We start from the raw sequence: 288,358 nt of genomic DNA, 5'->3' as shown, positions 1-288,358 counted from the left end.
GGCGCCTGTGTTTTTCATCAGGTAATGATAAGATATATCAGATAAAATCTTATGTGAAATCAGTTTTACTTTCTCTTACTGGGAATGTTGGTAATGGCAGTGGAGGAGTACTCAAAATGTTTTACTATTAACAGTAAAACTAATACCGCACAGTACAAATCCTGCATTCAAATGTTTACTTCAAGTGAAAAGAGAGGCATAATCAGCACAATGTGCTTAAATTTACTTAACGTCTGTTTAAGAGCTTTCAACTCTAATATAATGTTGGATAGTTTAATAAATATTAATGCATATTTTAATTGTGAAATTTTGTGAGTAAAATCTGAATCTTTAACTCTCTAACACTGTTACGGTAAAAAATTACAGATTTACACATTTCCTGTAGCCTACCATAAATATGGCATTTTTCATCAGATTGCCTCAAGACCTTATGATATTCTTCACAAAAGGCATTTGAATACATACAATTAATTATGACTACTTTCTTTGAATTTTGAGTGATTTATTCAACTTGGTCACACTTTTTTTGTTTACGGTCAAAAATGAACACAAAAGGAAATGAATGGGAAAGAGTATAATTTTCATCCAGGAGATGAAAGACATCTCCATACACCACACACTCCTCCAACTTTCCTGTGCTTGTGTGCCCATTCTACACATGAATCATACTTTCCGCAAGAGAGCTTAGAGTAAATTATGGGAGCCCAGTGTTTTCTTGAACTAATGTACTTCTCCCCCAATGTGAACCACACCTGCCAAACAAATCAATCTTGTGTTAATTATAGGAACCTCTTTCACATACTCCTTCTACTACTCCTCTTCACATGTCCTTCCCTCAGATGGAACATACCTTTCCCAAAGCAGTTTAGTTTAAATCATGAAACACACACACACAGACACACACACATGTACATCCACGCTCTCTCTCTCTCTCTCTCTCTCTCTCACACACACACACACACACACACACACACACACACACACACACACACACACACACACACATTTTTTCCCCCACAACACCCCCACACACACAATTCATGTTGTCATGTTGCCACTTGTGCAATTGAACCACCAATTTTCACACACACATGCATGCACGCACACACAGAAACACGCTGCAGAAACACCCCCCACACACACACACACACACACACACACATATGTTGTAGATGTTAATGTTCTAATAAGGTTCTTTTTACAATAAATGTTCTATTAAAAATACTTTTTGTCATTTTTAGTGGTATTTATGTTAAAATAAGAGCAGTTAAAACTGTCCGGTCAAATTTGACCGCGAACAGTAAATTAAGGGGGTAGCAATGAACAGTGTTTAAAGGTTTAACGTAACCAGTAACATTTCTCTGTCTGGTAAATGTATTATGTTTTCATCTGAGATACAAGTACAAAGTAAGTCAGTAGTATACAGTTGGGTTGCATATTAATTGCTTTGGGGTCCTTCTGTAAATTATTTCGAGTTACAATGGTTCTCTAGAAAGCTGCAAGCAGCAATACTAGAGGCAAAGCAATCGGCCTGTTTCGAACAGGCACATTTGGAACGGGCACTACGCTAGTGTAACAACCCAGTCTCACGGCAGCTCGTGAAATGGTCACGTAATTTAATCTATTGATTCATGTACACGTTTATCTCCTTTTTTTCATGATGGTCAGCGCGGTTTTTTACAACCTGATCTCACAGAATTCTGTGAAACACGGCCCCTTAAGTTTATGTCTATGACAAGCAGGACAACAACGGGACACTTGGGTGTAGGAAAAGAAGAACGGGACGGTTGGGTTTAGTAAAAGAAGAAAGCGACGGTTGGGTTTAGGAAACGTGACACACGGGACACGATTCCCGGTCTCCTGGGTGAAAGTCCTGTGTTGTTTGACCCATCCGCCACCCCAACTATGCGTATTTGCATCCTTTCATACTACTCGCTACCGTAGTTGCTCTTTTTGTCTGTGTACACGAATCAATAGATTAAATTACGTGACCATTTCACGAACTGCTGTGAGACTGGGCTGAGTGTAACAAATTCCACCTAACAGCACCTCTAAAGCTCACTCATTAACACTTTATATTTAATCTGTTTAATCCATACAAAAACCAAAAATAAGTAGGTGTGGCTTTACGGGACATTGTGTAAGCCTACTGGACTATTTCCAGGAGTCTCCAGGAACTGGTTGCCTGGCAACTGCTCCTAGCCAAAAAATAGTCAGCACACACATTTTACACTTTGGTGTTGGTACAGAATAAACCAACAATATCAATTAATTACAGATGCTAGTCTCTATTTTGACATCTTCTGACAGAGCCAGTCTAGATGTTTCCCACCTGTCTTTATGCTAAGCTAAGCTAACCATCTTCTGGCTCCAGCTTATTTATCGTACAGATGTGAGAGTGGTATCGATCTTCTCATCTAACTCGGTGCAAGAATGCAAATAAGCATATTTCCCTAACTGTTGAACTATTCTAACCATTCTTTTAAGTCATTATTTTGTGCTGATATACACCAGCATAAGGTTTCTAATTCTACTGGCGGTAAAGATCCAGCTGTGTTGCAAAGGAACAACAACTCTCTTTCTCCAAGCTTCATCCGGTGTGTCCATTGACTGTGCTCCCACATAACCTAAACTGCCTTTTCTATCTTCTCAATTAGCGGGTAACAGTGGCACATGTGCACGTGCAAGCTGACAGTGAAGGAGAGAGAAAGAGAATCAGCTAAGTGAGAAAGCAGGAAGGAGGCTTGGTGGGAATAAAAAAGAGCATCTTAAAGACAGCGCTGTGAGCTGAGCTGAGCCGGCTATTAATATATCCTCCAGTGTGGCCCTTGCTTCTCATCCCTCCTTCTACAACGGCTCTTCTTTCATTTTTGCTATGACTTCCTGCACTGTCGCACCATCAAGTGAGCCATTTACCTCATGGTAATTCAGACAGGATATTACAGTGACAGCGGGGGGGAAATAACGGAAATTAAGGCCCCTCCCTATCGGAAGAGATGGTGGACAGGATGGTCGACAACACCTCTAGTTTCCTGGCAACATGGTGACAAGGTTTCCCACATGCCCATCATCATTTTTATGACAGTACATGTAACAGGAAATGTTTCCCACTCTAATTAGAGGTAATTAAAACTGAGACTTTATCATGAACTGAGATAGTTAAAGGAATTAATTGACAGCTCTGTGACATTTCCATTGTTGTCTTCTTGACTGAAGCACTTCTGTGGGCTTCAAGAATTGAAAACATGTTTTACACTGCTCGCTGATGAAGGTGCTTCACCCTGGTAATAATTATTAATAAAAAGATAATTTAGGTTCCATCAAGTTCTGTTACTGTCACAGCACCAGCTTGATTCATTTCACATTCATGTCACATGCAACATTCTGGATCAATTGATTGAATTGAATTGGAGAGTCTTAAGGGACCTATTTGAGCAACCTGACAATAAAATAATTACAATAGTCCAGCCTCGAAGGAACAAATGCATGGACTAGTTTTTCTGCATCATTTTGAGACAAAATGGCCAGGGCAACAAGCTAATAGATATTGAGCTTCGGAGGTGTTTGGGCCCAAGTACAATAACTTCGGTTTTGTCTGAGTTTAACATCAGGAACTGTAGGTCACCCAGGATTGTATGTCCTTAAACACAGAGAACAATAATCCGTACATAAAAAATGTAATATGACTTTTGGCTAATATGAATTGGCAATCAGGGGAAACAAAATAAACACTGTTACTAACATATATATATATATATATATATATATATATATATATATATATATATATATATATATATAAAACTGTTTAGATTCTTTCCCCAGAAGGTCCATACGCTTTTATCCAATAAGTTAGTTGTCATCTCCAATGCATTTCCTGTCTGCTATAAGATATCAGGAGGCCAAATCACACTCATTTCCACCTCCAGAGCTGCATCTGACCTGCCTGTGTCTGCTTGAAGTACATACATACAAAATACAAGGCCCTCCTGCTTGTATCAGGTTAGGGATATCTATCGGCTGATCAAGCTGCCTGTCTCCTGGCATGACTTCATATGATAGTCGACACAGCCATCAATCAAGACAGTCAGCAGTCAAGATGGCAGTGGCTAACAGTCAAAGATTGCTTTTCATACGAAAAGATGACTAAATAACCGTTCAGTCATGGATTTATCACTCTGGAATTATCTCTGGAAAATCCCTGAAGTTCCAGGCCAGATTACCACACTTCTGGAAGGGCTATGATCACACTGACAGCCCTCTTTGGACAGGCCCTAGTGTTACTATTATGCTAAAAACACAGAAAGAGGCGAGATTAAAGCATTGTGGAGATATTGGAGATTACATGACAACATTTTTGTATTCATAATTATTTATTTATTTTACAAAGACACTGTAATTCCATGATTCTTATGAGGTCGTTGGAGTCATATATTGCTTCAGGGTCGGGTTCAGGCATTAAATATGCCAGAACCAACACTTTCCTCCCATATAGCCAAATTGCTGTATTGTCAGCAAGAATATTTGTGCATTTATTAGCCCTACAGTTATAGGTATACAACCATTTTAGAGAAATCTTAAGACCTGCTTCTGCTAATGATGATGCATGAATAACTGCTGTGGCAGTGAGTTCAAGTTACCTCAGAGTAAATATGAATTAACAAACCTAAACATGTTGGCAGCAGAGAAAATAAATAATTTTCTGTATCCTTTTCCCTAAATGATGACACCAATTCTCGGAAGCTATTTGCTCACTGCACATCCAGAGTAAACGCTGGAAAACAAGATTATACAACTAACATTGCTGATAGTCAAACTGCATCAATCCAACTGTGTCTGTTTGGAAATGTGGACACTATGCAAGGGTGAATGGTGTGAAGGGTCACACGAGAAAGATATCCGATTTCAACACTTCCTCTTCTAGAGACACTGCAGGTGCCAACTGCAGCTCTGGACAAAATGTTTTGTTGGAGAAGAAATTGTGCGTGTGTCTACATGTATACGTGAGCATCATTTCTGAATCTATCACAGACTTATTTCAGTAAAGGTCCTGCCTTTATCTGAGAGTCTCCTCGTGCTCTCTGTCTGATTGACAGCACTGAAACATGGCAGAGAAATAACATCTGCCACAGTCATGACAATTGACAAGCTCAGGTCTGACTACTTTTACGAATGCTCCACTGTTGCCAGCTCCTTTAATGGACTCAAATAATTACAGTAAATAACTGCTGTGGCGGGGGCTGCTGCTGCTGCTGCTGCTGCTGCAGTACTTAGGCAAGTACTGTCCTCCCACTGTGAGTGGTACTGTACTCTGATGTACTGTACTCTTTCAGCTCTCCTCCACAGTTATATAAAGAACCAGTGCAGCACTCTCTCCAGCAACGCACCATTTCAATAGCATAATGAGAAATGAGCTGGGAGGGAGCACAAGTGGAGGGAGGGAGGATGAGAGGAGCAAGGGAGGGAGAGGAGGGAGAGATGTTTTATCATGTTGAGGCCTGCATACCTATAAAGTGGAAACCAAAACTGATAGGAAAGCAGTCAAGGCTGGACAAATGTTTTAGCTACAGTACTTGTTACTCAATCCTTAAATCTATCTGCCATGGTGTGTTCATCATCATCATCATCACATCTTCATCACTTGTTTGCATTCTGAATGTTGCCGTGTTTGTTATCTAGATTTAAATTGTTCTTATGTTAACAATATGTTTCTGTTCAACTAATGCCCCACATTTGGCCCTGGAAAAAAATTATGACAATGGCAATACATAAATATTGATCAAGGCGATCACAAACTGTAAAGTGTATGAGAGCGATGCTACAGTTTATAGTCTAGTGATGTGACAATGTAGACAAAATATTGTATATAAAAAAAAAACTGTATAATCATTTTATAAACATTTCTCCATTTTTGAAACATAGTGCAACAGTGTTTCTATTAGCCGACTGAGCACAAGTTGAATTTGTGTCAGTTGGTTCAGTTCAAAGCAGGGCTTGCATGTTCATTGGAGTGTGTTAACGATATTAAATGAATAGATCTAAATAAGAATTTAAAAGGAACTTGTTTATTACAGTACACAATACAGTGAGGAAGCTATAGGGGCATTGGATCACATGTTTTCTACATGAAAGCAAATTAAAAATCCTTTTACTAAATTCAGTTTAGACTTAAGTACAATATCAACTTTACAGAGCCACAAATTACAGTCATTTGCAAATTAGGGGTGGGAGAAAAATTGATACAGCATAGCATCGCAATATTTTCCATCGCAATACTATATCCATACACAGACGCCAAGTATCGATCTTTTATTATATGTGTTGGTCAGTTTGTCTGATTGACAATCCCATTTTGCAGCAATACAATTTAAGTGAGATGAACAAACAGAGAAATGTATCTTTTTAGATAAAACAGATGTTGACAAAGTTTCATTTTGGGGACATAAAAATTTAAGTTGGAAAAAAGGTAATAAATTGCAATATATCGCATTATGCGATATATTGCATATATATGAAATATGCAATGTGTTTAAAATCGCAATAATATCGTATTGTGACATAAGTATCATGATGATATCATATCGTGGGGCCTCTTGTGATTCCCACCCCTGTTGCACATCATTAACCATAAAGCAGTAAATTCATCTGTTCTGAAGCTGAAAATTGGAGTGCCCTTGCAGGTCAGAGGCACATGGTAACGAAACACTTGTCTGATATGAGCAGCTGGGGAATACACACCTTGTCGGTTCACCTGTGTTAGCTGGAGAACTTCCTGCTAGCTCACTAAACACACACACACACCTGAACGAACTTTGAACGCAAATCACTGATATTGCCTCAAATACATTGACGGCTGCCATAAAAGGGTAACTCACAATGGAAAAAAATAAGATAATGAAAGACTTTTGCTCACAAATCTTTAACCCACCACCCAACAAAATAGATATGTGGCTTTTTGGCCACATGTTATAGAATTAAGGAGGCCAAATATGGTTAAACACTTGCTGCAGGCTACAGCATAATCTGGATTGTTATAGACTGATCTCAGACACTGTGTATGTGTGTATGTGTGTGTGTGTGTGTGTGTGTGTGTGTGTGTGTGTGTGTGTGTGTGTGTGTGTGTGTGTGTGTGTGTGTGTGTGTGTGTGTGTGTGTGTGTGTGTGTGTGTGTGTGTGAATGTTTGACTTTGATCCTGTTCTTGGTGAGCAAACATATTCAGTCCATTCTTATCTCTTTGCCCCCTGTGACTTTACCTCAGAGGCCACTTGTGTATTTATTTAATTCTCACAATGTTGAATGTGTTTCTGATCCGTTTTGTGGTCAAATATATACTTTTCAGTAACTCCAGCTGTTATTTGTGGCATTATGTGATGATTACAAGCACATATTTGTTGTTATCTCTTCATTGTCTTGACCATGACACACACACATTTGTGTATGTTAACAATAAAATACAATATATACGTGTAGAGATATCCTGATGTGGCTTTTTTGAGGTTATACACATAGACTGTAGTGGTTATAAATGCATTTTAAATCACTATATTTTTTTATGTATTGCCGTTGTACATGTAGCCGACTGTCTTGAATTGTTAATTACTTTGAGATATTTACACCTGTCATCATACCTGTCAGCCTAATGCTGTGTGTAGGCTTTATATGATATTAAACATTTTGGCCCGACGAAGATTCTACTTGACTTGGATGAAAAAATGTTTATTTAAATAAATGTTATGGCTTGGAGTCAGTGTGTAGGATTTTTTTACTCATACAATCACATATTTAACAAATTAAGCAGTGACATATGTGATTCAGTGTGAAGGCACACAGAGCAATAAGAACGAAGTCATACAAGTTCTTTCACTTTACCCTCTCTGTCTTTCTTTTTGTCTTCTTTTGGACAGCGACATTTCATTTATCTCCTGATTCTTATTTTATCTAATCCTCTTTCATTTTCTTTATCCTGTCCTTTTCTCCACTTATCTTCCTCTGTTTCTCTCACTTCATCTTAATATCCTTTTCTCCAAATGCTCCATCTCTCAACTCCCTTTTGGGAAAAGATAATTATCATATAATGAAATTAATGGAGCTTTGCCACGTCAAGGGGTTGGTTGGCACAATGGTAAAATGCTATACAAAGAATTAAGCAACCAATAGTAACAATTTGAACATTTTATTCAAACAAGAACCAGAAAACTTAATAGAATATCTTTACATGGGACTAGTCTGGTAACTCTACAGCTGATACGCAATAATTTTTGTTCAGGAGTTAACAAAAAACAGGAACAATAAAACTGCACTCTTAAGCAGAGCAAGGAGAAAAGTTATAATAAAAGCCAAACGCCAAATTCTAAGTTTTGTTGAGATTCATAAAAGAATTCCATTGTTTCTTCTGAGCCGAACTACAAGAAAAAATGACTGCAATGTATTGGTGTATAGTAATATTGTTATATTTTATGTGGCATACTTTCAAAATAAGAAGCATCCAGCCTCGTCTGCTATTTTGCACTTTATTCTTATGCTAATATCCCAAACACTGGCAATGTCTTTTCGTCAACCCTCTTTAAACCTGTCTCACAGCATTCATCCATTTACATCTATTCACTTTATACACTCAGCCAACAGGTAACATGCACCCATGAAATAATCAGTGATCAGACATGCTCTCTACCCTGGCATTCATGAATGATGAATGAAACACTGTGGTGTGCTCCCCAGAGTGGGATTAGCACACCATTAGCACATTTGACTGCTTTAAATTGCCTTGATTGTCTCGGGAGCACCTTACTGGTGTTAGACCACCTCAGCGCTCCTCTTTCACCCCAGCTGCTCCTCCAAGACAGCGATAAGAAATTATTAGCGTATGTGAGACAGGCAGCAGACACTCACAGGGATTAGCCTCTGCATGAGGATGAGCTTTACCTCGGAAATAACGGCTGCATTTGTATGCTGCTCAAATATCAGACCATGATGCGCCTTCAGTGTTGCAAAGAGTGTAGTTTTTTTTTGTTTTTTTTACCACCAGTAACCACAGGTGTCACCAAATAAACCAGGACTGAACTTGAAGTACAGTATAAGTCTGGTGATAAACGTCTATGTTTTTATAATCGACAAATCCCATGACAAGACCAAAACCAACAGTGTTTAGTCCATCTTTCAATACTTTCTGTCTGTGGCACTGAGCCCAAGGCCCATTGATTCCAACTAAAGAATCATTGAAATGGTAGACAAATATATCGTTCATAGGCTCAAAAAACCTAACACAACTCTATCATTTTTAACGTTTTTAACGTTACTCAAACAGGAGTACATAATTTGTTGGGGACTATTTTCAGTCACAGATTTGGATACAGAAGCAGTTGCGTGTATGGGATTGACCCAAAATAAACTTGAGTGCAATGACCTCGTCTATATGCTGTTATCTCGTTTTAACTTCTCGCACATTCTTTGAAATGGCTGCAAACTCCAACTGCAGCTTGAAACCTGTGAGGACACTCATTCCCCTGGTTATATTGAGGCAGGAAAATGGGGAAGTGGAGATAAAAATAATTTTTGCTGCTCAATCTATGTGATGATAACTGAGTTCTCCTTTACTGTTACCATGGTAACCTGGGAACAGGAAGGAAGTGGAATTGTTGCAAAGCTCAGCAGGACCGGCTGAACCACTAACAGAAACCAGAATACGTGATTACAGCTTGTAGAAGATCCTTTATGTGTGTGTTTGTGGTGTATCAGAACACTGCACAACTGTAAAAGATACAAGTGGAAAGTCTCCTATTACTGTCTTACTAATTAGCATAGTAGCTTGCAGTGGTAGCATTGATGAGCTCTTATCATCACGCTGTGGACTCTAGCAGAGTCTTATCTGACCCCATTAGATTATCTATTAACTTGCATAATCAGCCTCTGCAAGCTCCAACTGACCTGAAGTGCACTGTACTGAACCCAAATCAACTGAAGAGACACATCACACTGTGCCCTGATTATAGAAGTGGTCAGCAGGCTGGCAGAGTGATTCAGTCCTTCCTTCACAGATAAAATGCACCCTGCTGAAGTGTCCTTGAGCAAGACAATTAATATATTTGACTTCAAGTGTGGTGTATCAGAAAGATACTTTGGTCACACTGTAGACCGAGTAAAAAGATGCATTTCTCTTTTCAGGGATCAATAATGTAGCATGAAAGTATCCATCTACTGTATTTACTGGATCACATTTACTGCCGACTATATATATATATATATACAGTACAGGCCAAAAGTTTGGACACACCTTCTCATTCAATGTGTTTCTTTATTTTCATGACTATTTACATTGTAGATTCTCACTGAAGGCATCAAAACTATGAATGAACACATATGGAATTATGTACTTAACAAAAAAGTGTGAAATAACTAAAAACATGTCTTATATTTTAGATTCCTCAAAGTAGCCACCCTTTGCGTTTCTTTGATAACTCTGCAAACCCTTGGTGTTCTCTCAATGAGCTTCATGAGGTAGTCACCTGAAATGGTTTTCACTTCACAGGTGTGCTTTTTCAGGGTTAATTAGTGGAATTTTTTCCCTTTTTAATAAAAAAGCAAAGGGTGGCTACTTTGAAGAATCTAAAATATAAGACATGTTTTCAGTTATTTCACACTTTTTGTTAAGTACATAATTCCATATGTGTTCATTCATAGTTTTGATGCCTTCAGTGAGAAATCTACAAATGTAAATAGTCATGAAAATAAAAGGAAATGCATTTGAATGAGAAGGTGTGTCCAAACTTTTGGCCTGTACTGTATATATATATATATATATATATATATATATATATATATATATAGTCTGATATATATATAGGCTATTGCTAATCAACCCAGTAGTATACAATATATTTTAAATTGGCTCCACATTGGCAAACTACAAGATTCAAATGTACTATTACATATATATTTATAATACAGTTTTTTACAATCACTTTGGCACTAATTTCAGAACCTTGACGTAATTTTTCAAAACTCTAGACACAAATCTCACAACCAATGATCAAAATACAAATTTTTTCAAAACTCTAACACTTGTTTCAATTGCTTGGATACAATACACATAAACCTAAGATAATTTTTTCATTTAACAAAGATCATCTGTTCAATATGACACAACTTAACATCAAAGTACTATTATTTCATAAAGCAATTCACACATTACATTTCAGATGATTGTCTATTCATTCCATTACAATCATCTAACTATCAATCGATACAACTGCTCAAAAGGATAAGTAACTGTTGCATTACTCTTAATGCATAGTTGTATGGAAACAGACAAACAATATTCCATGTTTAGATCATGAACGTTTCAAGATAACGAGATTCATTGTCACCAGTTAGTGTGGAGCATGAACCCATTAGACTACATTATCTATGCATGTAATATTTCATCATCCTTCTTTACAGTTTTTTACAATCACTTTGCTACTAATTTCAGAACCTTGATTTAATTTTTCAAACTCTAGACACAAAACTCAAAACGGTCATCACTTGTAACACAGGCTATCCAATGTTCAAAACATTGCATTGTGCCTTCATATATTTAAAGAAATATTGCACTTACACAATCACTGGTTCAAAAAACTAATTTATTGTGAAATACCATTGAAACGTTACTTTAGATCACCCACACACAACCTACCCATAGTTTCACTGTGTCATCGTTCTTACAATCATTAAATATTGTAGTACAAAATAGGTGATACATGTTTCAGTATGGTACTACATATAAATATATCCCTGTAAAAGTACTGCAGTAGTAGAGAGAATACTACAGACCAATGTGGTACGAGTATATATAATATATATATATATATATATATATATATATATATATGTACTGTATTTACCCTTTATTTACAGTATCCAGGTAAGTTGATTCTCATTTTTTGATTCTCAAATTCTCATTTGCAACGACGACCTGTCACATTCACACAGTTCCACATTCATACCTGGAAGCTGCCCAGTACAACCCCAGTCTGATCTGCTGGCCACTGAACAGTACATATATATATATATATATATATATATATATATATATATATATATATATATATATATATATACATATGTGTACATGGGAGCATAAAAACAGTGTCTGATAAACAGTAATACATTACAGTAAAGAATGATGATGAAATATTACAACCATAGATCATGTAGTCTAATTGGTTCATGCTCCACTCTAACTGGTGACAATGAATCTCGTTAACTTGAAACTTTCATGATCTAAACATGGAATATTGTTTGTCTGTTTCCATACAACTATGCATTAAGAGTAATGCAACAGTTACTTATCCTTTTGAGCAGTTGTATCAATTGATAGTTAGATGATTGTAATGAAATGAATAGACAATCATCTGAAATGTAATGTGTGAATTGCTATTTGAAATAGTAGTACTTTGATGTTAAGTTGTGTCATATTGAATAGGTGATCTTTGTTAAATGAAAAAATGATCTTAGGTTTATGTGTATTGTATCCAAGCAATTGAAAAAAGTGTTAGAGTTTTGAAAAATGTGCATTTTGATCATTGGTTGTGAGTTTTGTGTCTAGAGTTTTGAAAAATGACGTCAAGGTTCTGAAATTAGTGCCAAAGTGATTGTAAAAAACTGTAATGTAATGTATTACTGTGTAGTGTAATACTCAACACAGGAGACATTCTTCAAAATGAGTACTTTTACTTTTGATACTTTAAGTACATTTTGCTGATGTTACTTCTGGGCTGCCCCCTGAATGTCGAAGATTAGAATCTTAAAGGAACACGCCGACTTATTGAGAATTTAGCTTATTCACGTAACCCCCAGAGTAAGACAAGTCGATTCATACCCTTCTCATCTCCTTGCGTGCTGTAACGCTGTCTGACGGCTCCAGCGGCATCAGCCCATAACAGAACAGGCAGGTGAATGGTTCCAGTAATCCTACTGCTCCGAATAAGTGACAAAATAACGCCAACATGTTCCTATTTACATGTTGTGATTTGTAGAGTCACAGCGTGTACAGAAAACAACGTAACATGAGACACAGCCATCTTCTAACCGTAAACAAACCGGGAACTATATTCTCAGGAGGAAGAATATAGTACTTGGGCGGAGTGATATGCCCACAGCAAGCCTGTCTGAGAATATATTTCCCGGTTTGTTTACGGATAGAAGATGGCTGTGTCTCATGTTACGTTGTTTTTTGTAGGCTACACGCTGTGACTCTAAAATCACAACATGTAAATAGGAACATGTTGGCGTTATTTTTCACTTTTGTCACAATTCGGAGCAGTAGGCTAGTTGGAACCAGTTACCTGCAGGATCTGTGCTGGGCTAAGCTAATGCTGGAGCCGTCAGACAGCCTTACAGCACGCACGGAGATCGACTTGTCTTACTCTGGGGGTAACGGTGAATACGCTAAATTCCCAATAAGTCGGCGTGTTCCTTTAAGAATTACATCAGTCGTAGACCCCTGAGTTGACTGAAGATTCTTCAAGTCAAGCAGTCGTTTTGTGTGTGCGTTTGTGTGTGCGTGTGTGTGTGTGTGTGTGTGTGTGTGTGTGTGTGTGTGTGTGTGTGTGTGTGTGTGTGTGTGTGTGTGTGTGCGCGCGCGTGTGTGTTTTCAGATCTGTGAAGTCTTGGCAAGAGAGCGAATACCGGTAAACATATTTACCAGAATATGGAGCTATTCCTATAACTTCTGCTGAGTGGCTCTTGAGCCATGCACTTATCACCCAGCTTCTCCTAAGGCCTTGCTCATTGACTCATTGACAGTTAGAGAGAGTTGAATTAGCCGGCTAGCTCCAGTTGTCTGGGTTGAAAAGAGTTCACTGTTCCCTGACTGAATAACGATTTATGAAGCTCCTCTTTATTCCCCCAATAAGCACCTCTCCCTGATGTGCTGAGGAAGCATTGCTGCTCTGCCATACATTTATTTAACCATACCCTGTTGTTTGTATGAAGACTTGAACTACATTGAATGTGTTACATAATGCTACTGGATTCCCTACAGGATATACTTCACACACAAGAATGTCAAAAATGCATATTAGTACAATTTCCACTAAATATTCAAACTCTACATTTTAGTGTTGTCCTCTGTTCCTCGCAGATTTCAATGAATTCATATTCAGGAGGTTAAGTTTCATGGTTGTTAAAAACCTTGAAAATCTCTACTTTTGTGTGAAATTTGCTCTGCAGATGAGAGCAAAACCTGGTTCTGCCTATTTCTGCACTAAAACCTTTAGCTTTAGATTTACTGTTTAACAACAGCTCAGAGTAACAAACACACTGGCAGAAAGGCCATCCCCGAGCTGCGTCTTTCAGAAAGACTAAGGCTGTTTATTCATAGTTCTGTTTTAAAATAGCAGCTCTGATGAAAAGAAAGAAACAAAGTATTGTGTAACCATCGCTCTCTCAGCTCCACTTGCCAAAAACGTCATACTAGCTGTAGATGGATTAGATTAGACAGAGATTTAAGTCTCGATTTGAGTCTCAACATGACAAGCCTGTATGAATGAAGGAGACATACATTCATTTAAAGTGATATTCCAGCAATGTTACATGTTAAAGTCAGTTTTACCCACTCTCGCCTACACAAATGGGGGTGTGGAGTTTTAAAGATGTCTACAGAGTTGCATTATGGGAAGTGCCCAGCTTTTGTGGGGGGCGTGTACACTATATTAATGACTATAAGTCAGAATATCTCGTTTTTTGCTGCATCAATCTCAACTATTTGTTGTTTTTTTATCTGTGTCTCACAAGTCCATAGTCGGATCAACCTGCTATGGGGCTACAGGGCAAAACAAATTGTCATTCAGTGTTATTTTACTCTTGTTATTTCTGTTGTCTACTCTGTACATATTACATGTCTGTCCATTCTGAAAAGGGATCTCTGTAGTTGTTGTTGTTGTTGAGGTTTCGTATCGAGGTTCTAAGTAAAGATTGTGTCGTATGCCCACAGATAATAGACTCATTAGTGTTCAAAAGATGCAGCGTTCAGAATCAGGATGACAACAAATCACAAAGAAATGTATATTTTGTCAAAAGACTGAGACTAAAACTAAATCAAAATCAGCGCCCAAAATTATTGGTTTGTCTGTCTCATGCTTCAAGTCACTGTTGACTTTTTCAACATTAAACCAAGACAAGGATATTTCCATGACTTTAACCAAGTGGTTAAACACACAGAAAAAGTTATCTTTGCACACCTGTATACAGATGTGGGAAATGTCAGATGAAGGTCCCTAGACCAAAACATATTGTACTGTAGCTATTTAATAAATCCACTATAAAGGTTTAATCATTAGACATAGTGTGCGTTTGTTGTTTCGACTTAGCAAGCGTGCGCAGACTGCATGTCAAGTGCTTAATTATCGAGGAATACACGTGTCTCTCTGTCAACGGGGATGAGTGCTCTTTGGTTGATTCAGAATAATCAGGAATGTTCTTTCCATATTGTAATCTCATTATGTGCTGACAGGGTGTTCTTGTCTCATTCAAACATGTTTAATTGTCACGGTGGCAAATTTATCCCATGTCTCTTTTTTCTTTCATGTGGCTAATGCTTTTTTGCAATGCTCTCTCTTTTCTTTTCTCCTTATCTGTCCCCCTCTTTACGTGTCTCCCCGTGAGTCTTTGCTTCTGTCTGTCTCACCTCATTAGTGGTGTCCATTATCTGTGGGGAGAGCTAAAGATGCAGCGTTCAGAATCAGGATGTCAACAAGTCATTTCCTGCAGGAGACACAGGACAGTGTGTGTGTGTGTGTGTGTGTGTGTGTGTGTGTGTGTGTGTGTGTGTGTGTGTGTGTGTGTGTGTGTGTGTGTGTGTGTGTGTGTGTGTGTGTGTGTGTGTGTGTCGTGGCTACTAATGATCTACAAATCCCGTGGTTGTGTTGCGGCCCAGGCTCCGTGTCAGCGCTACTTGTTGGCAAACATGAATCTGGGCTTTACAGCACAGCAGCTGAGATGTCTGCGATCACACAAACACACACACACACACACACACACACACGCATGAACACGCATGAACACGCATGAACACAGATTAGTTTCTATCATCACACTAAGTGGAATCCAAGAGGGAGTACAAGAGAGATTCCTGCACTAGCTCAATTACACCTACTAAATATAGCCTGTTAGAAAAAAAAACATTTAATGACAACAGTGTCTTAAAATACAGAACATAGGAATGTGTTTTTCATAATGAAAAAGTTTAATCTGAAAATAGGCTTATATTGAATGAAATAGTGCTGTGCAAAGTAATGGGGCTGCGGTCCAAGTGGTGAATTTACACAAATATTTGTTTTCACCTCAGTTAACCTTTGTTCAGCATTCCAAGTCATGCTAGTTGGCACTTTCATAATTTACACTACGTCAGAACTTATTTGGCAAAGGTGTGTCCATATCACATTTGGCAAATCAACTCTTTTTTTTGCAATTAAGGAAGAATTTTGACGTTTCCATTCATCTTTTCTAATGCATTCACACATTTCACACTTTATAATACATTTTGAATGGCCTGGCTTTTTGATAATGATGTAGCACAACACATGAATCTGAGTTTCTGTTATCTCTCTCTCTCAGACAGTTGATGGCTGTGATATCTTCTCTGCCTCGCTGTGTTAGCGACAGCATGTGACAGGGTCAAGTCAAATCTGCCCTCTCACTCTCTCAGCTAAAAAGCCACAGAGTTACACATAGTGTGTGCTCTCTAGGCTGGAAAGACTTTGGAAGATTTTCTACTGTGGGCAGGAATTAATAAACATTTACAATGATGTGTGAGTATAACAATTCAGAAGTTATACATTACACAACAGTATACAATATACACCATACTAAATACACAACAACATGACCATAATATATCTAACTTTAAGGAAAGGAATCTCTGTGAGTGTGTGAGTGTTTCTGTCATTTGAATATCTCGATAAACAACATTCATCCGATGTATCTTGGCCTATTGGACCAGCATACCGGTTAATGGCCCCAAGACTGTGGGAGCAGGTCCGACTCTGTCCTGCTGAACACCAAGTTGTGTGTCCGTGTTTTTTAAAAACAATTATGTCTGTTGAGTCTGACATCCTCGGGAAATCCCTAAGATGGTTCTGTAATAGCTAAATTCCTATCCTAAAACAAGAATGTTTTTCCTAAATGCAGTTAGGAAAGATGTTTCTGTAATACCAACAATCCTAAATGTCATCCTAAACTAGAAATAGGATTTCAGACTTAGGAAGTTTCTGTAAAATTAATATTGTTGAAAATGTATATTGTTGAAATCATATAGGCTATATAATTTACTTACTATATAGTTTAACAGCAAATGTTACGATAATTGTGAGGGCCGTGAAAAAAAAATTCCAAATCTTGCAGCGACGGAGAGCGTAGGTATATGTAAAGAGATAACATAGGCACAGGCTAATTATTTCTAACTAAAATGCTAGTTAACATTAGTAATTAAACTTAAACAGCTCATGTAAGTTGTGAGCTTCTCCTGTACTATACAGTAATTCCTCTACTGTGCGACAGTAAGTCGCATGGTTATGACACAATTTTTTGCATATTTTTACAAAAACGTCTGCTACGGAGCCATAACGTGAGGTACAAGGTAATGGAGCCTTTTATACATTGTTGTGTTTCTTTAGAAATAAAAAATGGACAAATAAAGTCTTTAAACACTTCAGCTGTAAAGTTATTCACTGTCAAAGTGACGTCAAAATGAATGGCAGTCAATGCTAACGGCGGGTGAGTGCTTGTTAGCATCAAAATGGCGCCTTAGGAGCTACGCTTGCCAGACGCTCGATTACCCCCTTGCTTAATACATGCTGCAGTGTAACAGGAAGTGTTGCTCTGTCCTTGTGTTTTGGACTGACAGATGTGACTCTCTCTGTCTGTCTGTCTGTCTCTGTGTCTCTCTGACTAATGCTCTGAGCCTCTGACTGTGGGAAAGTCTTGGCCTGTCCTTGCCCTGGTACGACAGATTCCACCATGTGATGCGAGGCGACAGATTCCCTACATATCAGACGACTCGGGTGTCAACGTCCGCTTCCTGCCCTGACGGACACACACAACACACACACACATACTGACACCTAAACCCCAGTGTCAAATCTGCCTTCCTGTCCTGTGCTCAGGGATAGTGGCCCAGTCCGGGTCCACACAGCTGCCAGTCTTCTCAGGTTGCAGCACTCAGTCTGAAAATAGATGCTATGACCATCAATATCCAACATGCTAACCATCAAGCTTCCTGTTAAAGCAATGATGGAAGCATTGGGTTACAGAGAGAGCGGAGGAACCACTTATACTACTAATGGTCAAACAGAGAGATTAGAATAGAATAGAAAAGAAAAGAATACAATAGAAAAGGCTCATGTCACAGACTTTCACTTAAAAAATACCCTGAAACAGCTAAATAGAATTTTGTCATCATTCGTTTTATTATTTACATGTGCTTTTCGTCATGTCAAAATGTCTTCAATGAAAAAGCCACATTCTCTCTCAGCCGTCCAGTTTTCCTCACACTTTCTTCTTTACCTGAATATCACATCCACCTACACACCTGCCCCCAATCACTTCATTACCTCAGTCAGTGTATAGACCAGCCCCTTTGCCCTTTTTCTCTGCCAGATCATCTATATTGTGCAACCCAGTCTTACTGGTTCAGCCTTCTTGTCCCTGCCTGTCTTGTTGTGACTTTTTGCCTTATTTTACCTCACTGCAGATAAGCAGCATCCATCCTTCTTTGCTGCTTGAATTATTTTTGACATGCAGTCATATGAAGAAGAATATGAAGAAGAGCAATAATCGAACCATCTGCATCTGTATTTTCTGAATCCCTCTCTTGAACTGGCTGGACACTGGAGGACCACGTGAGTGAGTTCCCATGTCAAGGTTCAATCAAATTGAATTCAGATAATCCTTTTCTCCGGAAGACATTTTGACTTGTCGCAGTAAGAAAAGCCCATGTATAAATACTGAAATTAATGATTGCGGTTTTCCATTTAGCTGCTTTGATTTCAGGTTCCTGATATTGTGCATGCTGCCTCACTGTCACTCTCACTGGGACACTTAAATAGAACTGGGCCATCGTTTGTGTTATTAGTAACAACTGTGCTTTTACTAGTATGACAAGTCAAAATGTCTGCTGTGAGACAGGCCTCTGGATCAGTGTACAAAAGCTTATACATCTCACATCTTTTCTTATTGAAATGAATGAGGATCCAGATCAGATATGACCACAATTTTACTTAGATAATACAGCACTGATAATTGTGAGCCTCAGTCTCAATAAATAAAAGTTCAATTATTTTCCACAAAAAGATTTTATTGTTTATTTTATTATTTTTTTTGTTATATCCCGAATAAAAAGTGATACTGCAGCCTGAGATTTTTTTTAAAAGCTAAAAAAATGCAAATTAAGGAACTGAAAGAACAGAATAGAGCACACTGCAACAATTCACCATCATCATCATCATCATCATCATCATCATCATCATCATCATCATCATTTTGTACTGAGCCCTAAACCAAAAGCTGCTTGTAGGTGATAACAAATTTGCTCTTCACTCACTACAAGGCAGAGCGCAGAGCATCTGCGTGGGGAGGTGGTCGGGATGGATGTGGATCATAAAACACAGGGCTTTCAAGCGGGGGAGTTCTTTCTAATCTTAACTAGTCGTTTTCGTGCCTAAACTTAAATAACTCGCCTAGTTTAGTATTTTCTCCAAATGAAATTTATAGACCATCATTTGCAAAAGTCAGCTCTCAACTGTTGACTCAGGAGGAGAAATTAGTCATTTTTGAGTCAGAGTGGTCAGAGTAATTTTAAGTCTGGGGCTCAATGGAAAAGAGGCCCTTATCTGGTGAGTAGGTGTTCATAGGGCCTATTTCTGGTTGGAGTGCTGACAGACGAGCTCAAGTGTTTCCTCTGTTTTATCACACACACACACACACACACACACACACACACACACACACACACACACACACACAATGACACAGTATCTCACACAAGCTAAGGCACACACTAAGATTGAACCACACATATTTTCATGCGCACACACACCAGTGCTGTTGTGAAATCCTCACAAATCAACACTCAACATCACCCTGTCACTATGGCAACTGGGGCACAGCAATTACGTGTGTGTGTGTGTGTGTGTGTGTGTGTGTGTGTGTGTGTGTGTGTGTGTGTGTGTGTGTGTGTGTGTGTGTGTGTGTGTGTGTGTGTGTGTGCGTGTTTATGTGTGAGAGTATAAGTACGTCTATGCATGTCCACATTGTTTGTGCATATAAACGTGCTCATGTGTGTTTAGGTGTAAGCGTATGTGTGGCAGTGATTAACTTATGGATATTCAACAACATCTCACCTCTCTAAAAGCCTATAAAGAGGATATTTGAGGGGGTTTTCATTAAATACTCCATAGAGTCTTTATCCAAGAAGGTCTGGTATTAAGTTCTTTTACGTAATACATCCATGATACTGACTTCATCTCTCTCCATCAAATTCAAAATATTCATGGGTGGGAATCTGGTGAGGGATCATCTCTGTATGACCAGTGAATCTCCTGTCTGCCAGGTGAAAAGAAGCACCAGAGTGTATCAGAGGAGACAGTTAGCTGTGCACGCCTTCCGAGGGCAACAGTAGAAGTTAGCAGTGATGAGAAAAATGATTATTGGAAACCTTCAGAAAGCAGCTCAAGACCAACCAGTTTAAACTTTCTTTTGTAGGGTGTTAGCATTTTTGTACCATGTCTGTAGTTCATATTTAAATGTGATATTGTTTTAGTGCTGTTTATGCATTTGATCTGTTTGTGAACCACTACCATAAATAAACACATTTGGGATATTGTCAAACAAAGAAGGATTTTAGATGATATGATATGCAGTATTTTTTCTGTATCTACTGTATTTTGACCTTTCTCTGCACCTGCCTGCCTGTCTGTTCAACTCTTTCTGTAAGGATATACAGCAGTTTGGATGTGCCTGGATCATTAAAGCTAAAATGGATGAGGGTACTGGGTTACAAGGGGCTTTTCTTGCTTCATTAATAATCGACAGGAGACCAATTCACCTCCAGACAACTGGAATACTAACTAACCTCTTCCTTTCCCCATTCACAGACTGTGTGTGTGTGTGTGTGTGTGTGTGTGTGTGTGTGTGTGTGTGTGTGTGTGTGTGTGTGTGTGTGTGTGTGTGTGTGTGTGTGTGTGTGTGTGTGTGTGTGTGTGTGTGACCTCGAGACGTCTAGTCATCCTGTCCTGTCTGGAGGTCAGCTCAGGGAAGTAGAGGACGTCTCCTGTTCACCACCTAATAGTTTTGCTTAATTTAGCATGTGTTTGGTGTTGTGTGGATTTCCTCCATCTCCAACATGTTTAATTTGTTTTATTTCCTAAAATGTGGGGTCACATGAAAAATATGCCATATTATTTCAAAAATGCATATATTAATTTCTCAATTATTGAAACTGATTTTGTAGATGAGTTATAGGTTTACACCCAACAATGACTTGGGAAAAAAAGTTGTTTCTAGCATAGGTTTCTGAAGAGCCACAATGAAGTCAAAGTGGTGATGTATATAAAAATAGGCATTTTAACATGGTGGAGTCTATAGTGATTGACTCACTTTTGGAGCAAGCCTCAAGTGGCTATTCGAGGAACTGCAGTTTCTGGCTTCAATTTTCAGCCCTGGAGTAATTAGCTTGAGTAATAGTAGGATTGATGTAGGATTGGTAGTAGTACTATGTTGGTAGTAACAGTAACAGTGTGTCTACAAAGCGTTTCATCTGCGTTTTTCAGTTTTCGGCCTCACATGCCTCTGACGAAAGAGAAACACTTTACAACACTATTTTAATCAATCTGGCTGTCACCACTGGCCATGCAACAGCTCATGTTATACTTGCGCTATATAATCATAAATGCAACCCAAAGCATATTATTACCTCTCAAGTCTATTTTCTTTCATGTGTATATACTATACTGAAACTAATTAAATGCCCTACATTATCAGTGAATATTTTGCAGATAAGTTCAATATCAACATTTTGCCACTAACGTTTCCTCATAGTACTAATAAAAAATGTAATCCAGGTGCATTTCCTTCAAAGCATATTTGCTGTTGCAAAATAGAGCTGCAACTAACAATTATTTTCTTCAAGTTTTGTCTTACCAACTACTTCTACTGCTACTACATATAATAATGATAAAGATAAAAAACAAATATATATATGTATATATTATCAAATGGCACAAAAAAGAAAATAATAATTAAAAATAATGATACCAAAATTATACATAACAAGATAGACCAATACAAAATTGCAAAAACACTATATTTAAAACACAATCATAGTATAGTAGTAGTAGTAGTGGTAGTGTACAGCTGTTATCTCCATTTCTCTTAATTAGTTCAACCCAACAACGCCAGCGTTTGAAATCAGTTGTTGTTGTTGTTGTTGTTGGTGGTGGTGGTGGTGTTGTTGTGTTGAAGGTGCCCTCAGACTGGACTGAACCAATGTAGAGGGATGGATGAGTGGATGACATTAATGATTCATGGGCGGGTTTTGGTTTTTGTCGGTTACTGGCAGAGCGCCTGATGTCCCTCCAGACTGGCTAAACGATGATGTCATGCTTTAGAGTATCGATTAAACTCTCCCCTTTAACACATCACTCTGTCTCTTTCTTTCTCTATAATCTCTGTGTTTTTCTCTTCACTTCTGCCTCCCTCTCCTCTCCTCTCCAACTAACAATGACCTCATCAAGTCCATCATCAGAAACCAGATGCGGCCACTAAAACAATAACGCTCCCATCCAGAGAGTCATAAAACACATCATAATCAGATGGTCCATGCCAGGATCAATAATTTCCAGTTGGACCCGGTACCCTAGAAGGTAGTTTTGGATGCTGCAGCTGGATGCAGAGGGGGCTGAGAGGATTGATGGGGGACGAGAGTTGGGTTACATCTAAAGTGCACCAGAGAATCAATAGTTTGTGGAGGCCTTGGCTCACAGTCAGAGTTATGGACCGGTCCCTCATGGGATCTGAAGCACTGCTCTACAGAACAGCTCTGACTAAAACAACAGATTGTGTTTCACTTTCAAAAAGCATTAGACTCGTCATCAATATTGTCAGACAAAATATATGTACCTTCTGCAAAAAAAACTGTGATGGCCTGGGTTTTTTGGATACGACAGAGAGGCAACGTCGCTCCCCTTCAGGTGGACCACCATGAGATCTTATTTGGAAAATAATAAATATATACGTAGTTAATGGCAAGGGACAAATATTTTTTTGATCCCTTATGAATTGTGCCATGAATTACAAATATAATGTTTGTAAATTTAAAATACAATTTTGCAAGTCAAATAAGTCGCAATTTGTAGGATAACTGTTGAAGTGTAATGTAGATAGATAGATGGACTTTATTAATCCCAAACTGGGAAATTACTCTGTTAGAGCAGCAGGTTACAAGGACAAACACACATACTCACTCACACACATACAGAAAATACAAGAAATATACAAGAAATAATAAATAAGATTAGAAAAAGATAAAATAAGATAACAAAAGACCAAAATACCAGAACACCTACTAAAATAAATATACTTAGAGGAATGAAAACAATGTACATGTATATTAGAACATGGATACCCGAACCAAGCCGGTCGGAACCCGACGGTACCCGAAGGGCCGGGCCGGGTTCGGACAGATATTTAGAAATGATGTTCAGGTTCGGGTCGGGCTCGGTCACATCAGCGTGATAAGGCATTGAACATTTTAAATTTAAAACAGCTTATTATGTAGGTGCGCGCCTGTGTTAAAGTGATGGTTCGGAGTAATTCACCCTAGGGTCCTTTGCACCACGACCTCGAGCCAAACACCCCCCCAGAAGCTTTTTTCACCTGGGTCGAACATTGGGAGAGTTAGCTAGAGTAGCGTTATCAGCTGAATAGCTTAGCGCAGGGGCTAATGGACCCACGTTTGTATCTTGTAAGTTACCCCACTAATAATGCCCGAAATGATACCAAACGTCTACAAGTAGTACAAATAGGTTATGCTCTCATAAAACGATGGATTGGAAAGTTTGTAGAATACACACAGAAGTTTATGAACACTTGCGCCTACTCTCCTGCTTCTGTTGCTCTACTTGCTACGCTGCAGTTAGGCAGGTGCTTGGAGCCGTCTACCAATTACTACACGAAAAGGTTACAACAAAATATTTATTAATTCAATGATTAAATAAGGTAATGTCTCCAAACTTACCTCAATTATTACTTGTCTCCTGATAGTTATACTACAGCACTTACTTTAAAAAAAAGTTAAATTAATAAATATTTTTGTTGCATCTCTTGGTGTGTGAATTTGTAGGCGGCCCCTCACGCGATCTAACTGCAGCAGCAACAACAGCAGAGAGCAGAAGCCAGCAGGCAAGTGTTATTTACATAAAATAAACTTCTGTGTGACTTCCACAAACTTTCCAATCCGCCTCTTTTTATGAGTGCATAATCTATTGCGTATTGTAGACGTGCTAATCGGCATTACTGATGAGGGGTAAATTACTGAGATACAACGTGGGTCCGTCCGCGCTAAGCTATTCAGCTTAACGATACTACGCTAACTCTCCCAATGTAACCGACAGGTGAAAGCTTCTGAAATGGTGTTTGGCTCAAGGTCATGGTGCAAAGGACCCAAGGTGAATTACTCAGTATACTAACATCTTTGCGTCTTGCCCCGTGTCAGCGTGATGTGCTCATCTGTTGACATTTTCAAATGCCTTCCTACAGTTGCTTAATAAAAGCAGGCTTTCCACACAAACAAACGTACATGTGTCATTAGTATGAGAAAAAAAACAAGATTTTAACTGTGTCGGGCTCGGACATAAATATCTTAATGCCTGTCGGGCTCGGGTCGGGTTCGGTTACTGCTCTGTCGGACACTGGCCGGGCTTGGACAGAAAAATGCGGCCCGATCCGCACTCTAATGTATATACAAGTGTAGAATAAAATGTACAACATACATACGTAGTATATATAACAAAATAAAATATGTATAACATTAAATATGAAGTAAACAGTGTGCGAGTAGTAAAATAGTGCAATATTTGGAATGTGTGATGTAATGAGAGAGTTATCTCACACTGAGACTAAGAACATTTTACAGTAAGACTGTGAAAATACGTAATTAGAAAAACTACACACCCCAAAGTTGCACAAGTGATATCAAATTTTCTCTCTCTGAAGCTACAATTGCATTTGTGTTTCGTACCGGGATGTAGCGTTACTCACACGAGCAAAGTGTCTTGCTTGTTCTTTCACTTCCCTGCTGAAAAAATGACCAGGAGTAAGAGTCAGATAAGATAATGTTATTATTCGTGGAACAAAGCTAAGTTACCTAGCTTAGCAAGCAAGGTGATTTTATTATGCAAAATAAGCAATGTAGTTCACTGAGAGGTGCAACTGCAAACTGCAACTTTCTTAAATTGGCAAAATTAAAGTTTGTAAAAATTCAAACAGGATCAAAAAAATGTTGTCTCTCGCCATTGACTACCCAATATGTTTTTTCCAGAACAAGGTCCCATGGGGGACACCAGAACGGGAGGGACTTCAATGTAAGCACAGAGTTCCTGGACCACAAAGTATCTGTGCAGGGTACAAGGACCACCAAGTTTCAGCACAGAGTGATGATGACCACATACTCAGACTTTTCAGAAGTCAGGACAGAATACCAGGACAGCAAAATCTCTCTCTGGTGTTTGGACGACCAATTCCTCCGGCCTGCAGGTTCACCTCTATGGCCAGGAGCACGTTTGCTTTCCACCCGGGGCGACAGCTTGGTAACAAGACTGAGATGCCAGGTCTTCCCCAGTTGTCCTATGAAATAAACTATCCGTCTCCTTTTGACAGCAGGTGTAACTGGGCCACAACTGGGTTTTTTTTCACAATTTGAAAGCTCCTCTGGGGCCCACACACCCCAGCGCACGGTCGGGCGGGGATGGAAAACCTGCCAGTAGCATATGCTTTTCTCAAAGATTAAGTCATGCAAGTGCAAGTGAACACGGCCAGTACAGTGAAACCGCGGATGGCTCATTCTCAGCATTTTATTCAGTACTCCATATTCTCAGATTTGTATTCAATATTGAATATAAAAACAGGGCCCACAACAGGTCCCTCACCTTCTTCTCTCTGAGTGTTGCCGTTCTCGAACTCCTTTTGAAACAACAACAAACTTCAAGCTAGCAAGTTACACGCTGAAAATGGCAAGTTTTGAAGAAAATTAGGATTGTGCAACAAAGGCAGGCCTGCTTGGTGAAATGATTGTAAAGATTTACAAGGAATATGTTTACAGCATTTACTCTCTAACTGGAACGTTTTGGGACAGATTGGTAAGGATTGCGATGGATGCTGGACACACGACGATACACTGGTAAGAGCAAATTATGTTTAACCATGTATCCAGCTGATTTAAATAGCTGACATTACTGTATTGTGTGAACAGTTAACTTCATTGGTAACACTTTACTTGAAGGTATCGACATAATCGTGACATAACACTGTCATAATTATGAAATGAACGTGTCAAAAATGTTATAAACAAGTCATAAACGTTTATGACTTCTGTCATTAATTGTCATTCGGTTTTTGTCATGACAAGTTGACATTGTTTGGGTTGACAACTTGACATAATCAAAGTGACATTACCAGAGGATGTCTTTGTCATGACAACTTGACATAATGTCATCCTGTTTAATGTCAAGTTGTCTTACTGTAATAAGAACACTCCAAAGAAATTTAATGTCAAGTTTTCATGACAAATATATCTTCTGGTAATGTCATCCTGGTTAATGTCAGGTTGTCATTACAAAGACATCCCAAACAAATGTAATGTCAACTTGTCAACCGAATGACAGAAGTCATAAACGTTTATGACTTGTTTATAACGTTTATGACACGTTCATGATAGTGTCAGGTCATAGCGATAGTGTCACGTCACAATTATGTCAATACCTTCAAGTAAAGTGTTACCACTTCATTTAATATTGCATGTGGCATTTTCTCTTGCCGGGTGCAAATGTTCAACCAACACAAGTTCCTTTCCAAGACCGCTTTGCAGAGCCACCGTCGCTGCATCCGGAGCTTAGCTCCACCAAAGACAATTGTGATTGGTTTAAAGAAATGCAAAGAGCGTTTTTTTTTTTTTTATCTTATCCCAGAATGTATCTGTGGTGTAACCAGACCTTACTCCAAACACTGGAGATAGGTCTGGCAATGCAAGTCTAAAGTTCCTGTAATTCATATAAAGTAAACAAAACTAAAAAACAATGAAAAATGGCAACACAAATCCTTTTGTACTTTAGTTCCATCTAAAGTTTGTACTGTTGCCTGTTACTGCCTTGTGACAGCCAAAGACAATAGTACAAACACGTTTTCATTTGTAAAATCCGAGTTTGTTTTCTTTTTTTCTTTCTCCCTCTTCTCTTTCTTAATATGAGCCCAGCTACTGGTGCTTCAGTACTGACTACTAGACTGTGTGCTCATTAGAGCAGAAGAACAAATCATGGGACTTTTCACAGATCACTGTGTTTCACTCAGGATGTTTGGACACAGCCAGCGATTCTGCTCGACCACGTTTGTGTGTTCGGGTACACAATGGAGGCCAGACTGAGGCATGCACACACACACATGCACGCGCGCGCACACACCACACACACACACACACACACACACACACACACACACACACACACACACACACACAGAGTAAGTGCTCCACATTTGCCTTGCTGAACTGCAATGCAGAGCTCCAATCATAGTTAATCAATGGAGAGGAAATCTAGATCCTAGATTCTAATTATCCTTTGCAGTGGCCTCTTTCCTCTCTCTCTCTCTCTCTCTCTTTTTTTTTTTTTCTCTCTCTTTTCCTCCCTCATTTATTTGCCTCTCTCATATCTTTTTTCGTCCAAATTTGTCCAAATTTTCATTTCTGTCAGCTCCACTTTTCTGCCTTCATCCCGTCATTCTCCTCACCCCTCCCTTTCCTCTGCCAAGACTCGTTTTTTGTTGAATGATGTATCAAACAGTAGCTAGCTGCTGAATGAAAAGGATTTGCTAACACCCCCTCTTCTGCAATCTCTCTCACACACACACACACACACACACACACACACACACACACACACACACACACACACACACAGACACACATGCATAACTATCCACAGTACAGAGTGATCTGCAAGAGGGGATCAAAGGGAGTGTTAATTCCACTCAAGACATGCATACACATATGCAAGCGCGCGCACACACACACACACACACACACACACACACACACACACACACACACACACACACACACACACACACACACACACACACACACACACTCTCTATGCTGAGAGATATTCATTAATTAATGCTGCACATCTCAGTTTCACACATCACTGGCCTGTAGTTAGTGAAAGAGACGAGGGAGATAGAACAAGGGAGTGTGTATGTGCATGCATGCCTCTCAATTAGTTGTTTTTCCTAGTACATGCACACCTTTTGTCTGCACATACACAGACACTATTGCTATAGGAGTATGTGGTAATAAAGCATGTTCACGCTTATGCATGGAGAGATACATTAGCATGTGCATGAATGTATACGTAATTGTGCATGCATGCTCCTGTGCATTGCTGTCTATGCAGTTGCTCTCCGCCGCCTGCATGCTTGCTGGGATCTGCTGTCACATGGCCTCTGGTCAAGAACACACGAGGCAGTGCAGAGGAAAATAATCACATCTCACCCTGTCAGGATTTTCTTCTACTTCTCCACCTGCATGTGCCAAAACACTTTAGTGGGCTTGTATTCATCAGCTTTGTTACAAATTACCTTTGGCTGTAAATGGGAGATGTTATATTGTTAATGGTTACAGCAATAACTAATCAACTGAAAACAATCCTCAACTAGGACCACGGACAGTTTTTTCACCCATTCCTGCAGGATTTCTGTTCATTGCAGCGCAAACTCCTACAGATGCATCATCTCTGTGTTTTACTGGAAATATGTCTACCGAGCCCTGCAAGAAAACAAGACACATGCAGACCTTATGGCTTAAACTTGAAGCTGTGGGACCTACAATTGGATAAAAAATTTAATGGGCCGGGTCACTGTTTCTCTGTTTGTGCTGTTTCCCATAGCAGCAGATACAAACCAGATGCTGGATTGTCCGATTTCCGAGAAGCAGTGGCATTTGCTACTATCTTTAGAGATCAGGTTATGATAAGGGATGGCTGTTTTTTGGGGGGGGTTACTGATGTTTGAGTGAAGTCTACATACCTGTATTACACATAGAGTGCAAGAGTGAAGGACAAACTAAACAGGAATTGTTAGTGCATATGGTGCATATAGTGCATTGTTTACTGGAAGGCCATGCATGCACGATCAAGCCCAGTGATAACAGATCTCCATATTTATATAGATTTATTTTCAATGGTGATGCTGACTTCCTGCTCTTGCCTACATTAGATTGAATACTGTATATCTGATGTCCGCTGTATATCTCTTTGCAGTGCTCAAATGTGTCTAATGCACCCAACAGGCAGTTGGTTGAGTGGGTATATGTGAGTATCTCAACCCTTCAAGAGGGATTTTAAGACCTGAAGGAAAACACATCTGATCAGCAGAGAGTTTGCACAAAGATTTTGGGCTGACCTTGAAACTTCCTCACCAAAAAAAGCCTCCGTCAGAGCTGCAGCTCTTTTTTTCTTTTGCCGCCGTGCTTAATCAACACCTTCATCTAGCAGCAAACTGCAAATGTGTGATTAACAAGACAAGAGACCTACTTTTGCCCCATCACACAGACAGCAGCGGGTTTCCAGCTGTAAGCACCGCTCTCACTCTGCATTGTGTGTGTTTGTGTGTGTGTGTATGTGTGTGTGTGTGTGTGTGTGTGTGTGTGTCAACATGTGCAGGCCAACCCCAAGAGCTTCCACTGTAATTACACCAGGCATTACACACACCTTGACAGCACATTAATTCCTGCGAGAGTGAAAGGAGGAGAAAATCTAAATATTGCACTTGAGGGAATTGAATTGGGTGGTGGGAAAGTGTCTTGGTGCTGAAAATAGCAGTCTTAGCAGCATAAAATACAGTTATTGCACTTGTAAAAGTGTGCTAGTCATAAGAGTTCTGTTTAAATAACGATTATGTGTGGTGGTTTTCATTTTGAGCTTTAAGGAAATCAAAATATCTTATTTGTCTGGTTTATTGCGCACATGGGAACACAAAGTTAAACAGTAACACAGACTAGATGCTTGCACACTGATCTACAAAGTGGTTTAAACAAAATAATTAGAAAATGATCCAGTAGATCCTCAGAGAAAGGGTTTGAAAACCTATAGAGCAGATCTTGTGAGACTGGCGAGTGGTTTTGTCCAGGCCTGAAGAAAAGAAGCATGATAATAATCAGAAGAAACCCAGAGACAAACAAGCCCGTCAACATACATCACTCAACTCTCTGAGGATCCTGTCCTTGTAATAGACGCTGTGTATTTGTTTCTCTTTAGCCTACTGTATCTCTTCACATTACCCAACAAAGAATATTGAAGGTCAAAAACAAATGCATGACCATCAATGGACCATTCTTTACATAACAGTGCTTTCAATTCGTTTTTTTAAACCAGAAATGTAAGACACAGTGTCAAAGAAATCGAAAGTGGAAAAAAAATATATACAGCATTTACAGCAATTGACATTGATTCACAATAATATAGCTGAACTTATCTTACCAGTCATTGCAGAGCAAAAACATTGTTCATTTAAATCCTTTTCGGCTACCTAGCTTTATAGAAGAGAATAAGACAAAGCCACATTATTAAAATAAAAATTATTATTATAAAAAATCAGTTGCTAGACCCCAGTCATCTTCAGTGTTAGCTGTTTGTGGACTATGCTGCTTTTCCTAAAGTTATCTTTTTTCTTGTGCCTCTTGACTATATTTGAACCACAGTAGATCATCCTGTTAATGTGTGCACGCCCGCATTTTCTTCAGAAAATTCAATTTCTTTTAATTAATTACTGATCCTATTTTCACAGTATTTTTTATGAAATGATAATGTATTGGCAATACTTTGCATGTTATAACAAATCTCAAAAGACCATTTATATAAGTGTGAAGCTGTGACTGTAACGATTAGCAACAAGGAAAAGTGTCAGGAGCGGTGTTATTTCGACTCAGGGTCAGCCAGTCACTGAGGGTTCAGTGACTTTATTATATGGAAGAGTTTGGGAAGTGGGCCAGAGTGTAAATTGGTGTTAAACTGACACATGCTTTGCTTTCGACACAATTTCTCTGCTAATTACGGCTTATATTGTTTATTTTTATTAGTGTCACTTTGTCCATCTGTGCAAAAGCACATGTTTTTTTCACATATTATGTATGAAAAATATGACTATATCATTGCTACTCTTTGTATGCACATATTAACTGTCACTGTGAAGTGTCAGGAGGCCATGTTTGAAATTTACTCTTCCACATCACAACCCACAGCACAGGTGACAAGATGTATCTGTTACTTAAGAGGTGTGGGAAATGATTGACACAACTGGCACAGCAAGGGGAAGATTTCAAATAATGTGGCAGGTTGCTATAACTATACATGTAGACTGTGTATTTAGTTAAAATATGTGTTGTGGATAGCAAGTGGTTTTAAACCACTTTTCTTATTGGTGGTGTCGTTGTTCTGGTAACAGGCAACAGAAAGCAGGATCCAACTGTAGACATGGCAGCAGGGTTGGATGGTAAAGATGGTAGGCATTGCCCAGATACCTGACCCCCACAACACAAGTTCAACTGGTCAATATGTACTAACTTCAAATCAATGCAGATTGCATTATTGTATACAAAACGTGTGCCCAGCTGGTAGCTTGGTGTACATACAACATATCAGCACCTGGGGCTGTTTTTACAATGGCTTAGATCGAACTAATAGTCAGACTTCAGAAGAAAGCGGTCTAGTTCTTGACTATCAACTAATTTGCTATACCAATTCTAGGTAAAGAAGAGATTGTATCAAACTGCTGAGATTCCCCACAGTCCAGCAGTTTGCCCTCTGAAAGGATTCAAAAGTTACAAGGACATTTTCCTGGGGGGAAATTGAGAGAGCGTGACAGTACACAAAAGTTTCAGTAACATCACATCTCAACACAGTGCAGAAATGAAGACGCTGTCCTCACCGCTGTCCTCAACAAGTTACTGCAATATTTTTCCCTTCTCACTACTTGCTCATTAACATTGTTAACAAACCACAAATTATGAAGCCTTGTTTGTCATTCGGTTCCACTTGTCAGCAGTTGTCACTGCCTGTTACCATAGAAACAAAGCTCTTAGTTCTAAGTTACCTTGGGGGTAGGGTGGCAAACCTTTTAGGCGTAAAAATATACCACACAAGGGCTGAGACATCCCAGAATATGGCAACATAGAAATTATGACACACTATTGGCAAAAAGCTGTCTTTAATGAAGCTAATGAGGGAATGAGGAACATCTGATGAGGCAGGTGATCTTAAGAGGAGAAAAACTCACTTTGGATGACCAGAGGGCAGGAGAGGCATGACTCCAGAGCAAGTACTGGGACTATGAAAAATGTTTTAAAAAATCCCCTCAAAAATGGCCACAAAGTACGGTGGCCGGGAAGTGCAATGCAACATTACAAAGAATGAAACACTTTTACATTTTGGAAAACAAAATAACATTTTGGAAAACAAATTTACATTTTGGAAAACAAAATAACATTTTAGAAAACAAATTTACATTTTGGAAAACAAAATAACATTTTAGAAAACAAATTTACATTTTAGAAAACAAATTTACATTTTGGAAAACAAAATAACATTTTAGAAAACAAATTTACATTTTGGAAAACAAAATAACATTTTAGAAAACAAATTTACATTTTAGAAAACAAATTTACATTTTGGAAAACAAAATAACATTTTAGAAAACAAATTTACATTTTGGAAAACAAAATAACATTTTAGAAAACAAATTTACATTTTGGAAAACAAAATAACATTTTAGAAAACAAATTTACATTTTAGAAAAACAAATTACATTTTGGAAAACAAAATAACATTTTAGAAAACAAATTTACATTTTCGAAAACAAATTAACAAGATGCAAAACACTTTTACCAGTCCCGAAACAAATTTACAAATGACAGATTCTTCACGGAAAGGGAAGTAGCAGTACCACATACCGGAAGTGATGAGGTTTTGTATACATGTCGCCTTGACTACGGCAGTTATGGATCGAATGCGTCAATAGAGCCGCCATCTTGGAACAGGGGAGGCACTGCCTTATATACTGTCTATGGGCCGTCCTTAATGCATCAGCGTCAATGTAGGCAAAGGTCTAACGGAAATAAAATCACTATAAATCGTCAAAATCTCATGCGATGTTCTAGTTTTTTTAAACAAAAAGACAAAGAGACTAATTAATGTGTTAATACAAAGAATATTTATTATAATCAGTTCACAGATATGAGTACAAACGGAAACTTCACCCTTCTGAACTAAGAGGTTCTGCTTCAAAGTGAAGTTTAAACAGACTGAAATGTCCAGGCTCACTCCCCCACTAATGATTCATTTATTTCTGCATGTATTTATTTATTTAACGAGACTTTAAGTCGTGTTTCGTCGTCCACAGTCCGAGTCCCGCCAGACTCCCTTTAGGAAACCTGTGATTTAAACTTCAGCAGGCTGTGACAGTCCGCTCCGTTCAGTCCTGGATCTGATTCTCCCGGGCTTCCCTTCCCTCCAGCGGGCCCAGCAATACGGCCTGGGTCTCCAGCTGCGTGGTGTCGGTTTTGGCTCCCAGGAATGGGCAGTGAGCTCCAGGTCCTGCAGCTGCAGACGGACTCAGCTGCCCCCCTGCTGTAGCTTCTATCCGGCCGCGGCTGTCGATACGTTCCCTGTGTTTCCGTCAGGTCCGCGTCATATAAAAACTCCAAACACCGACCACACGTAAAGTCACCATAAACTTCATTCACGCCATATACTCACTCACAACAACACAAATTGACTGCGCTCACCAACAACACCTCATCACTTCCGGTATGTGGTACATTCCCTTTCCGTGAAGAATCTGTCATTTGTAAATTTGTTTCGGGACTGGTAAAAGTGTTTTGCATCTTGTTAATTTGTTTTCTAAAATGTAAATTTGTTTTCGAAAATGTAAATTTGTTTTCTAAAATGTTATTTTGTTTTCCAAAATGTAAATTTGTTTTCTAAAATGTAAATTTGTTTTCGAAAATGTTATTTTGTTTTCCAAAATGTAAATTTGTTTTCTAAAATGTAAATTTGTTTTCGAAAATGTTATTTTGTTTTCCAAAATGTAAATTTGTTTTCTAAAATGTTATTTTGTTTTCCAAAATGTAAATTTGTTTTCTAAAATGTTATTTTGTTTTCCAAAATGTTATTTTGTTTTCCAAAATGTAAATTTGTTTTCTAAAATGTAAATTTGTTTTCGAAAATGTTATTTTGTTTTCCAAAATGTAAATTTGTTTTCTAAAATGTTATTTTGTTTTCCAAAATGTAAATTTGTTTTCTAAAATGTTATTTTGTTTTCCAAAATGTAAATTTGTTTTCCAAAATGTAAATTTGTTTTCTAAAATGTAAATTTGTTTTCTAAAATGTTATTTTGTTTTCCAAAATGTAAATTTGTTTTCTAAAATGTTATTTTGTTTTCCAAAATGTAAATTTGTTTTCCAAAATGTAAATTTGTTTTCTAAAATGTAAATTTGTTTTCTAAAATGTTATTTTGTTTTCCAAAATGTAAATTTGTTTTCTAAAATGTTATTTTGTTTTCCAAAATGTAAATTTGTTTTCCAAAATGTTATTTTGTTTTCCAAAATGTAAATTTGTTTTCCAAAATGTAAATTTGTTTTCCAAAATGTAAAAGTGTTTCATTCTTTGTAATGTTGCATTGCACTTCCCGGCCACCGTAACAAAGGAACGAAAAAAGTAGTGTCCATTGCACGCTTCTTCTTGCTAGAATACCACAGTGCAATTATGCTTTGTCTTTTTTATTTTTGAGAATTAGAGTCATTCAAAACAACACCTGCAGCATATTGAGGATGATTCATAAGTGTCAGAAATGTCAATGTTATGCTAGCTATGGAGTCAAGTAGCTAGTGTTTACTACGTAGGGAATAGTAAATGAATGAATTAGATTACATTCATATTGTCATTGCACACAGTAAGTACCACAGCAGAGGGCACAAATTACTTATTTTACCGTTTTTTATTGGCTATTGGGACCTTGAGTCTCCTGCCAAATGACATCAGATGGAATGATGAGTGAAGGGTCATTATAATACAGGGTTGCCTTTTTGGTTATGGACTGGTTGTATAGGTTCTGTAGTTTTTTTTGCAATGCAGGAGCCAATATTATAGGTGAGAGTGCTCTCAGTGAGCGACTTATAGACCATGGTCAGGTTGCAGTTGATGTCATTGAAGCTCCTCAATTTCCTGAGGAGAGAGAGCTGCCTTTGCTTTTTGTGGATGCAGTCTGCCTTGGTCTAAAAGGTGAGTTTATTGTCAAAGATTGTTGCCAGATATTTAAAGTGAGTGACCTGGTTCAGGTCCTGTCCCTTCATAAAAAATAAAAATAAATAAATAAATGTTGTAGTCCAGCAATTATATATAAAGGTTGTGCTAGATCTTGATCTTAGTTAAAGATCTCATCGCAGCATGATAACATCATCTCATTAAGGTCATGTTTAATTCAGAACCTCCTTTTCTAGAGTAAATTACATTTTCATATCAAACGCACCTCACAACACCCCCTCAGTGTTTTCTGTTCTAGTATCTCGTCAGTAATTCAGTAGAAATGCCCAGTGGCAGAGGTGATAACTTTTAATCTAATCTTCATATCTCTCTTTCTCTCTCACTCTCTCTCTCTCTCTCTCTCTCTCTCTCTCTCTCTGGAAGGAAAATAGTGAGTCGTGCCTTTTTAAAGTCTCTTCCCACCTAAGATTGGCTGTTCCTGAGACACATATTGTATAACAGGCTACCCAACAACACCATGTTCAAAAATACCAAATGCTGAGCTTCACTCTGTGCAAGTGTGAGCGTAGGTGTGTTGTGAAAACACATATATGTGTGTGTGTCAAATATATGTGCATGCACTGTGTGAATGTGAGCGAGTGTGGCAGTGATACAAGTGAGTCACCAGAATATGATTAATACACTTTGTTTGCCTCAGTTTCTGGTCCATTATTCAACTAGTATATCGCTTTACATTAAACTATGTCATGTGTGATAAGGTGACGGTCCTCCTAAGAAGAACGGCAGTCGTCAGGCATCAGTCGTTTCAACAAGAGCTCCAAAACGTGTACACGTTCAAACCCCTCCAATGACCGTAGGAAGTCAAGTGACGTTATCATAGAATGACAAAGTCTGCTTAGGGAGGAGGTCGGGTCAACACATTAAACTGTTTGTTTCACGTTTCCAATAAACAGTCCACATTTACAGTAAATGTTATTCTTGGTGGACTTGTTGGTGATAATAAGGAATGTTAAATGTCTTCATAAAGCCCTTTTAAATAATTGCAATATTTTATTGCAATTATAAGTCTTATAAATGTTGTTGCAATAGATTTGGCCAACATAGCCAGCTAGCATAGCATTTCACGCATCACTGTCCTTGTGGACATTGTGAACATGTGCACTGTAATAAAAAATCAGCCATAAAATAAGTCCAAATCAGCCAAGAAATGATAAATCATGAATTATTATTTCAGTTTATTTTGTGCTTGCATGTGCCTAATAAAGATGACACAAACAAACTACTCATTAATAACTAATGCACACATATTGGACAGAGTAGGAATTCAGGGTTACCAAACTGTTACTGTAATTCAGCCAACTTGGATTTTACTTCAGCTGCTTTAGTTCATATTAGTGCTATTAGCGTTTAGCCTCCTGTGTGTATGTGTAGCCTGATATGTAGCTGTTTAAACGTTTATTTAGAAAATATGTGTTGCTTATTATTATTATTACTATAGTTGTATTTGTGTGTATATTATATAGACTACAGTATATTTGTATATTGCGCATAGCTATTAGGTCTACATAACACACTGCTGTATATAGTTTCTTAATACAGCTGTATACATTTCTAATTTATGTGTATCCCTAGACGAGTCTGTCGAGAAGCTACAGTAAATGTGCATCCTGTGAATAGACTGCAAGTGAATCAGTAATATATGTTATTGTGTGGTGAAGGAATGTAATGCTTTTAGAAACAGAACTTTATAATCAGTATGTGCATTCACAATGCTCCAATGAAAAGAGACTGAGATAATGTAATCATATTTACTGGCTCACATTCATTTTCTGGCTGCTGAGTTTTTAATTAGTTTGATTGAGAGCAGAGCGGGGAAGCCGGAGATAAGTACATTTCAGTAATTAATACTGAAAGAAATAACAGCATGTCTCAGTTTTTTAGGTCATTTAAATAGATGAAAAGCCTTAACTTGGGTACATTTTCTAAGAATATTGGGTGTGTTGGAAATCACGTTGATACCATTTTCAGAGAAAATGTTTGATTCTTGAAAACATTTTGATGTCTAACAAATGAGATCTCTCTACAGGGACTTGAGTTATTTATCTTTGCATTCACATGGGAAAAACCAGTTTATTGCTATTTGTTACAAAAATAAATGGGAAACTGTTTGCTAACATGTTCGCCATATCAACTTTTCAAAGTGAGAATATGTCAGTGTCGTGTTTACAACTTGTTTCTGCTGTCCCCAAGTGGGCAAAAAATTAATAACATACATATAAGGACACATAATACAGTAATAATAAAAAATAGCAACTTCATTTTTAGTATGTGGTAAAAGTTTTGTGTGTGTGTGTGTGTGTGTGTGTGTGTGTGTGTGTGTGTGTGTGTGTGTGTGTGTGTGTGTGTGTGTGTGTGTGTGTGTGTGTGTGTGTGTGTGTGTGTGTGTGTGTGTGTGTGTCAGCCACAGTGATGTGGAGAAATGGAAGGAGGAGAGATGAATGGATAGATTCATTCATCCCCTCCCATTAACCAATAGGTTAAATCTTAGCCAAGACCACCCACTTGTTTTCTCCCAGCACCAATATACACACTCTGCTTCCCTCCTCTACTTTCTCATTTGTTCATTCTGCCTTTCATTCTCGTATAGTGATCTCTGTCCTACAACCAGAATGAATGAAGTCAGAGCAGCAAAGCAAACGAGGAGTCAGGGCCAGCATAAATAGAAAGATGGATAGATATACGATTCAAAAGAGAGATTATGCGCATTAGATTATTGCCTATATGCTGCAGGTCATAAGCACAGAAAACTCAAACACAATATCTGTACAGTATTTAAGCATTCAGAATATGATCGGTCTGCATGATGATGCATTGCAAGCTTACAAAAAAGAGGGCATTACTATTGTAGTCATGTTAACCAGGCAGGAAAATGTTGATATTGGAATTGACCAAATACACACGACAACTGCTGCAGATTCTTTCTCCTGGACAGCTAAACGTCTGTGATTCACTATGTTGCTCAAGGGCACTACTGCAGAAGTTGTTCAAGAAGGGCATGTTTAGATTGTCACTTCTGCTATTTTAGAGGGTTTTGCAATTTGTAGTTCAAGAGTCCTGCTTCTACATCTGCTGCATGTATATGTTTACTTGATGATTCTTCTGACCTACTGTACTGTGACAAGAAATGTTCTGCATGTAAACCTGCCATATTCTGTAATATGCTGATTTAAGAGTTATGTGAATCGACTTACAATAACCTGTACACCTGTATCTATCTGACACATGCTTGTTATCATTTCTGGGGCCATTTTCTGTCACTATATGTCATAGTTGTAGCAAGGAAGCTAACCAGCTGTGGAGGAGGATAACCAGTAGAGCAGAGTATCAGACCTATTTGAATCGCTGAGCTTTTTTGCTAAAAACAGCTGCCTGCAGCCTCCACAAACGACACTGATGAGAGCAGTGAGAGTGAAGCGAAAGTAAAGTTACGTGCCAGAAAACCAAAACAATAAGCTGAAAGAAGGATGTTATGAAAATGCTATGCATAGCTGAGAGGAAGTGCATACTCAGTGATAATTCTCTGCGGGTTCATTTCATCCGTTGTTAACATTTTTGTCATAGTTGTTTTAAGTTAGAAATCTATGTACACTTCGGTCAGAAGGGGCCATGTACTTTACTAAATTGGAACGATGTCATGAAACAAGTCTTTAACATTTGGGAAACTTATAATAAAGAGTATTACAACTTTACAGAGCTGATCACACACAAAATACAACAATCTTTAAGCAGTAAGATTTGCCCCCTTCATTTAGTGTACTGTATGAGTACAGACTTTACAGTAAACAATCTCATACAGAAATACTAACCATTGGTTTATGGGCTTATAAAACTTCAACCCCTTATTTACATTAAAGCCAAAGACAGAACACATTACATATTGATAACCTCTGTACCTCTTCAAGCTTTCAATATCCTGGTGTTTTTTTCCCTACTTGTTATATTCATTTGCACTTGTGCATGCAACACTTAATGGATCTTCCATTCAGTTTGGATGTGCCTCCGTATAATGCCTCCTAATAAGCATCCTCTTTCATGTGCTGTGGTGAAGTGAATCCCTGAGGGACTGACTCTGTGCTGCTCAAAGACAAGATTTCCTCTCACAGATGAAAAGGAAATGAAAATGGGTGGGAGCAGTGCAAAAGAGAGAGCAACACAGGGAGTTCAGGGGTAAAACTGAGAGAGAGGTGCAAAGTGAGAAAGGAGCTAAAGACTGTTGACAAGTTGAAGTTTAAGAAAAAGACAGCATGAGGAAGTAGGTGGGTCATGATGAATGAAGAAAAAAGAGGATTTTTTTTTTATGCAATAAAGCAGAGAGAAGTTAGAATAATTATTGGTGAGAGAAAACAGCGCTGTAATACCACAATGTAATGTCCTGCATTGATCATTCATAGAGGTGTTAATTCAGTTCCATTGAGGATCGTAGTTAGTGATGTGTTGTACTGACTGCATTATATGAAATGAATGTGAATGGGAAGGACACAAACATAAGAAACACTTCACAATGTAATGTAGTCCAGTACAACACCACCTTTAATAAATATGGCCGCAGTAATAAACATACAATAATAATAATAATAATAATAATACATGAGAACATCCTCCTGATGTTACATCATACTTTAGAGGCCTTTTTAACAAAAAAGTAATTACGACAAACCGATCATGGCAACAAATGAACATGTAAAGTAATTGGACTTTTCAGTGATATGAAATGCACAATGCAATATCAGGGAAGTAATATAGCAAAATGTTAACATAAACAAAACATAAACCACAATGGATTTGCATGTGCATTGATTTTTTGCAGTGAAGATGTAATTGTTAAATGTATTCTGTAACTGAGTTAGTGTTGGTCTTGGCAGAACTGAAAGTGTGTGTATGTTTGTGTGGGTTTAAAGCAGAGATTGGATGGATGGATAGATAGATAGATAGATAGATAGATAGATAGATAGATAGATAGATAGAAAGATAGACATATTTTTACATTATTAATATTAATGTTGCAGTATTCAGTTGCCCCCACCCTAACAACCACAAGGGACAACAATGAGCCTATTCCACATAATGGTGGTTCATTGGTGGTGATGGCGCAGTGGATATGACACTGGTGGTGTGGGAGACCTTGGTTCGATTATCTCGCTTTAATTCACACAGATAATACTGAGAAGATATTCACAGAGATGTGTACCAGTAAAACTACCATGTGTGAAGAATCTCACAGGACATGGAAACCAGTCCTCTCTTGACTACTATCACATGAAATAACACATGTATCCAAATCTGCAATTGACTGAGCAGAGCCGAGTGCTGCAGAGTGGAGCGGAGAGGCTCGTATGATCAAACAGGGGTCTAAATATAGGATGCTGCTGCTGCATGAATTCTTCAGCTTGAGCAGGGGTTTACCCAACCTCAGCTGAGAATGAGAAGAGAAGGGAAAGGAAAAGTTAATGTTGTGAAAAATGTGTGTGTGTGTGTGTGTGTGTGTCTGTCTGTCTGTCTGTCTGTCTGTCTGTCTGTCTGTCTGTCTGTCTGTCTGTCTGTCTGTCTGTCTGTGTGTGTGTGTGTGTGTGTGTGTGTGTGTGTGTGTGTGTGTGTGTGTGTGTGTGTGTTTGTGTGTGTGTGTGTGTGTGTGTGTGTGTGTGTGTGTGTGTGTGTGTGTGTGTGCGTGGGCATAGCTTGCTGCCCAATATGTATCAACATGCCACAACACAAGATATATACTGAGCAACAAAAGCAAAAAAAGAAACATCCTCTCACTTTCAACTGCTTTTATTTTCAGCCACATGCATAAAAATTTGTATGAACATAAAAAGATTCAACTACTAAGAACTAAACTGAACAACGTTTTACAAACATGCGACTAACAGAATGGAAAAATGTGTCCCTGAACAAAGTTGCAGAACGTTACAGGGAAGACATCCTCCTCCCTCATGTGGTACCCTTCCATGCCCCCCAGAAATGTTGGGGAACTTGCAGGTGCCTTAGTGGAAGAGTGGTAACATCTCACAACAAGAACTGGCAAACCTGGTGCATTCCATAAGGAGGAGATGCACTGCGGTACTTAATGCAGCTGGTGGCAACACCAGATTGATACTGACTGTAACTTTTGATTTTGACCATCCTTTGTTCAGGGACACATTTTTCCATTTCTGTTAGTCACATGTCTGTGAAATGTTCAGTTTAGCTCTTAGTAGTTGAATCTTTTTAGGTTCATACAAAGTTTTACGCATGTTAAGTTGGCTGAAAATAAAAGCAGTTGAAAGTGAGAGGATGTTTCTTTTATTGCTGAGTATATATATATAATGTATTATATATATATATATATATATATATATATATATATACATATATATATATATTATTCTTATCACACAACACAGTAGTAGTAGTTGTACTTTATTATCATATCACATATACACACAGGGGAATACATGGAAGCCCATTTCTACCAGGAAAAGGAATCAAAAATATGATTTACTATTTGAAAATATTCATGGTGTGGAGTCCAAGTTATAAGCCACTAAGTAAGCAATATGAGATAGGAAGTTAAAACTATTAAATACAAAGTAAAACATGTTCCTTTTTAAATCTAAATTATAAGATAATAAATCCAAAAACACTCCTGAGCCATGCTGGTGGCTGTTTGAAGCTGTACTTATAGGCACAGCGATGCTTTGAGCTAAATGCTGACATGCTCACAACTATAATGCTAACATGTTAATTGGGTTTGAGTTATATGGCAAATTATTTATTGAGACATATAACTCAAAACTACAAGTGTGAACAGCATGGTGTAGCTAGAAGAAAAATCAGCAGATCACCAGAGTCATTAGGACACTTTGTCTGGAAACAATGAATACAGACAGCACAACATTGTCATCAATAGAGCCACACTGCTAGTGTGAATAAAAATGAGAATTACAAAGGCAAAATCATGGCATGTACAGATTAGATTATTTTATAATTCTTGAGTATTTTTCTGTTAATTATCCCTGACTTTTTTTTTATTCATTTTGGGGTCAACAGCTAATGACAAAATGTATGTATGTTTTTCCTGTCATGAAATTACCCAATTTTCAATGACCTCACACTGCATTTAGAAGCTAGATATCCATCTTCCCCGTCTCAGAGAGACACTCATGTAGTGGGTACTCATCTTAGAGGCCACCTTGATTTATCATTTTTTTTTCCAAAAGAGAGTCCTCACAAATCAACATACTAAATGATTTCTGAACCGCATGCATTGAAGTCAAGAGGCAAACATTACACAGCTGGTGTGATATTAAGTTATAGAACTTATGTAATAGAACAAAATATGAAACTTTTTAAGGCATATGTGTAACTACAAACCTTATTCCATTGGGGATAATTAGAAGGGCCTGTTGATAATATGGTACACTGCTCAAATAGAGCATGGTTTGGTAGTCTTCAAGAAGGCAGAATGGAAGAGGGATACAGGGTATATAACTAAAATAATATCAAACACACACACACACACACACACACACACACACACACACACACACACACACACACACACACACACACACACACACACACACACACACACACATACATACATGTAAAGGTTTCATATGAACAGAGGCTGACATCCTGTGGCCAGCTGTGGTCTATCACCCGTCATTCCAGAAACCACCAAATGGCGGCGCTGTCATTAAAACAGATCAGACTGACTTCCTCTCTTGACTCCCCTCTTCTTCTTCTCCTCTACCGGGTTCGATTTTCTTTCTCTTCCGGTTGTCGTCTGTTCGTGTTACAGGTACCCAGTTTTCCTACCTATGTGGACTTTTAAAATCTGAGTCAATCTGCTTGTATTTTACATTCCCGCACAAAAACAGTAATAGATTGTGATAAGTCAACTTACTGCACACATTTCCACCGCAGTATATTTTAGATGTGATCATCATTAATGGTTGAATTTCACATTTGAAAAGTGCTAACGCTGCCTGAAGCAAAGTAGCTAAAGGCAGCTACCAGGCAACATTACCACTTAAAACACGGCTTACTTGCAGTATGTCTGATTTTGTCGGTCTTCTATGCACTCTTACGTCGACACTTGACTGCTACTGTAACACCACGAAGTTGTCATTTAACAAACTCATCTCTGTTTACATAATAACGTTACACAGCTTTCTTGGTTGCCGGCTAGCGATTCAAATGTTAGCCAGCATGCAAGTGGATGCAATTAAGTGATGCTAAATAAAGATAAACGTCTTTTTTTTTTCTCCCCCTATCTTCAGATTAACCAGTGACGAAATGGCCAAGTCAAAGAATCACACAACCCACAACCAGTGTAAGTATGACTAAAGTGTGAAGTTTAACGTTACTCATTTTGGAGCTTAACATTTAAAATTATAACGTAAAGCTATTCCAATAAAGGCAGACTCACGAATATTTCAATATTTAGTTTTACATTTATGACCATTATACATATATTAAAGTGGACTTTGCAGAGGTGAATGTTGCAAGAAATGTGACAAATGGACCAACTGTTTTTGTGTTTCTCCCCTTGTCTGAACAGCTCGTAAAGCCCACAGGAATGGCATCAAGAAGCCCAGATCTGATCGTTATGAGTCACTGAAGGGGGTAGGTACAGTTCTGTGTTATATGTTGATAGGTGGGGTGTTTTGCATGTGCACAAGAAACCAGGTTGACATTACTCTGAGAAATCAGTTATGAAGTAAATCAGGCGTGTTTGCATGCGCGGTGGTAACCTGCTTACTGCAAAGTCGCAGTGTGTGTAAAATGTGGTTAAATGTGCTGAGTGACAGGGAGCTCCTTAGTTTCATGTCCCCATTTTTATGATTTGGGACTGTGATAATGTCAAGCCTTGTCTGGAGAATAATGAAAGTTATATTTTCCTTTTAGCCAAGCAGTGTGTTTTAAGAGGTAATTTTAATGTCTTTAGCTAAGGGGCTGTTTACACTGTTGAATCCAAAATTATCATTGCATTGTCTTATATGAAAAGTTAATGGAAATTGTATTCAAGGCAGACTTTTAAGACTGATTAGATTTGATTGACATTAACTTTTAGATTTTGACTAATTAGATGAAATTTTTTTGTAGAAAATGTTCCTGCTACACAAGCAGCTGAGAAATTGACAAGAATTTAAGGCCCTGTTCACACGACAACGCTTGCGGGTGAAAACGACGACTGCGTTTTTGGGGCTTAAAAACGCTAAAAATTGAAACCACCCTCCAGAGTGGAAATCTTAAACGCTCTACCGTCGCATTCCTGTTTTAAAGGGTAAAAAACGCGAAAGTCTGCTCCAGTCTGCTCACAGTGGCACTCCATATTTCGTTACATAAATCAAAATATAGTGATTACTCCGCCGTTGGGTATCCACAGCCTGCATATACTTGGTCCGGATGTCTTTGAGCTTTGATGATATCTGACTTTTACAGATAGCGTCTTTCTCGTGTGGGTATGACGTCTCTCCAGGTACGGGATTCTGCTGAAGAAATTCGGTCCATATGTCTATATATTTTGACTGGCAGGACTCCCAGTCAACACCCTGTTATGCCTTTTGTAATCTAAGGTTGTTTGGAGCAATAACTCCATCTCCTCGTCTGTCCAGACAAAATTGTCATCTTTTGTTGTTCGCTTCACCATGTTTTGGTTTTGCGCTACTAGGGAGAGGAGAGATGAGGGAGGAAGGTTCTACGCAGGTGCACAGTCTTGGTGGTGTTGTGTGGCAGTGCTTCCTAACCGCCTGGTCTGCATACTACATCGAATTTCACACACTTTTATTTCTTCTAAACGCGAAATAAAAAGTGAGAACGCAGCGCCACTTTTGCGTTTTTCTCTTAAGATCGTTTCCGTCTAAACATAGCCTCAAATGCTGAAAGCATCGTTGGATGCCGTCCTCCTGTTGGTCGCTGTTCATTGTCTTGTGGGAAAATTCACTTATTCAGGGCTTAAAGTTCTCAAGCACCATGCCTGTGCAGTTTTACATCTATATAATACTTAATTCAATATGTTGCAGTGTTTCCGCTAGGATTTTGTCCAGCAGAGGGGAGTGGGTGTCAGAAGTTTTTTGCAACAGTTTGCCGTATTTTTCCAGAGTTTACCGGTGGGCAGGTTTAGCAGTTGTAGCTTGTTGTTGTCAGAGCATTGTTTACTCAAGTATAAAACTTAAGCACATCCCCTCAAGATGCTTTCACTTACAGAAAACTGATCCTTTTTTTTTTTATGAAAACTATATTACAATCTTAATTACTTTTCTCACAGGAGTGTCTACGAAATGATGCTACTTTTATTGTCAAAGTTGTTGGTGTAAAGACCAGTTTAAGAATGAATTTGCTTGAGATAAATTGTCTGTAGATAAACATATGTTGTACCTTGGCCACTGGTTACCTTCACAGTTGAACTGTGGCAGTAACGGTACATTTCTGATTTGTATAGACCAACTATTAGTGAGGTAGTTCTGTTATCTAGTATTTTTTTTTTTTTATTTAATTTCAACCAGAAGCCAGATGTGTAACTACACTACTCTAATGCGGATTAACAAGTGTTTGGTTTGCTTTATTCCAGCTTAAGCCCTTATGTCATTGATTGTGCTGGAAGTAGCTTTAAAAATAAATCTTTTAAACGCTTTAGTCCTGCCTGCTCACTTCACCGTTTGTTTTCTTTCTTTGCTGCAGGTGGACCCTAAGTTCCTGAGGAACATGCGCTTTGCTAAGAAGCACAACAAGAAGGGCATGAAGGCGGCGCAGAAGGCAGCGGCAGCTAAAGCTGTGAAATAAACCGCCATCCGGTCACCTCCATGTTTGTCAGTGTTTCATAGACTGTTTCCACCATCACAATAAAGCTATGCTTTGTTAACGAAACCAACATCTAATTTTTGCCTTTTATTGTAACTGCCTCAGTCTGACCGTATGTAATCAATCACTTGATTGGATGTGTGGGATTTCTCCAAGGCGATGTTAGCTGTGTTGGTTCATCATTCATTAAAATCACAAAATAGGGAATGAGGATTGAAATGCAAGGTTTCACAGGGCGTCTGGTAGCTGAGTGGTTAAGATGCATACTATAACTGCAACGTCCCCGGTTTGATTCTGGCCGAGGACCTTTGTTGCATGTGGAACTCCACCAAGCTGTTGACGTACAGCTAATTAAATCTTATAAGAGGCCTGCTCTATGGTTTGGAAATCCTAATCTGTCAGATTTGGATAGTACTGTATCAAATACAAGATTGAACTGTAGTTATCTGAGAGACAACCTTGCTGAAGTAGGGATTTGCCGTGAAAAGTGCCTTTACAAAACGGAGTTTATTTCTCAAACATCCTACATTTTTAATTTCCACCCTATTATACTGTGAGCTTTTGATACATACATTTTTAAATCATATAAAAGTGATTATCTGGTCTGCTGTTTTTTGGATTTTCCTTGCTAGACAATTCATTTACAAGTTTGGGGTACATATCTACTGGTAAATTACACATTCCCACTAAAAGTGTCCATTACTGAGGTTTTCTGTCCCAGCATCCCATAGTAGCCCTGCATGATATGTTTAACTCATGTACTGTGCAGTGACATAAAGATAACCGTTCTAATAAAAAATTAATTGTGGTGTAAACTAGAAGAATAAGGGACCGTATGGAAATTATTCAGGTAGGGAGGGTGGCTGAATCTTATATTTCCTTTAATGAAAAAGCAAGATAAAGGAGCGACTGTACCGGCTAGTGAAGAAGTCACACGCTCTTCACTCAAGATGTTTGATGACTGATAAGATCCACATTGATTGTGTTTGTGTTTTTTTTAAAAAGGATGTTAACTACTTGTTTGATGGTGATGAGAAATATAAAACTTTGAAACATCCTCAGCATGTAAATTTCCCAACTATTTTGAATAAGTCATATCTTTGAGTGGGGATCACAATCAAAGTAAACAATGTCTTTGTTATAGAAAATCAGTGGTGGAAGAACTCTTAATTACAATTCGGCCTTGAAAATCTTACTTTTAAAAGTTCAAGTATTACCCATAGGCTGTATATCAATAATATATATATTATTGTGTAAATTATATACACCACAACGATATGTGTATATATATATATATATAATATTTACAGTCTATGGTACCATCTACTTAAAGTATCGGAAGTCAATGTACTAATTATGCAGAATGGGAAATTTCAGAATGATATAATATTGGATTATAATTAGTGATGCATTATTCTGAACAGCACGTAACATAATGTGCTGCACTAATGTTGCAGCTGTTAACGGTCGGGTTAGTTTCAGTTTTAGACACTTTATATAGGCTGTCTACATAATTCATTAGTTGATTTATGTTTAGTTGTCCGAATGTACAAAAGTAACTGTTACTAAAGCTGTCAAATAAATGCAGTGGAGTGTAAAGTAAAATAGTGTCTTTTTAAAATGTAGTAAAGTATAAGTATAAAATAACACTGGTAAGGTAGTATAAAATGTTCATTTGTTTTATTTATTATGTTGATTACGCAGATGGATGTATCATTTTAGTCAAAGATTTCCTTAGTTTGCGTTATATCGTCACTTCCGCTTCCGCTGACTCCAGCTTGCATCATTTCTTGTCTGTCGGGGGCAGATAACATGTGAGTAGGACCATTCAAACTCAATATTCATAACTTAAAGGTTTGATTACAGCCACACTTCATTGTACATCTTATAGTAATTGTGAGCATCCAAACGCACCCTTTAACGCACTTTACTATCCGTTTAGCTAACCTTACAAGCTAACGAACGGCAACTGAAGCATTGACCAGCTAGCTTAGCCTGCTAGCTAACAACAAGGAGGTGTCTTTCTTGTGAATGAACTGCTGTGGAAAAGTGACATATTGGACGTAATAAACTAGTTTGGGCATAGTTTCTGCGTTTGCATGTTCGACGTGGAAATAATTTAGTAGATAGCCTTGACTTTAGCACATAACATGTTGAAAAGGACTGCATGTTCTGTTGACAAAACTGTCGAGCACCGACAGGTTTTGACAAGTAGGCTAAGTTATTAATAAGACCCAAAAGGGTCTGAGGAGGGTGCGAGACATTCTCTGAGGTAGACACATTATATTTAAATATAATGTACGTATAATTTCCTAATTTATCCTAAACGATACGTAGCATTGTGGGTCAATGAATGTGTTATTTGTATTAGGGCCAATCATTGATATTTTAATGGGTAAAATAATTTGTAGGGAAAAAAAATAAAAAATCATCATGGGCTCTTTGTGACACGTAGATTGTGATGTATTTCAGTTTCTTCCTTCTCATGAATTGACTTTCTGATTTGGTTTCTGTTTTTGGCAGACGCCATGGTGGAGCCAGTCCCTGAGTCCATCAACTTTCCCTCTGAAGAGGAGAAGATTCTGCAGTTGTGGAAAAAAAAGGACTGCTTCCAGGAATGCCTCAAACAGTCCAAGAACAGGCCCAAGTAAATCAAACTTTGTTGTTTATAATTATTTATTATTTATATATAAATTATTTATTTATTATGCAAAATCTATTCCCATGACAAGCTGTTGAAGGACAAACTCTTAGGAATAACCTTTCACTCATGACAGCTGAAATACAATTTTCTTTGTTTAGAATGTATCTGTTTTGGGATCAAATAAAAAATTTAAAAACATTATCTACAGATGAATCACATTAGCATGACTCATTTTGACCTACTTGTTAAAACAGTTTTTAAATGTAATAGATGGTAAAATATGCTTTACATATTTGTTAAGAAAATTTATTGTGACATTATTATGAACACTTAATAAGTGGTTCAAAACAGCACCATAATCATATTGCTGTATATGAATGCTGTCAGTGGTTAAAGTTTGTTTTTATGCATTGTCATTGTTGTTGCACTGCCTGCCAAGAATAGAAGTTGCATTTCCTGGCTAACCAGTTATTGTCAGACTCCATTACATACTTTCAGAATTTGATCTTCGTGATTACCAGTACTTGTCCATCATATGAAAACATGTAGTAAGCAACTATGGAGCATTGATGTAAGCTAAATAGATAAATAGTAATGTTATCGTGTGTTAAATGTCTGTCAGCCTTAGGGATGTAACGGTATGAAAATGTAACCTCGCGGTTATAGTGACCAAAATTATCACAGTTTTAGTATTATTGTGGTATTTTTAAAAGTGTGTTCAATATGTTCAGAAAGCGCTGGTGTTTCAAAAAGTGTGACAGTGTTTATTATATTACAAAAATATAGGCAGTATGCTTGTAAAAACTATTAAAAACTGGCTACTGAAACACTGGCCTGCTGTAGGTTGTCCGGTAAGAACTTGAACCAGAGATGTCTGACTTTGAGATTCAGGAAGATTGATTTACAACTCGAACATGAAGTTAACTATGAAGTTGTATTTGACGTTACATGTGAAGTTAGATGTGGTTCTGAAATATAAATAAATAATAATGCACATTAATAAGCATCTGACTTACTATAAACATTATTTACCAAAACTAAATGTTTTAGCCACCAGCATATAACAAGAAACAATACTAAGAATCACATTCATTTCTCTGTAATAATTAACACAAACTGAGAATAAGCCACATCTATTACACCGCACATATCCATAACGGAGCAAACAGTGTAATACACCTTTTAATAGCTAAGCACGTGGCTCCACAGCACTATGTGTTTACTGGCGATTGCACCTTGCTAGCAAATAGCCCTAACACAACCTGAATATCAACACATAGCTGCACAAGTAATAATAAACAATCTGCACATATCAGCTATGCAATAAGAAACAGCAACAGCAATAATATATCAAGTTAGTTTTAATAGTTTTAACATTTACACAGATAACAGGCAGTAAAAGTCATGACAGTTTAACAAGCTACAGAATAGTTTTAACTAACATTCTTGGCTACACACATCACTTCAACAAGTCCGAAAACGGGAAAGGAATGATAAAGAAAAAAATACATTTACAGCTGCTGTATCTGTCCCCTTCTCCTGTCTGAGTGCGAGTGATTGGCAGGAGATCAAAGCAATGACTCTCGTCACTGATTATTCAATCATCTCAGGAGAGAGAGAGCAAGTGTTACTATGGCCTTTTTTACAAGGCTGATAAATGTCCTGAGCGCTGTCATCTCCTCCTTCCCCCATAATTCCAACTTCAAGAAATGCATGTTGTAGGCTACGCAGTGCGCCCGCGCGGCAACTTCAGGAGACTCGGATGAAGCTGGGAACACGCGGTTTCCACACCGTGGTAATCCACCATGATAATAATATTTTAATTGAAAACGGTAATTGTTATCTTCAACATTTTTTCCGTGGTTAACACACTGTAATCCGTATTTTTTTATTTTATTTCTTTTTTTAGAAGTTAAGTAACCACAATAAGTAGTAAAAGGGTGTTTAAGAAAATCATTGACTGTGAAATTACATTTGGAAATTTCTGCTCAGATATCTTACTAAACTGCAGGACCTTTTTCCTTTTTTAGCCAACAAGAGATTCAATGTCATGATGACATTTGTTAAAGCAAAATTCCATTACAGAGGAACTTTGGTCACAAGCAGACACTCTGCCACCTCACCAACACTATAGAGACTTAACAGGATGTTTGCTTACAGACACTACCAAGTTACCCTCTCTGTTCCTCGAATATACAGAGATACACCGAGTAGTGAAGCTGCTGTTTTCCCTGTATGAAGCAACCATGAATAATCTCGTATAACGGAGCAGTCTTAATGTTGTGTGTCTGTTATCTTGCAGGCTTGGTTGAGAGAAAGGTGTTACCAGACATCGTAGTCTTTTCGTCTCATATCTAACTTGTTTTTTTCACTGAGAAAATATTGTCGACCTTAACAAATATTTTACTGCCCATTTCCCAACCAGGTACACCTTCTACGATGGTCCTCCTTTTGCCACGGGTCTACCCCACTACGGACACATCCTGGCCGGCACCATCAAGGACATTGTTACTCGCTTCGCCCACCAGAGCGGCTTCCATGTGGACCGGCGCTTTGGCTGGGACTGTCATGGCCTCCCTGTGGTAGGAATCTGTCCTCTTCAATATTGTTAAGTTCTGCCTAGATTTACAGATTTATCCTTATTTATTTTTCCCCATGTTCTTTCTTTATAGGAGTATGAGATTGATAAGACTTTGGGGATCAAAGGGCCTGAAGATGTGGCCAAGATGGGCATTGCCGAGTACAACCAGCAGTGCCGAAACATTGTCATGAGATACTCCACCGAGTGGGAGGTGAGCATACAGTAAAGTTAACCATACTTCTGAGAAAAGTTGGGTTTTTCATTTCATGTATCAATCAAAATAAAGCATGCCTTACTTAGAACAGTGTATTGAACCTGCTCTAAAACATAGTGAGGCTACACCATAGGTATATCTCACGTGTGCAATATATGTGTTTTTGTCTGGGAGGTATTATGTGAGCCTTGATATGGACTGAATGTACGAAACAGAAGAAGTTTAAAACGAGTTTCCCTGCAGAATGTTGGCATATACGTATGATGTGCTTTTGATTTGCTATGTGTATGTTTCTTTTTATTCCTAGTCTTCAGTGACGAGAATGGGAAGGTGGATTGACTTCAAGAATGACTACAAGACTCTCTACCCATGGTTCATGGAGACCGTCTGGTATGAAAGTCAAATCTACCATCTTATACGTACAAGTTTTGGCTTAAAGATACATAATTTGTATTATATGCTAATAACACAAAGTACTTTTCATCAGGGAGTTCTTTTAACTTGATTATCTCGAAGGAAATGTAGCTTTCAGCCAGGCTTTAAACACTTAGGTCACATGAGTACACGCATTATAATGAATAACAACAATCTACTTAGAGTAAAACACTTAAAGCAATATATAATTAAAAATGTCATACAAATCAGACTTAATCCGTGTCTCGACTCTGTCCAATTGTGTGCAGTTTGTCTCTCCTTCCTTCTTCACATTTTTTGTGTGCGTCTTCTTTTCATTCAGGTGGGTGTTCAAACAGCTGTACGACAAGGGTCTGGTTTACCAAGGTGTGAAAGTCATGCCTTTCTCCACTGCCTGCAACACACCCCTGTCCAACTTTGAGTCCCACCAGAACTACAAGGTTGGCCCAAATCACAACTCCCATGACACCTCAAGTGGTCTAATGCAGCACTAGTAACACAGGTTAGTGTGTGGACGTAAATATTGAATTGACTTAATCTCTGTTTCACTCTTGTCTCCAGGATGTTCAGGACCCATCTGTGATTGTCACCTTCCCATTGGTTGGAAATGAGGATGTGGCTTTGATTGCCTGGACGACCACGCCCTGGACACTGCCAAGCAACCTGGCCCTCTGTGTTAACCCGGAGTTCTTGTATGTCAAGGTCAAAGGTGAGAGACGAAGCTTGACACAAGTGCTGTGTCTCAGTTCCATACTACATACTAATTGTATACAGTATATACTACAAACTAATCTTTATAGTATACTGTTTTTGGATGATGCTTGCGCAGTTAAGGCCCGGACACACAGAGCCGACGGCCGAATGTCGGCAGAAAAGGCAGTTGGACTGATCAGTCTCCCCAAATTGGTCAAAAAAGTGCCTTGGAACACACCAAAGCGACGGGACGTAATGCATCTCAATAATTGGGCTGGGTACCGAACGTCGATACTTTTATGGCACCGAAATTTTTTTTTATCTTTCGGTGCCAAATTTCGGTTCCAAAAGCATCTGAGCGCGTAAACACAAGCTTATCTGTCCTCTCTGCATATTAACAGAGTGGAGCTCCGACCGACACACACACACACACGCGGACGGAGTAAACTCTCTGCAGTTTTGTTGAAGTCACGGCAATGCCGATAAAGTGTTTTCAAGTGTGTTTACAGTTTTTCAAAACTTCACACAGACAGTGTTTATGATATTAATGGCGAGGCGAAAGCGGTCGCAGTGCTGTTGACGTTACACTTCCTCTAGACAAGCAGGCACAACAGTGGTTTCTCTGCCCTGATGACTGACTGACAGGCTGAGCTTGTAAGGCAAGGCAACTTTATTAATGTTAGTCTGAGTGAGCAGTTTTACTAGAATTTTTTAATTTTGACAACTGTTTTGATTCACAATTAAGGTGGAAAATAAAAGCTTTGTGTTTAATGTATTTTTGTTGTTGTTGAAATGGATTTTAAAACATATGGTATCGAAAAAAGTATCGTTAGGAGCCGGCATCGAAACTGAGCTATTGAAATTGGCGCCCAAAAATGAAAACCAGCAGCTGGTTGGACGAACGCGTCACGTGGGTCGTTTCTCCGGAAATTCAAAGACCGACTGTCATGGCGGCTTGTTCAGAATACAATCTCATATTGTACTAAAATAGTTCACCGAAACGTGTTTCTGAAAACATTTTAAGCGAGAAATAGGCCATGCAGTTGCCGAATCTGTCTTCATTTCAGATCAACAAAGGTCAGTTTAATAGATTTTCGTCAGATTTTGAGAGACTCTAGTCACGCTCATTCCGCTCCCCGTTTCCGGGTTAGCACTCTACCAATCTGATGGGTCATTTGAGTCCGACTGCCGGCAGTGCCCGCCCCGCCGATTCTACATGTCAAATCGGCCAAAATGAAGGCCAACGGCACGGAACACATCGAAAAGACCTCGCCAGACTGTCCAACGTCCGATTATCGGCTCTATGCGTCCGGGCCTTTAGATGTCAATCCAACTGTGACTTCGTTTTTTTTGTTTCTGACGTGTTCCTGGAGCTGTTTCACCACCTGCTCCAGTAGCTCCTCTATTTCTTTGTGCATTTGATTGAGTGAGAAAAGTGTCCGTCAACGGCACCCTCAAAGATCGAGTTTTTTTTAATAGTATACATGTTAACTGTTTTGAAAATATTTATTTGGTCACTTTTCCACTGTGAACACACTACATACTCAAAACCTGCTTAGAACTGGTGTGTAGTATGAAATTGTGCCACGGCGTAGGATTTTGAAAATTAGGGTTTGGTCACTCGGGCCGACATAAAAAAAATTGATGATGTTGATGTGCTGATTGGGACTGAATGCTTCTCTGCGGAACTTGTTGGTCTGAAATAGGGCTGTGCAATATATCAATATTATATCGATATCGTGATACAAGACTAGATATCGTCTTAGATTGTGGATATTGCAATATCGTGACATGACATACAGTAAGTGTTGTCTTTTCCTGGTTTTAAAGGCTGCATTACAGTAAAGTGATGTACTTTTCTGAACTTACCAGACTGTTCCAGCTGTTCTATAATTTGCCTTTTCCCCACTTAGACATTATGTCAATATTACTGATGATAATTTATCTAAAATCTGAGTGTGAAGATATTTTGTTAGAGCACCAATTGTCAACCCTAGAATATCGCCGCAATATCGATATCCAGGTATTTGGTCAAGAATATCGTGATATCTGATTTTCTCCATATCGCCCAGCTCTAGTCTGAAATGTTTTTGTACAAATAGAATCTGCTCCCAGTGTGTTATCCTGTGGTCAGGATACTTTCTGATTGTTGTCAAGAAACAGCATTATTTTGTTGCTGTCGTCTGTACTTTCTTCAAGTCATTGTAAGAAAAAAAAAAAGAAGAAATATCTGCTCTCTTATCCTGCCTTCAAAGTTGTTTGTGTTGTGGATTACTTGAATTGCCAGAATTGGTAGTTTTGTTGAACGATGTTGCTTAAATGCTGTAGCCGAAGGCCAGAGTTTTCTGGCTGAAAATCTTGTTTCCCTAGTGGGTTGATTGTTCTGGACCACGGTCTCAGCTGATGGGTGTTTTCATTCAGAGAGAACAAACAAAAACTAATTAACAGAGAGGGAGTGCTGCTTTGGCAAATTTGCACCCAGAGGAAGGGATTTCTGTACCATAATGTGTTGGAGTTTCTAGCCTTTGGCTTAGCTGAGTCTTAGCTGATGAAATGAGACTTTCTTTTCCTTATATGACAAGAGACTCTCAGTGACTGGGACTTTGTTTTTATCTACATCTAACCAGATGCTTCACATTCATGAGCAGTAACTTGATGCCTACACATAACTGATGAGGGCACATTAAAAACATTATCTGTCCTCCAAGTGCTTAAAGACTCACCCACGTAAAATGGCCCTGTCAGATTTAAACAAAACACAATTAAATATAGTTGTGTAATAACTTTGTTAATGATTTCCATAGAACCGGTTGCACTTACAAGTGTTTTTGCAATTTGTATTGATGACGTCTTAATGGCACCATCTCAAATCGATCATTTGTAAAGGCACAAATATGATCCAAATTTAACCTGAAAACTGATATCTTTCTTCAAATTTAACAAAACAAATCAAATTTAAGATATTAGGTTTCTTTTAATTTTAAGAATGTTAAGGTGCCTTTTTATCAAGTATTTCTGCTTCAAGACTACACTGCTGTCAGACCAATAATATAAACTGTATACAATAAACACAATAATATATATACAATAGACATAATAGTATATATACATATAGACACACAGTTTATCAGGTACACCTAGCTAAAACTAATGCAGTCTAATACAACAGCACTGCATTAAATCCTACCCTCATAAAGTTATAATGTTCATATTGAATCAGTTTTAGAGAGGTGTTGATTCAACTTTATGGTCATTTTGAAAGCCATAGTTTGTAGTTGTTTTCAATTGTACTGTTATAGTGAGGGTATTTCTAATATTTTGACCACCACCATTCATTTGAAATCATTTTTTACAGGGATGTTGTATTCAGAGCTGCAATGATTGGAAGGGCAAAACAGACATTTGAAGATGTGACTTAAGCCAGTGGGAAATTATAATGGGCATTTAAACTATAATCTAGACAAAACAATTAATCCGTTTATCGATAATGGACATAATGTTTTGCAGCCGTAGTTGTATTAGACTACATCCGGTTTTAGCGAGGTGTGCCTAATAAAGTGCTTACTGAGTGTGTTATAGTTAGCTAAAATGATGTTTATTAGCTGATTGACAAATAATTGATGTATGACAATTTAGATATTCAATTAATTGCTTAAATCAGTTTTTCAGAAAACATTTGCAGGTTTCACGTCATCAAATATGAACACCTGCTTTTTTTTTTTTTTTAAGTTTCATATCAATGTAAATTGGATATCTTGACTTTTTGGCCTTATCAAATTTAGTAAAGATTTTTAAGATGTCTTTTCGGGCTCTGAAAAGTTGAGACTCAGATACACAGAGCACAACAATTTTTGTCCCATGTTAAGTCAATTAAAAACTAATCAACAAAGAAAATACTCATCAATTTTAACCCAATATGTATAATTCATTTATCAGCTAATTTCGTAAGAAATGACAGTGGCACAATACCAGGACCCTGAAACTGAAGCAGCTAAATAAAATTCCGCCATTATTGATTTTATAATTTTTTTTCAAAGTCATCTACATTTGTGTGTGATTTTAGACCTGAGAAATGTGGATGTGCCTGAAATCAGGTCGCTTGAAAAAGTGTCCTAAAAAAACAACAAAATACTCCAGAGAGGTGGCTAGTGCTTTTCTGTAACCCTTGTGCTTTAGTTTTTGGTTCCCTGTGAGAGAAACTGGTGGGTTTTTAAAAGGATGACCTAGATTCATACCAGTGTGTCATGGCCTCTTTGATCCTGCAGGGGGCACTGTTGAAGCACAGTCTGTCGTCCTAACTGCACCGCCTGTGCTCTGCTGCATGGGAGACTGCTTTGGAATACCAATGAATGTTTTTTTTTTTTTTTATATCAGTTCGGTCGTTCTTTTTTTATCTCCCATCCTCTCTCTTGCTCCATCTTCATTGGCTTTTTCCCCTCATTTTCTTATCGCTCTCTTTGGCTCCACATCCACCTGTTTTTGTCCTTCGTTGTTCTTATTTTCTGTCTCTTTTTGGGTCTGTCTCTTTCCCTCGCTGCCTTTGTTGCTGTTTGAGTTGAGGGCTGTCAGCAGCAGCAGGTCTGAGCTGTGCAATCATTTGTCACACCACTGAGGGGAAGAAACATATTTTATTGATGCTGCCCCCTTCTCTCTCTTTTTGTGTCTCACTGTCTCAGGCCGTTTGGTTTTTGCCCTCTTCACAACTGTTGTCCCTGTTCTCAACTTCTCTTATTTTTCCTAAAATCCCCATTTGGCCAGGTTTCCAGAAGCGTTCAGTTTTCTAAAATGTTATCCTACATTTTGGTGGCAACTTTTCAATAAGCCCCAGTGTTTCCCCTACCATTAATGTTACCGTTACCCCCGCCCCCCCTGAAAGAATGACAAAATTATATAATTATGCTATATATTCCACAAAAAAAAGAAAAAACGGATGCACGAGATAAAGCTGTTTTCACACATACAGGCAATTCGCTTCTCTTTCCTTACCTTAAAAGTTCACTTCATTTTACCTACAGGCTGGCTACATTGCATTGTATGCGGAGCGGACGTTCCAACACTACGCTTTCATTATAATCAATAAAACTGGCTACACCGGGCACGAGAGCAGCCGTAAGTGGTGTGTCTGCTCGGCGGAGATCCGCTCTACAAGTGCAAAAATAGGTCTAAATAGTCTTCTATTTATATTTTTTTATATCCTTTTACACAGAAATGGATCTTAAATTGTAATTATTTCTTTTAAATTAAACTACTGATATACAGGAAATTTCATTTTGAGAGTTTCTGGTTTTATTTCTTGTTTTCCTCACCTGTGTCCTCTGATAACAGCTGACAGTAGATTGACGTTTTCACAGCGCTGTGCCAACTCCAAAAACCGAAACAACAACAATAACAATCCCAGAGCAAAATCTCTCCGTCTTGCCTGTGACTCACACAATCCTACTCCACCCGTGTGTGCGTAGCTGGTGTAGCCAGTTAAAACATACATTCCGCGGCACATACGCTCCGGTAACTGTCCGCAAAGTAGCAGTTCAATGTAGCCAAAGTCGCGCAACCCTGCCCCTATTTTCAACTGTTAAAAACTGTTGCTAAATAGTTGTGTGATGTGTAAATCAATGTTGTTTTTATTTATTTTCAAAAATGATGTGCACTTAACCACAATTGTGCTAGTGGTCACACAGTTAAGTGTTTTGACACCCTCATCATGTGTTATATGTAAATCGATGTTGTTTTTATTCATTCAGCAACACCAGCACCCACAGCACCCCGATAGCCATTACTGTCCCCTGACAGTTTCTTTGGCCTCGCGTCTGTGGATGTACGGTCTATATCTTTATGTCTTTTGTTTGTAACCTACTTTCTCTCTTTTATGCTTTATGAAAAAAGGAATATTCAAATGACAAGGAATAAAAACAAACAATTAAGTAGTAGAATACAAGTAAGTTAATAAGTTACATATAGTATTGGATTGGTGCTTCCCTTCTAAAAATGACAATACACAAGCACAAACAAAATAACAATATTGAATCAATTATAATGCTTCAAATTGAAAAGCTTATTTCAGTCAATTTCTGAAATTTTTTGCTGATTTTAAAAATGACGCATTTCAGAAGTTTGCAGTTCAACTGGAATTTGTTGTAAAAAGCATTAAAAGTGAAGATTGTTATTTTTATGTAGGGTTGTGACGAGACACTCAATGGGACGAGATTTATACTATTTTAATGTCATGTCAGTGCTCTTTAATCTCATTGTTCTTACTGTTTGTGTCCTGAAATGGGATGTGTTGTTAAAAGAGTAGTAGGTAACAGTGATACAGGATTTAATATAAGGAGCCTTGGGATGAGTCTGGAAAATTCACCTTTTTTTTTTTTTGTTTATCTTTCTAGTTTAACACTCTAGCATATTTGGACTGAAGCATTTTGATTTTTAAGCCGCGGAGCTCTGTTTAAGTCTGAAAGCAAGCACTTATCCTGGACAAGTAAGTACACAAGACCCTATATAGAGTTGTCCAGGTGTCTCTGTTGCATGGCCTGCCTTTGGCTGTATGCTTGGCCAGCAAGTGGTATTTGAGACTTGGTGTACTCCAGTGGTAACTCAATAAAAATCAACAGTACATGCATATAGCATTAGCCTTGTCGAGAGAACCATCTGGAAGGGCTTTGAAACTGAACTTGCCATTTAAAAGACCCTTTTCTTTATCCATTTCTGCTCAAGGAGGCCCAAGGCCCAAATTACAAAACACATGTACGTTAATCGCACGTCAAAGAAATTCGTTATGCCGTTATTTTTGTCAGCACTACTTAAAGAAATGCAAACAAACCAGAGTGTTTTCCCTTACCCCAGAATAGATAGGTTCATGTCATTGTCATCGTCATTGTTAGCATGCCAACATCACATTTAGCGGATAGCACCAGTGTAGCGTGGCTTTAGACTGTAAGACTCTTATTGTGTTATTTGTTTTTTTACCCTCAAAAACATTCAGAGGAGTTGTCAGTAGATTTTTCAGCCCTTAGTAGTGTTGACAGTCTTTCTGTCGGGCTGCAACAACCTTTCAGCAATCTGAGGGTTGGGCAGTATCAACAACTGAACAGTCAGAGGATACTGTTTAGACAAATATGAGTGAGTAAATTTGATGAAGGTGAATTACAGATATTGAAACATGGACTTTATATGTGTTTATGTGTTTTTAGATTTCCCGGCAAGACACTGAAAGGGAAAAAATACAAGCCTCTTTTCCAGTACTTTGCCAAGGTTAGTAGTCTTTGTTCTTGTTCCTGGCTGTTTCACTGGCTTACGTATTGTTTGCCACAAAATGTAGACTGACCTATGTCTCACCTAAATTATCTGTCTGACTACAAATTGGCATCTCAGTTTACATTCTCTAAATCTGTCTCTTAATCTCTCTCTGTCTATCACTATCTGTGGCTCTATTTCTATTGCTTCCTCACACCACTAGCCCTCCTTTATCTAATTCTCCTCATCTTTGTTTCTCTTCAGTGTGGGGAGCAAGGAGCGTTCCAGGTGGTGATGGATAACTACGTCAAGGAGGAAGAGGGCACAGGAGTAGTCCACCAGGCACCTTACTTTGGAGCTGTGAGTGGTCTTTAACTGTTCTCCTGCTTTGTGCATATTTTAAATTTTTTTTTAACAAGAGATTAATCTTTTGGTTTATAAAATGTCAGAAAAAAAAATCGCAATTTATTTTGTGACCAAAGACATCCTAAGATAAAAGCACAGACTAGCAAAAGGTTAGCAATTATTACTTGATAAATTATCCTTTTAATAGTATATAATCAGTCAATCGACTAATTGTTTCACTACTGTAGTTTACCAAAAGTACACAACTGTATAATAGCAAGATATAAATACTGCTAACTGAAGTCGAGGATTAGCAACTACTTACAAGTGTCTTTATATTTATATATTTATAATATTGTGATACATTTCCAGGTCAATCAGATACTAATGAATAATGGATGTACTTTGGCAGTTTATCGGAGTCTTAGGCATAAGCCTGGTGGTCAAGACTCTCAATCAAGACCCATACCGACCTAGACTTATAAGACAAGATTAACAGGGATGTAAGATATAAATCACTATGCCAATTCAAAATTGCACATATATACGGTGTACTGTGGTGGCTGAATGTACTGTGTGCAGTCGTTGCCGTTGATCCTGCTCCCTTCTGTCACTGTCACGAGGCTCCACCTGTCTCTTGTCAGGGTAACTACGCCCAGCCTCCCCCTTTTTAATTATAATGTACTTCTCTTCCTCGAGTGATTTGGAATGAAGTTGAGAAATGCGCTTTTGAAACGTTGCTTCTAGTATGCTTGTTATCCAGCCTTGCAGATGCTCATATGGAGCACACTCTGGAGGAAAACGAGGTCAGCTTTTGTCAGGTGTAACTCTGTGGATGGATGGTTCGCTGCCATGTTAAAAAAAAAAAGTGCATCCAGACCTGTTTAGTCGTCCATGTCCTCTACCGATATACAATTCCATTATGTTCTATTTCTCTATTTCCTTATGTTTTCTGAATTAGCAGAGTTTTTTGTTGTTGTTAAAGTGGTCGATTTGCTTGCTTTCTCCAGTTGCACTGCGTTGAGTGCCTTTAGCCAACACAAGTGTAGGACTAAACTTCACCCGAAACAAGATTTGTTCTTGACCCTAATAAATGATTAATAATAATAAAAATTAATAATATTATTTATTATTTATACATTTGGTGTTTCACCACTTGAGCTCAAGGCCAACGCATTTCATCAAGACTAATCGGGACCCAATGGTCTTAAGCTCTATGACCCTGTCTGGGGAAAATGTTTAATTAAGAGTTATGTCTTTCCATACCCTCCATCTTGATTCCTTATCATTTTGTGGACTCATTTCACATTGATGTGTATGCTTATTGAAAAATGTTAGGAAATATTTGTATTGCATGCTACAGTATCAACATATTCCTACAGTGCCATCAGGTGTATTGGATCGTTGCTAATAGGTTAAATGCCCTTGTCAAGGGCAGATGGATACCCCGGTGGCTGTAGCCAGCTGCAGATACACACTCAGTCTTTCTCTCTTTCTTAGCTTCCTCTTCTGCACTCTGAGCCTATTTCACTGCAGCTCACGCCCTATGGGGCTGTAAAATAAACCTTTCACATAAACATCCCACATACATTTGCATTTAAATGTTTGTGTTTTTTATTTGGTAACAGTTTTGTTATTTAGTGATCACATTTACATTGATATGAACACAAATGCATTTCCTCTGAAGATATAGTGAGAAGAAATGCGTTGCCAAAATACATTTTTCAAATTTTATGTTGTTATGACTGGATGTGAAATGACCCTGTGAACCATCCATCTTGGATCTTGACAGGGTGTTTGAATACAAAATACATTTACAGCTGCTGGACAGTACTCCAATCTTTCATGCATAGCTGTCACATGCCAGTAGTGCTTCTTTCAACACTGCAAGAAGTATCCAGCCCAACAATGAATTTAATATGGAGTCATAACCTATCTTTAAACAAGGGAAACTGGCTGCCGAAGGGGTTAGACAATTACTTATTTTGATCGACAGCTTGAAATAAATGGTCACTGTCTCAAGATAATGTAGCTCAATTACTTACAAACTCAGTATATAGTAAATGGCTACTGTACATGACTTTGTTATAATTAGGGCTGCAACTAACAGTTACTTTCATTATTAATTAACCAGACAATTATTTTCTCAATTGATTAATTGTTAGATCTGTAAAATGCCAGAAAATGGTCAAAAATGTCCATCATTTCAAGACCAAGCTGAGATTTTTAACTGCTTGTTTTGTCCAACAAACAGTCCCAACCCCAAAGGTATTAAGTTTATTATGATCGATGACCATTTCTTTTTTACAAATACCTTCACTCACTAAACCTTTTAAACTGTATTATTCCCTCTGTAGGATGATCACAGGGTGTGCACCGAATACAAGATCATCCAGAGGGACCAGGCTCCTATCTGCCCTGTGGACGCCTCGGGCTGCTTCACTTCAGAGGTCACTGACTTTGCGGGACAGTACGTCAAAGTGAGTGACACATTAGACATTTACATGTAGATTAGGTTAGCAGACATTTTGGGTTTCCACCCGTGGTAAGAGCCGCTGATACACGATATAAAAAGCCTCAACGATGTTGATAGCTGGTTTAATTCAGCATTTCATTTACCGCTTTCTGAGCACTCAATCTCCTGTTCCTCTCCATTTCCTCTGTTTATATCTCTGGATAATACATCTTTCTATAATGATTGAACAGTTGCACTGAAACGTGCCCTTTAATTTTGGTCATAGGTTTAATGCTTTTTGTAATGTAGCTGAGTTGAGAATATGATGAGAATTATTTCTTTAGGTGCATGACTTTGACATTGTCAATTGACGTTGATGTGGCGAGAGTTAAGGGAATCAGCGTCGGAGCAGTTTCACAAAGTTGTGTAGGAAAACCTGCTGCCAAAGCACATTTTCACTGTTTACCACTGTACTGGGTGCCCTCCCTGGCACACCCAACTGTATTACCATCCTTAGTGGATAGTGAGTGAAAAATAGCAGTCAAACATGATCAGATCACTATTTCACATCCTAGCTCAAATGCCAGGGAGTGGACTTGACCCGCTTGGTCAGTAACAGTACAGCGTTAGCTAATAAAGAGCATGCAGCCACAGTTCTCTGAAAGTCTGTCATAATCCACTTTTGAAATATGTTAAAACCAAGCGTGAGTTTCATGGCTGTCTGAGACATTCTTCATTGCCGCATAAAAACTCGGAGGTGATCTGAGGGAGCGTCAGTCGCGAAGTGGGCTACACACAAAGAGAAGCCGAGAGAGCAGCTGTTCCTCTGTAAACTAAAAAACAAATCCAGTATTTTACACAACATGAGAGCTGCATCTTACACCCAGAAGAGCCTGCAGGTTAGCGGCTCCAGCGGCAGAGTAAGGGTTCAGAGCCCGTCACCTTCCCGGTGCCGTGGATCCTCCTATGACAGCCGTGGGCGCTCCGGTTATCGTAGCACTGCTGTTGAGTTGGGCACAGAGATCCACCAGCAACATGCCAACGAGAAAGAGGAGATGCAGGAACTCAACGTCAAGTTTGCAGGATACATCGAGAAGGTCCAGGCATTAGAGCAGAGAAATGCCGCTCTTCAAGCTGAGCTAGCTGCACTGCAGGGCCGCTACAAGGGAGGCCCCACAGGCATCGGAGAAGAATATGAGCTCAAGTTTAAAGAGGTGCGGGAGCTGATTGAGGCCCTGACTAATGAGAAGGGAGTAGCTGATATTGAACGAGGCTACATTGAAGAAGAGGTTGAAGTTTGGAGACTAAAGCTGGAGGAGGAGCTAGCACTCAAAGAAGAGGCGGAGATGATCCTGAGTGAGTTTCGCCAGGATGTTGACAGTGCCACTCTGCAGAAGGCTGAGCTGGAGAAGCGTATAGAGCAACTAGTGGCCGAGATAGAGTTCCTTAAGAAGCTGCATGATGAAGAGGTGGCTGAACTGATGAAGCAGATCGAGGACTCAAAGATTACCGCGGAGCTGGATGGCGATCGGCCTGACCTGGCTGCTTATCTGCGCAACATGCGTGCAGAGATAGAATCTGTCGCTGCCCGCAACGTCCAGGAAGCTGAGAAGTGGTACAAGAGCAAGTTTGACACCCTCAAGGAGCACGCTGGCAAACACGAAGAGCAAATGAAAACCATGAAAGACGAGATCACGACCTTCCACAACCAAGTGACGGAGCTGCAGAACCAGATTGACGGGATGAGGGCTCGCAATGCAGCCCTGGAGCAGCAGCTGGAGGACATGGAGATGTCCCACATGGATAAGGTGGGGAGCCTTGAGGGTGTCATTGCTCAGTTGGAGGCCCAGCTCTGCGAAACCAAATTAGAGATGACCAAGTATCTCCAAGACTACCAGGAACTGCTGCACATTAAGCTCAAGCTGGATGCGGAGATCGCCACCTACAGGAAGCTGTTGGAAGGAGAGGAGAATAGGCTTGGAATTGCCAAAGATGTCTAAATATCCAGGATGAGAGGAGGGTCCAAAGCAGCCACAGAGAAGACCAGCAGAGCATTGTGGAGAATTCTTCCCTATCTTACCCGATTCTTCCCCTTTACCCTTCTTACTCTGAGGGGCTGGGTATTGTTTGGAATGTTTCGATACCAGTGCCTGTTTGACACCTGAGTTTCAGTACAGATGCTAAAATGAACCTGACTTTGAGAAATATGTTTTATCTACAAAACTTTTTTTTCAATTAACAAACTGGGACAATGATATAAAATTAAAAATGTTGTCTAGACACGGTATATAAGTATAATATTCTAAAATTGTAATAAACGGAGGGGAAAACGCATGCCTACATTAGTGAAATGCTGGCTTGAAGGCATTCATTCCCTCCAAAATTTGGATTCTAATAAGGAAGTGTCAAATAAAATAAGTAAACAAGATTACGAATCTGACCAAACGTTTGATGCCAGCTTTCTGTACTCGACAGTAAGGGGCACTCTGTGTTACATAAGTATTGAGGTTTGATACTCAGCCCTTCTTAACCTATTGCTAGTTAGCTTCTTTTCCTTGACTCCTTTTCCTACAACACCCTTGCAGAATTCACCTTCCCTTTTTTGCCAAATCAACTCCACTACATCTTTCACCATTTCTCTCACTTTCCTTTGCTACATCTGCTCACTTTTTGCGGCCACTGCTTCTCTTGATAGAACTTTAGGATCCCATTACACCCCTTTACAAAAAAACACCTTTGTCCTGCAGTGATGTGTCACATCTCAACCTAAACACAGCAGAACCGATATCGTCAGTGTTTTGCTTGGTCTTTACAGTACCCCCTGATTATTCCAAATGTTTCGACGAGACACAACCATTGACCATTTATTCTAATGTTGACCAACTGTTACTTAATAAAGATTGAAGTGAGTGCATACAAAATAATGCATTGATGATTTTCTTTACACTTGTGATTTGCCTGTTGTACTCTTTAATGACGTGTCTTTACTTACTGGTCTACTTTGCCTCTTCTCCGTCTGCTCTCTATCCATGTCTCTCTTTACCTTCTCCTACCCTTATTATAACCTACAAAACAATAAATGTACTGAAAAGCAGTTTTTTTCTGAGTCAGGCCCAGTAGATAATAATAATTTTAGTATTTTGCTTTACCCTGTATATAATAATGTGCCACTAAGGCATACAATTGCTGTGTGAATCCAGCCTTCGGTTGCTAGGCAGGCTGGGTCTTGTGGTTTAGCTGGGGTGGTTCAAATTAAGAAACTGACTGTTTGGATCTGGAAACATTGCTGTGTAATTATGCTATGCACTCACAAATATGTGTGAGTAATCAAGTAATTATATTGAATAACCCTTGTTTATACTAAATTGGCCAGCTGGTGAAATTTTCTCATTTGGTTGCGGGCGAAGTTCCAATGAATCTCCACATCACAGGTGTTCTTTCATGTTTTAATGAGCCTTGGTCTGGGCATAACAAAATGTACTCCTGGCTGAGGAACTTTTAAAACCTCTCTCTCTAAAAAGAGGTCACGACCAACAGTCTGCCAAACACCTTGCTGAAAAGTCATATTTATGAGCTTCCTGTGAATTGCACTGTGCGTAATAAGGCACAGGGCTGATTGCATATTAGATTGTTTGCCGTAAACAAGGAGCCAGATGCCAAAGTGGACAATTTCTCCCTACCTTTCTGGTGGTATTTATCATACCTGAATGAGGGAAGCATAAAGCCATGGTGCATTCGAGGATCCAGTGCTTACCTACCTGAAGGAGAAAATAAAATTAAAAATCAAAAATGTTTACCTAGTAATAAAGAATTTTCTTTTCTTTTTGTAAGCTCTAGCCATAGCTGTGGAAACAAACTGCCAGTACTGCAGTAGTCTTACAGTGGTATGGTTTTACTATGTACCTCTCTTAAATACAATCAATAGAGTAAAAATACTGAAAATTGCTTAGTAAACATCTTTTTATAAGTTGCTCTTGTACAATGGAACCACTGGTCTGTACTGAATATAATAATATATATATATATATATATATATATATATATATATATATATATAATGCTATAATGTAAATATACATGCGCTATATACTGTGTGTGTGTGTGTGTGTGTGTATATATATATATATATATAATATAGTCTAATACTAGTAGTTTAGCTGTATTTGTGCTACTGCACATTATGAATAAACATGATTTTCTTGATTTGAAGGGTTTTATAAAACCATATATAAAGGACAAATGTTTAACAATTTTATATAGTGTTTTTAAATTAAGCACTGTTAAAATTCTGTTCATTTCTGAGATGCAGAAAATGGTGGTCATCCATTTATTTTTTTTCACTGCAGTTGTAAATACTGTTGACATTTGTATGGCAGAATGTATATGATATCAATATTATGTGAAAAAGATGATAAAAAGAAGATTTGACATGTTTAAACAACTTAACATCTTGTTTTTGCTGACTGACGTCCCTTGCGTTAACTTCTCACCTTGCAGCAATGATGTACATGTGTACTCAAGGGTGTTTCAGTACACTATGACATCACAGCTGGGTGTAGTAGCAGGTGCAACACTGCACACTTCAGACCACACCCAACCGCATGGGAACTTTAACCACAGAGAACCGTAAAACGCCACTTTTCAGCCTGGTTTTTACGTTACTCTTTAAAGCTGCATTTTGTAAATCATGTGTTTTGTTATGTTTTTTTGTTTTTGTTTTTTTTAATAGGATGCCGACAAGAATATCATCAAGTGGCTGAAGGAGAAAGGTCGCCTTGTCAATGCCAGCAGTTTCAAACATAGTTACCCCTTCTGCTGGAGGTGAGACAAACCTCGTTATCGTATCACTGCCACAAGAAAGTTTTAAAACCCAAAAGAAAAGCCCTGAACTGTCCAGGAGTTTGTGTAAAAGCTGAAACAACAAAGCACAGTCGATCGGTCTTCCTCGTCTCTTTTCTTTCTCTCTTTCTCTGTGAAGATCTCAAAACGATCTGACGGAAAACAGTAGTTGTGAAATATAAAGTCTACTTGTGCTACATTGGAGGGTTAAAGAACACAATAGGACGCCAAACAAATGGGCCGTTTCGTTGTCACTCCCCCTGTGGCATATCGCCGGGTTGCTGTTTCCCTGCCTGAACACAGCCTTAAAGTTGCTCCTTACAACTCCCTTAAAGGGGTGATAGAATGATTATATAGGGTATTTCACACTGTTCCTTAAGGTCTCCTAATAGGGTATGTAACATTGATTGGGCTGAATATTGCCCGGTTGCTATTTTATGGGCCCTTATGCATCCCTGTGTTTTGGCCCTATTTGGAACGAGAGCTTTTCTTCCAAATATGGTATGCTCATGAATATTTAGATGAGCTGCGCGCTGATTGGTTGAGGGAGCTATGCTTTAGACTAAACTTGAAAAGAATATTCCTTCAACCACAAACTGGTGGTGGAGATGAAAATGTTGAACTCTGTTAGGCAGCAAAGTGTCAAACAAGCTAACATAATTATATTAGTAAAAAGTGAGATTGAGATTTCACATTCATTTTTACTTTCTGACCGCATGTACATTAAGAACAACATATTTCATTTTAATTTGACTTGGATCATATTTTCAGCTGTTTTTCTGCGGTTGAGAAAGAACAGGTTTTTCTCAAGATGGAGTCCACAGTCATTCTGGTAGCTCTGTCAGGTTGACTGAGACTGATGGAAATGTCGTTGGTTTTGCAGATATTTGGACACATTTAAATTTTGATCTGATGATGGCGCGCTAGATGAAAGGAAAGGGGGTCATCAAGATCATTAGAAATTAGTCTCTCTGCACCATGAATGACCAATAGTTCAGATATTTCAGTCTTAGGTAAAAAGCAAAGTGGTGGACTGCCTGGCCGAGCGACATTCCTGGAGCCATGCTGCTAGCGCGGCTAAAAGACACTGCCACTGAACCAGCCCAGTTTCTATTCAACGGTCAATACAGCATATCAGCAGGACAAATGTATAACAAAATACACAATATGCATAAGTAAATAGCAATCGTTAACGTCCAACTTTAAAACAAAGGGCTTGCTTCATGAATTGTCATGATGATTTGTCTTAGAAATGCAATTTACATCAATTCTTTCTAATATTATTTTTTCTTAACTTTCTTTGAAATCAGTATGTTTTATCTAATGTGTTTTATGTACCATTAGGTCTGACACGCCCCTGATCTACAAAGCCGTTCCCAGTTGGTTTGTTCGAGTGGAGCACATGGTTGATAAACTACTGGACAACAACAGCAAATGCTACTGGTAAGCTGTTTTTTGAGACGGGTGATAACTAGCTTGGTGCTAAGTGACAGTGAATCGGCAGCTATGAGTGTCAAGTGGTCTAAGATATTTCAAGACAAGACGAACAGCATTCGCAGTCCCAAAACAATCACAGCTGCGATTCTGCACGAACACGTCAAGTTGTTTGTCTCTGTAGGACAGCTTTGTATTACTGGGCATAGCCATTTTAAAGTTGAAGATATTGGATTTAAAATGCAAGTCGTTGTAAGGATTTTCCTTTATTTGTTGCCATTAAATGGGGATAAAATCCTCATTAAAGCATTTCATTATGATGCACACTGACCTGATGTTTTATAGAAAACATTAGCATGAGGCTAATTGTAAAGGCAGAACGTGGAGCAAAAGAAAGCGTCAGCATGATGGCTTTGCTAAGTGGTATTACCCTGGTGCTCCCAGTGCTCCTTTCTGAGCCACAGTAGCTGCCTCTGGTAATGGGACTGTCAAACTGAGATGAATGAGTAGCCACTAGGAAGGTAAAGACGCATACACAGAGACACGTGTACACAGACCAGCACAAACACACACACTATTTTAAAGGCTATATTCGTTATCTGTGGGATATAAGTGATTCATTTAATACAGGACGACCATCTCCATATGTATATTAAAGTAATTTACAGTATGTTTTATTGTGTTTTCTCAGTAGATTTGGGTAATGCTATTGATTAATCAGCCTTTTTTTAAATGTTTCTACTAATCAGTAAGCAAAAAATGCCCATCACAGGTTCTCAGAGTCCAAGGTGACCTCTTTTGTCTGATTTAAGCTCCAAAACCCAAATATATTACATTTTTCTTATATAGAAAACTAAGAAAACCAGCAAATATTCACATGTGAGAAGCTTGATCCAGTGAATATGTAAATTTTACTTAAAAAATGACATATTTAATCGACTAATCGTTACAACGGCATTAATTAATTAATTATACTTTTTGATGATACGTTTAGCTGTTATACTTGAAATATTACTTCAGAAAATTACACAAAGTATTTACACACATATTTCCTCCCTGTGTCTGTTTGGCTGCACAGTGAGGGTGATGCTCTTATGCAGCTTTCTAATTAAGCTTATTCTCTAACATTAATCCTTCAGAAAGTGAAGAACTCGTTACCATGTTCTCATAGTGATTTGTTCATTTTATTTTTTTTTCCTCAAATGGTGCGCTGGGTAGACTCAGGCTAATTTTGAGCAAGTTCAGACTGATTTCTCCAGATGTCTGTCTGTCTGAATAAATTAAGGACCAAATTAATGAGCGCTCGCAGGGGGAGCTGGTCTCTTTTGAGGCCCAAGGTGCAGGAAGCTCGGTCACAGTGGCGCCTAATTTCAGAACGTAGTTACTTGACCATAAGTGAGAAAAGATTTTGGTGTTTAGTGACTGGTCCTACGATGACTCAGGACTTTTCTTTTCCTTGTCTTTTTGTCTGTCTCTTTGATTCAAACCCAACTGTTTGCTGAACCACTTTGAAATTCATAGTCAACAATGGGTCCTTGTTTTCAGACGGTGGTACACAAAAGTAGGCTTCTCATTTCTAGCAGGCAACTGTCAATTCTGTCAGCTGAAATGACAACTGTCGCTAGCAGATTTGAGTAAGGTAGTTACACCCAATTTAAACCAACCCTTTTGTTCTTGTACTTTTGGTTTTAGAGAGAGTTGAAAAAAGAAACTACCAACCAAACTCTTCATGTACGAGTGTCCCTCTCACTACAGGCCTGTGCACACTGCTTCAACATGTGGATGAATCCAAAGCCTGACAGACCTACCGTGCCTAGTTACAGTTACTAAGCCTTGATTGGACAGTCACTGTTCAGGAGAAGGGGTTTATCGAACAGTCAATTGCCCTATTAGTTGCATGTTGTCCTTCATCAGTTTTTCTTTTTCTTCCCTCTGTTTTGCTAATTTTCCTGTCCTCCTTACCTTTTTTTGAATCATGCACACGCTCAATGTCCACAACCTCTGTTCCTCTGTCTCCCTCTTGTATCCATCCCTAGTGTCTGACTTATAAAAGAACCTCGTAGATTGTAAATGGCTCTTCTGTGTGTGTCGAGCACAAGACAGCACACTTTAAATTCTACATTTAGCATGAAGCAAGAGTGGGAGGGCGAGGGATGGAGGAGTGTTCAAGGGGGGCTGGTGAGCAGCAGCAGCAGAAGAAAAAAATCATTAAATTGATATATTAGGGGCCTAAATAGAAATGCCTTCTACAAATGGGAATTGATGAACTCGTTGCTTAGTGCGTGGATCCTGGCGACAATTTATACCCCCCCTGCTCTGTTCTCCTGAGTAACACTGCCTGGCACAGCAAGAGAGGGCGGCAGAAAAAATGAGAGGAAAAGGAAAAGATTGTGAGATAGGGGATTAAAGCTAGATATCGGTCGAAGCAAAATGGGAAAATGGGAGAGCAGAAATGGGGTGCAGAGGAGGGAGATGCCTTGAAGGAAATGTTAACCTTTGCAGTTGAGCTTCATAAAAAGAGCAGCACAATTTCAGTTTTAGGGCTAAAACGAGGAGGAAGAGGAAAATAAGCCACCTCAATAGGAATAAGGAATATTAATGTACATCATAATAATGCCTGCTCTTGTTGTGAGGAAATGTATTGCACATTAAATTAGCAGGGCATCTGCAGGTCTTACAAAGCACTTCATTTTAGGAAAAAGGCCTTAGAAGGTATTCATTAAATCTTAAATTTGATTAACAAAAGTCTGAAATATTTTCTTTTGTTTGCCTGTAACGTAAGTTACAAAATGGGTTTGTGTCAGATTCCAGGCTGTTGGGAAACATTAGGGATTGTGGGACTGTTCAGTCTTTTTGTCACTACTGCCAGCTATAGTATCTAGGAAGCTCATTCATTTGGCATGAACCTAAATGAATAAATCACTTTTAATTGGTTAATAGATCTATCTATGCCCATTTTATTTATGTTGCTTATCCGAGTCCAGGTTGCGTTAAGTTAATGTTAGGGCTGGGCAATATATCGATATTATATCAATATTGTGATATGAGACTAGATATCTTCTTAGATTTTGGATATCATAATATTGTAATATGACATAAGTGTTGTCTTTTCCTGGTTTTAAAGGCTGCATTACAGTAAAGTGATTTACTTTTCTGAACTTACCAGACTGTTCCAGCTGTTCTATTATTTGCCTTTTCCCCACTTAGACTATGTCCACATCACTGATGATTATTTATCTAAAATCTAAGTGTTAAGATATTTTGTTAATGCACCAGTTGTCAACCCTAGAATATCGCCACAATATCGATATCGAGGTATTTGGTCAAGGATATCGTGATATCTGATTTTCTCCCTATCGCCCAGTCCTAGTTAATGTATTATATCATTAGGAATTATTAGTATACTGCTGGTAAGTACAGAAAAAAATAGATATGATAATAAATAATGCAAGGCCATATTGTTCCTACTAACAGTGAAACGGCTATTAAATTGCATTCTATGTGGTGTTAAAAAGGTTTTAGAAAGTCTTCAATTTAACTTGGTGAACCCCACAGAAACCCTGATTAAAGGGTTGTAAATGGCTGTTAAAGGAGGTTTAAAAATGGCAATATTATTGTCATTTCAAGTAGACTTCTATCCTACATGCAGACTTGAATCTCTTTGTGGTTGAAAGGATGTTCTATATTTTAAAAGAATAACTGATACCAGAACACACACCATAATGTCTGTCTCTGCAGGGTTCCAGAGTTTGTGCGTGAGAAGCGTTTTGGGAACTGGCTGAGAGACGCACGAGACTGGGCGATTTCCAGGAACCGTTACTGGGGAACGCCGATCCCTCTCTGGGTCAGCGACGACTTTGAGGAGGTCAGAAAAACACACACATAAGCACTTGTTGTGCTCTAAGTGATGTCACGCGTTTTTTAGGCTACAACATTTTTTGTCACATACAGCAAACATCTCCTCACTATCCACGAGCTGCCGGTCCCCTGAACACACTGTAAAAAAACAGCAACAAAAAAACACGGTCTCTGTAGACAGCCCAGGCTCCACAAACGGCAACAAAAACAAACTGCGGCAACCTGCACCGCAAAACATAACCGTGTTCCAGCCAATAACCGACAAGAAGGATTTTGGGGGGTGGGGGTTGAGGGTTTAGTGCACAGAAGGGAGGGGGCGAGCTAGCCTCCGTTTTGTTTGACAATACTTCGAACGTCAACAAGAAGTGACGTCACCCAACATCGCTTAGAGCACCTTTTAATAGAGTACTTAATGATTCTAATGTGTCTTTGTACTCTGCGGAGGCGACACAATTTGTCTGTGTCATGACCAAATACCAAGACAGTTCCTCTTTTCTTAGGGTTGGCAGCACTCACAAATCAGTCTTGGCTTAATTGAAAAGTTGAACCCTCCATAACTCTCACTTTTATTTACCATAGAAATTAGTTGGGTGAAAAATGTCTTATGTCTCTCCAAAGGAATATTGGTTTGCTGCAGGGGTTCAGAAATCCAACTCTTCTCATAAATTGGCAGAGTGAAATTCTTTCACACTGACCTCCTTTCGGCACTCTTTTTGTTTATTTGGAGGCTTGTGTAGGAGAGCCTTTCTGGCATGGCAGAGTGAGGTGACCGTGGTGTCAAACCAGAGAGTGCAGCGTGACTCCGTACTGCAGTCAGAGTCAGCTCCCCTCAGGCACCATTGCCAACTCAACACATGAATGATTCATTAATGTAAACAGCAAATAAACATGAACCCAAATGTGTTTGGTTGCTCTTCGTGCCGGTTAAGGCGACTTCAAAGGACCTTAAGACAAACAGCGATCGGGGGGAGGAAAGGAAGGAAGACACGAAAAATAGTGGGAGGAGGAAAGGGGACAGAATAAATTAGTCGGTGAAGAGAGAGAAGTGAGAGATGAAAAGAGGGCGAGGAAAATAAATGGAAGAGGAAAAAGAAGCAGATAGTGGAGAAGCCAGCCGAACTGTATGAAGGTTTGTCTGGTTATGGATGTTCATTGCCACACCCGGCCGACTGTGTGAAGTAGACTGAACTGAATAGAGATGTCAGAATTGGGTTGTTTGAGCGTTTGAAAAATGAAGTGTTGGTCCCCTGTCTGAAAGAGGGACAGCCAGCGACCTGCTTGCTGGAAATAGCATTGTGACTGTTTCCAAAATACTCATGCTCCCTTGTGCCCCTTTCACACACCCCTCAGCAGCAAATCACACACCCAAAACTAAAGCTGTAAACGAGGGTGTCAGTCTGTGTGTGGCAGTATGTTTTCTATCTCTTCAGTATGTTTGTTTTTGCGCTTTCACTCTCTGTACCTGTCTTTTTCTGGATAAGTTTCTTTTACTCTGTCTTCTTGTGTATCTGATGGTGGTGTATCAGGCTGTATCTGGGCCATGTTACCTGGTGCTGCTGTGGTAAAACTAGAGCAGAGCCTACAGGTTGACTCTCTGAGGAGACCAGATAACACACTTTACCATACTTTCTAAGGTAAAGTTACTCAGAAAGTGTGTTGAAGTAGTCCTACTTTTATGACGAATAACTTTAAATTAGGGTACAATTGGCTTCAATTCCTGTGGGTTTAAAGTAATAGTTTGACATTTTTGGAAATATGCTTTTTGCAGAGAGTTAGATGAAAAGATAAATACCACTGTTACATGTACAGTAAATATGAAACTACCACCAGCAGCCTGTTAGCTTAGGTTAACACAAAAACTGGAAACGGGAAACAGCTAGCCTGGCTCTGTCCAAATGTAACAAAATCTGCCTGCCATCACCTCTAAAGCTCACTGATAAACATGTTGTATCTCATTTGTTTAATCTGCACATTTTGTCATATATTTTTATATATATATATATATATATATATATATATATATATATATAAACTGCCCACAAAATCCTGAGCTACAAACAACATTAAAACTGTAACTCCGAGGTAATTATGGTTACCCAGTGATGTCCAGTAATCCCCAGTGAGAGCAACAGCGGATGCACGTTGTAAAGTTGTCGCTTTTGCAGTTCTTTCCTTTTCATAACAACTCGTGTATTCTTCTTGTGATGGTGCGTCTTGAAGGAATCTCATACCTGACGTCATTTGTTTCTCAGACCGACGTTCTCCACAACACTAATCGGCCTGCAGTCTGTAGCTATCCACTGCATTTGTTAGCTTCTCTTGCCTTTGTTTATCTATACTTCTCCCACACGCTGCATCTAACGTAGTCTGCCGACGTGCCACTGTTTGTTTCGTTTAAAGATTTGCTGGTATCAACTGTGTGTATTGCATTTAGGTGATATTTCAGACTTTAAGTACTCCGGTGATGAGAAAATTCAACTTTGCAGTGGTTACAAATAACTTTGGTTCTGTCGCCGTCTGGAAGAACTAAAATGAAAATGGCCGTGTAAAAGTTCCGTACCCTTCTCCATGTTTGTTGGTTTGTTTATCCACCAATTCTTTTCCAGTTCCTGTAAGCGCGGCAGCAGTCAACAACAGACTTTTACAAAATAAAAGCCTATGAGCAACAGACTTTTACAATAATAAAAACTGCGTTAATGCGTGATAAAATAATTGTCGGCGTTAATTAATTAATGAGTTAACGCGATAATAATGTGTTAACTTGCCCAGCCCTATTTATTTTATGATATAAAAATGTTGGTGGTTCTTTTTTCAACTAATTGATTATTGACTTAGGATTTCAGCAAAAATCATAAGTTTTTGTCTTCAGGAAACTTGCAAATGTGAATGCTGTTTTGAGACAATGCTCAGTCAAGCTGTACTGTGTGTGTGTGTGTGTGTGTGTGTGTGTGTGTGTGTGTGTGTGTGTGTGTGTGTGTGTGTGTGTGTGTGTGTGTGTGTGTGTGTGTGTGTGTGTGTGTGTGTGTGTGTGTGTGTGTGTGTGTGTGTGTGTGTGTGTGTGTGTGTGTGTGTGTGTGTGTACTTGTTCATCAGGTTGTGTGTGTAGGGTCCATGGCTGAACTGGAAGAACTGACCGGAGTCAAAGTAACTGATCTGCATCGGGAGAGGTGAGTCACTCCTCAAACACCGAGATAATCAGCCAGCCAGCACCTGAGCATGTTCTCAGTGGTGTGTGTCTGCTGTGGTAGTGTGATAACCCTCAGATTCACAGGCTGTATGTGTGTACATCGGTGGACATGAGATGACAACTTTATGACATGGTCTCTCTGCTTGTTTGTGTGTGTCTGTGTATGACTTTGTCCATGAAAAATCTGCCCTCTGCCACTCTAATGTCCTGGCTGCCTGAACCAGACGTGTGCTGTGGAACAGATCACTTTACTCTTCTGCTCTTCATCCGCTATTTACCGTTGATCACCTCACTGGGGTTGGCAATCTTTAATAGATGTGGGAGGAAGAGGTCACCTTTGTCCTGCTTCTGTTTTTGGGCTATTTTTATAGGGTGCCTGTACATGTCTGGAAGACTTGGAAAATTGATGAAAACGATTCATGCAATCTTTAAGATTAAAAAGCAACTCATGTAATTAAAGAATAACTGATTAGCTATGTAGCAGTTTATCATATGTTAAAAACCAAGTTTGAAAAGTGTGCAGTGGTTTGAACTTTACTAAATGCAAACTATGTATGGATCTTTAACAACTAAATGGACAGACTAGAACATCCCATTATAAGGTGTGAAGTGGCCAGCTCCCAGAGATAATGGCCCTGCCCGCATTGCAAACATTTAATCAAAATCTTAATAACACACCACTAAAAAGACATAATAAACTACTCAAAATGTAATGCAGTGCATTTCTTTTTGGAATATTCCTGCTTAACGCTCCCCCTTTCCTCAATAGGCCTAGTAGCAGAGTACTTAGGAGCAGCAGAGCACTGCAGCGTAGCAGCTTTAGTGGCCAACAGCAGGTTACTAAAGGTGTAATCTGCCCTTCATTGGCCTAATATTTCTAGAAATGTGTAGCAGGTTGTTGCTGGAGGGGAAAAGGGTAAATTTGTGCTAATCAACTTTCTGATATAATATATGATGTTAATGTTTTGTTGTTTTTTTATTAATACAACTAAGGGAACTTTCCATACACATGCATTTAATGTAGATTTAGTGGGCACCTCACAGGTTAATACTTTTTAGATACTACAGCCAGGTTCATCAGTAACTTTACTGTAAAAACAATGATTTTGTTCTTGGACTGAATCTGAGTGAGTAGCTGTATGGAGTAAATTAATCCATATCCTTGTGTCTGAAGCTTATGACCCAAAGCAATAACCCTAGTTTATTCTAGTGGGTGTCAGCACCACTGTTCTTTTCTTAAACCTCGTTCCCAGGGGTGAAGGATTATAAAATCGTTGTTTTGGACTACAGCCAAAAAGCCTATAGACCCATGAAGCAAACAAAATGTTTAAAAAGTTCCCCATGGCAATACTAAAAACGAAAATAAAACCGGACTGGTCAAATTGTTATTACTGCTATTTTTCTAAACAATTGTACCTCCTTTCTCTTTCTTTCCCTCTTTCTGTTCAAACTTTCTCTGCCCAGCATTGACAGTCTGACCATCCCGTCACGGTGTGGTAAGGGCGTGTTGCGGAGGATCAAAGAGGTGTTTGACTGCTGGTTTGAGAGCGGCAGCATGCCTTACGCCCAGGCCCACTACCCCTTTGAAAACAGGAAGGAGTTTGAGGACACTTTCCCAGCAGAATTCATCGCCGAAGGCATTGACCAGACGAGGGGATGGTAAGTTACGGATGAATGGATAGATAGAAAGAGGTTGACAGAGGAGGAATGGTGACATAGAGACCTTCCCTGCTGAGTTCATTGAGGGAATTGACAAGATCAGAACATGAATGGATGGACACAGAGACACAATCAGCCAGATGAGTGTGTTCTAAAAAGTTACTTAAATCAGTTTTATGCCTCCACAGCCAACCGTGGCTGGGTTGAAGATGTGTGTAAAGCATCCATGTTTTGCCAAAAAATACACTTAATACTGTTTTATTAAATTGCCTCAAAGTCTTCACTACATATATTTTATGAGTCTGGATCGACATGGATTTAAACTGCAACAACTTGGCGGAGACTTACACCGCGGTACTTCTAGTTTAAATTAAATGGACAATGATTAAATAATGGCAAATGGCTGATTAAAAATGAATCGATCAAATTAATTTGTTAGTTCGTAGGATTGAGGAAGATATCAAAGGTGGACCTTGTGTGCTATCTTTTTGTATCCTACTGTAGGTTCTACACCCTGTTGGTGCTCTCCACAGCGCTGTTTGGCAAACCACCTTTCAAGAATGTCATTGTAAACGGATTGGTTCTTGCTAGGTGAGTACAGACTTATTAACCAACCCGTCTTTCATATATTTCTTTAATTTGCAAATAAAATATATTTTTGTTAATGATTAAGGCTGGTCTGTGTTTTTCTTTTTGTCAACAAATGCTGTGAAATGATTACAACCAACAATGTGTCTCTCCATACTTTCCAATTTTTCAATCAGACTTTGACTTCACAGGTAATACTCGTAGCAGAATCCATTTTTTTTTTTTTATCTTTAATGAGATTTGTTGACGGTAAGAAAAACACAGTCAGTCAGTCAATTTCATACTAATTTCTGAGCCATTTTCTGCATTTTCTTTGCCTCCACTAATCCACGGTTTGCCCTCCTGTTTGCTACAATTTTTATATTCCTTTTCTCCTCCCTTCACCTGCCTATAATCTCCTATTTTTTCTGCAGTTACTTATGATCAGTGTGGTATGTGGGCTGTAACATTTAGCCCTTGGAGCTGCTCTACAATAGGGCTACTTGTCCTCAGCCCCGGGGTCTCAATGCAGCACTGTGCTCACAGGCCTGCTGACCTGGAAGGACTTGACTAATTTGAACACCAAGTGCATGGTTTCCAACATACACTTATGTGCATGCATGCGTGTGTATGTGCATTAATGTCTTTGCTTGTCTCGTTCCTGCAGCGATGGACAAAAGATGAGCAAGCGCAAGAAGAACTACCCGGATCCAGGACTGATAGTGCAGCACTATGGAGCTGATGCCCTCAGGTCAGCTGTGCTTGAATGTGAATAAGAGTGTGTGTGTTTCTGAAGCATGAATGCCTGTGTGCCGGTGGCAGGGTTCTGTGTGTTAATCTACCTTATGTAATTAGCATGCATGGTTTAAAAAAAAAGGTTTGAATCGCTATTCACACTTAGCTAGGCTTTGTCCTACAAACAGTATAGACACACGCATCTGTACATACACATTCATACACACATTGTTTCTCCTCATACATTTGCTTCTTTGCCCTGAGCAGTGAGAATGCCATGGCCATATGGCCTAATGAATAAAGCACTATTTAGTTTTCGCCATATGCTCCCATATATACTGAAGAAGAGAGAGCTCCAGAGATAAAGAGAGAAAGGCGACAGTCTGTTTCTCTTTAAGGCTTCTATTTCCGTTTTTTTCTCTTTTGTACCTTAACACTTTAGTCACAGTATAGCTGTTATGGTACAGTGAGCTCTGTAAGTATTTTGATATACATTTGCTTGAAACTGAACCAGTATAGACTGAGATTTTTTTTTGTTGAAGTTTTTTCAATGACTCTTCATGTTGGCTCATTTTGAGATGCCCAAAAGTATTTAACCAACTTATTGTTCTGTCTATTCTGCCTTTTATTTCAGTGTATCTGTAATAGTTGCTTCTATTAAAATTGCGCAGGGCCTATTGCATGAAGTTGCATCATGTTAGGTTGCTTCTAGAATCATCATCAAAACCTTTTCCAACCACTCTAACCCAGTGTGCTGATGCCTACCACAAACTGTTATATTGACATGGATTATTCTGAATTTCTGTTATTGTCACATCAACGCGTTTTTTTTTTTTTTTGAAGAGATTAATTTGCATTGAGATGCTGTAGGTAAAATTAGGCTTTGGCTCAAAAATGTGTTTAGAACATTTTCAAGGTGGACATTGCGAGAAATTGGTGGAGCTAATCCAATTCAGACATGTTTGACAGTTGAATAACAAAATGCAGCCGGACTAGCAGCTTTCCTTTTAATGGTGTCTGATAAGTGTTTTTTTATAGTGCTGTATAATATTAAGAGTAGTGTTTGCCTTGGACTGTTGCAAGATGTTTTGATCAGGGTTTTAACCGTATCTACACCGGGTTTTAACCGTCTCCGCATCTGCATGAGCAACATACTGAAGCTCAAAGGCTGGTACAAACCCTTACTCACTCATACACATCTATGCACACATTTAAGTTATTACCTGTGTACACACTGTATGCTCTGACTCATCCTGCCACACTCACCAACTCCTTCACTGTATCTCTTTGTAGATTATACCTCATCAACTCTCCTGTAGTGAGAGCAGAGAATCTGCGTTTCAAAGAGGAGGGTGTGCGAGACGTGTTGAAGGATGTCTTCCTGCCGTGGTACAATGCTTATCGCTTCCTGGTGCAGAACGTTCAAAGGTTACAGAAGGTAATGAACAGAATAAAAAGCTAATTCCTTCCACAACTCCTATGTTCCTTTAGCTATTACTGGTCTTAAAAACACAGCACCGCTTGATAGTATAGCAGACTGTTACTATCATTATATCAGTTCATTATTGGTACAAAAAGAAAATTACTTTTTGTTAGTGCCGTGAAATGCTATAATTCTTTCCCCTAACGTCACGAATGGTTAATGCCTGGGTATTTGGGTTCAGATTGAACAAAATCCTTTAAAAACCCCAGATATTAGTTTTTGAAGATTGTATAAATGAAATTACAATTTATTTCCCTTTTCTAAAAATGTATGACCAGTCTTAACATCAAGTCGTTTCAGGCACTTGGCCATCAGACCATGGAGCCTATGTGATAATTGTTCAGCGAAGCAGTCAACTATTTAATAACTATATCAATAACGTTTTTCCAGTGAGCAACATATATGTAAGAGCTCAATAACAATAATATGTCAAACAAGAACACACACACACACACACACACACACACACACACACACACACACACACACACACACACAGTATCTAAAAAAATGGGAAGTAAAGAAAATAGGAACTGTAGTTTGAACACTATTTGCCTGTAGGTGGCATGTGTAATACCTGATCAGCCACTTCCCATCAATTATATTGTGTCTTTGTTAAAGATTATATTTTGTGTTAATGCTTCGTGTGTGTGTGTGTGTGTGTGTGTGTCTCAGGAGGATGACATTGAGTTCCTGTACAATGAAAACACCGCAAAGCAGAGTGACAACATCATGGACAAATGGATTCAGTCCTTCACACAGTCCCTCATCCAGTTCTTCAAGGCTGAGATGGACGGTGAGACAGACATCCTCAAAACACACGCACACTGGTATCATCACTTGATACTGACAGTGGCAAAGAAGATAACTACTTCATATCTTCAAAATCCATCCCATCTGGTAACCTATTCATGTTGTTTCTACATTCAGCGTGAATAAAGTGACGCTTTCTTGTTGCAGCTTACCGCCTGTACACCGTTGTGCCTCGCCTGGTCAAGTTTGTGGACATGCTCACCAACTGGTATGTGAGGACCAACAGACGCCGTCTAAAGGTGAGATAATGGCAATACATCTTTCTTTTGTTGTTGTTTTGTTGTCCGGCACATCAATTATTCATTTTATTAATGGAAACAGTAATTTAAGCTATCACCAAGTCTCTTCATCATAGCCTCCATCTGTGGACATTTTATAGCAATCAGTTTGTGGCCCTCCTAGTCAACATTTGGTTGAAGGGAATTGTGGATACATGTGCTGTCACTGGTCCAAGGGGACTGACTGACTGACTGACTGACTGTGTGTGTGTGTGTGTGTGTGTGTGTGTGTGTGTGTGTGTACTTTGTAGGGAGAGAGTGGCACTGAGGACTGCCTGTGGGCGCTGGAAACCCTCTTCAGTGTTCTGTTCTCCATGTGCAGGCTGATGGTGAGTCATACTGTTTCTCTGTTTGAGTGTCTGTGAGACCGAGAGAGAAAAGAGAATGTATGGGGGACATTTCTTGTGGTGAGGTTTTGCTTTTGTGTATGCAAGGCACAAAGAAATAATGCTGGTACGGAAGAGGTGTGTGTGTGTGTGTGTGTGTGTGTGTGTGTGTGTGCGTGTGCGTGCGTGTGCATGGCTATGAATTATGCATGAGCAGTAGGAGCTTTTATTTATAACACATTGAAGATGTTTGCATGTGAGGCGGGATGCACACTAAGAGCCAGTTAGCCTAACCCCGATCAATACAGATCAGCTGTGAGCTACACAAATTAATTAGCCATAGTAGAAATGGAAGAGAATTACATTAGAAGTAACCTCACTCTGGCACAATTCTTTTTGAACTTTTGCACCATTTGAGGGAAAAAAACTACAGTAAAAATGTATTTGTTTTTTATGCTGATTTTACAGCTGCTTCTGACTTTTAGACCTTTGTGTCAGAAAATGTAAATTAACTACATTACAGAGCATATAATAGTCTTCTTCTCTTTCCTTTTCTCTCATGTCTACTTGCTTTCTTCCCCTCAGGCTCCCTTTACACCCTTCATTACAGAGATGATGTACCAGAATCTACGTCACCTCATCGACCCCGCCTCTGTTGAAGAGAAGGACAGCAGCAGCATCCACTATCTCATGCTGCCCCAAGTCAGGTTGGAAAAATCCTTCAATCAAGTTAAAATTCTACAGACATCGACTGCTTCGTGCCACTTATACTAAAGACGAAAATAGGAAAAAGTGCCCTCAGAGTTGTTGCAATCGATATTGGCTAAAAGTAGCTGAAAGATGGTCAATGTGTCACCTGTTTTCCCCCAGCCGCTCTGCACACCTTTTTAAATATTCTGGCTGAAAGGAACAAGGCAAAAATCGAGGATGTACTGTACGTACTCTTTAAACGAGAGTTTCCCACAGTGTCGAGAGGCCTGCTGCCTCGCCTGAAATCCAGGTCGCCTATGCTAACGTTAGAAGAAATTATTACACTTTTATGAAATGTATGAAGCTTTAGGGAAAACGAGCAGAGTCGCTAATTCACTCAGTAAATGCTACATATTCTAGAAATAAAAATTGATCACGGAACGCCACGCATCAGGATCTGTCTGATTCAGCTCACAAGGTGACATTGATTGATCATCCCATCGTACTTTTGCTTTGCAGTAATTATTTAGAGCAGCACTTTACAGTAATAATAATAATAATAAAAATCTACATACGCTCAATGCACATCAAATGTCGGGAAAACTGAGAACCTTTCGAGGTCATCTGGTTTAAAAACTGCTGCTCTTCCCACAGAGTCACCCTGCAGCTCACACAGCAAACCCCCTTGTGTTCTCACAGGATATCCACTGCTGATCCAGAGCCTAATCAGTTTCAGCCAGAGTGCCTGGCCTTACTTTACCCCAATCATATCACACTCTGAACTCCTCGGAGTAGAAGCTTTTGAAGCTTGAGAGTCCACAGTAGTTTCTAGATAACAGTATGGCTTCACAGCAGCTGTTCCTTTTGTGTATTAACCATTTATCCTCTTCATTCTGAGGAGACACCACCCCTCTGATTGAATTTTCCATTTTAATAGTTAATAATATATGTGTTATTTCTTGAGATTGATTGATTGGTTCCGTAGACGGTTGATTAGTTTCTGACCAGATTTTCTGTTCATGCGTCAAATGTAAGGCTCTTTGTTTCTGGGTGATAAAAGTTAATCACTGATGATGCATTTTCCACATTGGTACCATGTTCGTTCCAAGCAACAACCAGGTCATCTGTTATAGAGAAGGACATTGAAATCCTTGTGCACAGCCTTCCTCAAGTTCACTGCTATCTTCTCTTAAAGCAGCCTAACCCTGTTTGCATTTTTTTGGGTAAAACTGTAGATCCCTTCTCTAGCAAGTGATAATAGATTAAGAGAAGAGTTTGTGCACTTTTAGCAGAGAAATACCCACACAAAACTGCACAGGGCCTGTCTTTAAATGTCAGCACTGCATAAGGATATTTCTCATAACATATGATCATTTCATTACCTTCACTTCAACTACTTCAGTAAAATGTGTGCCTTGGTGGCTGATCAGTTTTGTAATGCCTGGGAGGAATTTCTAATTGCCCAAACTTAATTGCATCATCTTTAACTACAAAGAAGTTCTGACATGATTAAATATCCATTTGATTTAGCATAAGGAGAAAAAGTTTGTGTAATGGTTCATATAATCTCCCCTGTCACTCTGGCAGCACTCAGTGCTGCTGCTTTATTAGCCGCTTGTCCTTCCGCCTGTCGAATGGGAGTACTTCACCCCCCCTCCCAAAGGTCATACACCAATCAGGCGGTAGGAAGAGCTGCTCCTCAATCAGCTCATTAAATGATTGGCTGTCCCTGGAGTCCTCTCCACTCTCATTTTACTCCACAGTTGTGTGCACACATGGAGAAGCAGACTGCTCGAGTGAACAAGCATTGTGCACACACATAGAGTCTGTGTTCCTGCAGACAGTTGGGACTAATATTGCAATTATGTGTGATTATCAGTGGTACTTTATTAGTGGACGCTCGTAAGTTAAACTCTGGCACTGGTGGTTCTGAACTCAGTATTTATTTAGATGTGTGTGGTACTTGTCCTTGTCACCCTCTATTATTCATTTTCCTCAATAGAATAGCAATTTGAATTTCTAAACCAATGATTAACCAGAATGACAATTGCTGGCTGTTCGTCCTCTTAAGTGTGCCTTGCAATTGTACAGTATTTTACAGCATACAGAATGATTCTTGTAAGAAGGTGGGTTGTTTGAAAGATGTTCCTCTCATCCCCCTAAATTCACTTATTATAAGAAGGCAGCTCGTTCAGGTGGCACACATTGCAATTTCAAAAGTCTCACATGGTATAGAGTTTCTGATTTTAAAAAAGAAAGAAAAGAAAAAGTTCTCTCCTGTATGACCCAAACTGCAGAATTATGGTTATTCAAATGCTCATACCATGGTATTGTGACTAAGGATCAATAGATTTAGTTTTTTCAGGGTCGATACTGATTATTATTATTAATGCAGTAAAAACGGAAACCTTGGTGTCAAAATTTAGAATAACACCGAATCCAACACAAAGCTTACTTTAGATGCCTTTACGCATATGTTAAATAAATACTGCAAAAGATAAATTTTACTGCACTTTTCGACCTTTTCTTGAGTGCCTCCATCAAGAAAGAAAGAGAGGGAGCATGCGTGTATGAACTTTCTTTGATCGTAAAGCCCAGTGTTGCTGTACAATTCCGTGGTGTATCAGTCAAGTGAATGAACTACGCTGCAGACTGGATTCTCTACTGACAGTGACTGCTGACTCATATAAGCGGGTCAAACGCAGGTTGAATGTGCATCGGCAGGTCCGTGCTGCTGCCATTGGTGTATGACGTGTGACGCTTCTTATGATTTGGTGATTCTTGGATTTTCTTCATTCGTGTTTCTGTTTTTCAGGGAGAGGGTAATTGACAAGCGCATTGAGAGTGCTGTCTCTCAGATGCAGTCTGTGATTGAGCTGGGCCGAGTGATCCGAGACAGGAAGACCCTTCCCGTTAAGGTGACTCATCAATTTTACTCAATAAAGTGTAAGAGGTACAGTGGAATAAAACTCAAGGAAACATACTATATATCGGCATGATATTGGATAATTGCAGATGTAGCAAGGTCAGCCGATTTAGTAACAAGAAATTGCAGCACAGACACCAAAAAGCACTGACACTGGCTGGAGCTATTGACCCACTGTAATGTATGTGTGTGTTTCAGTACCCATTAAAGGAGGTGGTAGTTATTCACCAGGACCCAGAGGCTCTGAAAGACATTCAGTCCCTGCAGAAATACATCCTGGAAGTAAGTAAACCAAGAGTGCTCATAGGTTGTAGTGTATGGTAATCTGTCTTGAAGTCGGTTTGGTGAATTGTCATTTTACCACTGCTCTGCTTCAAGACGAGAGGTGCATCTTCTTCTCATCTTTCCTTTTAAGTGTTTTTATTTTTGTCTGTTTTGATCAGTGCAAATAAATGTCTAAGTTAAAGAAAAACATCCTCTAGAACCTTGTTTACACTCTAAAACAGTTTTTTTGACTTGATAGATGGGATGTACAACAGAGGAAGCGCATCTTCACATGCCGTTTAGTTTTTTTTTAAATCCTCAGCTGTAATTAAAATTTCTGTACTCTGTTCATTTATAAAGGTGGTGGAGCAGATGCCTTTTGATATACTCCCATTTGCCACACATGCAAACTCTTCATCAAATATAGATTTCTCCAGCACACGGAAACATTATAATAATGTTAATGTTTTTGTGTACTTCATAATCACATTAATATGCATCATTACACAGGCAGCTTTTCTAGCTCTCGTTTCACATATAGAGCCGGCAACATTACTGGGTTGTTGCCTTTTGTTTGTTTAACTTTCCAGGTAACATGCTGTGTGTTTTACTATATGAAAACAAAATCATATATTCAAGGCCTGGGTGTTTCCAATGTTAAGTGTCATTTTTGTCAAGTACCATCATCAGTGTATGGTTATGCAATGGAGAGTGCAAATAAATTACAAAAGTTTGTCTGGCCTATTCAGGTGCTGTCCAAGAAACTGGAAAAACGGCTGCTCAGACAGTAGACAGACTAATTGTCATAGCCTCTTAGTGCAGGAAGCCATTAAACTGACATTATCCCTTTGTCTTTGGGTTTGATTTTCCACCAACAAAACTCAAGAAGTCAGTGCTGTTCTACAGCTGACTCCGATAACTCCGCTATGCTCTTAAGTAAGAATGCTTCAACCTTTCAGATGCTGTTGCTGGAAATGTTGCTACTTTTGTTCCCACTAATAGCCATGTGAAGTTTTACTAGGTCCCAAACTGAGAAATTACTGATGTGTCTTAGATGGAAAATTGATTCCTTCTTGTTCCCATATGCTACTGACCAGGGAAATTGACACAACATATAGAGATTAAGAATTACGTGCACCCTCCTGTTGTGTCCCACAAGCTTAATCTTAGATTGAGCCACTTCTTATCTTTCATTTTTGGCGGGGAAAACATTTAACCTTGCAGGTTTATTTGATCAGAATTTAGAGAAATTGTAGGTCCCGCAGCCCAGGGAAGAACCTTCAATCTCTCTTACTATTGATGTAGTTTCAGTTGAGCTGAGCATTTAAAAGCGTATTATTCTATAATTATAATTATTTAACTGGTACATTTATTTTACCACTACTTGAATGTGCACGGATCGGGCACTGACTGGTTGATTTCATGGCTGACTTGCTCTCTGAGTGAATTACATTTTTTGATTGTCTCTTTCAGCACGTCTGGAGCAATTACAGTTTTTAATTTGACTCCTACAGGATGACAAAGCATTTAGCTTAACTTGAGACCCCTCAGAATTGCTTTTTCCAATGTATAGAGAAGCGGATACCATCAACATTAAAGGTCCCATGGCATGAAAATTTCACTTTATGAGGTTTAACATTATTTAACATTAATATGAGTTCCCCCAGCCTGCCTATGGTTCCCCAGGTGCTAGAAATGGCGATAGGTGTAAACCGAGCCCTGGGTATCCTGCTCTGCCTTTGAGAAAATTAAATCTCAGATGGGCCGAATCTTCCCTTTATGTTAATAAGGGAAGGGTCATAAGGGTAAGGTTACCTCCCCTTTCTGTGCTTTGCCTGCCGCCCACAGCTGCCCAGAGAATTTGGCCCACCCATGAGGAAATAGAGCTACAACCGTGGCCGCAAGCTTGTCAAGCCCACACCCCCACCCTCCACCTTGCCCCACCTCTCTCCTCCTCAATAGCATTTAAAGCTACAGACACAGAAATGGCACGTCCTAAGGAAAGCTCATTGTGGGACTGGCTCTAGTGGCTGTAATTCTGCACCAAAGCTGAATTTCAGGAAAGAGACTTCAGATATACAGTATTAGGGGACCACTAAGGTCTATATATATTCACTATATATATAAAAGCATCCAAAAAGCAGCCTGTCATAGGACCTTTAAGACGAGCACTGGCATATATCATGGGTTTAGTGGCCAGTGCTGAAGTTTTTTCTATTTTTTATTTAGTTTTCTATGCAGCTTTAGTTCACCTTTTAATGGGCATTTGCAGTTTAATAAATACAGGCAGTGCTAATGTGACTCATATATTTTAAGTCTTGCATTGCATTTGGTTGGGGTGGACATATGTTAGGTGCAGGACGAGCATTGTAAAGGTTAAACTGAACAAATTCAGTCAGATCACTTAACATTCATTATCATAACGTAATTTTAATGCATCATTTAATTTCACTTTTGTTAGTTTTGCATTGCACACTAGTTTCATTTTAGTTGATTTGATTTTTTAAATTACTTTTCATGTTTGTTTTTATCAACTGTAATAACCCTGGTGACTGGCACTCATCAGTATACTTGCGATATTAACACATAAGCTACAAGACGGCGACTTCTTTTCTAAGACATAGGTTGTCTCTTTATTTCATCCTCCAGGAGCTTAATGTACGACAGTTGACGATGTCAACAGACAAGGACAAGTATGGCATCCGTCTGAGAGCTGAGCCAGACCACATGGTGCTGGGCAAGAGACTAAAGGGGGCCTTCAAAGCTATCACTGCTTCTATCAAGGAGCTCACCAGCGAACAGCTAGAGGCCTTCCAGAAGACAGGTATTGCTGTGTGTGGCTGTCTGGTTGTGTGTGTGCAAAAAAAATCAGTGATTTTAAAAATGCCACTCATGCAAAGGAAATTACATCCCAGAAATCTTTTTTGTATTAATTTTTCACAAAGTACTTGTGTTTTCTATACACGTAAACACACATACCACTTTTTTTTCTAAGACTTTTGTTTACCAAATAGTTCATTAGTAAAGAGAAGTTGGTCAGTGTTAGGATGTACACACAACTACACAATTGCTGCATATTGTGTTTAAATCATATTTCTTTCACCAAAAACTCTACTATGAATCCTTTCAACGAAGTTGGGTACAGACAGACGGCTAGTTTATCGTCAGAAAGCGAACCCTAACCCCTCTATAACTATAATCAGAGTTCGAGTACGGATCAAAGCAGCGCAAGGTATCTTGTCTCTCCAATTATAGAAAGACGAGGAGAGGCCCCAGAGTCTCTGGGGAAGGAATCAGTGGAGGTCAGCTGGGCTGTGGGAACTTAACATTTCCAATCACTCAGATGTTTGAAGTCTAGCCAATTGGTAGGAAAGAAGGAGGATGAGCGATGGCAGGAAAGCGATAGTTGTGGTAGAGGGTGGTAAAGAATTATGGAGAAAGGTAACACACAGATTAAAATGTGCACAGCGGTACCAAGTAACATTTCACTGACTTGTGATCACAGGCGCGATGCACTGTAATATTTGAATGTACTGTACAAACCCTGATTTTAAGATGCTGAACTGTGTTTTTGTTTAAAAGCGCGCGGGGGGGCGGGGGATGGCTAGCCCGGCTCTGTTGCAGGGTAACAAAATCAGGAAGGACGGAAAAAAGTTGGAATAAAAAAACAAAATAAACATCTGTTAACAAATCAGTCAGTTGGTGGAAGGTACACTACTGTCTGTGAAGCAGTCTCTGAAATAATATATCTATAGAAAGCTACCAGCATATACTCAGTTGAGAGTCTACTTTTAACCTCTTGAGCAATTTCTAGCTTTTCAAAACACCTTTTTAGACTTGAAGGGTGGCAGTTTGGCTAGAAACTGATTGTGCGTTCATGGGCATTGGTTGTATTACTCATTATTCCTTACCTGTACCTTTTGATCCCATCATTTTGACGGGGGAAGAAGAAAAGAGGTTAAGAGAGAAGGGGGAAAAGAGCAAAGAAGCTGGGAGGGACACAGGAAATCAAAGCATGAAAATCTAGGATTAGAGAGAAATGGAGTGACTGTTTCACCCAGCCTCTGGGTGTGGAGAAGTAAAGAGGAGAGGAGAACACGGTCACGGTTCATAGTCAGAACACAGATGTGAGTAATTGCTGCCACTGGCAAATCGGAGATATAAACCTGACTAGATTGGATTGGCTGTATTATTGAAAAGCTCAGATCTCGTGTGAATGTGGCCAGGAAGACTGCAATGTAAGGAAGCTCAAAAATGCAAACAAACACTGGTCCAGACCCCAGCAAATTCAAAACAAAGCCTCAGCCTGCATGCGAGTTAAGAGACCACTTTATTCAGCATGATTGGATGTAATTAAAATTATTTCTAGAATCCTTCTCAAGAGACGGAACACCAAAATAAAGGCACATTTCACACAATTAGTTGGCAATTTATTCAAATTTAATAAGGAGAATAGTGGGGCACTAAATAATTCATCATCACATTTGCATTAAAGTCTGTTGTCAGTCAGCATTGATTTAAAGGTGCTGCAGGTAGGATTGTGAAGATCCAGGACTCAGTCCCTCCCCCCCTTTCAGGTAAAGCCCAAAACGGTCTCCTAAGCCCCTCCCCCCACAAGGGAGAATGAATGCCTGTGCATGAGCAGTGATTGACTCACAGTTAGACACCACCCCTGGCCCTTATTTGTGCATCTGAACAGGGAGCGGTGGATTTTTGCAAATCGCACTACAGGCTGTAGGTGGTGCCGGAGGAGCTGGATTTTTTTTTTTTTAATTACCTGCCTAATGTAGTTCTTACCTTTAATCATAATGGGTATCAATATACATTATTTTCATCCTCTCTGAAAATGATCCATTTTCAGTTTACTGGTGGTATTTAAGATTTCACAGGAACACATCTGAAAATGAGTGTGTTGTTATTATTATTATTATTATTATTATTATTATTATTATTATTATTATTATTATTATTATTATTATCTACTTTTTGTATTTTTTTAAATATTATTTTTTTGGGGCTTTTCCCTTTAATTGAAAGTGGATAGAGAAGGGGGAGAGAGATGGGGAATGACACGCAGCAAAGGGCAGCAGGTCAGACTTGAACCCTGCGCCGCTGCAGGACTCAGCCAACATGGGGCGAACGCTCTTACTGGGTGAGCTAGAGGCCGCCCCTATATTATCTACTTTAATTATAATTTAGTGACGTAAGTGATCTGACATAAATTTTACCACTTCCACACAGTTCAGACCTTTTCTTTATTATGTGTCACTCAACATCCAACTGACTTTATAGCAGAACATTTTTCATCATTGTTTATGTAAGCTCTACCACATCATTTTGTCCTACGTGAACGTTGCTAAGAATATCCCAATCTAAGAGGAAAATCTTTTAATTAGTGTATATTAAATATGGTTTGACTCATTTTCTCCTGGCCCCCTGGTTAGTTTTGTATGGGTTGTATAATGTATAGTCGTTATAAGCTATACGGTCTGATTATGATGAGACACAGTGGGGTTCCATGGTGTGGAGTTCCACATGAACAGCATATATACGTACACTGTTTTTCTATGAACTGATGAATGTTATAGTATGATGCCATATAACAGTGTTTATATTTTTAAGTTGAGTACCACAACTGACTAATTTGTATTGTTTTGGTTAACTAAGGATCCATCCAGGTGGATGGTCATGAGCTTCATGAGGAGGACCTGAGGCTCATGTACACCTTTGACCAAAGCTCTGGCTCAGCAGCACAGTATGAAGCACACTCTGATGCACAGGTATGCTTGACATTTAAACTTGATTTTTTGCATTAGATACCATTTGCATGCAAATTGAACACCAATCAAAACAAAAGGAGGACACAAATGTTATTCTTGATTTTGTGGACAAACTGTCCCTATAAAGGAATAAAGTGTGTAGTGTGTTTGCAAGACAATATTGGGCTCCTCCTGACAGGACTGCTTAAGAATAGCTGGGCCTCCACTGTGAAAAGTGGAAGATCAAAAATAAATATGATTTCTCTGCAAAGTTTTTGACATAAATGTGTGTGTGCCAGTTCCTGTTTAACAGCTTAATTTTGTACAGAAAATGGGAAGAGTCTAACAAGAGTTTAACATGAAATTTCTTCTCTTTAATATGCATTTTTTTTTCTAAGTGCCAGTTTTTAAGAGACTATAAAAACAACCTTTTATTAAAGCAATAGTTTGACGTTTTGGAAATACGCGTATATGCTTTCTTGCTGAGAGTTAGATGAGAAGATTGATTCCACTCTTATATCTATATGGGAAATGAGAAGCTAGCGCTAAAGCTTATTAAATAACACAAAATCTTGTTTATTCTGTACAACAACCAAAGTGTAGCACCATCTTGTCGTGGGTTTACAAGGGGTTATGTGCCAGATTATTTTCTTGACCCAGAGGAGGTACTAAAAAAAGTACCTGTTAGCAGGTACCAGGTACTTTTTTTTCGTAATGGAAAACCAAAAAAGGCGAGTAGAGTCGAGGCGAGTCGAGCAGGTACCATGTAATGGAAAAGCGCCATAAGAGCGGAGGTGCTCTGGGTTCTCCACACGGTGACTAGACACCAGTCCTATAATGCGAATTAGGAAATCTGGGAATTGTTTCAGACGATGTTTCCGGACTCTGACATCTGACGTTTACTTTCTTTTCTTTTTTTTTACGTTGTGATATAGGTCTTACATTTCATTCATAGTGGTCTTAAAAAGTCTAAAATTTGACTTGGTAAAACCTGCAGAAACCCTGTATTTAGAGTACAGACATGAGGGTGGTATCATTCTTCTCATCTAACTCTCAGCAAGAAAGAGAATAAACGTATTACCCAAAATGTGAGGCTGTTCCTGGGATCTGGTATCAGTCGCTTCATTTATTTTTATTTTATATTTGAAGAAATATACATTTTTATCTTAGTTCGTCTAGTTGGTTTGATGTTTTAAATGCACATTATTCTCTTAACTATAAAATATTTTGTATCTATTTTTTCTTAAACTTGCTGCGCCCATGCATGTGGATAGTATCTCCCATAACTTGTCATTATTGATAGGTCATTTGTCTACTCGTCTACTCTTATTACACAAAGGGTAATGAATAATTTGCAAATTTTAGTCACTTGTTAACACATGAAAAGGTATAGAAATACACACGCATACTCACACAGAGTACCCTCTCTCCTTACTGCTACATTACTATACTATAGATTGAGCTGCAAAGTGTAATGTAACCTGATTTAAAAAACATAAATGCTTCTCCACTGCTGGTCCTGCACCAAGCTGCCGTATACTGTAAATGCATTTATTTGTCTTTACTGTGCAAGCTTGATGTATGAAATCATTTCACAGCTAAGTGGAAACCAGCATGTATGCGTTTCCCACAAGCCTTCTCTAATCAGTGCTCCTCCAACCGTATACACACCAAACGGCTACACCTTAATACCGGTTTACTGAGCTGGCTTTTAATTCTCTCTGCTGCTCTCGCTCACTTGCACTGACTTTCCAGCTCCCATCTCTGTTTCTCTGTTCTTTCTCTCTTATGTTCTTTTTTCGTTTGCTTTCGTGTACTTTTCTCTGTCACCCTGTCATCTCTTTCTCTCCTTCCCATGGTAAAGTGTTCGGGGCTGGCAACAGCTTAGCCTTACACAACATGACACTCATTTCACTTTAGTGACTCACACAGACTACAATATTGTCATTATTGGTGGTTGGTTGGTTATTTTTTGTATTGCTTTTACATTATAAATGTAAGGCAGATTTATCTCATAAATGTTGCTCTCTGGATTTTACCCTGCTTTTTTAACTGTATAGTCTGTAGCGTGGGTCTGAAGGAGTCTGGTTACTCAGTGGCTACAGTAAACTCAAAGGTCTTTATGCCATGTGAAATTCTGTCACTCTCTGCTACTATTCTGTCAAATGCATATTGCAGTAATTGTGGGCTGTACGTGATTAGAGTACAACCTGTCAACATTAAAGTGTTGCAGCCAGGAGCACACAGTGCAGTTTGTTGTTACAGTAACAGAAAAATATTTAATTCATACCTTACCTTCATCACTATGCTAGGAAGTCAACAAGGTTTTTTCTGTTTAGTGTGCCAGCCTAGAATTGGCTAATTTACATACTTAGTTGATTGATACAAGGATTTTAAAATAATTTCGAAATAAATTATGGAGTAAAAAATACCTTTCTTTGTCCAAATATATAAACTTAATGTCCTGATGAAAACATGTATATTTGGGCTCAAATACATACTGAATCATCCTGGTTTGCCCCTACTTATTTGTGGGAACCCTATTGAAATTGGTATTTCATTTAATGATTGCTAGTGATTAATCATCAGGAATCCATAGATTTGGTAATTAAACACTTTTATATGAAGGATAACATATATGAAGTATGAATGTGAGGTTATGAAAAAGAAGTAGTGCTGCACAATATCTAAAAAAAAAAAAAAAATCTTTTGGATGAACGAATGAACTTTTTTTTTATGTGTCAACTTGCGCGATAAACCCATCACGAATGGAATGACTGCGATATACTGCACTCGGGGGATTTTTGGAGTTCATTGAAAGAGAGCATCAGTAGAAAACTGCACTTTAAAATGTTTGTATTGGTGCCATTAGTCTTTGGAAACATCAGTTCTGTGATCACTTTTATGATCAGTTCAATATGTAGCTTAAAACCCCTCCTGTTGTCCTCTGGGTCTGTTGTCCTTTAGGTCCTGGTGCTGCTGGATGTCACCCCAGACCAGTCCATGATGGATGAAGGCGTTGCCCGAGAGGTCATCAACCGCATTCAGAAACTACGCAAGAAGGTGGGACAATTATTTCAGGAGCACTACTAGAGTGACACATAACACACTACTAGTGAATTTTACAATCCAGTGTCTAATGAATAGAATACGAAATATTAAACCGTTTGCCAACCCGTGTAATCAGGGCTGTGCCAGGGTGAGCATAACATGCCGCTGAGGCAGTTTGAGGAATTGTTCTGGAAGACAAAATACCCTTAAAAATATCCTTACCACACACACCCCTTCCTCCTCATGTATTTTGATCAATGTAGTAGAGTTAAAAGTTTTAAATATATCGTTTGAGTGATTCATTAAACAAAAATACTAAATGATCGGTTTACAGTTTCTCAAATGTGCCCACCCATCTCATTATTATTTATTCATTGGAACATGTGGGAATTTTTTTTTTTTTTTTTTGCTAATGAAAGAGAAATAGAAGAGTCAAATAAGTTACATTTTATTTTAAGTTATAAAGTGGAATTATAGTATATTTAGTTTAAAGCTTCATACCACTTTTCACACTCCATTTGAATTATTATTATGATCATTTATTGATGTATTCAGTTATATTTTTGATTTGATTTTTGTCAGTTTCGGGGTTCCATACTGGCCCATCGGCCGGACAAAAAAGTATTTTGATGATTTGATGATTTGATAATTTGATTGTGTTGTGCTCTAGGAAACCTTTCTGACATTTTATAGACTAAACTTCAAATTGATTTATTGAAATGAAAATAATCGTAAGTTGCAGTCCTACAATGTAGACCAAGCGTAGAACATTTGCTGTATTATTTTGTTACATTTCCCCCCCTTTGATCACCCTGTGCTCCCCCCTTCCTCTTTATGTCCCATGCTAATTTTGTTAGGGCAGTTTTGAAATCTTTCCACTGCAGCGTCACAGTTAGAAGTTTCTCCATCATAAGGCAGGCTTAATGGAAGCTTAATTACAGTCTGGCCCCTTTCAGATTCTAATGTTGGAGCTTTGAAGTGGTTTGGGGAGTAAAGACGGATTAGCCAACAGCCCCTTGTTTTCACAAGCAACAAACAGTTTTTTCCGTCCCCCTATAGCAGTGGTGTGCACTGGCTCCCGGCCAGGCTAAATTCCTCCAGTTATTTCAAACTGAGATCTGTTAGGAATTTTCCACCCCGGGGATGGGAATTAATTTTTAACAATTCTTTGACATGTTTGGTAGTAGTTTGTGGGTGTGCATGCAAGTCTCTATCAGTGTTTGCGTGGATATTTGTGTGTTAGAAACAGAGGTCAGCGGTTCCTTTTTGTTATTGGACTGCTCACAAACTGGAGATTGCTGTTGCTCTGACGACACACACACACACACACACACACACACACACACACACACACACACACACACACACACACACACACACACACACACACACACACACACACACACACTGTGCTAGGTACAGTCAGTACCTTGACTTGGCAGGAAAAGCCTATAAACCTTCCCATATTGATTGACTGCTCATCTGTATCTAGCTAATGCTATTCTCTGCCCTTGAGCTACATACTGCTGTGTGTGTGTGTGTGTGTGTGTGTGTATGTGTCTGTTTGTGTGTGTGTGTGTGTGTGTGTGTGTGTGTGTGTGTGTGTGTGTTAATATTTATTATGTGTGTTGTGTGTTGTATGTATGTGTGTATGGCTGTGCACACTGCAGATTAGGATAAGATCAATGTGTTTGAATGTGTCAAGGTTAGAGGAAGCTGTCAGCACACAATGCCAAAATAGACAGGCTTCCAAAAAAAATCTCCCATTTTCTCTTCTGCCTTTATTTGTTCCTGACTTTTTTTAATCCCCACCCTCTCTTTTTTTGGCCACCCTTCCATTTTTTTCATCCCATCCTCCCTTCTTTCTTGCAGGTGATTGTTTCTTCCCGATATCATTTTCTTATAGAGGAGAAAAAAGCTTTGACAGGAATAACGTGTCGCAAACTTGTGATTCTTTGCATCCTCCTTGGCAATCATTTGTTTTAATCAGATAACAGTTTTTTTCTATTATGGTGCATCGTTGTTTGAAGAGCTATTCAAGCAGTACTATTATAGCATATTTCCTCACTTTTGCTGGTGAATCTTTTTTTCTTTTCATTTTTTTTTTACTTCTTTTTACTTTTACTTAGTTTCTGAAAAATGCTGTGCTAGGTATTTGTTTACACATTAAAACCCACGACCTGTCTCTCAATCTCTTGTCTCACAGGGTCATTTGGTGCCATCTGATGAGATAACTGTGTACTACCGCTGCCAGCCAGAGGGGGAGTACTTGGGCTCTGTGATCCAGGCTCACACTGACTTTATCCTGGCTACCACCAAGGCTCCACTGTTGCCCTTTCCTGTCCCCAAGACTGCCAGCGTCATCATAGAAGAAAAGACTCAGGTATGACAGGACACTTGAGGCCAAGCAGGATTATTGTTCACTGTACTATGATACAAGTTCAGTTTAACAGGCAGCTTGTTGCGTACCACAGCCTTTCAACATTTTTGAAACATGCTGGTAACAGACAATGTGCAAGTGTGAGTGATACCAAAAGTTTCCTCTTAGTGATTACCATATTACCACTCTGAATGTGTGTGTTACAATTTGATTTATAGTTTAAAGAACTTAAAAGTGGGCGCCTGGTTAGCTCACCTGGTAGAGCGAGCGCCCATATATAGAGATTTACTCCTCGACACAGCGGCTGCGGGTTCGACTCCAACCTGCGACCCTTTGCTACATGTCATTCTCCCCTCTCTCTCCCCTTTCAAGTCTAAGCTGTCCTATCCAAATAAAGGCCTAAAATGCCCAAAAACATAATCTTAAAAAAATAAATAAAAAATAACATAAAAAGTCTTTCTCTCTTTGCCTCTGTCATACTCTAGTAATACTTTTTATACTATTTTTTTGTTGTTGTTGCAGCTGAAGGGCTCAGACTTGGAGTTAACCATAGTAAAGGGATCTTCCGCCCCTCGGCCTCCTCTAAATGGACCAGCTTGCACCTATATGAACGTCAGGGTGAAGGTCAACAACAAAGAGCAAGGTAGCACATGGGTTGGTCGTTAAACTGTTTAACTGTCAATAGAAGTTGCTTTTAGGTTATTTTACATTTTGGGGGAAATTGAACATCTGCTTATAGTGGAGATAATGGGATATGTTCCACATCATTTTTCCTTCTCTTATCTGCGATTCCTGTCCGACTGGTTTCTTGTTCAGAGGGGGTGGTGCTGTTGGAGAACCCCAAAGGGGATAACCGACTTGACTTGGACAAGCTGAAGAGAGTGTGCAGCAGCATCTTTGGAACAAATAACACCCAGCTCAGATTCTTCAACGGCGGGACTGGTGAGAACTGGTTCTGGCCCCTCAGACTCAAGACTTAAATGCAGATAATCACTGTTAGGGTAGAAACATCTGCCATCTCATATGATTTGAGTGACTGTGGGTCATCTACAGCCATCTTCTTGCTACATCCTCATGTAAAGACTAAAGTAACAAACCTTTACTGTTGTAGCATTTTTTTAATGATTGTAGTTAACTATGGAGCCTGTAAAATGTATAACTGTATAACAGTATAACTGATGTAGCATCATTGGATAAACTCCTGCAAATGTAGGTTAAGCATTTGAGCCGGCGAGCTAACCCTATCAAAGTTAGCTAGCTACAACTGTAATGCTACTTTGTCTGATGATTTAATCAGTTTAGGGGCTCCATGGTAACCCAGATGAAATTCTAAAACTCCTCTGTGTGCATTTGTGTGTTTATTACAGAGTTGACGAGCAAAATGGACCTTCAGACTTTGAGTGGTAAAACTTTGTCAGTGACTTCAGGCTCTTCCTCCCCTGGCCCCACCCCCACCACCGACACCCTCCTGTGTCCTTATGTAAACCTGCTGCTCTGCAACGCACAACCAGCTGGTGAGACACACACACACACACACACACACACACACACACACACACATACATACATACATACATACATACATACATACACACATACACACATACATACATACATACATACACATACATACATATTTACTGCCATGCACAGATAAGTCCTTCAGTCCTTCTTGCTGTTATAAGGCTGCCATTACTCTTTTGAATTATAATCAACAAATGCCCTGGAGAGACAAAAACCAACGATGAAGTTATCTTGCTGACAAATTTTGTCAGTGTAGTCAAAGCTTTATTTAACTTAATGCATGGAGCATCATAGCTCCAACAGATAAGACCCTTTGCTTTAGACGCACTGATCACAGTCTGACCCAGACACTGTACATTTCTCAATAGTTCTAAGTGGAAAAAAATACTGCAGTCTTTTACTGAAGTTAAATTAGCAATACCACTGTACAAAAAGCACAAATTAAACTCCTGCATTCATGTTTAAGATGGAGCTACTTTTAAAGGAATAGTTAGACATTGTGGAAAATAATTATTGTATGCCTGTTGGAAACAATAAAGATTGATACGTTTATTTTGCTTTCTTGCTCTAGATCGGTGCTGCTGTCTCCACCAGCTGTTTTTAGTCTATTATATTTATCCCAAAATGTCAAACTATTGCTTTAATCTTCACATTTTACAGGTTGATCATATGTTTTGTGTATAAAATCTGAATCTGTACAGTAACTACAAACTGTAGCTGTTAAATAAATGTCCTTAGTTATTTTCCACCTCCGGAATACACTCATTGTGTGTTGCACTCTGTTCATTGTACTGAAGGCAATGTACCATAATCCAGCTTTATCCTTTAAGTCATTCACACTCAAACCCCTCACCTTGCCCCTTTGACCCTACATCTATCAATTGATCAGCCTGGCTCCCCCTCTATACCTTTCTTTTTTTATCTATCATTCCTTCTCTCCATCTTCTTCCATTTTCCCATGGCTTAGGATTGTTACCTTTCCAGGACTTGTGAACAAGCTTCACTAACAAGCCAATCATTTCTTAATGTGTAAAGGAAATAAAGTCTGTCTAGTTCACTTCTCTTCAACACTCTTCCTATCTCCTCCAGAGGGCCAGACAGGAGAGGTGGGCACCCTCCTGGTGGTGAACCCAGTTGGCCAAAATGGGCTCGACTACTCAGGCCTGCTATCTGAGGCTGCCAAGGTTTTCGGCCTCCGCGGCAGACTGCTCAAACTCTACCTGGACCAGGAGCTCACTGAGGGTAAGAGGAAAAGATGATTGATATCATATTGACTTTAGTATCCACTTAGAAGACTTTTAAACGGATTTTAACGCAATTAATTATCGGCGGTGAGAGGGAAATCTGATTGATAGTTCTTACCTTCATCATCTAACATGTCATTAATAAGAAAAGTAGTTTAGAGAGTAGGTTTGTCATAGAGATGCACCGATTACAATTTTCTAGGCAGATTCCGATTTTTCATTGAGTTTGACCTGCCGATACCGATTTTAGCCGATTTCGATTTAATTTTTTCTAACCACTTTACAGCACACACAAATATTTCTTTTCTAACTTTTCTTTAATAGAAAATTTTACATTTTGCATAGAACATAGAACATTTTTTGAATAGATAATTGATCGCTATAAAATAGAACTATATAAATTACTCCTGGTGTGGGAAATTCACACACATCTAAAGTGTAATGTTATGGAAGAACCATTTCCTTCTTTTCACATCCAATATCCAACAACATTTTTTTAGATATATTTAGCAAACTAAACTTCTGTATGTATGAAATCAGGTAATGGCGATAAATAATCAAAACACACACACAGGCCTGTGAAACAGACGATTTAACGTCACCGCTCATTTTATACACAGTTTAGCAACAAAACTAAACGCTGAGGGAAGATTACTACGTTTTTAATGTTGGTTTTGAGCGGTATGCACCCCACTAACCTGGAAAGCATTTTAAACAGTAACGTTAATACAGCGTGTCGGAGGAATATAGCGTTTCTTTTTTTTTTTGTTTAATACAGCGTCTCCTACAAGGGGCCAGCGTGGCGTCAGAGGCAGAGGGACCGCAGCGTTCGCTAACGTTAGCTTCTTGTCTCATCTGGGGTCTGATAAACAGTAAATTTATGAAATTCAGTGTGCCCAACGCTATTTTCCGATAAACTCTAGCTGTCATATTTCACGGGACCGCGTGAGTGCGGTTTTCATGTTCCAGTTGTTCAGCCTCAGAGGGGAGAGAGAGCGGCTGACCGTTTGCTTGAGATCAGTAGAGCAGACGGCTCTGCAGAGCCGTGTATAATTATGACTTTATGACATTTCATAAACAGCTGATTGAGCGGCAGTGCGCTGCTGATACATGCATATAGCGGAAACCCTGCGTGTGCACATGTGGTGCTGATGTTGCGCGATGTTAATCATGCGCCGCCCGAGTGCATTTGACCGGCATAAAATCGGCATATGTCAGACTGACCGGCAGGTCGCCGGTCATGGCCGATGATGTGAAAATCGGCCAATGCCGGTCACCAGCCGGTGAATCGGTGCATCCCTAGTTTGTTATTATGTTTTAATTCCTGGCTAAGAGAAAAATGTTTATTACGGTCAGCTGGCAAATGTTTTTTTTTTTTTAACTCCGTTTGTTAAAATCAGCTTAAGCTAATAAAGCCAGGAGAGGTGAAGTTGCTAATACAGGTTTTATATGACTAAACATTTTTGTTTTTTGCACCCACATGCAAAACATGGAAGTGACAGTAACTTTGTAGTTGCGTATGCAGTGAGAGGGTTGACTCAGCAGAAGCAATTCACACGTTATTAAGTTTTTAAATAAACCAAACTAACCTCCCAATTGAGCAGCTTAAGATCTTTGGAGGGTTTTAAAAGAAAAAAAAAGGTGATCTTTTGTGATTGCTTAAATGTTTTTCAGCATTTAATTTTAGCCATAAATATAAAACAAACATACTTTGTAACGGTTTGTTTCTCTATGCTTTTCAGAGCTGCCAGCTGATTCATCAGTAAAATCATTAGACACCAAAACTCTGTTTGTGAGAGTTCTTCCAACAACTGCCGAAGCCTAAATCCAGAGGAGGACATCTTTTGGAACATTTGTCTTAGATGCCTCACAGGTTCCCTGAATTAAGTTTTTTACCAGTAAAATCCCATCAATAACCCCTTTGATGCACAGTGGATTTATGTCATTTCTTTAGATGTTTTTTTGGAAATCCTGATGCAATGCAGGCTTGTCTGTCAAGTTCACAACTGTTAATCCATGGAGTCACTATCACCCATGTCTTGAAATATCTAAAGACGACTTCAGGCACAAAATGAGCCTGCCGAATGAGTTCTTAAGATTTGTTTTGCAATGCATTCCAAGATGTGAGGATAGCTCTTATTATTCATCATATTTAGCCAAGACTTACAGTACTGTTCTCCCTTTTCCCTCGTACTGTCTTTAATTTGTCTCCAATTATAAGTGACAGTATCCTAAGAAAGCACAGTGTGTTGCTAGGCTATATTTATTCTGGAAGGAGAGGAGATTTACATAATATCTACACTAGAAAGTTGATGCGCTTCAAGAACAGAATGATTGTTCATACACAACAGCTGAATAGACCCGCCTGATAGATGTGTAAGTGTGCTCATGGAAATTGGGAATTGTCTGAAGGAGAGAAAGAAATGCCAAAATAAAGATTGCAGGGACCTGTCTAGCCATCAGTATTACCAATGGATGTTTTGTCTTTATTATGCTAATGATAAAAATTATGCAAGCTACTTCTCTTCAAGGCTCACTTAAGGTGAGCTTAGTCCAGAGTAATTATTGCTGTGGCTCATAATCGGGGAACCAATTTGGCCTATTGTGCTTACACACAATTTAGAATTTCACAGATAAACCTGCTCTGTTCATTGCATTGAGGATTTGACTATTGTAAAGGCATTTAAAAGGTGAAATGGATTTCCAGGCTGCTGTACCTTAAGGACAAAAAGGTTCTCTAATAAAAAGAGAAACAAATATATAATGTACTATATTTAGTGGCAAATGTAATAAATCAAAGGTGACTAATAATCAGCATGTTTTTTTGTTTTTTTTTCTTACTGCTCACTCCAACCTCTGTATTACTTGCTTAGCTGCAGATATGGGAAAATGTGTTTGCCTTTGTTCATCTGGTTGCCTGAGCCATTTTGACTGACTCATGGTACTTTAACTGCAAGGTCAAGGAACAAATGCAACAAAGGAGTTAAACATGCCTTCAGTGTCAATAAATTAATTTAAAGGAATAGTTTGACAATTTGGTAAGTTTGATTATTTGCTTTTCTTGCCGAGAGTTAGATGACAAGATCAATACCACTCTCAATCTGCAGAGTGGTATCTATCTTCTCATCTAAATCGGCTAGAAAGTGAAAAAGCGTATTTTCCAAAATGTCGACCAATCCCTTCAAAACAATGTGTGCAGTACAACTGAACAGCTAAGGAAAGTGACAGCCAGTTTTTCATTTGTAAAAGAATTTAGACATGTCAAAATTCATGGTGAAAAAGAAGCTACAGTGAGAAGATGAATTGTCGTTTACTGGTAGAAATGAGGCGATTTGACAGTATGTACTGGTCCTAGGTTTTCCTGGTTTCTGAATAAATCAACCTCAACAAAGCAGCAAATCAATATTTTACCCAATGTAAAATATTGGGCTCCTCTGGCTAGAAATCCCACGTGATGGTACCATTCTCCCTAACTAGAGGCATTTTTGAGAAACCTTTTCACGGTTACTTATTCTAGGTGACCTGAGGATTCTTAGTTTCAACTTATAGTGTCATAAACATGCACAGTGCTCTTTCTAGTTTTAGGTTTGAGTGATGAAAAGCTACAGTTTCATATTATGTTCAGGCTGTGGCTGACCCAGTAACAAGCTGGCCATGGATAAAAGAATTAGTCATCCACTAGGTCATTCAGCTCCATTTGTTGCAACGGTGCCTCAGTTCTAGTTTTTAGTTGTAGCAGCATGTCTGAACGAGGGATTCACTGTAGACATGATTTGAATTGAGTCACTTAAAAACTATAAACATGTTAACATAACTTTTGACTGTGGACAAGAATACAGAGGTGCGGTGTGGCCAATATTGTGATTAATCCTCTGTGTGTTGATTAATGAAGGGGCCAGAAGGGGGGACTGCTTGTTGGCAGTTCAGGTAACTCTCAATTGGGGGCACTGCTGCAGTTCCTCTCTTCTCCTTGGATCATTACAGCACAATTTGCTACTAATTTGCATAACACATAAATACACTATTAATGTTATACTATACTAATATTATTCATTAACATTTGCTTACTGCAGGCTGCTACACCCTTAGCACCGGCACAATATTACATGTAAACTACTTCTCCCTACTTTTACTCCACAGTATTTTCAATGACAATACTGTGGAGTAAAAGTGTAGTCTCCCCAACACTTAATCGGTGTCACTTCAGTGTGATACCTTTATTTATAACCCCCCTGCCCCCCCCCTCTCCCCTCCCCCCTGGGTGGAGCAGCATGCTGCTTCACTGGTTAAATATTAAGTACACAGCTCTTGTATCATCCTCCTCTCATCCGTCTCGCTCCCATCTGCTCTTGCTGCTCAATTTGTGCTTCTGCACATCCTGGCCGGGGTAAGAGAGCAGGTCAGCGACCCATCTGCTGCTAGACATCACAGAAATACAGTATTCAGTATGGGTGAAGTGAACATGAACCCTGTCAACTATCTCTAATAATGGACAACACAACTCATTACAGTGTGCTGCAGTGACAGCGGGCAAAGAACAAAAGTTTTGCCACAAAGACAGGTGTGGTTTCAGGAATACATAGCCCAATAAGGTCCGTTTCCAACCAACCCACCCTGGCAACACGTGTGCTGTGTAATGGAAAATTCTAAATCTCTGCCAGTAAATCAATTTTCAGCGCCCTGCATGTTGCCCACTGCAGAATGACCGAAGCAAATACTACCTCAAACGAGCAAGCACAATAGGCATGTGGGCTATGTTATTTTGGTTGTAAAAGGTCTGTGATCTGACAGGAATTAACCTGACACCCAATGTCGTACAAGTATAACCATTTGTGGCATTCTAAAATTCAGAAAACAATTACAATAGTAGAGGGGGGAAAAAACACCCAAGCTCGGTTTTCCCAGCTTTCAATGAGACCAGCTGTCTCTATAAGGCTGTCTTGCAAATATAATAGCTGTCAAAGTGAAGTTTGGAGGATGTACATTTATTGCCTTGCACCCTGGTAGCTCACCTGGTTGAGCATGCGCCCCATGTACCAAGGCTCAGTCCTTATAACGCAGAGGCCTGGGTTTGATTCCAATCCATGGCCCTTTGCCGCATGTGGTCCCCCCTCTCTCTATCCCCTTTACTGTCTACAGCTGTCCTATCTATCAATTAAAGGCAAAAAAGCCCCCAAAATAATACACTGTACCCTATCCCTCTGTCTTTGAAAGTGCAATATTGACATCTGCAGTGCATTTTCTCTTTTAACAGCTTGTTTGGCCAGTATGTCCACATTGCCCAGAATATCTCTATGACCAGGGGCCCACATAATGTGCCCTCTGTGCCACATAAAATGCCAAAAGTGACATATTTTGTTGCTGTTATTGTACTACACAAGAGGCTGTCCGATAAATTGGACAGGCCAATATAAGCGTATTGCAGATATATTTGTATCTGCATTCAGCATATATTTTGGCTAAGTAAGAAGAAATGGCACTAGGCTACCAAAATACCCAAAATACAGAATGTTAGGTCATTACAAACAGCTGCCGCTTCATAGGAAAGCAATGACGAGCTTATTTTTGAAATGTAAAATGTACAAAGTGGTCACAAGGGTTTACAAAAAGTAATTTAAGGGATCCATTATAAAAAGTGATTATGTAAAAAAAGAAAACAAAAATAGACAATATATCCAGCTTTATACCTAGCTACGTTAGGATTTTACAAATATGGATTTTATGAGTAGGCTACAATTAATTTATCTTTATTAATCTTCTAATGTGTTTTTTGTCTTGCATTTAACACAACAGGCAAGAACCATAGGGGGCAAGACCATGTTTTCTTCTTCTTCTAACTCCGATAAGTGTTGCTTTCTAAGTTTGGCTTGGTTATTGTTGAGAAAACGAAATGCTAGCAAGCTAGCAATAGCTACACATTCTATAATGCAATGAATGCAGGAGGGCGGTAGTTTATTATGGTTGTTATTAAAAGGCGTGTGAATGGATAAAGCAACTTGTTGGCATTCACCACCAGACACCTGCACTGGAATTACGCCACAGTGGAGATAGGTCTGGCAATGTGAGACTAAGATAACGCTAATGCATGTGTAGCAAGCTAACGTTAACTGTTAGTAGCATCTTAAAAGGAAATTGGGAAAATTCTTTTAAACGTTAAGGGAGTTAACGTTAGGTTAGGGTTCCACCTAGCTATATAGCTAGTTATACTGTTAAAGGCTGGCTTAGAGCCTATAACGTTATTGCCTAAGTTAAAGTCAGTTGTCACGCATGTTATGATGATGTAACTAGCTAAGTTACAGGTCACGTTAACTTTTTGCCTCCATAATAACCGAATTCATGGTTTAATTGCCCTCCTTTAATGACATCACTGGTTAGAAGATTCTCGGAAAAAGAGGATTCAGTTAAGATAATATTGCGCAACAATCCTCTCCTCGCCTGCCTACAGTACAGAAGCTGTACTGAACGAGCTGGGAGCAGCACCACCACGTTTCTGCTACAGCTCGCTTTCCGTTATCTCCTGATCTTCTAAATGCGGCATCTATCTTCATCCTAATGCGCCTGCTGCTCCTCCTCCTCCTCCTCCTACTCCTCCTCATGGAACAGCAGAAACAGGTAGGTACGCTTCCGCTTTGGCAAAAGATCACTCACATATCCAGTTAGTGTGGGTGGGATATTCCTTCACATTCTAGTTTTTGCCTTTGTTTTTTTAGTTTGTCCATGTCCTGGTTGTTAGGTAGGAAACTGCTGTCAGATGAGGAGTCGGTGATAAGAGATGCCCTGGCATCCGTAGTGAGATGCGTCGGCAGCGTTGACACACTGTTGCTACCCATTATGTCTGCTAGTCGTTGCCACAGAAACGTGCATTCTGCCGCAGGTATGCAGTGGAACATTGGGGATGGATGCAAGTTGCATCATGCAACCCAAATTACTGTTTTACTTTCCACGTATCTGTGGAGATGAATGCTGCACATGCAACATGGTGCATCTTCTTTCTTAATATTATAGTTTGAAGACATAATGAGTGGTTGCTGATATAATGGGGTGACCTATTTTCAGTTCTTTATACTTTCCACTGAGAGCAGTAGGATTCAGTTAGTCTGTAGCCTCAGTGTGTGCCTGTTACTGCTGTTTTGAAGGTATTTCCAGAATCCTCAAAAACTCCTCTAATCATCTGGATGGAAAAAAAATATTCCATCTGTAGCATGATTAAACACTGTTACTGTAGAGTAAATGGGAAAGCATGAGTATTTACCTGTTGCCTCGGGCAGCTGCAATGACTTGGTCAGCCTCATTCTCTGCCGATTATCCTCACTGCACTTAAAGGCCCAGACACACCGAACCAGACGGCCGACCCTCGGCAGAAAAGGCATTTGGACTGATCAGTCTCCCCGAGTTGGTCAAAAAAGTGCCTCGGAACACACCAAAGCGACGAGACGTAATACGTCTCCATAAGAGCAGGCGCCGCTTATCTGTATTGTCGCCCCAAAATGAAAACCGGCAACTGATCGGACGAACGCGTCACGTGGGTCTGATTTCTCCGGAAATTCAAAGACCGACTGTCATGGCGGCTTGTTCAGAATACGATCTCATATTGTACTGAAATAGTTCACCGAAACGTGTTTCTGAAAACATTTTAAGTGAGAAATAGGCCGTGCAGTTGCTGAATCTGTCTTCATTTCAGATCAACAAAGGTCAGTTTAAAAGATTTTTGTCAGATTTTGAGAGTCACTCTCATCCCGCTCCGACCTTGTTTCCCGGTTAGCACTCTACCAATCAGATGGGTCATTTGAGTCCGACTGCCGGCAGTGCCCGCCTTCCAATTCAACATGTCAAAATGGCCAAAATGAAGGCCGACGGCCGTGTGTCTCGGGCTTAACTGAAACGTCAGATAGTTGTGTGACATCGTGAGACAACAGTGGGGCGTCGCCATGCATTACACTTATCATAACACTTGGAAAATGTTTATAGAGGCTATGACACATCGAATACATTGTAACATATGCATAGTGGAAACCATGCATGAAAGGGTAAAGCCCAAAACACACCGCCTACTCTACCTGTGCATGACGGCTACCTCGCTGAACTGCTGCTGCGGCGCGCGTATGGTGTCCACACAGACAGCGTTGCTGCTGCCAGCCCCATCTTTCTACAGTGAGTTTGCCCTTTGATAATGACCATCAGTAATTGAGTGTTTCATTTAAGCCCGTGACTGCACATGGGCTACATGGCTGCTTTAACCTGTTAACATGGCCGTTGTTGCACACGCGCCACTCAGGTAGGCGGTGTAGCCCTAGCTAGGACTTTACATGAGTTTAATCACATTGGGAGCTATGAGGTAGTTGCTGATGAGCACCCAATCATATGTTGAAAACTAAAATGTAGCACAAGTTAATTTCTATGTCTTGGATTGGACATCAATACATGGAGATATATAATATATATATATATATATATATATATATATATATATATATATATATATATATATATATATATATATATATATAATTAGTAGGGTTGGGCATCGTTTGGATTTTAACAATTCTGATTCCAATTCCGATTCTTCTTTTCGATTCCGGTTCTTATCGATTCTCGATTCCGATTCTTTGAGTGGTGGAGTTAAAACGGGTCACATGCTTATTTCACAAATAAGAGGAAAGTTTTATTTTGATTCAAAGGTGGGTTGCAGTTTGATGGGGCTTTTTCAATATAAAATAAAGCCACACTAGAGCAACGCTTTCTGTGCTCCATGGCTGCAACACAACAAGTGCCTGGTCGCTATGGAAACCAAAACTTGTTAAATTTGGAACTCATGATCAGATTTGAAACCAAATCCTCCAAACAATTCCAATATCGATGCCCAACCCTAATAATTCATCGATACAATCGATGTTTACCTGTCTTTTTGGATGACATTTACTTTTATTTCCCCTGTAAATCATAAGTTATGAATTTAGATTATGTGAACCGTATGCTTATGATAATTTCTATAGACTTTCTAATGATAGCTAACTTAACCCTAACCCACACCTCTTACCATTTATTATGAGAAAGGAATTTCAGACACTACTGTGCAGTAGGTGTAACAGTCACCAGTTGTGGCTCAGTATTTTATTTTTTTTTGCTGTGTGCAAGGTTAATTGTCACAGTTGTCAGCAGTCATAGTGTCCAAGGTGAACCAATGTAAATCAAGATGGCGCACTCCACATTGACACCTACAGTATAAAGAGACTGCACTGCTGCACACAAAGAAGCAATACGTTCATCTCAAAATATAATCTAAAGGGTTTTATATTAGAAACAGTCTCTTATTTTTTGTAGTTGCAGTTGATTGTACACTTTGTTGACATTTAGGATGTTGCAGTGTTTCACTTGAGGCCCCATGACAAATACAACCTTAGGGTCTCTAGTATTTCTTTACAAGGAAACATCCTTGATTCCTGGCAGGTATTCAGATTTAACAAAACTCTACCGAGGTGACCAGAAAGTAAAAGTAGTTACAGAACAGATTCTTAGTCGTTGTATCTAGCGTCATGATAGAGAGCTGCCTGTCTTTTTTACCTTTAACAGAGTGTATAGTAGTTATGGGGGGGCTGGTAGATCCCCACTCTCTCCAGTTTCCTTTGTGGATAATAATGAACTTTTTCATCGTTATCAGTTTCAGTAGAAATATTGCCATGAGGTTTGGAGACACAGCCTCTCTGCCACACACAGCTTTACAGTGGAGGGGGTTGAACAATGTGACTGGTTTTAGACAAGCCCTTTGTTTAACACATTACAGTATTTAAACCACTTATTTTGAAGTGAGAAGAAAGGTGGACTAGGTTTTGCATAGTTGCCTCATAATGAAGTACTGTAGTTACTGCACTTCCAAATATTTATTTTAGATGCCTGTTTCTTTTTTTTTTGTACACTGTCAATTAATAATGCGTACATTAGGGCTGCACAATATATAATTTTTCATTGTCATTGCATGTCGACTTCGCAAAAGGCTGCAACGTATCGCAATAGACACTCAGAGGTTTTTTCTTAGTTGAAAGAAAATATAAGTAGAAAACTGCACATTAAGATGTAACTGTTTTTCTCTTTTTAAGTGATTTAATTTAATGTTCAATTTGTTCGATAGAAGAATGTTGTAAAATATTTTTAAACTCAACAAGCGATTTATAGTATTTAGCAGAACATGAAAGCAGCAGAAATGCAGAACTAAGTACACTTCAATATCTGTTAATTTACCGCAAGTAATATCGTTATCGCTATATTCAACAATGTTATCGCATATTTCCCTCATATCGTGCAGCCCTATCGTACGAAATGACTTTGTTTGCAACATTGTAAGAGGTGACATATTATTATATGAGGCTCCTGTCTTACAGAGGTAGTTTAGTTCCCAAATGAAGGTTGGTTGAGCGATTGTTCCAGCTGTAGAAATTTGGCCAAAAGTAGACACACCTGTCAATTCAGCATTTAAGTAAACCAAATTTTTTTTAAATTATGTTTACACAAGCATCTGCACATTAAATACTTAATTAGTTAATAACATCATGAATTCTAATGAGCCATTTAGGATGGTTAATTACTGCTGCAGATTCATTGTTCCTTGTGTCTGTCATTTGCATATCATGGCACAGTGTTAGAATTGATTTAACCATGACCAATTCTCACTTTACAATCAAAAACACTATTGCATGCATTATGGTCCTCACAGAATCTCTGGACAGATGGATGAAAAATCAGTCTCTCGTTATGTTTGTTGTTCTCTCTCTCCTTCATCCTCCTCCTCTCTCCATATCGCTCAGTAGCTTGATTGAATGCATGTTTTCCATGGTGTAAACTCACAATGATAAATGGCATCATTGTTTTGGCTGTTCAGTAAAAGAATTTAGATCACAGCTACAGTGTTTCATATCTGTTTCTAAATCTTTTTAGTGTTTGGATGTCAGTTTCCTCTTTCTATTTTATTAAATCATCTTTATATATGGTACTGGTAATGGACTGCATTTACTGTAAATAGACCACTCAAAGCGCTTTACACTACAGGCATTCACCCCATTCACATACACATTCATACACTGCCACCTGCTTCATCAGATAAACATTGACTCAGATTTACACACCGATGGCACAGCATCGGGATCAATCAGAGATTCAGTATTTTGCCCGGGGACGCTTCGACATGTAGACTGCAGGGGCCAGGGATCAAACCACCGACCTTCTGATTGTTAGGCGACTGCTCTACTATCGCCCGCCCCACTTTAATGCAATGGATAGGATACACTGAAGCAGCTTCTGTCTCTTATTCTGTATTTGTAAAATTTGACATTAACGACTTGTTGAATTAGTGTCGATAGTGTGGCCAGGATTTTCTCTCATACAGTCAGACACAGTGTTCACTGGATACATGCAGCCATCATCCTGTGTAAGGACACATTTTTTAAATTAAGAACACACCAAAGCCTAACAACTGTTATGTGTTCGTTTTACCATTTTGATGTTAGCAGTACTGCCTCTAAAATATTTGGCTGTTCGACCTGTAAATCGACTGCAGTTATGCTAATAGCCATCTAGAAAGACTGATGGTGCTTCTTGGCAACAGTGCCCTTCAAATGTAGCTACCAGATTGCACTCTACCCTTAAATAAACAGCCACATTTTAATTAGCATTTATTACCCAATTCAGCTTTGTGCTACTGTTTACCTTATTATGTAAGAAATGTCTAATTAGGCTTGGCAAAAGTGAACTTTCAGCACTTTCAGTTAAATAATCTAGACTCCAGGGTAAACTGCACATTAGAGAGCTTACAGTGGGCTGCGTGTATTGGGTGCATTCAGGTTAAACCTTTTGCTCAACAAAGCCTTCAGTAAGACTAAAGGAACTTGCAGGATTTCATTTCCGAGGAATTGCGTTTTATAACAATGTAAGTGACAAACTTGTAGATAACTAACTTGTAATAAAAAAGAAATCCGTCTATATATTACTTTCAAATGCTCTTTGTATAATACATTTCTGTATTTGTTTTTAGGATTTTTCATACTCCTAGGCTTAAAATTCCTGCCACGAATGAGGCACAGCAGGTACCTCCTGAGTTCCTTCCTCCTGACTTGTTGTTCTGTGTTACACTCCCCCAGAATTCACTGTGCATGTCGTGTGGCATAAAAAAGAGTGGGACATTTTTAAGTTGCATTGTGGGACTGCACATCATGTTTGTTAAAGGCATAGCTAATTGCTAAATGCTCAGTGGAAGAACAAATTGAATAACTCAAAATAGATGCATGTCAGGGTCCAGAGTGTGCTGTTAGATTCCATATTCTTTTTACAAATTACCCCCATTTAGGACAATTCAGCAGGTCAGCAATCCTAAACATACATAAAAGGCTGTTTTTTATTCCTTTTTATAGTCTAACAATAACATTTTCTTCACCTGACTTCAATCCAACAAAAAATGTTTCATTTACAGAAGACCAGACTGAAATCAACCCTCAGCCAAAAAAGCAAAAAGGAAAGATAACTGCAGTACAGGCTTGGTATAGTATCATCAGGGAAGATACCAAATGTTGCCTGATGTCTACAGGTTGTACATTTTAAGGCAGGATTTACAACCAACTATCCAGAGGCTGAATTTAAACAGAGATGGTTTAGAACTGAGACACCCCAACTCAGAGTCATTTCCTGTATTTCCTGGATGTCTTGCGAGATCTGGCAACACAGATAAGCTAAGTAACGTTCCCGAACGCCGTAACAAAACAATATTTCAGACGCTAAATATGGCTTTTAGATGTATAAATATTTAATGTTAGCAAAAGAAAATAATAAATGTAACCTTTCACCCATCCACACGACGGTTCACTTTCAAACGAGGCCATGCCCATTTAGGAGACAGGAAGTGTGTACTTTGTACTAATGTTTTTTATCATAAGTGCAGCTGGTAATGCGGTATCTTAGTTATAGAGAATCTTTGATACAAAGGATTTGCAACTAAATACTAAATATGATGACTAAGTTAATGTTAACGTGTACCTCTCCTAAATCTAGGAGGTTATGTAGTTATTCTGAAGTGGATTTCAGCAACGTCAAGTTGAATTTAATGTAATTTTAAATGCAGTGACAGAGAGAATACAGAAAAAAAAACTTTTTTGACAGCACTGTGGAGTATGTAACCTTTCAGAGAGGGTGTTCGAAATGTTGCAATTGCATGTGACACTTGACATTTGTTTTGTCGGATTAGGTAACACACTTAGGACCTGCTGTCAGTATGAGCAGATTTCACGTAAAATGGAGGGGTGCTCTCCGATCATCATTTCCTCACACTTACAAACTGTGATCATGCATAGGCCTGTCACGATAACAAATTTTGCTGGACGATAAATTGTCCCAGAAATTATTGCGACAAACGATAATATTGTCGTTCCGAGACCATTTTCATCTAATATAATGATAATGGCATAATAATGCCGGGACACCTTTTCAAAGATCAATACACTTTTATTTCTAAAGAATATTTAACACTGGAACTGGAAGACATTTTAAATATCCACAATATGTCTTTGATCTCCTTTAGTATGTCGTCTTTCACGCTGTTGTACAGTTGTGGAATTGCCATTTGTGACACGTGTGTTCTCCCTGGCAATTCGTACTGGCTGTCAAATGTTTGCAGCATTCCTCGAGTGTTTGTGCGATAGACTACAGACTCTGTACTACATTTAACAATTATTTATTAAACACTAAATATTAAATTAAAATAATATATAATTAATAAATTATATGGCTATTTGCTAGCCTGGATACCAGCCGAACTTAGCCCCGCCCACAACATTCGAGGTGTAGAATCTGAGTATGACCACGTCAGGCTAGCTATTTGCCACATGGCGAGTAAATGTTTGTACCAAAATAGTTCTCCAAAATAGTACAGACACACACACACACACCCACACCTTGTACCGGTTCATGTTCTGTGCATTGTCAGACACATGCAGCCACTTTCCTGAAACAGCTTGCGAGACTGACAGTCCACAGCGGCATGTATGTCCGAGCCTGTCTCCACCTGCAGGTGGTCAACTGTGAGCTTTCGAATGAAAGGGAGAAAACAGGACGGCGGATATCGCTCATATACTTTTTTTTCTTTTGTTTTTGACGGCGCCTTAACTGCAAAGTGCTGCGGGAAACCCTGCTCCAACTCTCAACTAGCGTTTCTCTGTCTCTGTCTCACTCTCTCTCTCTCCGCCAGCAGTCCCGCCCCAACACAAAGACCATGCAACTGACAAGAGGGTTCACTCCTAAGGAACCGAGAGTGGTCATCCAGTCTCTTTGGGAGAGAGAGAGAGAGAGAGAGAGAGAGAGAGAGAGAGAGAGAGAGAGAGAGAGAGAGAGAGAGACGAGGAAAACAAACAAGCATGCAAATGCATCTTATCGTGGCTGGAAAAATTATCGAGCTAATTTTTTTTATTGTGCGATTAATTGATTTGACTATCGCGACAGGTCTGATCATGCACTGTGCTCATGGAGCAAAATTTAACAGGCAAATGTAGATCAATTTTGAATTATGAGAAGTAAAGAAAAGTCATAAATCAGTTTATTTGCATGTTATGCATTGGAAATATTGTCTCCTCTTAGCATTTATTACTCCGTCTTTCCCTGTCTATTTGGTTTTTATCAAGATTCAGGTATAACCATTGTTGAGGTTCCACTACCCCTGCAAGGTCATAGTACAACAGCAAATGCTGCACTGCAGTGCCCTTGTTAAAGATGTATTGTTTATAAAGCAGCTCAGTCTTTTCAAATACCAAATGACATAAGTGATTGTCAACAGGGCTGGGGTAAATAAAAAATCAGCCCTGGACTTTTGAGAACCAGACCAGCCCACCACAATCGGCCGGATACCAACCGTCCTTGCACTCCCCTTCACCACATGTACATACCAGCAGGGTTCAACATTAGCACCATTTACCAGCCAAATGCTGGTGAATGGTGCAAGTTGCTGGTAGATTTGCTTAACTCACGAGGCAAGACAAAGTCAAATTTTTACATTCACTAGCCATTTGGCTGGTGGACAAAAAGTTAATTTGGAACTCTGCATACCAGCCCTTAATACTCTCATTTAGAGTGGTAAGTAGACCGGCCCACCGGGAAATCTCCCATTGCTCCCGATGGCCAATCCATGCCTAATTGTCAGTCAGTCATTTGATTGTTAGGCTTTGCAAGCTTCTGCCTCACTTCTACTAAAGTTCACTTGAAAAGAGTTTAGCTGCAGTGGCTGCTGCAGGACTACCAGAAAGAGGATGCATGATGATGGGTACCACTGTAAGCAGTTAACTGTGTCCCAACTTCGAGCAGACAAATTATTTTCTTCACTGCCTCTTGATTTTTGGAGTGCTTTTTGGCTGCAGGGATCTGATCATATGTCAAGACATCTCAGTGTCTGTGTGAGTTAGTGTGTTTGCATGTGTACACATCTTTCCACCATACCTAGTCTACAGCCAACAGTAACAATTACACCCACCTGACAGACTGATCTCATGAAATTGCATATGTATGACACGCCAATTCTAATGCCATTATTGGCGTGTTATAAAGACGCATACTCACTTTTTAGCGTGTTTATCAACGCCGATTGGCCTTCTTCTTTTCCTAAACTCAACCGTAGATTTCTTCTCGTGATAACACGTTGTTCTCACGATAACACGGCAAGACGGCAATAACAAGCCACATGGCGTGTATGTTTACGTTCGCTGTATACAGCGTAGACATACACACAAATAGCTCAAAATGTGTACAGATAACACGCCACTTGGCTTAAGAAAGTCGGCGTGTATGTTTACGTGAAGTCAGGATACCACGTTGCACCTGAAGAGCAAAACAAATTAACATCTTAAATTACATTAATTGACTCTAGGTTGGCTATTGCAGCGTTTTAACAGTAACTTTACTGTGCAATCTTTGAAGTGGCTCGCTTCTGACAAATAGTTCAATAAAACCTTGTTTCTGTTCTGAGGTATTGCTATTAGACCCCTCCTGACATATAAATTATTACTGTGATCTGTTTGGACGTTAACAGTTACAGATGTTCCATGAGCTTGACAGCGAGGCTGGAAGCTGCCCTGTATGTGTTGAAATCCTCTGTGCTGCTGTACTTTATCAAACATAAGCAGGCCAATGTTTGCAGAACTATCTTAAGTTGTACTATTTCACGGTCATTTCAATTGTAATCTTCCTGTAGTGAGAGAGAAGATGTAGCTTTGTCTCTGTTTAAAGAGTCAAGCTGATGTGCTCCCTCTCACTGTGGGGAGAGGTTTGAATATATGGAGGCAGGCCAGAGTAGGCATCTAAGTATAGTTCTTTGTGTGTGTGTGTGTGTGTGTGTGTGTGTGTGTGTGTGTGTATATTGCGTGCGTGTGTGTGCCTGTGTGTGTGTGTGTGTGTGTGTGCGCACGCAGGGGCATATGTGTTTGTGAATGTATCTGTGTTTGTGTGTGAAGGTTTTGGGGGTACTGGCTATTTACAGCTCAGCCTGTGGGAGATGTCCAAGTCCAACAGAAAGGGCAGGGGGGGGCATGGGAAGACCTCCACTCTGCCACATGTGTCATCCTTTTCTGCTTGGATTTTAAGCTGTGTGTGTGTGTGTGTGTGTGTGTGTGTGTGTGTGTGTGTGTGTGTGTGTGTGTGTGTGTGTGTGTGTGTGTGTGTGCATAAGTAAAAGAATATAACACTCTTGCTCATGCACGCACAATTGTTCAGGGGAAATTGTCTAACAAGATTATCCTTGTGGCTCCCCCCACAGCTGGTTGTTTACAAGGCCAAATACTTTCTCTTCCACTGATAGGGATTCATTATTTTGAGAGTGGAAGAGAGAGAGAGAGCTAGAGAAAACAAAACAAAAACAAATGGTGAAACAAACTTTTATTTTACTTTGAATTGAAGAATGTTTCAAAACTCTGATTACGTCACGAAAAATGAATGTGTTGAGGTATTTCCAAATTAACAAGTTATCCACCTTCAGATCCTTAAAGGCCCACTCAGTAATCTTTTTTGAACATGTAAATTACAGTTATTTTCCACACAAAATTATCCTAACACAATGTCCATTCACTGGCTTTTTGCAGCGCTTTTCGTTTAGTTTGCTCAGTTCTCATGAAGATGGCTTAGTATTATGAGATGTGGATGAAAGTTCTGGTAAGTGGACCTTAAGTTAAAATGATCTTTGTCAAACTACTACTTCCAACTCTGAAACTGAACTGTAATTAAATAATTGAGTTGAGATTGAGTAGATGAAACATCTGCATTTTGTGTCATTCTTAACTGATTATGAAAGTAATCCCTTTCAAAATGATACCCTGCCCACACATTTCTTTTCACTGGGCCTTTAAATGCCCGAACTCCCCGCCAGGACGTAGAAATGGAAGAAATGACGTTTCACTTTAGGATCTGTTTGAGGCTCTTTGCGTGTCTAAACATCCTCAGCTTCCCAGCCCAGCAACACTCTTCTGGCAACTGCCTTCCTCATGGGAACAGGTGTTTGCCTGCTATGCTCAAGGGAACCTAAACAGCTGTAGTGTTAGAGGCGGAAGCATAGACTAGCTCACATTAATTTCCCTTACCCTTGTATTTCTCAGGCAGTCAAGCAACTTGAACCCAAATTGCTACATTCATAACCATCCTTCTGTAAACACTTGGTCGCCTGCAATCTCTCAAAAAAAAAGTTTAAACAACAACCTACTATCTACTATATACTTAAGAGCTAGTAAACCATTCACTTCCAATTTACTTGCTGTACTGCAGGTGTACCATAGTTGATAAAACTAAATTAATCAATTGTGTTTAAGTTTATCATTAAACAGGTAGCTCAAATTAAGCAATCTGATTGGTTCATAGCAGTGATATAATCAACACGGCTATGCTGTCCCGTGTTGCCAGGGAAACACTGTTAGAAAAAAAAGTTGTTTGCAAAAACTAATTAATTAACTCTGGTGGAGGCAACTAAAAAACCAAGCTAATCCTCACCTCTGTGAAACTGTAACTAGCCAATGTTTGGTATTTTAATGAAATGACAAACAAATTTATAATTATGGTTGGGCAATGTCTACCGCATAGGGATATGGCGATGCCCACAGTGAAACGTCACGATGGACAATGACATCATTTTCAAATTTGATATGAATTTATTCAATATTCAGGCATCGTGCTCCCAGTGCGCTCTCACTGCCTGTCTGTATTGGCCTGTCTGTGTGTCCTCTCTACTGTTTCCATCCACTTGTCAATCGAATTATCTGAAGTTCGGTAAAAAAACTCATGCAAATAAACCCGGTGAAAGTGTGTTTCCATTCAACGGATTTAAAGCAAATAAAAACCTGTGCATAATGGCGTCACATGCTGTTTTGCGGTCAAATTGGTATATCGAATTGATTTGACACATTTTATGGTGTTTCTATTCATTTTCGCACCGAATCGTACAACATTCAAGCTGACATTTGCGAACAAAGTTTTGCCAGACAAAATAGATTGTGTCGTCTACCTACAAATGAGTAATATTTCACAAGTAATAATAGTGCTTATGTGTCAGCTGATAGTAAAAATTTTTTGTAAATCCCGGCGAGGTGGCCTGTGGTGTGGGAACGAGAGCGCTCCAAACTGTTCTGGGAGATCGTGGTTTAGAGACACTTCCCGGAAACCCTTTGGTTGAAGCATTTTCGGATTTGACCTGTTGTGTAATTTTACTGGCCCGTCCCTTGACCCAGATAAGCCATGGCACTCCGGTTCCAACTGAGAAGCGTATCGTACAGAGAGTACAGAGTGGTAGGTGAAACGTTTGGGGTCAGCAAGACCCCCATGTGTTTACGCCGTGTGCAATGCCATACGAACGAGGATGATGGGAAGGTATATACCTACCTGGAGTGGATGAGGCGCATGAGATCTCGCTGCGTAACTCCAGAGCCATGGGTGTATGCCGCAAAAGACGGGACTCACATCCCAATTAGACCCCCTGCTGCATGGATTTTGTCAATAGAAGGTGCTGGCCATCAATCGTACTACAGGCTGTAGTAGACGATCGTTGCGTCATAAAGGACATTTGCGTCGGAACTCACAGTTGTGCGCATTGGGCGTACGGTCTTCACCACTTCTGACCCGTACAGGTGCGTCTGTTTAACCATAAAATTACCTGAAACTTAATCACAATTTATTCGGCAAATAACGTTTCCATCAGCGTTTATCACATAAGCCATACATAGATCAAGAGAAAATCTAATGAGACCGAACATATAAACTTTGAGTCGATATTCATGAAATTCAGTCGAATTTTACTGTTTCCATAAGGCAGTTTTCATTCTATATCACTTAATTTGCATAAAAACGTGGATGAAAACATAGCTTGAGGCCGCAGTCCAACACTCAAACTGCGGAAGTGGGCCGTGCAAGTCATCCAAACTCAAACTGAACCAGATATCAGATGGGCACAAAACCTGATACAGGAGCTGAATCCACCACCATTAAGATTAAAAGGATGTCTTTCATCTTATCCATCATGACGTTTCGCTAGAAATTCATGCGTTCCATAGACAGTTAAGAAAAGTGTGTTCGTAATTGTACCAGTACATGTACCTCTCGCTCACTTTCTCTCACACACTCCCTCTCTCTGTCTTTCTATCTCTTTGGTGCATGCTGTCCAGAGGCAATACACAATAACAACTATCCAAACTGATGATTTTGGGAACAGAGTGACAGCCTGATTGTCCACCTGCAGTTGCACTCACAAAAGCAATCTGTGCCCGGTGTTGGTGTGGGTGGAGGGTGGAGGGACATCATTATGTCTGTCGTGACATCAGGATGGCCGTCTTCGCCGATGGACGATGACATCATCCATTGGACCAACCCTATTTATATTTATAACCCAGTTAAATGTGCCAAGTCGCGCCCAAGATGGACCATCTCCGGAGTCGGGCCAAAGCACGCCCGACCCGCCTCCAAGTGGTTTGCGGTGATGTTCTGCTGACTGCGGCCAATACGTGATAGATAACCCCCCCTTGCTTTTTGATACAAGCTTTTTAATAACAAAATAACAGGGGACTTTTATTGTGAATAATATTTAGGAAATGAGATGTGTTTATCCACCGTTTTACAGCCGTTACTTTAACCACTAGTCACAGAAATGGATCAGTCCGCTGCTTTTAAACGTCACCGACTCAAGACAAACGAGTTACAGTTAGACACACCTTCAAGTGGTTACACCTGATATAATGAAGATGCAAATCCCTGCCGTGCTGGGCTGGCATGCTGAGTCAAAACCGAGTCAAGTCAAGCCAGCGCGTGTATGGAAAAGGGGCTTACTGTCTGTAACGCTCTCTTGTTCTATATGTTTGTCCAATTTTCGAATGAAGCTCACCACAGAGAATGCAAACCAAGCATATACTCATCTTTTGCAGAACAAGAGGAATCCCTTTGAGTGCAAAGTTGATGACTGTCACTTTATTAGTATTTTTCCAGATTGACCAAAGGCTCTGGCTATGTGTATGGCAGTGAGTGCTCTGATTATAAGTGGTCATGCTAGCAGGTCCTATATATACTCATAGAGTATATACCCAACTCAGTCCCTCCCTGCCTCCCTCTCTCTTCCTTCATCTCTCCCTCCCTCCCTCCCTCCCTTCCTCCCTCCCTTCATTTGTTCTAGGGACAGAGCCCTAGTGTGAAGGTTCTTGCTCCTGTATTTCCCCGTGCAGTGCAGCTTTCCAGCCGTTCAGAATGAGTTGGCCTATGGCAAATACACTGTCCATGTGGCGTGGAAAAGCCCAATTCGGCCTGCTGTCTGCTCCTGCTACAAGCTCTCTAGGTTATATTTAGTCTTGGACAGGCCACCCTGCTACTACAACTATCATCAGCACCAAAAGGGATACCTGTGGAAACGGTACCTAGCACCACCACCACATTTTCCTCTCTCTGCTGTTTCACTGTAAGTAAATCCTTTTGAAACAATGGCATTTCTGTTGAATTTCAGAGTCTGGTTTTGCCACTATGGAGAAGGCACAAAGGGATTAGTTGGAAGCAGTTACACTACACTTGACAGGTAGTGAAGTACTCCAGTTTTTGTAATCCTTTAATATGGTCCCATTTGATTGTTCCTGTAACTACTGTGGTAATAGTCAACGTCACTGTATGCCTCAATGTATCAGACTGCCTTTGAAATGGGCTCAATAATAAGCACTGCTCTAGAGACCATGGTGTTGAAAGAAACATGAGGTTCAAGAGTATATTAGTTTTTAATTTGTGGTCCAAAAGCAATGAGAAGAGTCTGGCTTCTAAGTGGCTTTGTGGAATATAATATTTGGACTGTTATGACATAGTCAATGTATGAAAGTATTGAGAGCATGTACAAAGATCAAGTTTGCCCTTGATAGCCTTTGTTTAAAACACAACTGCATATTACCAACAAGCTTTATTAAGATTGCGGTGTTCAAAAAATCCAATGTCATTTCTTGTTTTAGTGCCCCTTTCCTTTCAATCTTTGTTCTTGACATTTTTCTTTTTCTTTTCTGCAAACACACCATGCTTGACATGGGTTTAAATAGGGAAATGCTACAGTTAGGTAAATATTTTCTGCAGGGAAAACATTTGTCCTACTCATCACTTACAAAGGAAAGGGAGGGGGGTGGGATTTGGGCGATGGTTGTGCTCGCAATTGACAGAGGAAGCAGACAGCAAGACATGGAAAGTTTAAAAGTGAGTTTCTCATCCCTAAAAATGGAAAGTCCGAGAGAAGGCAGACATTAAAAGAGAGAGAGAGAGACAGGATGGTGGGAACATCTGGAGAAACAAGACCAGTGCCAAACCCTGTGACAACATGAAGGGACTGGAAAGTCTCCTGAGAGGTTTGAACACACTCTCTCTCACACACACACACGTGCATACATGACTAAGTGCACACCACAGTTGGATGATAGTATGAATACATTGGCAAGTGGCAAAGAGCTGAGTCTATGGCCAATGGACTTTATTTTGGCCAATTAAAATTACCGAGCTGAGTTTTGTTTCTGCTTTTTATGCCTCGTCAGTATTCAAGGTGTAAAGTGTGGCACAAAATGTGTGTGTAAGTCCCATGTTGCCGATAAATATAGGCAGTTGCAATGTGATTGACAATATGCGTCTTCATTCATTGCCCGTGCCTGCACAATGTTCTACACAGCTCACCTGCTGCACACTACTGTGGCATTCAAGGAGACATCATGTGGCTATATGTTCTGTTTAAAGGCTTTGTAATCCAATGGCATACTGCAGTTTTTATACTGTAATCCAGTGGTATACTGCAGGGGGGATCCTGAACAACAACAGGAGTTACCTTTAATCAAAATGTAATTAATTGCATCTGTTGCAGATGTGTTTTTTTCTTTCATAAGTTACAGCAACTATTAAGCAATAACATTCAGTTTTCACGTTAAGTCTTGGATGGCATTTTACATGCTTTTAATTTTCTACAAGTAGCCAGGCAGGTTTATTTTCTTAGGATTTTCATCTTTTCGTATTGAGTGCCATGAAAAGTGATTGGTTAAAGATAGATTTATGCAGAATAAGGACTGAGGAAGCTCAAAAAGTGTAGCACCGAATAAACCTGAGGGATGGGGGTGGAGGGCAGGAAGATGATGGGATGAGGTGCGGGGTTGGGGATGTAAGAGAGCACTTCTGCCTTCAGGTGGACTGACAGGCTAGTTTTCATGACACCAATTATCTGCAGTGGATAGTGTGTGTGAATGTGTGTAGAATTACCCCAAGCAAGTCATAATTTACTGCAGGGGAAAAGCTGCTTGATGGATAACTCCCACCTGGATTTCCCCTCTCTATTTGTTCTTTCTGTTTATTCATTCTCACTTACCCTCACTTCTCCTCAGCTGCAAGTCTTTTCTCTTCGTCTCTCCATGTGTAGGGGAATAGTAGTTAGACAAAGAAATTCTTAGCACAAGGGCCACTCACTGAACATTTTCAAGAGCTTTCTACCTCATCTCATGGCCTTAATTATTATTTTTGTATGTGCTCCCTGTATACACCAGGCAGTGTATAGGCAATAATGGAAAAACACAGCTTGCTGTTTTCTTTCACAAGGAGTTTGAAGGAGTGAACGGAAAAATCCTGTTCGGTCAGTGGAAATAGCCCCTGAGAGGAAATAACTTGACCATGCTAATGCTGGGTCCAGAGACGAGTGTACCACGACCATTAAAGTGCCAGGAGAGAGATACAATCAATGAACCCACGCACTCAGTTCACCAAAGAACAGTGCAGGACTGAGCATAGTGAGGAGCTACCTGCATGCCCTAGCTCACACAGAGTTCCTGCTTCACAGAAATACAGGGACACAGATATTCTTCTCTGCCAGCTGTTTTTGTTTCTGATGGGGCTGAGGGATCGTGTCCATACTATGCAAAGTATCTCTATGCTACCTTAACAGCAAACTTTTCCTAAAATAGCCAGCTGCTCCAGTCCGCTCATGGGGTTACTCAGTTCAGTCATTGGACTTAGTTAATTAGCTTCTTGTAATGATTGCAGCTAGGAGGAGAAAGAGGAGATATGTTGGAAGAATGGTATGATGGTAGAGAAGGAGGAAGTTAGCGAGGAGCAGAGGAGGGGGAAGAGGAAAAGCTTCTGAAATTTTCATGTGCACAAAGAATTTCATAGAATTTACTGCCATAAACATGCTGTAACTCTCCCTTCAACAAAGTAAATGATTCTGCTCCTTTTTTGGATTATATAGATAGACGTCCCATGAATAACTAATGATTATGTTGTGCGTGTTTTTGTACTTTTACATACATTTCAAAGTAGGAGCCACCGTAGAAGTCTCTGCATTGTGCATTCATTGTGCAGTTGTCCCCATTATTGAGTTGTCCTCATTATAACCACTAGGGCTGCACCGTATTATTATTTAGCTTGTAGCTGTAATTATGGCTCACAACGTGACTCAGTTTAGCTACTGGCTACTGCATTTATAATACTCCAAAGAACATTTTGAATTGGTGATTCCAGATAAACTAAAAAGTAAAATAAACATTTACTACATTTGACACTTCATTATAACACAATGCGGTTCTTCCCTTTAACAATAGCCTGTTCAAACACTCGACTACGTTGTAAGGACTCACTCAATGACTCACAGTTATCATTATGTCACAACACCGCTTTTAACCTGCAACGTGCATTACAAAGCAAACATTTCTAGATTGATTTCGCAATTCATCCTTGTTGCTCAGATTGTTTGAGAGCTCCTTCAAAGAGCAGAGCCTTTCCTGCCAAATGTATTTGTCTAACCATTTACTTCAAATGGTTTAAAGTTTTAGTGTGTAACTTTTTGATATTAATGAACGTCCATTACATTCAAGCCGTTGTCAAATGACTTGCTACAAAGCTAATTAAGACAGCTCCTCACAACGCTCTCTGTATTTCTCAGTATGGCTGCGTTCAGAAGATTGTGGCGTCTGGCGACTTTTCCGCGCAGAAGCTCAAGTGAAGATAATTACCTCTTCTGAAGAGTCATGTTTTTTTAATCCTCTGTGTCGTCCTTGGCTACTAGCAACTGCGTGGAGGGGGGCGGTGCGCCGCGCGGTCATGGAAGGCTTGTATCATGTGGACGCGCTGACAGTTTTATTGTCATTACTTAGAATTCCTCATGTGGGCGACAGAAACTACCCACTATAGCTTTAAGTCCAGTTGCTGCTTGTAATGCCAAACCAGATAATTTACACACAACTTTGCAGATATGCCCAACTTCAAGCCTCTTTTAGCCATTTTTTGGGGGGGTTTCTGGCCTGTACATAGACTTAATGGTTGATTTAAGAAGACCATGGATCCAGTGAGATGAGCATTCATAACAGCAAAATGACTGAAATCAATTAAATTTAATTGAACTCGCTATCAGAGTATTGGCTTGCAGAGGTAAAGTAAATTTGAATGCCAATTTCACTTAGAGTTGATTAACTTTAGCACGCAAAGTCACACTGTTGACCTGTTTTTGACGGTCCTGACAGTTTTGACCTTACAGAACTACCTATTTTGCGAGGACGCACAAATAAATTTGGCTGTGTCGCCCACTTCATCATGTGTCCAGACTGGGCCACCAATTCAAGGAAACAAGCACAGACCAGTAAAGTGTGCGCTTTCCGCCCAGCACAAAGAAGCAGGGTGCCAAAGTTAACAAGTGCATGATAATTGAGCGTCTAACAAGCTAAAGACACATACATTTTTTTTAAAGAGTTGGTGGATTAAACTACAGCTAAAAAGGCAATGGATTTTGATTATCTTAGATTCGTCAGTCTTAAATCTTAAAATAACTTAGTTAAAATGCAAAAGTTTTAGGTGGCAGTAGAGAAGACATACTCTTAATACACTATGTTGATGGTAGCAGCCAAGCGGTACAGTCTGCTTGAAAGTAGGAAAGGGCCTTTCAGAGATACTGCAGGTCCATATTCCCAAATGCACCCTGCAATTAATTGGGACCTAAAATAATTAGAATATTAAGTGTTAATCAATTGGGCCATGCCCCTGAGGAAAATTCTGCTTCAAAAAATATTTTTTAAGGTTACATTAAAATAAGTCAATAATGTGAAAGTTCCACATTATTGGCTCTCAGCAGCTTATTGATGGTACTTGACAGTATACTCTTTTTTTGGAATCAGACACAATGACACCTGTTTCCTTCTGTGAGAGGTTATTCTAGCCGACTGTTCTCTTCTAGTATCAAATTAATAGGACACCACAAAGGAGAGCTCCCTGCCTTGAAAAAGTAGTGAATGTAATGGTTACGATTTAAACCAGGTCAATCACACATTCCTCCTAATCTAACCTCCTGTACTGTGCACCTGTGGTTAATGCATTTCAATTACCATACATTGTGCACTCGGGCCATGTTCATCTTACTGTGCTCAGAGGTGTCAAAAGTATTCACATTCATTACTCAAGTAGAAGTATAGATACTAGGGTTTGAAAAGACTTCTGTAGAAGTTGAAGTATCAACTCAAGCTTTTTACTTAAGTAAAAGTGTAAAAGTACTGGTTTCAAAACTACTTAAAGTATAAAAGTAAAAGTAATGTAAGGGGAAAAAATGCCATTAAGGACAAAACCCCACCTCCACAAAAAAACATTTTTCTAAAGGCCATAATGACTATAATGTTATATTAAAATCATACCTGCAAACTCAGAAGGGCTGAAAAAGGTGACACATCTATTCTCTTCTCTCTCTCTCTCTCTCTCTCTCTCTCTCTCTCTCTCTCTCTCTCTATTTAAAAAAGGAGCACCTTGTTCAATTTTATTTGTCTGTTCAAAAATATAAAACAATAAAAAGTTGATCTAAAAAAAAGGAGCACAAGGCGACATTAAAGAACGGCTTGTGTTTTGCTAAGGCCACAGGTCAAAATTAAATGATTTATTAAAAATGTAATAATAACTTATAACAATAACTTATTTCAGGCTGAGTCTGTGTTTTTCACACAACGGCAGCTACAGTCTGGTGTAAGAATCCTCTCCAGTGAAATACAGACACACTTTTACACCGTAGCTGTCAGCATGTTTACTCCAGCTGCTAGCTAACGGTAGGCTAACGTTACCTGCTGTCGAGTGTAGTGTTAACTAGCGTCCCGTGCGGCGATGTTTCAGTTCCCTCTAACATCTGTTTTCGGAGCATCAGAGAGAAGCGCAGGCATTTAAGTGGCACCTATTAAGGCACCGAAATCCGCGTTGCTATTCGGTCCGGTAGATAACGGTCGTTGACACCGGTGCCGTATTAGCACTGACTCTGTGCAGGTGCGATGGATCGCGTACAAACCATGGAATTGTATATGTTTATACTTCTCATCCAACCACAATCAAATTCACTCTATCTGGATGGCGCGATTTATCTGGATAGGTTTTTTTTTTGTGTGTGTTTTTTTGAACGATGACAAGCCGGAATGAAAACAAGCCGAACTGAAATAGGAGTAACGAGGGTATTTTTAAAATGTAAGGAGTAGAAAGTACAGATAATTGCGTGAAAATGTGAGGAGTAGAAGTAAAAAGTCTGCTGTAAAATAATTACTCCAGTAAAGTATAGATACCCAGAATTTCTACTTAAGTAAGGTAACAAAGTATTTGTACTTTGTTAATTGACACCTCTGACTGTGCTTCGCAGTGTATGCCATTTAACATGCCATTTGTGTTTTCATGTGTTTGTGAAAGTTTTCATCGCTATTTGTACAGAGATGGTGCCGGGAGATATGTACCATAGTTAGTTGACTTAGTCAAACATGGAAAAGTACTTATGTAGACTTTGGATCTTATTAGCGGGCAGGTTAGTCACCAGTACACTCAGGCTGACTATCAGTTATAACAATTCAAAGATAAAATGAGGATGCAACCAATGCCAAAAGGAGGCCAAAGGCAGTTGACTACTGAGTAAGTGCCTCTTTAACTTTATTTTTATAAAATTAACTTTTAATTTATGCACTGTAACATGGTTTTCATAATGCAGTGGAGTGGTAGGTTAAAGTAACTTGTAGAATGTTGGCAGCTTCTTAGCAAAGCTATTATAAAGATGTGGTAACACTTTAATAACCATTATTAATAAATGGTAAATAGATAGTTAATTAAACTTTAGTTAATATTTATCATACTGTTAACAATGAAATTATGATTTATAATGTTTACTAATATATTAGTAATGTTATAATTAGTTTTTTTAATAATTAGTTTAGTGTAATATAAAATAATTAAAACTGTATTTCACGCTATGATTGTTAAACTTTGCAATTAATCTGCGGTTCACATTCGTGCCGTGGGGGGGCATCCCTACGGATCACGGATATGGTCCGTTACACCACTACTGTATATTGAACGGCACTAACAATATATAGATCAGTAGAAAATGTGTTTAAATATAGAAAAAGTTACACTTCATAACGTATTGTATTCGTGACATGAGGTACTATGGGCTGGGTCCGGATTGACTTGCCGTTCAGTCACCTTGATCCGGACCTTTGAAAAGCCATGAACTTTACTTTTCTTTGGTGTTGCCAAGTAATGGTGAATACATTTTATCTTCATCAGTTTTTATCTGATATCTGAGTGTTTTGCATTATGGGTGTAAGAAAAAATCTATACACTTGAATATCGCAATATTTTGTTTTGCAATACTGTATCGATTTTATTTAAATTTTTTTTTAACGTTCAACAATATTCATGTAAGACAGTGGTTCACGTTTATGTTGTGTTTAAATCCCCTACTGCTAGATGGCTATGCTGAGACAAACCACTAGTGTCCTTGCCTAGCAGTGCCTAGCAGTGCCTGACTTTTTGCTAGAAGCTAACAATGTAGCTATGGCTGAACTTTGGCCTACTTTAGCATATACAAATTTGCTCACTAAGAACCTGTGAACCACGATTCCAAACTGGCAGTTTGATTTTCTGTGTACTGAATTGTTTAGCTAAAGTAATCTTCTTTGACTTTTATGAACATCGTGTCTTTTTTTAAATATTAGTTTTTCTAAAATGATACTTTAAAAAAATCCAAATATATCGCCTTATGCACAGTATCAAAATATATTGCAGTATATTGAATCGTGACCCATGTATCGTGATACGTATCGTATCACCAGATTCTTGCCAATAATATTTTGCATGCTTTCACTTTATCCTTATACATTTTATATTTGCGGTGGCTGGTTGATGAATGTGAGATACTCTGGCTATATCCAAGGCCACAGGGCCACTCCTTGTTGGACCCTACTTTGGGAAGAAGCAGGGAAGGAACTAGGACACCGAGGACCCTTAATATCAACGGGTCCTCAGTGGGGAGGGTGGACAGCTTCTTTTGTACCTTGGTGTCCACATCACCGAGGGTCTGACCTGGGCACTGTACACTCACTCAGTTGTGAGAAATGCAAGGCAGAGACAGTTTTACCTCAGACGCCTGGGGAAATTCTGGGTCATGCAATGCAACATCAAACTACGTATATGAATATAAACTGAATTGTCTCATCCCATAGCTCGTAAATATTATTATATTAAAAAAGTCGATATACAGCCCAGCCCTACTGAAAGCATGTTCCGATGCTACTCATTCACATTTCATGTGAAAGGTCCATACTACAAAGACCATACTTCTTATGTCATACTTGCACAAAAAGCTGTGAATGAAAAGCCTGGCTCGCTTTGGGCCAGACTTGCATGCTTTATGCTATATGTGCTAAATGTGGCGCATATTTTCTGCACTGTTCTTACTTATACTGCTAAAGATAGCTAAATATAGCCATGATGTTAAAGGCATGCTGGTGTTCATTCTTTTTAAGTATTTGCATTATGCGGAAGCTGCTCGTTTGGGTGTGAGATGATGTTCTAGTTTTATGAGGTCATGAAAGATGCATCACGCAATGGGACACTCATGGCATTTAAATAATTTATATTTTTCATAGTGCTGTCTTCATTATGCTGGACTTTAACACTTTTGGGCTTTGGCGAGTATCTTTGAATCCATGCCTTTGAACTTCATAAAAAAAATTTGTCCAAAAATTATTTTGAAAGCTGTGTTTCGCAACCTTTAAAACTCAGTTTTTACAAAAGTTTCTGTAGAAAGCCCTTCTTCCTCAGCTCAAGCACAGCGGTGATCAAGAGAGCTAGAGAATAAATGAAGAGAGGGAGTTCCGAACAAAGCAGTGAATCGGAGGAGTAAAACAGTATTTATAAGGTAAAAAGGTTTTCTCGCGATATCAGTACACAAGTGCAGAGAAGCAGCTAGCAAGACGGAGTCTGGCTTTAAACTGAAATTAGCATAGAACAGTGGTTCTCAAACTTTTTTACACCACGTACCACTTCAGAAAATATTAGACTCTCTAAGTACCACCATTATGGCCCACGTTAAAATAGTGTAACATAGGCCTACCCTATTCAGCTATGGAGATTTCACTGGTTTATTCCTAAAACAATATTTATTGTCAACAGCCACAGCCATGCTGCATTTCTTCTGTCCCGCTTCTCCAACTGAATCTACATTTGAGGTGACTCGGGTCATATGTCCTTACTGTTTTGCCTCATTTGCTGCTAGCAGGTGCTGTGGAGACTAGCACATGCGCTAGTTTCAACAGGGCTGGTCAAAATATTCTCCTCATCCGCACTTCTCTTCCTAATAGTTCCTGTTTGGAGCCACAATGCCGTGTTTTTGAACCATTCATTTTACCTCTGCTTACTATCTTGCCATCACAGCTTGTAATCATAGATGTATGCGCACTCCGTTTATGAATGTGACTACATATCAAAACAAAAAATATTGCATGTAAGAAAACACTTGATTTAAATTACTTTTAACTGACCATAGTAAAAGTATAATTATTTGAAATGTATTTCTATAGTATCATGTATTTAAATACATTTTTAATTTTTAAATAATTTTATGAAATTCATTTCTTTTTTTCTTTTTTTTTTAAATCCATCCGCTTACCACTAGAGGGTAGTGGTGGGCGGATCGATCCAAATATCGATAATATCGAGACCAACGTTGGTATTGATATTGATCAATACCTGTGTAATAAGATTGATTCTTTAGTTTCAGTTTCTCTCCAGTATGCACTGCTGCGGTTTCATCAAAGAGGCTGCACACCTTGCACACTGTTATTGGCTGGGGGTTACACTCACATGGGACCCAAAGGCTCTTTGCTGACGCCCATAAACGTCCTGCACACAGCAAAAATAATAAGAAAAAAGAAAATACAGGCAGAGGGAAGGGTCTCTGCAGATACAGACACCGCCACACACTAGTTGGTCATAAGTGATGATTGAGAGGGATTACTTTTGTATTAATCTATGCATTGCTTTTTGGAAAATCCTACACATACTTTAAATAATACCTTTTAGAGTACAGCCAGAAGATACATGCAATTACATTATTCAAGCATCATCTTGCTGCATCATCAGCCTAATCAAGTTCATCAGTTTCGATCTCAACATCTTCTTCTTTCTGTTTACCTCCTTTTCTAATGCTTATCTTCTTGTCTTTCTTTTTCTCCTCCCCCTCTTCTTTTCTTTCTCACTTCCCTCTTCCTAATCTACCCTTCCTATACCACCTCCTATTCCTTCTTCTACTTCTCCTTCTTCCCTCAGTTTGCTGCAGTGCATCACTTGCAGGCACATTAACATCTCATCTCCATTACCCAGCAACGTCCTGTGCTCTCTCTCTGCTTTTTACCACCTTCAGTTATCTCATCTTCTTTCTTCCTTCACCCGCACCATTTTCATCACTCTTCCATTAAATTTCATATTTCCAATTTTCATTGTTTGCACATTGTTTCTTTTACACAGGTGGGTAAACAATGAACCTTTTTTTATTGTACCTCTCCTCCCCTCTCCTCTCCACTCCTCTTCTCTCCTCTCCTCCCTCTCCTCTCCACTCCTCTCCACTCCTCTTCTCTCCTCTCCTCCCCTCTCCTCTCCACTCCTCTTCTCTCCACTCCTCCCCTCTCCTGTGCTGTTTCAAGGGAGTGGATGCCCTTGGTGTGACCGTGAGAAAGATGGGCTAAAGCTCTGCAGTGGAAAGCTAGTGAGTGAGCAAGTTGCTGTCACTTTGCATGAGTGTGTGTGTGTATTCGGATAATAGGAAAATGAGATAGAGAGTGAGAGAAGCATAGCCTGTTTCTGTATGTGTGTGTGTCCTGGGAAGCACACGTTGGTATTATTTGCTTCATCACACACTTCCTGGTCTACTACTACTCTACTTTGACTCTCTTCTCCTCAAGTGAATGGAGTTAGAAGTTAATCTTACTATTTTTCTTTTAAATTTACTGACACTTTATTCTGTTGCTCATCATCAGAGCTTTGCCTCATTGCGCCCATTTCTGGAAAGGATTTGAGGCCATCTTTGATTCATAAAGTAAAGCAGTATCAAAATGGCAGAATGCAGATGCCAAAGTATATTGTATGGACTTTTTTTTTAAACTGGCAAACATACATTGTATCAAGATGGTATATTAGGGCCAATCTTTTTCAGCTGTAGCCTTTATCTATGAGTAAGTATTCAGGACTCCTTCTTAGGACCTCCATTTGAATAGGAATGGCTAATGACAGAGTAATACATTTTATTTCTTGAAAGGATAAGGGCTCTTGTCTGATTACTTCCTTGAAGGTGTCATTCAAGATTAGTCTCTCGCTCTCTTTCTCTTTGTCCCTGTCTTTCCTTCTGTCTCTCTATATGTTTGTTTTTTTACAGTGATTATTTTTTGTAGCAACACGGTTGTTATAGTGTATTATAGTCCTCCATCATGGATCAAAGTATAATTACAACAAAGTAGCAGAATTATTTGGATTGTTAGCCATCTGCATTTCTTTTGGAAATATAATTTTGTAAAATTAAAGCATGCTGATACTCACAGGCATGTTAATATACTGTATTTTTATCTAACATAACAGTACTCTTCTTAGTTTCTCATATGCTTAAATGTGTCAGTGAAAAATGTCTTTATAATCTTGCTTTTTAAAACAAAGGAAGCAAAGAACAGTCAGACATTTTCTCATATACCAGTTTGTATTTCCCTATGCAATGGAATTTGTTCTAGCCTGTTTAAATGTAAAAGCATTTGGCTTATTTAGTCAGAAACAATACAGAGTGAAAATGTTTTGTTCTAACTTGCTTTAATAGCCCAATCTTGTTTAACAAGCACAGGATGTAGGCTAAGAGCTGCTTGGTGAGATTGTGTGTGTGTGTGTGTGTGTGTGTGTGTGTGTGTGTGTGTGTGTGTGTGTGTGTGTGTGTGTGTGTGTGTGTGTGTGTGTGTGTGTGTGTGTGTGTGTGTGTGTGTGTGTGTGTTGGGGGGTTGTACTCTGTGTAGCCTATGTGAGCTAGCATTTTCTTAGTGCCTGGCAGATTAGTTGCATAGCAACAAGAACTTTTTGAGGGCAGGAATTCTTTCACCGGTGGAATGTGTCACAACAGTAAAAATGGAAAGCTCTTTGTTGTTTTGTTGATTGCAGCTGTTTGTCTCCAGATGCAATCACATGTTGCCATGGTGATGGTCAAGTCGTAGATGTATATTTGGTGAGAAGTCTCATACTTTTTTTTTGCCCTTACTTACTAATAAATCACTGGTTCATCTTTTACTGTATTGTAACTGAAAATTTGGAACAGACAAGGACTGTGATTAGTTAACGGAAAGTACCAGAGTTAGCCAGCTGTGTCTCAGTAAACAGTTAAAGTATGTATGAGTGTGGAGCTCTTTCTCTCTTGTCTTTTACAGACATGAACATACACAAAAAACTTTATTGACTCTTAGTTTGCAATATATTTCTGTCTCTTTCCCTGAGATTGTCCTCAACATCTTGCTGACACTGCTATTAATGTGACAAAGTTATGCTGTGTTGTCATAGCTGTTATTTTTCTTTTACAAGTAATTATTTCTGTAAAGCCTTGTGAATTATTAGTGTTGCTGTTCTTGTTAATAATAATAATAATAATAATAATAATAATAATAATGTAATAATAATAATAATAATTATAATTATTATTATTATTAATAATCTTCCTGTTTTTTTAATTTCAGTTTCCTCTTCTATTCAAAAGCAAATTCTAACTTTAGACTAAATTATTCATTGACAGGATGACAAAACAGTTTGGCTGATTATTTTCCCATCATTGCATCAGAGTATTGGAGAATTAACACGCTTTTTATGAAAATATGTTTTATACCTTTACATACCTCTGCCTTCTTTCAAGACAGTATTCTCACTCTCTCTTAGTCCATATTATATATGTCGACTTTACTGAGATGTTTAATCTAAATTCAAATGTCCTCAACAATTCAGAGTACTGTGTAAGTGATGTTGCCACATTGTCAGCAATTTTCTCTTGTCAGCGTTCAGCACAGTAGCCTTAATAGAGCTGTCTCCCATTTAGTCTGCTACTCCTGTACTAGAGCTGTTGTGAGGTAGTCTGGCTATCACCAGACCAAGCTCAATCTTTTAAGATTGAACATTAGTCTGGGGAGTCTGCTCTGTATATTCTCTGCACAAGAGGCGTGATCAACGGACATAGTTCAAATGACTCTGTACGCAATTGGATAGTCCTTCAACCAATCAGACCAACGATCCGGGTGACATAGCAGCAACAGCGGCATCAACGGGTTGCTGCGCTTCGGTGGCCGCTATGTTGAATGTTAACAAAAAGCTGCTTGGTCGCTTCTCTATCGTCATCATGTTAAACCCGCCAATAGCGCGCCAGGTGGATAAGCCAGTTTGTGATTGATTCCTGCAAATTTGTAACGGAAGCAGGATAGATAAACGTACAGGTTTCCAGCCTGAGCTGCAGGGCGAAATCAAATCAAATCAAATTGCCGGCAGATTGGGCTGGGTTTACCCAGTCTAGTTGTGAGGGGGAACATTGTTTTTTCTTGGTTGAAAAAAAAAAAAGACAGGATGCAATACCGGGCTTAAAAAAATATTTAAAACCCCTTATTTGTTATTCCTTTCTCATTTACAAAATGGCGCCCCGAATGTCCCTCACCTTTCGCTCTTTGTGTTGCCGTTTTTAAAGTCTGTTTGCTACGGGAAGCAACAACCAGAACCTCAGAGGTAACTACACTCTGAAAATGGCAAGTTTTTAAGAAAATGTGGATTGTGCAATAAGGCAGGTCTGCTAGGATCTTTAGGGGAATGATTGTAAAGATTTACAACGAATACATTTACGGCATTTACTCTCTAACTGGGACATTTTGGGACTGATGGCAGGGATTTGTTATGGACAAAATACACGTGGTGATACACTGGTAAGAGTAAATTACGTTTAACCTTGTTTAACCTGTCTTGCTGGGAAGAGTATTGTATTCAACTATGAATGAACTACATTCAAATACAATTTGCTATATCTATTCATATGCATGTTCCAGTATTTTTATAAACTATGGTGAATTGTCCATCTTACAGACATGCAAGACTGATTAATCCTCTCCCACAGCTTAATCCTCACACCTCACCTCAACCAGGCATTAATGTCCCCTGGGGGAATAAGAACTGGAAATATAGTTATTTAGGAGGGAGTGTACTATATATGTTGAGTGGGAGAGAGGGAGAGGAGATTAATGAAAAAGAAAAAATATGAGGAAGCTACGGTAGATTAATGGCTTTGGACGCCCAGCTTTTCTCGTCTGTACCTCAGTGAATACCCTGCCCGCTGAACAGATGTCAGAAGCTGGCAGCTTTGTTAGATTATCAGGGCAACAATGTTTTTTTTTTTTATTATTATTATTTTTTTTTAAGAATTAGCTCTGCTCCCAGGGGTTAGCCAATCAGGAACAAAACCCACATCCCCAAGGTGATGGGTTTCCCCTGCAGGAATTGGGTTGTTGAAATTAGACTTTCATACTGTACATGTAGGGATGCTTTGGAAAAAAAAAAAAAAATGTGGATCTCCACATTTCGAGAATATTAATAGAGCTCTATGTTATCATGACTGTAGTTACAAGAAAATAAATGATTTCAGATTTAAATATATTCTTAGATATTTAGCTATTTTTAATTGAGTGCAATTAAATTATAATTTAATTACCTTAGCAATAACGTGACGAATCCAAACACTTAACACTTTTTATTTGTATTTGGGATGAAAAATAAAATAAAGCAAAGGAATATGATTTTATTTTTTTATTTTAATGCCATTTGTAGAGAGCTAGCCATTTCAATCACACCTTCCATGTGCAACCTTAACTGATCTCTTTGTAGAAAGTCAGTTACTGACGTGGGGAGGAGAAAAAGTAAAAGCTCTCTTTGTCCTGGATGTCTCAGCAGTGAGTCTTATTCCTGTGTTTGCACTTGTTGTGAGGTGTTAAGAATGGAACATGTGGTCATTCACTAATATTTCAGCACCACCACAAGTGCTGAGCCACAAGCCTTTCTCCACAGTTTCTGCACCGCCATTAAGCCTTTGAACATTTTGTCCAGATTTCGGCATTCAAAATTCGCCGTTTTGAAACCAAAATGGGTCACCTACGTGATTTGTGCAGATCCAATGAGAAAATATATTTAAAAAAAATCTCTCTTGTGTTCTATGCTAATGCTTCCTATGCAACCCTGAATAAACACCAACGAAGAAACCCCGCTGTACGCGTGCACGCTCCCACACAGACATGCCAGGAGACATGCACTGTAAAGTTCACGGCTCCATTCGAGACAGTATCCACTGCAGTTATCCACTAGTCAAGACGCACTTTTATCATTATCAATGTACAACAGCAAACGGATAGCGTTACTGAAGAAGCTATTATTGATAATTAACATGATAATTTACTAATGTTAGCTAAGTTAACGTAAGTTATGTGTTAGCTAACAACGTTAGCTGACAGTCTCCTCTCCAGCTTGTCATGAAAAACGATGTATAATGTTTGTAATGTTATATCTAGTCAAAATACAATAGCTTATGTTAAAGGGAAGCTATGCTGATTTTCCACCGGTGTTTGTGTCTTTGCCTTGTGGGATGAACAGTGTTTAGCTTCCCCTCATTGCACTAAACGTTAACTTACATGACAAACTACATAACGTTAATCATCTTATCGAAAATATCAAGTACAGTCTGTGGCGATACTACTTCAGTTTAAACCATGTTGATGAAACCTGTTTCTTTACTCAGCATTGGCGTATTTTTGGAGAACTTTTATCTTTTATGTTTCTGTCCCACATAATTAAAAATGATGTTTAATGGATGCTTTTGACTTAAAGGAGAACTCCGGGCAATTTTTACGTTAATCTTGATCGCTATATGTATATGAGTACTGTCAATAGCAAAAAAAACGAGCCAAATCGGTGCTAGCAACACGGAGTTGCTGCAGCTAATGCCGAGAGCTCCCACTCAGCTAAAACGGCAGTTATGGGGGCATAAGATAAAGAGTGTCTTTGTGCCTCTTAACAGACACAAAATGCAATTAAAATGTCTGTGCAACACGAACAGGGCCCTTACATGACAACAAGATGCGTTTAGCAACTTAGCCATTGTTTAAATTCACCTACCCTCTTAGCTGCTAGCTGCCGTCTGGGATGAGTGAGTATTCAGCCAGGCTCAGGTAATAATCATCACGCAGCAGTTCCATGTGTATTTGTAGCATATATATCCATTTTGTGTGCTGTCGTTAGTGAATATGAGTCTCTGCAGTGGCGAATTGTGTGGTAGTTTCCTTAGCCAGGTTAGCAGCCCCGACCGGGCATCCTTCTACTTCCTCCCCGCCTCCCTTGCCTGCCGCTGCCGACAACAATCCACAGGCGCCCGCTGGTCTGGTGGATGTCCTCCAGAGGACAGTTCATGCTTTCACGGCGAAATATTGAAGTTTATTCCCCCCTCAAAAATAGGTAAAAATTGCCCGGAGTTCTCCTTTAAACTACAAATCATCTTGCCTTTGCTGTCTCACAGAACGGTTTAATAATGTGAGAATGAAATGCTTTCCTTCAGAATGAGAATTTCATCCTTTGACACCTGTTGTGTACTTTTCAAAGAATGAGAGCTTAAAGTGCTCATATTATTCTTTTTGGCTTTTTCCCTTTCCTTTATTGTGTTATATATCTTTTTGTGTGTTATAGGTTTACAAAGTGAAAAAGCCCAAAGTCCAGCCCAAAGGGACTTACCATCTCCAACAGAAAACACTGTTAATAAACTGCTCCAAACAGCTTTGTTGTAGTCCAGCCTTTACTTCCGTGATGAACGCGCGTCACTTTGTAACACGTTATAATGCTCGCCTAGCTGCCAGCGTGGCACGCCCTCATACTCTGCTTCTGACTGGCTAATAGTGCTGACCTAGGTACTGAGCATGTGCGACTCCCAGCAAAGATAGATAGAACAGAAGTGTGATGCCTCACTCGGTACCTAAAACAGAGAGCTCAACACACAAGGTGAAAAGAGGAGCTGCAGCAATGTGTAAAAAAATATGGTGTTTTTTGAAAATGAAACCATGTAAATCTATTCTCGTACAACCTCTAAATACAATTACGAACCTGAAAATGACCATTATATGGGCACTGTAAGGTCCTTTGTTCACAAAATTAATATTAAATGTACAGATTGGATGCTCTATATGTAATATAATTTATAATTTATATTCATAAAATTAAATGTCCAAATTCAGAAATGTAAAGCTTGCCCTTTTGATGTAGGGAGAGTTAGAACAGAATACATTATTCTCATTTTTTATTTGTCAAGTTGATTTCTACCCTGTTCTCTAGCCTATACCGGTAATAAATAGAAAATAAAGTCGTTCAACACAGGTAATCCCGTTTTTATGACTCAAATGTAGGGCTGGGTGATATGGAGAAAATCAAATATATTTTTGACCAAATACCTCAATATCGATACCGCAACGATATTGTAGTGTTGACTATTGGTGCTTTCACAAAATATTTACACAATGAGATTTTTGATAAATAATCATCAGTAATGTGGATATAATGACTAAGTGGGTAAAGGCAAATAATAGAACAGCTACATCAGTCTGGTAAGTTCAGAAAATGACATCACTCTATTGTAATGCAGCCTTTAAAACCAGGAAAAGCACACCTGTTTGCGTGCTTGAAGCATATTTTCATGTCATATAATCAATGTACTCTACATGCTATATGGGACATGACAGAACTATGTCTGTTTTTAAAGACACAGGTTGTTTGGCTACTTTGCATATTAATCCCAGTAATACTGTGATTACCTATTGCTTTTTGAAATACTGAGTTTCTGTCCAAACCAGTTGTTTTATTATTACAAATATTGTGACATAAATATTTAATAATTAATGCAATGTTTTGCTAAATTACTAAACTCCTTAGAGGGGATTTTTCTGTTGCAAAGACCAGTTTGAGAAAATTAATTAACATCAAAAAAGCAACCAGAAACAGGGATGTTGAGCTATATGGCATGAACAGACAAATTCTTACTTCATCTTTTTGACAAAACTCTATATTTGACACCAAGGGGTACAACCTCAGTGAAAATAGGTGAAGTGAGTGTTTGCTGCTGTTTTATGTACTACCTGCACTATCTGTCTTTGTGCAATGTCCCCTTCTCCTCTGCCTACCCTTGCCTCTGGGTTTGGTATGCAGGAAGCTTAGCTAAAGAGAATTTGACTGAGTTCACCCCAACTGTCAGATGATGTCTCCCTGTCTGCTGGCTCTGTGTATGGGAGAGTGTGTATGCGGATGTAGGTGTCCGAGTTCTTGTGTGACTATCAGGCTTGTGTGTGTGTGTGTGTGTGTGTGTGTGTGTGTGTGTGTGTGTGTGTGTGTGTGCGCGTGCGTGCGTGTGTTTCCATTAGTCATATGGCTGTCCTTGGGGAGTTAGATGAAGCTCTCCATCACTCTTGAACAAGGACTGAGAGAAGAGACAAGGGACATAACAGTGTAGAGAGAGGTTTATGAGAGGAAAATGGGATGGGATGATGAGGCCATCATAAAAGTGTATTGCCTGCCATGCTGGTTGTGATTGTATGAGTCACAGTATGATTGCCCACATATTAAATACCCAGATTTTGTTTGTTAGTTCTCTTGTCCTGTTTCAAAACAATGGTAAGACAGAGGAGTCTCCCATGGATTTGTGAGTGGGAAGGTACTATCAATATTTACCTACACATTTAGCCTATTCTATGCTGAAGATAATTGGTAACTCTTTAGGTAATTGGTTGAGTGTTAACATTATTTCTCCATATATTCACCTTCTCAAATATGTAGATTTGTGTCTTTTATTTGTCTAATATGATTACAAGCTGAATATCTTTGGGTTTTGGACTGTTGGTCGGACAAAACAAGCAATTTAAAGACGTTACCTCAGGCTTACAGTTTTTCTTGATTGCTTTGATGCAGCAGTCAACTCAAACTCCACATTTTCAAAACAGTTAACACACAGGCCGAAACAGTGGCACTCAAGGTCAAAATGACACATTTTGTTTGCAAAAGGCTCTTACCGTGCCAAAACATTTAAAATATGCAACAAAAGCAAATTTTGCCTTCGAACAACACAACTTGCAAACAAGTGTATGAGCTCTTCCAATCAATCATTACACAGTGGACAACAAAATACAAAATACAGCACTCAGTGCGAATCAGTGCACCATTGCTTGTCATTGTAGCCTATTACTGTACGTAGCTTTCATGCCAGTGCCATTTGTTGTCACATTTGCCTTCTTGCAAAGAATTGGATCCAGAATCAGAAATGCTTTGATGCAAATGTTATTCATTCCATTGATTCTTATTTTCAAACTGTGGCTGAAAACTGAAATACTGTAAATATTACACAAAATACATGTAAACCAAAATAAAATCTATTACAGTAAAGTATAAACATATATTACTGTAGAGTATAAGAAATAGCCACTATTGATACTCAGTCTCTTCTGTCTTGATGATGGGGCCACATGGACTAACCCGGCAGACTGATTGCTAATTGAAGATTTGTGTGATGGAGTGTCAAACAGGTGCTTCAGAGATTTCATACTGATGTAGGTAGTTTCTAATAGTTAGGAACAGATGGTTTCTGTTTGGTTACCATAGCTAAAACAACGGAGTTTGGACTGCTTGAATGACCTCCATGTTAACTGTTGTGCAAAAGGGTGGGGAAAATGTGTCAATCCAATGAGAAAGGGTTAACACATTTGCCAGAGGTGTCTTCTGCTCTGCTGAGACAGTGATGGTAAAAACCGAGTGGATCCCAGTTTCCTTAAGAAAATATTCTAACTTCACATATATATATATATATATATATATATATAATATATATATATATATATATATATATGTGAAGTTAGAATATATGGAATGAAAGTCTGAATATATTGAATGAAAGTCTAAATATATGAAATGAAAGTCAGAATATGTTAAATACAAGTTTGAATATATGGAATTAAACTGAAATCTGATGTCATCCTTTGTTTTCGATGTGATTAATATGTAAAGACTTGCTCCAACAAGTGTAACACTGTGAGTGAGTCAGCAGGAAATCTAGTATCAGCAATCCTAAGTAATGAGATAAAGAGATTATTAACACCCTGGAAAATGCATGTACAGGCCAAAAATAGTACTGATAACCGTATTCACAAAACGTTTTACCGATGAAAAAATGTATTCACTAATTCTCCATGGAAGACCAAATGTAGTTAACCTCACAGACCAGTTCCTGCTTATCAGGCAAATGCTAATACAGAAATAATTAAAAATAATATATAATTTTTGAAAATAATCTAATTGCGATTTTTTTCACGAGTATTGCGATTGCGATTTAATATGCGATTATTTGTTAAGATCTTTGTCTTCTGTATTATTCAACAAAGACAAACCATAAATCTTTGTATAGTATGAACAACACAAGATTAGATAGATATGAATGACATCTTTTATTTAACTACTTCAATTACAGTAGTATATTGAGCACTGACCAAGCCTGGTGTAAACATTCATATGAAAGTCAGAAACAAATCACACAAACTAAAGAAATATAAAAACAAATATGTGGCGTTACCACACTTAATAGTATTTAGATTATTATTTACTATAATAAACATATGTAAACATGTGGATTGCACTTTTTAAACACGGTCTTTGAACTTTCTGCCTGTACCTCTTTGAAAATATTTAGGTAACTCAAAGTTAAATGTAATCACTGTCTAAATATTAATATGTAAATATTAATCGTAATTATCTCTAGTAAGTAACAGCATCGCACAACGCAGACTAAAGTGCAGTGAGTTTGGTACTACCAGCCATAGTGATCCTGATCACACAGGAAGCAATTTCTCACCATTAGCAACTCCCGCTCCGATCCAGCTCTGGTCTGTGTACTTCATACTCGCATCAAATCTATCACCAAATCTGCCTTTTTTCATCTTAAAAAGATCTCCAGACTCTGGCTGTAACTCTGTTACTGCTTGAGTAATTTCTTCGTTCCATTTTAAAGTATGTTCATATGAAGTTAACGTTACGCTTTCAAACATTTCGGTGAGTGATGCCTGCCGGGTGGTATTTTGCTTACTTGACAAACTGGTGTTCAGCATTTTAGCCATGCAACTGTAATGGCTTTGTGTTGTTGTTTTAAGTGCTGACACAGGTTCGTAGCGTTAACCCGTGAGGTAGCAACGTTAGCAAGACAGGTTTTGCACAATACCTGAAGCTGCGCATCATCTTAATATTCCCACACAAGTGACATACTGTTCCTATTTGAGACTAAAGTTTTTGTCGAGCCTGAGGCCATTGTACAACAGGTCAAGGTACGGCTTAGCGTTAGCCTGCCAAGTTCTTCTTCTACTTCTACTTCTTCTCTTCTTTAATGGCGGATTGCAAACAACTTGTAGGTGCATACCGCCACCTACTGTACAGGAGTGTGTAACATCATATAGTTGATGCTTTCTCTGCGGAGTGCAGACTGCTTTGCTCTCGCGAGTCACATAACCAAATCGCAGCCTTTGCGAATAGGAAATCGCGTTTTAAAATATTGTAATATAATAGCAAATGCGTTTAATCGTTCAGCCCTACTATACAATATACTTGTACTCAAACCTCCTATGGCGCCATTTTGTTGCTACCTGGCCATCACCTCCCGTTAGCATTCCACTGACTAGCATTCATTTTGGCACCACTTGACAGCGAATAACTTTACATCTGAAGCGCTTAAAGACTCTATTTGTCCATTGTTTAGTTCTAAAGAAACACAACAATGTGTAAAAGGCTCCATTACCTTGTACCTCACGTTATGGCTCTGTAGCAAACGTTTTTGTAAAAATAGGCTAACAATTGTGTCACATAGTAGAGGAATTACCATATAGTACAGGATAAGCTTGCAGGCAGTTTTGACTTACATGAGCTGTTTAGGATTAATTACTAATGTTAACTAGCATTTTAGTTAGCAATAATTAGCCTGTGCCCATGTTATCTCCTTACATACAGTATACCTACACTCTCCTTCTCTGTAAGATTGGGAATGATTGAGATTTCTCTTGGCACAGCTACCAGAAGACAACTTTCAGACATGCTCACATCACATTTACGCTGTCTCTCTCAGTTGGAGGCTGCGCAGTAAAGCTGGCCATCACCGGAAAAGTGCTTCTAATAGCCTTCACTGGTCTCCGTCCAGAGCAATGAGATCTGTTGGTCCATTATATACTGTCTATGGTACAGATAGATCACATCCAAAACAAAAGATGGCGCCAGAGCCTTGATGACATCAGATTTTTATTCAGTATTTTCAAGTTTCATTCCATATATTCTGACTTTCATTCAATATATTCAGACTTTCATTCAGTATATTCAGACTTCACACACACACACACACACACACACACACACACACACACACACACACACACACACACACACACACACACACACACACACACACACATACCCACACCCACACACACACACATATAAATATAATTTCTTAAACGACATGCCATATATATATATATATATATACATATAGTATAGTATATAGCTCAAAAAAAGGCACAGTGGCTGGTTATGGACCACAAATCAGACTGTCATCATGCAGGTTGGAAAAGGGCAGCAAAAAATGATTGGATTAGTGATTTACATAGTGTAGATGCAGTAAATCACATGCAGTATATTTAGTTTGCATCCTGATTTTTAGGTAGTATTTCTTGGTGATGAAGATAATATGGGTCAGCTCTAGTTTTGAGGGAGTGTACGGTACAACTAAGATTTTATGATCACTTTGCTACTAATTTCAGAACCTTGACGTCATTTTTCAAAACTCTAGACACGAAACTCAAAACGGTCATCACTTGTAACACAGGCTGTCCAATTTTCTAAACAGTGCATTGTGCATTCATATCTTTAAAGAAATCTTGCACTTGCACAATCATTGGTTCAAAAAACAAATTTATTGTGAAATACCATTGAAATGTTACTTTAGATCACCCACACACAAGCTACCCATAGTTTCACTGTGTCATCATTCGTACAATCATTAAATATTGTAGTACAAAATAGGTGATACCTGTACATACATCCCTGTAAAAGTACTGCAGTAGTAGAGAGAATACTACAGACACAGTGGAGTCATTGACCACAACCTGAAATGTATTGATGAAATGAAAAACAATACAGTACGATCACAACATAGGTTTATTTGAATCAAAGTAAAATAATTAGCTACAAAATAGAAAAGAAAAGACAGTACTGTAAAACATCAAATGCAGTGTTCCTCAACTTGCTTGTACTGTAAAAAGCAAAACAAAGAAGTTATTACTGTACTTCTACATCTTCATCAACTCTGTCTTGTGGATTTGGCCACAGGTTCTCATCTACATCGCAATTAGCCAAACATCTTGGAAAAAAACTTCGGGCATGGGGAACAATGTGATACAAGTATATGTATATGTATATATACAGTATATATATATATATATATATATATATATATATATATATATATATATAAAGTATATATCTCAATCATCATTAACGAGTTGGCAGAATTGGACAAGCAATTCCAAGGGCCTGCATGCATACAGTGCAGTACTGTCAATACTGTAAATAGTCTCAAAGGTGGTACATGGGAGCATAGAAACAGTGTCTGATAAACAGTAATACAGTAAAGTATGATGATGAAATATTACATCCATAGATAATGTAGTCTAATGGGTTCATGCTCCACACTAACTGGTGACAATGAATCTCGTTATCTTGAAACGTTCATGATCTAAACATGGAATATTGTTTGTCTGTTTCCATACAACTATGCATTAAGAGTAATGCAACAGTTACTTATCCTTTTGAGCAGTTGTATCGATTGATAGTTAGATGATTGTAATGAAATAAATAGACAATCATCTGAAATGTAATGTGTGAATTGCTTTTTGAAATAGTAGTACTTTGATGTTAAGTTGTGTCATATTGAACAGATGATCTTTGTTAAATGAACAAATGATCTTTGGTTTATGTGTATTGTATCCAAGCATTTGTATTTTGATCATTGGTTGTGAGTTTTGTGTCTAGAGTTTTGAAAAATGATGTTAAGGTTCTGAAATTAGTGCCAAAGTGATTGTAAAAAACTGTAGTACAGAACATATGACATTTGATGGCTACATACTCCAAAAAACTATACACAATAAACTCCATTATTTTTAAATTCTCTCAACACTCTTGTGTTTCAAGGGCTGATTTTGCAAATTAGCAATTGCAGATACACATGGGCCACTATCATTTGTCTTGATTTATGATCTATATATTCTATTCCAGATAAGATAAGGAGTGTAGCCAGACTATATACTCCAGTGCTAACACAGCACTGTGGAGATAGGTCTTGCAATGCAAGACTACACATTTGGTGAAACAGGCACTCTTAGCACACAGTTGTAGAATTGGCAATGGTCTTTCACTATTCATAACTGCCAGAGATTATTGCTTTAAGGTAGCAAAGACATGCAGCGTGTGAGTAATATATTAGATAAGAGGGATGGTGTGTGATGGTGACCTCTCATAGAGAAAGGTTAGTGACCTTTGGGAGTCATCTCATTAACCACATGCTTGTATGCGTGCCCGCACACAGACAGTGCATGGTTTTATTTTACTACAGCACTCAGGAGATGGTCTAAGGCTTCAGCAATTAATAAGGCTAATGGTTATAGGCTGGTGGCTAGTGACAAGGATATGAGATGTCTGATTGACCTGAGGTAAACATGGCACTTTATGGGTTAACAGATCCCTTCTGGAAGGAAATGGAGCTTTTATGGGTAGAGGCAGAAAGCCATTTATAGAGAGGACACAGAGGATGAGGAGCCTTATACTAATGTGTCTAATAGGTTTCTTGAATGACTGTCATTTCATTAAGATGGATGGCATACATTTCTCTTAAGCTAAATACGTGGTGTGTGTGTGTGTGTGTGTGTGTGTGTGTTTGTGTGTGTGTGTGTGCGTGCGTGCATGTGTGAGAGAGAGTGTGTGTGTTTGTTCTTTAGTGTGAAGACATCCCTGCAGCATCTATTTAAAATTGGCCTACCTGCAGGATTTTGGATAAGGAGAAGCTGACTTTCATATTAATGAGACAAGAACTATCGTTTATTTCCACTAAAACTAAGGTGTGGCATTGTACTTTTTAGCAGGAAGACTGTACAGCATTATCTCCATGATTATCTGAGTTCACAAACTATCTTTTTTTTTATTTGAACCTATAATTACAATGACAAGGACAATTTTACTTGTGACATCAAATAGGAAATCCAAATTAGAGGGATGTCATGATGTGTTATGATTCATGTGGGTGGAGCAGGATGTTCTATGCCGGGTACAGAGCACCGCGAGCTGCCGGTCATGGTGCTCCGTCAGGTCAGCAGTAGTTGGTGGTTCAGTTACCCGAAAATAGGTGACTGTGCGCCGTGTACCGCGAGCTGCCGGTCATTTCGTCGGAGATTACAGTTAAGTTTAGGCATGAGAAATGAAGCGTTATGCGGCAACGAAAGTTAAGTTCTAGGCACCAAAACGACTAGTTAGGTTTAGGAAAAAGATTGTGGTTTGTAATAAAACACTCCCAAGGAACACGCATTTCCTGGGTGAAAGTCATTTGTTTTCCCTGGGAAGCGAACTCCGCTCCCTGGCTTGAAAGTCCTGCATGTTAACACCCACCCATCTATCCACTCCAACCACCTCCCTACGTGGCCAGTAGTGTTCTTATACAGCAGCAGTCAATGTGGTGCGCACAGCAAAAAACAACATGGAAATCATACGAATTACAGCGCTTATCTTTTCGTAGCTTTTCGAACATATGGTTCATGAGAACTGGACAGGTACCCCCAGCTCTGGCTGCCTGTGATGTTATTGTCCTCTCGTGCTCTTTCTCCCAGGTTTTGGTGCACTGCAGCCCTGAATTCTCTCAGACGTGCTGCATTGATATTCAGGGCCTGTTTCTGATCCCCATCACTGTTTTTTTTTTTTTTTTTTTTTTTTTTTTTTTTTTTTTTTTTTTTTTTTTTTTTTTTTCTCTCTTTTTTTTTTTTCTCTCTCAGATAAATGGTCTTAACAGTTGTTCTTAAAACTTATATTGTCTACACCCTACCATAGGCTTCCTCAATACACAACATCATTATATATGAACTAATATACTAAAAGTTAGTACAAAGTTATCCAGTCACCTCAATAATGTAAAGGCCTGCCAAATGCCTGTACTATTTCACCTGTCTTCAACTGCATTGCTGCGGCCACTGTGGCAACTCTCTCCTGGTGATGCTGGGGTCAAGGTGTTGCTTTGATGAATGATCTCCTTTTTGCCAATCTTCTGTGATTTGAATTTTTATCTCATCAGATTAGATCAAAAATTTGCACATTGTCCTTAGTTAGACCAATTCACTTACTTTTTATATAATATATGGCCTATTTAACTGCAAACATCCAAAAGGCAACATCGACAACAGGAGGCAAGCTACTTTCAATTAAAAATCCAGTAAGCTGAGCGGTTAAAGTTTGAGTTTCTTTAAAATGATCCTCTACAGTAAAAGTCCATTGCAAGACATGGTGTCTCAGATTAATCTAGCCACAGTGGGATGTTTGCAGTAGTTAAGGCTTGTTAAGCCATCAAGTAAGCCAGATAGCTTGACATTTACCATGACAGAATCCGTCCTTTCTTAGATCAGCCACATAGTAGCCCCTTTTTTGACTTTGTTACAAACTTTGTGCTACAAGCTTCATTTTGTGACTCAAAACATGTCAGATAACTGAGGATGCAGTGCTTCTCAAGTGGAATAATTGTGCAGCACTAGTGCTGCTGTATAGCAGGTAAAATCTGAGACGTCTACAATACTGTAGGTATGTCAGCACATGCTGTGTATTGTATCGGCTGTCCCTGCCCAGCCTGGATGTGCATGGCTCAGCTCTCTTTAACCTGAATTCATCCTAGTGGGAATAACCTAAAGTTGGGGGAAATGTTGCTAGTGATGCTGGTGCTGTCCAACATCTAATATTTACATAATACACCTGTGACACGACAGGGGTGAGAGAGAGTGTTACACATACAGAAAAATAGACACTGACAAAACAGAGAGAAAAAAAAACAAATAAGAGTGAGAAGGGGGGGTGTAGAAGTCTGACATAGTAAGGCTCTCGCTCCCCTCCTCCTCCCCTTCTCTCCCTGCAAGCTGTGACAGGATGAGATGTGGGATAGTGACGTGACGACAACATGACACAAAGCTGTTATCCTCTCCTGTCGAAGCTGGCCTGCTGGATTGCCAGATGACTGGCTGGGGCAGAACAGGTGTGTATTTGTGTGAATGTGGATGTGTGTGTGTGGATGAGCCAGACACATATACACACATGTACAGGCACACAATAGTATTATATTCTGCAGCCATCATGTCCACTGGGGTATCTGGGTATCTCGATCTGCAGAAGTCAAGAATGAGCCTGACAACGATCCACGTCCTTGAAAGTTACCCTCCACTCCCCCTTCCCTGTTTTTTCCTCATACACGTGTTCCTTCCTTACCTCAACATCCTCTTCTACATCATCTATCTATTCTTTCTATTTTCCTCTGTCTTTCGCCCCCTTTTTCTCCATCTCTCTTCCTTCTCCAATCATTTCTAAAATAAAGGTTGCATGCACGTCTACAGTGGACCTCCTGCTCTCTGAGGGCAAAATGTCACAGAGAGGGAGTAAGAGAGAGACAGAGAAAGAGAGATGTACAGAATATCATCATATCTGTTCCCTCCTTTTTTTTCTTTCTCCATGCTTCCAACCTTTCATCTCTCTCTATCCTCATCAACCCATCCATCAATTTATCTTTTCATCTTTATATCTTGATCCCTCTATCCAGTCACAGAAAATCTTTGTCAAGTGAAGGGCAGCCTCTCTGCTATGCAGCAGTGTTCACACACGCAGGGACACACGCACAGACACACGCCCACCCCTGCCGCCTGCCGACATGGTACAGGCTGTGCATTGAGACAGCCCCAGCTGAGGCAGTAGCAGTAAGTGTGCAGCTTAGCGAGTCCTCACACACACACACACACACACACACGCATACCTACACTCACTCACTCACTCACTCACTCACACACTCACACACACACACTGCACACCGCTGTGGTGGTTAGTCTACTACTCCATGTGCTGTTGCAATATAATTTTTAAGTGGGAGGATTTTCATGCCACTGTGATGCTGGTGATAACCTTGCTGCCATGTAAGTATGCATTGTCCTCATGTAAAATGTGAATGAATGAACAGCTTATCTGTGTTTGCTAGTTTTTTTGTTGCTTTTGATTCTGTTTGTGTAAATCATCTGCATTTTGGGAGGCTGTGGTGTGTGAATATTAATCTGTACACATTGTTCCATGTGTGTCTGTGGTTTGTGGGTGTGCAGAACATGGGAAATATTGTAGCCATGTATCAGTAGGCAAGGTAGTTAGGAAGAAGGTGATTTGTTAGAGAGGGAGAGGAGAGAAGAGGATGATCTGTGGTAGAAATATTTCTCTTGGAATGGATTCACGCTTGGAGATCTATTTGATCTGTGTGCATCTATCTATATATTCATGATATATATGCAGATACAAATCTGTGTGTATGTACAGGTATATCTACTTATACATATATATCATGCATGTTGTGTAGGACCATTCTCTATGTCAATCTCTTTTTTTTTTTGGAGAAATCAAATCCCCTTGTCTTGTAATATCTCTAGATGAAGATATTTTATTGCACACCTCCTCACTCAGTCAGGCCATCTGTTGGCTGCAGTCTGCAGTCTCTCTTCTCTGTCACACTTACTGACTGGTTCTGTCATAGCAGCAGGCTCCACTGCCGTAACTGATCCTGTGTGTTTGGTGGCTTGCTGTCTTCACTGCATTAGCTAACTGACTATTTGGCATGGTGACTGCATTAATAGGGAACATTATCACCTCTCCTCCTTGATCTGTTGGCTGTCTGTTTTTCTGGATGACTGGCTCTTTGGCTGATTTCAGTCAGTGTCCAATGAATTGGTAATGTCACTGGCTGGTTGGTTGAATATTTTCTTGCTTGTCTGATCAACTGACTGATCATCACACCAACTGACGGACAGGGTCACTGGCTTGTTGTCAGGTTGGCTGACTTGTCAGTCAGTTCTGTAGACAGCCAGTTACTGTGCACCACAAAAAGAAAACCATACAGAGAACAGTACAGCTAGGCATTCGGTCAAACAGCCAGCCAGCCGGCCATTTGCCATCAGTCATATAGTCAGTCAACCACACAGTTAGACAGGCTGTCATAGGAAATTGATTGGTCCTCTGTTGGGGGATGACTGTGTGACCTCAACCATCAGCTCCTCTGCACCAAGACAGTCAGGCAGCTCAGAAGCAGAGTGTCAGTCCTCTTTCTCTCCCTTTTTTCCCTTTAATTTTCTTACTCAGTTTCTTTATGTCTTATTGGGCACACAAACCATACAGGTGATGAGGCATTCATGAAGAAAAGTACACACACATGTGCTCACAGAGTGAAAATTGAGAAGAGAAGGAAAAACTATGCACTGGCTGTCTCATTGTCTTTTGTCATTATTGTCACTATTTTAGATATTTAAACTACACATTTGATGACATTATAGGATATAAAGTATCTATCTATCTATCTATCTATCTATCTATCTATCTATCTATCTATCTATCTATCTATCTATCTATCTATCTATCTATCTATCAGCATGCAGTGACATGATATTTCATTACTGTTTTTAACTTAAGGGAAGATAATACAAGCCTAGAAATACGTAGAGGAAAGGCACCATTTGAACCTGAAATACCAAGGTTCCCTTTTTCACGTGAATGCATACACAAAAATGTACATATACATATTTATAGTATTTCTTCCTGAAATTCGTCATGATACTTAAAATGTGATTTAACAACCATTAAAAAGAACAACAGATGTGTACAAGAAAAAACAACAGCCTACAGAGAAAATCCATACCTTGCCCTGCTCTGTCATATCTCATATAGTCAAGAGAGAATCTGTTAGCGTCGCAGTGCATTCAATTTTGCTGTGTCATCATCACCTCTGTGGAGCATAGCGACAAACAGTGCAAAAGCAGACTTGACAGTCATTTTTCAACACACACATCTTTAACAGGAGACTTAAGCCAAAGACAGGTACAGTAAGTATTTATCAGTCCCTCCAGGATGTCGCGATCACGCCAATTCAAGCAAATTCAACCAATCACCAGGAATTTAGTGTGACTTGCAATTTTGACTAATCACCGCAACTTTTCCGCAAATTTGACCAATAACCGGAGACTTCAACCAATCCCAGCAGTCAATTCAATTCAATTTTATTTATAGTATCAAATCATAACAAGAGTTATCTCAAGACACTTTACAGATAGAGCAGGTCTAGACCACACTCTATAATTTACAAAGACCCAACAATTCCAGTAATTGTCCCACGCGCCGTCAGTATGTGACTCTGAGAGCCACTGACAAAGCGGGAGTGAGAACGGGTTGACGTAACACATTTCATTTCCTTGTTTCTGATATGAAGACGAGACGTGTGTGACTCGAACATCTCACATTTACCAACAAAACGTACAGTGAAAGACCGTGCAAAACATTTCAGACCGTCCTCCCAACCTTTATACATTTTAACATTAATGTACGCTGTCACGTTGTTCCACTCTAAAGTTGCTGAAGCTGCTGCTGTTTCAATCCTGTCGGCTCTCTACAGTGGGCGGGGCTGATGCTCAGTTCCCCCCGCGATTGACGCGCGCACACACACAAACACACACGGTGGATGCAGGAAAAACCGGAGATGAGACGACACAATGACCTAAATTGATGACAGCTACGCTCGTTATTGTAAATGCAATAAGTTAAAGTCCAATGTGTGTCCCAGGCAATGATAGGAAATTCAATAAATTATAATTTTTTGTCTTAAGTCCATTTTCATATTATACCAACATTTGCAGCATCCTGAGCCTTTTTGGTAAGGTTACTAGGAAAACTCAGCCTGGAGTAATTTTAGTTTCCTTTTTATTTTATTTACTATAAAAAAAAAGAAAATCACAACTTTTTTGCAACTTTCACTGTCTCCCGCAACTTTATTGCAACAAACAAAAGACATCGCAACTTTTATCGCAATTATTTTACAAAAAGTCCCGCAAAATCAGGCATTTTGGGTCGCAACAATTTCAAAAATAGGCCGCGAAATCCTGGAGGGACTGATAAGTCTGTCTGTCTGTCTGTCATCATGAGAGTCAAGCATTAAATCATCATGAGTCGTACATTTAATCATCATGAGTCATGCATTGAATCATCATGAGTCATGTATTAAATCATCATGAGCCATGAATTAAATCATGCATTAAATCATCATGAGTCATGTATTAAATCATGCATTAAATCATCATATGTAATCATCATCATCATCAGTTTAAGATACTGCAAGCAGTTACTTGACACTGATGCCCTCTTCTTTGAGTGTAGTGTCACTTTGCTGGGTCCAGCAACAAGCATCTGTGTGTTTCTAATTAATCTTATCCAGATGAAACAACTTCCAGTTCCAGTAACCAATTATGTGAGAATCTGACAGTATGGAGTGTGTTTGTGCACATACACGTGTGTGTGTGTGTGTGTGTGTGTGTGTGTGTGTGTGTATATGTGTGTGACTCAGTAAGAGACAGTGATTAATATCTTAGTGATTAATTTAATAGCTTTTATCTATGTCTATTCCTGACCTGTCATGCATTATTTTCTTGGTGTATTTCCTGGCGTTTTTTGTTTTTTTTTGTGTCCTGGTGAGTGTGGACTTGGTTTCATAAGTTTGAGTTGCTCCTTAAATATTTAAACTATACAGTATGTCAGGGTAAATGCATTCACTTTTGTACAAGTTGATTCAAAACTTCTGATTTTATCTTGTTCACATCAGTATGAAGGGAGCCAATCTGTGATTAACCTTACTGAGCACTTTAGTTGAGAAGGCGCAAAGCTATTAGAGACAAAGTTGGAGGGCTATGTTTTGTGGGCATGTAGGCATGTTTGATCATTTTGTAGCTTCAAATAAACTCACTTGCACAGATGTTTTTGGAGTGTCACAGCTAAGGTTGTGTTTATACAGATCAAATGATATAGTGCAATTTTGACACTTGTTTTCATCATGAAACTGCACTTTCGGTTCTACCTGCTTGGACCACGTCTCATTCATCTTCCAAGAGCAGTTTTCCTGGCTTTACTTGGTGGAGGTGCACACATCTCTATCACTATGACATGCATTTTTCATCTGTAAACATTTAAATGTACATGAAATAGAATTGTTGTTAAGATTAATAGGGTGTTGAAGATTAGCAGCGTGCATTGCTGTTTGCCACAGTGTCTTTTTTGATACTACCACTAAGGGCACCAAAGTCAGCAATTTTCATATCCTACAATTAGGCCCTGTTTACACGAATATGCTTGCAGGTGGAAACGTAAAAATATTTTATCAGATTAGATAAGATAAGACTTTTGTTTAGATGCCGACAGCGTTTTTGGGGCTTAAAAACGCAAAAAAGTGAAACCACCCTCCAGAGTGGAAATCTTAAAAACGCTCCACCGCCGCATTCCCGTCTAAAGGGTAAAAACGCACTGTGCGCGTATATGTGTGTGTGCCGTGTGTGTGCCGCATGTGTGCCGTGTGTGTGTGTGTGTGTGTGTGTAAAATGGCAGTTCAGAAACACACATTTTTAGCCGGTGTTTGTACTTGTTAGGTTGGGTAGGTTTGTTATGATTCAGTGCATCCAGATAAGGAATAGATTTTTACACTTAGGGCCCTATTTTAACGATCTGAAACGCAAGTATGAAACGCAAAACGCAAGTAGCTTTGTGGGCGGATCTTGTGCACTGTTGCTATTATACCGGCGGGATAAATGAGTCTTGCGCCCGACGCAAATCTAAAATGGGTTGGTCTTAAGTAGCTAGGTGTGGTTTGGGCGTAACGTGAACATAACCAATCAGAGCGTCATCTCACATTCCCTTTAAGAGCAGGCGCGCTATTTTCCATGGCGGATTGCTATTATGACAGCGGATTTGCCTGGCGCACGCCAGCGGGAGCTGTCTTGTCCGGGTGGCAGTGTTGCTGCGGTCTCTCGGGCGCATCTCCTCAAGTCTGGAGAGGATTGCTGCAGCCATGGAGCGTGGGCCTCCAAACGCACCACCTGCTCCTGTTGTGCCCCTTCCTCCTCCCCCCTCACTCCATCTCCGTCCACCCGCTCCATCAGGAGCACATCGCGCATTGCCACTCCCGGACCCTCAAGTGTCAAATCCCCCCGTTGTTCAACATCACGTCTCATTAAGTCCTCTAATATTTCCTCATTTATGTCATCAACACATCCATGATTCATGGAAATGTTGTGTAAAACACAACAAGCCACAAAGAATGCTGCGACTTTTTGAGGACTGTACTGTAAAGTGCCTGAAGCGCATTTTCAGTAATATTTTTCCTTGTAATTATGTATGGTTTGCAAAAATGGGAACTGCTGCGTCCGTGTAGATGAGGGAAGCAAGGTGTATGCACGTTGTGCACACGCTACATTATGGCCAAGCATGCGCCCCTAAAATAGCATCTGAATAATGCACCACTGACTTTAGACTAGCGCCACTGACTTTAGACTAGGTTTTTCCTGGTCAGTGGCGGAATTGTTTTCTGAAATTGCAAAATAGCATCAGGGAACGTTTGTGCCTGAACACGCCTCCTCTTTTCGCTGAACCGCCCCGGGAGCGCAAATTCATTCCCTAATTTACCGACGTGCGTCTGTGGAGGGAAAAGTCCACTGTGCGTCGGGTGCAAAATAGGAATGATACATGCGTCGGTGTACAAAGGCAATTGCGCAGGGTGCAAGATAGGACCCTTAGGATGTAATTGTCTTAAATGTCACGTAATGTGTCAAAAATCGCAGATAAAAAGGTGGATAAACTCCCATTTTAACTATCTGTGCTACAATATGGGCTGATAATATGATACAAACCAAAAAATACCATTAAGCCTTAGGGTATTTTACAGTGTACTATCTTCATGTTACAGTATGTGTACCAAGACTAGATTCAAAGAACCATTGTCCTCATAATGACCAATTGTTTTCTTCTCTCCTCCTTTTTCTGTCTTTAGTCCCCTTCTAGCACACTTAGCCTGCATGTGTTGAATTTAATTAGACCAATAACTCCCTCATGATTTCTACAGGCTCATCTGGAGCAAGGAGAGGGCCACAGCAGTCTTTTTTCTATCTTCTTCCAGTGACCTTGCAGCAGGAAGTTAATGTGTGTGTGTGTGTGTGTGTGTGTGTGTGTGTGTGTGTGTGTGTGTGTGTCACACGCACGCACACAGCATGTACATGTGTATTGGAAAGCATGAGGTGTCTAATCTCACTGAGTGAATACGTGAATTTAAATGCATGGCATGACTAAAATGCTTGCTATAATAGTAGCCTTTATCTACCATCCCCTAAAAGACTAGTAAGTCTAGTTTTGCTGTCTTTCAGTCTTCAGAATGCCTAACTTGTGATCTACTCAATTAACACATACAAACTGTGTCACATTGTAATATGCTTATTCAGTTCTGTGTTGAAACATCTGAAAAGCAGAGTGCAGCTGGTGCTAATTCAGGATAGAAATGGGATAAATGTGTTCTGGTGGACTAAAACGGCTACCGGTACATCTTTTGTAAGCCCTCTCTTTTGTTCTGTTAACAGTTAGACAGACGTGCTCTACTGCGCTCATGCTGAAGCCAATATTACAAAATGTCAGTTCCTTTTTATCTCCCTGTACACAGCTGAATTCAAAGCTAGAATAACATTCTTACCATCATTAACAAACTATGTCTAGTCTAATCTTCCTGGGACTTTTGCCTGTTGGCCTATTTTCAGTGAAACCTGGAACACCGGCATCAGTTCTTTTATTCCTGTGCCTGAACCAATTGCTGTTCTCCCAAAACAGTGGCACAGATGCATCATCAGTGCCGGATGTTTTGCTAGCTATTGTTGGTGGCAGCGTCAGACAGATTTGTTACAGATACCAATTCCTCCCATGCACATGTCAACCCCCACCCAGTATAGGATCCTAACATTCTCTAAATGTCCCCCTGTAGGAAGACTCTGGCAATGTATAATGAACCACCAGCAGGCAAAGAGGCAGGCAGGCATATCGGAGGCAAGCAGGCAAAGCAGAAGTCAAAACAGGCAGACAGGCGGGCGGTTTATTTTAAAGCAAATAGGCAAAGTGGCAGAAATAAAAACATGTAGAGTCGTTGTAGACATACATTAAGAGAGGGACAAAACAGATCAATGGGCAAAAGTGGTACAAAAGCATCAAGCAGAAATTATTAAAAATCGGTCCCTCTGGAATGACTGCTGTTACAACACAAAGCAGATAATGTAAATTTTATCTGATTTGTTAGGCCACTTGTAGCCATGTTTTGGTTATTATGACTGATGTTCAGGATCAGACTGAGCCTGCATTAGTTTGGAAGAATGACACAGTTGACACAAATCATCTTGTAATTTTATAATTAAGGGCTTTATTCAATTGCTTTAGTCCATCTGAGGTCATCAAATATTAGATTTTTATGCCTCCATGCCTGCGATAAATGTGGCTTGAGTCATGATGTTTTCGGTGGTCCATCTGTCCGTCCCTTACTTGTCAACGCGATATCTCAGAAACACCTGGAGGGAATTTCTTAAATTTTTGGAAAAATTGTTGGACTCAAGGATAAACACATTAGATTTTGGTTCTCAAAGTTCAAGGTCACTGTGACCTCACAAAACACGTTTTTAGCCTACTGTCTACAAATGATGAAGTGATGTCATTTTATACCCTAAAGGTCAAAGGTCAACTTCACCTTGACATCATAATGCTGGCCATTAGTCTACACCATAACTCAGGAACAGAAGGGGAGATTGTGACTATATTTCACATTTAGGCAAATACTGTATTGGTGATTGGTAATCTTGGGTGCACTGCCCATGCATGGTCAAACTGAGGTAACAAAACAATGCACTCAATGGCTTTGTCATTTCAAGGAATAGAATAGCATATCTATGTTTAACATGAAAAAGAATTGTGTATTGGTACCTTGAATTGTGCATTGGTACCTTGAGGCTAGATCGTCTGTGCTGTTGGGTTGAAGATGTGTGTGAAACACCCATGTTTTGCCAAAAAATGCACTTGATACCTTTTATTAAATTGCCTCAAAGTGTGTGAGCAAGGGGAAGAATAAAGTAGAAAGATATTTCACTTCAATGTTTGTTTGTGTTCATGTAGTGTAGCTGCACCACAAGGGTTTGTTTTTGTGAGATTTAGGAGATGATGAAGGGTTTAGAACTCCAGCAGTGTTTAATCCCCATCTTCACCTTGTCATCAGTGCTCCCCAAATCAAACTTATCCTCAAGTGTGTGCTCTGTCTGTTCATGTTTGACAGCTGAAACAATTTGTCAGTGCCAGTCAAAAAGTGTGTCATCCAGTTTTTTTGTCATTTTTATTTGGGTGCTCTGTACCTTAGATTTTTTTTAGTCTCAAGCTAATTGTTTCATGTTAAAAATAGATATGCTATTCTATTCCTTGAAATGACAAAGCAATTTAGATGCACAGAAGGGACTTCTGTAAGAAGCTGTATCATGTGTTGTGATCTCTGTGTGTTTTCCGGACACAGATTAAGCAGTTTGTCATGCTGAAAAGCAACAGAGTGCTTCCATTAAAAAACGCTTACAAAACTAGGAACAGATGCGCAATCTGAGGTCAGGATCATGGCCCACAGGGAAACAAATGGAAGAAGATGGGGGTCAAACTCATTAGCTATTAAAAACTGGGTTTTGTTTCTGTGGACACAGATAATTGTGCTTACTTATTACAATCCAATTCAATTCTATTTATGGTGTCAAATGATAACAAACATTATCTTAGGACACTTTACAGATAATTTACAGAAACCCAACAATTCCGCCAAGAGCATGCATTTGGTGTGACAGTGGCGAGGAAAAACTTTCTTTTAACAGGCAGAAACTTCAGACAGAGTAGGACCATGGCAGCAGCTGCAACCACGATCCAGGTGCCACCACAATCCAAGGATCTGATAAATGCTCACCACACGACAAACACTAACGTCTAACTATCGTCTTTACAATAAAAAATTCTCAGCCTCTTCACATCAGAGTCATTTCTGAATGTGGCCTAAAAACATGTTTTGTTTTGTTCACAAAATATGTGTGCCGGCACTCATTTATGACTTTGCAGAATTTCTTTTCTGTGACATTTACAGAGGTGAGACGATTGCTGAAGTTCTCCCCCTTCTGTCAGCAATATATACTGTAGATAAACTCGTCCAAAATACAATTTTCCAGCTGCACAAACAAGATTAAAACAGAATTAACTTAGCTTGAAATAAACCACTTTTCATATAAACCCCTATGTACATGCTATAGTCCTAGTCCAGGCTTTTGTGGCATTAGTGATAAAGAAATGCTGAATTTTGTATCCGATGATGATGACTCAGTATGTTTTGCAGGACATTTTGTGGTTAGAAACCCTCTTAAGCAAATGTCACTCTGAGTGCCATTACTGTTCTATTACATGTGGACTGCACAATATCTAAACCAAATTTGATGGCAATCCATCAAATAATTGTTGAGATATTTCAGTCAGGACTTAAGTAGTGTACCTAAAAACTGGCATTACCAACCCTAAACCATGCCACTAGTGTGGCTAAAAGAACATACAGTAGCTGCAGCTCCTCCACATTAATAGTTTTATCACATTGTTTATGTTAGAGGAAACAGTATGGAGCCTTGCTTATTTCCCTGTACCGATCATGTGCTTGGCTCTGATTTATGAAGTGTGCTGTTTGGTGTGTGATGGTTTCATTGTTTGTGAAAGGAGTTACAGGAAAGACTTCACCTAGCAGGGTGATACCGTACTGACTACCCAGAACTAAACCCTGCCTTAATGTGCCCCCGCCCCCACCCTCCCCCCGTAGTTTCTCATTTCAACTTTAATGCCCCTCTCACTTTTTATTATTCATGCCATTTTATCACCATAGTAGTGCTAGTAGAATCTCTTAATTAAAATAAAATATTTTCTGATGAAACTTCAGAATAGCTAAGCTTTAGAGAAAAACTGAGCTCCTGTACAAGGTGATTGGCAACTAGAGGCCATGCTCCAGGCGGATAAATCAGGTCGGGAGTCGTTTAATTGAAGAATTTATCAGCAGTCTAGCAGATAGCAAAACTCCTCTTTTATAGGATGATTTCCTACAGAGGCAAAATCATTGCCTGTAAATGCACCAGAGCATCCACTATTAAGCAAACACTATACCACATATTATTAGATCATTACATTCGAACATTTGGGTTAGCTATTTTTTCACTAATAATGGCTTTCATGCTACATTTGTTTGTTACATTTCAATATGCTTGGCAATAAAATGCCAGTATTTATTTGGTTACAGTTGTTAATGTGCATCCACATAGCATCTCCCTATCTCCCTTCACAGCTTGAAAGTGTTGCTTATTATGCATATTGCCATTTTCTCACTAGGATCACCCAGGGCAAGGTATTATTCAGGTGGCCATGAATACAGCAGACCTCCAACAGCTACAATGTCAGGACAAGAAAGGCAGTTGTTGAAAGAATGAAGCAATGTTAATGAAAAAATGACCCATTAAAGAGACAGAAAGTATCAAGGTAGGAAAAGGTGAGAAAAGCAAAGGAGGCAGGTGGGCCTGAAGAGAAGAGTGAGGGAGAGATGGAGTTGCCCACAGTGGCACGCTTTGACATGTTTTTGAGGCACTTTTTGTCCTCTTTAAGAGAGGATTTTTCAAAGATTTGTAGTGAAATTAGGGCTTTCTTTATTTGGACCAAGGGCTTATATCGCTTAGTGCCAGCTATCATACAGCTGTAGCATATCATCACCTGTTTTCACTTTCTTGCTTCTCAATCTCACTCTTCAGTGACACACAGCAACCCCTGCGGCTGTCGGGGTTGCCTGGCCAACTGCCTTCCTTTAAAAAAAAAAAAAAAACTCACCATCTACCAACGTGGGCTAAGCACACACACACATACACATGGACATATGTATTCATACGCTTTCTGTTCTCTCTCTTTCTTTCTCCCCTTCTTTCTGACTCATCCTTCTCTCTCTCCTTTTTTGCTGTCCACTTTATCTTCTCCTCCTGATATGTGATAGAGCTGCAGTCCTTTCCGAGCTCCTGCATTGGTTTCTAAAATAACCTTTCTCTTCGTCAGACTGTGTCTGCTGCGCTTAGTTGGCATGACAGCGGCTTTCAACCCAATTAGAGAGCACTGATGGTGGCTCAAAGAAGGCTAGCTGTGTGGTTGTTCTGTAACACTTCACCTTAGAGACAATGTCAGTTAATGTGGATTTCTCTCTTTTTGTGTGTGTGTGTGTGTGTGTGTGTGCACTTTGATATTGCAGTTCAGTATTGCAGTGCAGCTGCTGTACAATATGTGTACTGTATGTGTGTATTTGGGGATTCCCAAAGAATTGCCTAACTGCTTCTGCTGCTTAGCTGAAATTCATTATTTCATTCCCCACATTTTTGTAGCTTATATTACATTTCATAAATGGTTCATCGCAGGAACTGACAGTGTATTGCAGGCTGTATGCAAGGTATGTTTAAACAGTAGAGCTGATTCTTTTTTTTTTTTTTAGTTCATTGAGTTTATTTGACTTTGCAAACAACACTGAAACATCCGTATATATGTGCTCAAACACAGTGTTATTAAGTTAACGTAGGCCTTAATTTTTCTGATCTCTGCTTTCCACATTGGGACACCATGAACCAATCAGCGACGTAACAAACATACAGAATCAGCAAGTTATTTCCTTTGTATATGTTGTAGCAGACAAAAGGTGGACACACTATTATAAGCACATTCACAATCGTATACAGCCTCATCCAAAAGCATCGCTCTAAATGCTACCTTTGTGAAGCTTATAATTGTTTTTCTGTCAGTGAGCTGTTGATTGTCATTTCCGAGGCTGCAGTTTGTGGTGGCGTTGTATCGATTGCATCACAATCAAATGGTGTTCCTGTAATCTGTTCCCTCCCACATGAACACCTTGTTAAAAGAAATGTATCTGATTAAACATGTTTTGAAATGACACTCTTCGTGTCATGATACAAACCCATGAGCATTTGTTAACCTGTCGTCTGAAATTAAAATATTTATGGACGTGCAGGTGAGCAGAGCAGCTCTACGATCAGTGAATTCTTCTGCACTATGTTTTGTCACAGGCAGGGGGAGCTGTATGTCAGTGCTGCTGCTTCTGCTAATGGTGCAGTGGGCACAGCTCCTACCTCAGCTCTGCCTTGCTGTGCTCAAGGACATTTTGAGACAGACACAGGGAGAATGCGCATGGATTCACTGGGGAGGACAGCAAACTACCTACTGTTTGTCAGACTAGGAGCTTCTCATCAAAGAGAAAGCAGCAATTATTGTAGAACACTGTTTCATCATTAACACTTGTTCTTTATAATCACAGAGCAGAACAGAGAGACCCAGCAGACAATTCATTGGGCATGAGAAATTCAACTTAAAGGCAAAAGCAATGCTAAGATAGAATGCACAATATTATATTGTGCGTAATGTGTGAATTTGAACAAGCCTCTCCTGAAGATGAATAGAAAAAAAAGAGACTGTGATGATGGTGTCATCAAGACACAATTAGGCTACATAAAGTTGCCTGATGGGATTTTTGGCTCTATAACACTATAAAACTATAGCGTCAAAGGTGAACCTTAAGCTGAATGCCCTAAAATCGAATCTTCAAGCCTTTACAACCTCAAATACGATTGGAAAATATTGATAGGACAGGACAGTGGTGATATATTAGTTGAGTGTATATACTTTTTTTTTTTTTTTTTGAAAGTATTGACTAGAATATCCAAAAGGAAATACAATTGGGTATTGACTTTAATTTAGATCCAGCATTATACATACTGGGTATAGTCCTAGATAATGTCGCAGATAGGAACTTGACTTCCTTACTGAGAATTCTGCTTTTAATAGCAGAGAAAACACTTACAGCTTCTTGGTTGAAGCCACAGCCTCCCAGTATAACGGAATGGAGAGAAAGGGTAAAAAGGGTGATCATCATGGAGAAAATCCCAGCGAGGTTGCAGCTCAAGTCAGACAGGTTTGATCAAAGATGGTTACCAGTAATACAGATAGTCACTTTAGTCAGCTCTTAGTCAGCTTTTTTCTTCTTCCACTTTAGTTGTATTTTTACACATATTGCAGTACAGTTGACAGTAAAGGTATGTACTCATTGCTACATGTTGCTGATGTTCCCTCCTTTTAAAAGAAAGACGGAATATTTGAAGATAGGATGTGAGGATGTGAGGGCATGATTATATGTTAGAACTGAAACTGTACGAGTGTCTCCTAATGTGCGTTCCTAATTTATGTGTTGTGTGTATATGTTTGAAATAAAAAAGTAAGTTCAAAAAAATAAAAATAAAGTATTGACTGATGCTGACAGTATATGAGGCACTTAAAAAAATACAGTGCCCCTACACTGTAACAGAATAAGCACCACAGGGTTGCTCAGTGGTATTGTAGCACATTTTCTTTGTTTAATGTGCACTAACTAATAATTTGCATTTAAATGAAAAAAGCAATAATTTGAAAGTTTGACAAAAATGTTAATTCATGGTTCAATAAGTCAAACAAAAAAAGACAAAAGTACCACAAAAACGCTACAACTAGCAAGAAATATTACTACAACACGTTATGCCCCAATTATATTGCTGGATTAGCTTTATGTTAATAGCCCTTTTTTATCTCTGCTATAGTAGATCTGTGTATTTTCAGTAGTTTTGTCATACGGCAAACACTGTACAGTATGGTGGTCAGATGGTATTAGCATCTGGCTGTCGAGCTTCATCTTTTAATGTGGTTCCCCATATGGTGTTCAAGTTCATAAAGTCCAATTAAGTGTTCTTGCACTTTAGGTAAAAAGCTGTTAATTATTGCTAAATCTACACTTTCCTTAAGTATTTGATCATATGTTACTCATTACTCACTGTCAAGCCATGGGGTAGCATGCCAACAATTATGCAGACAGACTCGCAAGTAGGCAGGGAGGTTGACAGAAGAATATCACAGCAGGGTTTCAGTCAGCTACAGATAGATGGGCAAGCAGGACAACAGCATAAAGATGGCTTGTATAGTATACAGACAGACAGCTACAAAGACTGCTCTGCCCCTATCATGTCTAGGGGTGGAGGACACTAACAATTAAATAACCAAGGGAAAGGCGGAAACAGTTCAAGATTAATCAAATCATTTATTGTTAAACTAACAAACAACTGAAAATGATCTTCAAAAGGAAGACGGCTATTTCTCAAAAAGGTAAACTAAGAAGTGAAGTTCTAATAAACAAATGAGCTCAATAAACACTAGCTTGGAGCATGCTGAAACTCTGGCTGTCTCTCAGCTCTGGCTCACACCGGCTTGACTCTGGCTCTTGCAGGTTCACACAGCTTCCACTGACACTCCCCTGATTGTCACCGGCTCAGCACTGGTACTTAACGCTTCCCCCTCATTATAGCTGAGCAGCCTCAGCTGCGGGAATGACGTCACACGCTCAGGTGCACACCTTGAGGGAATTACACACAACAGAAAACAGAAACACACAAACAGAGCAGTACGGCACGTAACAAAGTCATTGGGAATGGTGGTGGTGATGGAAATTTGGCGACAGAAGGATTTGGCAATTTGCAAACAAATTCACAAAGCGCTCCATATCTCCAACACTTGAGGAAAATAAGGTTGCTCACCCTTTGATGTTCAAATTATTTAACAGTGAGGAAGAACCATTGTGGCACACTGCCTTCATCATGTTTATCTGTTAATGCATATGAAACACCAACAATAGCTCTACTTATAGCTGCCCTCCTTTTCCAAGAAAAGAGGAAATCAATTCTGTATGTACATTTTTTGCATTTTAGTGCGACTGTGTGTTTACATTATACAAAAAGGAGCACTAAAAAGGACCTCTATCTTACCTTTCCCCTTGCTTTCTATTCAGATTCAGATTTAGATAACTTTTAGTCCCCAAAGGGGCAATTCAGTTTTACAGCCAACCCATCCATTAAGGGTTAAACTAACTTAAGAAGTTGAAAAGTGCATTAGCACGCAATCTATATAATGTAATGTTATAAAATAATAAATTAAAATAAACAATAGACAATAAATAGTACTGCAGCAGTCATACATCCCCCTGTATACATAAGCTTCTCTCTCTCTCTCCCGTAACATCCACACATTTACACATGACCCAATCATTATGCTTATGCTTTTGTATTACTCTTTTAAACCCTCCTTTGGTCTCCTCCTTCCTCCATTTTTCAACCTCCATCGTCTTTTGCTACCTACATTCTCCCTCTCCCCCCACCTCTGTCTTTTCTCCTCATTTCCCTCCCTCCCACATCTCAATCTTTCCACTCCTGCGCACGTCATCATAATTTAAAGATAGGCAGCTTCACGCCAGCAGAATATAACAACACCACCACCACCACCACCACCAGTCACTTACATCACTAACATGATAATGTGAAGCTGGAAACACACCGCCTTACATGGTTGGGATTGGAATGAACAGATGTTGTGGAGGGAGCTGCTCTGATATATCTGTGTTAAATTAGTCACGAAATACTGCATTTCTATCTACAATTTATTTTTCTTGCAAACAAGAAAAATATTGGAAATGATGGAAGAATGACATGCAGATAAGGTGGGCAGTTTGCAACAAACAAAAGTATGAATAACACTTTGTACTTTAAAGGTACAATATGTAATACTGGCAGCTAGTGTTTAAAATAGTTACTGCAGTACAAATTCAAAATACTGGAGAGAGTCGTCTCCCGCGCCCCCTCCTCAAAGTTCATGTTGGTTGCCAGGCTGAGACCGCAGAATCCACAACAATGTTCACAGCACAGCAGAGTAGCTAACGTTAGATGCTGGCTATATTGACAGCCACAAAAGCCCGTGCTCATGCAGAGCTCTGTACCCAACTGACAGACACACATTTTCGGCTTAGAATTATGGTAGGAACCGCTAAAAACCCCACAACCTCGCCGTCCTCTCTACACGCCAGATAGACACACTTTCTCAGCTTAGAATTGTGGTGAGAACCGCTAAAAATACCACTTCCTTGTCGTCCTCTCCACCCAACTGAACACACTTTATTGGCTTAGAATTATGGCAACAATAGCTAAACACACTGCAAACTCAAGGTCCTCTCTTCCCGATTAACAGCCTCCCTCTCTTGGCTTCAAATAACTCAACGTTGTTGGCTACAGACACTGAACAGGCTACACGTTGTAAACAGACGTGGCCTGCTTGCCTGAGGCCTGTACTACGAAGCAGGATTTGGCGTTAACGAGCTAATAAGGTTCAACCCAGGATTTTCTGTACCACGACGGTGGATTAGTTGTTACCGGGTTCAGTCGCCGTGGTAACTTATGCTGAACGCCTAACCTGGTCGGGAGCAGGTTAGGTTGGAGATCAGAGATCAACCGGTGTAAAAGTACCGCCTACTGACCAATCAATACTCGATTGATAACGGCGTCGCCGTTCTTAGAAGATCAGGCGGAGCTCTGTGCGCGGAGAGAGAGAGAGAGAGAGAGAGAGAGAGGGGGAGAGAGGGGTGCGCTCATAAAAGTTAAAACATTTAGAGAACGACAACCCCGTTAACATTCCCTGATGGGTATTTTTATGAAATATATATATTTTAATGGGAGGGAATTACATATCGGCTATTTGTCGGCTTCTTGAGCAGTTGGTTTGAATTATGTTTTTTATATTTTTTATTTGCTCTCATGATCGCTTCCACTGCCAGGGTTGCAACTGAAATAATAGGCTAAAGCAACGACAGTTTATGGAAAGCAAAAGTGTAATTATTGTCAGATCTTGTGCCTGACTGATGGGGAAGTGATATTGATAAGAGTTATGATTTACGCATCTACAGCGTCAGCTATTTTTTTTGCCAGCTTTCCTTCCTGTTTTCGGAAGCAGCGACTGTATTGCGTTTTCCCTGTAAAACCGTGTCTGTGTTCTTCATATTTATGTAGAATTATAATTTGCTCTTCTTATATAAACATGCGGCTCTGATAGATGTTTGCAATTGGTCGTGCTATGCAAACACCGCCTCTTTTATGTGAACGCGCACGCCACTGGATTGGGAAATCCTGGGTTGGTTGATCTAGTTGTTAACCACCGTCGTGACACAGGTTATGCGGGACCGCGGTTGTTAGGTTTGGTGAAGCCGGGTAACTGAAATATATCCAGGCCATGTTGATCTTGCTTCGTAGTACAGGCCTCAGGTCCTGGTCCAGTTGATAACAACATACTGGCATTAGCATTGTTGTCAGAAAAGATAGTATTTCACTTAGCATGTTTCCTTAATATCTGATGACACATTGGGGTCATTTTTGGATTTATTACAGTAAATATATTACATATTGGACCTTAAGTCTTACATTTTACATTATAGAGGGTACAATGGACAAGATTATTTTTTGCCATGTGTTTGGGTTACTAGTAATCAGTACTTAGGTAATACATCTTGTGATCTAATTATGCATTTATTTAATTTTGTATTTTGTGATCATCAGCATTGTTGGTTACCTCCTAATTTCCTGGGATAGCATTTGTTTGCTTTCATTTGTAAGTTATGGAGGATCTGGCAGATGACAAATGTCTGACTTGTCATGCAAAGTGTACTGCCAACATTGATTGGACCTGATCGGCAGGCGAAGGGGGGTGGGAGAGCATGAAAGGTTGGAGAAAAAACACAGAGAAAGATGCAGTCCTGCCGTGTGCTGTCCTTTTTTTGTTTAATAAATGGAGTATCCAAAACCCAACTAAGCAAGAACATGAATTATCTGTTGTTTAGTGTATTATATTAATCAGATTCAGATTGGAGATTAAAAACATTTTGCCTTAGTTGGAAATGCTTTACAGAAATGTTAAGCAGGTTTGCTGTCCAGGTGACATTACCAATGCTGTCTGACTTTGTCACTTCAGTAAGTGCCTGAGCTCATTACCAGACAGGCCTGGTTCCTGTGGAGTTACAGATGTGTATTCACGTGTTGGCAGGATCTATTACCACCCTGCAGTGACAAGGTCGGTGCCCCGCTGTTCCCAAGCTATTGTTTCTGGTACTAGTCCAGTCGGTTACAAACTTTATGTGTGACTGGACACCTTGCTGATTTTTTCAGGTTCGCAGAATAAAGCAGTGTGTGCCAACAGTACCAAGAGTAAGTTTGCTCTCAACGTCAGTTGTGCTCAGTTTTATTTGCTGCTAAGTGAACTTTCTGTTGATTCCCATTGCTATAAATCAGCAGACAAACTGCATCTTGTAACGGGCTAGCTTGTGTTGTTAACTTACATTTCAGTAGGCCTGCTGTTCCAGCATCAGCGTGTTTTCTAGGTTCTAGGAATGGTTTTACATCTATTCGCTGTGAGAGACATAAATTACCAGGCCATTCTATGATACTTTTACTCAATACCAGGAACAAAGTGAAACTTTAAAAACACAAGACTGATATAAGATTCAACAAGTTTTGGAAGATAAGTCCAGCGTTTTACATACAGTAGGACTTTGGTGTGTGATGTAAAGCAGAGGTGGGGCAGACTGTACACTAAAACCCTAATGACCCTAATGTGTTGTGAGGAGTGGAAGGTAGAGGACCCAAATGCAGGCAGGAGATGGTTGTTACTCGAAGGATTTAATTTTAACAAAAAATGGCAGTACAGAGACTGGCAACCTTACAAAGCCCCGCAGGGAGAGATCCAAAAACGTAAAGATACAAAATGCTGAAACTGACGGGCAACAGCAAACAGGAACAAACTGACATGAGACGCAAGAGAACAAAACACAAGACGATCTGACAAAACACAAAGGGAAACACAGATGCTAAATACATGAGGTAGGGAGCAAACAAGGAACATGTGGTAACATCAGGTGAAACACATTAGGAATGACAAAGTAATCAAAAAGGGCAGGAAAACACAGGAAGTAGAATCAGACGAGACAAGACAGAAAACCAGACTTTCACAACAGGAAACAAACCAGAATACACAATACAAACAAGACAGGAACAGAACAGAATACAAGGCATAACACCAAACCATAACACTAATGACCTCCAAAGAGTGAATGACCAATTCACTCATTGCATGATTAAATGAATGGATTGACCAGCCATGTTTTCAGTGATGTAGTTTTGGTTGATTTCAACTGAATAGACCAAGAGTCTTCTGGTGGCCCCCACTGTACTCCTGCATTATGACTCCTTGGGGCTCCCTAAATAAATTCTCTATAGTATTAATACTGTGCATTACAGATGACGGAGACACATATAGCCAGACAGATTTTGTGCTTCAGTGTTGATTAACTTTAGCCTTTGCAATACAGTGGTGACTTGATTCCACATCTCCCCCTGAGTTAGTGGAAAGTGATGTAGGGCAGCTGTAAGCCAGAGGTTAACTGGTCACTGATTTCACTGATCAGTGACCAGTTAACATGTAAATTACTGATGTAAGTCCTCCAAACCATATGACGATATAGGTCGTTTATTCCTACCCTCTAATACGACCCACAGGAGAGCTTCATAATAAGTGCCCCTAGCGGTGGCAGGAAATACGACCCACAGGAGCGTTTTCCGTCCTCATATCTAAACCACACAGTAGCGAACCGTGACTCTTAAACCTTGGCCTTCTGACCCCCCTTCCCTTGCTAGTAAAAAAAAGCTAAGCATAGCTTATTGTGTCCTCTCTTTTAGTACTGCCAAAGTTACTTATGACTATTCCAGATCTGAAACAAAAATAAGGCCGCTAGTCCAGCCTTAGCAATGCAACGAGCAGCAGGACGGAGAGAGTGAGAGTTAACACCAGAATAAAAAACTGCTGATTTCGTAAGCAAAATTCAAATCCTCCTTACGAATAATCACATCATCACCCAAGCTGTGTGTGCACTTCAGTGGAATATGGTGACAACAGGTTGGGGTGTAAAACGCATGACAGCCCCCCCCCCCCCTTCTACATAAAACCAACTACATTTCATGTGCTTACTACACATCATGACAGCGCGCACACGGTAACCATTAATGACAGACACTACAGGACCATGGACAGTGAACAGCGATCACCGCATTTTGGAACCCACCACCACAAACATGCAATATTGTTAATAAATAATATTTTTAGATTAGCACAGCAGCCTATTTAATATATATGTATGTTATGGTTTATTTGGTCATCATGCAGAAGTACCATAAATGTGCATAACGTTGATAAATTTACAGATTGACCGGTAATTCTGCATGATGACACTTTTCATAAATAAACCGTAACATAAACACAACAGTGGCAGCTGCAGCCAGAATAAAATAAGTTAGCACAGCAGCCTATTCGATTTTAAATAACTTACCCGATGATTGTTGCATTACTTGAAAACAAAGTCTGTGTGTAATTACTGGAGTTGAAATGCCTCTCAAAAGCATTTGTTTTCCAAATAAGGCTCTGGTGTAGGTCTTTCTTTGCCAGTTAACTCCAACTTTTCATTAAAAGTTAATCTTGAAAAGCGTGGATAATAAAATCGAGGAAAAAAACAAATCAAGATTATGATTTCCATAATCGAGCAGCCCAGCGTTTAGTTTTGATTTTCAAACAGGACATGAAACCAGGTCTCCTGGATGAAAGTCCTGTGTTTGTTTGACCCATACACCACCACAACCTTTGTCCTTACTTGGAATGCTTTGCTTTCCGTAATAGTTGTGGGAGGCCACTAGAGTGCTACGCCACTATAAACGTAAATATGAGTCGTAATTGTTGCTTGAACAAAGAATTTATGGGAGCGTTTTTTGGGGGAGGACAGTCTCAGTTTCGTGCATTGTATTGTGATATTACGTGTTTTGTGTGGATGTGAGTAGATTGTGAGAAACTGAAAAGGATGATAATATTCTATATTTCCTCTATTGTCAACAACTCTCATGGAAAGACTAACATATAATTGATCCTATTAACAAGTATTGGCTTGTGCTGCTTATTACTCTTAGCCATAGATCCTTTATTGTCTAAAAACACAATGAACCACACCATTGCACTGGGTGACATGTTACTTTATTGCAATGAACCTGGGTACTGTGTTTATTTCCTATAGCGCTCAGCACCAAATGTCTATTAAACCACGGCTGCTTGAGTAACTTGCTAACAACTACAGTGTCCAGCAACAGCAGTTTCAGGAAATTATCTAACATTTTTTATTTAAGTTTTTAAAATAGTAGAGTAGTATAATAGAGTTATTTTTTTTCCATTCTTTTTGGAGGGGGATACATAACCTATTGCTTTTAACCTATGTGTGTTAATTGTATAGCCCACTTGTTCTTGATAGGCTGGAAACAATAGACAGCGCTGATGGTTAGCTTAGCACGCATATAACCATAACTATAACCATAGTAAATCAAAGGCAGCATGCTAGCTACCTTCATATGTTAAGCTAAAGGTCAATGGTTTGGGCTGGTTAGCCTACTGCAGGGCTATTGAGGCCACACCCACTGCACAGATCATTTCTAGTTTGTTTATATTTATGTTTGTATAAGATGGAGTTTGTATTATTACCCAACATTTCCAGTTAATTCTCGTAAATTCCCATTAATTCCCATGAAAATTTCCAAATTGGAATGTTTCAAAAATTCCCCAGCTTAACTTTCCATGGAAAGTTTCCAGAAAGTTTCCGGAAATTTATCGGAAAATTTCCGCCCCTTTGCAACCCTAGTCTTTTCATGGGAAGAAACCACATATATAGACTTACGCCAGCCTCATCCTTTGACACCAAGAATGTGTTCCATTGTGGTAATTTACTTGCCATTTGTGTTCTGGTCACAAACTTTTAATTCTCTTCTCTGAGCTGAGTGTAGTTCTAAGGCGAGAGGGAGACATGGACTGAAAACATTAATGCAAGGCATTACAAGACAACAGGTGGAGAAGAAGGGATCACTGAGATAGAGTGATTGCATAGGATAGGTCACCTATGTAGAATGAGAGAGAAACTAGAGGTGAGATAGAAGCAGCAGCTCCACAGCTCAGCCCATCCTCCCCTTGACAGCGCAGCGTTACGTGCTGCCTTCTCCGCTTTGTCGTCAGAGCAGCCCCAGCCTCCCGCCCGCACACAACTCCTCTCTGCTCTGCACCAGAAAGGAGCATCCTCTTCTCTCCTCCATCCCTCTCTCTCTTTTGTATCTCTCTCTCTCTCTCTCTCTCTCTCTCTCTCTCTCTCTCTCTCTGGCAGTCGGCGTGTCCTCAGAATGAGGTTAGCAGCACCAGTAGCAGTAGCAGCACCAGTAGTAGATAGAGACAGCAGAGCCACAGTTACTGCAGCAGCAGCCAGGAGAGGCTGTCCTTCAGCCGTGCACCACCTAACGCTGTATTCACTCCTGCTCTGAGAACGCAACGCTCATCCTTGTGCTCTCTTTCTGTGTCTCTCTCACTTTCTGTCCTCTTTGAATTCCTCTCTCTCTCTCTCTCTCTCTGTCTCTCTCCTCTCTCTCTCTCTCTCTCTCTCTCGCTTTCCTTCTCTCCCTCTCTGTAGCAGTGATGGGGAAGACCACCATGTAGAGACAGAGAGGCAGCGGAGGCAACAGCAGAATAGCAGCAATGGGAAGCCACACATGGAGAGGGTCTGGACTGCAGCCGTGGTGAGCCTGAGACCTACAGGACTTGCAACCATCATTGCACTTCTCAGGACCTGACCACTGGGGCTGTCCAACGCTCACCTGGATGCTCCCCACTTGTGTTTCGTCATCCCCTCCTCTCCTTGTTCTCTGCTGCTCTTTCTCCACTTCTTCTGTTTCTTCTCTTTAATGGTTTTTGGTCTGCCGATATCCGATAGTCTCTCTTGAAACAGAAGCTGTTCATCGATTCATCCCCCTCGGATTTTTCCACCCTTTTTAATCTCTCCATCTGCCTACTTTAACTACAAGTGGCATTCTTTTTTTCTCTTTGCCTGCTTGATACCCACTTTGGAGGAGACTGACCCCATCGCTCGGGTGTGCAAGCTTTTGATTGATCTATAAGCAATAACAAACACTAATCTAACTGACTTGACTAGCCGACATCATGGGGGACATGTCGAACAGCGGTTTTTATGCCAAGAACCAAAGAAACGAGGACAACCATGCGGCAGGCTTCGGCTGCTCCGTCATGGAGCTGCGCTCCTTGATGGAGCTGCGTGGCACAGAGGCAGTGGTCAAGCTCCAGGAGGACTACACAGGCGTAGAGGGACTGTGCAAACGACTGAAAACCTCACCCACAGAAGGTGAGTCCCAGTGTTTGTCTGTGTATGTGATTGTTTGTGAATATGTGTGCACTGGTGTGTGCATCGTATGAAGGCTATCATGATGAGGTGTGTTGATGTGTTATACTACTGTATGTTGAGCCGATAATTAGAATTTACTGTTGTATTTATTATTGGTTTGAGCAGAACAGCAGACAGAGGAGGGAGTCCTGTTTGAAGGGACTAATGAAAATTCTTCTCGGGCAGCTAGTGTTAGACCTGTTTAGTATGCATAGAAATTTCTCTGGACAGTTTAGCCCCCCCCGTCCCGTCCCCGCCCCCCCCTCCCCCCTCCTGTCATTTTCCCATCCCGTCAGCCAATCAACCGTAGCCTTATTAAGGAGCAGGTTTCTGGGGCAACAGAGAGGTTTTGGCCACGGGATATGCTGTGGCATCTTTTTTTTTTTTTTTTTTTTTACATTTATTTTTTCACACGTCATCAATGTGTCATTTAACACAATTTCATAAAGTACAATAATCTAACATTTAACACAATTTCATAAAGTACAATTTCATAAAGTACAATAATCACATCTGCAAATATGGACTGGGCATGAGTGGAATGAGAAAGCAAAAACCACTAATAAAAATGATTAAATAGGAAATAGATACAGCACCTGTTTCCTATTTATTTATTTTCTGTGAAACTGGAAAATACTGTGAATATTTCATATATGCAAATGCCAGATATTTCCCCTCATGTTTTTGTAATCCTGGTGTAAGTTTGTTTAGTTATATCATAACATTATTCATGAACACCTTCACATGGATTGTGGTGTCACTTACACACCTAAGCTATGTCATAATATCCTTTTTAGGTTATTCAAATATTTATACAGACATATACTGTTAAATAGCCCACCCTTTACTTTATCTACATATTGCATAAAGGTAAGATTTTCTGTTGCTTCGCTCCCAGCTGCAGTACGGCGAGCATACGGAAAACAGACCTCTCTAATGGCTTAATCTGTGTATTGAATATTTATAATTTATGATAATGTTGGGATCATTGATCAATATTCATGAAGTGTCACCTGTGTGACATCAGAGGTAACCTGTAATCTTATAGGCTGATAGAAGAAGATTGGGTTTCCTGGTCTTCTCATCCATTAGCACCTCTTCTAGGTCATGCGGTAATACCTGCAGCAAGACATTGACAGAGTAAAGTAGATAAATTCATAGAATCCTCCGAGTCGAATAAAGAGCGAATCAAAATGGGATATAATAGAATAAAAGCACTGATGAACACTAACTCAGATAAGGGATGCGGTGCATATGGCTTGTCACCATATTTGCAATATCAGTGTGAAAGGATGCCTGCAGTGTTACAGCAGTACAGAAATGAAACTTAATTTGAACTAGCAATCCAAATGATCATAACAGACATAAAATTATGATTTAATTTTCCCATTCTCATGAACATCCTGATTAGATACACAAACATTAAATTATATCAGTGCAGTTAACACTAACTCAGGATCACAGTCTGCAGACTTACAATGAAAATAAAATTAAAGTAATTAAACTATGATGTAGAAAACGGAATATTGTAATTATTAACATGCTTTCTGTTATGGGTTATCTTATTTGTTTAACCTCTTACCAGTGCCACTGTATGTGCAACACTATCTCTGACATTGAGGGGAAAGCACATTTTATGTGTCATTTTACACATAATTACATGATAAAGCTAATTTAAAACATTGAACATTCTCATATTTAATGTTTGCTAGTGCATTTTGATATTTCAGCTTCCACACTGACATTATTCTGGATCACAGTGCAAAATTACACTTCCTCCTTGTTGATATTACCAATCATTAAAAGATCGAAAAGAGTGTGTGGCTCTACGGTGTAATTTAGAATGTATGTAAATGCAAATTCTCTGCCAGCTAGATTATTCTAAACTGTAAAATCTCAAATGTGTGTGTGCCATTAATTATTTTGGCGTTCATTTGATTTACAAAAATGCATTGTGTATCTTGTGCAGCACTCTGTTTGGATAAATGAGGTGCTTCCCTATAATTTTCAATTGGTAAATCCATTCAACAAGTTTGCCACATTTTGTTTGAGATCTTGCCTTACTGCTAACCAACACAATGCTCCTCTTCTCTCATCCCGGGTTATAATTATTAATTGTTATGATGAATTGTATTATCTCTCACTGGAACATTCACTAAGTTGAAACTGAGTAATGGTATCTGGTGCTATTTGCATTAATGATATCAGGTGTTTCTATGTTTATGTCTGTGGGTACCCTTGTGTGGTGCGTGGTTGCTCCACAGAACATATTTTACCTCCAAAATATGATCGTGGTAACTTTCTCTTGAAGGTATTCTGTATTACTTGCTGTTATCATGTGTCAGTGTGTGTAATATGTATGTGTCCCAGGGGACTGCGTTCGATGCTAAAAGGCCCTGAGCACAGTTGCCCTATTAGCCCATTTACTTTAGCCCATACAAGCCCTTTCACATGATACTAACAGTTCATGAATGGCTATAGCCCACTGTAACATGCAGTAATGGCTCTGTAAGTATAGACATGCAACCAGTTAAGAGGTTGCACTCTCGACCACGTGCATTTAGATGCAGCAGACACCAGGCTCCTGCTACATTGTTGCTACAGTACATGAAACTGTAAAATTTAGAGTTTTTTTTTAATGTATTTAATAAGAAATATAAGTTAAATATGACAGAACGTGAGAGAATCCGGCTCTCACTGCATTTCTAAGCAAGTAGTTGGAGAATACTTGAAAGATTGAGGACGGCTACAATAGCTCCCACACACAAAACACATCATACACATGATAGCCATAGTTTGGGGAAACATACTGTATTTCGGACGTTAGTAATCTAAACGTTTCAGGAACTAAAAAAAGCTTCCTTTAACTTATTTATTCAGGTATAGTGACCCCAATGGATGACCAGTTTTCTAAGCCCATAGTGGAGGAATGTAATACATGAATTAGGGATGCACACCGAACTTTGGGCCGTTTGACAGGGTTCGGGTTCTGCCGAACTTTAGAATTTTTTTCAAGAGGCGAAACTCAATAGAATGCTGTGTTGATTTTCTCCTCTTGTCAAAGAGTATCGATACACAACATTGCCGCTGTTAAGAGATTTGCGTATGAAACATCCAAAAGTATATGAGTTGTGCATGAAGGAATCTACAGACAGCAGCCAAAATGCAGCAACTTCAGGTACGGCAAAGGAAGGACAGTCACAGCTAAAAAATTTTGTTAACCAGACGTTGTTTAAGCCTGTTTTACAGTTCTGCAGAGGCTCCATGCAGAGCTTTCGCCGTAGCCTACGTAAGCGGCCCCAATGTTTATATAATATAATGTCAGAGTGATAAGCGACTCTAGAGTCATAGTGAGAGAAACAAAGTGTCTCCCCTGTTCTTTCTGACCACGGTGAGAAATCTGTAGCAGGAAAAGTTAACCCTCTCCTTGATTCTATGTTGTTTATGTTTGGTTCGGTTCGGGTTTCGGCAGAACCTTAGACAGTGGGTTAGTTATTCGGCCGAACCCCAAAAATATGGGTTCGGTGTATCCCTAACATGAATTGAGGTTAAAACATAACCATCCCCAGGAAGTAAAATTCCTTTTTTTCAAATCAAAATTGCATAAGATACAGTAATAAACAATGTGGATAATAAAATGGTGATTGAGTGGCACGTCTAATTCTAAAACATGTCTGGATTCTCTGTTACATAAAGGGATATTTCACCATTGGAAAGATGAATATATATTTAAATTGGGTCACTTATGTACTAGAAATGTGAATTTTGTTTTAGAAATTGGTGCCTTCTAGGCCGAGAAAAGCCAGAAAATGTGTTTTTGGCTCATGTGGATGAAAGACACCAAATCCCAGAATGCACCCCCAAGCCTAACACTTACAGAGAGGCAGTAAACTGAGTCAAGTCAAAAGTGTGTTTTATTGTCATTTCAACCATATACATGAAACAACGTTTCACCGTGGCTCAATTGGTGTTACACATTTAAAATATATAAAAATGACATTATATAAAAACATACGAAACAGGCTACATTTAGTGCACACGCATTATATTCGCTGTAAAGTTCTGCTAAAGCATACTAGCATTAGTGCTTGGTGGGCTGTAAACACAGAGTATAAACACAGCCGTAAATTTGCGTGAAATGTAACTAGAATGGTCGGCATTTAACAGTCACAAACTCCACCAGTGGTGAGCAGTTAGTTGGATACAAGCACCAGTCTGTGTTAACACAGCCCACCTCCACGAGTTTTATCTGGCGGCACAGCAGGGCTAGCAGGCCTGGTAGCTGGAAAGTCCTGGAACACTGTTGTTCAGCCATGTTTCCACAAAAACAAAAACACAGCAGTCTCTGAACTTGCGTTGGGAGTTTCGTTGAAGTTGGATGTAGTACATTTTGTTATCTAATGAGCGGATACTTAGAAGCAGGATTGATGGAACAGGTGGCCGTCTAGCGTTAGCTTTCCACCAGCTCTAACTTCTGCACACCGCTGTCGAGGTCCCTTTCCCCGGCTAGCAGCATTGGGTGAAACCGGAGGCTGAGGTGCTGGTCTCCATAGATGGCAAAGCTCGCGTAGTGTGTCGAGTATTCCGTCTGTAATAAGTTTCCTGCATATTCTCCGATCTGTACCAATGTATCCCGTTGGTACACATGTGCGGTAGTTTGAATGCACATAATTGTTGTAAATGTTTTCTGCTGAAAAGACCATAGGAAAAGACGGAGCCAGTTTAGCGAAGCTTCAAGATGGCTGACACTCGTTTTGCTTCGGCAACCTTCGGGTAAAGACGACAGTTCAACCCTCTATGGGCGGGTTGAAAACATGCGGAAGTAGCTCCTACTACTGGCTGTAGTCCATTGCCTCTGGGCAAAATATCTTCCGATGACGCAAAAATCGTCGTTTCACGTCATCGGAATATTTTTTTCTAGCCCCACAATACAGAGATCTCTCGTCTCAGGGGGACATGAGGGAGGGAAGCACGGTCATTCGAAAATATTACCGTGTTTCTACTGATACAAAGCTTAATGCTAAATCGGTGAAGTATCCCTTTAACCTTACATTTTCTCAGTAGCCTGCTTCCTTGTACTGTATAACGGCACATGGGATGTAGTTACCTATGTGATGTCTTGTAGGTGACTGTGGGTTGAAGAAGCTAGTGTTTCCCTCAGGCAGTCAGTGGTCGAATGGCATGAGTCATTCAGGGGCCAGATGGAATGTCAGGCTACAGCTTAGTTTTCAAGAAGCACCCTGCTTCTCTTGAGATGGGAGAAAAGACAGTTGCTAGGTGCTTACAGTGTAACTATTGTTTTGAACTGTAGACTGTCGAGAGCTGCAGCACATTGGTGGGTCCTCCTGGGTAGGGAGCACGGAATTGTGAAAGAGTGCTCAGGGCAGAGCCATTCCTCGAGGGTCATGAGGATGAAGAGGTGCTTAGGGCATCGATGGTCTTTGATGTTTGATGAGACTGTGCCGGAAAGGAGGAGTAAATGTAGTTACGTGTGGAAACCTGTCCACCAGTCCTAAGCTTTTCATGCAGATATGACTGAAAATTTGGGTAAAAAAAAAACAAAATTGGAAATGAAGCAGTCAATGTTTTTGAACATGCATCACTACAAGCTTGCGCTAAATTTGATATATCCATACAGTACGCCTAATAGTATTATCGTCCAAAGCAGAACACCTACCAGCATCTCTAAAAGGTCGGCTTCATAACTGTCATTGATAGTCACCTTTATTTATAACTTCCAGTTCGCTGTCTGCAGAGCCCTCCATCAGTATGACTTTACACACTAAGGTGATGGAATGAAGTGCTATCTTATGATAAAAATATTTTTTCCCACTTTGTAACTCTATCTTCTCATTTGAATCATCTTAATTCCTCCCTTCCTCTCCTTCTTGACCCTTCCAGTCCTTCTCCTCATCAACCCTTCCACCTGCCCTTCATCTCGCTCTCTCTCTCTCTACCTCCCATTCCTTTGTCTCACCACACCTTACTGCATCCATCCTCCATTCTCTCCCTCCTCTGCTCTCATTTCTATTTCGGTGTGCTGGTCGGTCGCTGGTATCCCAGTGGGCCGGTGTACAGCGTAGCCTAAATAGACCTGCTCTACATCTATAACCTTCATCATCTCTCTCTTCTATCACTATCACTTCTTTTATTGAGTTAGTAAGAATGCAATAGTGCTGGAAAAGTAGTACACCATTTCTAACATCCTAAACTATTAAAAAATATATTACCGGAATGGAGAATTGATTTTTGATTGGTATTGATACATTTTACTTTGTTGAAATGGAAACTCTATTAACGAACAATTATTCACCTTGGGTAATGTAGAACACAGTAGGTTTAGACAAGTGGGAAAAAAATGGCTTGCAGAAATGCTGGTGACCATCAGTTGATTGAAGAAAGTTGTGTTTACAGCAGATCCCTGAGGGGGAATGCTCCTGCTTGGCTGTTTGAGGCAGTAATGACAGTGGTAGATGGTGGGCAGATGATACATCATACACAGTGCCGGTATTTCTCATGGGAGGTGGTTATGGATGCTTGACTTGTGGATCCAAATGTGATTTGATACTACGCATGCACGCACGCACACACACACACACACACACACACACACACACACACACACACACACACACACACACACACACACACACACACACACACACACACACACAGTGTCTCACATAGTGTATGCCTCTTTTGATCTGCAACTAGGGATTTGTGTGTTTGCATCCATTTTTATTTTGTGACATTGCCTTAATGTCAAGGACACAGATGAAGTGATGTGTGTGTTTGGCAGAAAATCTCAGACGGATAAAATAATGAAAGTGTATAAAGATGTATAAAAATGTATATAACAATTAGTGAACAGTTTTCTACGTATCTTTCTTTTTTGTATACTGCTGTTACCTACTCTGGCAGATACAGTTGTCCATTTTAGTATCATACATAGTATTGTACTTTTCCTCTGTGATATTAAGACAGTGCTGTGCTACTATCACTCTTCTTATTCCTCCCACATATCTCACACGCTATGTTCTGTACTGCTCCCATGACGAGACCTTTATGAATTCTAAACATAACTCAGAAAACTGTTTACCCCACTCATCTGTCATCCACCTCTTCTCACCTTCTCTCTGGCCTCTCTGTCTCCCTCTATCTGCTCTGTAACTTCAGAGTTTGGTTGAAACACCTCTCCCGTTCTCCCATTTCATCTCCTTTATATCTCATTTTTCTTCATTCACACCCACCTCCTCCCTGTTTCCCTTCTAATCTTTTTTTTATCTCTCCCTTGAAATAAAGTCCACATTTCAGTCTGTGTGCTGCTACATTTCTGCACATTCTTCTTTTCTAATCTTAACCCTGTTGTTCCTTCTCCTCCTCTTCTTCATTCCTCTAATTTGTTTGTCCCTCATTCAACCTCTCCTCCTTGCTCCCTTTCTTTTCCTCTTTCCCTACATCCCTGATGATCATACTTATCGTGTCTTACAGTCACAGCACCATGAGCATGTCCCCCTCTGACGTCTATTTAATCTCTGTCCCACAAGGGATCTTTTAATAAGGACAATTTTTCCTGCTCTGCAACTGCGCCTCCCTCTCTCCTTCTCTCCTCTCTGCCCTGCCCTCTCCTAGTGACATTGTAAAATAGATAGAAGAGGTAGAAAACAAGAGAAAATGAAATAGGAGGCAGTGATAAAGAGAGGGAGCTGGCTCTCAGAGGACCGATTATAAATGATGTACAGCCATTTTGCTCTGCCAGGGAGCAAAATCACATCACACACACACAAATAAACACCACTACTCACACAGGTGATCTGCTGCAGTGTACTGTAGTAGCAGTGACCTTGAGGCAGTGCAGTCAATCACTCTGCATTAGCAGTGTAATATTAAGCAGATTTACCGGAAAAAAAGCCGTATTTTATTAAGGGTTAATACATTTTTTATTGATGCCTCTAGATCAGTAACAAGCACTAGTCAAATGGAAAAAAAAATACATTTTGCATTGCCAGGATGTACACACAAATGTAAAATAACCTTGAGGAAGGCAGACTTCTTAAATTCCAAGCAGTGCAGATGTATTTACAGGAAAAACTTGAAACTTTCAAAAGAAACACTTGCACAAAATAACAAAAACTACTTAACCAAATAAAACAGCGCACGTGTTTATGGCAGCATGTCTCTTTCCTCTCTCTCGTGCAGCAAAAAATGCCACTGCTTTTATAGGGCTCTCAATCAGCCCTGGACAGCACCACTATCACCCTGAGGTGAGTCTACAAAACATTTCAAACAGAAATGCAGAAACAAAAAATTAACTGTTCAAACCTGCAACTTCATAATTCAACCACAACGGTGGTTGTGTGTTTGCTTTAAAGTAAACCATTGCTTGATCTAAGAATGTAATCATTTTAACACAAGCAAACCTGGGATAGTAAGTGCTGAAATGTTACACAAAAGCAATGATACAATTATAGCAAACTGATAGTAAATATGACAATGACCAGAGCAATGCGTAAATACATGTGGACAAATGTATGCACACAAGCACCAAGGGACAAGTGGTGAGTGCAGGGAATCTCTCCCACTTTGTCACATGTACTAACATTTGAATCTGAAAGCTTAATACTGTAAACTGAAAAGCCCTCCGCTCTAAATCAACGACTTGCTCACAATTATAATTGCATATATGAGGTCTTTATATTAATAAGGAAGCCATGAAATATTCTCCAACCTTGTAACCCAAAAGGATATTTTGTTTATGTTAAAAATAAAAAGTATTTACCATTTATAAAGTTGTTAGATGAGCAGATGTAGGTAAAGAATAATAATGGCATGTGAACATTGCCACTGAGACTTGTTGTGAAGCACAATCACTTCGAAAATGTCTCTAGAGAAATACACTGTGGGCTGGTTTCCCAGACAGGGATTAAACAAGGTTTTGGACTAAAACAAAATTTATATCCATTAGATGTCGACTGAAATGCATCCCCAGTCTAGAGCAAGCCTAATTTTTGTTTAAGAAATGTGCCTTGAATGTACAAATGATCTGAAAACTGTACCTCAGTAGTGGTGGATATCAACTAAAAAAACAGTACAGTATATTATACTGATTTCCATAATGACAAATCTAGCAATTACAATAGAAGGAGAATCAGATGAGCTAGAGAAGGAGTTTGATGTGTTTGATGAAGTTTGCAGTGGGAAAAAAAGGTTGCAGTTGTATCAGGAAGTTACCCCTAATATTTTGTACAGCTCATTACGTGTATTTATTTGTTTCTCTCATGTTTTTGAAGACATTGGTCTAAACAAAACAAGGAACAATATTTGAATGTGCTTATGTGTGAAACTGTATAGATATTGTATTATTGAGGCTGTGAAAACTTTCTTCTATTAAATCACAGCATGTCAGACAGGCAGATATGTAGGCAATGCACGTGCACGCACGCACGCACACACACACACACACACACACACACACACACACACACACACACACACACACACACACACACACACACACACACAAGCAGATGCTGGACATGGTCTGCAGTGAAGTCAGCTGTCCCAAGAGATGCCTGACTGAATTAAGAGGACAAATGCCAAAAACCAGACTATTGTACTCATACCATGGAGCCTGGTGCTGACTCACAACAGTATACAGTATATCCGCCTGTGTATGCTACTAGTGTACAGATTGGCACTGACATAGGCATGACAGAAAATATAAAAGACAGATGTGGTTGTCGTCTTGGTATATTTCTGATGTGAAACTGACTGTAAAGCAATCCAGTGCTGAATAAACATATATGTGCTCAGTCAACTTTCCTTATGTAATGTTTTTAAAATAAGCATCTACCTCCAACATGAAATGATAATATTTCAACTGTGGTACGAATCTTTAAGCTGTACTTGAATTTTAGGTTTTCAGTTCATATGAACATAAATCTCGTTGTCACTTTACATTTACGCACACAATTACATTACATTACCAATGTGATTACAGATTATTGTAATCATTCTACCATCAGGCCACCAGACCACATATCATTACTTTAGTTCCTGCCTGAAATGTCTGCCTAGATAAAGCTCAAAAATACAGTGCCAGAACTGACTATTTACATTCAGCTTTTGTCCTCTGAAATGTCCTGAATCTGAACTGGCTGCTGGAAGCCAGGAGTATGGATAGCAAGTTGACAAGCATGGTGATGCTTTTAGCTGAATATGCAGAGTCCCGGGCTATAACCGGCTTGTTTCTCTCCACGTAAGCTCTTTTCCTGAGTTGACCTCTCTGCACTCTTTCTCCCACTGTGGGGCAGAACAAGGGTGGTACCAAGGCCGCCAACACAGACAGACAGCATTTCACTCTTAAGGGCACAAACAGATACAGTCTTGGACCAGATCCAGCCCTGCCTTTCTCAAGGGCACAGAGCAGCTATTTTTCAATGTTGAGTTTACACATGCTGTAGAGCATGATCCATTACATTCCAGCAGCTGCAGAAGAGAGAACCAGGAACATGGATACTGTCTTGCTCTGACTTAGAATTTTGCCTTTTCTTAACTTTTAAAATACCATGCCTTGCCCATGGGCATAAACCTGTTTAGTGAAATATGGATACTGCCACAGAGATAGTCACACTTACCTAGGATCAAAGCACCAAATTCAGACATTGCCTAGTTCCTAATGTGCAAACACATCATTTCAGCTTCTACAGTTCACTAATCTACCCCTTCTCTCATGACAGTGTTATTCAGCTATTGCAATTTTATCCAGTGAATACATACTGTACCTAAAGGGGAACTACGCCCATTTTCAAAATTTATACATGTTATTTCTATAGTCTAAGACAGGCTAAAAATATAAGTGAACATAAACTACTCTCTACCAAATCCAAAAACTAGAGAGCTAAAACTTGAATTTGTGATGCCATCAAGTATAAAGTCTGGAACTGACGGTTTCTGTACTGTGTTGCTTTGCTAGCGTCTTTGATTAACCAAATCTAGTGTTACAAACAGCAACAACTCACCGCCAACTGCTGGTTTGGGTGGTGTCATTCTCTTTAGTCTGTGGCCCAACAGGTAAATGGGGTGGCTGTGGCTCAAAGGTAGAGCGGGTCAGCCCTCAACCACAAGATTGGTGTTTCGATCCCAGGCTCGCCCGGCCACATGTCAAAGTGTCACTAAGCAAGACAGTGAACCCCAAGTTGCTCCCCTAACGCTGCTATGGCTGTCCACTGCTCCTTAGGCTTAGGGCGAGTTTAATGCAGATATTGAATTTCACTACATTGTACTGTACCATTGTATGTGACACAAAAGTTTCTTTATAAATTAGGTCTCCAACCTAACGTTAGTGAAAGTGTTGACATATGAAAGCATCAATCATGCATTTTGGATTAATGAGATGAGATTATATCCAGTTGTTCCTCTTACCCGTTTGCCCAGCGCTGTTAAATTGTATGTACGGGATGCAGGAGTTTTCTACCCGAAAGTTATTGTAAATGAACATTGTGATTGACTCTATATTGGTACATTTTCTGTTTTAAAACTGAGAACACGACAATAGAATAAAGCTCATTTGGGTATAAAAAAGAAAACAGACATTCCGTGTGTCCACAAAATCAGTCCCCAATTCATTGTCTGTGGAGCAGCTCCAGACTTTATACTTGATGACATCTCAAGTTTGAGACTTACTTCTTTGGTTTCTGGCTTTTAGAGAGAGTTGAGAGATAATGTTCACAAATAATATCTGCACTCTCCTCCATGATAATAACATATTGGAATTCTTAATTGAGGTGGTGGTCCCCTTAAGTAAAAGTACTGATATAGTAATGTAATAAAAATACTTCATTATAAGTAAAAGGCATGCATTCAAACTATTACTACTACTAGTGGTAGTATGTTAGTATGTATTTACAGTACAATGTATATGATAATATGACCCTGCTAGCCTTACATTAGTGGCATGTGGAAAAATCAATTGTGTTGAATCCTGTGTAAGTACATCTGTTTCATGTCAGGAATATTGAAGGAGATGCATCCATTTGTGCAGCAGATGGAACTTTTTGGATGATGTTTCATGGGCTTAGTCACATTGCAGTTCAATCAAAGTTCTACTGCATAACGCAAACAAAGATCAATACTCTTTCAAATCTCCACTGTAATTCCCCTACAGTGTTAGTGTTTGAAAATTCCTATTGCAAGACTGTGTTGATGTACAAATATGTTTACAAAAATATATTGAACAATGCCAAATAATTATTATACATACACAATCATCAGCACTTCTCTTGCTGTACCCCACACATTGTATTTCCCTGCAGTTCCAGGCAGACAGACAAAAAGGAGCTCATAAGAGTGTGTAGATTTCCCTTGCTGTCATGACTATTTCATGACTCACTCTGGTAGTTTGAATTTTAATAGCTGTCCCTATTGTGTCCTGAGCTCATCTGAGCCCCTGGGCGAAACCAGAGACTGACACCCAGATGGGAGACAGCAGATTGACCACTGTCGTTCTCCCTTTCAGCCTCTTAGCCCTGAATGCCAATGGGGGGAAGGCTGCTGATATGTGTGAGTGTGCATCCACTGTGTTTGTGTGCAGTTTGTGTAAGTGTGTGGGCTTAAGGGGAAAATACTTACCCTCTCTGTAACAGTTTATTACAAACATCATTAATAAATGGTAAATTGATAGTTAATTAAACTTTAGTTTATAGTTATTTTACTGTTAGCAAACAATTAAATGATGACTTATAATATTTACTTATGTTATAATTTGTTGTAATATAAAAAATTGTTTATAACTTTAGATAGATCGTTAATACTTTGTCAATGGTTAATTCTTTTGTAAACCTTCTATAAACATTATTTGGATTACATATTTCAAATTGTGCACCACTTCCTGTGTCCACTATGTGGCACTAGAGAACACACACTATTTATACGTCAGGTTGCTGTATATCCTGTGTAGACAACATTATGTGAATTTCAGCTAAATCAAATGATTTTTGTCAGGGCTTTCTTCCTGTTGCAAGTAGGTGGCGCTATAACTCATTATTGACTTTTAGATGTCCACAGGCTTGGTCTCTAATTAAGCATAAAAAATTGGGGGCAGATTGGACAATGTACACTCGAGTTACAAACCACTACCTGTTTTGCTGCGTTTTGTGGTAATTTGACACCTTGCCACGCCCATGCCGTTGGACGAAAGCGCAAAGCTTCGCAATTTTGCTTTGGCAAGGTCTTAAGATTGTAATAACCAATTTTGAAGTTGATTGGGTTAAATCTGTAGGAGGAGTTTGTTTGAGTACAACGCCTGCAAATGGTCCAAAACGTCCAGAAAATTCATGGTTAATTGAAAATGGCGGACCTCCTGTTGGGTTTAGGGTATGGCTCCAGGAGGCTTTTTTGTAGGTGTGGACATGATGCATATGCCTACCTAATTTCATAAATCTGGGTGAAACACACTGCAGGAGCTACTTCTTTGAAATACTATAGGGTGTGCTATTTAGCCAATTTACCACACCTAAGCCCAGGACACGTATAGATATCTTCGGGCCTGGACTGTCATCCTGCATGAAACATGTGGGGCAGATTGGACAATGCACATTTGAGTTACAACAATTTCCTCTTTCATGGCGTAACATCAAAGTGCGCCGTGCCACCACAGCCAAGCCCTTTACCACAGACTCACAAAATTCAAAATGAAGCGTCATCAAGGTATTAAGGCTTTCTTCCACACATTTGAGGTAGATCCAGTCAACCCGCTAGGAGGATGATATCAAAGTATAACAACTGTAACTTCCTGTTGCCACTAGAGGGCGCAATTTGGCTTCGGAAGGTCTTCAGATTATACTGACCAATTTTTAATCACATTAAATATGTAGGAGGAGTTAATTAAAGTCTGCAAATGGTTAAAATGCATCTTCAATTCAAAATGGCAGACTTCCTGTTGGGTTTAGGGTAGTCTCGCTTTGCCAGACCTTCCTACACAGTGCTGCGGAAGAGGGTCTGGCTAGTCCACACAGCATTTCGGGATGGGCGAAAAACGTGCTCTGGTTTATTGGCATTTCTTTAAACCAATCACAGTCGTCTTGGGCGGCGCTAAGCACCAAACGGAGCCACGGTGCCACTGCAAACTAGCGTCTGCAAGGATCTTGTTTTGGTGGAACGTGTACGTTCAAAGGTTGTTTTAGGCAACAGAAAAATTAGATTGGACAGATAGTCTAGCTAGCTCTCTGGATTTACCATGCAGAGATCTGAGAAAAGGTTAATCATAGTCTTCATAAATCAACCGGAGTTTAAAATTCCAACACATAGAAAGCGGAAAGTGGAACGTTGTGGATATAGACTAGGTTTAGGGTATGGCTCCAATAGGCTTTTTTGTTAGTCTCGCCCTGATACATATGCCCTAGCACAGGACCCATAAAATATTACAATTTCGGTTCTGATGTATGTGCAGAATAAAAATAACAAGCCCCTCAAAAATACACTCAAACGCATAGAATACTAATAATAGAAGAAAAAGTAGAAATATTTAAATTTCAATAAGGCCTTCGCCGACCGACGATGTCAATGCTCGAGCCCTAATAATTACGAGCAGTTCCAGTAGGACCTGTGCAGGTATGTGTAAAAGAGAAAGTGAGCGACTGTTGGACAGAAAGTGGAGGGACCGTTGTAACAGCAACTGGATAGCATCAGCTCTTTATTATTCATTACAGTGTCTATAAGGAAAATAAAAATTTGATACCACTGACATGAATATATAAGATAAGCCTTTATTTATCCTCAGAGAGGAAATGCAGGTGTTACAGCTGCACAAGGACAGACATGAACACAGACGCATAGAGAAAAGTAAAAAATTTAAAATATAATTAGTATATAAAAAATAAACAGGAGTATTAGCTGTAGAAACATTCCAGGAACTGACAGAATTTTTGTTTACTTGACAATTATATGAATAACATCAATGGAAAGATGAATAAAAGACAGAGTGCTAATGGATGGATGGGTGGAAGAGAGAATTAACGGATGTACAGTATGGGTAGATTGATTGATTGATTGATTGATTGATTGTTTGACTGACTGAATGGTTGAACAATCTGAAATTACAACATAAAGTTACTGACCCCATTGCACTTTGCCCTTCTCACTATGCAGTTGTGTCTAAATACGCTCAAACACACATGCTGGAACATACTGTACAGTCCGTACCTGCACACACACACACACACACACACACACACACACACACACACACACACACACACACACACACACACACACACACACACACACACACACACACACACACAGGCTGTAAACAGATGTCTTATTATGTTTTTTGTCCACAGGGCAGTCGGGCCAGCTAAGATTACAGTGTTTGAAGGTCAGATGGTGAAACAGATACAATACAGAACTAATAAATTCAGTAAGAGAATTATATTTGTTCAATTGTTTTTCACCTTGATTACTTGCAGTAGGTTGAATGAGCACATTTGTACTGTAGGTGCTTTGAACATTCATCATTGTCTATAACTTCGGTCCCACACAGCAGACTGCACAATGTTCTTACAGTACAAGCACAGCGTTAACTCAACTCTCTCACTGTTTTGTTCTTCCTTAGGAAGCTTTTTGTTTCACCACATTTTACTGCTCTGTCTCTCACACATTAGATGTATTTACATTAATGTCTTGCCCCCTCACAGATGGTCAGGTGGAGTAACCCAGCTTAAGGAGAAATTGGGGGGCATGATTTGATGCAATGCATCTCCCTACCAATGCAAACATGGCAGAATGGTTGTTACATAACTTTGACATCGCATAGAAGGATCTTCATGTAATTAATCGTGCAGCCCTAATGCACATACACATGATTTTTTAATTTGTTGGTCACATGCACCCGGGACTGCACAGACCAATGGATCCTTAATATGAACTAGATATCACTCCTGTACAGAATTATCACACAATAAAAACTGTTCCAAGAATTTTGATGAGGACCATTTGCACTGAAACCTTCATCCTACATTAGTCACTGTCAAGCTTCTTTCCGTTTCTTCCCCTCAGTGCTGCTTTTGATGTGCTACTTGCTAGGCTCCAAACAACAATTTCTAAGAGGTGTAAATTAAACCTTTGGGTATTTCAATTCTGTGATATGAGTAGCATACACCAACCATATCTATGGGTCTTCGTTGTTTGTTTAAACTTGCATAACATTACATAATCTGCTTTTTATACAGCACTATAAAATGCAAGTGCAAGAATTATCGTCATAGAAACAAAAGAGCATGTGTACTTTGGGTCACAACATAATAGCTTTTAAAATGAATGTGGGATGCATTCTTTAGTCTTTTAGACCTGAAGATTTATACAACCATCTTCATCCAGCTGTCTCTGTACAAGAACCCCTACAACATTTATCCCCATATATACTTTAAAGTAGGAACACTAAGTAATAATCAGTTGTCCTGTAGAGTGATTGGCGTGTGTGTGTGTGTGTGTGTGTGTGTGTGTGTGTGTGTGTGTGTGTGTGTGTGTGTGAGAGAGAAAAAGAGCTGTGAGCTGTGTTCTCTCACCTCACTCTGCCATCTCTTGCATGAGTCAGACTCATAGAGCACAGTGCGTGACAGCAAAACTCACCCACTTGTACAGCTGCCCCCACAGACTCACACAAAAACACACACACACACACACACACACACACACACACACACACACACACACACACTATTGCATATTATATTTACGGCATTGCAACATATATTTCATTTGGGTTGTTGGGAGACCATTGAAAACTGCGCTGGCATTTAAACCTTTTTATAGAAAACACAAATTTTGTGGCATTGTGAATATATTCAGATGTGGCTTCTTTGTCTTAATAATGAAAGACCTATAATACCCAGACAAAAAGGTGGTCAGCTTGTAGCATTGGCAAACATATTAATCTTTGAAGATGTGCGCCACATCCACAGGTTTGGCTGCCTGCCAGCACCTTTAAATCATGTACAGACATGAGAGTAGTATCAGTCTTCTCTTCTAACTCTCAGCAACAATGTGAGGAAGTCCATTTCCCAAAACCTTAAAGTAATCAAAGTAATTTTCCTGTAAAAGCAGCAGCCGGACCCCGAGCTCCTCTCAGATGAACATGAAAATCTGCCACTGAGCCTTGTCCCGGAGTTTGTTTCTCCTAGGTGTAGCACTGTACATCTTGCAATATGAAATGTCATTGTGTCTGCACCAGCAGAAACATACCATAATAGGTCGTAGTATGGTGTCATACACACATATGAACGTCCACACACACACACACACACACACACACACACACACACACACACACACACACACACACACACACACACACACACACACACACACACACACACACACACACCAATCACTCTACAGGACAACTGATTATTACTTAGTGTTCCTACTTTAAAGTATATATGGGGATACATGTTGTAGGGGGTCTTGTACAGAGACAGCTGGATGAAGATGGTTGTATAAATCTTCAGGTCCAAAAGACACACACACACATCCCCCGTGGAAAAGACATGGTGTCAGAAATTGCTCAGTGTCATTTTCCAGTCCATTACCCTTCAGGTGGGGCTGTCCGTTGGGAAATGAACGCTATATCTTTGTGTGTTAGTGTGACCTTATGACTCCTCATGAAATGAGGATGTATTTTCTCAGTTGTTTGTTTACATACAGTACAGTATATCTGCTTGCCTGTTTTGCTGCACTAAAGACATGTCGCATCTACTCGTCCTCACAGAGAGAGCCTGCCTCCTGCCGTTCCCTCTTGCACTCTCAATCCTGATGTGAAATGACAAAGAAGCACGCAAACACCACAAAGAGACCTATCTTAAAGCAAGGACAACACCATATAAGACAGTGCTAAAATAAAACTTGAGAAACCCTTTCTACACACAAGACACCCCTTTCTTTCTGTTTTAAATGCTGTACTAATATCAGGCCCCTGTTTAAGTTAGAAATTAAGTGAATTGTGATTGAGAATTAAAGTGAGCTTTTATTACGTCTTCATTTAACAGTGGGTGGACCTGCTGTGCCGTTGAGTGTGGCCCCCCTCACGTGAATCATTTGTTCAATTTAGTTATATTTCCCACTATCGTCTTAAACTAAAGAAGCTAATTATTCTCTCAACCTAACCTCTGATCCAGTGGCTTAAATTTAATTATCTTCAGACATTGGACTTCAGACACTGGTTGATTGAAATAAAACGTCATAGACATAAATGTGTTCATTTAAATATGTACGGTACATTTGTATATTATTTTGCTTGCTTAAAATACTATTTGGGGTGAATCCCACTGCATCCTTAGTCGGGGAGTGCCATGTGTGACATGGGTCAACCTTTGCAGTTTACAAGATTGTGCATAAATACATTTCTTTGCGACTTCTATCTCTGTCTCAGGTGTGATGAATCCCCTCACATACAGTATATACACTGTGGAAATGGATCAACTAGGAAACTGAATGAGTACATATTTTTTTGTCAACCACAAACCATTTTACCAGAGGTGGAAAGAGTACTAGAATATTGGACTCAAGTAAAAGTACTGTTACTTTAAAGACATTTTACTCAAGTAAAAGTCCTTGTGTACAAATGTACTTAAATAAAAAGTAAAATATAGGTCAGTCAAATGTACTCTGAGTAAACTTTACGGCGATGCATTTTTAAAACGGGGGGGGGGTTACACATATCAGCAACATGACAACATGTGTTAATTATGCCGAGGTACAATAATGCAAACTCATATCCCAAAAGGACAAGGAATTTAACTCTGGTTTTCGATAGCTCGAGTGCCAAGAACAAATGTACAGAAAGAGGCACATAGTCATTCAGCTAAAACAAGGACAACAAGTAGATGGCTAATGTAAACGCATCTAGTTCTTTCCTCCCTTGAACTAGCACCACAATGATAATGTATGTAGTGCTTTAATATCTTCCACCTTGTTCTACATGACAGACACAAGCCCACCGCCTTCATAGCATGACCCAAAAAAGCATACAAAGGATTTTGGTTTTGCGCTTTGTTTCCTTTTCCTTGTCTTTGTGTGCACCTTCCTGTACCTGTCTTTTCACTCTCCTTTTCATCCCACTCCCTCATCCTATCTACGGCATTTACTTACACATAACATTGTGTTTTTTGTTTTCTTTTTCTAAATGTCAAGCTATTTCTACTATATTCTGCATTTGTACGCACAGTAGCAAACCTCCCTTTATTGCATAAAATGGGGTTATTATTATGGCGGTCATTCTCAAGGACACAGTGACACATTTCTCCATCACTCCATCTTCTAATAAGAGCATGATAATTATCCACCTTTTAGCCGCTAATGGGTTATTATTCATAGAGTTACTCTACATCCAGCCTACTCTTGTTCTCTCTTTCGTTCCCTGTCTATCTCTCTTTTTTCTCTCACTGTTTTGTGCTCTCTGAGTCACACTTCAACCCCTCTTTGTCTTCCCTCCTTATGCCCCCCCCTCTCTTTTTAAAATGGTGAAAGCTGAGAATACATGTTGAAGCTATTGATTCGCTGCAGAAAAAAAGCTTCAATATTTTGCGCCGTTATGATGATCATCATCACCACCGTCGTCGTAGAATCCTGTTGCCATGGTGACTTGTTTTGGACACTGTGGCACAGTATACGGGGGGGGAGTTCAGACAGAGAGGCAGGAAGATGTACAATCAAAAGGGGGGGCAGATGCTACTGGGACCCAGTCAGACATGTTAAAATGTTGTTTCCTCCATTATTTTGAAGATTTGAGTGTTTTTAAAAAAAATATAATTTATGTAATTCGTTTGCTGCACTGCTCCATTGTGACTATTTTTCAAGGACATTTGGAGGTCATCACTCCATTTTATTCTCTACTGTCTTTTCTTTGGTGGAACATACTGTACAGTCCGTACCTGCGTGCGCACACACACGCGCACAAACACACATGCATGCATGCTCCTGAACACAGAACATACACGCACACACACACACACACACACTTACTGACATATTCACATATTCTCTAAGGCTCAGAGTCGTGGGTATTTCCACTCAACGAGTGGGATGCATAGTGTTTCCATGGAGATCTATTTTTAGCCACAGACAAAAAAGGGCCAACTGTTAAAATATGCCATCATGTTCCCTCCGACTGAAAAAAAAAATAATCCATGTCCTCTCCTGCAGAAACGAAGGCATAAAGTTTAATTTTTTTTTTTTACATCCCTGTCTTGTCTATGGAAACAAGATGTTAGGTAGGTATCATTTGTCAAAGCGGATTTGAATCACAGATCATGCTGTGTTTGATAAATCAGCACATTACCAGCCATACATTATGGAGTGAGAACAGTGAAGAGGATGAGAGAAATCCAAGGTTTATCGACATCTAGTTTTAAAGACTGTCTGTAATTCTTTGTTTGTAATCTATTCAAACATTTTGTCAGTTGACAGGAAGTTATTTGACAACAGTAGTGATAATCAGTTCAGTCATATTTTAGGAAATAAATCCCAAATATTTCTAGCTTCTCAAGGTGAAAGTTTGCTGCTTTCCTCTGTTTTATATCATCATATTTTACCTAAATAGCTTTAGGTTTTGAATTGTCGGGGCCACAAAACAAAGATGTACAGTTTTTCAACTTTTTCAAAATCCTTTTTTTTTTCTTTTTTCTTTTTTACATTTTATAGACTAAACAATATATGATAAATCAGAAAAGTAAAAGAGAGATGAATCTCGATGGAGAAGTTGAAGCCCAAGTCTAATCATTCTATTTTTAATGATATAGTATCATATTATAATTACATTAGTGTTATCCCTGTGCCAAACTTCATGGCCAGGTTTCTAAAGCGATCTAAGAGGATCATTACAGAGTCACAGAAGCAGGAACAGCTTTTCTTGGCCCTGGACCCAGACGGCCAAAGCAGCCTGTACTGATTATTTATGGCGTAGTTCTTTTTTCATTCGATTAATACCATAATCATAATTTTTCTAATTGGCATTTCTGGTACAGTAAATAGCTTGTACCTAATCTGCTGAGTCACTAGCATGCCCACTGTTTGTTTTAAGTTCGTAAGCTGACGATCTAAGAAGGAAGTCAATCTAACGCTATAAGTGCATTATCTCTCATCTCAATTTTCCTAGGTGGACTCAAATTTCCTTTCCAAAATGTCTTTTACCATTTGAACCTTGATTAGAACAATTACAATGAACTTTGATAAAATAAATTATACAGTACCAGGAGTCCCTTATCCCGTATTCCCATCTATTGTGCATGTACATTTGCTATATACTCTGTTCAGGCTTCACTACTTGGCGATGGACTCGAGCACAAAGACTCCTTTGCAATCACCCTTAATCCTCTGTGAGATTGTTGTGACTCATCTGTGTATCGCTACAGTTGTTCTGCCCTCTCACTGCCTCCTCAAAATCCACTGCCAGAGTGGTTAGGTGGGCTGACAGTATTTAGCCTACAATATTTCATAATCTGGCAAATCTTAAGCAGCATTGCAATCAGCTATCCAGGAAGGAATTATAATGTAGGAGAGGATTTTCCAGGAAGCAATGAGTATTTAATGATCAGGGAGATTGATTACAGCATAGCTCACATCTCAGAGGCATTTAAGGAGTTGAAACATTTAACAAGGTTAGATTTCATGCTGAGCCGATGCACCATCTCATACACAGAGGTACCATCACATGGCGGAAATCACTAAGAGTATGCAGTATGTTGTATTTTTACGTGAAAAGATTGCTGCCCTTGTGCAGAATGGTGCATTTGCATGCTATAACTAGTTCCCCTGCCTCTGGACGGATGCTAGAAATCTGGAGTAGGAGGATTGGCATATGTATTTAGAAATACTGTATGAGTCAATCTGGAATCTGATGTGCACCTGACCTAGCTACAAAGATAGAAGAGGGGGTATAAATATGTGTATCTGTGCTTGTGTTGTGCAAATGTGTGTGTGTGTGTGTGTATCTAACCAACTGGAACTGGCTAATACGTGATTATATGAGCTCTAGTTTTACCGTGTGATAGTGCAAGCAAATGCCGGCATGCTTAACCAGCCTTATTACACACACACACACACACACACACACACACACACACACACACACACACACACACACACACACACAGACACACACACACACACACACACACACACACAAAGAAACGTGCAGGCACTTTACACTTTTTTCACAACAGTGATTCTCTGCAGATGTTAATAAGTCATCTCACAGTCATTTGCATTCACATGTGAAACAGTGACATGCAGCAGTGATGCTATCAGGTGCAATCCATGGCCACTCCTGGGAGACCCAGTGACGCACCATGCATGACATAATGCTGTGGTAATGTCTGTGGTTGTGAGGGAGAGAGACACAAATACAGTGAGACGGTGAATACACACTCTGTGTGTGCTCTCAGCAACCAGATAATGGTACTACATTGAAAAGCAGCCAGATAGAAACCAATAACGTAGCTTGATGGAAATTGTTTATGAATCATTTTAACTGAAGATACAGAGCAGACATTTGCATTGTCATTAGTACACTTGATGCTTACTCCAAAGATTTGTGAAGGTTTGATTCATATAGTTACAGTTCACAGCAGTTTTGTACACACCAGGGATGCATAATCTTAATGTAGCTGTAATAAATGTGATTTAATACATTAACATTTAATAATATAAAATACAAGAGTTTGGGCGAATTATGTTATACATATTAAGGCCCATTATGTAACATTGGAATGCAGATAAAATACATTGAATCTTCCACAGCACAATTTCAAATGAGGTTGCAATGTACTCCCCTCCCCTTGAAATTGATACATACAAATTCAACCCTTTTTGCACAGAACATACTATTCTGTGAGTGTAAATTGTCATTTTATTGACGGTAATAAATCTGATTTAATATATGAACATAACTTCATATTAAAAAAAGTAGTTTAGGCAAAGTAGACTCAATTTTAAGGTCCATTAGTTTAGATTGGAAAGCAGATAAAAGCTATAGGATCAACTGTGGTTGAATTAAAAATTAAAATATTGTTCTTTGATTTGAAACCATCCACATTGAAAACTTAGATAATTCATCTTTAAAAAAGAAAAGGACAAATGCACACAAACAGTTACTCGTAATGGATTACAAAGTTAACTTGCCAAAGCATTACATCTGATATAACTGACCCTTTGGCCACATTATTTAAGCTTCAGTATGAATATAATTTTCTGGACAGTCTTCTAAAAGTAAATTGTCGAGCCAGTATGAAGTTGTTCAGATAAAAGACCCAAAGATATTTATGTACTGTAGTTCATGGTGTATGAGGAGGAGGAGGAGGTCAAAGCACAAGGCCCTCGTCTCTTAAGCAGAGTTATATAAGGAAAGCAGAGCCATGGCCCACCATGACTCAAACTGGTAATTAGAGATGGTTGGTGTGTGGTGTCAGAGTGGAAAAGAGAAGAGAAGAAGAAAGACAAAAAAGGAAGTAAGAAAAAAAAAGATTGGTTAAAAAGCTGGAGATCACAATAAAAAAGCAATATAAAATGTCTGAAAACTGTAAAAGATGACAATTTCATCTGCAGTTTCTAGCAATGTCCATTTAAATACTTTTTTGTGCGTGTGTGTGGATACAAATAGTGATATTTTTTGGGATTAAATGTAGAAATGTTTGTTGCTATAATGTTAACTGCTATTAAATACAATATAAAAATCTGCACTGCAATACTGAAAAATCTAGAATAAGAATATCCTACAAACACTGGTGATGATTGTACAGTTATGTATTGTACTATACATTTTTTTTTTTTTAAACTCTTTCTCCCTCGCGCGTCCTCTTTCTGTTTCTTCCTGTCTCAGGTCTCGCAGGTGTCCAAATTGACCTGGACAAGAGAAGAGAAATATATGGTAAAAACCTGATACCTCCAAAGACGCCAAAAACCTTCCTGCAGCTGGTATGGGAGGCCCTGCAGGACGTCACCCTCATCATCCTGGAGATAGCTGCCCTGATCTCCCTGGGACTCTCCTTCTATCACCCTCCCGGAGAGAGCGGCGGAGAGTGTGAGTGAAGCAGCTCTTGTGACTTGATCACTTCCTTTAAAAATCTCTATTGTCGTTTCTTTCGAGGTCTTGAGACAGACACACAAGCACAATCACATACAAACACACACACAAACACACAAACACACACACCCAACAACAGTTATCTCACAGGTACTGTATCTCCAATATTGCACAGGACAGCAAAGGGCCATAATTGCATTGGCCCACTGACATCACTTCCTCTGACATTACTGGCACTCTTACACCACACACTTTTTAATTGGTGAGGCAGGTCACACTTCGTTTGTGACCTGCCTCGAGAGATCAAGCGACTCATCAAGCATAGAGGTAATTTGTGTGTGTGTGTGTGTGTGCGTGCGTGCGTGCGTGCGTGCACATTGTGAACAAATGTGCTTATGAAAGGTACCGGGAAGGTTAATGAAGTGTTGAGTAGAGAAATAACCTTGAGCTCCCAGTGCCCATACATCAGCCCTGTGAGCCGTGAAACAGGAAATGAAGACAGAGACCATAACGAGGTGCTGAGTCAGCAACATCAGTCATTGCTTCGAGCATTATTACAGTAATGGTATTCAAAGGGTCCTGTCATTATTTTAAGGGGTTCAAAAGTATTATAAAGGTAGAAATACCAGAGAAAGAAGAAATAGTACTTGCATGGGTAGTTGTTCTAATTATTTCTGAGTTTATACATCTTTTACTTAAGATTAAGAGGGGGTTAATGGGCCAAATACTCAGGTAGAAAAATTGGAATTTGATCTTACTTTTCCCCTAATACTTTGCTCGTTTCCTTTCCATCCTTTGAGCTGCAGCACTTCAGAAGTGAGCTCTCTCAGAGAATGGCCAGAGGAATCATTATGCTAATGACTGCGTCCATCTGCAGATACAAAATCGAGCTTCTTTTTACTGTAACTTGAGGCAAAACATTTATACAATATGCCATTCTCTTCTCATATTTGAATTATATGAAAATATATATATATATATATGTGAATCTAAATGTGCACATTAACTCCTTTTTTAGGAAAGATATGAATACATACCACTTTAAATCACCTTATTCAGAAAAAAAACAAATGCATGTGTGTGTGTGTGTGTGTGTGTGTGTGTGTGTGTGTGTGTGTGTGTGTGTTACAGAGGCGAGATGGGCATAAAGAAGGCAAAAGGGATGTGAGGATGTTTTTAGAGCGCCACTTTAACAAGAGCACATCAAACTTATTTTTCACACAAATATTTAATATAATGAATCAAACATTTCTGGTAATTTCCCACCAATTTGTCCATGAAAGAATTGCGACATACTGTAGATATATACTACGTTAAGATATTTTACTGCTGACTTTACTGTCTTAGGGATGACACATCTCAAGGGATTTTTCTTGGTATAATACAATTCACTAAATGACAGTGACACATATGAAAGTAAACCTAACTGGAAATTAAATAAATAAAGATAATGGCTATACATATATATAAACATCATACATACAAAATCATACACCAAAAATATTTAAACTTCATGTCAAAGAAAAATATAAATAAAAAATTAGAGCCCATTAAACCATTGACTTGTACTGAAATGTCTATACTGAAATGTGAAAAGCAAATATCACACATGCATGTATACACAAGCACACATTACATTGCTCGTTTACTGTTTTGTTTATTAATAGGTCTAAAAAAAATCAACGTTCCAGAAATAGAAGGTGGTGGGATGACTTAATTCTCATTTACATATGAAACCGCCTGGCTGCAGTTGAATGAGGAGGCTCTTAATTGCGTCTGTATCAAACACACAACATGCAACAAAACAAATCCCTGAAAAAATACTAAGAAAATACTGTATGTAGACATAGAAACCAGCATGGTTCGGTAAAGTGCCTTTGAAGCTAATAGACATTCATTATTCATTTACATCTCACCCAGTCATAAAGGTTTCTCGATCAGCTTCATTAGTTCATTAGTACTTTGGCGAGGCTTGGGTGTTGGACAATTTTGGCACTTCAGCACCACGGACAGCTACAAATATGCTGCATGACTTAGGGCCCTATTTTAACGATCTGAAACGCAACTATCAAACGTGAAACGCAAGTAGCTTTGTGGGTGGATCTCTTTCTCCAAACGCACCACCTGCACCTGTTGTGCCCCTTCCCCCCCCCACTCTATCTCCGTCCACCCGCATGGAGTGTCCAATCCCACCGTAGTTCAACATCACGTCTCCTTAAGTCCTCTAATATTTCCTCATTTATGTCATCAACACATCGATGATTCATGGAAATGTTGTGTAAAACACAACAAGCCACAAAGAATGCTGCGACTTTTTGAGGACTGTACTGTAAAGTGCCTCCTGACCTATCCAAACACCTGAAGCGCATTTTCAGTAATATTTTTCTTTTTCACGCTACATTATGGCCAAGCATGCACCCCTAAAATAGCATCTGAATAACGCGCAACTGACTTTAGACTAGCGCCACTAACTTTAGACCAGGTTTTTCCTGGTCAGTGGCGGAATTGTTTTCTGAAACTGCAAAATAGCACCAGGGAACTTTTGCGCCGGAACACGCCTCCTCTTTTTGCTGAACCGCACCCGGGAGCGCAAATACATTCCCTAATTTACCGATGTGCGTCTGTGGAAGGAAAAGTCCGCTGTGCGTCGGGTGCAAAATAGGAATGATACATGCGTCGCTGTACAAAGGCAATTGCGCTGAGTGCAAGATAGGGCCCTTAGTGTGTCTTTCTTTGAGACAGGCAGGAGCACAGTTTGTGCACATATCCACATGTCTAAATACTAAGAGCTGTACAATCAGAACCATGGACAGCTACTACACTCACTGTATGTCTGTCAATGTGCTGCAGCGACCAAATGGGACAGGCTAAACCAACCAAGACTAAATGTCTTAAATATGTCGCTCTTTGTGCTAAAACCTACATGAATGCATGATAACATTGTGTGCATTGGTACTGATAGTCTTACAGATCAAGGCGTTTATGTTCTGTGAGTGTATGTAGTATATCCACTAAATGAACCTTGTATTGATCAGAACCCATCTGGAGTGCAACAGTAAGTCCAAATTGCTGGAAAAAAAAAAAAAAAAAAAACCCACCACAAAAAAAAAAAAAAAAAAAAAAAAAAAAAAAGCAAAAAAAAAACCCACTTGTGTGGGCACACAAAAAGTTTGGGGGAGTGAGAGAAAATAAAAGAAGAGGCGAGGAGAAGTGAATTCTCTGAAGGTCATTTCAGCCAGATTTCATTTTATTTTGTTTTTAGAGTTGTCTTTTATATTCCTTACATTGTCCATAAGCAGAGCAATTGCACACACTCACCTCAGTGTGAGTGTGAGTTTTGATTACATCCCTTTGTGTGTCTTTTATTTTCAAAGTGTTTATAATACACATATACAATCATATATACCTGTGTATGAAAATTGTGAGTTGATTTCAAGTGTGTAAATGTGTGTTGACAGAATACTTACAGTGTATATGAAAATTGTGTGCTTACAAATGTATGACATCTATATAACGTTCCTTTTCTCCTTCTTGTCGTCGTTACCAAACTGTAGCCTGTGCCACGGGGGCAGGTGGGGTGGAGGACGAGGGCGAGGCGGATGCCGGCTGGATCGAGGGAGCAGCTATCCTGTTGTCTGTGGTGTGTGTGGTGCTGGTGACGGCCTTTAACGACTGGTCGAAGGAGAAGCAGTTCCGTGGGCTGCAGAGCCGCATTGAGCAGGAGCAGAAATTCCAGGTGGTCCGCGGTAGCCAGGTCATACAGTTGCCTGTGTCGGACATAGTGGTGGGGGATATTGCACAGATCAAATACGGTAGGTGGGAGGAGGTTGAAAAACTCTGTTTATTTTAGAGTTTACTCAGTTCATGACATGTAGTAAGTGGAGTAAACTCAAATGGGCAATGTTGCTTGGTGCAAATTAACAGTTCATAGAGCTTTGAAACAGAAAATTTGAAAATTGAGGTACATCAAAGATGAGCCACAAGAGGCTTCTGTCCTCATAACCTGTGCTGTTACGCATTACAATGGAGCAAAACAAGCACATGCAAATATTAACAGACAAGTTATCAATGAAGGAATGGATCTTCTGGCTTAATCCAGTTAGTTCCATGAGACCACCAGTTGCAATAGCGAAACTGTTATTGTTTTCATCTTGTGAGTCTGTGTGTGTGTGTGTGTGTGTGTGTGTGTGAGTGTGTGTGTGTGTGTGTGTGTGTGTGTGTGTGTGTGTGTGTGTGTGTGGAGACACCTATTGTAGTGGGAACTATCACAGACATGGTTTTGAGCACCACGATAACTGATAAGTCGCAACCGTGCAAGATGCAGTCACGAAACTTCAAGGGTGTGTAGTTGACATCAAAATGAAGGCGGATTTCGAAAATGGGTGTGGTCTGAGCAAAGGTGCCGGAACTAGGGGGGTATGAAGTATGTACTACTACTACTGCTACTACTCTACGCCCCTGGCAAGAATTGGCTTTGCTGCTTATGTGAGCCCATCTCAAGATGGTATCTAGTTGCTACATCTTAACAACATCTTTCTGGGGAAATAAAGTTGTAACTGGCACCTTTAGTTTTTTTCTTTACAGTACCATCTATCTTACACTTTAAGGATTACACATGATTTTGTAGCAGTGTGCAAGGTATTCAGTCATGCAAACTTTCTTTTATATCTATTAATATTGTTGATTGATATATGAAAAATGTACATCTATCCAGTTTGCCCTTTCTTACTACTACAAAACTTTTGTATCAACTAATTTATTTCAACCATGGCTTTAATTGAAACACTGAAAAGTTACACTAAAACTGACCAAACCTTCCAGAACAATTTGATAACTTTGATTAACGTTGTTCTGTGTGAAGTAATTTTCATGGTTCAGTGGCTGAAATTAGACTTTCAGTTCATTTCCAGAAGGGGATTAAAGTTATGAAGTCCACCTTAAGCAATTAAATATATTTAAGCTACAGTATGTTAATGTTGAGAAAGTAATTAGCTGCAGACAAGTGTCTCGTTGCCAGATCTATCTCCACAGCGCTGTGGAGTAAGGTCTGGCTACGCCACACATACATTCTGGGATAGGAGAAAAAAAACGCTCTGGGTTGTTTGCATTTCTTTAAACCAATCACAAAGAAGTAAGAGGGAGAGTTGCAGGAAGAGGTCTTACTCTATTTGAAAATTCTGGCATTTTTTTTTTTTTGCATTCTACCTACTGCAGCTTTAAATCAGCTCTAACCCAACTCTAATGAACCTTCAAAGTTATCTGAACTATTTTGTTGTGTATGGCTATATAAATCAATTCTAGAACATGTATCCACTGCAGATAGCAACTCTGCAATTTCTATTGTTGCAGGCGATTTGCTTCCCGCTGATGGAGTGTTGATCCAGGGCAATGACCTGAAGATTGATGAGTCATCACTGACCGGAGAGTCTGACCACGTCAAGAAGTGTGCAGACATGGACCCCATGCTGTTGTCTGGTATGTTGCCAGTCGATGCTCTCACTCAAGATGGATGGGTGTGTACTTGATGGCATGTCTTCTGCATTCAATGTTGTGTAAATGGGAAAGGGACAAAAAGGGGGGGGGGGACTCGACTTTGTGACTGAGGACTCTATACTTCACCTCTTACATGGTCTTCTCCTCTGTCTGGCTTACTGCTGAGTTTTAGGCCCCGTCCACATGTACCAAAACGATCTTTTTTTTTTAATCTTTTTCTTCCCTGGATTCGTTTCAAGAATAGTTGCGTCCAAACAAATCCATTTGTAAATGACTCAATACGCTACTTCATATTCCAGGCCTATAGGCGGCACTGTTTCTGCTACAGAAATTCAGCAAAAACGGAGAAGAAGAGCATAGTCACTTCCACTTCCCATCATAACATGACCAGATTATAACATTCTCTTAATACATCCGTGGACTATAATAACTTTCACCACTGCTCATTTTATAAAGGCCGCCTCAAGAAAACGTGTCTTTATTTACATTGTATAATGTGCTGTTGGATTGCTTTTTATTTTGCATGATTGCAGCCCACTAGCAACATCGGCAGTCAAACAAACATCAGTGATCCAATGTCTTTTTGATACGTTTTTCTTGTAGCCTTTCTACAATAAGCCGTGGTAAAAGTTACTATAATCCGTTCAAGGAGTTGATAAAACAGACAGATTAGCTAGCTAGTTGATAAATTGTCTACTTCCACTTTATAAACAGATAGCCATAGCAGCTAACGTTAACGTTACGTCACTGCTGGAGCATCAGCTACTTTAGCGATGTTTAATGTTGGCTACATAACGTTAGCAATATATCTTGTGTAGAATCCAGAGGGAAGTGTCAGGGAGCAGAGACAAAGTATTTAGATGAAGTGAGCTGGTTTAACCATGGAGATGGAATATGCTCGCTTAGCTTCACCGCAGTCGTGTGTGTCAGTGGCCGTGGGTAAAAGAGGGTGTGGCGATGACATCATTGATACGGACGGATTCGTATCGTATTCGCTGTCCAAACGAAGCCAAAAGAGAGCCGTTTTCAGATTTTTTCACCCTGAGACCAGGTTTCAAAAAAGTGCGTTTTCAGGCAGTGTGTTTACAGGATTCGTTTGGACAGTCGGCCCAAATTATGCAAAACATGCATTTGCACAAAAAATGGCCCTTAATTTAGTAACTTTTTTCATCCCCTCAACTACAAAATAATTGTGTGTATTTTACTGTATTTACTGATCTGCATGTAATTTACATCTTAAAGGTAAATGTTGATTTGTTTACAAAATAGAAAGCATTTGGAATTAATGAATCTTTTAAGCAAGCCCACAACTACCTGTTGTGGGCTTGTTTAACCATCATTTTAAAACCTTTTATTTCCATCCTTTGCCTACAAATAAATTACAGAAGTAGAAATACTAAATGTTTATGTAATAATTGTGAATGTTTAAAATTACTTTATAGGCAACCATGTATTTTCTTTGGAAAATTGCCCAAATCGGGAAATTAAAGGTGCCTGTCTTTTTTTATTATAAAGCAGGTCGAGGTGCTATATAAATACTGTAAAAGTATCAAAACGCTTAGTCCACTGAGAAATGGACACAGCCCGTATTCAGAAAGAGTGCCTTTAAACGAGCTGTCAGGACTTCTGTACAGTTGAGATGTCACAACTATACTATATATAGGTAGAAAGTTCCTTTTCAGTGCCGTTACAGTCATTCCCCAGCTGCAGTGATGGTGCAGAGACACATAAAGCGCAGATGCGGAAGACCCGGAAACACTGACCAATCAGAGCTCACTGGGCTTTTTCAGTAGGGGGGCTTAAAGAGACAGGCGCTTAAATGGAGCGTTTCAGACAGAGGGTGAATATAGGTATATTCAAAAAAGACAGTAAGATGAGTAAGTATGAACCTGAAAATGAGCCTGATATGGGACCTTTAACAATCACCACGATCATGGCAGGAACACAAGAACATGTCACGTTTTCGTTAAGCAAATTAAATCTGAAAATAAATCTCATCTAGCTGTAATATGTTATTATAACACCCTCCTGCGCTTTCTCCAGGCACCCATGTGATGGAGGGGTCAGGGCGCATGGTGGTGACTGCTGTCGGTGTCAACTCTCAGACTGGAATCATCTTCACCCTGCTGGGGGCTGGCACAGAGGAAGAAGAGAAAAAAGAAAAGAAAGGTAAGATCATTATATCATGGAATTGTCATTTGTTGTTTTATATAAACATGCAATATTTTTCTGCAATTCCTTCAGGAGTACTGAGGTAATTTGTTCTTTTGTTAGTGTTGCTCAGCAACATACCCTTGCAAAAGCTTTTTCTCATTTCATTACCTTATGTCTCAAGGTCAAACGGTGTGCTCTCAGTGCTTTATGTCAGTGTTTTTACCTGTCTTGTTCATCAGAAGGGTTATAAACAATACACTCACAAATGTCCACCTGTTAAACTCATATAAACAAACATTATATGCAAACCTTTTGTTGGTATTCCTGGTATTCGTAGTACGTAGTACAGTACCTCTCTTTGCTGAAACATTGTAAATCTCTTTGCTGAATGTGTATAAATACTGTATAAAATAAGTATTCGTGGTACACTTGTAAGCTGCAGTATCCAGGTTCTGTGGCTTCAGGTGCATTATTGTCCTTACTCTCTTATCCTTCCAAATTCAATTTAAAGGAGGGGCAGTGGAAGACGGACACCAGAATACAGGTAGAGTATCACCTTTCTCTGACCCCTGGGAGTGGTACTTGATCCTTTTGACCTTTAACCCCTAATGATCCCCAGTAAACCACTGTCACTCTACACCCCTCCTCTGTAGCCGAGCACCCTTACCCAGTTTAAACTTAAAAAGAGAAGCCTCATTCTCACACTGCATCTTTTTAAGTGTTGACAGATGACACATTTCACAATGCATAATCCTCTCCCCATATAACAGGCACTGCACTCATCAAACTAACTAGCTAGCATTCAACATCAGTCCTGTTTCAAAGACGTATTGAATGCGAGTAGACAAAGGCTGTCAGACTCTTCTCATTTCTGTATGACAGAACAATGACATAAGAGCTACAGCCCTGCATGTGTATAGCACATGTACCAGCAGTAGAGAGTGAAGTAGTACTATACAGTATAAGCTTTTATAACATGTTGTATATATTGTAACATGATGATATTTTCACATCAGTAGTGATTTTGTGCCTCTTCGGACAGCTCTAGTTTTGATGAGCATACTATACGTGTTCTTCTTTTGACCAGTAATTGCAGTGCTTCAGCAATATATGCATTCATTTCCCAGTTGTCATTGATCAAAATCAACTAAGAACAAACTGTAAAGTGTAACACATAATCTGGACTCAGGGAACTAGCCAAAGTCACTCTAAACTGTCACCGTTGATCTTACTTGATCCTTGATTTTGAGTTGCAGATTTTATACACATTGGTATTTTCAAAGTGTCACTGCTCGAAATTTCCGTTAAAATCTTATATAAAAACATTTGACCCGTACATCATGCAGTCAAGACTTCAAAACTGTAGTTTTATTCAGATGGATTTTCTGACAAAACACTGCTCATGTTTGCTTCAATAAGTTGCAGTAAAATCAGTGGGGTGCTGTGTCATTAAATAAAGCAATTGCTTTTCAATGAGATAATAAATGAAGTATAGAATTGTGATAAAACGTAGAAGCTACTGTAAGTCATTGTGTTTTTGTTAACAATGAACTCTAGACAAAGAGCCTATAATGACACAGGAAAACAATTATTGACCTTCAATTGAATTTCCTTTTACTAGTAATCATGGTTTATGTGACTGCCTTCAAAAGGCATTAGCAAATCCTTGCGTGATCTATTCCAGGTTTTGAAAGCCATAAGTATGACTACAGGGGGCTAAGGCAAAAATGTGGACACCTTCTCATATTTACACTAGTACCATGAATCAGCCCTATCACTTAACTGCTTGGCACATGTGTATTTCCCTGGCTAATATGTTTGCCCTTTTACATTTTGTTTACTTTGCAGGAGAGTTTATTTTCAGATTGGCTATGCAACACCTTTTAGCTTATTTGTTTCAAATTTCTGCTAAAATTTTATTTTGTGCTTCTAACAGATATTACATGAATAACATGGTTTAAAATGAACCAATTAACAAAAAACAAAAATGACAATAAATGCAGTATATCACTATTGTTTACCATACATGTAAGATATATACATATATATTTAAAAAAAATATATTCAGTAGATGTGTGGCTCTGGATTCACATTTTTTTATTATATTGTTTTTCCACATATGTTTAGATTTCATCTTTCATGTCTGTCCAATGTTTCACTTGTTTGCTTTATTGGCATAACATTTATAAAAATGACATAACATATAGTTACATGAATAATAGATACATTACACATTTTCAAACCACACTGATCACAACATTACACTTAAGTATTCACATACAGTCTACCTATGCTGAAACTCTTAAATGTGCTATAACCATGTTATTTCTGTTCGTTGTCTTGTGTATGGACATGCATGTGTTTGTGTGTGTGTGTGTGGGCGCGTGTGTGTTCGTTTATTTGTGTTCGGTTCATTGTTACTGGCTAGACTCCCATCCCCCTATCCACCCCATCGCAACTATAGCCACGGATGGGGCTGCAGGCTTTAATACCCCTGGCATTGCCAGCCTTAATAATGGTAGGTTGACAAAACCTCTGATCTCTGACCTCTTTCTGTCCTTTGACTTCTCCTATCTTCTCCATTTTCCACCTGCCTCCTATCATGGATGCCCACCATCTGCTCTGCTCTACCTTTTCTTTCTGTTGTGTTGGACCCTTTTGTATCCATATCATCAATGCACGTCCTCTTGTAGTTGAAACAATTAGTCTTGTGTTTGTTTTTCTTCTCTTGATGCTATATTTTGTTGTAATGCTTTATACTGAACATATATACTACATAGCTCTCTTGTAAAAATATTTGATGACTTTGGATTTGGTGGTTCATAAATAAAAAACTAAAACAAATAAACTCATTAGGTCTCTGTAATGCTAAGATGTTGTGAAAACCTTTTGAGGCTTTTTATATTCATTCATAAAAAACATTTTCTGAAGGATAACAAAGATAACTTTTGTGAAGTTTTGCAATATGTGAAGTGGTGTGTCTTTAAAGTAATAGTTTTTTTTTTTTTGAGAAATACACTTATTGCATTTCTTTTAAGCGTTAGATGAGAAGATTGATACCACTGCTCCTAGGCAATAAAATAGCCTGGTACATAAGCCCCACAAAGTGTCATTTTTACACTTGAGATACAATGTGGTAAGTAGTAAGATTTAGAGGCGCTGGTAGGCAAATTTTGGTTTCCAGTCTTTATGCTAAGCTAACCGGCTCCTGGTGGTAGTTTCACATTCACCTTACAGACATTCTCATTTTCGTATTTAACTCTCTGCAAGAAAATAAATGTTTTCCCAAAATGTAGAAATGTCTTTAAATGTTGTTGTAAGGCTATTGTGTTTTTTTGGCCAGTTAGTAAATAAATTGTTATATTAATTCATTTCCTGAAAGTAGACAAGACGCTAGCCGAAGAATGGTGTCAAAATCCTGCTGTTGGGCCACCTCCTGTAGTAGAGTGTCCTCTGAGATCACTTAGTGCAAATCCTCCATTTGTGTGTAAGCTGGTCGAGATGCAAAATATTAACTTCATTCATTGTTGCTCTGGGTTCTCTATTATCCTGGTCTCCTTGGAGAGCAACCACGAAATGTTTGTACTCAAGGCAGGAGGGTCGTGATTTGCACTGTAATGATGACCTTGTGCTGTCCTGGGCTGGAACAGAGCAATTTGTTATCTTCAGCTTTATTGTGACTCCAGGGAACTGGCTAATGTGGAAGTGGAGAACGAGCCGTTTATTCTCCACAGACATGATTCTGATAGAAAATCTGGTCTTACAGCTCTACCTGAATAATTTCCTTTGTGACATTTGAGAACAAAAGCACTGAATGAAAGATTTGTGCAATTTCTAGCCTCTTCTGAGACAAACAGTGCAGATCTTTATAAGTATAGCCTGGGTAGATAATGGGACCAACACTGCAGAATATAATAAATGTTTTCTTAATTAGTCTATATGTCTACATGTCTTATTTTTAAACATTGCGTGAAAATGTAGTTTTAAAGCACAAGATGAGAAGTATTGTGTGTACTCTTAGCAGCTCTGTTAGATTACCAGCATGTTGATTCTGCAATTTAAAACAAAATTCTGTTATTTAAAGGCACATTTAAATTAAGTTCACTCTAAGTTTGCTTCTTGTGTAAGCAGAATCCAACAGCATAATAAACTCACTGTCCCTGAACTTAGATTTCGAGTTTCCTCCAGTTATTCTTATGTAACTTTGCCATGTGGGAGGCTTTTTTTTTTTTTTTTTTTTTCTCTCTCTCTCCGGGTAGCTCTCTTTCTCGCTCTCTATGTGTATTGTTCACATCTCCAGTCTGCTTCCCTCTAAGCGTGTGATGTTGCATGTGCTTCCTGAATTTTCCTCTTATGCATGCTGTCTCTTGTTTGTGTGTACTGTACGTGTATATGCTGTGTGTGTTTGTGGTGTACTCTCCCCCACGTCAAGTGTTTAATGTAATGCTGTATCTACTGTACAGTATGTCTTGATATCTCATTTTATACCCTAACGACTTGACTCCTATTGTTGATAATATGTGTGGAATTACCTGTGCCCATAGTGTCAGTATGTCATTCAGAACAAGATTTGAAATCAGAAAATTCTGCAGAAAGTGTGCAAAAAACAGTCGCACGTGATATATTTGGATGTCAAATTAAAAGGCACATTAAACATTTTTAATTACCTGATTATCTGCGTATGCAACAAAATAGCGTCTATTAAAACCACACTTAATACAAGAAAATCTGCACACTACAGTATTCGTTGGTAGCCCATTGCAAATATATGTAGCTTCTAGTTACATCACATCACTTACATATCACAAGCCTTTCTCTGTGACTGTCACAGAGACGTATTAAAAGTCATTTTCCTGTCTCCCTGTTTGTGATTTTTGGTTTTCACTGTCTGTGCTGTCTCTGTTATAACCTGTTGACTTGTCTGCTTTGGTTATTTTTGTTGGTATTGTCTTGTATGTCTCCATCATAGGTAAAATGCAAGATGGCAATATGGAGAGCAACCAGATTAAAGGTAACCAAACCATATCTTTCACTCTCTCCTCCCTCCTCCTCCTCCTCCTCCCTCCCTCCTCCCCTCCCCTCCTTCCTCCTCCTCTTCTCCCTCCCTCCTCTTCTTCTCATCGTTCCTTCTACGGTGTAAGCTCTGGGTCAAACACAGGTGGGAAATCCTGCATTGCTTTATTTATTTCAGCCTTTATTATATTCTACACTCTTAATACCTCACTGTGTCAACTTATTGTGCAGTGCTTATTTAGATTCCAACAGACTGTACCACTGATTTAGTAAATCCTAGAAAATGAGAGTGCTTGACCCAGGTTTTACCTGCAGTCGTATTAGGGTAGAACATCCCCTCTCTTCACTCTGTCACTGATGTGTTTCCATGGTCTGTTGTTCTGTTGTTCTTGTTGTGTTGTTGACTTGTCTTGTTCTCTATATGAGAACAGAAACCTGTCCCTCAACTACTGTATCTGCCTCACTCAGGCTGCCCTTTCACACCAAAAACACCAAAAACTGTCCTCTTAGTACTCATTGTACAGTATAGCCTACCACACCCTGGTTTCCTCCTTTCCACCATTTCATGAAATTTATCCCATACAATATGACGTAAATTGTCTGTAGGTATGACGTGTTTGATGGTGTCCTTCAGGGATGTAACTACAGTAATGTTTATTTCTTATTATTGTTAATAAATCAATTTCAATTTAGTCTGTGAAAAAACTATATATACATGAAAAATGCTCATGAAAGGTAAAATGATGCCTTCACATAGCTTAATGTGTCTAACAGATGGTCAAAAAAGACCAAAAGATTAAATTTGCAATAATAGAAAACAGAAAAAGAAAAGACATTTTTACATTCCAGAAGCTGCAACAAATGTTTGGTATTGTTTTTTCTTGATAAATACATCTTTAATTAAAGATACATTTTCTTTCTGTCAACTTATTGAACAATTGACTAATGCTTTATAACCAGGCACTTGTCAAGTCCAAGTTAAAGTGTCCCCAAAGCAAAGGGGCAAATAAAGACTCTTTACACCTTGGTATGATGATTACAGTCTACATCAGCATTGCTTGAATATACTGTAGGACAAAATGCAACTTTCAGAAGATGAACCTTTGTCCTGGCCTTTGTATAAACATCAAATGTTTAATATTGCTCTTTTGCCGCGTACAGTTGGATACAGACACTTTCTGTCTTGTGTCATGGCGGTGGAAAAACAAAATGCACAGAGAGAGACATATGACAAATGTAGACTAAAAGGTTTTTTGTGAGCATCAAACACATGCCTCATTGTGATTGGAAAACTGGGCTGAAATGATTCTTGTTAATGGGCTACATTAAGAGAGAAGCAATGTACTGTATGTGTGTGTGAGGGGGATAGAGATGGAGACAGAGTGAGGTAATTGAGGATTGGTTTTACAGCCTGAACAGAATTATTTATTTATTTATTTTACACAGAAAATAGAAAATCTTGTTTTTGCCACACTATAAAACAGTTCATACAGTATAAAGTCGATAGAATATCAAGTAATCTCAACGTGTGAAGATACATAGATTACGTATAGGTTAAATACATAGATCACTGTATTTTAGCAAATGATCATTAAGAAACATTTGGATTTGGACGTTTTGACTAGCGGAAGTAGTTTTATTCGATTTTATTCAAGGGCATTCAAGGTCATTTCAAATACGTTACAGTCTGCAGCATACAGTAAGTGTGTTTTGCATGTTCCAGCCTCATCCCTGATATTTTTTGTTTTAGTAAAATGGACAATCACATTCATATACAAGGTTCTACTATTTGGGGACTTCCAATTATTACTGTAGTTTCTTGTCCTTATAATAATAATAAGAGATGAGCTTTGTGGATTTTATTTTTTATTCTGTTGACAATTTCTCATGCAGTTCTGTAATCATGTTATCACCAGAATAGAAGCTTTTGTCACGATAGTTGACTTTAAAGCATTGTTGCTATTTATATATCATTGTACACCACTCAGTGGGTTAAGGCTTAAATATCTTTCTGGCTTGCTTTTAGAATTTGAATCCTCTACACCTCTCTCTTTCTAGAGTAAAAACAAAAAGCTAAAAAGTAATGTTTTGTCATTACAGTATACGGGAACAAACCTCCAGAAGGCTTGAGACTCTGTTTTGGACTGAAAACCGATATATAGTCTCCACTTCAATTTATTTAAATTTGTATCTTTATTGTATTGAATTATGTTTTTTATCCCTTTATGACTTTTTAATCTTTCTGTTTCTTTTCTGGTTCTTCGTATTTTTTTTTTTATATTTTAAGTTTTACTTGTGTGTGAAATGCGCTACACTGTGTATAAGGTTTCCTTATATAGGCATCTAAATAATCTGTGAACATGGCTTGGACCTTAGATGTAGGACCACTGAATTATTCATGATTTACTGTAAATGTGCTTGTGATGAAAAAAAAAATAGCTTGAATGATGAGGAACAGTGTTTCTCTTACTACAGCAAAATAAGACCTACATTATCATGGATTTTTTTAGTTTTTATATTCTATACAGAAACAAGGTTCACAGCCTCTTTGATTTTACAATGAAGACGACGCAGGGACAAACAAAAACAATCCTTATTATGGTATTTGAAAGCATACATACCAATTATTTCCCATCTTGTCATGGGATGTAATATGATCTCTTCTGGGTTTGAAATCTTAACTGAACCTAGTGCAACACCTGGGTGTTGAAGCCTGGCTTCCTGTTTCTCTTCACTCCTTTGTTCTCATTTACCTTTCTAATGCTGCTGCTGCTGTCTGTTTTTTGTGGTGTTCACAGTAAAGAAGCAGGATGGAGCAGCTGCCATGGAGATGCAGCCTCTAAAGAGTGCTGAAGGTGGAGAGTCTGATGAGAAAGAGAAGAAGAAAAGGGTGCACGGTTCTAAGAAAGAGAAATCTGTGCTCCAAGGGAAGCTGACCAAACTTGCTGTCCAGATTGGCAAAGCAGGTACAGCAAATTGCACACAGACAAGTCCACTCAGTCAGGCAGTTAAATCAGGGACAACAGGGCACTCAGCCATCATCCTGTTTATCAAAGCAAGATGTTGCACTGATCAGACTCACTTCTTGGCCGCTTATAGCAATCAAAGTAGTTGAGAAGAATGCTGTGTCTGAATTATGGAACTGTAGAAGAGCCGCTTTAGTTTAGTTCACTTTATTTTTCAATCTGTTTTTTTCACAATTTTACAATCCATACTGTAGCGAGCTACGTGGAAGAAGTCGAAGAGCCAGAGATATAGAACTCTATGGAAGTTTATTCAACCGCTACACACACGCGATAGACAGAGGTCATCAACCTAACCCAGTGTATCAGTCATGGTAACAAATATAACAAATGTAATGTAAATAAACATGAGCACATTATCAACACTAAAACCTAGGTAACGTAAATGCATAACAAAAACACTAACAGAACATAATTTACCCACTTAAACTAAACACTTAAACAGCACTAATAACCTAGTCCCATGATGCTTTGCATTGCCGTGCAGAACAGTCAACACAATGGCATCCTGCCGGCCGTTACAATACCATAATTAATTGTTCGTAATGCAATTTAAAACACCAACATGTATGACACCAATGATGTCTAAAACACTTGCAGTGGGTCTGTACAGTACCAGCAAGCACTTTTAGTAACAGCTGTTCACATGTCATTTATGCCCACACTGTGGGTGTCCTGGGAGCAGAAACATAGTAGTTTTACTGTTGAGCAAATGATAGTCATAAATATTACATACCTTAAAATACTTCATGCTAAATTCTGTTGTTTTTGGACCAGTCTGGAGGAATTGGATTTCCTCAAAATATTCCTTAATACTGTAAATGTTTAGGCAGTATCGCAGTAAAAAGTTAAGGGTTTCTCATTTTCTGAGAATCCCTTAAAGAAGTCCAGACCTGGTCTGTATCTACCTGACACTGGGTGTGCCTCTTAGCTTTCAGAAAATGAATAAAGAGCCCATATACACTACTTGAATGATGAAACTTGTATAGTTTACTTTAGTTTACTTGCTAATGCATCAGCCTCTATTAAATCAGAACGTGTCACATGTTCTACTGTGTATGGATGCACAAACAGAGCCAGGAGAGGTTTGACAGAAATCTACCTGCCATCTTTGATGACTGCAACTGTCTGTCTAGACTCTGTAGTAATACTCTTATCTTTATCTGTAACAAATTAAAACTCATCCTCAGCACGTAATTATTTTTCCAACCCAAGCTATAAGTCACACTCAGACAGTCACCTTTTGTATATTTTTCAGGTTTGCTCATGTCAGCCATCACAGTCATCATCCTGGTCCTGTACTTTGCAATTGACAACTTTGTGCTGCAAAAGCAGCCTTGGCTGCCAGAGTGTACTCCCATCTACGTCCAGTACTTTGTCAAGTTCTTCATCATCGGTGTGACTGTGTTGGTGGTGGCCGTTCCGGAGGGGCTGCCACTGGCTGTCACCATCTCCCTGGCCTATTCTGTTAAGGTGAGGAAGAACAGTGAAAAACATACTGTGTATACATTTAGGCACTGCTATACTTCTGCTCTTAGGGCTGTCCAACTGCACATTATACACATTTAGTAGTGTATTCATCAATGCATTGTAAGTTATTTACAGGTGCAGTGTACCGTAAAATATTCCAAGGAGATAAACTTTTGTTTTCTTTCTTTTTGTGCAGTTTTGTGAGAAACAAATTTCTGTGAATTAAATAAGGATTTTAACATACAATGTGAGCATAAGCGTCCCTCTTTTTGTATTGTGGCCATTATAGCCAGTAAAGTTTGAGCAGTGCCTGTACAGATAATTCAGTCATCCATCTACTGTAATAGTCCAGATATTTAAAAACATTTTCAAATATATATTGCAACACATCACAATGATCTTGGCATTTCCTTCCAACAGAAAATGATGAAAGACAACAACCTGGTGCGTCACCTGGATGCATGTGAAACGATGGGCAATGCTACAGCCATCTGCTCTGACAAGACAGGCACGCTAACCACTAACCGCATGACGGCTGTGCAGTGTTACATGGGAGATGTGCACTACAGAGAAATCCCAGATCCTGGAGCTCTGTCACCCAAATTACTGGACTTACTTGTCAATTCCATCTCCTTAAACAGCGCCTATACCACCAAGATACTGGTAAGCCACCTATAGTTACTTTAGAGGTCTTTCCTCTAGGCGTTGAACATGAATGTTAAATAGGAGACATAATGTTACTGCATCTGAAAACATACACCTAAACATATTGATTTATTTATCTCTTACAAAATGGTAACTACAGTTAGTCTTTCATTTGGAATTTGATGATGAGAGCAGCCCTGAAACAGTGAGACAGCTCTGCAGTGCTGTTTTCCTCGGCGAAGCAGGCAGTCTGTGTCCTTGGTGGCTGCTTTAGATTCATCAGGCATTCACTCAACTTGTCACCTTTAGAACGGTTGTTTAATTTTGTACTATCTGATATTCAGAGCATAGCAGACTGTAATTGAATCCAATCTGTCTAAGTGCTGGAGATTGTCTCTTGTTTACAGTGAATGCAGCAAAGATACATTTTCTCTAAGCCAATTAGACCTGTATGCAATAAGCTATATAAATATAGATTGATAGATAGATAGATAAATAAATAGATAAATAGACAGACAGACTCACACACAGACTATTACATGTTCTAATCACAGAATCTATAACCTGTTTGCATAGATATTCCTCCAGGCCACAGGCTTGACACATTATTTGAGAAATAACACATTTGCCAGAAAGGCAAAGATTGCCAAAATCAGGATGTCTTCAGAGCTAATATGTATCACTAATAATTTTCCTGGCATGACTGTGTATACTCACCAGCGCATGCACACACACACACACACACACACACACACACACACACACACACACACACACACACACACACACACACACACACACACACACACACACACACACACACACACATACATATACACACACACATTCCATTTATGCCTGTCTGTGTGTTGCTAGTCTTGTAAACCCCTTTAGAGTCTATTCATTGATGGCCGACCAACTGACAAATAGACCAACTGACAAATATCCTAATGGAACTTGCATGGGGAATGAGCTGAGCAGGCAGGACATCTGCGATAGAAGGATCCCACAGATTTCACCTACCCCTCAAGGCACGAACACAGTCTTGGTGAAAACACTATTGGTCACTGGGTTTCTAAGATGGAGAGCGACATACTTGTGTCTACTATAGTTTTAACGCTGGTCACTGCATGCATACAAGTAGCATAATTGTCTGACTCCCAGGCTTTATATGAGTGATTTTGAGAGCACCTATCTAAATATAAAAAAAACAGCGACAAATTTAATTTTCTTCCTCAACAATGTACATGTTTATTTATTCCCATTTAGCCCTACTTTTCCCTGTGTTGAAAAAGAATGGACATGTCTCTCCACAGAGAATGTTCCTCGTTTAATAAAGGCTTATTGTCAAAGCCAGGTTAAATCTGATTTCTCACCGCACATGCTGCAGTTTCCATCTGCAGACAATATACAATAGAGCTCTTTGAATTGCTCAGTGTATCTTACAGTTCCATATTTCCTCCACTTGCCAAATACCAAATAGCGACTCTTGACCCGGACCAACAGCCTGGGTTGTAGTAGAAGTCTGTAGAAGTCTAGTCAGACATGAGTCAGAGTCAGAGCATTGTTGAGATTATGTTAGGCTGAGTACAGATGGGGGTTGAGTCCAAGTTAAGACTTAGGCCCAAGAATCAAAACAGTGCCCATTCAATATCCGCGATATAATTTCAATTACTCAGTACAGTCCTTTTGGTTTTAGAAAAATTTGATATGCTGTATGCTGAGCAGAAAGCCACTGATTTAACTCAAGTGCCTTAGAAAATACAAATTGAGGCATTCATTTTACTGTATATGTACATTTGCCAAAATGTAGCATTATTTGTTAACGTAAAAAAATATTATATTAAAAACTAACAAGCTAACAATGAAAGTAAGATATAACACTACTTGTCTAACATGATAATGCTTGGTTTTTACATGGCAAAGAAAATAATATGGGAAATAAGCAAGAACAACAAGGCACTTGATATTTAAGTATTTTGCGTCTCTGTTGGGAACTGACTGTAATAGATGAGAGTGGTGGCCAAGACAAGAGAAAAGCTCTAGCAACACATTACTGTAAAGACCTATTTCACATTATCTGAAGTGTGACATCTCGTCTATAGCCACATGGTTCGAATGGTGATTTAGTGTTGTTGATGGAACTATGAGGTTTCCCTTTCCCCACAGCATTTCTTTACCAAGACCTTCTACATTAACAAGATGTTATCCCTTTTGAAAAACCTGGAGCAATGCATTGCAGCATAACATCAGACTATTGTAGCTCCATAGCTGCTTCGCTCAACAGAATCAAGCACCGGCAGAGTGCAGCTTAGACTTGGGGGATTAAATGGCACATTCGGTCTGTTTTATAATCTCTTCATTCATTAAAAAGGTTACCTCATGCACCAAAGTAGAAGTTAAACTTAGAATGAACTTCAAATTATATCATCTTACATTCTTGCACTGTTACCTTCCATCAACAGTAATTACATACAATTACCTATGTGTGCACTGTACCACTTAGCTACCCAATTGACGACATTTATATACATACATCCAAATGTGTTCATTCAGGCATGCATACATGTATGCACAAAACATACATGAATAAATATAGTATAGCACACAAAATCTAGCCCATAAATAGTAGAGAGGACAGTACATTTATTTACTGAGAGCTCCTATTAGTATGAAGGAAAGGCACAAAGGGAAAGCAAGACTGAGAAGGACAGATATACTTAAGGAATGAAGTGAACTTGGAAAGAAAGATGCAAAAAGGGACATTTCTGAGGAATATTTAGTAAATCCCCCATCCTCCCCCACTCCCTCACCGCCACTCCAGCCCTGCTGTATGTTGGCTGGTGTGTTCTTATATAAGAGGCCAATTCTGTGGGATGCCAGGATGGCTATGGAAGTCTTTGATGGCCACTACACAAAGGCACAAAGGCAAAGAGGCAGGCTTTGATACCCGTATCAGTACCCCTACTGCCTCGCTGGCTTCATAATACAGCGAGTGGTGTGGCTCTGCTTATTCCGTCAGCACATATTGACTCCAAAGTGGAGAATCCTCATCCTTGAGGGATAAATTCACACACATTTGCGCAATGAATCCATGCACACAAACAGTATAAGCGCACACATACTGTACATGCACATGCTCGTATATACTGTATCCATGTGCACATGTACACATATTCATACATTCTGAAAAGAATGCGTGCACACATGCATACAAATAGGCACACCAATTTGCCTTGCATGTTTCTTGCAGACAAGTCAAGCATTATACAGAGCAATTTGTGAACAGCATTCAGTGACATTAATACTGTATACTGACGTCATTTCAACATGCGTCATTGCCAGTGGCAATGAGGCCCCATAGAATTAGCCATACTTTTTTTGTTTTTCTTTCAACTTTTACTTCACATTCGTAGTTTTTTCATTATGTATTAGATGTATTATATGTGTCTATAGGAAGACTGTTATGTAAAACTAGTGGAGTGCAGATGCACACACAGACACACATCTGTCATATCAGGCATACTCACACTGTAGGAAGTATTCAGATCACAGGTGTATGTTCTCACAGCACAGTTGCATGTGTTTAGCATGGCTCTGTGAGTGTCCTGGGAGCTCAGTTTCATGTTGCTTCAACCACCTGCTCAGGTCATTATTCTGGTCAGGGACAACAAGAGAGGTAGATAATACACACACACACACACACACACACACACACACACACACACACACAGCACAGCACACAGATGGCTTTAGTTGTGAGGGATAGGTGCTTGGGTAAGGTTCAGGTCATGTTACATAAGGAAAAACTCCATTTGTCGATCTACAATGAGGTAAAAAGAAAACGAACTGCCTCATTTTTGTTCAGTAGTGAGTAGTGAGGTCCTGCTATAATTGGCTTTGGCTCACAGTGCTTTTGTCATCTGGACGTTGCGTGCTTGTTTGCACAACAGGGAGAAGAGATGTGAGTGTCTTGGATGTCTTTAGCTTGAAGCACCCAGTGTCCCCATGAAACAGTTTTGGACACTGAGAAGTAGACAGAGACAGAGAATCAGTGGAAGAAAGAGAGACATCTTCTGGAGAATTATGTCCTTCTCTTCTTGCTTTCTGTGTTCAGCACTTGCTTACAGACTTGACAGTGTTGCTGAGATGGCAGTGAAAGAGTAGATGAAGTCATCATCACATTAGAATGACAATGCTTTGATGTTTCAGAGGCACAAAGCTTAATGGCTTTCCCTCACACATTACACTATAGATTTCATTAATTCAGTTTCTGTTTTTTTCTGTTATTTTATAAAACATATAGAAAATTGTATAGATGTAAAGTATTTTTTGTGTTGCCTTTAAGAGATCTTCATGGTGACCATACCTTTGATAATTAAGTGTATTCAAAATAAATCAAAGTGATGTGTAAAATTAAAGCTACAGGCAACTTAATCTAAAACCGTGTTATTTCTACTGTATAACAAGATAGATAGATAGGTACACATGTGATGTACCATGCAAAGCTTTTAAAGACTTTTCTCACGCAAGCCTCGATGTCAGGATGAAAGGAGTTTCTAATAGATGTAAATTAAATAAAGACCACATACTGTAAATAATGCAAACAACCTCAAAATTCCCACATTAGTAAATGCTTTGTGGCTGACGTTGGGAAACACATGGTGTACAACTTTGTAAGTAACAGAAATCCCACAGCCAAGTCAGCCATGAACTATATGTTGGACCCTGATCAGCTTTTAACCACCTGACCAGCAAGAGCAGCCTCACCACTTTCAACATGTAACTGAGTTGTGCTCAACGCTGACAAGGTATCAGTATACCTTAAATATGAGACCAGGTTGTGAATCTACAGTAACAATCTCTATTATCTTACTGTAACTCAAATCAGCTAAATTTGAGAAATCTCAGTACACGTGTAAATCTGATTACAGATTTGGAGATTTTCTTCACACAGTTACAAATCTGATTGTAACAGATTCTGAATACACATTTTCCAATTCCTGTGCACATAAACAAATCTCAGTACTCATTTAGAGATTCTTATATAAATGAAAGCAAATAAAAGGGAGGGCGGGTTGGTTAAAATATGTAGTGGGGGGAAGGGAAGCAAAGCAAGGACACGTGCAAAAGAAGGATGAAAGAAGATGGGGAAAATATATGAAGTTACATAGATAAATTATAAAAAGACGAGAGAGACGCCACACTCGCGTGACAAGTGTCCTCATCATGGACTGGAAGACTGTATTACTGCCCTCCTGCATGCCTTCAGGCCTTGGCCCAGTTGGCTGGTAAAGTCATGTGGAGAACTAGAATATCATCCTCTTCTACATGCAAAGGGGGAACGAGAAGGAAGGCGGAGGCAGATGGGTACGGGGGTGGGCCGCCTTGTAGGAGACTGGGGAAACTGATAGTGAGGAAAAGGAGAAAGACATCCAGAGTGAGGAAGGAGGATAGGGATCGAAGGGAATGAGAGAAGGAAAGATAGAAAGAATTTAAAAAATGGACATAAAATAGGAAGACAGAGGAGTAAAATGGTGTGAAGAGAAGATGAAGAAAATGTAAGAGAAGGGGAAGGAACAGGAGGGCTGGATTAAGGAGAGCCCCAGGCGGAATAGGAAGTAAAGTTGCCAGCTCTCCCTCTGGCATATGTCCTTGCCTGCGGGAGCACCCAAGGACCAGGGAGAGGGCAGCTGGTCCTTAGCCACGTCCAGGCCAGGACGTGCCAACCTTAGCTCGGCCATGCCAACATTGGGCATCCCATGCCAGCAACTGTCCTTGTGCGTCGAAACTCACATCAAGCTAAACCTCTGCGGAATCTCTGAGAATAAAAGGTTTCTGCCATTTATTTATTTTCTCGCTTTGTTTCGCTTTTGCTGCAGGAGTTGGAGTGCCACGAGCCAAATGATTTTTTTCTAATCCAAGATCTGATTTCTGAATTAACTGAATACTGATGCGTACCTTTTGTACAATAATTTGTATAATTTTTTTTTATTTATTGGGATCTCCATTAGCTGGGGTCATAGTCACAGCTATTCATCCTGGAGCATAATTACATTAATAACAACCACCAAATCCTGTTTTTGTTTTCTATTTATTTGTTTGTTTTTCTTTCCTCAAGACCACAGAGGGTGGGGGGTAGGAGAGGGTTGTTGTTTTTGTTCAGTTGTGTTTGTCTGTTTTATATGTTCAAAAATATAAAAAAAAACAATAAAAAAATGTATCTTACAAACAACATTCAATACACACAAACAATGACAACAAAAGTACTAACGGAGACATAACAACAAATAAAAAAAAAGTAAAAACAAATTTCACCAAACAACTGACTGGGAGCTTTCAGTCAGGCTGAGGAGCAGCACATGCAATATGGTAAATAAACACAATTCTAAATTGTATATGTTTAAATGAGTAAACCCAATCAGATGTAGCTTACTTGTGCTTTGTTTCTAATTTAATTTTCAGTTTTTCAACTTTTAAAGCAATTTGCATGAACCATTAATTTAGGCTATACTTATCAACCCTCTTGAAAGCAGCCAGCAGCCAACATAACATGATACTATTTTCCTTATTTACTGCTGTTTTCTTTACAACAACCAAAGAGAAATACATTGGTAGCCAAAAACAACCAAATAAAGAATGGCGAATACATAATGTCATCTATGTCTATTCCTTAATATAAGACAGGCCCATGAATGAAATATCCAGTAAACAAACATTGTCTTAGAGTACATTTGGGCCAAAATACTGATTGAATTCCTTATGGCAACAAATTGAAATGGTTTTGAAATATAAACCAAATTTCATAAAACCTTAGTTTCAATAGGCAAACACAAAATTGGTCTTCCAAATATAAGGTATGAATCAGAAAAATGAATTCTGAATGCAAAATTCAAATTAATTTGTACAAACAGCATAAAGCAAAGAGAACCTCATAGTAATCTAGTGGAATTACTGATACTGCTTTGCCAGAAAACACCTTTCTTTTAGGAAACAATATGGCTTGAAGGCTAAATATATGACTACATGCCTTTTTAAGATACACATGTTTTGTACAAGTGAGTTTACTTTCTGAAAAGAGGTTTGTCGTCTTCAGTAGATTGCGGAACTGAACTGAATAAGTGCTTGAAAAATAGCTGGGATGACAAACCATTCAAAAATAATGCCTAGCATCTTTTGATATGTTTTATAAAGCATACACCTCTTATTTAATAAAGGTTTATTGTAGAGGATTAGTTAAAACATAATACATCCTGTATGGTTTTCAGCTGGTCATTTTGGTTGTTTAGTGTAATGTTTTTCTGTTGCTGGGAACCTAGTCTCCCAAACACTTAGCAGACAGTGCAGATGACACCATTTGTTCCATCCCCTCATTAGCCAATGACAGACAGTGTCTTCCTGATGTAATCATAGGTCATTAGGAAAAGGCATTAATTCTGTTATTTAACGCAAACTCAGTATAACGTATTTATACTCCTGTCTGTGTCTGTGAGACACAGCTAAATATTAACCAGATATGTCCAATTACTAGGTGAACATAGGTCAGTACTCTGATTGGGTTTTAATGATTAATGCAATTTTAGATGACTTTTCTCTAACCCTGTCCACTGGAACCTCTGGCTGCAGCTGAAGGGACATGTAAAATATGTCTGATTCTGTTTATTTATTCAATATTCATTGTTTGGTTTCAAAATATTGAGCTGCTTAAGCAGCCGTTGAAAGCAGCTATATCAATCACTAGACTGATTAATTAAGCTTTTAAATAAGCTTGCAATATTCAGACACATTTCCACAGATTGCTTAGAATACTTCTATCGTATTTGCATAATTTAATGTTTGATTTACTGAAACCAAAACTACAAAAAACACTTGACATTCTTGATCTGAACCAAGTTATGTCAAGTCAATTTTAAATTGTATAACCCAACATCCCAAATTATAAATTTGCCTTAAAGGGTTTTACCTTTAAAGCATAGAGTACGCCACCTTCCTAAGACCCTCGATTCAGATAATAGATAGCAGCAGTTCAGTGATATTTTCCCACTGCATGGGAACATATTTTAGCCTTTGTCAGGCACATTAACACATGATTAGCATTCTCTATAAAGACCTTGTTAGCAGGTTGACAAGAGCGGTCATTAGATGGAGAGTGTGAGTGCACCAATTCCAACAAGCCAATAATGTGATTAACTACACTGTCAATACAGAATCTTGTGCCGAGTGAAGAAAACAACAAGAAAGTAAAATTCAAAACATTGAAAATGCCAAGTTATCCTTTTACTGTAAATCTAATCTTGGTTGGAGGCATGTTGAGAAGAACAGAACAGAATGCCTGCAGTCAATCTATTTTGGGGCAAATAGCGCAGACTGAAGGTGTCTGCTTGGCAAAAAGTCAGAACCATTGTGTTCTGTGTGCTTCTGACACGCGTAGGTGTGCGTGTTAGAGAAAGAGTGTACCTGACATGCTGTTCTTTAGCCGTGAGTGTAGGTGTCAAGCGTACTGTAGGTACCATATAGCAAGACCCCAGCTCAGCTCATTGCCAGCTAATAGGGGTCCGAATGAAGAAATACAACATGTACTTGTTATTGTTCAGTTTCACAACAAATTTACTTTATGTTTCCCAAATTGTGCTTATTTCCTTTAGAGCTGAAACAATTACCTGATTGTAAACATTCAGTCAAACAACTGAAATGTAACTATTTTGATTATTGATTTATTGTTTCAGTGATTTTTCATGCAGAAGGGAGGATTTGCTGCTTTTCTTTGCATATATGATAGTAAACTAAATATATTTGGGTTTAAGACTGATGGTTGGATAAAATAGCGTATTTGAAGACACTTCAGGGAGGTAAACCAGGCATTTTTCATAATTTTCTGAAATTTTTAAAGCAAACAATTAATTAATTCACTGAGAAAATGTTCAGCAGATTGATCAAATATAATAATAATTTACAGATCTATTTCCACGAGTATGTTTCTGAAGAGTGAAGTTGGACATCTTTTTATTCCCACATGTCTGTCTCAAACCAAAATGAGGATCAGCTTGAGAGTGTGTGATTATGTGAAGAGGAATGTTTTAAAATTTTTTTTTTTTTTTTTTTTTTTTTTTTTTTTTTTTTTTTTTTTTTTTTTTTTTTTTTTTTTTTTTTTTTTTTTTTTTTTTTTTTTTTTTTTTTTTTTTTTTTTTTTTTTTTTTTTTTTTTTTTTTTTTTTTTTTTTTTTTTTTTTTTTATGTTAAAAAGTAAGGATGAGTTTTTTTTTTTTTTTTTTTTTTTTAAAAATGATGAAAAATAAAAAAAAAAGGACTGAAAGAAAAAAATGAAAAGGGACTGTGTGAAGTGAGATAGATTCAGGAATCCTGTGTGTGAATTGGAGATGAAAAAGAGAAGAGTAAGAATCCCCAAGTGGCAGAGAGAGAGAGAGCACCATCTCTTTTCCCAAGTCTCTCCTTCCAAGTTTGCTTTGTCCAATGTTACCATGGCAACGCTTAGTCTTCCACAAGCTGACCACAGTCACACACTTACACATACAGTGAGTGCGTATACAAATTGCACACATTTACTGTAGCACCTGAACAGCCACGCACACTGATTTGAACAGATATCATACACAAACACACAACCTACAGTAAAATACTCTACTGTAGTATAGTACACACTCCAGCTTTGAGGGGTAGAGAAATTTTAGACAAAAAAGTTAGACAAAACAAGCAATTTGAGGCTGTCTCTTTGGGCTCTGGGATATTGTGATGGCCAATTATTTTTTAACATTTTCTGATAAACCATATTGATGAACCATATTCTACACGTTTTATGTAAATAACTAAACCAAAAACATGTCACCTGCTGCTGTGTCTATCGTTCACAAACAATCCATGTAGTCATGTAAATATGTGGATACCGAGATGTTTGCTGAACCAGAGAAAAACACGGTTCCATAAATGTACAATTACAGATTGCAATTGGTTGAGCCGTACGCCTGAAATAAGAATATCCAAATTTGATTCCATCTATCTCATCTACCACCCTCCCACACAGAGCAACCCTTTCCCCTGCTAGCTGGTTAATTATCACTAGCAGCTATTTTAAGACTTGCATTGGTTTCCCTGTGCTAAAGAAAAAAGAATCCCAATGATTGAATAGATCATAGAACAAACAGTATAGTGTTTGGTCCCAAAAGGTATTCAACTGAAAACTTGAGAGTCTCCATACCATGGAGAGTCTCCATGACAGGATATCAGAAAACACAACTATTGACGGAATAAAATCATATATGAATGAAAGTATATAAAATGAGGGGTAAACAATCATGAAATGTCTTAAAATCATCAAAGCCTATAATGAGAAATTAGGTGAAAAACAACCGCAGGTAGTAAATAAGCACATATTGTATCGCTGCAAATATTTGGCTGAAAATAGAATTGAACATCCGAAAATCTCTTCCTCTTCCCCTCTCCAGCCCCCAGATAAGGAAGGCGGTCTGCCGAAGCAGGTGGGCAACAAGACAGAGTGTGGCCTGCTGGGATTGGTCTTGGACCTGAAGCGGGACTACCAGCCAATAAGAAACCAAATCCCAGAAGAGAAGCTTTACAAAGTCTACACTTTCAACTCTTCCAGGAAGTCCATGAGCACTGTCATCAAATTGTCTGATGGGAACTTCCGCATGTACAGCAAGGGAGCCTCTGAGATCGTCCTCAAAAAGTGAGTCTGGTTTTGTGTTTAAAATGTGATGTTCCTGATAATAATAGCAGCACGTAACCTTGTTGTACAGTCAGTAATATGATGTAATCAAGTGCTGATTTTTGTATTATATAAGTGCATAGCTAATTCATTTTGAGTGCATAATATACTTGAGGGTATAACCTATTGCACATTCTCAAGTTAGTGAGATTGGGCTAAGTATCAACTAGAAGGTCACACAATTGTGACATTTTTCAGAGCATTGCAGTAACAGTACAGTAACAAATGAGTAACTCAGAGAAAAACATGGGACTCAGTTATAAAGCTTCCTGCACCCACTGAAGGAAGGAGCAGAAATTCTTTTTTGACAATGAATGACATTAAAATGAAACTGTAATAAAAACTAATACAATGATAAATTGTAACAAACAGCTGTTACACTGTGGATTTAACACATTTAACATAAATACAGATAAAGCTACATAAAGCTTAATTTGAGGTTATATGTAAGGTTATATACACATTTTTGCAAAAATGACTTTTGCACAAATTAAAGTTAGTTGCTATTTTAAATGGCTTACAGTAGATGAATTTGAATCCAGCTCTGTGTGTTGCAATTTGTGTTGGTAATCTATTTTCCATTTGTATGTTCATTTATTTAGCTAATAAGAAATCGATTTACTGTAGATCAGATACAAATGGGTTTTGGCTACAGTAATAATTTAGGCAAAACTTTGCTGGTAACATTGGTCCATCATGCATCATACATCCATAACCACTAACATCTGTTGAAAATGTGGTGGAGAATAACTTCAACACTTTCTCCTCCATGCTTGGAGAAGTGATATATATCTACATTTATAAAAACTGTATTGTTTTTATATTTGTTAAAAAGCTTGATGGTATTTTCAAAGTAATAGTTCAACATTTTTGGAAATCGCTTTATCCGCTTTCTTGCTGAGAAGAGAAGATCAATAAAAATGTTCATATATGTCCATTAAATACGACGCTAGAGCCAGCAGCTGGTTAGTGTAGATTAACATAAAGTGGCGAGTTGCTGTTTTTTGTACGGATTAAACAAGCTCAATATAGTGTGTTAATTAGTGAGTTTTGGAGGAGGTGGTAGGTGGATTTTGTTACCGTTGGACAGAGACAGGCTAGCTGTTGCCCCCTGTTTCCAGTCTGTATGCTAAGCTAACCGATTGCTAGCTGAGGCTTAACATTGAACATACAAATATGAAAAGATGATAATGATCTTCTCATCTAATTCTCGGCAAGAAAGCAAATAAGCGTAGTTTCCAAAATATTCCTCCAAGTGTTAGATATGTCTACACTGATGAAGCACTGATGATGAACTTGAGACCAAAATGCTTTCTGTTCATTCAAAGTTACTCCAATTACAAGACTTTATATAACATTCAGTACAGTAGGTGCATCGGTCAGGATTTTTCTACGGTTCTGACAATACCAAATGCACAATACACGATTTGAAATACACTTATCCCACCACTCCACCCTTAATTACAGATGCAACCATATCCTGAACGAGGTGGGCGAGGCAAGGGTTTTCCGTCCACGGGACAAGGACGAGATGGTGAAGAAGGTGATTGAGCCCATGGCGTGTGAAGGCCTGAGGACCATCTGTGTGGCGTACCGTGACTTCTCCGGTGATCCCGAGCCCAACTGGGACGATGAGCCCAGTATCCTTAACAACCTCACAGCCATCTGTGTTGTTGGGATAGAGGACCCTGTCAGGCCAGAGGTAGGAGAGTGTGAGATATTCTGGTGACATACTGAAAGGAGTGGGCTGTACATGCATGCTATAGTACTAGAAACTGTACTAACCATCTATACTACGCATACAGTTTTCATGCCTACGTTTGTGAGGGTGTTTAGACTTTTCGACATACAGTTCTGTAATATCTGAGACAGTTGTCTGAGAGACAACCTAGACATGATAGACAGTGAAGTCCTTTGCATCCTGTATGTCAAGATTGTTAAAAAAAGAAAATCTTTTTTTTGAGTAATACCATAGAAGATATCTTGCTGTTACAAGAGCAGACATGCTGTACAACTGTTCACTGTCATTAATAATTTGTGTGGCATGAAATGTTTGAGTAGAGGGTAAAGGCATAGATACTGTTTGATACAATTTTAACTTCTTTCTTAAAACACAAGAATGAAATGTATTATATAAGTAATGTAAACGTGAATTGATTTCAAGATTGCTTCAGACTGGAGGAAAAGTACATTTTAATGTAGTACAGTTTGATGGAAGTATTTATAAAGATAAGTGACATAGACCCCTAATTAAGCCTCTTGAGGAACTCTGTACTGTATGTGTTTGATGTTGGATAATTAAATCAGTATTTGAAGACTTAATATATACAGTATATATACTGTACACAGTTTGGGTAAAAACTCCCTATAGGAACATCATCTTTGAAATGTACTACTTTACTGCTTTACTATGTACTACTCTGTTGAAAGTAAGTTTTTAACCCCCAGTAACCTTTTTAATAGACTTTCCCTTGAATTGTCCTGGATTTCAAATCCTTAGATTGTTTATAAGCCTCTATTCAGTTGCTAATTGATCTATTTTTTTCCTAGAAGGCCCAGATTTAAACAAATAAACAGTTCTATGGATTTTAGTTACATAAGACCAGCTCCTGTTCTGTGATCACTTCCTTAAAATCATCTTCTTGTTCATATTATACTATACTTGAAGAAATGTCTGTCACTTATTTATTTATCCTTGGACATTCAAGGATGAATTTGATGATGAATGGTTATTTTATTGCAGTACTTTTTTTCAATGACTTGCTTAAGGAAGCATGTAACCTCAGTTTTGTGAAGTAAATGATGTGAGATCTAAACAGGTGGAGCTGTGGAGCCAAAGAGTGACCAAAGCAGCAAGACTGTGGTGACAGTAGCCACCTGCACAGTGAGCTGACAGAGACGGATCATATGTCATTTGAAAGACTTGACTAGACTAGACTAGTGTGTGTGTGTGTGTGTGTGTGTGTGTGTGTGTGTGTGTGTGTGTGTGTGTGTGTGTGTGTGTGTGTGTGTGTGTGTGTGTGTGTGTGTGTGTGTTGATCAATTGCTTCGCTAAATGATTATTGATTCTTGAAAGGTACACTTCAGACCAGGCTAATCAGCTTTCCCTGATTTAAGACAGAATGGACGTTTCTCAGTTTGCTAATATTTTCAACATGCATTTGCTACTTATGTGTGTATATATATATATATATATATATATATATTGATAAAAAAAATATTTATATATATATATATATATAAATTTTTTTTTATCATATATATATATATATATATTTATTTATTTTTTAAATCGATTCATTACATTGGTTCCTCAAATGGTCAATTTCTGGTTAAAACAGCTCTAGGACACTGCAGATGCCAAGTGAGATACTGTGCTTGATATTGAGGCATGGACGTGTTCACACCAAAAGCCTTGTGACTGAGCACATTTACTACATTATACAGGTGCTGCCACTTGAGTATTTCAATTGAATTCTTTAACTAGTTATTTTTTACTAGTGTTTACTTGCCAGTTTGCAGATATAGATTTATATTCAAAATATAAGACGATCACAAAATATCCCTTTTATTGGGTAAAAATCTCCAAAACATAGAGGAGTACGTAATGTAAACATTCCCTAATTTGAAGACATGGTACGCGGTTTGCAACCAACAGTGACAATTAGATGCATTGCTGGAGTTTAAACTCCCAAACTGCAATGAAATAGTAAGACCACAGTATCCACCTGGGCCAGTGACAACAATTATTACAGTGATTAACAAGTTGTATGTATGTTAAGGCAGGGATCTTCAACAGGGGGTCCTCAGAGTTACTGCAGGGGGGCCACCAACATATTAATAGCAAAGACAAATCGGCCTATTTGTGATTTGATTTTATTCACACAACATTGATGACAGGCTTTACTGGCCTGTAGGTAAGGTAGCCATCCACAGTTAGACTTAAGGATTCACTGTGCTACATGTATGTTTAACATTACAAAACAATGATGTATAAATATATGAATATGTATATTGTATTGTATAAATTTTTTATACCTTAGTATTGTATGCACCATAGAAAGGTATGTGTAAAGGCTTTAGGCCCGTTATTGTAGGCCCAGTTTAATTTGCAACTCAATTTTATACAATATTATTAGGGGGTCCCTGCTCCATCTCACTTTCAGCTAATGGGTCCTTAGTCTAAAAAACGTTGACGACCCCTGTTAAGGCATCATTAATTCTCTTTGAAAGCAGCCATTCTACAAAAAAATCACTTTTGATGCATCTACTATTTATGTTTACGTAATCCCTTATTGATTTTTATTTTAAATCCTTTTGTCTTATTGCTCATTCTCACTTTGAGTACTTCTTTCAGCTCTGTTGAAGGCAAACAATTTATAGAAATAAGTGATGCATCAAGATTATTTCAAGTCTTTTATGATGAATTTCACTTTCAGAAAAGGAGAAATATAATAAAGAAAGTCGAGTGGGTAGAGAAATCTGTGTAGAGCAATAAACTGACCTCACTTGACAGCTCCTGTGCACGTACAGGGAAGCAGGAAGCTAACTGACTGAATTATTCAACTTTCTCCTTTTATCTTTTTTCTATCCCCCTCCTCACTCTCTAACAAGGCCTCTCATTCAACCACTTCCCACCATGTTTTCTCATTTTCACCTCTCCGTATCGTAGGGTTTAACAATTACATTTTTCAAGCAAAATTTTGCATAATGGACATGCAATAATGCAGCTTTCCGGCAGTTTAACACATTTTCCTTTTGTCTCACCACAGAAGTCTCCCAACATCTGAAATTTTCAATAACTGATGAGAAAAAGCAGCGCACTACTGCAACATCTATCCAGGTGTCTTAGTAAGGCTGGCTAATATTGAAAATTAGATGACTTTCCGTTCTACTTAAATGGTCACACAGAGTGATAAACATGTTTTTGGTTAGTTCAGTAGTCTTCAGTTTCTTCCTCCAGAATGTGATGTTCTTTTAATAACTAACTGTTGCCCCTAGAGAGACAGAGAAAGCTAAAGAGTTTCAAAATCAGATTCATGTCAGAAGGATGTTGAACCGCAGGAGAAGGAAGATGGGTAAGGAGAGAAATGGAGGAAAATGAGACTGTAACCAGATCTGTTTTAGAGACATGCAAGGCTTGTTTTTCTGTCTCACCTGGTAGCCTCCTACCCTCTTCCTCCATCGGGCCATGTTGTATTTTTAATAAGCCTCCACTCTTCTCCTTTTTCCGCCACTTTTGCGGATGACCAGTGAATAGAGCAGTGGGAATCAAAAGGAAAAAAGAGACAGCAGGGGTGACAGATAGGCAGACAGGGACTTGATATCTTGATAACAATGACTCGGTTAGAGCAGTGATGGCGGGATCTAAGTACTTGTTCCACTTGCCACAGTATTTACTGCAAGAGCTTCTTTATTTTGTCAGATCATATTATTTACAACCAAATTAAAATGTATTATCGTAGCTTGTGCTCTTTGTTCTGTAAGTGTTTACTGTTTTAACACATTACTATTATTATTATTATAACTCAGCACATGTATGAATAATGATGCTAACAAGCCTATAGGTGCATATTTGTAAATAATATTGTTGTCACTTTCAGGAAATATTCAACCACCTTGACCTATTCCTCATTGGGAAATTGGTGGTAAATTAGGCAAGAATAAAGGCAACTTTTTATTATTGCCACACAGACGTTTCGGGCAAGACGCCCTTTTCAGCGGAAATTAAAGCCAGAATTTTTGTTTTATATTTTTTATTAGTGAAGAAAAGCTAATTTGGCTATGTTGTTGTTGTTGTTATTGTTGTTGTTGTTGTTTTTTAAACAAGTAGCCCTTTCCCATAATCTTAATTAAAGTATATCTGTTTTCTCTTTCCTTGAAATAGCGCATAATTTGACTGGTGTCCATTGAAAATTGAAATACTTCAAAGCAGTTAAATTGGTTTGATTCATTTTAAGTACTTTTTAAAGCATTGCACTCGTAATCTAGCAGAAGAGATAGCACATCATTTCTTTTACAAATGAGGTGAATTCAGAAAAAATAAAACACAGCCCAGCTCACTTCAATAAACTCAGAGGTTTTGCAGCTACAGCCTTATTTGGTCTCGTGTGACCATTAGCTTTTGGTGTCTAATGTAAGCAAACTTTAGGAAATATTGCTGTATAAGGGAAATTACTGAGTCAGCTTATCGATTATCAATTTGTCTCCATTTTTGCTACTGTTACTACAGTAGGTTTTGCTGTTAAGCATACTGTATAACACATATTGGCCACTGTTTAACAAAAGTTGCAAGAGTCAGTCTTGTTTTAAAGCTATATTTGATGAGCCATACATTGTAATTGTAAGATGTGGAATTACAAGTAGGATGAAATTATATGTTTCTGTTTGTTTAACCTCCAGCTCATTAAAGACATGCCCGCCTCCACTGTATAGATTTACTTTGTATCCGCTCCATTTAAATGAGTTAAATCCTTTGTGGTTTTCATGCATGAGCAGCTTGATTTGACAGTTTAATACCAATATATTTACACATTGCGGTGGTGGATTCATTTGGTCTTATGTTTATGTTCCACTTTGCAAGTGTGTGTGTGTGTGTGTGTGTGTGTGTGTGTGTGTGTGTGTGTGTGTGTGTGTGTGTGTGTGTGTGTGTGTGTGTCAATCAGAGATAAAAAGATACCAGGCCTGCGAGTATGTGAAAATGGATGTGAGTTGCTGCTACTGTATGTTTGTTTATGTGTGGGTTTGGAGAGCAGTGGTCGCCCACACTGACCTTTGTCAGAAAGAAGATGTGTTTCTGAATTAATACTCTGTTTTTGCTAGCTGGTTCTACCACAAATGAATCTCCATACAGTAACATTTCCCAGTTATTCTACTAGACTAATGTCTTGCGGGAAAAGAGCTCAGATAAAGTGCCTTGTTACATATTTTGTTAATACAAAAAGGGACAAAGGTAGCAGAATACGGTTCTGTTAAATTAAAAGTTTAATGTAGTTAGATTTGTTTTTAATGTGTGTGCATTGTTGGTCAAAGTAACAATGGATCACATGATTACGGGGTTGACTTAAGTGACAAAGAGATTTGCCTCTACTGTTTTGGTTCAGTCTCACGGCTCAAGCCCTAAAAACTGACTGTTACCAAATGTGACTAGCTGGTGAACATAGAGTAGCATTTAACAGCAAGTAGCTCGATGTGTGTTTCCGGAGTTAGTGGAGTGCAAAATAGAGCTAAAAGAGAGTGAATATTGGACTTACATTCACCAGGGGGCCAGAAACACGACTACAAAGTAATGCTATGAAATGTGTTTATGTATCACTCTTTAGGTGCCCGATGCTATATTGAAGTGCCAGCGTGCAGGCATCACAGTGCGCATGGTGACAGGAGACAACATAAACACAGCCAGGGCCATAGCCATTAAGTGTGGTATCATCCACCCCGGAGAGGACTTCCTCTGCATCGATGGCAAAGAGTTCAACAGGAGGATCCGCAATGAGAAAGGGGAGGTACAGTAACTTCTGTCAGTGAGCCAGAGAGTGAGAGAAGCTGAGCTCAGGAGAAAGAAAGATACCTCTCTAAACCTAACTCACAACCACCTGTCCTTTTATTTCTGTCTGTGTGTGTGCCCAGGTGGAGCAGGAGCGTATGGACAAGGTTTGGCCTAAACTCCGAGTTCTGGCCAGATCTTCCCCAACCGATAAACACACACTCGTCAAAGGTGAACTGGTTGCACCGTTTCATATTCATGCTGATCGAAATTAAATGCATCTTGTTTTAACATTGTTTGTCTACATAGAATTTCAGAATTTCACAATGGCAGTAAAAAAATGAAATTATTAGGTCAAGATTATTGTACGTACACAAGCTCACGTAGGGGAATTGTTGTCTTTCAGGCATTATTGACAGTACTATAGCAGACCAGAGGCAGGTTGTGGCTGTGACAGGAGATGGTACCAATGATGGACCTGCACTTAAGAAGGCTGATGTCGGCTTCGCCATGGTGAGCAAACCCTATTATCTTTTTTGTGTCATTTTTTGCCTTGCTTGGTTTCTTTGGAGATTGATCTCAGTCAACATCTGCATATGTCTTTTTCACCTCTGCAGTATTAAGGGTTTCTTCTGAGGCGCTCTGCCTCTGGCTGTGTATATTAGGAGCTCCCCCTAGTGGATTTGTGAGCTCACCTAATTTCTCTGCGGTACATAATATTTTTCCATTTCTTCTTGTGAGAAGGGGACCAAAAGATACTAGAACAGGGATGTTCAACAGGGGTCCGGGACCCCTAGGGCCAGTACAGGGGGGCCGCCAAATTATTGTTAATTTTTGAAAGTTTTTTCAAAAATTAAAGTCTTAACATAAATCCAACATATTATTAGCAAATAGGTAAGGTAGTCACTAAGATAGCCATCTATAGATACAGTTCATCCTAAGCATTCACTGTGCCACATGTATGTTTAACATTAAAACATGATTTATAAAACCATGCCAACAATTTTTATGTTAATAGCTTAGTATGCTATGCAAAAAAGGTATGTATAAAGGCTTCAGGCCGCCCTACACGTTATTGTAGGCTCAGTTTAATATGCAACTTAATTTTATACAATATATGTAGTAGGGGGTCTCTGCTCCATCTCTCTTTCAGTTAAGGGTTCTTTGGCTTAAAAAACATTGAAGACCCCTGTACTAGAATCAATGAATAGCTGTGGATGCAAGGAGGGGCCCATTGAGGATGCCTTTGTACAGGGTCCAGAATTTTGTGCCACACCCCTGCTGACCCCCACCCCCCACTTTATACCCTTGGCCCGATTTGGCGGTGCGGCTTGTATGATCCCATCACCAGATGGTCTCTAGTTTCTTCCACTTATGTTTGTCTGTGTATTCATCTTCTCTTTTTTTTTTTATTGGTTTATTGTTTTCTCTTTTGGAAAGACATCACCTCAGTTTGATATTGTAACCCTGCTAAACATTTGTACATGGTTAATTGAATTGAACATGCTCTCAAGCATTCTTTCTATCACCACAATTGATCACTGTTTAAGAGGTGCTGCCACTCGTCCTATAATTCTGAAAAACATGACAATGTCAGGGAAGGTGTCCTGCTTCTCTTATAAATATGGAGCCTCCTGTCATCAAACCACCAATACACCCACTGGCCCCCTAATTAGTCTGCATCACTTTTATCCATCCAGCCACTCGCTGTTTTAATGTGTTTGTTGAGGAATAGTGCAGTATGATGCAAAAGATGTTCGTTTCTTTCTGACTGTACCTTTTCTGCACTCCTCCAGGGTATTGCTGGTACAGATGTGGCCAAGGAGGCATCAGATATAATTCTGACTGATGATAACTTCAGCAGCATCGTTAAAGCAGTAATGTGGGGCCGGAACGTCTACGACAGCATCTCCAAGTTTCTTCAGTTCCAGCTTACTGTCAATGTTGTGGCTGTCATAGTGGCTTTCACTGGCGCTTGCATCACACAGGTCAGAGGCGTGTGTGGGCATGTGATTGGGTTATATTATAATGACTGTAGTGTATTCTGTAAATCAAAAGCTGTTGAGTGCAATACTTCATTAAATATCTAGAGAAACAAGCAAAACAATATATGTAATGAAATGCAAGTGTTTTAAAAACTGAATCAGTCACAGTAGCCAGAGTACTGTTTATTAGTTACTTTCACCCCTGGTTTATGAAAGTTATTGGTTCTTAATTGCAATTTCCTTTGCGTTTCCGCAGGACTCTCCCCTGAAGGCCGTGCAGATGTTGTGGGTAAACCTGATTATGGATACTTTTGCATCCCTGGCCCTGGCGACAGAGCCTCCCACAGAGTCTCTGCTAATGAGGAAACCATACGGTCGCAACAAGCCTCTCATCTCCAGCACCATGACAAAGAACATCCTGGGACATGGAGTCTTTCAGCTCATCATCATCTTCACACTTCTCTTTGTTGGTGCGCACTATAATTTTGCTCTGCGGTACACCACGGGTTCTGCACCTTAACAATAATGTGACATGAAATGGGTTCAGAATTAATGAAATCATACCATTTCTTTCCCCCCCTGTAGGTGAGAAGATCTTTGACATTGACAGCGGCCGTAATGCTCCTCTCAACTCTCCCCCATCTGAGCACTACACCATCATCTTCAACACCTTCGTCATGATGCAGCTCTTCAATGAGATAAATGCCCGCAAAATCCATGGAGAGAGGAACGTCTTTGATGGTATCTTCAGGAACCCCATCTTCTGCAGTATAGTTTTTGGCACCTTTGCTATGCAGGTAAGCAGATGCAAGTTTAAGCAAATAATTTTTTTTATTTTTAGTTGGTTATTATCATATGTTAGATATGGCATGTCAGATTGAACAAATTCTTTTTTTTTCTTTTTAATTCACAAGTGAAAGTCATTTTCTTTTTTCTCTTCATATATTATCCTGGCTTATGTTTTGCTCTGTGTAGATTGTGATTGTGCAGTTTGGAGGGAAGCCATTCAGCTGTCAACCTCTGAACCTGGAAAAGTGGATGTGGTGTGTTTTTCTCGGGCTGGGAGAGCTTGTCTGGGGACAGGTAACATGCCAACTCATCTGTTTCTGTCTTCCCGCTGTGCTTATTTTCTTGCTTTTATTCTAGTTTACCATTTTTACTCTTCCTCTGTGCATCTCTGCTGTACTATATGCTTGTCACCTTTTCTTTTGACCAAGTGCTCTGTCTTCTCTATGGGTTAGGTGATATCCACCATACCCAATAGCAGGTTGCGTTTCCTGCGGAGGGCAGGCCAGTTAACTCGGAAAGATGAGTTACCAGAGGAGGACGCAAATGAAGACAATGAGGAGATTGACCACGCAGAGAGGGAGCTGAGGAGAGGACAGATCCTCTGGTTCAGAGGACTCAACCGCATTCAGACTCAGGTGAGGACACAAGTTCAATCCCAAGATGTGATTTGTTGTTTCATTTCACAGAAAGATTTTGCTGGATTGATTCTGCCTGAAAGAAAGAATATATGGATATTTGATTTAAAAAGGGTTACTCTTGTCACTCGTATAATTTCTTAATAATAACATTTTACGGTTTTGTGTAGTCAGTTAAGCAGCATTAAACACCAACAAGGATACATTTCACCTGTGATATATATTACTGACTTGGCCTTTTGTTTTACTTTTGTTCGTCTTTGTCATATAATCCATTTTCAGTAGGAAGTCGCACCCCCTCAGACTTTACCTGAGAAGCATACAGTACCTCTAAGAAGAAGTGCTAGACTATGTTATACATGTATGTTCTTCACGTTACTCAGTAACAGCCTTAAAGTAATTTTATCTCAAGATTTATTTAGGTACATGAAGATGCAGTTTTCTCTCGCTGGACTGAGGTGATCACCTGTGTGGACCTGTGGAAGATCGACGGTCAAACCTCGGGGGTTAAATACTACTGGGCATAGTCACTGAATTGTTCTCACTGTGACCAACTCTACACACCGTTATCACTGTGATATTCAAGGCAGTTTTGCTTATGTGTTGGATTTGATTTTATCTCAGTGATGTGTCACTATTGGTCCAGGGTGAAGCCATCCCATGACTTGATACTGTGGACCAGCAGATAGTTTTGATTCTATTTGTTTAGGTTGTTGAGATCTCTGTCTCTGGGATTTCTGTTACCGGGCAACCAAATACAAAGGAGTTGAATGGAATTTTGGTCTGTGGTGCTGACAACATTGAAGAATTACACTTGAAATATTCACCAGCATAAACCTCTTTCTAGAAATAATTGCCCCATTAATCTGGATAATCCACCCGAAATACTGTCGGTAGTCTTCATAGGACCTTCCTCAGTACAAAGTAGTTCCGATAGAAACTGTCGAGGTCTGTGGATTATTTGTAGAGCGGAATGGGACATTGTTTCTGTAAAGACACATTGCTGTTGCTTTTTTAAACAATTGAAAATGTATGCATTGGATTTGGGTTTGTATGTGTGTGTGTGTGTGTGTGTGTGTGTGTGTGGGGGGGAATCTTACGAGGTAAGAGAGATGTTTTTTTGTAATTTGGGCGAACTAGCCCTTTGAGTCAAATTCACCATTTCGTTGACCCCCAGACCATTGTGTCATGATTGAGACACTTTGTACTCCCTTTACCACCCAAGTCACCCAGCCAGTCAACCTGTGTTGCCATTTGGTCTCTGTCACTCTGAGCAGCCATTTGTCCTCTCCTGTCCCGCTCTCCTCCCACAGATTGACGTAGTGAACACCTTCAAGAGTGGCACCTCATTTCAGGGGGCGGGGGCTCTGAGACGCCAATCATCCACCACCAGCCAGACCCAGGATGTAACCAATGTTTCTAGTCCTAGTCACGTGTCCTTGTCCAATGCCCTTTCCTCTCCTACAAGCACTACTGCTGCTACTGCTCCTTCCACTACTGGCCGTGAGTCAGAACTCTGTCAGTCTGCTTCTCTGCCTTTTTTGCTTCAGGGGTGCCATCATGTCATGAACAAAAAGTTATGTTTCTTCGTACATTGTCTGGCTTGTTATTCTCACAACAAATTTCCGTGACAGTCTCCATTTTGGGGTTGGCATCTCTGAAGATTTGTCTTTTTTTTTTTTTTCTCTCTCTTGCTTTCTGCTTTTTTCATTTCTTCGCTTTCTTCTGTCTTTTTGCTGTTCATACTGGATTTCAAATTCATCTTGATATTTCCTCCCATGCTTGGGTGTACTGTCGTCTCATCAGTGAATGTGTGTTTGTTTCCTCAGAGTGCTAGAAGCGCAGGACTAAGGGTGATACCCACGGCGTGACATTTCAGGTTGTGAGTTTGTCTCCCTCTGCTCATCCACCATCCCATCCTTCAATTTTTCAATTTTTTATGTCTTGACGGACATTAATGTAAACTAATCAACTCACCAAGGGACTGGGTAAACATTCAAGTATAAGTTGCAATGTTGTCTTATTTCACCTGTGAGTTTGCTACTAATGAGGTAAATTACACTGAATTTAACTGAAGCTAATTTTGACCTGCTATTTCATGTATTCTCCAGCTGACACGTCATCTGCAATAACAAGAAAACATAAAGGAAGATACAGTTTGTGTGCCAGCCTTAAAAAAAAACTGCAATAGCCACTTTAAAAATGTTAATTTAAATGGGGATCCCAAATGGTGCGACTAAAATCTACCCACAAGGGGCACTTTCAGGATCAGAGACTATATCTGCTTAATGCTTTTGCCCACCTCCGTCTTCTCTTTCTTCCTCTCTCTTTTACACACGCTTTGTCTCTAATCTTTATCTACTTGATGAAAATCAGATGAAAAACAGATACGATCAGATGTGGACAGGAATGGAGAGTCACCATAAAGCAGTACTGCACCAATAATTCATCCCGTCTTGTCGCTTCATACTGTCGATGTAGTTGACTGTCATGTTGCCATAGTTACGGACATAGATCCTCTGCAGCACCAGCGATGTAAATTCAACACCCCACCCTTTCCTGACACCCCATCAGTGTTACTTGTCAGACATCCTGTCACATGCAATCATCCCGACAGGCTTCTCTTATTATTTGTTTTATCTGTTTTGTCTCCCTATACCCGTACTCTGCCACAGTGCTACAGTCTTTACAGTATATACAGTATTCCCATTCTGAAAAAAACTAATATCTTTGAGGCTGTTAATAAAAAAAAAATATTAATATTGTGCTAATGTTTTTTGGGATGTTTTGTAATCATAACATATTTTGGGCAGACGTTGGATTCAAAATATTCAGTGCTAAAATTATTGATGAAATATCTTGATAAATTGTTGAAGTCATTTATCAACCAAAAACACACCACATTCACTGGTGCAAGTGTGATTTACTGTTTTTCTCTGTTTTCAATGTCAATATAAATTGAGTGTTTTTGAGTAGTTGGAAATCACCTTTTAGATTTTGGAAACCATTTTTACACAATTTTCTGGCATTTTTATAGACTAAACACGAAGTCTGAAAATTATTCAGTTTTCAGTTAAGGCCTAAAAAATATTTGTTGAAACTTATATTCCTGCAAATGGTGGTCCATAAAACTATTGTTTTATTCACAATTTAAAGAGGATTAGCATTTTTCACTGATGTTTCAATATTTGTTAGACCATGTATTTCAGTAACATTGGGAAAAAAAATGCTGCTGTAATAAACTTCTTGGCTTCAGCAAACAAAAATCCTTATAAAAAACGAGATGGTATTTATACAAAAAGATTATTTCTGATGTCAACTGGAACATTACCAATGCAACCACGATGACGTAATGCCCCTTTTGTAACTTTTGTATACACCCCAGTGTGCTGAAATGAGTCCTGTATAAAAGTATCAAATATCTTAATATCTTTTAAGCTATCAAATTGCGTGTAGAGCCTAAATGTCTGCATCTGTTGATCTTGTACATGCAGATAGGGTTTAATTTAAACAACACTTGCTTATAATCCACAAATTGAAGGAACTTACATACAAATACTATCCTCACTAGAGGTTCACATAGTTGTTTGGGGCATATACTTGAGTGTTTACTTAGATGTGCATGGAGTTGAAAGCTGTCAGACCTCTGACAGTAAACTTATTATTTTCATCATTCACTTCCATATGTTTTGTGTTAGCAGTCTTTGTGCTGATGTCTACTTCTTCATTGTCCTGTTGTCTTGTTGCATGTAGTTTTATGTTTACCTCTTGATTACTTCCTGTGTTCATAATATCTTAACCTGCTGTGTTCACTCTAAATGCCACATTTTTTTTTATGAGTGTTGTGAGTGAGTTTTACACAGCAATGCTAGTGTTGAACCAACTTCCTCTCTCCATTGCCCTGTTTGGGACCATGCTTTACACACCTTGTGCTATATTTGTGTGTTTGTGTGTCCCATTTAGAGTCTGTGTCTGTGATATTGTCCCAGACAGTGCTCTGGTACCTCCAGAAGTTTTTAAACCACCTGATTTGGATCTCTCAGATCTAACCTCCTTCCTTCTTACTGACCTCGTCCACCAGATTTCTTCAAACTTGCATGTGATATTCTCCTTTAATTTTTTCTGTAAGCATTTCATTTATTAACGTGGCTTGTTTCTAGGTATACAGCACATTGGACTAAAGCGTATACTTACAACGAGCGTTTGTGTTGCTTTGGTATTTGTTTTCCTTGAAATGTATGATTTTATTTTGTTTTCATGATTGTGTTCCTCACGGCTTTTCTTAGTGCACGCCACAATTGAGTGACTTGTGAACTGTAGTCATCTTGTGAAAGCAGAACACAGACTGCAGTTGCTTTTCCTCTTGTTGCTCCTTCATCTTCTCCTCCTTCACTTCTTTATCCTCAATTGAGAGGTTCTCTCTTTCCCCTCTGTCCCTTCTCTCCTCCACTTTCCTCTTTTCTCTCATCCCAAGGGTCCCTCCCACCCTCCCATTTTGTCTCTGGTATCATCTCTCATCGTTATTCTTCTCTGTCCTCCCTTTTTTTTTTTTTTTTTACAACAGATCCGTGTTGTGAATGCATTCCGTAGCTCCCTCTATGAAGGCCTGGAGAAACCAGACCCCCGATCATCCATCCACAACTTCATGACACACCCTGAGTTTAGGATAGAAGACTCCACGCCCAGCATTCCCCTCATTGACGACACAGACGATGATTCTGCTCGGAGGAGGAAGTACTCCAGCCAGCCCTCATCCCCCAACAAGAATAACAACGCCATCGACAGTGGCATCAATCTCACCATTGACACCAGTAAATCAGCCGCCTCCTCCAGCCCCGCCAGCCCTCTTCACAGCTTGGAGACCAGCCTCTAACCCTGATCCTAACCTGAGCTCTAACCTCTAATGTTGTTTTCTTGCAGTCTGGAGGCACATTCCCTAATTCCTCCAGACCTTTAACTGCAACCTTACACCTTGTCACTCCCAACATTTCAACCAGTCCAGCTGAATTCTCATCTTCAAGCCCCCTCCCCCCAAACCCCATTTACTTACCTACACAGGACAGGTCCTTTCCCCACTTAACCTTGAGCTCTTTAAGCTCTACGCTCCTCTTGAAATGGAGAAAGTCTAAAGTAATATGGCAAGGTGAAATGAAAAACAAACTTATCATGCGATCAAAAAAGCGCAACAAAGCCACAAAACCTACACAGCCATCCTGCTTTTGTGGTTCTATGTGGCAGCAGTGGTGTTGGGTTAGACTATATGCGTGTGAGCATGTACTGTGTAAGAGTGCCGCTGACTGCACATATGTACTGTATGAACTGCGTCTTTAGTGGCACCGGTAGGAGGACGATGAGGAGGGAGACACTGCTGAGGAGTAAAAATCACGAAACAGGACAGACACTAAACTCCCCTTACACTTCCTCTCCTCAACAACAAAATTGTCAATACTGATAATAGTTTAAATTAAATTATAAAAACATTGTTATTATTCTGATTCTGATTATTATTATCGTTATTATTATTGTTGCTCCTGCATGAATGTACATTACCCAAGTTTTATTTAAAAGGCTTTTAATTTTATTGGAGTTCTTTCGTTCTGCTGGGCTAGGTCTTGTGGCGGACTACTAATTTAAAGACAGCTTCTCTGAGTTCCTGGCCTGCAAAGTTCCCTCTTCTGTGTGGCATGAACATGTACCCGACTGTAAAAAATGTATTTCATCCATAAACAGAAATGTGTAACAAGGTGGTAGGGCTCAACTTGCACAGTAGTTTTGCACCTGTCGGAAAAGAGGAATGCAAAATAATAATGATGATGATAGCATTTATGGGATATATTCTATAAATATAAATACATATAAATATATTTAGAGAGAGTTTATCTTTGTTTGTTGGCATGTTGCCTTGTTCCTGCTTCAATGGCTCAAAATACTTTGACTTATTTATGTCTTAAAGAGAATGTAATTTGTTTACAACCTCGTAGAGATAAACTTCCTGGTTTCTAGAAGGAGAGAGGCAAAGCTGAAGCTCAGAAGGACAAGAGCTGTGTTGGTGGGTTATTACTGAAAAACCATGTGCTGGAATTTGCCTGCTATCTTTTCAAATATTGTAGATATTTTTAGAGGATTAACAAACAAAAAGAAACCAAAATATAATGGGATGTGTAGTAAATGTGGAATCTTAGTATTACTCTATATGATTGTTGGGATCAAGTTGGAGTTGCTTGACTTTTCTAAACAGAGGCCTCCTTTTTGTGACAGAGGGGGAATATTTAATTCTTTTTTTCACTTCTCTCTTTTTTATTGTGTTTCGTTATGTTTTTTCTGTGCTTCAGCACTGGCCTGGGGTCAGGGCTCGAGTCAAAGGCTGATATCAGGACCTTTACAGTGAACTGTCTTCTAGATCTGCTTGTTCAAAGGACTTGATTTAAAAATATGTGTGACCATCAAAAAGGCTGCAATCAAATCCTATTAGAAATATGTTATATTTGGCTTATCTGTGCTGCATGGAAATCAGACTTATGTTTTTGTTCAAATTTTTGAATATATTGTGTTGTTTATTTTTTTAATTTAATTTCTATTTATTTTTGGTTTAAAGGATTTCCGTTTCCTCTGGCAGAGTGACACACGCAGCCCCGCAAAGCTGTTGGCATTTTTAACATAAAAAAAGAAAGGAAAACCGACCAAAAAAAAGACAAATTACAACAAACATGGAATGTTGCTTTGACTCTTTTTCTATATATATAAAAAAAGACGATCATTTTCTGCACTATCTGGTTATGAATGAAAATTTCTGTGGTGTAATTCTAGATGTGCTTTTGTGTGTTTTAACCAAGCTTGTCTTCCTGCCGTCACAGAATATACAATAATCTAGCATCTCAACTGTACTCACTAGTTGTAAATTTATTGTGCTTTGACCAATCAGACATTACCAGAGAAAAGTTACAGACTGCAGGCACATTTATCCAGTCTTATTGCACTCAGAAGGACAAGGCCACTTAACTAGCCTGTACTGTTGTTATTTCTATTACTAACCGAAGTCATTGGCAAGCATGACATGAGGGGCTCATTATACAACTTTAAAAAATTGACGATTTTTCTACTTTACACTATACACTCCTCCTATACACTACTATAGTATAAACAATTATTTATCCGAGCAGCTCTTTTTTCTTTTTTCTATCCTCCTCTGTCATTTCCCAGTCGAACCGTCCATCTGGAGAGGGTGCACAATATTACCAGTCAGCTCAGGCGTGTTGAAAAAGTAACATGGATCATTTGATACAATCTTATTTAAGTTGGGAAAATACTGTCTGGATTATGATATTCTGCTTAGAAGCTGTTGATTTATTTAGTTTCCTTTCAATGTTTTAACTTGACAATTTATTTGTTTATTTGTCTGTAAAAAATTAAAAACAATAAACAAAACAAACAACAGCATTTTCAATAAAAAAAGACTTAATGTAAGCCAACATTCTCCAAACACTTTTACATCCAGGAGGACATTCAGCTTTAAGAGGATGCAACGACGACAAGTTTAGAAATATTCTTTGTAAATACAGCAATGAGTCCACTGAGGACAGAAACTCCATGCGGACTGGTGTGAAAACAGGAACTCTTCCTGACTACGTCTACCATCATGCACCACAATGAGTCATACTGCAGATACAGCTGTTTGGCTGTATATAATCAATCACTGCTCCTGTCAGAAACACTTCAAAATATCATGATTACATCCAAATGATAACACATGTTGTAACAACCAATAATTATGTTGATGATGACCCAACGATAATGATGATGATGATTATGATGATGATATCAATGATACTTCTTGCAATATACTCTCACCTGCCTCGATGTACTGTATTTAGCCGCATGCAGTTTGTGGAACAAAGAAAAAGAAATGCCAACAGATAACTTTTTGGCATACTTAGCCATTTATGGGTAAGTGATTTAAGTGTTCATCTTGTTTTTATGATATTTTTTTTATCTATACAATAATTGTAAATAAAGAACTTAATGTCTTTGTTCATTTAATACTATGCAAAAAGTCATGCTTTTCTGATTGATACCCACCCTTAATCCTAGAGTGTGTTGCTGGAATGTTTGTAATCTCAAAAGTCAGTAAAAACAATGTGATGTAAATTATGTTCTAGCTTGAGGAAAAAAGTTAAATGATGATGGAAATTATTATTATTATTATTATTATGATACCATGAGGAGGATGATAATAATGGTGATGACAGTGGTGGTGATGATAATGATGATGATGATGATGATGATGATGATGATGATGATGATGAACTGTGACTCTTGCTGCTTGACTGTCCCATTTATCACACTCCTGACAGGAGCGCAAGTGAAAAACAATAATAATAAAAAAAAAAAAAAACGAAAATCACTAAATAAATCCCAGAGCAGCATGACCCATCATGGTGTGTCCTGGCCCCGTGTGACATGTCCTGTTCTGATTTGTTGTGTTTCACCTTTCAGTGTACACTTTGATTGTTTTCCATTTTCATTGGTTTGTTTCAAAAGTTTCGCTTATATCAAATGTTTGGGCTTTTCAGTGGGATTGTCAAAAGATGCTCTTGATGTGAGACAACCAGTGGCTCCCAACCTTTTTTTTTGCCTTTCAAATGAGGCAATATTGGGGCATCCCAATGTACGAGGGGTTAAACTGGTGGCTGAGGACTTTTGTTGCATATCATTTCCATCTTTCTCCCCCCTTTGTCTGTACTGTCTTCTCTCCAATAGGCATACAAAAGTTGTTTTTCTAGCAAAGTGGGAATTTGAGATTGTTAGACTAGAGGCCTGATGATGTACCACTATCCATTATTTAATCAGAAAACAATAAAATAGATAGAGGACTAAAAGTCTGCAGCCACGAGAACGGTTCTATGAGGCTGTACTTGAGCTAAATGTAATGGCAACCATGCTAATGTTTAGCAGGTATAATGTTTACCATGTTCACTGTCTTAGTTTCGCGTGTTACCATGCTAACATTTGCCAATTAGCACTAAACACAAAGTACAGCTGAGGCTGATGGGATTGTCCTTAGATTTGCAGATATTTGGTCATAATCCAAAGTTTTGGACAAACGGAAATTTTGACCTAAACATGGCGCTAGGTAAAAGTCACCAAAATCAGTAGGATTCGTTCTCTAATGACCGTGAATGTCTTAACATTTCATGGCAATCCATCCTGTAGTTGAAGTTAGACCAAAGTTGTGGACTGACTGATAAGATATTGCTATCCCAAGAGTCACACATTGCAAAAGAAAAGCTTATTAGAAAAAAATATATCATGCATGTAGCAAAGCCATGTTTTTTTCTTTTATCCCATCCTTTTAATAAACCACTGATCTATTGCCACTGGGCATCTCCACTGGAGCAGTCAATGATTGAGGGACTCTTTTTGTCTACACCCTGAGTTACCACTGATTTAAACAACTAGGCTCTTTTAATATGTTGTATGATACTGTTATCATGCTGCACATATCACTATAGTGGTTATAAACTCCACTTGTCATACGCTACGTTTGCCAAGCTTCTCTGAGATTTTCAAGAGCTGTCTTCAGGTTAAATACATAAACATGACACATTTCTTCCCATGACAGAAAATTGCTGATGCCTGCAGCATGCTAAAGTAGATTTGCACAGGATTGATCCCTTTCAGTTTTAATGGGGAGGAGGTGATGGTGTCTGAAGTACATCACAGCATTGACTTAATCTTCTTTCCACTTAATTTAAAATAGGACTATGCCTGCCAGTATCAGTATGATTTTAGACTCTGAGGTTGAGAAGTGTTTGCCCATGAAAGAGAGAGATGGATGCCAACCATGTACCAACCCAATACTCCTCTTGCATTAGAAAACAATGTAGTATGTGAAGACATGAGTACTTGATATCTTAGTGATAGATTGGGGTTGTTGTATAAATAGAAAGGTCATAGAAGGTTTTTTTTCTATGTAAATGTCTATGTCCACTGGAGGGCAGTATTACACTAGGGATACACTCAGGGATGTTCAAGACAAGAAGTGGGAAGAAAACAAAAATAGTGTCACTGTGATCATGCTTTACCCTTAAGTGTTTGTTTGAGGTTGTTACGAGGACATTTGACAAGTTTGAAACTGAAATTGTCTTGAATTTTTTATGTTTTGTAGTCTGAAACACCAGTTGAATGTAGTAATGGTCAAGTTCAATGCCTTACATACAATTTAAAATTATTACACCTGTATTAATTGATTTAATTAGTCACTTGGGGGCAACAAGCTATAAACACAACATTAACATATGATCACCTTCTAAAGTTGATATGGTGAACGTGTCAGCAAGTTTTCTAACACATCCAACAGACATAGAGCAACATTAGCATTTATTTGAAGTAAATAAATGGATACATGTAAAGTCCAATACTCTTCCTGAGGCTCTTTAAATGTTACACTATGTTCACCAGCTAGTTGTTTCCTGTCTGTCTGCTGTTGTGAGTTTATCAGAGTTTTGCTATACTCTCCACAGTGCTGAGGGCATCCTATTTCATGGTTTTGTTTCTATAAGCGACCCCTTTTATACATCATTTGATGCAATATAAATGTAGAAAATACTGAGTAGAACAGCTTTAAATAATAATTCAGATGTACAAATTCAGTTTCCAGTGTCACTCTACCCAATGAAAAATATCTGACTAAATAATAACAGCATTGCCACAACAAACAAAAAAAGCCTTACAATCTGGGGATACCTTAGGGAACAGTGTTAGATTGATCTTAGATATTTTTACCATAAACCTTAAGGTGTTGCTGTCTACAGTAGGCCTATGATGTGTTCATTGAAAATTCATTTTTCTTCATTTATAAGGACAACATGCATTAATCAACATTTCTGTAAATGTGCCAGTGTTAGGCAGCTGGCTAATTTTCAACTGCAGTATAAAGCAGAAAGTGATTAAAAAGGGTATTTATGAAGATTACCAAGAATAAAAGTTTCTATCCAAAGACAACATTTTATTCTGATGTTGTTGTTTTTTAGTTTAAGCTAACGGTAGTGGCTCTGTCTTGCTCTTTAATGCAATAGTGAAATGTGAAATGTAATATTTTGAAAATCCGAACAATAAAGCGTCTAATCTGTTTCTTGCTTGTCCAAGTAAGTAAGCTAATGTTGCCTCCCTAATCTGGTGGTCAGGGTGGCAGCAAGAAGTTAGTCCTGCCTGTGACGAAGAATAAAAAAGACACACATGTTGCTGGTGTTAACTTCCTGGCAAGAGGATTTATTTTGCCTCTTTGCATGCCAGCAGTACTATTCTCTATCACCCAAGCGCAATGCACCCCGTAGTGGTCAAAATGTGAATTAGTATTATTGAACTAGTGTTAGAAGTCAATGAAAATAAATGAAGAATAATAAAAAAAATAATAACGGATGTTGTTTTTCTCGTTTTAATTTTGTGACTTAGTTAGCTGTTTTCACCCCTCTACACTAACATGGTTATGTTTTGTTGAATCAATGCTGTTTCATTATTTGCTCACAGGATGCTGACGTTTTTAATCACAATATTATGAATGTAGCCATCAAGTACATATTTAAGACCCTTTTACAGGATTGTAGTTTGAAATTGAGTCAGCTGGAAACAATTAAAAGTCAGTTGGCATTTCAACCAAGCTCATGGAGCTAACGTTAGCTCAAATAGCTAGCAAGCTACAGCTAATAAAATTGTCAGTCGCTGAAATGAAAAGAAGTGTTTTTCTACTTATGTCTAAAATCTGGAATCCATTATTTTTTTTTTTTTATTACTAAGAAATTTGAGTAGTAAATCTGCCGATAGCTTGGCAGGCATAGCAACAGTAACTAATGGGGATGGGGCATAGGCCTTATTTGACTCCCAGACCAAATACATTTTTTGGCATATCCAGATTGTATCCAGGTTGATATTAGAACGTCTGAACAGCAAACCACATGAAATGGGATTTTTGCAACTTGAATCCAAACCACATTTAGAGTTGGTTTCTACAGATTTGTCTCAGTCCAATTCGAAGTGTCTTTTGCGTCACTTGTGTAGCCGAGGGTTAATATAAGAAAACCACAGAGGCTATAGTCCAAGCAAGATGCCTTTATTTATTTCCACATTGTCTGCGCAGCTTTACTCTTTGCAGTTTTACCTTTCACAATAAAAGTCAAACTTAAGTTCACTTTTTTTTTCACAATTTACTAAAGAGGCAACTCAACAAAATGCTTAACGTTACTCGCAACTCGACACACGACAACAATAAATCCAGAGTGACGGAAGTGCTGAGCAGATGCTGCTAAGAGCAGAGCGCTATGGAGAACAACAGCCTGTTCTGCATCGCAACTTAACAGCCAATTGGAGGGTGAAATGATGGACCTCCAAGCTTCCGCGTTGGAAAGCCACGTCATTACCCACTGGCTAGTCAAAGATAAGCTAAAGAGGTAGCTTCCAAATCATAGGCCTACAGTACTTCTGGTTACTTTGGTGAAAGTAACTCAAAAGTAGTGTAAAGCATTACAATTCAGAGAAGTAATATTGTAATATAACAAATTTCTTTCAAATGACAATAACTAATAATCTATAATGTATTACATTTTGGAAGTAACTTTCCCAACACTGACTGGAACTGCTATTACTGCAACAGTCTTTATAAAACTTGTCAGTGAATTAATTCACAGTAATAGGACATTTGGGACAGCTAATTGTATTTAAAAATTCCAGGAGGCAGACATCTTTAAGACACATAGATCAAAACATGGTCAGTTAAAAACATCTGAATGGCTTTATACCACTAGACCTACAGTAAGTGAGAAAATATAATGTTGTTGATGTCTCAAACGTTCAGTTTAAGAAGTAGAACACGAGAAAACAATCCAGAGAATTCAGTGCATTAACCCTGTGTTAGCTTTAGCATTAGCCTGGTAGTGTGTGTAATAGCATCAGCATGCATGGCTGTGCCTGCAGAGGTGGCACAGCCTGTGAATATAGAGTGGGCTCCCACAGCTCGGAAGATTAGCGCCCAAGTGCATTCAAGTCCATGTGTGAGGGCCGATTTCCAGGAAGAATAGCCCTTATTGGGCCCCAAGTTGAATCCTGCTGTTTCCCTTTGGCCCAATAGAAGGCTGCAGTAACTGACAGTCCTTTACAATCAGCCAACACTGGTGGAGGTTTTGGGGCTCTCATTCTTCTTTTTCACTCTTTTTCTCCGAAAGGATTGATTTTAAAATTACTCTTTCTCTGCCCAGTGTGTGTGTATGGGTTGGTATATTCGTGTGCATTGGTCCGTATACGTTGGTTTGTTTGTGTGTTTGCACGAATAGCCTACCTTATACACACACTCTCTCTCTCTCTCTCTCACACACACACACACACACACACACACACACACACACACACACACACACAGAGACACGGACACGTGCACGTTTGAATGCCAGTCTTGGCAATTGTCTTAATGGGATAAGGGGAGACTATGGTTCCTGTTGGGGGGATGGGACTGTGGGAATGACATGGGAAAACACACGTTGTATTCATGGCACTAATAGCTATGTTGTCGGTAGATTCAAAGCAAAGGTGATATTTGGTGACTTGTCAGCTCCCAAATACACCTCAGGGCTGTAAATACTCTACTGGCACACTAACCAAAAAAGATATGACACACCTCTCGGCAGGACTGAAACTTTTTTGGAAAACAAAACACAACCATAATCATAAAAGGTAATGACTCATATGCTCAGTGTTAGAGTACATTCATAGTTTTAAACTTTTAGAATTTTTTGTTGATGCTGGTTATTTCATACAAAACTAAGGGTCTATTGAGGAGGATGAAAGAAGTGAGTGACATTGTAGATTATTGAAGAAGTTGTTGGTGGAGATGTTGCAATGAAGATATTTGACCAGTAGGGGTCATCTGTGCTATAATATTTATAAAGGCCTTCATGCTAACAAGCCTGTTCTTCCGAACCTCTTTGGCTCGTGACCCATTTAAATAAATATATATTTGCTTGCAAACTCTTGCCACATGTTGTACTGTAGCTGCTCTGCACATAGATTGTGAGCATTTCTACTAGAGAGATATTTTTCCTTTCCAGAGTAATTCATTTGAGTAACATATTTGTGTAACATAAATATACATTTAATTCATTCTTGGGAACCACTATCTCTGTTCATCAACTCAAATCCTGAGCAGACCATAGTGACACGTCAGACTGACATTGTAGGTGTTGATTTTGTTGTCTTAAAAGAGTTCCTGCTGATCTAAAATAGATATACAGTAATCAGATTTGTAAGATGAAATAAGACGCATAGCCTGGGAACACACACATACACAAAGTTATACACCACATAGTCACACTTAAACATGTTTGCTTGCATGCTCTCAAGCCCAGAGACACAATCACACTCAATCCTCTGGTGACAGCAGATGGCCAGGTATGTGATTACCGTCCCACCTCTAAACCCCACAGGTATAACAGCCCTGATTCCCCCACTCATTGTGTTGATACTGAGATGTCAGCCAGTAATAAGTGAAATGACAAATTCAGAGGAAGACATGGGGGTGTCATATATCTCAGACATTTCATCTTGAGGTAAGGATGAGCTGAGGAGGGGGAGGTGGATGAATGACATTGAGAGAGAGCGAGAGAGAGAGAGAGAGAGAGAGAGAGAGAAAGAGAGAGAGAGACCACCAGCAGTGATATCTCCAGTTTGTCTTCATCACCCATGGTCCAGTGCACTCCTGGATGTACTAATAGCTTGTGCATCAAAAGACTCTCTGGCAGGTGAGCATGGAGACAGAACTAAGAATAGCTGAATGTATAATTGCACATCAGGTTTAATAGTATCAGTCTCCCATGAGAAATCTGCAAGGTGAAGTGCTTGAATGAAAGTATTTCCTTGCCAGCCAGTGACTGTGTGACTGAAAATGACAGTAATCAATATAATTGACTTTGTTGAACCACAACTTCCTTTCAGAAAAGCAGTAAAATATGAACTTTTTTGGCCGAATGTCAATTTGTAGGGGGCGAAAATAATATAATGTCCGCAACACTGCTTTAAACTCCCATATTTAATATAAAAATGCAACGTTTCGACCCAGCTGGGTCTTCTTCAGGCAAATGGTGAACACATTTGATGAAGGGATATATGTAGGGCTCACATTCAGCTGACACACCATCTGGCTTCAATTAGCCTGATTAGGTGTGAGCTACCCAAAAAAGCCCCACCCATGACATTTTCATGGACTTTTTCACCATATACATCCCAAAAGAGAGGGGGGGGGGTTGCTTTTTAAAATACAATATATCCAAAGAGACACATGATATTACCATGCACAAAACTAGAGAAAAAGGGAAAAAGAAAAAAATGGGAAAAAGAAAAAAAAAAAAAAAAAAAAAAAAAAAAGAAAATATATAGAGATAAACATTCAAGAGGAAAACAATTCCATTTAAAGTTACCACAAACAGTTAAGAAATTAATGAACACTACCCCACATATTCATAAAATCTACTGCATTAGTACTTACACAAACAGACAATATCTTACAATGTTTTATATAAGAAACAAACAATATCTAACAACATTTTTAGAAATAGTTTTGTATCAAATTCTTCATTAAGAAACAAACAATATCTTACAACATTTTTTATAAGAATGGTTTTATATCAAATTCTTCATTAAGGCCATGAGGAGACATTGTGTTTAGATAATGAATCCAAAAGGTTTCCCGTTGGAGGAGCCTTTTGTCCTGGTCTCCCCCTCTAGGAGGTTTGTTGACTCGCTCCACCCCTATATATCTGAGGGCGCTGACATTATGCCCTACCTGTTTAAAATGAGCTGCTACAGGGCTGCGCTCATCCCCTGTTCTAATGGTGCTTCTGTGTTCACTGATTCTGGTCCGTATCGCTCTCGTTGTTTTACCCACATAAGCTAAACCACATGGACAGCGAATTAGATAAATAACATGTGTGGTGCTACATGTAAAAGTTTTTCCGAAATTTAAGATTGAGGGAATTTTTCCATTCTGATATGAGAGACAATGTAACTAGGAGTGATTCTCCTTTGGACCAAGATCATGGGCTTGCCACTTCTGCCCCTAGTGGCTTGGCCTATAGTCGTTTCAAGAAAAGGTCCACATTCATTCCTCCAAAGTACCGCAACGCTTCTCTTGACACGTATTGCCGTTTAGTTGAGAATGATGTAAAAGGTCTATTAAAAAAGAAGAAAGAATACAAAGTGTATAATAATTTGTCTAAAGAGGAAAGAGAAGCTGTAATGGATTTGAGTAAGGATAACAGGATTGTGGTTAGGCCTGCTGATAAGGGGGGTGCTGTTGTCTTGCAAAATGTTTTGGATTATGAAAATGAAATAAAAAGACAACTTAGTGATTTAACATTCTATGAGAAATTAGCCTCTGATCCTACTAATAGGTTGAAGATTCAGGTACATTCCCAACTAGAACATCACTTCAATCATGGAGAGTTTGACAAAAATGGCTTTGAGTTTCTTAAGGTTGAACATCCAGTGATCCCTGTTATCTACACACTCCCTAAAATACACAAGGGTTTAGATATCCCTCTGAAGGGAAGACCCATTGTTAGTGGGATTGGAAGCCTAACAGAAAATATATCTGCTTACGTTGACTACTTCATTAAATCAGAAGTGGTCACTCTTCCCTCTTATATACGTGACTCTATTGATTTTATCAATTCACTGAAAACCTTTGATGTTATCTCTGACAACTTGCTGTTAGCCACTTTTGATGTTCAGAGTTTGTACACAAATATTCCACATGATGGTGGTCTGGAAGCAGTCCAGTATTTTCTTTCTTTAAATCGGGCTGAGCTAAAACCCAGTATTGACTGCATATTAGACTTGGCTAATATAGTTCTGACTAATAATTTTTTTCGTTTTCAAGATGACTTCTATATACAAAAAAAAGGCACTGCCATGGGGAGTAAGATGGCTCCTAATTATGCCTGCTTATATATGGGTCTCTTTGAAAATCAATTTGTGTTGCATCAGAGTAATCCATTTTATTCAAAGATCTTATTCTACAAGCGGTTTATTGATGATATTTTTATGATAATTGACTGCACAGTAGATGAATTAATGGGCTTCTATGAGTATCTTAATGCCTGTAATGAACATCTGAAATTTACTTTGGAATATGATAAACATTGCATCAGTTTCCTGGATATTCAGGTATACAAAGAGGGTACAACAATAAAAACAGATTTGTTTCGTAAGCCTACTGATCGCAACACCATATTACATGGGGATAGTTTTCATCCCAGGCCTTTGGTCAAAAGTCTTCCGATCAGTCAGTTTCATCGTGTGCACAGAATATGCAGCGACAATACATCTTATTCAACACAGGCTGTAGACTTGACAACAAGATTCCTCAATAGAGGCTATAAACAAGACTGGGTGGATTCGGCCAAAAAACGATTTGACCAGACAACACAAGAGGAGTGTCTTCGACCAAAAAATTGCCCTAAAGATCTAAATAAGTCCCCTTTATGCTGTGTTAAATATTCCCCACTGGTGTTAGAATTTAGAAAATCTGTTTATAAACATTGGCACATCATTGATTCGGACCCTAGATTAATGAAAGTTTTTCCAGAAAAACCTAAGCTTATCTTTAGGCGTGCCCCTAATTTAAGAGATCGCTTAGTTAAAAATGACATATGTCCACAACCCAAAACTTCCTTTCTTAGTATGCCTGATGGTAACTATAAATGTGGTAGTTGCGCCCAGTGTTCATATACGCACAAATGTAAAAGCTTTAATCATTCACACACTGGCAAATTAACATCTATTCGCGGTGCGATTACATGTAGCACCACACATGTTATTTATCTAATTCGCTGTCCATGTGGTTTAGCTTATGTGGGTAAAACAACGAGAGCGATACGGACCAGAATCAGTGAACACAGAAGCACCATTAGAACAGGGGATGAGCGCAGCCCTGTAGCAGCTCATTTTAAACAGGTAGGGCATAATGTCAGCGCCCTCAGATATGTAGGGGTGGAGCGAGTCAACAAACCTCCTAGAGGGGGAGACCAGGACAAAAGGCTCCTCCAACGGGAAACCTTTTGGATTCATTATCTAAACACAATGTCTCCTCATGGCCTTAATGAAGAATTTGATATAAAACCATTCTTATAAAAAATGTTGTAAGATATTGTTTGTTTCTTAATGAAGAATTTGATACAAAACTATTTCTAAAAATGTTGTTAGATATTGTTTGTTTCTTATATAAAACATTGTAAGATATTGTCTGTTTGTGTAAGTACTAATGCAGTAGATTTTATGAATATGTGGGGTAGTGTTCATTAATTTCTTAACTGTTTGTGGTAACTTTATATGGAATTGTTTTCCTCTTGAATGTTTATCTCTATATATTTTCTTTTTTTTCTTTTTCCCATTTTTTTCTTTTTCCCTTTTTCTCTAGTTTTGTGCATGGTAATATCATGTGTCTCTTTGGATATATTGTATTTTAAAAAGCAACCCCCCCCCCTCTCTTTTGGGATGTATATGGTGAAAAAGTCCATGAAAATGTCATGGGTGGGGCTTTTTTGGGTAGCTCACACCTAATCAGGCTAATTGAAGCCAGATGGTGTGTCAGCTGAATGTGAGCCCTACATATATCCCTTCATCAAATGTGTTCACCATTTGCCTGAAGAAGACCCAGCTGGGTCGAAACGTTGCATTTTTATATTAAATATGGGAGTTTAAAGCAGTGTTGCGGACATTATATTATTTTCGTTTTAAGTATTTTCATTTGTCCTGCACCTGCCAGAAGGTGGGATGTGCACACAGTTACTTTTATAAAATTTGTAGGGGGCACCAAAGAGCTCCATCCATTCTGCTCCCCTCAGCTCCCTTTGTTGACCCAACCCATCATCCTGTCCTCCTACTTAGGATGTTGTGTGCTGCTATAACCCTCCGCTTCTGACAATCACAATGCACAGCCAAAGAAGGTCATTGTCAGGTAAATGTTTTATTTCATTTTCACAAATGTATGCACTGGTTAATATGTTGTATGTATGTAGTATGTTGATACATACAGTTTGGATCTTCCCACCTTAAAGGTGGAGGTCTATTCATATAGAAGTGAAAACACATGTGGGATCCACTGTTCTTATAACTTTAAAAATGTGCAGCAGTATGATTAGTTTTTTAGTTTGCCTTTTTTATCCCATCTGCCCTATTCAGAAGGAAGGTCTCGTCAGTGTGAACAATCAGTTTTTAGAGCATCAGACACTTTACACTTTGTCAACAACTCAACAGAACAATCTGGTTTAGGTGACTGCTTGACTCAGCCAAACTGAATGTACAAATGAAGAGCTCCCTCTGCAGCAGTACTTATTCAGTGTGCCGATGTGCTGTAGCAGCAATTGGCACAATGACTATTATCCCCCATACTTATTATTTCACCACATTTTTGTCCCGCTACTAGTCACGGAGTGTTGCCAACCAATGCACACAAAATACATCAAAACGTGTGTAATGATCGGGAATTATGCCCACCAGAGAATGGACCCACAAATGCACGACTCAGGCGAGTAAATTACAATAGTTTTATTAGCAAGCTAATAAGAACTCACAAGCAACAGTGTCCAGTAAACAGCAGGCAAAAAGGGAAATCCAAGAAACAGGCAATGGATGAAATCCAAGGGAAAACACGAATTCAGGAAAACAGGACACGGGGAAAAAAACGCTCGACGGCTGAACACATGGAAGCAGACAATCTCGCACTGAGGTAAGAGGAACACTGAACCAAAGCATTTCTAATAAGGGAAGAAGTTCCACTCTCAGCACCAGCAATAGAGGCACCAAAGTTGAGCCCAGAATTGGTGAAAAAGTTGTACCAAAGCCTCAATTAAACACAGGCATCCATTTTCTACACTGCGAGGGAATGACGCTTCAAGTGTGTCTGGGGCCACAATCCTGAACAGTTCTTCTACTTTGTCTCAGGAGGAGCTGGTTGTGGAATATCACATGTAATCAAGTGTACATATTCCAAAAAATTTGAATATCATGGAAAAGTTTATTTATTTCCATAATTCCATTCAAAACGTTAAACTTCCATAAATTATAGATTCAGGGCCCACAACTTAAACAATTTCAAGTATTTAGTTGTTTATTTGTACATAATTTGGGCTTCCAGCTCATAAAACCCACGAAAACAGGATTTCAAAAAATTTGAATACTGTGAAGAAATCACCATTTACTTCTCAGTTTTTGCAGAAAAAAAAGAAATTAGAATCACATCAAATCAATCAAAATATGGTACTTTCAAAACGATACGTCAATCTTCAATACTTGGTAGGGAATCCCTTTGCCTTAATCACTGCCTCGATGCGCCGTGGCATTGAGGCAATCAGCCTGTGGCACTGCCTGGGAGTTATGGAAGCCTAGATTTCCTTGATGCTTGCTGTCAGCTCTTCTTTGTTTTTGGGTCTGGTGCCCCTCATTTTCCTCTGGATAATACCCCATAGATTCTCAATGGGGTTTAGGTCTGGCGAGTTGGCTGGCCAGTCAAGCACTGTGATGGCATGGGCATCAAACCAGGTTTTGGTGCTTGCGGTAGGCGGTCGGTGGGCAGGGGGGGGCCAGGTGCTGGATGATGAAATCTGCATCTCCATACTGAGGATCTCCTCAGCAGAAGGAATCATGAAGTCCTCTAAAACATTCTGGTAGACTGATGCGGTGACCTTGGATTTAACAAAGCAGAGTTTACCAACACCTGCACTGGACATTGCACCCCAAATCATGACTGACTGTGGATATTTCACACTGGACCTCAAGCATCTTGGGTTCTGTTCCTCACCCGTCTTCCTCCAAACCCTTGGACCTTGATTCCCGAATGAAAGGCACACTTTACTTTCATCGGAAAAGAGGACCTTGGACCACTGGCCAACAGTCCAGTCCTTCTTATGGTGATTTCTTCACAGTGTTCTAATTTTTTTAAATCCTGTTTTCGTGGGTTTTATGAGCTGGAAGCCTAAATTATGTACAAATAAACAACTAAATACTTGAAATCGTTTAAGTTGTGGGCCCTGAATATATAATCTATGGAAGTTTAACGTTTTGAATGGAATTTTGGAAATAAATAAACTTTTCCCTGATATTCAAATTTTTTGGAAAGGGTCTGTATATGACGAAGCAACCAAGATTCTGCGCCAACTCCCCAGATTCCGTGACCAAGCAGACATATCTACGCCTGCAGTGCTACTGACTGCATTCACTGGCACTGCAGCTTTCAACATCTCTGGGAAAACCCTGCACTCCATGCTTAAACTGCCAAGAAGTTTTAAACCACCATATCAAGGACTTGGAAATGTACTAGATGAAGTGAGAGCAGAAATTCTCATAATAGATGAAATATCAATGGTTTCTATATCCACTGGAGATTGCAGCAGATAAAAGGCTATAAGAAACTTTTTGGAGGAATGTCTGGCCTAGCAGTAGGAGACTTCTACCAACTGCCACCCCTTGGTAGAGCCAAACCACTCTGTGTGTATAAGGAGGATGTGCTCGACCTTTGGAAAGACAACTTTCAAATGGTCAACCTGACACAGATCATGCGCCAGAAAGATGATCTTGCTTTTGTAGAGCTCCTAAACAGGATGACGGTAAAGCAAAAGACAGATGCACTCAGCGACACTGACAGGCCGTCATTGATGTCAAAGACTCGCCACCTAATGTCCTACATATCTTTGAAACAAACAGAGGTTGATGCACACAATTCTGCAACCGTGGCTGCCCTCCATTCTGACTTTGTAAACATTAAGGCAGAGGACTTTCGATTAGGTTGATAGTGTCCATGATGCATTATAGACACAGGCTTCATAGAAAGTTTTTTTTTAAACTTTATTTTAGTTTTTTTTTCTAAATGTAGGCATGGTTAATTTTCTTTTTGGCTTGGTGTCCTTTATATGTTTTGGACTCTTGTAGAGCCTTTGTTTGTTTAGAGAGGCCTTAACTAAAGGACAACAGATATGATCAAGTTTATAAATTAAATCAAGGTAAAGAACAGAGAAAGCAGAGGAGAGCAGAAGCAGTTCTGTTGAGGACAAGGCTGGGCTGCAGTTCCAGTGATGCAAATGCAGATAGGGACTGCAGTCTGAGCGAGAAAGATGCCCCCCAAAAGACAATATTGAGGTAAATGCTAGGTTAATATAAGTATAGGTATAGAATTGCACTACACATAATTGTTGGTTTTCATTTGGCCAACTGTTCACCTATTTGACAACCCAAGTGATGACAACATCAGCTAATGAAAAGTTATGTCTGATTCTTTTTCTTTCAGAAAACAGATGGCAGCTCTTCAGGACTCCATGCTAGCTGGCATAGCTGAGACAGCAGGCCATTCATTCTTGAGGTAACATTTTAAAATAAGACTAACTTGACTTCTAAATAAATGTAACAAAACTAAGTAGCTTTTTTGAGTTCTTGACTGAATTAAAATACAATTGATTCTCGCTGCTTTAATATTGTATTACTGATGTCTTTCCTTTTGTGTACTTTCAGAGATAGAAGATGACTGCCAGGGGGATCCAGTCATTGTGACAATGATAATGTTATAAAAAATATTTATTATAAATAATAAATGTCTATTTTTATATTATTATATATAAATAAATAAATAATTTAACTGCAATTTCTTGTGGTTGAGTTTGTTTTCTCTGAGGTCTCTGACATTTTTCCCACATCATCCCTGGTTTTTAGTAGCCTTTTGGCTGACCTAGACCAATTTATTATTATTTACTAGTATTACTTTAGGTGGTACAGTTTTCTCCAGCAGTGCAAAAACATATTTTCAATTTTCAAAGTATGGAAGTAAACATAACGGTAAGTGCTACTACGCTGTACTCTGGTCCTGACCTGTATGAATTTGTGTTGTCTTGTAAGCCCATTCATCCATTCCCTATTGCTATTATTAAAAACAATTTTATTCTCTCTCTCTCTCTCTCTCTCTCTCTCAGTGATAGTGTGACCTATGTACGTCAATACAGCTACTGCTATTAATATTTAGCTAGTGTTATTCATATGTGCACCAAGTAGAAGCCACACTGTCAACATTTCTTGCAGAATTTTCTAGCTACACTTACTGCTCACGCTGCAGCATTTATTCATGACTTGAAGGCTTTGTTCAGTGTACTCAGTGATGTGAGGTAAGCCTTAATATTGTTTTGAATACACTGCTATAAAACTGCATTATCGTTATATGAGAATATGCCAAAAACCTTTGCAGGAGATCAATTTCACATCAGAAACAGTTTTTATATTGGTATTTATCAAATGAAACCTAATGAGATATATATATATATATATATAGTTGTGTAATATAACGTGTAGAGGAGAGATTCAACTTGTAAGGGACTGTGTTTGTCTTTGTTGCTGCTTTGCATGCTGGTACCGTAGCACTAGTCTCTAATAGTATTAATATTCAGCATACCAATATCAGCCTTCTCAGCTCTATTGGCATGTGCACGGACGGGGGTGTTGCTGGCAGGTCTCACTCACTACTGGGTGGCCTGGTTGGTAGCTACTCAACGCTCCCCTCTTGCCAAGCAGAGAAACCTATTGGACTCAGTAAGGTGAGGTCAGAGTGTGTGTGTACTGGTGTATGTCTGTGTCTATGCACATCCACGTGTATGTTTGTGACTCAAGCTTAATTATCACACCCTCATACCTCTGATACTGTCACACTATTTTTGTCAATGTAAAAAACTACCTTTTGTTGGATGCCAGACTAATTGTCGCATGGGGATAAAAGAAACGCTGAATTCAAGTGGACTGAATGGATGCTGTGGATTGGCTGCAGCTAGTGTTGAACCTGAGTTTGAGATCTGTCGGCTGGGCTCTTTGTCTTGCATTTCCCCTAGATTCTTTTCTCCTTACTTTTCTTTGCAGTTTCTTTTTGTTGTTTGTGAAAATTGTGCATCAATGCAGTCTGTGGCTTTGCCAGTGAAGTGACCCGTGTTTAAATGTTCTGGGGGTGTTTTGTTGAATTGCTCAAAACAAATTGCTGTTGATATGAAGTAGTGGGGTGGTGTCTCTATTGAGCAGCAGGTTTATACACTCAGGGAAGCATTAGCATTGCAAGGCGGCTCTGGCTGAAGTTGTAACTTTGTCTTTTGTCATTTAATATGGATTCTTCCTTTGAATGGGCTCAGTTCCAAAAGTGTTAAACGTATCAAAAGCACATAAGAGGAATGACTTCCATTCAAAAATACTCGTATAGAATGAAGCTTAGCAAAAGTTCCATCAAGAAGACTACCTACATGGTTTCTCTCTTTTTATATTTGTGTTTTTCCTTTTTAACTTCTAACAAACAGCTGACTGAGGGCATTTTGCCAAGTGATCCTTCAACCAATATTTTTTTTGCGGTTAAGTTTAAAATATGTTCCCTTCTTTGCTGCTTTCAGGTTTCATCCAATTTTATTAGACCCAGCTGTCTATTGGGTCCATCTATTGAGCTCAGCAGATATCACTAATATTCCTATACGGTTTATAGTTTGATTACCCCCATAAAAGTTATAACTTTTCCTACTGTGCACTCTATATAAAAATGTATCAGGTTCTTAATACATTTAAGCTCCCTCCCTCTTTTAGTTGTATAGTTGTTATAGTCTTTCCTGATTTGAATAGTTTGGTACTTAAGGTTAAGCAAAATAATTCTTTTTCAAATAAAATTATCTATCTGTGTGGAAAACTTGGTAGAACTTAAGTGCAGGCATAACTGGCTGATATTGGTTGATTTGCTGTACTGCTGTACTACCACTATTACTACTATTATTGTGCTGTTTTAGTTATGCCATCTGGTCAACTGCTAACAAATAACAAATGTAATGATATAAAGATAATCTTTCTCAAATGTCACAAAATGTTACGACTAAAACATTCAGCCCGCCAAGCGCTGCCAATCGCTGTTCACACCAGACATGCATTTCTCTGTGCCGGTCACAAAGCGATCCTGTTCTTCTCCAGAATCTCTCTCTCTCTCTCTCTCTCTCTCTCTCTCTCTCTCTCTCGCTTCGCTCTGTCTCTGTCTCTGTCTCTCTCTCTTCTCTCTCTCTCTCTCTCTCTCTCTCGCTCGCTCTCTCTCTCTCTCTCTCTCTCTCTCTCTCTCTCTCTCTCTCTCTCTCTCTCCCAGTGTGTGTTTGGTAGTGTCGCTCTAGACACAGCTGTGAAGTTAAGACAGCCAACCTGGGTGTTTTATTTTGAAATTTGTTTTATTTTGTAAAGTATCCTGCTGCGCTGTGGCCTTTCTGTGTTTGATTACCTGGCTGGACATATTTGCTCGCGGCTTGCAGAAGAATCGCTGCTGCGCATGGGCGCTCTGCTCCTAAACGCAACCCGTGTGAAAAGACATATTGAATAACAGGTGCGGCGAACTGAAAATTACTCAATTGCACGGCACTTCACAGCGCTTTCGCGGCCATTATGTTTTTCGCATCACCTACTTTACTCCTATTTGTCTACCACTGAACAACTTCACAGAACAAATGCGTTAAATCTTAACCAACCAGAAAAACACACCCAAAACAAGTATAAAGACACATCTTGAAGATAAGCTTAATATATTAAATTACTCATGTTGTTTTCTTTCTTAAAGTGAAAAGAACACCACGACAAATGCAATTTCATGTGTTCACGATGCTTCACATGCTCGCCAGGCTATATCTTTCCTCAAATAACTGCTAATTTCTTTTTATTGATTACACCTGTGAAAATATTTAGAGTGGCTGATTTTGTGTCTTTCTCTGCTGAAATTGCATGTGTGATCCCAAAAGGTTCTGTACATAAAGACAATATGATTTTACTTTGATTATATGCTATGCCTTGGTTATATTGTAACTTCAAAATTGGCTTTCATTGTATGCTGATGATACCCCGCTGTATGTTTGTTTAAACCGGAAAGTTTGAAAGTCTTAACTGGACACCAACACTGTCCAGCAAGACAGAAAAGCTCCTATCCTCCCACAGTTGTACACTGACAACACAAGTGGGAACATTAGTTTTATGACTGTTGACATGACCATTTTTGGTCGCACTTTATTTTACGGTACATTAAAAAGACTTAATAAGCCATACTTTGAAACTTAGAAATAATGTTTTTATTAGACAGAAAATAAACAGTTATACCCTAATTAATGGCCAAACACCTAAATTATACTGTAATTAGTACATTAATAAGATATAATAAGCCTAACTTTGTATCAAATTAGACCAAAACAAGAAATGTGTGGTCTTTATTAGACAGAAAACAAACACAGTTATACGCTAATTAGAAACCATACACCTAAAATATGCTGTAACTAGAAACGCATATATTGCATTTAAACTTTAAATTTACTATATCTAGACAATATATTATACCAAGTTACACTCTATTTAGAAACCAAATACCGGTGCTTATTAGAAGAAAGCTAGGCTACTGGTAATGTCAAACTGCTTCTTAGGCTGAAGTTATTTACTATAATTCAAAGGACTCCAGTAGTTACACATCAACTGACATTTGAATTGCTATATATCTTTCTCTTTAACTGCTTTCACCTCTTAATTTAACTGCATTTAAAACACTTACACATCAACTGACATTTTGATTGTATTTATCTGTTTGGCTTCAACTGACATTTCAACTACATTCAATTTGACTGATATATCAAACTCCTTTCAGCAAGTTCACCCAGCGCTTACACTTAAATCGACTTAATTACAGTGCTTGTCTGAAACTTCAACTTTTATGGTGCTAAAACAGTCTCATAATTATTTGAAACTTGTAAAACACAATGCACAAATGAATGCAGAGTGATTTGTGCCTGTAAATCTGTGTTGTATCTGTGTCTCTAATTTGTGACTTGTGAAACACAATGCAGAAATGAGTGCAGAGCGATTTGTATCCACAAACACAATTCACAAATGAATGCAGAGCGATTTGTATCCGCAAATGCGTATCTGTGTCCGTACGTCTAATTTGTAACTCGTATTTCATCATTTGTAAATTAACTTAGTTTTCAATGTAAATATATTTGTAAATCTCCTTCTATTTGTGTGGGTACTTTTGAGACTGTTTTTCCACGCTGTTGTTGTCACAAACAATTTGTGTCTCAAGTAATGATTCCAGCACTCTCCAATAGATGGCAGTAATGCAACACTTATGGATGCCAACCGCTGTTAAACTAAATGAAGATGGTGAAGAAGCCTTGTCAAACTTTTCAGAGACAGTTGGCCTAGAATCTACTTGATGTTCCTCTGGGTAAGTTGATATTGTTAGGACTTGGTCGTCAAATAAATTACATTTACAGTATGTTTTCATCATCATTGTTGCAGTGCATTTACAATTTGCTTTATGTTGTTATAGTGGCAGTGACAGTTTCCTACATTTTGGAACCTGCTAATGTTCACCTTCTTGTACAGCAAACAGCAATGCTAACTTAGCTTGTTAAAGTCAGCCCTGTAACATGGGCTTTGCCTGGTCTTTGTATGGAATTGGCATATATATATATATATTTTTTTATAAAGAATTTAAATTTAACATTTGCTCGACATATTTTAACCATGTTTATTAATACAGTAATTGCCACACACCGGGTTAAATACATGCTGCTCCTTTATTCAAGACTAAATGTATGTGCAGTTGTACACCGTGATGAAAAATGATAGCCTAGTTTAATCTAACACTGAATCTGCCGTGTTTTATGGATCTGACTGACCACTGATGAGGTGTACTTGGACCCACCAGACTCTCCTCACAGTGTGAGAAACCCCCAGGAGAAAGTTACTGCTAGACAGGTGTCATACTTCTCAACTGCTCAGTAACTTAAGTATCAACAGCTACTGTGAGGACTGTACTGTCCATAGACATTGATCAGGCTGTGTGAAAGGGACTCTTGTTTCACAAAGTAACTTAGAGATTTTCATTTGAAGTTTTTATTTGTCCGTTATTGTCATATTTATGCTGTGAAATGTTTTTCAAGCTGCAGATTAGATTTGATACTGTTTCAAAATACTTTCGTTTTATTCATATTGCCATCTGTCAAAACAATAAAGTTGAACTGTTAAACAAATGTTTTGTATTGCTTACTGTCACTATTACCTGTCTTAAAGGATTACATTTTCATAGTCAGGATGTTAAATGGACTTAGTGTTTGACCCTTCTACATGTATTAAATCAGACATATCACCTGTATAAACAGTTCAATTACGGTCTTTGGGAAAAAAACATGTTATATAACAGCCTTACTACTAAACTTAAAAATGGGCAAACCCTGCTTAGAAATAAAGCACTTTATTCATAGTCAATGAAATGGAAATATAAAGTGTGTATACATAATGCACAGAGTAACAGATGTTAACTGTCCAGCTCATGTCACCAGTCTAAAAGGTTTCTTTTCTACTGAAGATGTGTCAGCTGGTAATGTAGGCTCTCAGGTCACAGAAGTCATCCTGTGGATAATGAATCTTTTCTGATGCTGCTGTGTTGTGTTCAGACCATCACTTGGCAGAAGTATGACACCTGTCCCACAATACCTTCATACTGTGAGGAGAGTCTTGTGGATCCAGATAAACCTGGTCAAACAGGTGTTCAGGACAGCATCTTATCAGTCAGATCTGTAAAACATGGCAGATTCATTGATTAAACTATCATTTTTATCAGGGTGTACAAATGCACATACATTTTGGATGTACACTTACAGGAGAAGCATGTATTTAACCAGGTGTGTGGCAATTACTATACTAATAAACATGGTTACAATATGTTGAGCAAATGTTAAATTTGTATTCTTTATACAACATCACCTAAAATCTGTAGTTCTGGCAACAGCTACAATGTAAAACATGATAAATCCATTTTGGGGTGAGAGAGACTCCTTTGAAAATGGCTTAACTTTGGAACCTTATTTTATATATCCCTGTTAAGGACAAGCATAACATGGTTGGTATCAATGGATTCCTTAGATTGTCTAGTTTCATAGGATACAAAACATATTCACTAGCATCGCTGTTCAAGCTGTAAAAGAAGGTGAACGTTAGCACGCTTAAAATGTAGCAAACTATCACTGCCGCTATAACAACATAAAGCAAATTTGTAAATACACTGCAACAATGATGATAAAAACATCAATGTAATTTATTTGACGACAAAGTCCTAATAATATCAACTTACCCGGAGGAACGTCAAGTAGATTCTAGGCCAACCGTCTCTAAAAAATTTGACATGGCTTCCTCACCATCTTCATGTAGTTTAACAGCGAATGGCATCCATAAGTGTTACATTACCGCCATCCACTGGAGAGTGCTGGAATCATCACTTGAGACACAAATTGTTTGTGACAACAACGGCGCGGAAAAACTGTCTCAAAAGTACCCACACAAATAGAAGGTGATTTACAAATATACATAAATTGAAAAATACTAAGTTAATTTACAAATGATGAAATAAGAGTTACAAATTAGACGTACGGACACAGATACGTATTTGCGGATACAAATCACTCTGCATTCATTTGTGAATTGTGTTTGCAGATACAAATAACTCTGCATTCATTTCTGCATTGTGTTTCACAAGTCACAAATTAGAGGCACAGATACAACACAGATTTATGGATACAAATCAATCTGCATTCATTTGTGCATTGTGTTTTACAAGTTGCAAATACTTATGAGATTGAGACTGCATAAACTTTTCAACTGCACATTTTAGCAGCTGTAGAATATAGCATGAAGTGTAGCTTATTTTACATTAACTGCATATTATAAGACCTGGGTCTGTGTAAGGTCATGTCTAAAGAGGAGTACCTGTTCTGGGCATTAATGGGTGTCCAAGTTAATAGGCCATATGCCAAAAGAAGTTGATTTGTGCATTTTCTTGTTGAAGTCCCACATCAAAATTGTTCTTGTCTGCTTTTTCAGTCCCTGCTAATGTGGAATAATGAGCACTGAAAAACTGTTCAGAAACCAACAATTAAAAAGTGCATCGCACTGCTAAGGTTGTTACAGTTTGTTGCAAAATGAGTGAGAAATGCATGAACCTATTTAATGCACTTTTCACTATTGAGTTATAAAATATGTAGATATTTGCTATAGAGAGATTCAGCATTCACAAAACACACTGTAGCATCATGTGAGATCATGTTCATTTTTTATTCTGCTTCTCTCCTCTCTGTCTGTCAGCTTCATTTTTACCACTTATCCTTTTGTATTCCTTCTACTTATGCATCTAACATACAATATTTCTTTCAGTCCACCTATCTAATCTCTCGAATCTTATTTTCACTATTACACTTGCAGCACCTTGTAAAAAGACTGATGATAGGTATCCTAGCAACAAGTCTTTTTTGTCCAGTGTTCTGAAAGTTGTTCTGTTCCTCCCGACTACTACAACTAATGGAACAAGTTGGTCCCTTCGGAGTGAGGCGGCCAATCACTTTGAAACATCTTGCTTGTTCTGGAGTCAGTAGGCCAGAAGGATAATGGTTGAAGAGAAAGACCTCTAGCCATTTTGTCAACAGACCATCTAGTGCTGGAGTGAAAGGTTTTCTATTCCTTACACAAGTCTTCTGGAGGCAATCTCTCTCACATTGCAGTCCTCCTCAACTCACTCTTAGACCTTCCTAAAGAGTGAGAGTGTATTCTGTCACTACATTAGATGGGGTCAAAATGTATTTATGTGTAGTTATATCACCACATTCATTTCACTGCAGCAACATGCAGCACTTTTTGAGGAATAAATCTGCAAGAGCAAAAGAACATGAAAACAGGAACATTAGTTTATATACCTGCATCAAGCATTCCCCCCTCTGATAAAGTTGTACAGGGCAACATAAATAAAGGACTTGACTCTGCCTGAAAAGCACTGTGAATGTTTGCCAGCCGCTTTGGGTGGCCATACTTTTTATGCAAGGCACTTCCTTTAAACTTCTAATGACAAGTGACCCTTGCGTAAAGGGATTCTTAGAGACTAGGTCAGGCTTTTAAAGTCATGGGAGTTCCTTGTGCACCGAGTCTATCACGCCTGGAAACCAGGCACTCAACTTGTGTATGAACAACCCCTATAAACCCCTTTTTTAATGCCCATAAGCAGCATGAGTTATTAAGACTTTATGACGAGCTGATCATTCATCATTAGCCAGTGACAACAACAATCCAATGTTTTCAAATGAGGAAATGCGTTCATATTGCATGCTTGGGTGCAGAGTGACTTCTAGAGGAGAGGTTTTACAAAGAGGTGTGAGTTGGTATGCTCAGAGCAAAGCCCAAGGAGCAACTGCTTTGACAAAGGGAACCAGACATTAATTTATAAATCAAACAGGGTCACTGCATCTTTGAATATCGAGACTTTCCACAAATCTTCAACCAACAAACACCTCAGGTGAAGGAAATATATTTTTTGAATGTTATTTCCATGTTGTCACACGTTCGTACAGACAAGAGAGCCAGACTGATACTTATACCGATATTTGAAAAACAAAACAATAATAATGTTATATTATCAATGTTATAAGGATCCCTTAACTAGCTCAGACGGGCTCTATTGCAGACTTTTTCCATATAATTGTTTTATCATACTGTTATTAAATATACATTGAAGACTTTCTCTAAAAACTCTTTACTCATTTATTAAAATCAAGATTTAAATGTAAACCAACGGGTCATATGAATGCTAGCTTGACATTAAAAAGCTGAGTTGAAGTGAATGTGAACATGTAAAGAAACTCCCAGTATTTTTAAATATAGGTCTTATTCTCATAATTGAACTTTGCTAACTTGCCATCTCCGTTGTAGAAATTTAGAATTAGCTATTTAATATTCCAACTTTCCTGCAAACCAAACTAGCTGCCTATTCATCTGCACACACTGGTTTGTTTACACATGAGGCTCTTTGTTGATTCAGTGTGTTATTATTTTCAGAATGAACATAATTATGAAATAAGACCCAGAATGAAAAAACAACACAAATATTATAATGTTTGCAATCACAACAGTTGGTATTGTACATCTGACTGGTTGCATGGCGAAGTTAGAAATTTAAAATAATGCAGGCTTTATACTGTAGGTACATAATTGTAAAATTTGTTGGTGCATTAGGGCCCCGTATTTTTTATACATGAAAACCTAATGGTGCAGCTGTAATAATCATGTAATAAGCTACTTAAATATATTGTTAGATAGTTAGAAAAACTCAAAAGCTAATGCTTAAACTTACACCAACCTAACTTTCTTTCTCGTGTTTTGCCCGTCTCCTCATGTCAACCTGCGCTCTCTGCGCCGTGGTAACGCTGGTGTGAGAACTAGATTGGTTACCACATGGCTTTTATCCAAGTAGAGGCGCTTGAGAGCATACCGCTTGGAGAGTGTAAGCGCAGTCGCAGGTTATCCATCGTCTGGTGCAAGATCTACCGTCACTCTGCCACGTCTGGATCTTCCTTTATATAGACTGGAGACTCAACAAAACCACTTTACTCAACGCGGATCCAGATTGTACTTTTTTCCCCTCTTTTTCCCCCTCTCTCCCTTTTTTCACCGGGCTAAACCACCCTGTGTTTTGTAAAGGCAATTGTTAGTGCGCATCATCGTGGGAGCCAAAAGGAGGTTTGCCACTGTTCCATAGTAGACTGGTGAGTAAAGAGGCTCATTGTTTTATGTCTTTGATTGCTATTTGCATGCTCATTTCTGTTTTCTTTTTGTTGACGTGAACTTCCTGTAAGGCATTTACATACAGTACAGTTGATGCTGATGATGGGGTTGATTGATTTTAATGTAGGCTATAACTGTATTTCAACAAGTTATTAAGTTATGTTTATGCTACATGCTGTATAACAATACAGGCATTACAGTGATGTCCATCAGAAGAGTGCGGCAGTGTTCACATAAGTTAGTGGTTTAACTTGCAGGTTACTGAAAGCTTGTTTGTTTGTTTTTTCAGCCCCCTCATTCTGGTTTGACAATCTTAATGCACAATGTCTGCTTCTCTATTACTATTCATGATGGTGTTATCCTTTAATGAGGCATCACACTTAATTCTACACTGCTTCTTCTTTATCTAGATTCAAGGCTGATTAAAGGACCATGCAGTTACATAACAAGTGAAAATTAATTGGACTGCTTTCCGTTGATTTGAACCTTCACATTCTATTCAATGGGTGTGGTTTTGCATTAATGGCACAGTCCCATTCAGATGTCCCAGGAAAAGATACTTCCAGAAAAAGTCAATGAATCCATTTAAAGTTTAGGTTATGAGGTCACCTTTTAAAATTCTTCTGTCCATGTGTTTTTTCTCTCTCTCTCAGCGGGCTGCTGAAGCGTCATGACAGCTGAGAAGAGCGGGCCCGTTATAAACGGTAAACCAGAGGATGGCAGAGACCCTGAAGGGTCCAGCTCCAGCCTAGACCACAGGGAATACAATGAGAGGGGCCACTGGAACAACAAGATCGAGTTTTTCCTGTCTGTGGCTGGAGAGATCATCGGGCTGGGCAACGTCTGGAGGTTTCCTTACCTCTGCTACAAGAATGGAGGAGGTAAAGAAGTTTCCCTTATCTGTGCTACAAGTACAAACATAAACCGACTGCTTACTAAAGAATCAAGATGGAGAGGTTAAAAAATAAATAAATGGTGGACATAAAACAAGCTCCCTAGCAGGAAGGAGGAGGTAAGACAGGTAAGAATGGAAAAGGCAAGTTTAGAAAAGAAAAGGAACAAAAAGGAGGGCAAACGTTACCTGTAATACATAAGTAGAATAGTATGAGAAGATGCCTAGGCCAAAACTGAATACTTGACTTTCACACGTATATCGGTACTAAGCACTTGCGCATACATGCATACTGTCATGCATATACATACGCATGCACGTACATACATACATACATAAATAGCATGCATGCATAACGTGAGATGTGTATGAGGATATATTAAAGTGAGTATGTATGTACTGTAGAGGTGTTGAAATTAATCAAATAATCGATGCATCAAATCGTGGACATGGACAATGCTGCATCGATAATCGGCCGGCTCATAACCGATTATTTCTGTTTACAATTTAATGTTGGCCTAACAACATTTCTGTTTACATATTCTGTTATGTTTTGCACATTCAGGAAGTGCCATGTGCTCAGTGCTGTAGTTTTATGTATCCAATTTATTTACTATTAGAGAATTTCAGAATGTTTTGTTTTTGAAGCTTGAAAAGCTATGAATTAATTATCCTACATTGCTTTAATAGAAACATTTATTTGACGCATCGTGGCGCATCGTGATGTATCGTGATGCATCGAGATATCGACTGACATGATAATCGTAATCGAATCAGATTAGATAGAGATCAGTGAAGATTCACACCTCTAATGTACTGTATGTGCGTGCTTAGTATTTATGTATGTGTGTATGGATGGGTCAAACAAACACGTGACTTTCACTCAGGAGACCTGAGTTTGTGTCCTGTGCACGGAAGTCAACTTTTGTGACTTTTTTTACATTTACTACTTAATAAAGATTTCATAACTAAGTTTACGTAACAAACATACTTATTTTAACCCAAACAAAACCGAAATAAATGGGAGCAGGTTTCAGGATGTAATTCACAGAAAGAACAATTTACATCTCACTCTTTAACTCTTGAAATGTTTCACTGATTATAATATATGGATCACCTTAAATGACACTTTCTTTACATTATATGTTAGAAGGAACTTTTGTGGTAAGGACCAACATTTCTTTCAGTCAATATTACTAACAAAATTACTCCAATCTATTTGATTTTCACTATCTTCCCTCCATCTGAATCACGCATCATTGGAATTACATGACTGCAAACAACGTAGCAACTCCTGGTTGGACACACGGTCACAGTTTTAAACATTGTGATTTAAAACAAAACTACTTGGTTAGGTTTCTGAAAAAATCATGGTTTGGGTTAAAATACGTGTGTTTGTTGCGTAAATAAAGTTACGAATGTAAGTGAAGTAGTCAACGTAAAAAAGTCACAAAAGTTGACTTCCTTGCACAGGACACAAACTCAGGTGTGCTGGGTGGAAGTCACGTTTGTTTGACCCATCCATCCACCCCAACCTCCGACCCCATGCACATACATACATACTAATGCTCACATACATACATATGTACATACTTACATACTAACCACACACATACAGTATATACTGTACTCTATACTCTATATACTCTATATGAGTATACCCTCATACTCATACACATTCTCACATTATGCATGCATGCATGTGTATGCACGTATATATGTATGTGCATGTGTATGTACTGTATATGCATTAGAATATGCAGGTATGTGAAAGTGTTTAGTACCGTTATATATGTATGTGCAAGTCAAGCAAGACTTTATTATTAAGTCTTTATCTTAGGTGGGTTCCCTCATTAGACAGCACAGTATGGACCCTACTCATAATCTGCAACGGTAATTTTGCTGAATAAGCGTGGCGGTATAGTGCATGCTTTTATCTGAATTTTGTGAATGGCTCCTTTTGTATTTTGAATTATTATACTGTTAGACGTCTTATTCTAGTATTGATCAAGTGCTATTAATGCTCTGTGTGTATTTTCTATTGTGTGCACAAAGGTGCGTTCTTCGTTCCATATGTCATCTTCTTTGTGTGCTGCGGTATCCCCGTGTTTTTCCTGGAGACTGCCCTGGGTCAGTTCACCAGTGAGGGAGGCATCACCTGCTGGAGGAAAGTCTGCCCGCTATTCGAGGGTAAGAAAACACGCACTTGATATCTTTTATCAGGGGGTGCTCAGGATTTTAATAATTAAAAAGAAAATTGGAAACGTGCAGAGACAAAGAAGTTTGGCCCGATGATCTTTAAATTTGCCTTTTCAGGTATTGGCTATGCAACACAGGTGATTGAAGCTCATCTAAATGTATACTACGTAGTGATCCTTGCCTGGGCCATCTTCTACCTCTTCAACTGCTTCACCACCGAGCTGCCATGGGCTGGCTGTGGGCACTACTGGAATACAGGTATAGGAGGGAACAGTGGAAAAGTGAGAGAATTATTCTTACGAGCATAAATTATCATGTGCATCATTTTTGTTTCAAGAGTAAAGAAAATACAAAATACCTCCTAGGATTTAATGTGCAACAACATCTATATCTGCAGTATACCCTCTTAAAAATAATAACACATCATTGATTATCTACAGAGAACTGTGTGGACTACTATGGAGAAAATTCCACCAACATTACAAACCCCAACGGAACCTCTCCAGTCATTGAGTTTTGGGAGTGAGTACATTTTTTATTCCTTTTTTTTAATTTTCTGTCATGTCCATTAGTTTTTATACGACATTTTGTTCCGTTTCGTTTGTTTGTGCAAAGTCCCATTGGAGAGCATACTATAATAATCTTTGTGGGTATAAAGTATTAATGGTATCACAGTTTGCATATAACACCACAAGGAGATTCTTTGTCAGTTCAAGTCCTCCTTTAGTGTCATTATCTACTATGTTGAAAATATGAGCTTCTGACAGCTCCAGAATGTTTCACTGACCCCCTGCTAACCTTTCCCCCAATAATTAGTCAGCACTTTTCATATTTGTGTGTCAACAGACCCTGGTAGGCCTGCTGTCTCCCAGCTAGAGCCATGTGTATGGCAGCAGATCAGGCCTGGTCAGTGTGTAATGCTGACCACACTTCCTGTCTCGCTGCCAGTGGCTATGTTTACACTATTGGGTCAAATCTCTCTCTCTCCTTTAAAAGCAACAACTATATGCAGTAAAATTGTAAAATTTAAAATGTGATCAATATTGTTGTTTCTAAATCGAAAAATTAAGTGACATGATTTATGTAACAGTAATAAAAACATCAGATTTGAGCCAACAAGCATAAAACTAAACTGCAGAGAAAGACATGCCCAAAAGAAATTGCCAAAAAGCCAATCACCATGTTGTTGGCAAAAATAGCAACCAACCAGGCTTTGTTTAATCTATTCCAAGACAAACTGTTTGTCATATTTTATACTGTATATACAGCATAAACAAACACCAGGACAATAAGTTAAACAAGCTGTATTTTGTCAACTGTATGGATGTTTGTTTTGGTGCTCCAAAATAATGTTGCATGGTTTTATCATTCCATCTTTACACTTTAAAATACAAAACTTAAATCACTGAAGGAGAGTTTAATGAAAAGAAAAAACACATATGTTGTACATATCTGCAACAATATTACCAGTGCATTACTAAAGTAGTGATATGTCTGGACAGAGTACTTTTATTGAACCAGAAAACAAGACTGAACACAATATATTAATGCAGACGTCTTCATCTTCTAAAAGTCTCTTAAACAAGAGGATGCAATAATTTGTTATTTTTTACATTTCAAAATCATATCATACTCACATTAACAGTATGCACACACTTTGCACCCATATAAAACTGATTTACATATGTTTGAGAACACAGCCAGTATATTTACACGCATTAGGCTTCACATCTTGCCCTCTCGGCTGACCAGGGGGGCTGTGTTGGACCTAGCCTGTGGCTGGCCACCAAGAACATGTCACGATGATCAATGGCTGGTCTGGAGCTCCAAGGGTGAACTCGATGGCAAAGATTTGGCAGCACCATGTAGTTCTGTGGCTCCGGGTCTCGCTTCTCATCCTCCATCAATGCTGTTCCCTGGCTTTGCTTCAACAAACCGGAAACACTGTTGATTCACCACCGCCGACAAGCTATGATGTCATAATTGCTGATAATGTGCCCTGTATCTTGCACCTACACTGTTAAACCTGTAGGCATATCACAGGGAAGAATGTTTTAGTTGTAGGCCTGTACAGTAGTGCCTATACTATTACTGTAACACAGTACAAGTCTTCTATTTGATTCTATTGGCTTGATAACTCTCTACTGCTCAGCACTGCCACTACTGCTATAACTAGCCTATTCTAAAATCAAAATGTACTTAATTGTCCCCATTGGGAAATTTTATTGGACTCCGCAGTGCAGTTTCACAGTACATTAGTAACCAATAAACGCCACAGAGTTACAACCCAGGCAATAAGAACACAGAACATCATACACAAACCTCTCTTTTACTGCTGCACCTAGCTGATATGGCTACCATCCGCCGACTGAGATCCACAAACTCAGCATCAAAGGACAGGCAGGGTGGCTTCTCTAATGTGGGGATTTAGTTGATCAAGTTGGTCAGCAAGTTCCCATCTGTGGGCCACAGTGCTGACAGCTGCTCGACACAGGGTATCAGGAAGTGAGGTTAAGTAAAAATAAATAAAAATGCATAAAGCCGTTTGACCATGTTGCTTGTGCTCACTCGTTGTCCCCCAAGGGTGAATTGTTGTTTTAATTCTAGGAGAACCACAATGGTCAGTGAGTGTTCTGCTAAACTAAGCCCAGATTTGGCTCAAAGTTTTATGGTTGACTTAGTAGTGGTCCAGCCCTGGACATTACTTTGGCACAAACATTTTGACCACCAGGGACATTTCAGGGGCTGAAGAATCTGCTTGACCTATTTAAGTAGTTCATGGCCATAACAGTGGAGCAAACCAAAGTAAATCAGACTTCTTTCTGCCTGGTGATGTTAAACCACCACAGTGCAGTTGTCCCAACAGCATGTCCTTGATGCTCAATAGCATTAAAGTGTTGGAGGTTATGAAGCAAGGTATCATCTCCAATAAGATTATATGACATCTTTCTGTCAGAGCACAATGCTGTCGACAGCCTTTATCATGAAGGTTCGTCCCCATCCTATCAAGGACACATAATTGAAGGTGTATTCCTTAAGCCAATCAGACATGATCATACAGGACATCGACCACATCGCAGAGGTGACTCAGCCAAGAAGATTGTTGTCATAGTTGGAAAAGAACACTTCTCTCCCCACTTACAGTCATCAAATGACAGGTGGACAGTGACTTCTAAATCTTAGGAAGGGGCGGTGGAGCCACAAGTGGAAATATTTGTTGCAATGCCATGCTCACGTTGTTTAAGACTGCATTGTTACACACAAAAGTAGCTCCACAAATGCTGTTGCAAATTTACAGTCGTATTACCTTGTAGTTGCATCCTGAACTGCCAGGTTAGCAGCAGGATGAGGAGCAGCTGTCATGGACAGAAGAAGGAAGTTGCAGTGTGAATCACAGAGGGTCGATAAGGTCATCTTGTACTGCTGGTTAGTCCCCTCAATGTCATGTTGCTCTTTGAGGAGGTGACAGAAAGTGGATGTATTGTTTGGTCAGGATGGCCATAAATTACTGGTATGTATGATAGGATACACTCATCCTGAGTGACTGAGCATTGAGCAAGTATACATGGAGAACCAATAAAAGACAGTAAAGGCCTTTAGTGATCAAAGACAAAGGTGTACTAGAGTATAGGATTGTTTCCCTATTCCATTATAAAACATAGATGGATTTTGAGACTCAAGAAAAAACATTTCATTGTACGTTATATTTGTAAGTTAGTATAGTATGCCAACTAGGGTCACAGTGTTTTGAAGTTGAGGAGTACTTTGTGGGGTTGGAAAATGCATTAATGGCACTAGAAACTATGGTTAACCAGCAAAAATGACGTTGCTATTTATATTGAAATATTTATTTTTCATCATTCTCCCTGTGTTGTAAGTCATACATACATACCAAGACTCAGAGAGTCTGCAGAGGCTCAACATGTAATTTTCAACACCACTTCCCATTTTTCAGCAAGTTTTTACAAAGGATTCTTCATATGTCACAAAAGAATATGAACTAAATCAAGTTGTAAATCATCTGTTTTCTTTGTGCCAAATCAGACGTAGAGTACTGAAGATATCAGATGGTATTGAGCACATGGGGGGAATGCGTTGGGAGCTAGCCATGTGTCTGGCCCTTGCCTGGTTCATCTGCTACTTCTGCATCTGGAAGGGACCCAAGTCAACTGGCAAGGTGAGACAAGTAGTGCATGTCTACTATTGTAGTGTAGTGTGTGTGTGTGTGTGTGTGTGTGTGTGTGTGTGTGTGTGTGTGTGTGTGTGTGTGTGTGTGTGTGTGTGTGTGTTTGTGTGCGTGCGTGTTCTGGTTAGTCTGTAGGGTTGAAAGTATAGCATTATGCATTATACATTAGAACATTGGAGGTGTAATGTAGTTATCACACCATCCAACTCATGCTTGAGAAATTTGTGTATGAATATTGTGTGTGCATGTTACTTTGCTGTGACTGCCGGTTTTTGTTCACTACCGGTTTTTATTCACCTGCAAATAGAGGACAAGGGGGATCTCTGCACCACCCACTTATACCTTTCCTCCAGGCCCTGGAGGTGCACCAAGCTTTGAAGCCAATTTGACATAGCAGCCAAACAGTGGAAATGCAACTTCTGTGTCTGTCATGTGATGCCATGGGGCCCAAAAAGACTTTTTCCCGTATACTTATATGGTAAAAGAGACGTCTGTAAATCAGTGGATACATTTTTCAAGCGTCACAACCCCCGCAAAATGACTTCACTATCAGAATTTTATCCATTATATCCGACAACATGTGGAAAGTCTAGAAGAGCCAATGAAATAATTTAATCCCCATTCAAGTTAGCGGAGTGCTAAATTGGAACTAGTCGGCACAGCCGGCGGAGGTCTCTAGTGCGCCTGCTCTATGGGCCCCATAGTGCAGAAACATGGACAATTATCCGGGTTATTTTATACAAGGAAGTTAAACTTTTTTGGCTTCATGCGCCACTGAGCAACTCTCATAGGAATGAACAGGGCTCTGTCTCGAACACTGTCTCCAGGTTTTTTATACATCCATGCTTTCCTCCCATCACCCTTTCCATTTTAATATCCTTCATGAGTCTCTTCTAGCTGCCTCGAGGAGGAAAGTGAGGACTATGTACCTTGCTTGTGGGGGGGGGGGAGGGGCAATGCCTATATCTCCCTGAAGTGTCTTTTGTCTGGCTGTGAAGTAAGAGTGGAGAAGGCTTCTTCATGGCTGAGCTTTAGCAGCCGGTCCAAGATTGATTCCTGTATTCACTGGAGGAAAGGAGAGCGTTCATGAGGAGCATGCAGAGTATATCCTCAGCCTCCGCTTCTCTCTCTCTCTCTCTCTCTCTCTCTCTCTCTCCTGCAATGAGAAATAAACCCCAGATTGCCGGTTGCAAGGAGAGATGCTTTCTTCTTCACAGACCCTACAGCCTATTCAGTTCTGACTTTGCTGAGCTGTTTGCTTTTGTTGCCTGTGTTTGTCAGCCATTCTCACATTTAAGCCCTCCAGTTAGATTTACAGTGAGGCTGGGGCAAGTTTGACTAGTACATTTGTGGTGGCTTAAATGTTTACCCCTGGTGAGCTGGCTGGAGCATGTGGCGCATCAAAAGTTCATGGAGAGATTGAATTTTGTCCCTTTCATCTGCAGAGAGATTGAGAAAAAGAAGGCGAGAAGGTTTAGGATGTGTGATCGTTTTATTTGACAAATTATAGGAGGGATTTACTGGCAGAAGACAACTTTTCCCACACTTTCCCCTGTAGGCCACACTAGGATTAACAGAGTTTATAGAGAGCAGTCTTATTATGTCTCGTGGATTCTTACTAACTTTGGAACCTAATCACTACCTTGGTTTAGAATTCATTTCATTTAAAACTTTTGATTCAGGTTTTTACTGCAAGGTGAAGAATGTTCAGGATCTTCAGTAAAGCAGAGTGTCGACAATTTCTGAATGGTTGAGGGTAAAATCCACCTTTAACAAGGATTTCAAATCAATCACACTTGTCCCTCATTGTAACAGTGAACTGAACTTCTCTGGAGTTGGATTAAGAAGTTCACTGTATCAATTGCTTCAAATCAATGCAAAAAATATTTGTGTCGGAAATGAAGTTTCTATTCATGAAGCTGCTGCTTGCAGTTGTAGAGTAATGTGACCAGGGGTGTACGAGTAATTGGAGCGTGCATGTGTTTGTGAGTGTGTTTAGGCCTGTATGTGTGAATGGTGCACTTTATCTTTGTCTGTAGTATGTGCACACCCATTTAAATGTTGTGAATGAAGTTGTCTGTGTGTGTGTGTGTGTGTGTGTACCCATGCACTACTGTGCGTGCTTCAAAGAAAAGCACATTTTCCCACACTGCCAGCATCACTCCTCTGGCTTCTCCAGTTTAAGAGACGGGGCCAGAGGAGCCTTCTTTTCTTTTCAGTCTCCTGGTCTGGCTCTGTTCTGTCCTGTTCTGCCCTCAATTGGACTTTGACTGGATGCCAGCATGCCAGGGGATGTATGTTTCCCACCTCTGCCTTCCAAGAGGCCAGGGTTTTTGTTTAAGGGGTTTCTAAGAGTCTTGAGATGTCGAGCACAATTCTGCAAAACCTGAATAGTTCAATAAAAATGGAGTGTTGGTTTGATGGTAAGCTACTGTACTAAAGGTAGCCTGTGTGTGTGTGTGTGTGTGTGTTTGTGTGTGTGTATTTGTGTATGGTTTTTTATATATATTTATATATATATATATATATATATATATATATATATATATATATATATATATGGTTTTGCACAGACTGACTTTGACTTGACTTGAGTGAACTCTGTTTTTCTGTGATGAAGATATAAATTAATTTTCCAAATCTGTGCATGTTTATACTTGCAGGTTGTGTATGTGACAGCTACATTTCCTTATGCTATGCTGTTGGTCCTGCTGATCAGAGGAGTGACACTGCCAGGAGCATACGAAGGCATCAAGTTCTACCTCTACCCGGACATGTCACGTCTCTCTGACCCTCAGGTAGGCTTGGACCCACTTTATCTCTCTCTACTGGTAAACATTCAAAACTAATCTGCCTCCTTCAAAAAATTTAAAAGTGCTACTGAGATGTTGCCACCTACAAGGAAGAAAAGTAATACAATTTGTTTTAACACTTGTACTACCTGGATGTAATTAGAGTTACAGCGGCAGTTTTATAGAGAAGCTGCTATTATCTTTATTTGTGTGTTTTCAGATCCCACCATCCCATTTTGAAAGTAACCAAAAGAATAGTCATACAAATAACACAATGTGTCACTCATAGCAGTGTAAATGTTCCCCTCTTCTCAGTGTTTGGCAGAAAATATGCTCATGTTTAAAAACAAAAAACGTTTTAAAATTGTTTTGTTTTAAATGTAAAACATTTTATTACCCACACACATTGCAGCTATAGAAAACAAAAACAAAACTGGAATTGTAACACTTATTGGCTGCAGGTGTGCGTCAAGGTTGCAGAAACTATTACTGCCCTTGCCTGTAGATGGCGTACATCATGTCTACAAATACAGCTCTCGAGGCTAAACTCCTGGCTACAACACGGTAGTCCACAAACCAATGGGTGACGTCACTGCTGCTATGTCTATTATTTTTATTACTGCTGGTGGCATATGTCCCAAGTCCAGTGATACTGACAAGGTTTTTGTGGGATGCTTAACATCAAGAACACTGTAGTACCCTAACTTTATATAATTATAAATACTGTATATCTTACACACATCTTTAAACTTGAATTAGAAAATCCACTCCCTTGTTTATATTGCTATTGTGCCCTTGATTTATAATTCTGGCCTTTCCTAACGGCACCTTAAGGCTGCATAATGTTAATTAGGTCTAACTGCACTGTGTTACACTGTTTTTGTTAGCTTATCTATGAAAAGCAGAAAGTACCAAAGTAAAGCAGGAAGGGTTAAAGAGACAAGACTCATAATAATGAATTTATACCCCAGCCTCACACCCACCTGTCTGGAGCTGAGTAGCTGCCAGGGGGACAGGTGGTGTTGTTGTTACTGTAATAAATGGGGGATCAGTTATTATTTTTTTTTTTTTACACCTATCACTATTTATACTATACTATATTGTACCAAAAACACTTTCATTTACAGTATACACAAAACAACTGCTTGTTCGGCTATTTCAAGCAGAAAGAAGCTGTTTGCTAAATGGTACCTCTCTTTCTCTTTCATATGGTTTATATTTATATGTCCCACTCTGGTGGCAGTAATACTACTGTGGCTTAATATGGAGCCAAGATTATCATAGCAGAGCTGACACTTCCTGCAGGTGATGACATGATCAGGGGTCAAGTAAATAGTGAGCTTTCAGAACCTTCAGGAAAGTTCAGGATTTGAGGCTAATAGAGGTGGAACATTAACATATAACTCATACAGACAAACACTGACACATACAGAGCAGACACCTTGACCTCGTCTTGAAAAGGCTGACAGCGTGGATCAGTAGGAAACAGAAATGAGGCTAGAAATGAGAACCTGCTTTTGTCTCAAGAAGCTGTTGTTTTGAGTTGTAAATCTGCCACAGTTATCATTGTGAACTGCATATGTGTTCAAAAACAGTTAAGTAGCAACAGCAAGGGAGCGGGGCTTTGCAGGTAATTTGAGACTTAAAGACTTATAGGCACCAACTTAGCACACTACTTCATTGCGATACTAATGCCTGTTTTCTTACCATGTCTCCTTTGTGTAATCTTTTCATGCTTGCAAAATGGGTACCTCTCTCTCTCAACTCTCACATTTGACAACATATCACATTTGATCACTTCCTCCTGTTCAGACTCCAATCCTGTCTGAACACTTGTTTAACACTTTTAATGGCAACAGCCGGTCCATGGGGTGAGATGCCATGTGATGTGATAACAAGGAAACATTTTTGCCTCAGAAATAACTACAAATCTAGTCAGTATGTAACTGTTCAGACAGACAAGCCAGTCTGTTTCACACAACTTTTTGGGTAAAACAGCTCTTGTGGTGAGAAAAGGTGTTAAGAACATACAGCATTATGCCATGATCTGAGGTTGGATGATATAATGCAGTAAATAAAGACTAAACCATTAACTCTTGATAAACTGCTTGCTACCAGTTATTTTTCACATTTATATGCATTTCATTGCAAAAAGACAGCCTATAACATGATGTTTTGATAAAAAAAAAGTCCAGTTGTTGTCCAGTGAGATGGCTGTTGCATCTGTGAATATATATATATATATAGAGCAACAAAAAAGACAAACAGAGGCACAGAGAGAGTGAAGGAAGGTGATAAAGAAGCGCTGCTGTTTGGCAGAGAAATACATTACTTCTGACACCAATGTTAAATTAGCTTTCTCAGGGACAATCAGGGGTCTGTTCTGTTCACCAGGCTGTGTGCAGTCTGTGTGGCTGTGTGTCAACCGCTCTTTTTACAGCCCTGAAGTTCATCATGCCGCCTCTATTCTCTTTTTCCCTATACCTTTCTCTCCTCTTCTCACCCGCCACCCTGCACTGTGCATCACCCCTCCTCTCTATACTTCTCACACTCTCCTATCCTTCCTTGTTATCTTTTCATGCATTGTAACTGAAATGTGTCTTTTCCTGAACCTCTCACTAGTTAATCATACCTTTTAACTTTCAATTCCCTCATTTCCAGCATCCAAATATACCAAAACGACAACAAAAACAGCAAGGCACAGGATGTTATTGTGTGTGTGGTACTCTTCTTTGTCAAAAGAGACGGACATAAGCAAGACAGTAATATGTGATTAGCATACTCAATACATTTGTTAAAAGCTCACATGTTGAGATACAGGTAGTCCCTCTAGGGTTTGTTGTCGAGATCAAAACTTAAACCTGCAATAACCTGTTTTGGTGCAAGGTTAAAAAGGCTAAAGAAACACTTGGAACGTGGATGTTCAGCTATCCAGAACCTCATTTTTAAATTGATTTTATTGAGTTGATTTTAAATCATCCCTAATGCTGTCGTGTCTGCAAAAGGTCAACTTGCAGTACTTTTATTTTTTTAGATGTGATACTTTATCCTGTATATAATCCTGTAATGGCTAGAAAATTAATCTGTTTTGCTTTTTGTTACTTCACTTAGATGTTTGACCTTCACTGTGCAGAATAGTGTGCAGAGTTTTACACTTCATCTGCTGAAGGGGGAAAGTTTCTCTGTCATTGGCTTAAATCTGAGTTTAAGATACGTACGAGCATGATGGGCCTTTTCAATGAAGTAGGAGAACAAAACATTTGACTGTTTAGCAGAAGCTAAGAACATCCCTTACTGACTCATTGTTGTAGGCTAGCAGCATCTGTACAATATAATATACAACGTCATGCTTATTCAGTACCGATAAAATGACATTCATTCTATGGGTCCGAGATAAAATCTAACTGTTCCATTTCAGCCAAATATCTTGCTGCATCTCACATATCTAACGCCTATGGATCTCATTTATACAACAAATGGGACGTGAGGAGCACCAAGAGTGGTACATTTACATTACAAGAACACTATCTTACAGCCAATGTCATCCAGCTTTCACACAGTAGAAAAGTTTCCTAGAGCCACAGTCTCAACATAACCAAACACAAGCCGGCCAAATTAGGCACAACATCAACAAGTGATTCTCTCTGCGCCTGAGCCTTTAAGGTTTCCCTGTGCTGTGCGGCCATCAGCCGAGGACGAACTAAAGGGAACATTAATGAACATTAGGAGAGAAAAGCCTGTTCTTCCACAGGAACAGTCCTGTGTTTGTGAGGTCACAGAAGTTACCGTGGTTACTCCCAGGAGGGAGCGAAGACCGTGTGTTTGTTAATTGTTTCTCGGTGGGGAAATGAGATTAGTGGCTGAATGGTGATGTGAGAGAGTTTTCAAAGAGCCATGCTGCATTAAGTTTGAATTCGCTAGCACACTATGCTGTCCTGTGGGTCCGAGGGTTCTGTGCTCAACTATAAACTAGTTTCATAATGCACAGTTTACTGCTTCACTGAAGAATCTTACATGGGTAAATCTCCATGTAGCCCATGAATCAAAATACTGACTCATGTCCACATTGTACCTAAATATATACAAGTAATTGGCTGGGACAAAGAAGTTGATAAAGGTCTTGTATTATACTTCACATTTACTTATCACCCAGCTGTATCACCAAACCTTTACTAGCAATCTTCAATGATCCTAGCTGCATATGAATTTGCTCACAGACATTTCAGCGTAGCAGCTGATTACGGACCAACAATTCTTCATATACCAAAATGACAAATAGGGTGTTTGTCAGTGTCAAAGTCACAATGCTTCGACATTTATGTGAGGTACAACATTATCCTTCCAACTTTGCCACTGAGAGAGGACATCCATTATTCACGTAACCCCAAAAACCTGCTTGTTAGAAAAACATGAAGAACCAATAAGGTTGCTTTACTAGCGAGAATAGAGTCTTACAGAGACATGGGGGGCTAAAAGAGCAGCTTCACTTGTCTGATATCAGACATAATTGTCAACTTGTTACTTGCAGTCAACTCTGTGATGTGGGTGAATTCAAAGGTCTGGACCAAAGCAAACCGCTTTAGCCAAATTACAACAAGATTAAGAGTCTACAGCCAGGCTGTACTTAGGTGCAGGGGTACTTTGAGCTAAATGCTAATGTCAGCATGATAACATGCTAAAGTAACGTAGGTATGATGTTTACTATGTTCACCATCTTATTTTTGTGTGTTAGCATGCTAAGATTTGCTTTTTAGTACTAAACACAAAGTAGCTACACACTATTTATAACATTTTAAATGTAATGTTTTCAATGCTTTGGGTCCTCAACAAACACAGTTATGTTAACCCTACACTCACTTTACCATTCTGCTGCCAATAGTGATTTGAGTAAGAAAGGTATAAACAATATTGACCGTTTAAGTAAACCCTAAATTAAGCTGTAGCTATTCTACGTTAATCCCCACCCAACAGTAGAGAGGAATGGAGTTGGTGTAACGAAATATGAATATTTAGACACTGGAAGACTTTTATGTTGATCAATGATTCATGCTGCTCCACTGTGTGCCCCCTCAGAGGGGAAAGAAAACGGTTGAGCAGAGCCATAATTTCATCACAAAGTCACTGAGATGATGAAAATCAGGTAGATGAGTGATAACAAAAGAAATGTGCGGTTTCATTAGAGCCGATAAAGACATATGATAATCTCTTATAAATGGGAAAGCCTCTTCTACTTAGTGTAATTCTAATATTTAAATAAAAAAATCTCACAAAGAATCTTCAGTGGCAAAAGGCTGAGAAGCATCAATGAAATGGAAATTAAACTGTAAGATGGATCAAGAGCATGACAAATTATCAGATGCCTTAAAAATTCTCAAACTTTGATTTGTGTATAAATATCTCTTCGAAGAATTCATCCCACTGGTACAGTTAGAGACTTTTAGCCAAGGAGGTGTTTTTTACTTTAATCGATCATTGATCTGTATATGTTTTGTATGTTTATGCAAACTTTTCCTTCAGGTGTGGGTGGATGCTGGAACCCAAATCTTCTTCTCCTATGCCATTTGCTTGGGGTGTCTCACTGCTCTAGGAAGTTACAATTCCTACAACAATAACTGCTACAGGTAAGAAAAGAATGTGATACTAGTATATGGATGAATGAATGGTTGATAATGACAGCCATCAATTTCAATCACTTCAGACTTACCAACATAAAGACTATAAGAATACAGGTAAAACTCCAGTGATTAAAGGTGATTGATAAGAATGGATGGATTGTCACATACTATATCATTTCAGTTTCTGTCCATCACACATGTCTGTGCATGAGACTGTATCAGGCAGAATGTCTGCCTTGCCTCTTGAGTAAGGTCTGGTGACAGCTCTAACAGTAAGTGTGAATTCCTCTTTCTGTCTGTCTTGCTCCTCAGGGACTGCCTCATGCTGTGTTGTCTGAACAGCGGCACCAGCTTTGTAGCAGGTTTTGCTATCTTCTCTGTGCTGGGATTCATGGCCTATGAACAAAATGTTCCCATCGAGGCTGTGGCAGAATCTGGTGAGAGAATAATGATCATGTTTCTTAATCAAAACAACTTCCAGGACTGTAATGCAGCTAAAGAAGATACTGTAGACTAGAGAAAGCCTGTCTGAGTCTTTGTGCCCCTCCCCCATCCATCATATGTTGCTAAAATGGATCAACATAACCAGTTATATAACTCCACACTCTTCACCTAGGCTCTTAGACCACCGCATTATGATTTATTCAAGTCAGTATGAATCATTTAGTGAATGTGACAGAGCGAGAGATTTGAAATGTTTGTCTCAGGGCACGGTGAGGACAGAGCGTAATGTTTTGAATGTGTTTCAAAGGGTCTGTCAACAAATGTAGGTGTTAAATAACGCAATGGCATACCACCTCTTATTTTGAATCAGTCAGTCCCCCAAGATCAGACATTGTGCCAGTTTGTGCACTTACAGTATGTTTTATGTCTATTTACCTTTAGTTCATATACAATGCTTTTTAAGACATTTGAGACATTTCAACACTCTTTGCCTAGTGGATTTACTGGATTGGATTTGATTAGTGGATTGGTTTCCTAACTTCTGCATTGTTTTTGTGTTGATAAATGGAATAATCCTGTTTATACCACTGTCATTTGCCAGTGATTTAAATAGTAAAACAAATAAAAATACAAAGCAATAATCAGGTTACATTAGGCCAAAAATAATTAAGGACACGCCCATTTACACAGGTGCGCCTAGGAAATTACCAAAAGTGCATTTGGCACACTCCCGACGCACTTGGAATGGTTCACTTGATCTGGCTGCGCAACTGGTTAATAGAGTTACCATACCATAACACCTAAAAGTGGGTGGACAAAACTCTCGTTGACCCCCCTATTTATATTCTGGCACCACAACGCAATGGACAGATAAAGAGATTGTTGGTTACATCTACGCTGTTTTACCGTACATGGCTGTAAATCCTATGATCATTTCATTTAACAAAACATTGAGAGAAATGTGAGAGAACCTTAAAAAGAGGAGAGAGAGCGAGATATTTATGAACTGTATGATCATTGCTATTATTAGGCCTTTATCTCATCTTAAATTGTTGTCTTAGAGCCCTACGGGATCGTCCACGACGTCACACGGTACCTCCGATTAATATTTAGATTATTTAATGAAACCTTTATCGATCTTCTTACCGTTTTTTCCAGCTAGAAGCTAACAAGCTAGCCATCACGGGGGTGTCTTTGTTGTCTTCATAGCCTTTACAGAAGGTTTTCTATCCAGCCTGGAATTTGTGCCTCTTTTCGGAGTTGTTCAGCAATAAATCCAAACGCTTACATCCAAGATTTATCCACTCGATGTCCGTAATTTATCAATTTTCCGTCATTTCTGCCGCTAGCTCTGTGCTACCGGCTGCTACAGTTTAGTATAAATCTCCCATGATGCTTTGCAAGACTGTTTTAATGGGAAGGCAGGTCCATCACACAAAGAGTATATAGTCGAAAAGAGAGTTCACTCCAGGAAATAGGAGCGAGAACAAAGAGTAAAGTGAAAAAGAGAGATAACTACGGTCTATGACCGTTCTACAGAGAAGAATGGCCTCACTGTTTAGATATTTGGGATACATTTGGGCCTTTTTTTGAAGAAATGTAAATAGTTTGTCATTTATATGAGTTATAATGTTCATTATGTTTATTTTTGCACTGGATGACTCCAAATATATAGGATAACTGTTTTAGACAACACAAATGCTTGCTGTGTGTGTGATATCAATACATTTGAACATTATTATTTTGATTATTGGCAAAAGCGTCTGGACTTTTTTAGAACATTTTTATATATTTTGTCAACTATATAAGTTATAATGTTTATTTCTTCACAGTTTGACACCCAAGACATATGGGAACTGATTAGGACAGGAGATTGGCTTAGCTTTTATTGTTCTGTGTGTGATATCAATAAATATCTGTGAGATTTATTTTCCGTTTTATTTATTTATTTGTTTTTAAGGTCATACAACCTTTTTTTACTTTCAATTGACCTCACTACAGCTCAAATATTCTAATAGCCCAGTTTTCCCTTACAAAAAATGATGTACATTGATTGACTATAGATAACAGGGTTGATGTTTTACAAGCTTTTTTAGAAAATAAAACCAGACGGAAAAGGAATTGTAAAAATGGCCTTAGGTTCCTGGACGTTAAAACTCTCACCTCCTCTAATGGGATTCCTGTTTGTGATTTCTTTTCCCGTGTGATGCAGGTCCTGGTCTTGCATTTATTGCATACCCCAAGGCTGTTACTATGATGCCTCTGTCTCCACTTTGGGCCTGTCTCTTCTTCATGATGCTCATCTTCCTCGGCCTGGACAGTCAGGTGAGGACCACTAGTGTGAGAATACTGAGATTATAGAGAATATTTCGCTTTGAAAAGAAATGTTAAGGTTGCTAAATATGTGCAAGTTAAAATATAAACTAAATCATGGTAAGACTGATTGATGTTTTGGCTCAAATTACTCTGTTTAGACTATGATTGTATTGATTTTCTTTGAATTTAGTTCAGTTGTTTTATTTTTGTGAACCCTAAATGGCGATTTGAGTCATGTCTCGTTTGCTGAAACAAATGTTATAAGTACTGATGCCTGACTTTTTGTTTGTAATTATGTATGATATGATTTAAATGCTTAGCCACTGCGGAATAACTTTGTTGTTTTTAATATATCATAGTATTGTCTTGTCATCTAATTTATAACTAAACAAGGCTGTTTCCTTCTTTTTTATTTCACAGTTTGTGTGTGTGGAGAGTTTAGTGACAGCTGTGGTAGACATGTACCCTGAGACCTTCAGGAGAGGCTACCGCAGAGAACTGCTGATTCTGGGCATGTCCATAGCCTCCTTCTTCATAGGACTCATCATGTGTACAGAGGTAAGACTCAGCTATAGTTACATCTTTTGAGTAGAAGGTAAATCATGTCAAGTTTATAAATCGTTTATTTGGAAATGCATTATCTACTGAAAACAGCATATAAAAAGAAAGGGTGACTTGTTTATTACAATTTTTTTTTAAATAAATAGTTATGTACATTTTAAACTCTAGAAAAAATATTCTCTACAAGGCTCGATAATTTCATTACTAAACATAATGTACTGTGTGATCAGCAATATGGTTTCAGGGCTAATAGGACAACTTCACATGCACTTATTCAATTTGTAGAAGGAATAACAACAGCAATAGAACAAAAAAAATATGCAGTGGGGTTATTCTTGGATCTTAAGAAGGCATTTGATACAGTAGACCACCATTTATTAATCATGAAATTATACAAATATGGAATTAGGGGGACTGCACTTTCTTGGTTAAATAGCTACTTACATAATCAACAACAATATGGTGAACTGCAAAACCATAAATCAAAGTTAAAGAAAATCACCTGTGGGGTCCCCAGGGGTCAGTGTTGGGACCATTGTTGTTTGACTTATATATAAATAATGTATGGGAGGTGTCAAAAAAAATTGAAAACCATTTTATTTGCTGATGACACTAATTGAATCTGTTATGGGGAAAATTTTGAACAACTCTTGGATACAGTGGAAAATGAATTTAAAAAGATGAAAAGTTGGTTTGATGCAAATAAACTAACACTGAACTTAAGTAAAACAAAATGTATAATTTATGGTAATCGTGCAATAACTTTACACAAAAAACTTATGATAAATGACATTGAAATAGAAAAAGTAAAAGAACTTAAATTTCTGGGAGTAATAATCGATGAGAAATTATGTTGGAAGCCACATATACACTATATTAAGGCTAAAATATCAAAAT

General features: G+C 39.0%; 5 protein-coding genes and 1 long non-coding RNA gene across 19 annotated transcripts in view; all 6 read left to right on the top strand.

Annotated features, from left to right (window-relative positions):
• Nucleotides 1-43,254: 43,254 nt before the first annotated feature.
• On the top strand, nt 43,255-46,471 carry rpl29 (ribosomal protein L29). The gene is made up of 4 exons (XM_039799101.1): nt 43,255-43,396; nt 43,878-43,930; nt 44,159-44,223; nt 46,282-46,471. The coding sequence occupies exons 2-4, from the start codon at nt 43,894-43,896 to the stop codon at nt 46,381-46,383; spliced, it is 204 nt and encodes a 67-aa protein (XP_039655035.1). The 5' UTR covers nt 43,255-43,396; nt 43,878-43,893; the 3' UTR covers nt 46,384-46,471.
• A 1,663-nt stretch (nt 46,472-48,134) lies between these two features.
• iars1 (isoleucyl-tRNA synthetase 1) lies at nt 48,135-102,808 on the top strand. Its single transcript, XM_039796485.1, has 34 exons — nt 48,135-48,215; nt 48,925-49,048; nt 51,471-51,627; nt 51,718-51,837; nt 52,148-52,230; nt 52,577-52,694; nt 52,816-52,963; nt 59,407-59,422; nt 60,135-60,195; nt 60,442-60,537; nt 62,880-63,002; nt 67,707-67,798; nt 69,161-69,259; nt 72,989-73,115; nt 76,202-76,275; nt 77,760-77,954; nt 78,459-78,545; nt 79,189-79,272; nt 80,550-80,694; nt 81,415-81,535; nt 81,700-81,791; nt 82,082-82,159; nt 82,742-82,863; nt 85,662-85,764; nt 85,971-86,054; nt 88,686-88,860; nt 91,704-91,816; nt 94,763-94,858; nt 97,053-97,229; nt 97,749-97,869; nt 98,043-98,168; nt 98,594-98,740; nt 99,840-99,992; nt 101,737-102,808. Exons 2-34 carry the CDS (start codon nt 48,930-48,932, stop codon nt 101,817-101,819), a joined length of 3,735 nt encoding a protein of 1,244 aa, XP_039652419.1. The 5' UTR covers nt 48,135-48,215; nt 48,925-48,929; the 3' UTR covers nt 101,820-102,808.
• Nucleotides 63,745-65,893, top strand: LOC120557482 (desmin-like). The gene has a single exon (XM_039797846.1). The coding sequence runs from the start codon at nt 63,841-63,843 to the stop codon at nt 64,975-64,977; it is 1,137 nt and encodes a 378-aa protein (XP_039653780.1). The 5' UTR covers nt 63,745-63,840; the 3' UTR covers nt 64,978-65,893.
• A 3,616-nt stretch (nt 102,809-106,424) lies between the features above and the next one.
• On the top strand, nt 106,425-244,256 carry atp2b2 (ATPase plasma membrane Ca2+ transporting 2). Of its 13 annotated transcripts, none has more exons than XM_039797484.1 (24): nt 171,260-172,253; nt 196,165-196,365; nt 199,923-200,180; nt 201,718-201,843; nt 203,905-204,030; nt 204,527-204,559; nt 206,444-206,533; nt 208,985-209,026; nt 211,827-211,994; nt 213,310-213,524; nt 213,942-214,184; nt 224,626-224,867; nt 226,374-226,608; nt 232,229-232,408; nt 232,533-232,620; nt 232,796-232,902; nt 234,186-234,377; nt 234,631-234,844; nt 234,960-235,171; nt 235,350-235,457; nt 235,616-235,798; nt 237,112-237,204; nt 237,628-237,680; nt 240,363-240,497. In XM_039797484.1, exons 1-23 carry the CDS (start codon nt 172,055-172,057, stop codon nt 237,667-237,669), a joined length of 3,597 nt encoding a protein of 1,198 aa, XP_039653418.1. In that variant the 5' UTR covers nt 171,260-172,054; the 3' UTR covers nt 237,670-237,680; nt 240,363-240,497. The 13 variants fall into 13 exon arrangements, with proteins under 13 accessions (XP_039653410.1, XP_039653409.1, XP_039653408.1 ...); XM_039797483.1 differs by having other exon boundaries at nt 237,628-237,677; nt 240,363-240,494; XM_039797480.1 differs by having other exon boundaries at nt 237,112-237,301; nt 237,628-237,677; nt 240,363-240,454.
• Nucleotides 244,257-254,512: 10,256 nt separating this feature from the next.
• Nucleotides 254,513-258,470, top strand: LOC120557920. Its single transcript, XR_005639036.1, has 3 exons — nt 254,513-254,795; nt 258,120-258,191; nt 258,341-258,470. It is a non-coding gene; the product is annotated as an uncharacterized LOC120557920 (long non-coding RNA).
• Nucleotides 258,471-268,163: 9,693 nt separating this feature from the next.
• Nucleotides 268,164-288,358, top strand: part of slc6a11b (solute carrier family 6 member 11b) — a 29,841-nt gene continuing 9,646 nt past the window's right edge. Inside the window, exons 1-11 of one of the 2 annotated variants that reach the window (XM_039797403.1) lie at nt 268,164-268,437; nt 269,110-269,337; nt 271,404-271,538; nt 271,665-271,805; nt 271,988-272,069; nt 275,592-275,724; nt 278,397-278,531; nt 284,043-284,146; nt 284,453-284,577; nt 286,797-286,909; nt 287,321-287,458. In XM_039797403.1, coding sequence (XP_039653337.1) covers nt 269,127-269,337; nt 271,404-271,538; nt 271,665-271,805; nt 271,988-272,069; nt 275,592-275,724; nt 278,397-278,531; nt 284,043-284,146; nt 284,453-284,577; nt 286,797-286,909; nt 287,321-287,458 — 1,317 coding nt within the window. In that variant the 5' untranslated portion in view covers nt 268,164-268,437; nt 269,110-269,126. Of the gene's footprint in view, nt 268,438-269,109; nt 269,338-271,403; nt 271,539-271,664; nt 271,806-271,987; nt 272,070-275,591; nt 275,725-278,396; nt 278,532-284,042; nt 284,147-284,452; nt 284,578-286,796; nt 286,910-287,320; nt 287,459-288,358 lie in introns of those variants that run through there. The other variant, XR_005638952.1, reaches the window with a different exon arrangement.

This window comes from Perca fluviatilis, chromosome 4 (genome assembly GCF_010015445.1).
Source record: "Perca fluviatilis chromosome 4, GENO_Pfluv_1.0, whole genome shotgun sequence".
Taxonomy (NCBI): Eukaryota; Metazoa; Chordata; class Actinopteri; order Perciformes; family Percidae; genus Perca; species Perca fluviatilis.
This window is presented reverse-complemented; position numbering and strand designations above follow the sequence as displayed.

Coding starts and splice junctions, on each gene's coding strand:
- rpl29 (XM_039799101.1), top strand. CDS start 43,894: ATGGCCAAGTCAAAGAATCACACAACCCACAACCAGT. Junction 43,931..44,158: donor TCACACAACCCACAACCAGT/GTAAGTATGACT, acceptor TTGTCTGAACAG/CTCGTAAAGCCCACAGGAAT. Junction 44,224..46,281: donor GTTATGAGTCACTGAAGGGG/GTAGGTACAGTT, acceptor TCTTTGCTGCAG/GTGGACCCTAAGTTCCTGAG.
- iars1 (XM_039796485.1), top strand. CDS start 48,930: ATGGTGGAGCCAGTCCCTGAGTCCATCAACTTTCCCTCTGAAGAGGAG. Junction 60,196..60,441: donor TTTTCCAGTACTTTGCCAAG/GTTAGTAGTCTT, acceptor GTTTCTCTTCAG/TGTGGGGAGCAAGGAGCGTT. Junction 81,792..82,081: donor CCAACAGACGCCGTCTAAAG/GTGAGATAATGG, acceptor TGTACTTTGTAG/GGAGAGAGTGGCACTGAGGA.
- LOC120557482 (XM_039797846.1), top strand. CDS start 63,841: ATGAGAGCTGCATCTTACACCCAGAAGAGCCTGCAGGTTAGCGGCTCC.
- atp2b2 (XM_039797486.1), top strand. CDS start 172,055: ATGGGGGACATGTCGAACAGCGGTTTTTATGCCAAGAACCAAAGAAAC. Junction 200,181..201,717: donor TATTGCACAGATCAAATACG/GTAGGTGGGAGG, acceptor CTATTGTTGCAG/GCGATTTGCTTCCCGCTGAT. Junction 235,799..237,111: donor TCAACCGCATTCAGACTCAG/GTGAGGACACAA, acceptor CTCCTCCCACAG/ATTGACGTAGTGAACACCTT.